Raw genomic sequence first — 258,742 nt, 5'->3', positions numbered from 1 at the left:
TCAGAGGGACCTGTAGGTGGAATGACTGAACATTATTTGCATTGCCAACAGAGGGAGTATTAGATTGACTTAACAATATTCATTGGAACTGGTAAAACATTTGTTTGTCCTTGTACAAATGCAGGAAAAAGTCTTCCTAGCCAAGTGCGTGACACATAGTAAACCAAAGTATTTTCAAATATCTAAGAAAAGACTTGTGAAAGGGGGGATGTTCAAAGGTGTTTTTGATAAAGATAACTTCAGAGGTGGAATTTATTTTTCAAGATAGTACATACTTCCCAAAGATCCTTATAATTCATGATATTATTACACTCTGCATTTGAATGCTTAAAAGAACCCCAGGCTTTTTGTAGTTAAAGCTTTTGTATTTATTTCCTCTTTTTGCTCTAAACTTTACAGGATGACCTGCTCATCTTCCAAGAGGCTGAAAAAACTTCTGCAGCATATACCAGTTCGGTTTATCTGGTTGCATTTGGAAAGTAGTGGTCAAGGTAAACGTTCAGCATATGTGCTAAAATTGAAGGCTTTTGCTTTTTCATCTTTAATAGGAGAAATAGTATTGCTTTCTGTTACAGGAACGGATAACAAATTAATATGTTGCTTCCACCTTCTACATGCTTTACAAAGAAATCTCTGTTGTGAAGAATATAGAGATCTTGCACTTTCTCTGTGCCTTCTCCTCCCCTGGAGTTAAAAGCTAGAAATGATAGTTGACACAAGTCTTTGTGCTGCATCATTCACATGTGGATGATAATGTGATGCAGGGCATGAGGTAATGATTTCAAGCATACACACCTTTTGGGTGTGTTGAGGTGCTCATATTTTAAACATGCAGTTCTCTTTCCACACCTTAGAAGATCTTTTTTTAATAGCTCTTGTGAAATGCTGCCTCTTTAGTAGGACATGCAGCCTCAACTTTACAGGAGTACTTGCATACTTCTACCTTGCTTACAGGTGCTGCAAGATGAAAATCATCTTTATATGCTTAGTACCCTTTAGCGTTCTGTATGTTTATAATAAATTCACAATAAATCACCCTTCCATCTAGTTGATCAGAACAGGTAAGTCTTCAATGTTTGTACAAATTCTCAGACTTACCACTAAAGTAGCTGTTAACTTCATTGCTTCCAAGATTTATACTAAAGGTATTAGGGTAAGAGTAAAGTGAAGTCATTTCTGCAACATGGCTTTTAATGTAGAGGTAAATTCTACTTTAAATATGTTAAATCCTTAATTTTATAAGGCTTTGAATTTTAAATTGTTCAGCATTTTTTGTCACTTTGGCCACTCTTGTATTTGCTGTATGCAAACTACTTGGAGATGCGCATCTTTTTCATTTTTGGAAAATGGTGTCTTCTGGTATCTAAAGCAAATATTACTTGTGGGGACTTCGGGCAGCAGTGGAGCAGAAATGGACTGTGTTTGGGTCCACATTCTATGTCCACTGGAATTTTTGTCCAAAGTGAATAGACTGATGAGTTGTTCAAGTCAGCAAATGTTTTTGTCCTTCACATGTAGTCTGCTACAACTGGAAGCATGCAGCCCATGCTGTCACACTTGCATACATGTTTGAATTAAATTTCCCACCACTGGGATTGTTCCCATTTAACAATCTTGGTTTTTAACATAACGAAAGACTTACTTTTGCAAAAGAAGCACAAAAGCAATATAAAAATAATTCTGAGCACGCAGACAACTCGGTATTTACAAAAGCCTAGGGGGTGGAAGTCAAGTATCATTATATAGCAGCGCTCATTCTTTTCTAATGATATCAATATAATTAATAAATAGGTGGCATGAATGTTTTCCTATATAGTCAAAATCTGTATGACGAGTTGGTTATTGATAGGCAAAAGTAGGCGCTTCGGTAGACTGCTAGCAGGGGACTAAGGAAATGCTGCGTGGGGAGCTGCTTGGAGCTGGTCAATGGAAAGCGTTGAGTTACTGGGCCTTGCCTGGCATTTGGGCTGTCTGGCTGTGGTATTTAGAGGCTATCTCTGAAGGCTATTACCAATTAGAGTATGAACTATTAGACTTAGACCACCTATACCGTATACTGAAAACTCTTCTTCCTTTTTTTTTCTTATTCTATCCATCTTAAACATCTATAGATGTTTAGTTTGAAGTCTAAGGCTGCCAAAATCCAAACCCTTTTTTTTCACTGATGATCTGTATGTTAAAACAAAAAACTTAGCCCCTGCTAGCCTAAAAATTTCTTTACATACCTGGTAAAGCAAAACATAGCTGAGAATAGAGTATTTCCATTTGTTATCCTTTTGCCTTTCAAATTGTAAAGAAAACTTATAAAAGTTCCTGTAATACTACTTTTTTCTTAGAATAAGATTTTTGTGATGTGTATGTTTTGATGTCGGAAAAGCGGACAGCTTATGGCAGGAACTTAAAATTTTTATTTTTAACTTCTAGTAATTGATTTGAAATAAGGGTAATATTTTACAATACAAAATACTTTACATACAAAATACTGGACACTTTGAAGCATCTTTTAAATTGTTCTTTTAAATCTTGTATTTTGAATTGTCCTTTGTATGGAGGTGGCAGTCAGTATGAGAAGACTGAGCAGAACCAATGAGTAAAACTCCTACTGTATGTACCTCTGCTGTAAGACATACAGTTAATTAGGGATGGAGAGTTATCCCTGCTGTTTCTGTCATGGTTAGGAATGAATTAATCTCAATCTCTTAGCTATTTCTCTATACTTCACTTTTCTTATCAAGTGCTATATATTGTTGCTGCACTGAAGATGCTTGTAATTACCGAATTTCTTTAATCTCTCAGGTGTAACTCTTCAAATTGGTTTTGTATATTGAAACTGCAATCAGATCGCACTACAAGGTCTGAGAAAAAGCTGAATAGCGAAGTATTTCTGGTACTTTTAAGTCACATTCCCATGGTGATGGGTGTGGCATAATAACCTAGATTAGAGCTTACTAAAATGAATGAGTAATAAAATTTGTAATGAGGTGGGTATAGTGTGAGCAGGCTTCACTCAGATTTTCCCACAGATTACTGTTGGCATAGTACTTGTGTTTGTTTACAGCATTTGGAACAGCCAAAGTATCGAAAAATGCCTATGCATGTCTAAAAATATCTAATCGGTGCACAATATTCAGGATATCAGTCACGTGACTAGTTGTCTCTTAAAAAGATTTGAATTTCTAACTTATATTTTTATAACCTATTTCACAGTCTAAAATGTCACAAAAAGAGAAATAGCTGAGATTCTAGAAGATATCTGAAAGATGTGTTAGCTGCTAAGAATAATTATTTTTATTGCAAACTCTCTAAGGCAGGATAGCTGGGGAAAAAAAAAAAAAACACGAAACACAACCAACCCGAAGAGGAGGAAAAAGCTTAAATCTAATTAAAGTGTTTCAGTGCATTGGTAGTTGCCATGGAACTCCGTAGTACCTTCATTTTGTAACACAGCTGTATTGCCCATGGTAAGTAAATGCCATTGAAGATTGATGTTGTTCCTAAGAACACGTTGTAGAGTCATACTTATATTTTGGGGAGTGGGAAGAGATGAGTCAGAGGTAGGAATTGGTCCCGATCCTTGGAGAAGCTTACAAACAGGATGGATTTAATAACGTGGTAATTAATGTGTGACAGTTGGACGCTTCTTAAACTTCAGTTAACTACAAGCAACAAAGATTTGACGGAAGATTTTTTTACAATGTATATTTAGCTGTCATCCAATGACTGAATAAAAGTGTATTTGCCTTTTGTTTAGAAGTTGGCACTCTCCATAAGAACAAAAAACTTCTGCTTTGCTTCTCTGTAGGTGAGAATTCAGGTTTTGTTAGTATTTGCATAAGTGATAGAATGATTTGCATAGTCCATCTTTTTTTAATAGACTATGGTTTCTCAGTTATCTGTGAAACAAAACACTCATAATCAAGATGAACTTTAATGTTAAAATAAGTACCCTGTTTAAACAAGCAGGCAGAGAGGATTCTTTAAATACTGTCTGTTTAAATACTGTTCTCCATGTTACCCACGTTGGGTGAACAAATAATGTAAACTTGGATACATGATAATTAAGGCTAAAAGGGCAGTTTTTCATCTAGCATAACCTGTCAGTCAAAGACTGCCAGTTTTAGAGACATACATTTAAAGGCAAAAATAATAAAGAGTAAGCATGAGGCTTCAGGACACTACATCTCTTTAGGATCAGTATAGCTGTAAATAGATGAGCAAAATATACCAGTCAGGTTAAAAGGGGGAGGGGGGAGAATCCTGTTGTGTTTTTGCAAAACCAGAAACAATCACAGAAAATAATAGTACAAGTTTCTGTGCTGGCTTTTTTGAAGCAGCACTTCTGTGATCAAAGAAAAAAAAACAATTAATTGCTTTTCCTGAAGCAGGTGTGACCATTGGTTCTGTACAGGAATTGCCAAATGTATGTATTGAAGAGATCGTTCAGAGGGAAAAAAATCCTATGCTCAAAGTCTTCATACTTGATGGGAAGATTGAATATAAAAATGGATCTCTTAAGTCAGGATATCCTTAAAGCAGTTCTTAAAGAACAACATTTTAGCTATTCAGAAAGCTTCAATAATTTTGGACCCTTCATATATCTGAAAAAGGGCAGAAACAATGTCAACTGGTGTTTGCACACGATCGAAGAGAAAAAATTTAATTCTAAAGAGGGCCTATACTTGTGGCCAGGATGCCAGTAGTTATGTTGGCATCCTGAATTTCCCTGGAGCATCCAGCAATTCCTGTTTACAATTTGTAGAGTTATGAAAATGTCTATATGTTATACGTTGACTGATCTGATTATGCAGTTCAGAAGAGAGAGCCACTAGGACTGGAATAAAAGATATTCTGGCTTTCAATCACATTTAGTCCATTATAGTACTGTGATTTAGAGTACCAGCATCTTTTTTTATAATGATTGCTACAAATTGGATGTGAACATACTAAATGTTACTGTTATCACAGTCTCCATATATCTTCATCTAAGCGTAGACACAGAAGCTAAGTGAAACATTTTTAATTGGGATGAACTTGTTACAGTTAAGTTGCAGTTGCTATAAAGCTACGTTTTCATGTTTTGAAGGTTGATAGTGGTTGAGTGATGGATAACTAACTTGTTTCCTACAAGATTACTTTGATCTTGCAGCTATGATTCTGTTCGCTAGGAAATTACATGAAAAACCAATGGCATGTTCACTATATAGGTAGAAGCTTTTGATCAGCGCGACATCATTCTCAATTCTTGCTTTAGAAAGAAGACATTTCTAGCTTTAGCCTCGCAAGGGAGTAAAGAAAGCTATTTACACATTTGAACTGTATTTCGTCTGTTATTTCACCACGGTCATGTACTGCTTGCACTTTATTACAGGTTCTGCGGCTGCAACTCGTCGTTTCTGTCTTCAAGAGTAAGCTCATTTACAGTTGCTGTGCTCTGTACTAGCTACATCAGTCTCGGATTGCTTTATGAAAACTTTTAATGTGCATTGAATGGCATACACTTGAAATCTGCCTACATGGTAACAAATTAACTGTGAGACAAAAAATCAAATTGATGAAGAAAAATGATGGAAAATTACATACTTTGAGGAAAACGCCTTCTATATTAGCATCAGATCAATACAGAAAGCTCAAATACCAGAAACAAGCATGAAGGTTCACAACTGTAGCTCTCAAGCCAACAGCTATTTTGGGCAAGTGTTCTGTAAAGTTTGTCGGACTCCCTGGTTTTTACCCTAATTGCGATTTTTGTGCTAGGGATTATTTCCATAGCTAGGGGCTGCAGGGTCATTTTTTTGTTTCAAACAATCATTTGCTGGCTCCGCGCTTCTAAATACAACCTCATATTTAAATCCTGAAGTCCTTATTCAGCAAAACTTTTATCAAATTTTGCAGGGAGAAAGAAGGGTGGCTGTACATGGATTCGAGTATCTCTTTCAACATCTATGGCCCTGGTAATGATTCTATTTAACATTTAGGAAGTGAAATTCTAACAAACATTGCTAAATGCTGATGTAGTTGAAACCTATTATTTGGGGGGACTGCGTCACGCCGTTTTGTGCTTTACCATGCTGGATTAATGCCAAAGAACCAAGCCAAAATTAAACACGAATTGCAATCGGTCTCCAGCAATGGAACTGCTTTCTCATCACCCTTTTGTTCGCATGGCATCATGCAGAAACTAAACGATCTATGAGCCTGCGAAGGGAGGTTTGCTTTGTGATGAATTCAGCGGTTGCGGGCCAGCTCTGGCTGGGCTCTGTTGCCTGTTTATAAGAAGTAAAGAAGTGAAGGGGGGAGGTGTTGGAATTCAGCCTTGAAAATGGGTATTAAATCGTTGATACAGCTGTTTGAACTTCAGCGGTGGGATCACGCATCGCGAACACAATGAAAATTAAAATATTCAGTAGTGTAGAGAAAGAATGATTAAATTTCTGGGCAGTGGGACAAAGAGAAGATGGAGAAAAGAAGCAGATAGTAAAGTTATTCACCCGCTAAGAGCTATATGCTTCATACCCACCCTTCCCCTTCCCTCCCCCCTCCCCCCCCCCCCCCAATTCTCGCCCGCTGCCGCAGCGCGTCCCCGGCGGGCTCGGCGCTACCGCTGCGGGGACGGGCACGACCCTCCGCCCCGGGCTAAGTCCGCGCTCCACCGGCTCCCCGCGGGCTACCGGGGACGGGCGGCTCCCCCGGGTGGGGGGGGTGGCGGCTGCTGGCTTGGGAAGGCGGGCTTGCTCCGAGGGTCCCCCCGCCTCAGCCCGGCGGCTGCGGCCACCCCCGGGGCGAACAAAGCAAAAGGGGGAGACAAAGGGAAAATAGGAGGCGAGGAGGGGGCGAAGGGAGAACGCGTCGGAGCGAGGAAGGGGCGCGGAGGGAGGCGCGGTTCCCGCTGCTGCAGTCTCCGCCTCGCGGTGCCGCGGGCCCGGCCGGGCGCAGACGTTGTCCGCCCGCCCCGCCCCCTGCGAGCCGGGGAGGCGCCGCCGCCGCTGCAGAGGAGGAGGAGGAGGAGGAGGCGGCGGTGGCGGCAGCGGTAGGAGCTGCGCCCGGCGCTGGCGGCGGCCGGGGAAGGCGGCGGCGCGGAGCCGAAGGCGGCAGCGGTGAGGCCGCCGCGCGGGGAGGGCGGTGGCGACGACGGCGTCTGAGGGCGGGGGGAGCCGCCGGCCGCCTCCCGCCTTTGGGGCCTCCGCTTCCCGTCCGGGCGCCTGGGCGGGCGCCACGCTGTGCCCGCGCCGCGGCCCGCGCCGGGCTGTGAGGAAACCGGGCGGCCCTGAGGGGACGGGCGGTGAGGAAACCGGGCGGTCGTGAGGGGACGGGGGGCGGCGGCGGCGGCGGACCTGGCGCTGAGGGACCCTCTGTGGTGGCTGAGGAGGGGGGCGATACTGGGCTGGGTGGGGCGAGGCCACCCGTCCCCGTTCCCCCCCCGGGGAGCTGTTACCCTCCGCCACACGTGCCGGCTCGTCCCCGCCGGCCTGCCCGGGCCGCGGTGACAGCAGCCGGTTTGGCTGGTTCCCGAGCCCTGTGCTCGGGCTTGCCGGGCTCATTCCGCTCTTGTATGGCTTCCCTTCCCCTTCTCCCGCCGCTGTGGCCCCGGTTGGACGGAGCCCGGGACCTCCCCGGGGGTCGTCTCCCACCGCGCAGGGCCCTCTTGGGGGTGGTGTGGGGGGGGGAGTTGGTGGGGGTCTTCGTGGTTGGTGAGGAGCAGGCGGGGACAGCAGCCTTGGAAGAAGGTGCAGCGCTGTGCTCAGCGTGGGTGGCCCTGAGTGGGTGATTGGGGGGGGAAGAGGGGGGGAGGGGTCCGGGTACCCCCTGGTAAATGCTGACCTGCACTTCTCAGCATGCCCCCGCCTATATGCTGATATTTTACTGATTAGTGATTTGTCTTATAATTTACCTTGGCTGTTTTGGGGTTGGTTGTTTTTTTTTTTTTTTTTATGTTTTTTTTTCTTATTTTTTTAATGTTTTTTTTTTTTTTTTTTTTTTTCTGGTTTTATGGCTGCTCCCCCTATGCTTGTGTCGTTTTCGGGGCTGGTGATTTGTAGCTGAGCTGCTCTGGTATCGCCCCACGGATGCGGGTGGCTCAGCCGGAGTTTACTGCCAGGTTAACTTAGACCTGTGGGATCCCCAGGCAAAGGCTCTAGGCTGCTCCTGCGTTCCGCTATATCACTACTGCTCCTACCTAAGGCGATTCAGTGCTCTCTGTTCTGTGCCTCAGCTGTCATGGGGCACAAGGTAATTGTGGCTGTTGCTCACATGTTAGCGTGGCTCCTGCTGCATTGCAATCAGGAGTTAGTTTCCCCTTTCATTATGCCATCTCTGTGTATGTGTTTTAAAATGTTAAAAAAAAAAATAAAACCAAAAGTCAACACCACAAAAAAAAAAAATCTATTCCAAACTATAGCACGGGGAAGTAAATTTAGTCTGTGACAGTATGCGTTCATGATTAAAACCATGATTGTGAAATGAAGGCTCTTTCCTCCCCACCCCTTCGCTTACTTACCCAGTGTGCTGCATGGGTAGGGTTTTATGGAAGTTCACAGGTTGCTTTGGGATCTTTGAGCAGAAAGGTTTGAAAGCATGTGATAAACTGTATGTCGGAAGAAAAGAGGTACAAAAGAGGAAATGCCTTTATGCCTGCTGCTTTACGAAGAATTTTATTTAAAGAGCAGAAATACACATATAGTTCTGAAACGAATAATGTCAGAGAGTGATTTTGCTTAAGTGTGTGTCTGTGTGCACCAGCTACAACATGTAACAAGACAGCAAATTAGATACTGTGGAGGAAAAGTAAATAACTCCCCCCTCCTCCAACAGCAATGTATCTTAGTCTGAGGAATGTGTGACTGTTCAGGTACTGACAAAACTTCTTAGTTTACATACTGAATGTAGAATGACTGAAAAATATGCAGGGGATTATTAGTTCTGTATAAAATTGCAAGATTTAAAGGTTTTTTTCCTGTCCATTCCTTATACCTGCTGGAAGATGTTCTGTCTGTGCTGAAGTGCACTAAAGCTGTGTGTGTATTGAAGGGAGAGGGATGTGTTGGCTGAAGTAGAAAAGCTTGGAAATGGCTGTATCTTTAGGGACCAAGAGGGAAATTGTATTTGGAAAAAAAAAAAAGAAGTTTTATATAATTTGTATGGTTTATCTTAAAGAGAAGATCTCGACTTTCTAGTGAGGATCAGAAAAACAGCTGCCTTGTATCCTCCCCACGGAGGTGTACTGTAGGAAGTAAACAACTTTTTTCCTCATGTGATTATACTGTAGGAAGGACCAGTGCTCCTAGATGCTGATTGCTGTGACTTTTTAGAGCTCCTGTAGATTTCCTAGGCTGTATCTGTTTATCGTCTTCTGAATGTGAATATCCAGGACAGCCTTTATTTACTTAGCTTGGGCAGATTGGATAATTCCTTTAGCGTTCCTCCCTTTATCCTTTTAGCCCTGTTAAAGTTTTTCTTGGGAGTGACAGAATATTTCAAAATAGATCTTCCTTCAAAAGAAATGGAGTGATCTGTCTTGGTTTTTCAAAGCTGCTTTTCTTTTTCTCTCTAAAACATTCAGGTCAAATGTTAACTCTGTATGGTGAATGCAAGTTTTCTAATGTTTGAACATGATGACCATGAATGAATGCAGCTCTTGTTTAATCTTTTGGCATTCCTTAGGGACTACTGGCTCTGCTGGCACGTATAAAAAGTAATGCACTGGAATCCTTATTGGACTGGCATGTTTAGAAATGCCTCAGATGGATGGTGTTTTGTTATTTAATGAAAGGCAATTATATACTGCATTAGCTGTAATCTCAGCTGCCCTCAGCTAGATGCCAGTTTCTGCTGGAGCGACCATTCCGTTCTTCCTGACCAGCAGAACTGAAGCCAGCTCTGTCAGCAGCATGGTTCCTGATGATTTCAAACATCTACTAATATGTCTGTGCTTGTCCAGGTATCTGTCCTCTATGCACACTTATTTTTGCAGACTGATGTTGCACCTGCGTGACTTACAGTGGTACAACTGACCCTTAGAAATACCCACAAATCTGGTGTCTAACTCCTGGCCTCCGAAAGGCTGGAAAGGATTTAGAAGATGTATCTAAGAACAGACTGTACAAGTTTCAACCTTAGCACCCGCCTGTTTTCCACCTGGAACATCTCATCAGTTGTTTGTACAAACTCAGACAGAAGACTTTTGGGAGAATAGTTCCATACATTCTTTTAATTTATAAGACATGCCTTCGCTCTACTGTTTCAAGGAGAAACACCATTAAAAGCTGTTCAGTTTTCCTGATTTTTATAATCTTACTGTGTATTTTTTTAGCTTATTTTGAGGGGAAATTGCAAGGCAAAGAGAGAAACTCAGTATTTGATAGAGTTAGCTTATCTGACACTCTTATTCTGCCTCTCTGCTTGGCAGCAGCATCCACTCAATCACAGCAATATTTATCTAAGTTCTGTATTTGTACTTCTACTTCATTATATGCCAGCCATGTAGCAGTCATGGTGCTAATTTAAAAGGCTAAGAACATGGAGAGCTAAAAAGGGATTGCTGACTTGATGTTTTCAAAGAGTGTGAAACAGTAACAGTTTCACCCAAGTCTATCAAAATTAAATTCTTACTCTAAAAAGCAGCATCTTTGTTTCAGCTGCTTCAGTTGTAACAGTATTATGGAGAAGCCCTGCGTCCTTGTCTATATGCATTTGGTTTTGAGACTGACAGGAGATCATATTTTCCTTCTCAAACTTTCATTTAAACTTTAGATCCCAAATAACCTAAACTTGATGCTCTACTATTGCAAAATCATAATCATTATTGTGGACTGAGGTGGTTGAAGTGCACTATCATCATCAGAAGTCAGTGCAGGCAGTCAGATGACTTGCTCTTCTTGCTATCAAAATAGAGGGCTTTGGGGAAAGGCAAGCATTTCCTTGGAAAAATGTAGGAAAAGTAGTAAGTATTAATAGTGGGTTTACCAGAAGAGGTGGCAATTATTTACTTTCATGGGTGAAAACTTTCTCTACTTCTCAATCCTTGACTCATTCTGTAGAGAATGATGTGTGCTTAGGAGTATCATGTGCTTTCTGATCTTTTAATAGACTATAGCAGTGACATTTTTATAATGCGTGTGTACAGTGGCAACTTGAAGTGTTAGAGTTTGCATCATAGTTTCTGTGATTTTTTTTTAAGCTTTTTAACAGTTATCAGCTCTTCCTTATTAATTAAAGATGTGAATATCTTTAAACAGTTGAACAGACTGTGTTAGAAATAGCAACATAGATTGAGAAAAAATTACTCACAAACTGCTAGCCCAAAATAATCTTTTACTGTTACATTCTTCTTCTCTAAATTTTCCTTTGTATTCAGCAGTCTAAGTCTTTGTGTTTCAATGGTATATTTTTTTTACTGAGGATCCCAAAGCATTTAGGAATCTGGATGAGCATAGCGAGCTATAGGATGGTAAGATGAGGTGACTTAAAATGTCCTTGATGCAGAATTAAAATCCAGAATCAGAGCAGAAGCTTTAATGAATTACCCTCCTCAAAGTGTTGCTGTAATATCTGACTGATGGTTTGAGGTCCTAAGCCTCTTACTATCTTTCATCTGAATCATCTTGTTCTTAGTACAGTTTCTTAGTTATAGGCATTTACCCTGCCTTTTCCCTTTCCCAAGCACATGAAGAGAGAATCCCGCTTATCCCGTTTGCAGCGAATATCCTACGCTTTCCAAGATAGAAAAAACAGCCACGTGTCTTATTTGCCAACTTAGCAATGTCACTAAAACCCTCTGATTTTCAGTGGATTTGCATCTCATAATGGTGGCCTTCCTAACTATATTGTATTCAAATTTTGTGTTATCTCCAAACATAGTGATAACCTGCTGCTACCAAGTGTATTGATGGCAATACTTTTTTCCATTGTGCTTGAGAAATTGGTTGGTCTGATACAAAGTCATTGGGAGAAACTGAAGACTATTTGAACACAAGTCTCCCTCCTACTGGTTGGCCTCCTTCTGTGAAACTTGTAAGAATGTAATATTTGTTTTTAGAAATCTCCTGCCTTTTATTTTGTTTAGTTGAAACTACCCAGCAGGTTCAAAATCAAAGGAGAAATACAGATTTGTTTGTAGGTCTGGCTGCCATAAAAGCCCTGATGTTGAAAGATAATCTAGAAGCCCTTGGTCCTGAATGTGCTATGGATCTGTGGACTCTCACAGAAAACAGTTCAAGTCATCTCCATGATAGAGAAATACAGCATCTACTATATATCTCGGTTAAGAAACAAATCTAAAGTTGCTGGTTGAGCTCTAGATTAGCCATGTCCTTAATGAGGAACAGCATTGTGGGGAGTTTGGATCGATTCCCAAACGACAAATTTTGTTCTTTCCCAGTCCCTCTAAGTGTACAAGAAAGTAGGAGTGTCTTCTGAGTTCTTAAGGAAACACAGATTCACTCTTTGAAGTTACAGAAAACCAGTAGCTATTTATGGGGATGTCCTTATACTGTGGTGTGGTGGTTGCCTGATAGTGGGATGAGTGATGACAAGGCATAGTGTTTGCATTACAGTGTTGGGACTGGTTTGAATATCCTCTGGGTGTCTTTGTTTCACTGAACACACTAGTTGCTTCACGCTAAGTAATGTTTATCTAAACAAATGCCCTCTAAAATAGAGTTGAAAGATTTTCCAGGATCTCTGCTAGCGATCGTATAGATATGATTCAGCTTGAGTAATTTGTCAGCTGCTCTTCGTTTCAAATTCTGTTCATCAAATCAATGACACTGTCAAGAGAGCTGTGTCATACCAGTGCGCATACTTCCCAACTTATTACAAGCTTTTGGGTTTGTATTTTTATAATAGCAGAAGTAAACTGTATTTTTGGGATAGAATAAAGACATACTAAAACTTGCATGCAACAGTAATTTCCTGGAGTAATTCTGGCAGTCACTTTGAAGGCACTTCAGAAGAGCAAAAGATTGCTTTCATTCCGTTAATTTCGTAGTTATGCCTAGTTAAAATAATCAGAGATGCACTTCTTCAAGAATCTGTCTCTCATAAAATTCATATTTATGTTAAGAGCATGGTACTTGAAACTTGAGGCTGTGTGGTTCATGTAGGATGACTGTTTGCCTTTGTAAACCTCTCTAGAATTCATATGGGGGTTCTATTGGGTTGGGCTGGAATGAGCTGAAGTAGAAAGTTCTAGGAAGAACAATCCCATACAAGCTAGGGGACATTCTTGCTCATTTTCTTATTAAACTTATTTCCTATATCAGTACCTGCAAACAACAGATCTGAGAGAAAGGTCTGGATTCCTTTTCTTTTTTTTCTTTCCACCTATTCATCTCAGTTTTAAATGCAAAATTTTTTCTACCTTTAAAGGTGAGGTACAAAACACCGGTTTGATAGGCACATAGCAGCCCATATATTTTGATTCTGGCAGTAAGCAGAGCATCTAGTAAGACAAATAAATATGATCTGATGGCACTTAGCATGATAAACATTGAATTAATGATGCATATTATTTTGGTCTCTTTTCTTATGGTAGTGATGTACCTGAAGAATATATTCATATCATCATGTTACTTGATTAATTGACATCAAAAGCCATGGTTTCTGGGAGACAAAATAAAACTGAAGTCGTTTTTAAATGCTCCCTTTCTTCTAATTGCTATGTGTTGAATGAGTAATCAAATGTAGACTCCAAAATGCCAACCCTTATTCTATTGAAATTTTAAATTCTTAATTCTGTTTAGTTTCTGGTTTATATATAAATTCTTTCTTAAACTCTAGTCATTTTGGCTTAAATGATACCTGAAGATCTCTCTGTAATCCCACAGTCTTTAATCGCTGAACAATACGGTTAAATTCTTGAGCAACGTTCATATCATCGATTTGGTTTAACAGTGATTATACAGATGTTGTTACATCAGTACCATAATAATTTGCTGTTTGTGACTTGTTTTGTTATCAAATGCCTACAGTGCTTTCTGGCTGGTTTCAGTCTGAACTTGCTGCTCATTCAGTAAATGCTTTGGAGCTGACAAAACATGCTGAATTTGCACTAAGTCATGAGCATTAGGTTCAGAGAGAGAAGTTCATTTACCATTTCAGTAATTGGCTTCAGTGGCTAAATGCAAAGAGACCTTGCTGTGAATTCACAGCTCCAAAATGGGTGTATTTAAGTAGTAAATGGCTAGGAATCCCAAGTGTGCTGCATCTTTACAGAAGTTCTGAAAAGTTAATCCATGAAGGCTTCCAAATATCTCTTGTAATTGTTACAGACCTGACTTTGAAGCTTAGTGTGAGGTTTACAATGGATATTGTGCACTGTGGAATTATTTAATTGTAAACATAATCCAACGCTTGTAAAACGGTGGTTCAGTCTTTATGGTTGCCCGGTATGAAACAACTCCAGCAGACCCAGGACATGGCAGAGGAGGCACCGTGTTCAAGACGACAGTTGTTCCAGGATGCTGCTCATCTCTCAAGCTCTGGATGTGCTGACATAGTGATTTTCCCCAAACATGAGAAATCTTACTGCATGACTATGTAGTAGTGGAGGGCTATACTTGTGTTCCTCCTTGGAAACAAAAGTGAGATGGTGGCAATAGGAAATGCTCTTTTGGGAGGGGACGTGAGCCTGTCTGCTTTCTGCAGTTTATTCCTCTGCTGTGGCTACCTCATCCAGAATTGTTTCAGTAGGGATCATGGTGGGTATGTCCCATTCCGGTCAGTTTGGGGACCTGCTGTGGATGAATTAATCTCATTCCTATCTGAACCTTCCAGAAGTTGGTCTCTGTGATCTGGCACATTCTTGCAGAGAGAGATACATTCTTAAAGAGGCAGCAAGAAGCAAATAGCAGTATAATGTGAAGGCATTTATTTAGTTCAAAGTCAAAATGTGGTTGTATTTTTAAACTGTGTATGAATTTCAAAGGCCTATAAATTCAACTAAAAGCATTGTTTTAAGCGCTTCTGGAAATATATGTACTCACTTTTTACAGAAATGTGATACCAGCCCAGGAGACTGCAAATACAACTTTTAGAGCTGTAATAAGAATTACATCTGAATCATACCAAAGATGCTTATACGCTTTAACATTTTGAGATTGCAATAATTTGAGGACTTGTAAGCATTTGTAACTGTGAAGGGTCGGAGCTCTTGGAGTAACTCGTGAACCAGAAGAGAAAACTTTGTGGGTTCAAAATTCCAAGTTACTTTCTCTAAACCGTTGCCAGGATATTTGAGGAATAGTAAATGAGCTTTTGAAAGCTTGGCAATAGTGATATGAACATCAAGAGTATGAAACAGATATTTAAGAAATGCTGTTCGGGCTGCAATTTCAAACATGGCACTTCGTGTAGTGGGTTTGTTATTTCTCTTGGGAAAGTGAAGTTACTGTATTGTAGTGGTCTTTGAAAAGTATTTTCCATATAATTTTTCTATAGAAGGGATTTTCTGATGTATTTTGTACATTTTATATTTTCTTCATGGTATGGTTAGAATTTGTTTTCTAGATACCTACTAGTTGACTGCCACAGGGTTTGCATATGATCTTTTGTGGTTACAGATCCCAGGGAGATTTTTAGCAGAGTTATCTATTCTACACAGTCCTTCTAGAATATTTACTCGGTATCTGTTAATGTTTATGTATTTTGCAGAGCACTGGTATGCTTAACAGAATTAACAAGTTGAAGAGGTCTCTTTTTTGAGCTTAGAAATGTCTTGGCATCGAAAGGCATTTTCAAACAGCTTTTAGTCTCTTACTGGTGTTAAATAAATTTAATATTAATCTTTCAAATTTGAAATGTTTTGAAGAGCTCATGCATGACTGATAGCAGATGATCATCAATTAAAATAATGGTTTCACTTTATTATACAAATAAACCACAAGAGTAGTGTGCCAGCCTCAAAGTGTGCTGCACCGAGTTAGACTGCATGTGTCTGCATGCAGAAGACAGAGATTATACAGTCTGTTTTGAGTCAATTCAAACATTATTCTGCTCTATTCTAGAATGTCCTCTTTGTTTCCGTACCAAATGGACAGACAACTTGCTTTTCTCCATGGAAACGCTGCCTCTGTTCCATGGTAGTTGCAAGTAGTGATGTTAACAAACATTTCTTCCTTAAATTGTCAAGTCATTGTTTCAAATGTTTTGTCAGATGAAACGTTTTACTTTTACTTATGACACAACCTGTCCTGAGGAGGGAGAGTGTGGTGATGGCAGCATGCTTGTCCGATGTCAACTAAGCTTAACGAACTACTGGTACTATTATATTATTGCGTGACTGTAGGGTTCTTAAGTGGAGTAAGCTGAGGCTTTAACCTTTTTTCCTGCTTTCATATTTAATTGTTTTTCAGTTGTTTTTGGAGTACTAGTTGTTGAAAATACAGTCTGGAAAGAAACACTGGTGGAGAACTGTTTTCTTTTAATTATAGGAATTCCTTTTTTGACAGTTGGAAAGTATCCTGCTTTTTAAATTCAGGGTTATATGGTTAAATTTTATTTATTTATTTTTCATATCAACTTGCCAACAAAATTCGTATCTACTATCAGATTACTAGGATTTATTTTCTTAAACCAGCGGTTCTCAACTTGTTGCTTACGGATGGCTTTGATCCATACACTACTTCTAGGTCTGTAAAAGATAAATAAGAAGAATAAGGATATTATTAATCAGCTAAAAGGGCCAATGCAAGGATTTGTGTCTGCATTTGAAAATTTGTAGTAGTCAACACACACAAAACTGCAATTCATTCGAGAATGTAATGTGTTTTCATATTGTGTGAAATCATATTTCCCAGTAGTGACACATGTGTAAAACTTGTGTTTAAAATCTCTTTTTTTATACCCAATTATGTTATTGGTAGAATGTGTGGCATTCTGAACACTTCAGTCGTATATATCATCAGATTCTTTCTGTGCATTTCCTGAGGTTGCAGATATGACCTTTTGAAAAACTTACAGTTAATGTTATTGCCTATTGGTTATAAAGATTCTTTTTCAGGAGAGCTGAGGCAGATTCAGGGAAGGAAGAGAACAAATCGAGACGAGTAGCTAGCTGCCCTCTCTTAGGAGAACTAAAATGAGGTAATTGACATCTGGAGCCTGCTAGGAAATGCTGGAGTGCGTAATGCTTCAGATCACCCGATGCAAATTTACGTGCTTTGAGTGTTTTATGAATTCTATTAGGAAATGCTACTATGAAGGTCCTGTCTCTTTCTGAGACCAAAAGTTGCATTTTCACTACTGCAAGAAGGCAGTAATTTACCCAAATGTGTTGCCTATATTTTAGTTATTTGAATTAAGCTACGATTTCAGTAACTCTGAAACCAGGGCACAAGGGATTGTGTTACTTGTGGCCTCGTTGAAGGCCTGTATATTGAGAAAAGCAAATGACACAGCAAATATATAACCCATGACTGTGGAGAGCAAAATTAAAATCTGAATGAGTACCCTGAGCCAAGAAATGCAATATTAGAACATTCTGACTTTCTGTTGAGCAGAGGTTTGTTAAACATCTATTAATAAATAATTATTTGAAACTGGCAGGATGTAATTTTAGGAGGCAATTTCGTGTTTGTTTTCTTTTAATATACCTGTCCTGGCACAATATAGATGGTTACTAACTGGGTGGTGCTGGAATGCTCTTTAGGGGCAAAAAAAAGGTATTATATGGAAAAGAGCAGTGGAATACTGTAGGATAGCTTCTAGCTTCCTGATTTTAGGAGGCAGTCTTTCTAAAGGGGAACTTGCCTTTGGCCCAGATGAGGTTGTTGAATTTCCATAAATTTGGTGTTTGGCACTGACAGAGAAGGCTGACCTTGATACTCCCCGTGTTTCTGTATTTGTACCAAATCCTTCTTTATTATGTACGGTTTTTCCATTCCATGGAATTTGATTGGTTGAGGAAGGTAATGGAGGTGTGCATGGAGATCCTGGCGTTGGAGGGAGCAGGGCCTGCAGCGGGAGGAAGAACAGGTAGGTCGCTTGTGTGTAAGAGAGAAAAGGAAGGCTTTTCAAGTCCATGGCATTTACCAGTGAAGTGCAGTTTTAGAAGAGTTCTAAATCAAAACTTGAAGAAATATGATGCACTCAGATTTAACAGGGAGGGCGGGGGTGGACCCAACAGTGTTCCTGCTGTGTCCAAGGTGACATCTTGGGTGATCCTTTAGTTATGCTTCTGTATAAGTGTATGGCTCTCGGTTCTTTCACAGCTTAGTTGTATTTCATGCCTATCCTTCTGCTTTGATTTTAGAGCACTAACTCTGCTTTCATGTTCATGAACATGAAAGCTCCCACTTAAAAATTAATTGTAAACTGGCATACATCTTGCAAAAACAATGGAGGAATTTTTCTCTTCAGTAGTCATAACTCTGCAGGTGGGGGGGTGACATACTTGTGGCAACGCTGGAGAAAATGTTCAGTGATCTGCACAGTGCTACTTCAGAGTTTTCATGGAGCATAACTTAAATTGTAAACAAAGACCATACAGCCAAGGTGGTAATTAGTGCTTTTTAGAGTGTAACATTTTTGTAAACTTCTTAGAAAATGGCTTGAATTTGGCATGGCCGATCCTGAAATAGCAGAAGAAATATTTCATTTTGTTTATTTAGGTTCACAAAGCAGTGTGCCTGATAGTTTTTTTTTTTTTGTTGTTGTTGTTGGTTTTGTTTTGTTTTGGTTTGTTTTTTTCGTTTCACAGTGAATTGATTTTTAGGAGCGCTGATGTGCTGGCTGTTAGTAATACATGAGGGGTAAAACTTATCCTGGTAGGTAAGACTTGTCTCTTTGGTCTTCCTTCTTGTAGCATGGCAGTCTGTCCTCAGTAGTATTTGGTTTGCCTTTACACATACTGGGTGCCCAGTATGGGCACTGCTAATCCTGGTTTGGGAAGCCTGCAGTCGGGCAGCTTTCTGCCTGTGCACATGTACTGACTGGGGCCAAAATGGGGAGTGAAGGGCAGGACTGGGACCTGCTTTACAGTTCTTGTTTGTCGTGTTCTGAGCAAACAGTTGGGCAAACAGTCTATTGCTACATGTCTGTGTTTCCTTTTCTTTTTTTTTTTTTCCCAGGTGTTTGTTTAGATGCATGCTGGCTTTGTGGTTTTTTTGTTTGTTTGTTTTGTTTTGTTTTTTAAGTGGGCATAGCTGTTCTGTCACTGCTTTTATATATAAAGCTTCACAAATATCCAAACTATGTTCATGCAGAACAGTTTATGCTTTAGAAGCTGGTGGGGAGACCGGTCACCTTACAGTTTGGCTTCAAATTTGCATTATAAAAAAAATATTAGATTTTTCATTATAGATTAAAGAGCCTTTCTAAAGCTTTTGTAATCAGAAGGAAGATGCCTGCTCTGGCAAAACCCTCATGACACAGTTCCTTGAAAAGCTTATAGCTGGCTTCCAAGTCAGAGCAGCGCTCTATCCTAGCAACCTCGGGAAGAGTCCCTCCTCCTCGTCCAGAGGAGCGTAGCGGGGGCACTGTGTTGGGGACTGCGAGCCAGCGTATCTTGTGATCTCAAAGATCGCATACAGCCGAGGTGGATTTTCGCTTTTTGGTTGTCATCATCTAACTCTGTTGATCAATCTTAATTTCTCGGTTCCAGCCTATCTTAAAAGCTTTATTCCTTTTATCGTGAAATTCCTGGTTCTCTTGCTTTCTCTTGTGGTCAGTTCTCTGGTCTCAAGTTGTTTTTGCTGGGATATTGCAACACTCGAAAAATGTGAGTGAAAACAGTAGGGTGTGCAGACTGCTTATATCTATGCGTAATGTTAGTAATGCTGTTAAGGGCTTTGTTTTTCTTTCTTAAAATAGCCTTTTAGTTTAAAGCTCAAGATGAATAAAGCAGCATTCAGTGAAGTGAGATATTTTGATGTTTTAGGTCCAGTCTTTTCATAGGAAATGGCCTTCAAAAGATGAAGGGTTGGAAATGCTATCCTGGGAAATGCTTCTGGTTGTTATTGTAAAGCCTCTTCTATCATGCGTTAATACACAGACTACGTGTATATGTAGAAATTTCTTCTGCAGGAGTTAAAATACTGATTTTTTGTTTCATGTCTAATATTTTTATATACAGGTTTGTTCCAGAGTTGGAAAAAATAGAATAATATATTTTATCCATGTTTGGAAAAAGATAGTTGCTACAGACAAGGAGGATTAACAGTGGTATTGCAAAAAGATGAGTATGTTAAAACCAAGTGGACTTAAGGCTCCTTCCAAGACCCTCAAGCATGGGAGTACCTTGCTGAAAACACCTGCATCTGTTGCAGCTGGTAAGGAATAATTAAATAACTTTTCCCTTATTCATCTTTTAACAAAAAGTACCTTTAAAGCTATGAGTATATGCTATTTTTACTACTTACTCCAAGGTATTTTTGCTTGTATTGCTGATGCAACAAAAATTGTGTGTACTACATGCAAAAAAACCTGAAGTTACTAATTGGATGTGATCAAGCGGTTTTCCTTGGAAAAAACTTGTCATGCTAAAAAAATATTTGGGTAGTTTTTGAGGTAAGACTTGTAATCTTTACAAGATTTTTACCAAAACTTGCATTAAATTAATTCAGTGTCTCTGTCCTTAGATTTTTAATTATGGTATTCCAGAGATTACAGTGTTTTCATAAGTAAGAAAATTTGGGATTGTGCTCTTCCTTTTAGATATCATGCTTTTCCAAATGCTCATTACATCGAAACTAAGTAATGATGCTCTCTGGAATATTAATGTATTTTCTTTCTATCGTGTTTGATTCCAGCTCCGGCGGAAAAAGCCGCTTCCAGTGAAAAGGCCTCAAGCACAACCACTGCAGATGCACCTGAAGAGTTTGTGGATGATTTCAGAGTTGGGGAGCGTGTTTGGGTCAATGGAAATAAACCTGGCTTTATTCAATTCCTTGGTGAAACGCAGTTTGCTCCAGGACAGTGGGCAGGGATTGTTCTAGATGAACCAATTGGTAAGAATGATGGCTCTGTGGCTGGAGTTCGCTATTTCCAGTGTGAACCCTTGAGGGGAATATTTACAAGACCATCAAAACTGACAAGAAAAGTGCTGACAGAAGATGAAGCCAACGGTACACAGACAGCTCATGCTTCTAGAGCTACATCACCAACTTCCACATCAGCTGCTAGTATGGTGTCTTCGTCCGCTGCTGCACTTCCCCCTTCAGGAATTCCACAGAAAACTTCACCACTTGCTGCTAAGGAACATTCAACTCCTCCTCAGATTAGCAATCTTTCAAAAACTGCAAGTGAATCTGTATCAAATCTCTCTGAAGCCGGATCACTAAAGAAAGGAGAAAGGGAGCTCAAAATTGGAGACCGAGTTCTGGTAAGATTCCCCTGCTGCCTCTGTGACTGTTCGTGATTGATTGATAAACTGTAACTTCTCCCGAAATTCAAAACTTTTCTACTGTTTCCTTGGTCAAGATAATGTAAATTTATGCTCTAGCTTTCTTTTCGTCAAATGTCTTCTGAAGACAAGCTCTTTGCATGCAGTTTTGCATACTGCAGGAAGATCTTTGCATTACCAAGATAAAATGGTTAATTTGACAGCTTTTAATCTGTTATGTTTTGCCAGTGTTTAAAAAAGACATTTGGTCTTTTGTAGCGTATCTTTCTATAACTTCAAGAACTACAGTCATGCTAAATAAAGCCCAAGCTTGTGAGATTTCCATGCAGCTCTTTTGCCCTATCCAGGGCCGTGTCTTTAGAACGCTAACAGTTTAATAATTGATTCTTCCCCTGAGTAGTGATAGGCAGCAACAGAAGCGGTCACGTAATGCCACCAATCACCCAGGAATTACGTGTTCTGTTGGTGATGTGCCATGTTACTTGACTGGCCTTCCTAAATTCAGAACCCTAAATGCTTCTGCTGAGTATCATTTCACTCTTTTAAAAGGGAGTTAAGTTTTGTTAGTTTAAATGTGTTTTTTTTTTTTTTTTTTAAATTAGGTTGTATACCTTTTCTATTTGGATCAATGTAATAGAGCATGGGTCATTTTTGATAACTGATTTGACATGCACCTACTAAGAAAAGCGGGAAATTTTGCCTTGAAACAGTAGGCTTTGCTTGAAAAGGCAGTAGAAAGCTGGTGATACGTTGTTTATGTTGTATTCTTTATTTAAAGGCTGTGTATGTAGCCTTCAAATATAACTAGAATGATATTTGTATGTCCGCCAGATCTACGATCCCTGTAACAGAGATCTGATTTTAGGTTTGAATTACTTGCATGTGTCATTAAGATGAAGAATTGTCTTGCTGTTGTTTTGATACGATCTCTTTTTATTTACAATAGAATTTTTTAAAATTTCCATTATATAAAAAACCACGACAGGAACAAATGCTCTGTCATAGAAAGCATTCCTGGGGTTAGCATAAGAATGTTGTGTTGCAAAAACCTCATGGATTTTATTGTTTGTCCTGCACTGCCCCACCAGATAATTATTCTGTAATGAAGGTGGATTGATTATTATTATTATTATTATTATTATTATTTTTCTAAGGAAGAATTTGACTCCTCTTTCTGTTTAAAGAGAGCTTAAAACATAAGGCCAAGTTGAAGAAAGTGCGAGGGAGACTAAGGTGAAGTGAGGGCAGGGTTTGGCTGACAGCTAGTGTTGGGCTGAGATGTGTTTTCTTGGAGTGGCAATGGAAACAAAGATTTGCCGTTTATCCCTAGCTATTTCTGTCAGAGACTAGAGCCCTGTCATCTTCCAGTCAGCGTCGCTTTTTTAACCACTTGTTTGCCTTTTTCTCAACGATCTTTGTGAGGTCTTCTGGGATGTCCTTTTTGGGTGGGAAAATTCTCTGATGCCTATGGAGGCATTGCTCTAATTTTCTGTAGCTTATTAGTGGAAATTACAGAAGAAGGATACCCTAAGTGCCACAGCTTGATAGTAATAAGGTTCCAAATTCTGTTTGTTAAGTAGAACAGGTTAAGCTTAGTATTTCATCCTCCCTACTTCCTCTGTTTGCCTTAAGTCTTCCTGTTGAATCATCAAATTGTAGTTTGAGGTTTTGGGGCAATTCCTAGCACAGCATGTCAGTGATGCATATCTGTAATTTATATGCCAGTATAGGACAGTGTACCCACAGGAATACGAATATTAAAGGGACAGGATTCTTGTCTGCTGTTTTTTAACCCTTTTGGGTGCCATGCTAATTTTTTGTAGTAGATCCCAGATTCTGCTGATGTCATGGCTAATAATAATTCAGATGTAAATATCTGAAATCACCAGGTTAGTGCAAGTAATAGTAAACTTTGCAGAATAATCCATTCACCTGTTAATATTATTTTTTTTTTTCTCTGCCACTGGACTCCTGTCCAGCACTATAGACTGTAGAATTGAGCTATTACTGTGTAATTGCTGGAAACTGTCCTCAGAGCCTACAGTTCGTACCGATTGTTGGGAAAGATCTGCCTGTCATTTACGGTAGCTTGCCTAGCCATTCCGTCTCCATCAAAGGTACAGATGCAACTGGACTGCTCCATGTCATTTGTTTTTTATTTATACTGACAGCAGTAACTTTTCAGTAATATGTTACACAAGAGGATGAGAGGTTTGATGGAATTTAAGTCCCACTTCAGCACAGAATTTCCCCTCTAAGTGACAATGTAGCATCATACGCCTGAGAGATGCTCCAGTCTGACCATACCGTTGCAGAACTTCAGCAACTAAACGCTGCCCTTATTCATCAGTTCTTGCAGTTTGGACTGACTGCTATTGAATGCTTTCTGAAGGCTCTCAGTAGTAGCAATGCTGCGATGATTATGGATATCTGGGGAAAACAACTGCCTAGAACCGCGTCTTGAAAACGGTGAGCCTCCAGCAGTGTGGAATTGCAGTTCAGCAGAACAATGAATTAATGATAGACAAAAGCTCATTTGGGAGTCTTATTAAAATGCTTAACTGGAAAAGTATGTCCTTAAGGGCAAATTCATAGATGGGTAAGACATAGCTCGTCAGCTAAGATTACATTCCAGAATGGACTTCAGATGTGGCTCAACTCTGTTGATCTTGGTGTGTGATCTTAGGGTGTGGAGTGTTAGACTGCAGTATTTCAATCTGTTAAATTTTTCCCTCTGACTTTGATTTTCAAATGTGCTTAAAAGGAATTACCTTGAATTGATCAGTTCAATTTCTTTTTGTTGTTGGCAACTGGCTGTTTTGGGACGATACTGTAAACAAAAAAGGCAAAAATCCTACATCTTTTTTTCTGCCCAATCTGGGTTATCAAGAAACGAGAGGCCATTCTGACAACTGTTTAAATGCCAGAGAAATGCATTTACAAATTCGCATCTCAACTGGGCTTCTTTTTTGCATTACAAATGTAAATTTGACAGAAGTTTGTTGAACCTCAAGTGTTGGGTTCAAAGCATTTCAGGCTTGACAAACTGACATTTCCCAACAGCTAAGCTTTGTTGGAACATTTTTCGGTACCCGCTGAGATGTTAGTACTATTCCTCTACATGAAAAGAAGCTGTAAACTCTTCACAATTTCTTCTGCATTCTGTCACAGCAAACTAGTGCATCAGGTGTTCGTCGCCAGTGGTGTTGGGATGAGGTAGTTTGATTAAAGGCTGATAAAGAAATCTTGAAGAGATGATCAAAGCTGTAGTGTATGGTTTGTATTCTTTCGTGCAGATAGAAAAAATACCTTAAGCTTATTTTCTTATTTGTTTGATCTCTAATTTTTTTCACTGGTCTTTTGTGCACTTAAAGTTTGAATTACCTAATGCTACATGATCCCATGTGTAGAGTCTAACCAAACTTCTACAGGAGAGCTGATGTCTTTAAAAAATACTTGTGAAATAAAGGAAGCTTCCAATGTATGTATCTATTCCTGATTTATTTGGGTATAAAGACAGGTGCCCTGAAGAATCTTTCCTTAATTCAGACAAAATTAGGAAGAATATTGGTTAAATACAAACTAAGGGTTTGGGACGCTCATTCAAATGTTTGTCAGAGAAAAGAAATTCCGCTGCAAAAAGCAAGTGGAGTTGTGAGGTGGTTGATTCTCAAATGCAGGCTTGCTTAGAGTATCTCATGTGAGGTTGTGCTGAACAGTGCAGTAGATGTTCCTTATGAGGAACGACTGAGGGATCTGGGGTTGTTTAGCCTGGAGAAGAGGAGGCTGAGGGGAGACCTTATCACCCTCTACAACTACCTGAAAGGAGGTTTTAGAGAGATGGGAGCTGACCTCTTCTCCCTGGTGACAAGTGATAGGACAAGAGGAAACGGGTTCAAGTTATGTCAGGGCAGGTTTAGATTGGATATTAGGAAGCATTTTTTCACTGAAAGGGTTATTAAACATTGGAATAGGCTGCCCAGAGAGGTGGTGGATTCACCATCCCTGGAGGTGTTTAAGAAAAGGGTAGATGAGGTGCTTAGGGACATGGTTTAGGAGTGGTGGTGTTTTTATCAGGGTAGGTTAACGGTTGGACTTGATGATCTTAAAGGTCCCTTCCAACCTCACTAATTCTATGATTCTATGTGGAAATGAAAAGGGGAAGTTTAGACTGGACACTAGGAAGCGTTTCTTTAACGAGAGGGTGGTCAAACACTGGAACAGGCTTCCCAGAGAGGTGGTCAATGCCCAAAGCCTGTCAGTTATGTGATATGTCAACTTAGTTGTGTTCCTGTGGATGACTGCAGAAAAACACTTGTAGTAGATTTGCTGCAACAGTCGGCTACAACTTTTTCTTCACCCACCCCCCCCCCATTTGAAAAAGACATGTTCCAGGCTGTTAAATCAAGTTGTAAACATCATAAAAATAGCTCATGGTAGACATCAATGTCCATAAGGGAAATAGAATAATCGTGGAGAAATTCACATTGTCCTGTTTTCTTAGAAGTTCTGTTTCTTGAGGTTCTGGAGGAGTCAAAGCAAATCAAATGCAAATCAAACTAAATGATGTGAATACACGAGCTGAAGTATTATACCCCAAAATGGATATTCCAGTGCAAAAGGAGAGTTCCTTTAGATTTCTGTAGTTTATTCCTTCTCAAAGACGATTAGGTTAAAACAGCACACAAGCCCTCTGCTGTCTTGGAAATCTCTGATAAGAAGTCTGTCTCCCTCAAAGCCCGGTATATCTGAGCCACGTTCAGCAAGCATGTACTTAATCGCCTAGTTTACTTGAAGCTGAGCAGTAATTTTCCTTTCACTAACAAGTATTTGGAAATATTTCATGTTAATATGTAGAAATGTTGAAAATATGGGGAGATAAAGTACATATTTAAAAGAATTGTGGTTTCTGATATGTAACTACTTATTCAGCTTTTCATTTGTTGCATTGATGTATAACTTACTGGAAAAAATAATATAGCTAAACCAAAGAAAAAGTTATTAATGCAAAAAGTCATTCAAATCACTCTGTATTAACCATAATTTCCATTCTTAGCATCTGAAGTATGTTTCTGGAATCTGGATGTGATTTAGTTGTTAGAGGGAGAACATTAACTCTGGGCAGCCTGATCTCTTATTTGGGGATTGCTGTAAAGTAGGAAATGTTGATGTGGCAATCTGCGTTTCCTTCATTGCGCTCGTCCAGCCTTTACTGGGTTAACGACAGAGCGCAAGGTCTTTAATGCAATTGTTCTTGACTTGCCTGCTGAAAATTAGGCTAGGGTTTCAGCATTTTGAACTTTGTGAGAATAGGAATTCCTGTGCAAAAAGTGATCCCTTCTTGTGGCAGTGGAAGTGGTGTCGCCATGTACTAAACCAGGTGGGGGAAGAATAACTGAAAACTAATTCAGAAAACAAATTACTTTCAGGCTAAGCCAGTTTCTGTTTCCTGTTTGAGCTGCAGCCAGAGAACCTGTTTGCCCTGGTATTGCAAACACTTATGGTTTCTTAAGAGCTCAATGCAAAGTTGATTTAAAAAACAAACAAACAATCAGAACCCCCTGAACTAACCAACCAAACCACCCCAACTTGTTGAAATAAAAGGGGGGAAGCCTTCTTTGTGTGAGAACTGTCACAACTATCAAAAGTTGAAGCAGCTTTGAGAGCATCTTAAGATTTTTTCTGGAGGGACCAGATGCTATATTTCAAATAAATAAATAAATAAAAATCTTATCAACCTAAGGGGCCTTAGCCTTCTCAAGGGATTAAAGTGCTTTCATTCATTTAACCAGTTACAGCTTCTTCACGGTCTGCCAAATCTGATGCTTCTGGAGCTGAGCTGTAAAGCTGGAACTTGGGCCTCCGTCCATATGTTCACAGAAGGTTACAGCCTAGATTTACAGGCAGATGCTGATGTGGCCTTTTTGCAAAGTTATTCCCTACGCATGAGTAACATCTAATTTCTTCTTATTGTCTGTTTTGCACTGCTCACTGTAAGTTATTTCTTGCTTCGTTGTTTTTTACTAAGTTCTTTAGTGATGTAATAGACAAAGACTGATAGGAGATTATTGTCAGATTTGTTTCCACCCATGTAACCTATCTTCAAGTAAACATGACGTAAATCTGTCAGCTGATTAAATTCCAGGGCTCTTAAAAGCAACAAAGAGGGAAAGAAACTTCACATGTAGAGAGCAGTTTCTCCCTTTAGAAATAATCCTGCATTGACCATGTTGTATTTTTAAGTTTTCCATTCTCTAGTTTCTGTAACATTCTAATGCAATTCTGAGCTTAGTCTATTTAAAAATCTATAATAGTTGCTATTTAACTGTTAGAAAAACACTATTACCAGTTAGAAAATTGTTAGAAAAATAGTATTTAACTGGTAGAAAATTTGTTGGCATTGTTACAGTTAAAGCAATGCAAAAATGTCTTGCTGCAATGCATGTGAGGATAGAAAAGGAAGAAAAATTTGGAAGCTGAGAACATGCGACTGTTGTGTGCTCCACTGGGGCTGTCCTCTCCTGAGCCTCCTTTGGTGTTTTACTGCAAATGTGCCACAGCGTTTAACGCCTCAATCACACTTTTGCTTTATCCCTAAGCTGAGTTGACTGTAAGGTATTTTGACAGCTTTGTCATGTTAAGTCAAGGATGAAAGTAATTCTTATATTTATGTATGTATATTGAGATACAGTATTTTGGATACTATAAAGTAGAATGCAGATGAGTTTGTGAAGTGGCTGCTGCAGCATGAAACATATCTGAGAATATAGCTGAAGGGCAGAGGGTATCCAAAGGCTTTGTCTGTAATTCATTAGCTGGGTGATTTGCTCTGTGCAAACTGCAGCTTTCTTTTAATCTTACTTTTAGGCACTTTTTAGGACATATTGTTACCTATCTGCTCACGGATAAATAAGATGTTAAATTTATCTTATTGCAGCAAGGTGTGAGTTGTGTCTAACTGTGAGTCATTTTGTTTTGGCAATCCTTATTTAACTTAAAATTGCATGTAAGTTACTGGGATATCATGGCAGCAATAGGTGACTTTTCCGCAGGCTCTGTTAATAGTTTTTTTTGTTGGGTTTGTTTTTTGTGTGTGGACTCCCTGTCTCCCTCCCCCTCCCCCTCCCTCTCCCTCTCCCTTCCCAAGGGGAATGATATCCAGGAACATGTTGTTCTTGCTTGTTTCAATACAGGATGGGTGAAAGAACAATTTATTTATTTACTTATTTTAGTCGTTACCTTTGCTTTTTTTTTTTTTTGTGGTGGCAAATTCACATGTGGCTTTCATAGTGTGGAATTGCTGTTAGTTTTTTGTACTGCTTCCTTTGTGACTGAATAAGGTGATTGAATTGAACCTCAATAGCACATCATTTTTAATTATTAAACTGTTTTCTCCTGGAAGTGGAGGGTTGTGTGATAGCACTGTGTGTGAGTGTCTTATTGCACATTAGCTCTTTTGCCCACTTTGGCCTTGCTTTTGAACTTGCTAGTCAACTGCAGTCAAATTGGGTAGAAATACAGAGTTTTCAAAAATAAGTTCTTACGAGTTTCGTGGAAACAGGCAGCCCCATAGAAGGTAGAGAATCTAACCACCAATTTTGGAAAAGCTGCAATTTGCCTTTGCAGATTTTTGCACATCAGAGAATCCACATGATCAAGGTCTTGTCTAAATACTGTTCCCATCAGTAGAAGTAGCTGTAGTCACTCTTGCATTTTTAGATAGCAAAGTCACTCAACCATAGTATCCAATGCCACAGGAAAACTGATGTCATTAATCCTGCTGTTCACAGAACTGCAGGTTTGAAAAATCTGAATTAGGGAGTCCATTTTAAAGTTTAGTAGATACTCTAGCGCTCTTCCAGTCACGCCTTGATCAAGTGTCAGGTGTTATGCAGATATTTCTAAAAGGAAATAGGATAATGTGAAGGTAGACTGTCTAATATCAAGAAAAAAAAGGCAAAAACTGACAGAGGAACCAGATGCTGACAAACGAAAACATGGCAGTTTTGTCAAACGTGTATTACTTCCTTCTTTGAAACTATAGTGGTGTGGTGTGCTGGGATTTTTTTTTTTATTTTGAATACTATCTAACAGTCTAACTTCAAAATTAGCATTAGACTTTATTGATATATTTAAGAACTGGGCAATGGATGGCAAACACCCATCCCGCCCACCCCCCTCTAAAAAAAAGCACCTGTATTGGTAGCACCATTGGACATTGGATACGGTCACTAGTGTGTTTTTTCTTTGAGCTAATCTAGTGCTAATACTATTCAGCGCTTTGATCCATGCTCTGGGAGGAACTGTAAATCATTCCCGATGAAATCTCCAGTCAGAGGGGTAAATAGCAATGTGCATGGAGCAGTCTGGAGGGACTCGTTTCACCTCCAGCAGGCCAAGCTGTTGGTTGCATTTTTGCATTCAACAGCAGAGTTTATAAGCCCAAGAGCGAGAGTGTAGGCTGCGTGACAGCCATGGGCAGCTGTCTGCTGGAGGGACTGGTGACTGATGAAGATCCAGGAGCTAAAGGTGCTGAAGCGGAGTTTGTGGGTTGATGTGGCAGAAGGATCAATGCAAATACATGGCCCTCTGAGCAGTGCTGACCGTGCTTTTTGGTCAGTACTCAAATACTCTATGTAGTTATGTCCTTAGATATTTGAAAAGCCCATTGGAAATGTTGGCGAGAATTCAGAACACAGCTGCAAAATGACTCAAGCGAAAGTATCTTCCAACAAAAGATTTGAAGAACTCAATCTGTTTAATTTACGAAAGGAAAAATTGAGGTGTCTTGCTTAAAACATGTTCCTGCATGGTGAACGCCAGTTGCTGAGGAGCTCTATAATCTTCTAAATAAAAGCATAATGAGAGTCAGTGGCTGGAAGCCACAGTCAAATTTGTTTTATTTCAAATTCAAATATGTTTCTAACAATGGAGTGATTAACTATGAAAATAGACTGTCAGTGGAAGCATGTTTTCTGATGGATATCAGCTCTGATCTAAAAACATCAACACATACAGCTTAGCTCAGTGTAGTTACAGGGTTAATTACAGATGTAATTGGGTGAAATGTAAAGACCTGTTTCAGGAGAGCCAGAGGAGATGATCTGATGGTTCCTTCTGCCCTTGAATGGGTGAAGAAATCAGTTCAATGCAATTACTTTTTCCAGCTGGAAACAGTTCTTCTAAATTTTGAGAAACAAGAGAAAGAAGATTCTGATGAGTAGATCCCAGGTTTGTCAGAGGCAGTGTTTATTTGTCTGGAGGGTTTTTTGCTTTTTGAGGTGTTGCATATTATGGGTGCTGTGGTTTGAATGGTTCTGAAAATGCCCGGTCTGCGTGACAAACACAGAAATATCCAAGTGATGCTTTTCAAGAGTCTACTAAATAAGTGCTCAGGCAGAAGGGGAGACAGAACAATTGTTATTCACCTTTTAACTCTGCTCAGCTGGTCTGAGTAAGTGATACTTTTATACTGACAAAGTTTCAGATAGTGGTTATCCTCTTTTCAAAGAAATCTGTATTTTTCACTGAATACTGTCTAGATAGCAGTCTCGGTTTTTTTAGACCATCTCTTCCCCTTCCCCCCCGTTCCCCCCCCCCCCAGATTACAGTGGTTTATTTGTTTCCTACTTCTACTTATCTTTGGAAATGCAGGTCTACAAAGGTTCTCGCAGTTTGATGTGTTCATCCTGATGTGCTTTAATCAGGAAGTTTTTAACTGCATCAGGTTTACAAATCCATTTTGCTTCTTCACTTTACATTGCAGCAAGTTAATGTAAGCTTAGTTATAATTTGACAAATAGAAATAATTCACTTTTCCCATGTGTTTGACATAACACTAGTGAATTCCAAGTAAATTTCCTCACCTCACAATGACCCGTAGCCTAACCTAGATTCTCTGGTGTATTATTGCTTTGCATTTTACAGCTTGACTATATTGAGTGTGATAACTGACTAAAAAAAGGTCTGGCAGTTCTTTTCTCTGATCTATTATTTAGTGACCTGCCTTAGTGTGAACGAAGGTCATGGAAAACTGTCTTCGTGGTAGTGATGCCCCATTTTTCCATATAACTTTTAGAAACTTTTTAATAAACTTTTTTTCCTGTTTCTTTTAGAAACTGGGCTTTTTTTTTTTTTTTTTTAGTCCTTCATGCACTACTGGGAAATAGATCTGCTGGCAAATGCAGCTATTTTTTTGGTTTTGTTTTGTTGGGTTTTTTAAATTTATTTTTACATTTTCTGCTATAATTATAATAAAAAAAAATTCTGTAATTCTGTACTAAATGCTATTATTCTGTAAGTACAATTCTTTTTTCATATTGGTATATACAGTTTAGTGTAATCGCATCTTAATCTGTTTTTCTTCGTTAGAGCACTTTAAGTCTGTATATGTACAGCAACTTTTATGCATAGAAAAGCCTTTACCATTCTGTGTTGCACAGTAGCGTTTCACATTGTGCTACCAAGGGAATAAGTGATAATTTTCTTAAATGCTTTCAAGGTAGGTGTGTTGTCACGTGCAGAGTACTTAATTGCAGCTGTGGATATTGTTTGAGGTAGATGTCTGTCAATGACTAAGTCCTCAACAGATTCAGGCTTCATAGAGCAATGCTGACCCTGTCTTTAAAGCTGAAGACTTTTGCTTTGAATCGAGCAAAACTGCATATATAGACTTGTCGCCGCCGTGAGCTCTTTACTGCCACAGTGTACTCGGATTCCTACTATTGGTAAGGATACACATTTCAATATTTGCAGAAAGCAGAAATGTAGTAGCCGGTTATTCAAAGAAGCTTGACTAGGTTTGGAGAAAACAAAAATTCCTTGGCGTAATTCCTTGCATCTTGTCACCATGGTACCAGGGTTATTTTAAAACAAGACTAGTCACATTGCTGTTTCTCTTGGGGATCTCATATTGTGCATCCCCATATGTTCGCGGGATATGAATTCCTCCATTTGCTCCCTCCCACCGGGCCTTGGGTTGCAGTCCCATCACATCCACTGTGATCACTATTGCACATCCAATGGGCGCTGGTCGTTGCCAAAGCTCTTCTGCTGGGTCGGATCTCCTGCTTTGTGATTTGGATGCAATTTCTTCACGATAAATGCCATACATATTTTTTTTTACCTAGATGTGGAAAATGAGCCGGGCCAAGGTATGAAACAAAAAGGAATGAATATTCTGCATCCAAGTTTAATGTGTATTATCCTGGAGCCTGGTGTTCCTTACCTAGAGGTTTATTTACAGTTTGAGCTGGAGGGAACAGATTGCAACAGTTTTTCCCATCTCTGGGAGTCTTCGCATCTAGTTACCCTTTTCCACTACAGTGCTTCAGACAGCCTTACCTTGCGTATCTTTTTATGAGAAGGTTTTGTGCTTGTGTTTTGGTAGTTGACTTCTATTAATTAAAAACAAAACAACGCCCCCACCACTCGACAAAACTGCAATAAAATTCCTTGGCCCGGCTGAACAGTTCTGTAAGAGGAGCTGAGGAATCCCTCTGAGCAACACAAACCTGACTGTTGTCTTTGAAGGGACACTCCTTATCTAGGCTATTGTTCTAGCTTTCCTGTCTAATTTCTTTAATGGGTTTTTTACAGCCTCTTTTGATTTAACTCTGTTTATTCAGGCAGACAACAGTACAAAATTGAGTAAGGAAACAGTACATACAGAACTAGCCAGTCTTTTTACCTAAATATGTCTTCAAAATTTATCTTTAAAGAAGGAAAAAAAACCCACACCAAACCCAAGACCCAAACAAACAAAAACCCCCCAAATTTGCTAGAAAAGGAATAAGGAGAAGGACAACCTGGAAGGTGTAGTATGGACTGATAGCCCAGACAAGTGCATGTTTTTCTCTCATGGTGCTCAGTTAATTTTTTTGATGTTTGTACTTACGTTAATGATATTTATCCTCTAGAAAAAGTAGGTTATGTCTGAGGGTGAATAATGTGTCAACTTAAGGGATAGTTCTTCCCAAAAAATACTTTTAACAAGCGTTATATGTTCCCTCTTCGTCACTGTGCCACCGAGGAGATCTGGATTCCATGTGACTGTTTTGGCCCGTTACGATTATTTTTTTCTAAGACGGTACTCATACTTGTTTTTTGAGAGGGGAAGTTTGCCTGTTCTGTGCCAAGAACACCAAATACCAAACGTTCTACTAGTTACTATATTAGGCCGAGTCATGATAACTGTAAACTTTGTGTATTTTTATTCTGTGAAGAAGAATAATTTGATACAGTGCCACTTTAAGCAAGATGCAAAGGTAATTTGGAGATTAAATATTGTTTCAAGATTGGCTTTAATAAGAGAGAAGGGAACTGACACCTTAAATATGGACAAAAGATGTCTATTACCGTTTCTCATCTTGGTAATATCAAAAAAGGCTAATTATTCTTACCTGGTTTTCTGAGGTTTGTGTGGATTAGGGTATTTTTTTTACTTTTTTTCTCCCCAGCTGAAGCCTCGCTTCAGAGCTGTCGGCTCTGGGAAGTTGATGAGCCAGAAGCTGCAGCACAAATGTGTAGGGCAGTTACTGTGCACTGACTTAGTACTTTGTGGACACTTAGTGCTTTCATGCGAGATAATGTCCCCCATTCCCAGATTCCTCACTGTTAACCTCGTGTGTGAACACTTCCCAAATGGATTAATATGAATTATCTGGCGTACTGTGATCACGCACCTTAATTTATGGCACAAGCAGCTTGTTGTTCTTGGGAAGTTGACCCAAGAAATAGAACTAAAATTGTATGAAATCCTAATACACTTTTTAGTATATAAAAAGGAAAATTACAGTCTTTGTGTTAGCAGGTTCCAAGGCTACAAAATATTCATTGTTGTATAACGTGTGCTGGAAAACACAAGGGGGGAAAAAAACCCCCAAGGCCCTCAAAATGTCCACGTTGAATTCAGTGAATCTCTTGAAGAGATTTTCGTTGCCATTTGCTTGTTTTCATAATGCTGGATGCAGGCTGAACAGATTTTCACACAAATAGGGCACAACATATTGTCAATCTGACCTGCAAGAATCCTGCAGCTCTGGCTCGTGGCCCTTCTTGGCAACTGTCAGCCACGCTGAACACCTTTTCCTTCTCCACTTAATTTCCTGGGCATTCTAAAACGCTATGTCTTGCAGGCATCGTAAGTGATTGGAATGGCTGTAAAGATTTAATATTTTAAGTTTGAAAACAACTGATTCCTAATATTCCATTTAGGAGTGTTGCATTGGGTGTTTCTGTTTTGGTTTGGGTTTTTGGTTGTTTGGTTTTTTTTGGTTGGTTGGTTGGCTTTTGTTTTTAAAAAGAAAAACAAGTGAAGAAAAGATCTAGAAAATGATTCCCTCCTCCCTGAGAATTCAAATAGCTGTTTGCATCTACAGTTTTGCAAAGTGTTATGCATTATGCTTTGTATCAGTTGTTTGAAATGCAGGAGGGCTGTGCTGTGTAGTTTATCTGAACTATTCCTCAGAGAAAACATGAAAGGCTTTTTTTCTTTTTTCATTTCGTTTTACTTTTCCTCACAGAGTTAGAATAAGAAATAAACAGTTCTTAGAAATCCTTATTTGCTGATAGAGATTTCTGTGAAACTGTAGTACAAATCTATAGCATTCAGTACACTGACTGTACTGAGTCTTGTTAAATGTATTTTTAACCTTATAGCTGTATGAAGTCATCTAATAGAATTGTGGCCTTCAATCACGGCAAACTTCCTGACTACCAAATTGGATAGAACTAAATCCTAGGGAAGTGATTGGGTTTTTTTCTTATTATTCTGTAAACATTTTGGTTGTGAAGATCTATTCAACATATGAAAACAAACTCATAGGCAAAAGAATGTGCAGCTTGAAATAAGAACCCGTCACATAGTTAATGTGCTTTGTGAACGTGATTATAGTGAAAGCTTTTTACACGCTATTTGGTATTTTAATGTGGAAATGTGTTAAATGCAGTTGTGTGTCTTATTGCTTCAGGTTGGTGGGACAAAAGCTGGAGTTGTGCGTTTCTTGGGAGAAACTGACTTTGCTAAAGGAGAGTGGTGCGGAGTAGAACTGGATGAACCTCTGGGGAAGAATGATGGAGCTGTTGCTGGAACAAGGTTAGTCTATTATCAGATAGCAGCCGCCTTAAAGATTTTGTATCTCTACATTCTATTGGTTTTTTACTATCTTAGACAAAACTTTATGTCAAGGGAGGTAGGTAGGCTGTAAACCTGACTGCCTGCTGATGGAGGTGGGGGATTGTTAGACGCTGATTTGAATTTTATGACACCTACACGTCTCTGAAAGTCTGCATCAACCCCACGTTCATGGGATTAGTTGATCTCTCCTACTCCCATGTGAGTTTTATTCACAGACTGGTAAGGGAAAACACAATTTCCTGGTTTTTGAAAGTCTGTTTGGTTTCTCAGCTTGGAATGAATGCTCAGTTAAGAAAATATCTCTGGGTATCTAATAGCTGAAATTAAGGGAAATCTTCCTGCATCACAGGAAATGAAAGCTACTATACCAATAGTTGCCTCCTTGTAAGAATCGGGAACAGTATAGCTGCTTCCTCCAATAAGTCATACTTAGAAAGCATTAATTCACATCACCATTTCACTTTGTTTCTCATTTGGTATAAGGAACAGTCCTTTAACTCATTAAAAAGAGGTTTTACAAGGATTATGCCACATTCATATAGGTGATCACAATTTCAAGTTTTAAGTTGCTTTTGTTTATGTATAGCCAAAGGTATGTTCTGTATAATCAGATATGCATACAGCTATAGGTAAGTATGCAATAAAATATGAAACTACGTGATTTAATTAAAGTCTGATTTTATTTTTAACTCTGTGCTATCAGATTTGTTGTTGGTAGCTCAGAGGAATGTATCGAAGAGGAAAGCTATGCATGTTAAATTTCGAATGGAATTTTTAGGAAACAGCTCTAGCTCAAGAGTTTACTCTTGAATTTCTGCAGTAGGATATAATCATGCTGTTTCAGCCTCTCAAAGTCCCCTTTCCAAATATAGCATTAAAAAAAATTGCAATCTAATCTATATTAGATTGTCACCAGCTGTTACCTTGGCCTTTATTACTTTTAGACTATTGATTAGAACTGTTTATGAAGCCAGACCGTGTATCTGAAAAGACCAAAGTTATTTTAGTACTCATCTATCTGCTTTGCTTTTTTAAAGGTATTTTCAGTGCCAGCCAAAATACGGTTTATTTGCTCCGGTCCACAAAGTTACGAAGATTGGATTCCCGTCGACCACACCGGCGAAAGCAAAGACAACTGTGCGAAAAGTGGTTGCGACTCCCACGGCCCTGAAACGGAGCCCAAGTGCATCTTCCCTGAGCTCTCTCAGTTCTGTGGCATCTTCCGTAAGCAGCAAGCCAAGCCGTACAGGACTAGTAAGCTTCTTTTTCTATTGCATGCTTTACGTTCCCAAGCAGGAAATCCACGTGGCACTTGCCTGTGGTCTACTGGCATAAATTGAGCATAGAACAGATCTTGGGGAGAGCATAATATACATTGAATTGTGCTCTCTTTTTCATTCAAAGCATGCATGAAGGAAGGAAATCTTAGCTAGCCCTGAAGAGTAGCTGAATATTTGAATACGTAAGCTTACACAGTTAATTCAGGCTAACTGAGTTATTGCAATAAGAAAGGGGCTTGTGATGCCAACAAACTGAAAAGGCACCAATGTTCTCTGACCGGAATCTCCATTTAATTGTTCGTTTTCCTAGCACTACCTCTGTCATATGGGGTTTGTGTTTGAGGACACAGCATATGCTAAAGCTTCCATAGATCAAACTTGTTTTAATAAGCAGGAAGCTTCAAATTGTCTAAAATGTAAAGGGTTTTCTCTTACTTTTAAAGAGATAACTCAGCTGAGAAATACAGAAATAGCAATTATCAAGTCTGTTGACAAGAAGCCTCTTTCTTTTCTTTTAGATTTGGTTTTAATCCTATGAATTCATACAGGCTAATTGTTGCGAAGTACAGTGGCTCAGGTGAATTCTAACACAGTACTAATTCCACCTAATAAACTTACTATGGATTCTTTTAAAGTTACTCTGTTACATAAATGTCCTAATCTTGGGTTGCAGCAGTAAAACAGAAATCTTCTGGGAAAGCTGAATTTTAAAAAGTCTCTCCTTTAAGGCAATTAAAAGCGTAGAAATAATTGGGTTTTTCCACAGTCACCCTAGATTTTTCCTTTTTTTAAACCAAAGTACATAAATACATCTAATTAGAAAGAGATCACTCCCACTGACCTGGAACTGGTTAGCTGGCATACTGTCCCACTGACCAGCAGGTGCAGAACAGGAGAGGTGACTTACTGTACTCCTTCAAAACTGAAGTAGATTACAAGTGAACAGAGGTCAACAGTTGGTCAGGGCAACAGGGTTAATACCTTATCACAGAAAGCATAAGGGATTTTTTATTTGGCGCAGACAGTGGGACTTTATTACTTAATCCATCCTGGAAGTTGCGCTTCTGGCTGCAGAGTGCCCTCTAGTTTGAAACCGGTGCATTAACGTGGTGCTGCCTCAGGTTCAGGGCAGACTTGGTGAGCTGGTGGTGAAGCATCAATATGGACCTCTACTTTTTTTTTTTAATATGCTGTGATGCTCTAAGCAGCAAGAGAGTACAGTTACACATTGTAAATGTCTACGGTATATTTGCTTATTTTGCCTTCTGCCTCTTTTGGGCCATAAAATATAAACCTTCTGTAATCCATTGTTTCTGGAATTACAATTCCAGCTTTCTTCCAACTCTTTTTCTCAGGCAACATGAGCATTTGGTTGCCATCCACGTTACAAGGGCTGTCAAAATAATTCTGACACTTGCTCTTTAAAAGTAAAGCTGCTGAAGAAACAGGATTTCCTGAAGTCGGTTTTGACACAACAGACTTGTTTTCCTCTAGTTTCTAGGAAAATTATAACTTATCTGGAAATTGTGGGACTCCTACATAGTCTTATCAATTTTCCAGGGCTGTTGCTCTTTTCTTCTTCCTGTGTAAGAAAAGCAACTGTCAAAGTAGGTGATCTAACGGTTTAAGAGGGCTGCCTGTTGCAATTTGTATTTATTGCCAAGTCAGAAGGAAGCTGATCTTTCTCTGAAATCTTTTGCATTTCTTTTGGAATCAGGAATTAAGTCATTTGATTCGAAGAGCTAGAGGTGTTAAAAAGCAAGAAACTTTTTTCAAGAAACTGAGAGAGTCTGAAACAAACCTGAGCATCAAAGTGAAAGATGGTTTATTCTATCTGGTACCTTTTGAGTCACTTGATAGAGCATTTGCAATGCATTGTATCACTCAAGGCTGTGAGTAGACAAGTTAGAGAGATTGTGGAGGAATCATGGTAACAGAAGGGGGAGTGTGTTTTTGCGATGACAGGAGGATATGTCCGTGCTATGCTGTCTGTTGGGGACGATGTCCAATGCCAGCATTCCAGGCTGTATATGGCAACTATTCTTCAACATTTTGATCTCCGAAAGGATCGTAGAAGGAACATGCTCCTGTTCTTGGGCAATACTATTAGACAGAGCTAAAGGTTAACATAACAGAAGAGCGAGCCTTTGTTTACCAGCTTTTGTTTTAAGTAAGGCTTTAACTAAGATGTCATTCCCATTTAATACTCAGATTTCTGAGCTGTCAAGCATGAAGTCAGTTTTTATAAGCTGTATCAGATTTTTTTGGTTCAGTTTTTGCTGTTTTCACAACTCTTGTTCCCTTTTACTACATAATTTCAGTTTATTTACTTTCCTTTCTAGTTCAAAAACTCTTGAGGAAGTAGAAGACAGGGCCATGCTGAATTTTCACTGACACTGCTTCCATTCAGTGGCGCAGAGAATCATGTGAGGTCAAGGAAAACCCTAAGGTTTATTTTAGCTATAGTTCTCCAGATTGATTCATTTTTATCTATACTCTTAAATTTAATCTTTCAGATTTTTTTTTCCAGAAGAAATTTAATTCAAAGTGATATAAACATATATATTTTAACCTGTTACCAATTGTTCAAGTCAAAGTAAATGCTTTTGATCCTGTATGTTTTATTCCCATGGCAGAGGTGCAAAATGCTAGCTGGAGTTCCAAAAGCTTTTGGTAGAGCATTTGGAAATGTTATACTTTTGCTGGTGACCCAAGATGATGACTTGGTAACTAGAGGCACAATATTTTTAACTTGTGAAAAGGATGCTTTTTTTTTTTTTTTTTTAATGCAAAAAGGCACTTAGAAACATAATGAGCTGTCCTTTGTGTGAGTCTACTAAGCACACCTTCGACTGAGACCAGCCTTTTGTTTTGACTCAACCCTTCTGTCTCCTCCGCACTACCTGCTGACTGCTACCAAGCAGTCTCACTACACGTGTTCCATTGTTACATTCTAAAAAACAAAGTAATTTAAGTGTAAAAGAAGAGTGTACCTTAGGTTACAGAAAGCATTTGCTTTACTAACCCAATGTTTGCAGAGTCTGGAGATATCCCTGTTTTTCACTTGGTACAGAATGATTTTTAACATATTTACTTTGTGAAGTTGACAGAAACATCCTCCCGGTATGCAAGAAAAATTTCTGGTACCACAGCCCTGCAGGAGGCACTGAAGGAGAAGCAGCAACACATTGAACAGCTCCTGGCAGAAAGGGACCTGGAGAGGGCAGAAGTTGCAAAAGCAACCAGTCACGTAGGAGAAATAGAGCAGGAATTGGCACTTGTTCGCGATGGACATGATCGGGTAAGAGCAGTGTTGCTGTTCTTAATTGTCTTAAAGCCTCTATGTTGACTTAATTTCCAAACTTGTGTTTTCTTATTGAAAAGGTCTAGAAGTAAGACATGGTGTTCTAAACCTAAAGTACTCCATACCTATGAGAACTTCCTTGTGGGAACTCTGGCTTGATGAGATAGCAAATCTATTTCATTTGACTAATTTTGGTTGAACTTCTCTCCACATCTTAATGAGCGATGGTTTTCTCTTATTATATGCTTATTTGTATACGATAACATTGCTGTGCTTTGGCCCATCTCTTTACCAAAGTATGATTACTGAGGTATAGATACACAACTGGGAAAAAATTTTGTTCTTATTCTTCCTGCTAATTAGCATGTACTGGAGATGGAAGCAAAGATGGACCAGCTACGAGCTATGGTGGAGGCTGCTGACAGGGAGAAAGTGGAGCTTCTCAATCAGCTTGAGGAAGAGAAAAGGTAACCAAAACCTGTCTTTATTAGTATAACTGTTAAAAATAAACTATGCATTAAAAGCAACTACTGAGGTGATTTTGAAATATGAAAAAAATTTTGAATAATGCAGATATGGGTAATTATTGTATAAAATCATATTGCAATTTCTTAAAATTGAAACTAAAAAAGAAACTGTCTTAAACTTGGGGAGGGAAAGCCAAAGAATGTGGACTTGTTTAGAAATTGTAACTATTGTTTACAGCTGAATTTCATGCAACTCATTCTTTTTATTGTTGCTTTATCTTATGAAGGCTCTTATTCCTACTCATTTGAAATTAGTGGATCATGCCTGATCTTCTTGAAACTCTCTTCCACTTCAGAATGAAAATTTTGATCATATCATTTCCTGACAGTGCTGGACTAAGAATTTACAGTTTAGTTCTCTTGTGGATAACTTATTACTACTAGTCACGTGCTTCTAGGTAGGGTCTGACTTTTACCGGAAAATTAATTTTAATGCTTTTTCTAATAGCTTGTTGTAACCATTTGAAGAAGGAACTGAGATTACCAAATAATAAAGAGAGGTTAGGAAAGGAAATTCTTGGGACAAAGTTAGGTGAGGAAATAAGCTGATAGATTGGTTTGGTGGGTTTGGAATGCTTTTGAAAAGTGAGAGTCTATTTAGAAACCCATTGTGAGTCTGCCCTGTAGGCTTGTGTGCCCCCATGAAATCAGGCAGATTTCAGCCCCTCTGAAAGGCCTCCCTAAAACTAGAAATCAGAGATGAGAAAATGCAGTGGTAAATCCTGGGCAATTCCTTTATGGTTTTCCTGCTGCCTTTTTATGGTACCTTCTCTAACTGAATTTTCAAAACAAGCAGTAGAGTTAGGTCTGGAATTATTTGTATATTCTCTATGAAATAATGCAGTGGGTTTTAAAATTTAAAAAAAAAAAAGGCAGCTTTGCAGCATCTCCGGCAGCCTGGCTGTGGACCTACTTTTGCTGAATGCCAGGTCAGTGGGGGTCTGTTTTACCGCAATCCTCCATGGCCTTGAGCTCACCTTCAGCGTGTTGCTAGGCAGCGCGGCAGTGCCGCTGTGCGCCTGCTACCCATTCACCGAAGTGACGTCCTACAGCCGGGAAAACATTCCACGGCTTCAGCAGTGCAATATTTCTCCTTCCACCTAACTGCTCTAGGCTTATTTACTTTGAAGGTTCTCTTTAATATGTATTCAAGTCAGTCTCAGCAGTGATTTGAAGTCAAATAATCTTTAATCCTCTGTTTCCCAAAGCACATCGGTGAGACCCACTTCCAGTAATAAGTTCTTATTGTCCTTTTATTTCAGACATCCATCACTTGTAACTCCCTTTGATGCAATGATTTCTACATCTGTCAGCCAAGCTGCAGGCACCAGCGGTGTGTGTAGTTCAAAGGAAAGAAGACATGCTTGTCTCTTCCTTTGCAACATCTTACAGTGTTGAAAGGATCAAGGGGAATAGGAGGAGATGTCAGCCCTTGTTCACTGGGGTATACCAGAGTCAGGGGAGGGAAGAAATAACATTTTACAAATTTAACTTTAAGTCAGATACCGGCTTCTCACCTCTGCCTTCTCATTCTAAGACTCCTGTACAGGCAAGGCAAGGCAATGGAGCTTGCACTCCAATTCTGCATCTTGCGGTTCATCTTGCCAGCTAAAAAACGTTTGTCTATGCTAGAGTTTAGAGTTTTGATGCAAGTTGACCACACGCGCTTCTAGAAGGCCCATGGGTGTCTTGGAGGTGTCTGAACTTCCTGACTGTTGCTCGGGTAAATGGTAGAACATACAGAATGTGAGATCAAACCGTTCATTTAGGTCACCTCTTTTGAGGATGTGCAGAAGGGTGAAAGAATGAGATAACCAATGAGGACTTAAAGGTTTTCTTTTTAACTTGTCAGAAAATGAAACAAAATACTTTCTTTATAGAGCTGCAGGAAGAGCGATGCCTTCCTTTGTCAGTGGTTTTAAAGACAGCGTCTTTCCTTCTCTCTAATGCTTCCTGTGAGAGATTTTGTCTTGTTGTTTCTGGCAGTTTGCTGGGACAATCAGAATGATGTCACTGTAGTTCTGACTTCCACTGAAAAGTGAGCTTAAAAGAATTTTCTTTCAGTTTTATCTGAATTTTAATGAATTGTCCCCACAGGAAAGTTGAAGACCTTCAGTTCCGTGTGGAAGAAGAATCCATTACCAAAGGAGACCTAGAGGTAAAACATCTCCAGCTTTGCAAAAAAGATATATTGCACAGAAATGCCGTCGGTTGAGATTAAGTGTACTGTTCTCTAGAGGAGAAAGGCAGGAATGATTAATAGATGCAATACTGCTCCAAGCATATGCAAAGCACATGAAAGTGACTCCCAGTTCTGCAGTCCTTGAGTAAGCTGACCGTCCTGAAAGAACAGGATTGCACCCTCAATTCAGTTCCACCCTTGAGCAAGGGTCGTACAGTGGAAAGGCTGTAGTTGTTTAGAGTAATTAAATTAATTCATAGAAAACTCTACCTTTTCAAATTTTACATTATTTTGTATTATATCTTAGTAATGTTTCTGAAATTGCTAAAAGTAACACCAACAATAAATAATTTTGTAGGTATGAAATTGCAGGTTAATATTTATGCATTCAAAAGTTAACATTGAAGACTAGTCCTGTTTGTCTCCAATCAATTTTTTGAATAATCCCTGTGTTTTCCTGAGGGAAGATTGATTAACAAAGAATGTTATTGCACACAAAATCTAAACAGCAATTAATGTGTGCAATTTTCATCATTTTACTGTTTGTATAACTATAATGTTGGGCTAAACCAGAGTATCTTATTACACAATCAGTATAGAAAACATTTAATGAAGGATTATTCTCAGATATTTGAATGCTGCTAATTTTTATTCTGAATTTCAAATTAAAAAACCAACATACTGTTTAGTTGTTCTACTCTGTTGAGTAGAACTCTGTTCTACTCTAATCAGAAAAATACTAGAATTTCTTGCACAGCATGACGTACAAACTTAATTAACTTGTGTTCCTGTGAACGATTTCTGATTAAAGTGCTAGCCTTATGGAAATTATTCATTTCATATAACATTTCTTTTATTTTAGTCTTCCATTCATTTTAAGATACTTATCTATACTCCTCATAGAATACTCCTCTTATTGTTTAGTCCATGGAAAGTTTTAATTTTTTATTTTTTTGTTCAATCAGTTGATAGTCGCGGCAAACCATCTTAAAGACTCTGGTTTGTCAAGCTGTGTAACTTCAAGTTTAAACTGAATTCAAGATAATGAAATGTATCCTGTTGTTTGTGTTGGAATGATAGTGCGAAGTCTGCAGGTGAAATATTTTTGTTTGTTTGTTTTTTTAATTTTACTGATAGCGAAAGAGGCAGATTTCGGAAGACCCAGAAAATGTAAGAGGGCACTTAAATGTGCAGAGACATCCCATGTTAACAGATTGTGTGCAGAAAACGCTTATACTTATTCACTAACTGCATAATCTGTTATTGAAACATTGACCCTAGTATTTGTGTGCATGTTGCTTTCAGAGCAATTACAACATTTATCGAAGAATGTGTGTAATGACTAAACGTTGTAATCCCCATTAACTGAAGAGAGGGCAAATGTGTCATTAGAATTCTTTAGGGTCAAAAGCTTTGCAACTAATTGAAGAGTATAGGAGCTCGTAGAAAATTGCTGTCCAGGATCTTGAAATGTCTTTCATTTAAGTGTAGGATTTTAGTTGCTTTCTTCACAAAATCCTGCATGCTTTCCTATGAGCTCCTACTGCTGTTCAATAGATGCAGTATGCAATTAGCAGATAAATTTTTCTGAGGAAAAAAATCGGTATGTTCCCCATCTCCCTGTATTTGTTTCTCTTTTTTTTGGCATGAAATGCTAAAGGGAGAGATTAAAAACATCTGACAAATCAGTGTGCAAAGCTTCTCTTCACATAGCTTCTCTTTGAATTATGTAGGAAAAATATACGTTACCGATAACAGAAATTGCCTTACAAGACATTTAAGCAGCCCTCTTGCCTCCATAGCTCAGAACAGTGGAATTTAAAAGCCCTCTCTTTGATTGGACTCAGGAAAATTTATCCCAGGCTGCCTCCTCTGTTACATCCCCAGCCAAGATAGGAAGTTCTCAAGACTAAAACTGGTTTCCTGCTGTGCATTCTTAGGTGTTCCTTTTGCGAAGCTACTTCAGCGATCTGGGTCTCCTCTATTCTTCCAATCAGGCTCACGGTGTGTTAGAAATAAATCTGCATGTGCCCTTCCTTTCTCTTGTTTTGTGCACTCCTTGTTTAATCCTATCTTTACTCCTGATTTCCCTATTCTAATTTTCCCATTAAAATGGACATCTTCACTCTCTAAAGGAGAGAAGTGGGTGATCACTTAGTTTCTAGGCTAATGCTTCATAATCTCAGTCGTGTTCTGTGATTGTTATCCCAGCACGAAGGGACTGAAGGTCGTCTTGCCCCTATCCTAGAACTGATTATCAGCATTTATGGCTTCAGCACAATTTTACAGTTTGACCTATGGATGGAGAACTTAACAGTAAGGTTTATTTTGAAGTGAAAGAGTAGCTAGAATGCACAAATGCTGAAAATGGCTGATGACTGGTCTCTGAAGTTTGTTTGAGTGGAATTCTTCAAGGTTCAAGGCAGAGTGAGTCTCATCCCATTTCCCTATCACTTAATCTAACTGCGAAGATTTGGAGAAGGTGAAGATGCTTCCTTTGTTTTTGTTTGTTTTTTTTTTTTTTTTTTCTTTTTCTGTTTTTCTCTTCCATCCAAGTTATGGTTTACAGTCAAATGATTTTCTTCCTTTTAATAGTGCTCTGCTCTTCTCAGCCAACTGTGCTCTGGGTTTCCTCAAAAATGACATTTCCCTCTACATGATCAGGAGAGAAATCTGAGTGATTCAGAAGTTTGCAGTGATTTTTTACCGTGGGGAAACTGGGGCCTGTCCCTTGGAAATCAGACTTGTTTAAAGGATAATCCCTCGTTCCCTAAATGGGGGGCAAAAAGTGTCTGGCAAAGATCTCTGGAATTTGGGTTTTTTTTGATCTTTTATTTCATTTTGGTAGGATTTTAATTTATTTCCCTTTGTAATATATGAGATGGGCTTAAAATAAAAAAGAGTAATCAGTGATGGTATAGCCAATCTTTGCAGTAGTAAAGCAATGTCTATGAAATTAATGATCGAAGTGTTTGGGGTTTTATGTAGTGTAGAAAAATCTGAGAGAGCATATTTTCCAAAGTGGTGCAAGAATTCTGCAACTGTCAGGTTTGGGGTTTCTTGTTTTTTAATAGATCCCTTTGGTGAACTGGAGCAAGGAAGGTACGAATATTCAATTTTTAAAAATGGATTATTTTGGACTTAAAATTTTGTTGTGGATCGGAACTAATACTAACCTGTTTCAGAGAGGGGGCTGAATTAGAGCCACTTACCAAATATTGTTAGTTCCCTTAGAATACTTAGTTCCATTTGCAAAGGCTGAGGGAGGCAGAAACAGTAATCCATGTTCTCGTGAGGGCTTTTGTTCCCCCAATATGCACTGAATATCTTCCACTGATAGAGAAACAAATCTGCTGTGGAATCTCAAAAGCGAGACAAATCTAAGAAGCAACTTTTAGTGTTTGTGGATTTTAGTATTTTGGACTTGGTAACTACATAGTAAAACAGCCAACTGTTTTCAGCTGGAAAAATGTTTAAAAAATTAAACCACCAGATGTCTGCATGCTTTGGGGAAAGAAGATAACTTGATGCTGTCAGAAGGAATACTGTGTTCGGAGGAGAACAGGCCTGAAGCAAAACAAGAGGCTCATCCCCATCCCACTTGCTCTGCAGAGGCTACATAAGATCTTTAACTGCTGCGGCTGGTTTGGAAGCAGTACTAATCAGCTTGTCACTCTATAAATAACACAGTTCTGTAGGGATTTTTAAATATCATGTTACAAAGATCAGAGAAGCAGCAGTGTCCTGCCAGCTGTGCGCACGCTGCTGCGCTGTGGCTTTGGCAGCAGCATGGCTTTGGAATTACTCACGTGTCTTCCTGCCTTTTTGGATTCTTTCAATCCGGTGTTCAGTGAGGAGCTGTTCAGGTGGCAGGACTCTCTTCTGTTAACAGTAGTTCATAGGGTTTGGGGGTCATTGTGTTACTTTGTTCTGCAGTAAATTAACTGCAGCAATTAAGCGGTGTGGAGACCTTTCATCAAGACTGGCGGGTGCAACTTCTTCAGTTATTAAGCACATCTTCGACTTCATTCAGTCTTCTTCTGGACATCCACCTTACCCTCAATGCGGGCAAGCCCTGGAAAGCTGCTCTCTTTGGAAAAGACACTGTGAAGCAACAATAGACTTTCATACTCCTTTTAATTTGCATTGTTTACAATTTACATTGTAAATGTAAACTAACAGCGCCCTGTTAAGGTTGACACAATACTTGAATCTCGGCACTTGAAGCACAGCACCTGGTTCTTACCTCTTTATATTTCTTTTTCCTTTATTCTACACACACAGACCCCCTCTCCTTTCCCCACTTCAGAGGTACAGGTCAGATTTGAACTAGTTGCTGGACTTTGCCTGCATCTCTCAAACTTCAGGCTCTCCTGCTGACTTCTGGGAGTATCTGGGTGTCAAGCCAGAATATCCAATATTCTGTATTCTTGCTAAGACTTCTACCTCTTTGTAAGCAAAAAGGCAAGGAGGTACCTGCTCACTTAGTTTCATCTGCTTCCTGCTTCTCTTTAGGAACCTATTAGAATTACAAAGATCTTTCTTTTTTTTTTTCCTTACTTCCACATCTTGTTCAATATATTTAGACTTCAGTAACTATAGAGCAGACTGATTTGCTTTTTTACCTGGTTTTGGAGAATCTTACTTGTTGCTTGCTTCCTTCCTGAAAGAGGAAGAGGGGGGGGAAACTAGGAGGGTTCTGCAGTTATAGACAACCATTCTCTTTCTAATTCTGTTTGAAAAATTCATGCCTTAGTGACAAATGAACCTTAATGTTCCCAGGTCTTGGCCAAAAGGATTTTTATGGCTGAGACTTGAGATACAGCTACTATTAAAAAAAAAAAAAAAAGTTTTGATTTGTCACATGAGCTTCAGTGGTGAATTTTTGTCTCCTGGTTAATCACTAAATCAGTTATAAAATAAGCCCAATACATTAAAGAAAAAAGTTAGTGGGATGACAAGGAAAGGGACTTATCATCCTATTAGAACAGGTATAGATATATATACACATATATTTTTTACATAACTATTCTAATTTGTGCTGAAAACTTCATGTACTGATAAATAACTTCTACTCGGCTGCATGAAACTTTTTGTTCATATTTCTTCGTTTGTGCTTTTTTTTTTTACATTTTTTATTTTTGTTACACATCAGTCCATTTACACTTTTCAGTCCATCTTTCTCATCCATAGCATTTCCCTGTTCATTTTATCCACTGCATCTTCTCTGCTCATCATTGGTAGAAGATTCTGGCAGCACGGCCTGCATGTGGCTCCCTCTTCTTGTGCTGGCATGTGATGGTGGCACCGTTGTGTTCTCTTCCTTTCCCTTTTTACTAACAGACGCAGACCAAACTGGAGCATGCCCGCATTAAGGAGCTTGAACAGAGCCTGCTCTTTGAAAAGACCAAAGCTGACAAACTCCAGAGGGAGTTAGAAGACACTAGGGTAATGGTTTTCACTATTTAAATAACAAGACTGATTTGTGTTGTGGAAGATTTCTGATGACACAGTCTGCTGGATATAACATATGCCGAAACAGATCTTTGCTCTGGCCACGATCAGTACCTGCTATAGCTGGAACACTTTAAAAATTAGCATTAATTTTGAGTTTGTGTTGTGTGTGTGTATGCCTGTATATGTGTACTCATTTCTTCAGAAGGATTCAGGTAAGATGTCTTAAAACTGCAAAATTAACACTTGAGTCCAAGTCAAAAACAGCAAATGGGACTGTGAATTGACATAAAGGAATGCTCAGTGGTTAATTTTAGAAGTAGCAAAGTTCATGAAATGCAAAAAAAAGATTGACTATGCCAGCGCTTTTTACACAAACTTAGTATTCGGGGCTTGGTTTCTGAGGTCTTAAATAGTTGTGGTACTACTTGCTTTGCTAAATCGTGGTTAACAGTGGCTTTTTAGTTCTTTTTTTCCCCACCCATGACATAGTCTTTTCATGGATATCCCAGTAGCATTAGTAATAGTGTTTCCCGTTAAAATATTACTGGACATGCTTTGTCCCAAGTTCAGCAGATGTCAATTCTTAAGGAGAGAGGGAGACATATCTATATTTTCATGCTCACGCATGCAGCTTTTCTTGAAATGGAGGTAGGATGAAAATTGTGAAACCAAGAATGTACTCTATAATAAGTACTTTTAAAGAGCAGTTGCAGGTAAGTAATATCGTTTTCAGGATGTTGGTATAATAAGGAGGTTGAAACACGGCTTCCTAATGAGAACTAATTGTGGTAGCTTTGTATGCTTTTCCATACCACAAGCTGCTTCAGCAGTCAGTGAAAAGCTCAGATAACGTGAGGACACTTTTTCAGAGAGAACAATGAGGTGGATATAGAAGGAGTTTCAAAGGCTTTATAGGCTAAATATGTATTTGTATTTTTCTCTGATAGTCATAGCTGACATGAGATTAATTTGGAAGCAATTATTTCAACAAATAAAGACCTCGGGGTTCTCTGTTTTGTTTTTTTTTTTTTTTCCAGTTGGCTTTAAAATGGTTCTGAGAAACATTTTGTTAAGCATTGATAATATACATAAACGTAGTTTGTAAGTTGTTTAGCAAGATGTTATTTCTAGATAATTTCAGAAAAATGAACTTAACTAAATTCCACCTTTAGAGAGAATACATGTAATGCAAAGATGTGGACATTTTTCCTTTTTTAAAGCAATAACTCTACATAAGTGAAACAACAGTTGGTCTTGTTTCACAGCCTTCTATGTAAAAGCTGCATTTGCTTTTACTTAAGGTTTCTTTAGAATTTCCATAGAAATAGCAAGACAAAGAAACTCACAGGTATTCTAATCCAAAATCCTGGTAAGAATACACTAATTATGTTAGTTTGCAACATTTTCAGTGGTTTCTTTTCAGTGAGGCCTAAGTGTCTTTGTATTAAACTACCTTTTATAATTCTTTCTTCTTTTCTTAAAATGCTGTTAATCATAGGTGGCCACGGTATCAGAAAAATCTCGCATCATGGAACTAGAAAGAGATCTAGCGTTGCGGGTGAAGGAAGTAGCTGAGCTTCGAGGGAGATTAGAGTCTAGTAAACATATTGATGATGTGGACACTTCTCTTTCATTGTTACAAGAAATAAGTTCTTTGCAAGAAAGAATGGCAGCAGTTAGCAAAGAACATCAGAATGAGATGAATTCACTGAAAGAGAAGTTTGGTATTAGTGAAGAAGCGTTGCAGAAAGAGATCAAATCGCTTTCAGCTTCAAATGAGAGAATGGCAAAAGAAAATGAGTCCTTGAAAACTAAGCTTGATCACGCCAACAAGGAGAATTCAGATGTAATCGAGCTGTGGAAATCAAAGCTGGAATCTGCAATTGCCTCCCACCAGCAGGCAATGGAAGAACTGAAAGTTTCTTTCAGCAAAGGTGTAGGGGCTCAGACAGCAGAATTTGCAGAGTTAAAGACTCAGATTGAGAAGATTAAATTAGACTACGAAAATGAAATGTCAAACTTAAAACTGAAGCAGGAAAATGAAAAATCTCATCATTTAAAAGAGATTGAATCACTGAAAGCAAAACTGTTGGCAGTCACAGAGGAGAAAGAGCAACACCTGGAAAGCCTGAAGACCAAACTGGAAAGTGTGGAAGACCAGCACCTAGTAGAAATGGAAGACACTTTAAACAAATTACAGGAAGCTGAAATAAAGGTAAAGGAGCTAGAGGTACTGCAAGCCAAGTACAATGAACAAACCAAAGTTATTGATAGTCTTACACCACAGATCAAAGCTGCTGAAGAAAAGCTTTTGGACCTTGCTGCACTTCAGAAAGCCAATTCTGAAGGTAAATTGGAAATCCAGAAACTTAGCAAGCAGCTTGAGGCAGCTGAGAAACAAATTCAGAATTTAGAGACTGAAAAGGTTGATGGAAATAGCAAGGTTTGTATCAACATCCATCCTTTTATTTTTCCTTTGCTTTTATTTTACATTTGTACTGTTCTAATCTGCTATAGCAAATACATCACAGAATAAACTGGTTTTATTGAATGTATATCTTAGTACCATCTGAGGAGGTTTAGAGAAAGTGTTAACTGGGTCATGTCTCAACAGGTTTCTAGAGCTCGGTCCATACCACTAAGCAAAAGAAAAAAAATTCTTTCTGCAAGCTTCGGCATGCCTCTGCCGAAGGCTTCGTGTTATGCAAAAGTTGGGAGAAGAATCCACACATCTTAAGTTTTTAATCTTTGGTGATAGAGATGTTCAGATAAAGTGACTTGGGGCTCAATGGGGAAATGTCTCCTCTGTACATCCACTGCCTTGCCTCTCATCAAACAAGGTGATGGAAGAAACTATTAAAAACAAAAGAAAGCAATAAAGATCCTGGTGGAACTTTTCTTTAAGACAGGGGTATGCAGTGATGTTGTTAGGTGCTGTTTCATGGCTCTTGTGAAGCACAGACTGTAATGTGATACTTCTTACAACGATTTTTCTTGGGTTTGGATGAAACGTCTCTTTAAAGTCGATAGCGTGGCGTTCAGTACTTCAAAGTTGTCCCACCACTGCAGCTAGGAATAAAAGTACTAAGATACCATTTCATTTTAGGGGTTTCCCCACATCCCCAATATATCCATGACCTGAAAAGCCAGAGGCCTAATTGTGAGAGTGGTGGGAAAGTAACTGGAAATAGCTTTCATAAGCCTTCACAGATGGTGCCAAGATACTAGATTTCTACAGACCTTTGACTCTATTTTTTGAGGTCACACTGGGTTTCTGCACTACCCCTGGGTGTGGTACAGAGCCTTTTGAAAAATTACATCTCCATATGTGTATTGGTCTGAAGAGTCAGTTGAAGCATAAATGCTAAATTGATCAGTTAAAAAAATCAGACAATAACGAACCAAAATGACAGATTCAACTGATGCTGTAACTTTGTTTTGAAATTTTGAATGTACTCAAAAATGTCTGCTATTAAATAATGTTTTCACCATTAGTTCCAAGAGAACTAAATTTTAATGATTTCAAATATATTCCAAGGTGCATTTAGTACTGTGATGTATGTAGTTGTCAGTGCAAATCAGCTTTACTGAGTTAACACCACATTGTTTTTCTTCAGTTGTTTTTTTTTTTCATCTTACAGTGATTTTAATATTAGTTATTTCTTTCAGACTCAACTTTTAATTTTCCTAATTTTTCATTCATGTTTGTAATTTTATTTTACTCCATTTCATCATCTTTGTTAGGCTAGTAATCTGGCCAAAGAACTGCAGGGCAAAGAGCAAAAGCTTCTTGACCTTGAGAAAAACTTGAGTGCAGTAAATCAAGTTAAAGATTCTTTGGAAAAGGAGCTTCAAGTTTTGGTGAGTAATACCCAAAATTTTTGACTTTAATCTTTGGATTTTGGTTTTCACGGTGAGACTGTAACTGAAATCTGTGGATCAGCTCTAAGCAAAGTCTTTCAAAGCTATTTTACTCATGAAAAGAAGGCAAGGGTTCATGACCAGAAGGATCTATCTCAGAATAAAAAGAGCATTTCACCTGAGTTCTGTCTTGGTGTTATGTCTAAATAGAACTCATCTTAAGAACGTAAGATAAAATATTAAACCAAATAAAAAGCAGCATGTAGTTTAAATTTAGACTACTTGTTAGAGGGAACACTTGGCCCTATATTATAACTGTTGTACAAATTAATGCTTGCCATACAAATAGTTTCTGAAGACATTTTTCATCTGATTTCTTATTTTGCAAATTTAATTAAATTTGCAAGTATTCCGTAGTTGAGTTGGATTTTCTTGAGAAACTACACCAGAGTTGGTAACAAAAAGACATGCTTTTAGGTTTTACTGTCTCTGTCATAAAATCTTTCCATGGCCATAGTAGGTATTTGAAGTTGGTGGAAGAGAGTCTTGTTTCTTATCTTCCTCAGTATCCTCCCTTTTCTTCCCAGTAGCATTTCTTCCTGCTGGTAAAGCTGGAAAACACTGGTATGCGATTGATCACATGGTTGCAGGTGTGAACTGCGCAGCCTATGAGCAGCATGGATAGCTGCTTGCATTGAGAGCCAGAAATCCCATCTCCCGCACTGGACTCTGGCTGCAGTTCTGTTGCTGTGCTACCTGATGGAGAAGTTATTTTGAATGATGCTTAGGGACTTGCTTGCAACCAAGGCAAGGGAAAATCTTGCTTTATGTTGCTGAATATATCTATGCTAAACTGTAATTCAAAAACTTCAGATCTTTTTATGATAGGAGTGACAACTGTTCTATTTTGTACTTGAAAAATACCTAATATAAATTCAGTGCTTGAATTCTACTACTATTGCCAAACCTTACCTCAGGCTTTTATCCATTTTTCAGAAAGAAAAGTTTACTAGTGCGGCTGATGAAGCAGAAAACGTTCAACAAACTATGCAAGGTATGTCTACTGCTAAACTAAACAAAGAACTAAAAAGCTGCAGAAAATAAGTGCAAATTAAAGGGTTTTTTTCCATGTGCTTTCAAATTTACATCTGGTAGCACAGCAGTTTTGGCAGCTGTGGAAAGGACAGGATTACTTGCAGCCTGTCATCTTAAAAGCAATATACCTTGCAAGTAGGTGGAATTATCTGCATCTAAGTAGTTACTAACTTTGTTTTCAAAATTTTACTTGCATAGAAACAATAAAAAAACTAAACCAAAAAGAAGAGCAGTTTGCACTCATGTCTTCAGAACTGGAACAGCTGAAGTCTAGTTTGACTGGTAAGGAAGTAATAAAAAGGAATGTTTTGAAAAATGCATCAGCTTTGTGCTTTCGTATGCCTCCTGCTCAGCTCACCACATCGTAGTATGTAGTGCTTTCACAAACGCATATGGCTTCAAAAGAAAGCCGCCTTCTCTTGGCAGAAAATGGCTTTTGTGGCAGTGTGTATAGTGACACAGGAAGGTGACCATGGTGTTAAGGAAATAGTGCCGTAAGGCAGAAGATTTCCTGGTTGAGTGTATTCCAAATCAATAGTTAAATTCTTGCTTGACATTGCAATGAAATCATATTGTGGTAATGGTGAGATAGCAAACAAAGGCTTAGGGACCAGACTGAGCGTTACAAATGTAAGGGACATAGTTCATGGAAGTCTTGTCCCTAAGTAGTGTTTTCTTTTTAAGGACATCAAGAAGACTCTCCATTAGTCTGGTTGTCTGCTTCTTCCTATCTCATAGGAGGGAGCCTTGCTGTATCTTTCTAGTTGTACATCTCAATTTAAAACCAACATAGAAGGAAATTAAGACTCATTATGTACCCTGTAAGCTAGGCTTTCAAGGCATGGTTGGGACTGTAGAAGTCATCCCAAGGGCTGCTCTTGCCCTTGGTGGCAGTGCCTGCCCTGGACTGAGTCATTTTTTCACTGTAGCTTTATGTTGCTTATATTGTTCGTCTTCTCCTGGTGAGTTGTCTCACCTGTAAGATGTGCGTACCCCTCTCTTACTATACTGCTTGATTACCCTCTGATATGGGTAGAACTCATATCAGCTTTTCATGGCCTTAAGTTAAGTGAATCAATTCTGCAAGAAGGATTTCTTGACTAGTTGCTTTTTTACTATTTGTGAAGAATTCTTCACCTTCTGCTACAGTTAACAGTTCAAAAGTCAAACAATCTTATTTTTTTTTTTATTTTAAAGGGGTAATTTGCAAGCTCTGTAGCGTCAATATTTCCCCGCTTATAGTTCTTTACTATCTTCTAGCTATTCTGTGCATACCCTTTCTCTTAAATTTACTGGACTGCTAACCTTTGTCTTGCTCAGTGATGGAGAAGAAATTGAAGGAGCGAGAAGAGAGAGAACAGCAACTGATTGAAGCTAAAGCCAAACTTGAAAATGATATTGCAGAGATCATGAAGTCTTCAGGAGACAGCTCTGCCCAGCTTACGAAAATGAACGATGAGCTCCGGTTAAAAGAAAGGTATTCCATCATTGTCAGAACATTTTCACATTAATTCTTTATTCCTGCACTCCCAGCACTTCTCATTTTATCTTTTTGTAAATATCTGAAGAAGATGCTCCTGAGTGTCACATTGATATGACAAGTGAACTTATTCTATCAAACTAAATTAATCAAAACAGTCTCCTCAGAGTGATTTGAAGAGCATCTAACATTTATAGTTCTAAAATTCTTATGTAACATGCTTCTCATTGCTCAGAGTAAACGACCTTTTTAATAATCTAGACTGTTTTGTGATTGTGGTTCATAATTATTTAATCACCTGATAAGCTTGGTTTATTTGGATATATAAAAGACTTGGGTCGCATTTCTGTCTAACAAGAGAAAATGTGTTTTGTTTCAAGTAAAAATTGTATGTAGAATGGTTGTTCTTTACCTTTACAAAACCCCAGAGGGGGCAAAGTAACTGGCAGCTGTGTCGCTCTGCACACAAGCAAGTGCTCCGTCTCACTTCTGTGTATTTAATTTAGCAGAACATTCTCTATATGTTAAATAATTAAATCTCTTTCTAAATGCTTGGACAGAATGTAGAACTTCAGCATAATTTAGACTTTTTCATCTCAGTGCTTGTCGTGCTGTCAGCAAAAAGTAATGTTCTTTTATTTGGTCTTTCTAGGCAGTTGGAGCAAATACAACTTGAGCTTACAAAAGCAAATGAAAAGGCTGTTCAGCTTCAGAAAAATGTGGAGCAGACAACACAGAAAGCTGAGCAGAGTCAGCAAGAAACTCTCAAGATTCATCAAGCAGAACTGAAAAATATGCAGGATCAACTAACAGACATGGTAAGAAGAACTTTAAAAAGCAGTAGTTAAATATGTGCAGAATATTGTACCACTGCTTCTGTAACTGTGTTCCGATTGTTTTATCTTCTATCAGAAAAAGCAAATTGAGACCAGCCAAAATCAGTATAAGGATCTTCAAGCAAAGCATGAAAAAGAAACTTCTGACATGATCACTAAGCACGATGCAGATATCAAAGGGTTTAAGCAGAACTTGCTGGATGCAGAAGAGGCACTGAAAATTGCACAAAAGAAAAATGATGAGTTAGAAACACAGGCTGAGGAGCTGAAAAAGCAAGCAGAACAGGCCAAAGTACGTATACTCTGTTACTCTGCAAGTAATTTCAAGTTTAAATCTTTCTGTTTCAGTGAGTTGCTGGTTTTTTGCCTGGCTTCACCATTTCAGAGTAATATTGTTGCAGTGTTTCTTTTTTGAACCTTTCCAGGGTAGATTAATATTGGTTAGGGAAGAGAAGCATACAGGACTAACGGGTTGTCTTCTCTAGATTAGACAAGAATCCATGAAATACAGTTCTTTGATGTTAACATTTTATGTTCATAGATATCTGGCTCAGCACAATCAGTTGAAGCCAAATGTTATTCTGTGTTTTAAATGCATGAATTTTAAAATATGTTGTGAACTATTTCATTTAAAAGCGTTATACACCTGAAATTTTGTTCTGTAGAATAACCCAATATTATGTGCAGCTATTTAGTATGTAGCTTGATTTTAGTATTTTTTACTTTTTCTCCTGTTTCTTTGACATTACTGCTTGCTTTCATCCCTTATTAGTTATATGCTGTAATCTTTGTTTTCCGCTTTAGCAAAATATTTAGTGTATAAATTGGCACACAAGTTAACTTTACATACACTGCTGATGTGGTGCTTTGAATTAAATGGGTTATGACAATATGTTTTGAACATAATCATGACGACAATTATCTATAGAAGATGAATTTGAGAACTGGAAGTCAGTATCTAATATAACTCCCTGCATTTTAATTCACTTAGATTCTCATGAAATCATGCTGTGGCTCTACTTCCTGAGTAATTTACATTCAGAAAATTTGTTGAGAATAGTTTTCAAAACAATTTGAATTCTTGCATGGAGGAACCTTCAAACCATGCTTTTTTAAAATTATTATTATTATTTAATTACTGAAAAGTTGTCTTGCAGATGGTGGGTGTTTTGTAATGAAATATCAGGGGTGGCTGTCAACAGTTCAGTTTGCGCAGGGACCGTGTGTCAGTGTATACACTTTTTAAAAACTTAAAATACAGTAGCTCTATTTGCCCTTAAACCACATTTCTCATTTGTCTGCTTCATTTCATTTTTGTTTTCCCTTCTCCCTGACTTTAGTCCTTAAGCTCTGTGTTAGCATCAGCCAGAAAAGAGATTGAACTAATGTCAGACAAGATGAGGGGTTTGATATCAGAAAAAGAGACTTTGGCACAGGAGGGGAATACTTTAAAATTAGAGCGAGGTTCCTTATTATCAAAACTTCTAGAATTGGAATCAAAGATTTCATTAATGCAACAAGACCGAGAAGAACTTTTGATAATAAATGAAGAACTTAATTCAGAAAATAAAAAATTTCTAAAGCAGAAGGAAGAAGCTGAGGCCAAAAGCCAGCAGGAAAGCACAGAAAAGGCAGCTTTAATTTCTGAGAAAAGCAAATTACTCTCTGAAATAGAGGCAGCGCAGGCAAACCTTCTGAAGATAACTCAAGAAAATGATGCTCTCCTGTCTTCAGAGTCAACCTTGCTCCAACAGTTGAAAGAACTTCAGGCCGATAAAGATGCCATGGATGTGGTATGTCAGAAACATACCAAGGAATGGGAAGAACTGGAGAATTACCAGAAGAAACTTTTGGAAGAGAAAGATGCAGTTGTTAAAGACAAAGATGATACTATTCAGAAGCTGGAAAGTTCTTGTGAGGCCCTGGCCAGAGATCACAGAGAGCTACTGCGAGAAGTGTCAGCTCTGACTGCAGAGAGAGATTCAGCCCTAGGTAAACACTTAGATCTTAAAAATACATATACAGCCTTAAAAAAGGAAAGGGACAGTGTATTGGAGACAAGTCAGAGTCTGCAGTCCGAGAAGGAGATGCTCCTTAAAAGCATAGAAGAGCTGCATGTGAGTTTAGACAATACAGTCAGTGAAAACCAAGCATTAAAAGTGAGAACAGAAGAGATGCAAACAGAACTCGAGACTGAACATAAAGAACTTAAAAAAGCGATGAAAGACAATATGGAGTTGAAGGATTCCCTTGCTAATCTCTCTCGTCTTCTTGAGGAAGTTAAAGCCTCAAGAGAGATATCCAATTCTGAATGTATTCAGTTACTTCAAGAGAAAAAGGCTCTTTCTGCATCAGAACAAAGGCTTTTGGCTGAAAGGGAGGAACTTTTAAATGAAAATAAGGCAATTGCTGAAAAGCTTGCTAAAGCCACAGCAGATGCCATACTTGCTGAGAAAGTCTTTACTGAGAAAATAAACGAAATGAACTTAGAAAAGGAATCTGGTTTTCGTAAGTTATTGCAATTTGAAAGGCACAATGAAGCTCTTCTTCAAGAGAAGAATGAATTGGAGAACAAATACTCAGAGCTTCTTGATGAAAACAAGTCTTCTGCAAATGTAATTTCTGATATGAAGAGAGAACATGAGCTGGATGTCTCAGCCAACAGAGCTCTGGCCCAAAAGAATACCATGCTCCAAGATTCCATTGAAGCCCTTCAGGAAGAACTACGTCAGAAGACTCGAGAAAATCAAGAGCTAACAGCCTGTAAATGTGACCTTTCAGATCTTCTAAAAGAGGCCCAGGATGCCAAAAGAACACTAGAAAATGAACTGTCTGCTCTATCGCATGCCCAGCAGGTCCTGTCATCTTCATTGGAGACCTGTTCCTCTGACAGGGAAATGCTGACCAAAGAGAGGGCTGAACTGCAAGATAAATGTCAGAAGTTAAATAGAGAGGTTGCGATTATGAAAGAAAACTTAACCATAGAAAAGGAAGACAGAAAACTGGACAAGGAGTCATTTTTGTTGGAACGTATGGAACTGCAAAGCAACATCAGCTTCTTGGAGAAGGAGATAGAAGAGCTGAGAGAGAAAAATAAAGAATTTCTGACTGAGAAAGAACTTTTAGTTCAGGAGAAAGAAAAATCTCACACTAAACTGGTGGAAATAGTTAAAGAAAAAGAAACCCTCTGTGCAGAGACAGAGCAGCTTGCTTCCAGTATCGAACGACTGAAGAGTGACTTTGCTTCCTTGTCTAAATCAAAAGCAGAGCTCCAGGACTCGCACAGCCGTGTCTCTGAGAGGCTAGATGATCTTCAACGCCGGCATGAGGTGATGGAGAAGGAGAGAATGCAGTTACTTCAGGAAAATGACAGCCTGCTTGCTGAACAGAAGAGCCTGGTCATCATTAAAGAAGAAATACTAAAAGAGAAGGAGAAATTCTCCAAGGATTATTATAAACTGCACGAGGAAGTATCACTTTTGGAACAAACTAATAGTGACCTTTCAGGCAAATTGCTGGTCTCTCAGGGCAAAAATCAGATGCTGCAGGAGGAGATGAACAATCTGGCTTTGAAACTAAAAGAAATTGAGGCTCTCCAGGCCCAAACAGTAGCGCAAAAAACTGAGGTATTGAAACACATAGTTGAACAACCAAGTACGGTTATACTAATACTGAGCACTAACCCAATGGTTTCCTCTCTGCACTTCATTGCACAATCAGCACTTCATCTCAGTACAAACAGGCTGGAATTATGGTCTCTCTCAATATGATACTTTGGGTTTCTTTTCAAGTTGTAACTGTGAGTCTGAAAGACACTTTTAATATTTAGAAATATTTTTTTAAAAATATTAAAGCCTATGTTGTCGCTGAATGTTGCAAGAAAACAATGTAAACTGTGAATAAAAGGAAGTTTTATTTCCTGCATCTGGTAGGAGAAATTGAGCAGCTCCTTCTGTTGAAGTACTCTGCAGCTTAAAAGCTAGAGTAGTAATAGATAAGGTTTTAGATTGGATCTTTGTGCAATTTTATGTTAAATTGCAACAAACAACAAATTTGAATTACTCAAAAAAGTAGAAAATAACGTACTGCTCCTGCAAATGTAATTGGATAAAAAGCAGTGTAAGAGAACCATTTAAATTTACATTATAGGATTTTCAGTCTGTTAAAGACATTGGCAATTCTGGTGTTCTTTTTATTCACAGAAGTATTTGGTATTCACCACCAACAAATTCTGTAAAGTATTTTTAATTTCAGTTTGTGTGGCTTGAAGCCCATAAAATCACTTTGAATACAAATTGGAATCCAAATACCCTATAGGAATGTATTATGCCTACCTAGGTATTTCAATATTCTTGTGAAGTGTTTCCTTTTATGAGGGCATAATGAACAACAATAATGAAATCATGCAATAATTGGCTTTATCTCCTTTGTAATTTTTAATTCTTTTTCAATTTTTAAAAAACTATTTATAATTACCCATTTTCTGAAAATAGAGCCGTCTGTTGGAAGTGAATATCTGTTGAACTACTACTGTCTAAAGTGGTTAGAAGTCTAAGAGCAATCACAGTGGTGGTAATTAGAAATCCAGAATTACAAAAGAAAAAATGGGCTTCCTCAGTGTAACTCAAGCATGGGGTTATGATCTATTTCTGCATGGAATTGAATCTTCTCATGTCCATTTCTTTTTATACTTTATGCAGCTTCAAAGTGCAAATAAATTCCCAGTCGAAGTCCTTATTTAATTGGAAAGCAGCTGGCAAACCATGGAGCTGTGCATAAAGTATTGAGGTTCATTTTTTGCTTTCAGAGGTCCCTTTGGTAATACTTTTTTGGTTCTTTTTTTCCCCACCCCCCTTTATATATAGGCTGCCAAAATGGCAGAAGATGTTTTCCAGACTGTGGAGAAGGTGACCAAAGAGAAGGATGCCATTCACAAAGAAAAGATTGAAACTTTGGCCTCTTTGGAGAACTCTAGACAGACAAACGAGAAGCTACAGAACGAAGTAATCACATTTAAATGCTTTTATATTAAAAGTTTTGTGTAGTTGGTAAGGAACAACTGTTGAATAACACAAAATCAGCGTAGGCAAGAGTGGACTCTGTCATTTTCCCAACACAATACTCAGTCTTGACTGGCTTGTGAAAACTTACTAGACGAGTGCATATTGTTGGCAACTCTAGGTGCTTTATATAGCCGTATGACCTATGTTCTTTTGTTTTTTGTATGTGGTTTCAAATACCATACAGCATATAAGGTCGTGTCCCTTAAATCTTGGTGCAGCAACAAAAGAAATTCTCTTATGTAATAGGAGTTTGGGATGCCACAGCAGCTTTTGCAGATCACAGCATCAAGAGGCATGGGTTTGACTTGAGGCTTAATCAGTCTTGCTTTGGATAAGTTGCTTAGATGAGACCACTCTGTGCTTCGGTTCCCTGGGTGCAAGTATGGGGTGCAACTTCACGCTCCAATGACGTGCTGCAGAGCTCTTAGTAACAGTGCTTCTAACCCACAAATGTTATCGCTCTGTTTCTCACCTCTAACGCACTCCTTGCTCTGTACATCCTCTTTGTGATCTTCACATGTGTAATGTTATCATTTCTTCTTTTTTCCACTTTTCTGTTTATCAGAATTGTGGTCTGACAAGATACAAATTGTACTGAGCGATGCACTATGCAACCACATGAACACAATGGCCCCAAAGAACTTCAGTCAAACATGTACAGCAGTTCCGCTAGGGACCTGGTTTCAGTCTATGTCCTCACACTACTTTGTGATACTCCAGGGTTTGAAGAAGAGAAGAATGTCCTCACTAATTTCTTTCACATTCCTTTGCCCGAGAGTATCTAGTCTAACATTGAACTGGCATCTTTTCTGCAGATCTTGAGCACCTTATGGCTTCTTTTTGACGGCTCTTTCCCTTTGCAGCTCCGGTAATAATAGGTAGTGAACAGCTGGGCTAACCTAAATGCCACAGCTTGTGCTGAAACAGTAATGATTTCCAACAAGATCTGATTGACTCGAGAATTAAATGCGGTGACGTTAATAATGGCAGGGGTTCGCTTTCTGGATTAAAAAAAGTAAAATCCAGAGAGTCCTGTAATGCCATGAGAATGGCTGAAGATTATCTGTTATGTAATATAATGTGTCGCCAAATGCGAACAAATAAGGTTTGCAAGCCTGTGCTGTTTACGTGGTAGATGCAAGCTCAGTCAATAGATACACAACAATTTGTCCCATGCAACAAGATCTCTGAAAGGAATTAATTTCTCATGGTTGCAAGCACAACATTGAGCCTACCGTTTCTCAGAAATTAAGGTATGGTAAAGCAGAACTTTTTATCAGTTATCTTAAAGGAATGGAGATCAAGGGCACAGCTAATTTTAGCAACAAATGTTGATTTTTTTATTTTTTTTTTCTAAAGTGCTTTGAGTTGTATAGCATTTAGAATGGAGATGCTTTGGAGCTTTACCTTTTATATCAGGGTATATACATCAGGTTACTGTAAACTGCTTTTCAATGGATTCTTTGTGCTGCTTGACTTGAAAGCAGAAAGTCTTATAACATTTTCTGTTAGACAAATGCTTCTCAGTACCAACAGATTGAATTAATTTGAGGGCTAAAGATGAAAAAGTGCAACAGCTCAGCTCAGCCCCCCATTTTGCTGAAGATCTTTTCCGAGTGCTACACCTAAGAAGTCTATAGTTTCATTAGTGTAATGAAGGTTTTTTTTTTCGTCTTTAAGTTGGACATGCTTAAACAAAACAACCTGAAAAATGAAGAGGAACTTAATAAATCAAAGGAGCTTCTAAATCTGGAGAACAAGAAAGTGGAAGAACTTAGAAAAGAGTTGTAAGTATTTCAATGTTAAACCTGTTAAATGATTCCTTTGTATTTACATTTACCTTTCATATTTTTGAAAAATTGTCTTTCAGTATGCCTCTGGTATCCTCGCTTATAAAGCAGATATTAGGTCAAAATTAAATATTAGTTTGACATGTATAAAAGGGGAAATCAGAATGTTGCTCCTGAATTGCTGAAGGGTATTGAAGCAAATCCTTCACTGCAAGCATTGTTTGAAATTTGTTTGTTGGAGGAAGTATAGAGTTCTGCCACCTGAGGGCACTAGATTATTTTAAACGCTTTATTATAAAGAAATTCCTGTTTGAATTTAATTACAAGTGCACCTGGACTATTAAGTAGTTCTAAGCATCTTTGTTTATAGAAAATCTGGTTCTGCTTTTATTTTTCATTCATGACTTTATCCAGTTTATTCCTGGTTCCCAACTATGCACTTATTTTCTAACTGGTACAATACAAATGCCATATATAGTATGCAAAACTAGAGTTAATTGCTTGTCATTTAGATTCTTCATTTGAGAAACGACCTTTTATGTACTACAAACTAAGGGTGTGTAACATGGTATACAATCAAATTAACTGCAAAGCATCTGATATAAAGTAATTTGCCCTGTGGAATCTCATTGTGTCAAAGCTCTTGGTGTGCCACCGTGAATAAAAATCCAGCCTCGTTACTGCCACCCTGCAGTAGCTGCATGTCCCCCAAGTTTCAGAGATGTAATGACTTAAATCACAAATCTCTGTTCCCACCTGCACTCCGAAAAGAATTTCTTGACTCATGGGCAGAGCTGGAATCTGGACTGATAGCTAAGAGCCGCTTTGGCTAATTATTATTATTGTTAGTTCCGTAAGTCATCTTGTGACAGTTCTTAACCACTGAGGTGAAGACAGGACACAAAGGAAATCAGCACGCAGAATTAATACTAACTTTCTGTACGACTGACAGATTTTACTGCTTGCTTTTAAAAACCTGCACGCTTGTACAGACAGCAAGCTCTGTTGAGAAAGGCAGGATTTCATTCCATGAGCAATTCCTGCCTGCCTCAGTGCTCATGGGAAATGCCAAAGCAAAAGAATTCTTTCCAGACTAGTTGCTCTAATGCTTGAACAGCAAGGGGCTGGCAGACTCTGGTATCATGGAAAGACAAAATATCTTAGACTGTAATTTATTAAGCAGTATTTATTTATTAAGTTATTTACAGAAGATATTTCCTTGAAAATCTTCAGCGCTGAAAGGTGTTCTCATGATCCTGATCACTCTGTGGGTTTTTTTAATTTTTTTTTCTTAAGGTTAATCTTAGTCATAGACTATTGCTGAACGTGGTCTCTAATCATCAGTTGTATGAGACATTGTGGATGAGTGGAAGCTAGTCTAGTTGTTTTTAATTCATCTTTGTTGTCGTAATTTATTTTGTGTGTTGCCTTGTTTTAATTAGAGTAAGGAATTAGCCTGATAATCGGCATTTCTTGATCAGCAGTAATGTGGGTAGAGAGAACACCTTTGAGAGGTCAGTTGGTGAAGGCAGTGCCCTTGCCTGGCGAAGGACAGTAAAGGGGAAATTCTGCCCACAGGAGCTGTGGCTGTGGGTAAGGATGTACTGCTGCCTCCAGAGCAGCACCTTTTGGAGGCAGGAGGATGTTAGTGGCATTGGTGTCCTTTGTAAAAGAACCTTCCATGTAAATGCAGGATGAAGAGAAGCAGAAATACCGGCTGGATGTTGTGTGTTCAGTTACTACTCCATACTGTCAAGTGCACTTGCAGCTATCAGTTTAAAGTTGCTTGGCACTAAACACAGGGAAGCGTTTCACACAAATTGACCCCAGTATTTTGTGTGCTTTTGTTACAATGCCCTGGATCTACGCTTTAATGCCAAAAGCAAAAAGAGGAGAACTGGTTAGTACTGCAGTTCAGCAAACAATCGTGGTTAAAAATAGGTATGTTCCTGCATCAGCAAGTAGATTCGTACCAAGATAATGGGAATCGATGTTCAGTGATGTGAGCTGGCCTGTTTAACCCAGTCTGGGTAGATTGGATTGGAACTTGGTCAAGGTGAGACCAGATAGAAGAAATGGTTGGAAAATCTTAGTCATATTGCATGCTGAACTCAAAGTAAATCAGCCTTCCTTTTGTTCAAATGCGCCCAATAACAGACCGTAGAGTCCTCGTGTTTTGAAATGCTTAAGTTTCTGACTTAAGGGCTCTTCTCCCTCCCACTGTCATAAAAGTATTTTTAATATTCCAGTCAGGGTTTGACTCTGTATTATTGGCACATAGGAGTACTGAGACTCCTTTTTATGAAAACAGAACACAGTCATAAAAATTACTGTTTAATGAAATGAAGCGTATAGGTTTTTTATGTTTTGAAAGACGTCAAATCTTATAAAACCTTGTGTTAGTCACTTGTGTTCCAGGCAGGCATGCAAAATATTTTTTCAAAAATTCATTTAAAATAAAGTTACTTCAAGGAAACCACACATATTAGTAGCAATGTAGGCTAATGAAACCTCCAAATCCTTTTTTTTCTTCAGCTTTTGTTTTATCTCATTCCCAGTTTTGTATCTGTTAAAATAATGGAACAGGTTAGATACTTTTCTGTTCTGCCTCCTGTGATCTTGCACATTCTTGTATGTTTGGATGTCAGACCTTGTAGGGAGTATTTAAATAAGTGGAACTATAAGCTTTTTTCTTTTATTTTTTTCCCCCTTTTCTTGCTATGCTCACCCCCACCCACCAACCATTTTTTTTTTTTAAACAATTTTTAAACAATTCTCATGTTTTACCTCTGGCTACAAAGTTCATTTCTGAGACAGTCTAGGGTAGAAACCTCGCCAACCTTCTTGTCAAGTCCTACCCTGTATTTCTAAATCCAAGCATTTGCTGACCACTGGAGGCATGCAGAACTAGCAGGCTGAACTTACCTTCCATTTCTTTGAGTATCTGATACATTTAAAGGAAAAGCAGTTTTGTGCTGCCACTGCTTTTGAGGGTTAAGCCTATCCCTGTGCATCTGAGGTATAGATTGTCACCTTTATTATAGATCCCGTTAGACACGTGACCTAGATGTATTTTTCCAAGCTGTGAAGCTGAATCTCTCCCACAGTTTTTTCTTGCCTCTCTCGTTCCTATGGTAACGATGCACTCTCTGTCCTCGCAGCGAAGCGCTGAAGCTGGCAGCAGCTCAGAAGTCCCAGCAGCTCGCGGCTTTGCAAGAGGAGAACGTGAAACTTGCCGAGGAGCTGGGCAGGAGCAGGGACGAAGTCACAAGTCATCAGAAGGTAGAGTGGCTGGAACGTTTCCTGATCTATGGTGAAAGTGCTGTGCGTGCTGTTTCCGCTGATGCCTGGGTGACGTTGCACTGCATGTTTGGGCTTGAAAGATGAGTTGTTCGGAGAATGTTTTAAAATAAATTTGGCAGCCACCTGCACGGGGCGGTTAGAACTGCAGGCTAGCAGCAGGTTACGTAACCCGTAAGGGATACTTAGGAGGCTTGGGAATAAGCATAAATTAAATATGCTTTAGCCAAATGTATTAACAGACACTTGCTATTTCTGTTGGGAGTAATTTTGTTATACAACTACGGAAATCTCCATATACCCAGTACTAAGGAAATCTAGCTATTTAATTCTCTTCCTTATTCCTGCTCTTCCTTCCCACTAAAAAAAAAAAAGTATTTAGGATGTTTTTCAGGATACTATTTGAAACTACTTGGTTCAACTCTGTCTCTAAATAGCGGTATGCACGTGTATGCTTGCTTAAACTTCATGCTGTACGTGTACATTAACTGTGTTGTAGCCAGGTAATGGGTACTGGAAGACTAGAATCGATGTAAGATGTTTTTATGCTGGTAGTTTATAGGAGAAAAAAGACACTTTTAATTTTTTTTAGTTTATTTTAACTATTACATTTCAGTGTGTTGTTGGAATTTTAAAAGTATGGGCTTAGTTACACAGCTTATAACACTGGTACTTGTGAAAAAAATAAATTAAATTTACAGCCATTAATATGGTAGGTTTGTTTCCTGTGGAGCAGTTCTGGTGACAGCCACACCATGAAGGCATCTTTGGAAGATCTAGTACAAAAGCAAAGAACGTAAAAGACATGGGCTTCTATATTGTCTTCCACAGATAGCACTGGTGTAGAAGAGGGATATGGCTGATCCCAGTGACAGTGGAACCCATCTCCTCCATCCTGCAACAAAGGCTAATATTTTTAAAGCCAAGAGGCTGACTTTTCCCCAGGGGTCCTGTTTGGAAATATGGAGGATGGGTGACTACAGATCTGGCCAGTTTCTAAATCCTCTTGTCTGCTGACAGGAGTAATGCACGAGCTGCTTCATCCTAAAGAGCCTTTGGAGATGATTAACAAGAGTCCCAGACGTGTGGGCTCAACCACTGACTCATGCTGCATCTGAGTAGTGGCGTGGTAAGAGAATGCTGTCATCCTAAACAGCCAGTGGGAGCTCTGCTCCCCACTCCCACATGTTTTCTTAAATTATTTCAGAATCTTTGAGGCAACCTGTTATTTTCAGAAAGAGTTGTAACTTGAAAAGGATTCAGCAACATTGGGCAAATCTTTCTGCCTATCGTATGTAGCCAGAGTTGATATACAGAAAGTCCCCAAAGGAAGGGACCCTTCAGCCCACGAGGCATAGGCTGGCAGTGGTCACTGCAATCTCAGTCTGTGGCCTCTGTTCTTTCCATGTGACCTTCTGAAGGAGTCCTGCTGTCTGCATCCTGCTGACTGTGGATCCGTCAGCAGGGATCCTTCTCTCATTGCCAGGATAGAGATCTGAGTCTGTGGAGCGTAGGGATTAATCAGTCATCTTGCAAACTGGAATGTCCTTGGTTCACTCGCACCATGGCCTTTTCTGCCCATGAGTAGATGGCTCCAAGATCAAAGATCTGGAAGATCTGCTAAAGCTTGGAGAAACAGTCTGTTTGCCTTCTTCAGCCATTTGTGTTGCATTATGTCCTCTTCTGCAAGGAAGGTGTAATCCAAATCTTGGAAACGTGGGAAGGCCATCTGTTGCAATTTCTAAACATAGCAGTTGGGCTATGGTGTCTTTAGGTCTTGTGAACTGCACGGCCTCCTAAGAGACTGGAAGAGGCATTTGGTATTTCAGGGAGCTCTCTTGTGGCAAAAGGAACATAGGCAAAATAGTGTCATTTAAAATGCAGGTTTCCTGCCGAGTGTCACATAACTAATGAGTGCAGCTCTTCCCAGTTCAGTATTGTTCAGCTCTCATTGGTGAAACGTGCAGTCCACCTGCCCAGAACTGTCATATTGCCTGGTTGCTCCGAAAAAGCATTCCCTGTCTCATCTGGAGGCTGTAAAGTACTAACCATTCTTTTCGGTCTGATGGAAACCTGCTGTTACCCTGAGGAGCACAACTTTTTTCATGTTCCCTTTAGATTTTACCCAACCTAAACTTATATTCCTCTTGTTCTACTTTTGACTCTGCCGGGTTCTCTTAACAAAATGGCAAGAAAGCCAGCTGGCCTTGAGGATACTCGCACAGACAGCTCTGTCTTGGGCTAGCAGTCTCGGGGATCCCCACCACCGCTTCTACTTGGCTGTCACTCGGGTGAATGTACACTGTGTTTAGGCACCAAGTTGCAGCACACTTTGGGCTTCCTTGGTTCAGGCTGTCTACAGGTAGTGGAAAAAATGTTACTGTGAAGAACTGCTCAATTAGATTTTAGAGAACAAGGGTCTGTGGTGGCAATGAAGAGGTTTAACATACAACAGGATTGTTCATAGAGCTGCATTTTATGCAGTGGATACTGAAAAATTGGACAGTAGGTTGGAATGTGCAGTATGTAGCAGTGCTTCACTCTGAGTTTCTGTGCATGTGCCTATTAAAATGCAGTAAGAAAGGTAGCAAGCATATGTTTTAAGTATTTTGAGCAGTCACTATGGTAACTACATAAATTCTAGCAAGTGTGTTAGTCAATTGGGTTAGTGAATCTGTGGCTGCATGTGACACACTTTGCAAAATTAATGAATACTCTTTCATGAATGATTTATCCTGACATCTAAAGGTTAAAAAGTCTTGTACTAAAGATGCTGAGGGGTGCTTTTCTATATTGATCCATAAATAATTAGCTCTTTGTAATTAGTTAAAGATTCCCAGTCAGATACTGAGCTTGGGGAACTCTTCTGGCTTCAAATTATTTGTTATGGTATTTCGGTAGCCTCAGACTTGCCCAGGCATTTTAACTTCATTGGAAAAAGTGTAGAAACATCTACTAGCTCAGCTGGTCCATCTTGTACTAAAGGTATGCGAGAAGTCTGCCCTGAGGCTAATGAGAGAGTGAGCGGATTGCTGGAGAAATGTTGACGAGAGAAGGGGTGTCCTTTCTCCCCTTCTACCACAAAGCTGCTCAAGGCTTGATCCACGACTCAGTGCAGCTGCAACAGGGGTTTAGAAGATGCACAACTCCCAAACATCTAGTCCTTTACTCTTCTCTCTTTTAAATCCACTTCTGTCTTGGTCTGTACAAAAATCACTCATCTCTCCACAGCCAACCAGGAAACTAAAAGGGAGGAGAGATGTAGGGTTTATGCTCACAATCTTGGAGCATTCCACAAATGTTGAAGGATTTTCTGACTGAAACATTTCTCAAAAATTCCATATTCTTTTTTCCTTCTCTTTTTTTGTCATCAGTCTGTACAGATGTAAGGAGTTCATACAGGCTGTCTCTGTGTAGGAAGCAGACAGAAATTCTCAGAAACGGGGGGTAAACTTTGTGCTGCTGCTGAAATTGCTGGGTTTGACTTGCCTGCAGGAAAAATTTGGCCATACCCCCATAGTACTATGGCTGCTCAGCAGTCGTATAATGGCCACTTTCCTTGAGAGAGACATTTTAATTTGCTTTAAAACTTCCTAATGTATGTCCCTCTACACCCTTCTAGTATCTATTTTTCATATTAATAAAGTTGTCTGATTAAGCTCAAGCAAAAAGATACCAATTAATCTTAAACCTGGAATGCTTAACAGTGCTGCAGTACATGAAAGGAGAAGGTAAGTTGTCAGTAAATATGGAGGAGACAATTTATCTAGATGAGCTGCATTTAACCTAGTCTTGGAGGCTGGCAAACAAGCTTGCTTCTCATTGCAACTTGCTTAATGCTTTCTGTGCCAAACCTGAACGTCTGCGAAGTGCTGAAAGTATTGAGTCGATAAGAGACTATTTGCTGTTGTTCCCGGGGCTCTGAAGTTTCCATTATAAATGTATGTCTTGTTAACCTTGTGGATGAACCCTGAAAACTTGTGAAATCTAAACAGAGATTTTGTTCAAGTCGGTTCTGCAGGGCAGTAATTGCTGACTTTGGCCATTGAGTAAGAGGAAAGGAGAAGATGGTGAAAAATAATTAATTGGCCTGAAAAATACTTATTTTCTTAACCTTATCAGAAGTTCAGTTACCCCAGTGTTTCTGTGGTGGGGCTTTACAGTTTTGTTGTTGTATAAATCATGGTTATTTGTTTTGTTTTTGTTTTGCTTTTCTTAAACCTATGTGTGCTTGTCAGTTTGGACCTCAAAAACCTGTAGCAACAATATTTTCAGTTGAAGGCCTTGGCTCCACCAAGTTACAGGTTCAGGATACGGTAACAAACACCAGACTAACAGCTTTAGGGATCAATAATTTATCTCTAAATAATGGTACCATAACACATACGGATCAGTAGTACAATTATCCAGGTCAGAACAACAGCAAATCCAGTAATTCACCAATACTGGGCTAAACTGAATAGCCAGATGCACCAGGGCTTACGGTTCTCTTTGGTGTGCACGAAGCCTGGAAATATCGTATAAGGCAATACTAGCCTCACACCTCTTGTGTGCACAGGATGTGAAAATACAATATAAAGCAGTAATAGTCCCTCACTAGCTAATATACTAGGTCACTGAACAATTTGTGTCTGTGTGCGTGTGTTGTCCTAGTAGAAAATCAATTACTTTGAGGATTTTTAGGCTCTGTACCCTCTCCCACGTTTGTTTTATGATGATAATGATGGTCTGATATGTTATACTAAGGAAACAATCCTTAGTGTATTAACTGTAGTCTTTTTGTACTTGTGTTTTAGCTGGAAGAGGAGAGATCAGTACTCAATAACCAGTTATTAGAAATGAAAAAGAGGTAAGTTGTTTTTTCTGATGTGTGTTTAACTATACAGTCCTACAGAAAAAAAGTGCTAAGAAAAAGCAGTTCTTTTCTATCATATCGTAGTTAAAAGTCCTGAGGTTGTTACACAGTTTGGCTTACAGATGACATCTTCCCCATATCTTTATGAAAAGTGAGACAGAAATGTAATTGTATTAATATAAGAACATGTTAAGCAGCGGTATTTACCATTTCCTCTTTAGTTATGCACCTCTTGCATTGTAGTAGTTCTCTTCATTTTCAGTAACCAGTTTAGTGTTTGGTTTAAGTCTGCTCTGGAATATCAGATTGTCCATCAGTCTAATAAATATGTGTGCATACAGATCTGACCCATCAAATTCTTAAGGAATAATAGAAAAATACAATGATGCTCTTATACATTAAAAAAAGAAAAAGAAAAAGAAAAAAAAGCAGCAGTTATTCAGCCTTGAATTGATTGTCCTCATAGTTTTGGGATATTGAGTTCACTGTGGCAGTAGTTATTGCAGTTCATTCAGCACTGGTTTTAAATGCCAGGAGACTTGTCCTGGGTGACTGGGGTATCCATTTGTAAACTGTGCTGTTCAATAAATGGTCCCAAGTTACAAAATTGACCGTCTTTCTGCAATATATGAATGTAAAGCTAATTGGCTGAACACCACAATGTCTTTAGGAAAAATGTCTTTTCAAAAGCAGTTATACAAATCCTTAGAAAAAGATGCAGCTCTCCATGACACCGAGTGTGTTCCAGGAAAAACAAACAAACCCCGGTTCAGTTTCCTGAATTTAGAGTGGTCGCAACAAAGAACAGTGAGTGGCACTTTTGTATTCATGCACATCCTTAGCTACGCAGCATTATACACTGATCCCTTTTTTATTCCTTAATATTCTGTTATTTCGGAGGTGGGTCATACTCTGTTATAGCTCGCAATCTTCTAAAGGACAGCAGGCACACAGGGTGTTACACAAGCTAAAGCTTCCTCAGAGAATGTAAGAGTTGGATCAGTTGCTGGACAGAGAGGCAGGTGAAGAGCTGAACCTCCAGCTTTAACCAGCCTTGGGAGCTGCATCACTCAGCCTTTAGCTGCATAGAATAGCGTAAGTGTAAGTTATTTTTGTAAGATGAGGTGAAGAAGATGAGAGAAATCTTTAGCTGGTGCAAAGACCATTTGATACCCACAATAATTAGTATGTCTACACCAACTGAGGATCATCTCCAGCATATCTGATGTGGAGGAAGGGAGGAGAAAGGATGATATTTGTGCTGCTGACAGCTTAGAATGCTGTTTACAGCCTGTTATTTAATGTGTTTTAAAACGTGTTTAAAAGTTACTTGAGGAAAGGAAGGAGGGAGTGGAGACCCAAGATTCATTCAGTACTTTCCAGCAGTTCTATTTCATAGCATACATATTAAAAGAGAAATTCTGTAGTAAGTTATGAAAAGCAAGGTGTATGGCTCTGATTTTCTTTCTCCTGTTTTACTCTGTGTGAGCTGCCTGAAATAACCTAGATATTTATGAAATATTAAAGTGAGTTTTAACATTACTTCACCTTCAGTCGGTTACACTGAGATGCCCAAGTTTGGCTTAATGACATTGCTCAACAGTGTTGAATGAACTCCAATAAAAATGGTAAAACAAGTAGTAGAAACAGTTGACCTCACTGAAGCAGACTGCAGGCCACTAGGGGTTAAAATACATCTGGCATTTTTTTGCAAGAAAAAGGTTAGGCTGAATGAAGAGCTAATTAAATAAAAAAGAGTGTCTCTAAAGTCTCAACTTCCGCTGAAGTTGCTGATGAGTGATGATTTCTTCCTTTTATCTTAAGAATTTGAGATACGGGAAAAAAGACATCTTTTTGTTTCAATTAGGTCAAATTTCTAGCAGTAGTTTTCTCACCTTCCTTCCACCCACAGGAATTCTCTTCCTGTATTTTAGCAACTCCCACTATGAAATAGTCTGGCTAGGGGTGACAGGAATTTGATATTTATGAATCTAAGGGGGTTCTATGTTACTTCAGCTCATTAGGTTCGTTGTGGGTTGCTAACTGTCTTACTGTCTTTGAGCTTGCGCTATTTATCGATACTCATTTCATTCCTCTCTCTTCCCTTTCCTACCCTTGCTTCCTTTGCTATATCTGTGTGTCTTTAATGGTAAGACTCAAGAAAGTCTATCCACGTTACAATAAATAATTTTAATTTTTTTTTTAAGTAAAGTTGTTGTACATATTTTGGCTGCCTTTGTCCCTTGGTGTCTTGCTTTTGTTTTGTAAAATACTCAGCAATATATATATATATTTTAAAAAAAGTCTATATTTTTTACCAAAACAACAAAGCCCCTTGGTGCAAATTTAGTTCTTCCTTACAGCACTTTGCATTTCTACTCCATGTTTCTAACATGTGGTTCTTGTTATCTTGCATTTTTAAAGCTTGCCCAGTAACACTTTAAGGTATTTGCTTCATTCTTAGAATTTCTTATTTTTGTAGTAAGGGAAGAATCTGGGTGATTTTTCTAATGTTAAAGCAAAAGAAAAACCTCTCTCTCCCGTGACTTCCACACACACTTAAAATATAGTTTAACCTCGTCAAGACAGTGAAATTTTTTAAGTTATTTTTATTGTTTTTTATCTGCTGGCAAGCAGATACTTTGGACTTGAATAGGCAGGAAAAAAGTTTGTTCACTGAATCAATTTCTTTTTTTTTTTCCCTGATAAAAGAAATACTTTCCACAGGACTATTCTTGCAAATTATCACTATGTAGTTATTTCACATTCAGCATGTGTTCCTTACGTTTACTATCTCTCATGTGAATCATACTACAAACGATACTGAAGCTGAGAGCATCAGTGGGGTAGACTCTCAGCTGATGCTGGAAGTGAACTGTGATCCACACTTACATATAAGTAAGTAGTGACATGTACCTACCGTATTTGTAAGTTTTCCAGTTTCAAGATTTTAGAGGGCCTCCAGCTGGAGCTGTAAAGCATGGTTCCTGCAGAGACTGCCCTGTAAAAGAAAAAACAATGCTACAGCACAGGGATCTTTTCCCCCCTCTTGTTTTCTCTCCTCTTTTCTTCTCTTGTTTCTCTCCCCTTGTGTAATAGTATTTGAGATTCCTGTATTGAATTTGTAAATATATATTTATATGCTTACAAACTGTTTGCCTCTTTCAACGACCTAAAGGCCTGTGGTGGTTGAAATCAAGCCCAATAAATGGCAAGTTAACCGTATTTGTACAAAAAGCATATGTTTGGTCTTGATCTCCAAGATGAAGATCTGGCCAAAAAGTGGAAACATGGGCTAAATAACAAACTCTTGAGCACGAGATGAGTCACTGGGTTTTCCACCTGCCCTTTGCAGCAGCATATATAGCAAAGGGGAAGCCCAGGTGAAGTCTCAGGTACAAGAGAGCTTGTAAGCAGCAACTTCCAGATGTGCTTTCCCATTTCCCCAGCCTTAAGTAAACGCTGGATTTGCAGCTCAGTGGATTGGAGAGGGCAGCTGTGTTCTGTCAGCAGTGTCCCATGCATTGGTGCCACATTTCTTTCCCACACCACCACCCTGCACTTTTGATCCAATTCAGCAAAGCATTTAAAAAGATGGGTTAGGCTAGAGTGTGTATGTAATCTGGCTGAAAAACACAGAGATTGCTGTCATGCTTTTAGTGCTTTACTGAATCGGTGTTGGTGAGGAGATCTATGACTTGCCATTGCTCTTTTCGGTTTTATTAACAAGAGTATAATTTGTACTTGAAGACAAGATCGTGCAGTCTGCAATTTGTCATGTTTCTGCTTATATTAATTCTCTCATTGTAAAAAGTATACCAAAAGCAAAAATCAACTTTTTGGTTCTTGTTTGGTAGCTGTATCAGCTTTTATAAACCCCAGATTCTCCACTTGCTGCTTCCATTCCTGAGTATAATCTTAACAATGAAAGAATTGTATTAATTGTGCTCTCATTGTTGAGTTTTCTATTTATCTTGAGTCGGTGAGATTTATTGTATTTCACGATCTGGGTATCATGGCTCTCACTAACTGTAGATACTGTGGATATGAAAACTTTTCCATTTGAACTAATAGCTATCCCCTGCGTACTGAGCGTCGTCACGCAAGGACACATTCTGCCCTTGGTCACTTTGAACAGTCCTAAGAGAGTGGAGTGTAGTTACATAAATGAAATCGTTATGTCACTTGGTATCTTTGAAGTATTGGCTACTCTGTGCTTTTTGTGTCGTGGGTATGCATTCAGGTAGCCTAGTTTGTCTTCAGCACTCTTGGCTAGTAAGAAGAGAAGCAGCTCACTGCTGTGGCAGTCAAACTGCGATCATCTAAAACCAAGATGTATGGAATTGCATAGAGAACTGGCTACACCTGCAGAAGCTCGGAGAGTTGACACCTAGTTGCTGGGCACTGCATGGTGCTCTGAAAAACAAGTTTCTCTTCTAGATAAGTAAACATAGACTTCGGGGGTAACAATCTTTTTTAAACAAACAAAAAACTTTCTGCTTGTCAGGAACTTCCGTAGCAATAGTCCTCGTATCAGAGGAGAATTACTCATCTATGTGTATTGTGTGACCTATCAGGAATACCTGTTAGCATCAGTTTGAGGATGTCATAGCTATGATGCCTTAAGACGACTGCCAGGACAGGATTTATAGGCAGAAGTCATACCTCTTATTAGATCACCCGAAAAGGTTGGGAAAACAGGACATGTGTACAGAGAAAGGGGTTGTGCCTGCTCCGGAGGATTTCTTTTTAACCCTTCTTCCATGAAGTAAAACAAATCCCACATGGTTTTGTGCTGAAACAGTATTTTTTTAAAGGCCCAGAAACTCTCAAAGTATGTGTTTCAAGAAATAATGACATCACTGAAATTAGTGAGGACCAGCTGATATTTCCAGCATCATCAATGCTTTGCATGACAACTTGTATAATGAGCTTTGCATGTATGTTTTGTTGCTTGTTAATAATTTTCAAGAAGTAACAAAACTCTGAAGTTAGGTTTTGTGGAACATTGTGCAACGTGTTTGTTTATCCTGTATCTCCCCAGTCTATTGCTTCTTTAAATTCAAATGGCTACGATGATATGCAGATTCTGGCATGTACTACCTAGGTAAACGTTTTGCTTTGTTTCCACAGTTGTAACATCTTAAATGTTTATAGATATATAAAATCTTAGTCAAGTACAGAATTTAAATTTGCTTTTTAAGAACCACTTCTTACAGTAGTCTAATACTTGAAATTATATTAAACTTCTTTAGGCGACTACAATAATCTATTCTTTAGATGATTCCTGGTTTTATTTGGTTTTCTTTTAGAGAATCAACATTAAAAAAAGAAATCGATGAAGAAAGAGCATCTTTACAAAAATCCATCAGTGCTACTAGTGCCTTGATCACACAAAAAGATGAGGAACTGGAAAAACTCAGAAATGAGGTAAATGAAGTACAGTGGGAAGCTTCTTAATTTCAGATTAAGTTATTGCTAGAAGCATATGACTTTGTATGCTGGCTACTGAAGACTTGGCTAATTCTTATTCTTTATTATTTAGCATAGTTAAACCTTAGAATTAAATCTTGAGGTATCTGTGCCTACTTAGGTGACTTCTGGTGTGTATTTAGCCCTTACTAGTAAGGATGTTGCCTTGGTGTTCTGACTTCATTCTGGAAGGTCTAAGCATTCTTAAATAATTCTTACAGATCACGGTGCTCCGTGGAGAAAACGCTTCTGCAAAAACCTTGCAGTCAGTGGTTAAGTCACTGGAGTCTGATAAATTGAAACTTGAGGAAAAGGTGAAGAACTTGGAGCAAAAACTCAAGGAAAACAACGAACAGCCTTTAACTGTAACTGGGTCCTCAGGTAAAAGAGACAGCCTCTTTACTGTCTGTGCCTTCAGCCTTTATTCTTGTAGATTTCTGCAACTGTTAACCAGATAGTTAAAACTCAATACGAGTTGAATGAGGGCATTCCGACCAGCGGCAAAGCGTGGAAGCTACCAGCATTGGCAGTTTACACTGGGGCGGAGAGCAACTTGACTTGAAATTAAACATGTGCATAAGCCATAAAACTTCATCCTGTTTATGGTGTGGCTTCTGTGCAAGAGCCTCTCTTAGATTGGTTTTGTTTTTCCTTGCTGTAGCTGCCAAGTGACGTAACAAGACCACCTACCCGAGCACAGGACTGGGAATTCCATGTTCTGGATGCTCGTGCTTACCTTATTCTGAGCTGCTTAAGCTTCATACCACTATAGTCTCATCACTGCAACAGTGGAGCATTTCCTTGCAGATTTATTAACTTCAGATGTCACCTATACATACATTTTTTGTATTTTAATAAGTGTAATATTGAATATGCTTCTGGAATGCACCAGTCAAAAAATTACACCAAAAAAATTATGCCCTTACTGAAGCTTAGACTGAGTGATGAGAAAGCAGTGAGAATAAGATGTTTTGGAGACTACAGGCTATTACATTATTTCAGTCTCTGTCAAAGCCATTGTATCTTTCATAATTTAGTTTATTGGATACTTATACTTTGTTTGGTTTTGTCTTTTCTTTTTTGTCTTTAAAGGTGACATTGCTGCTAATCTACTTCAAGATGAAATTGCGAAAGAGAAGCAGGTACTTGATCTGAAACATCAGCATGCTAAAACAGCAGTGTGTCTATAAGCAGAGTGAAATATTTTTCTAAAGACAGCTCCTAATCAGATTTTGTACATCAGAATTATAATGGGCAGATTTATCTTGTAACCTTCTGCTTCTGAAGGGAAATACTAATGGCAGGAAATATTAAGAATCAAGTAATGGGTGATACTGGAGAAATAGTTCAGGTTATTGGAACATGAGGAAGCAAGCAGGAAAGCAGGGGTGGCAAGTTTTGATCTGCAGCTTGTTGGTGAGGTCCAGCCCAGCAGAGCACACTCAAACTGCTTATTGGCATTCTTTCCAAAGGTTTCTTGGATGTGAACAAGGAATGTGTGGCCCACCTGAATCTGTGGTACTTGCCACCTTTGAGAAATGGGCTACCTGACCTCACATGCTACATCTAAGCTTCTGCAGTTGGAAATGTTGATCTTTGCTTCTTAACTGCAGAGCTTTACTTGGAGTGAGGGTCGGTGGCAATGGGGCAAGGAATTTGCTCAGTGAGCATGTGCTTGGTAACAGGAAAAATGTGTATCAAAGATTACAATAATCATAATTGAACATGTGAAGCGCTGCTGTGCACCAGGCAGCTGGTGACAACAAATGCCTAGGAAACATGATTAGAATAGATGCACCCTCTGCTCATTATAGAAGTCCTTTTTAGATCTCTAATGTCAGTCATGTTGATTAAAAAATGTCCTTCCTAGTCTGTACAAAGATCAAAAGTCATGCAATTAACACACACTAATCACCAGTCTTTTTCTGGTTTTCTGCCTCCTTGAATTCACCTGCTGATGGCAACCCTTCCTTCCGATCAGCATGAGGTACGTTCCACTTCTTGGCTTCCTTTAATTTATTCGCTATGTTAATTTTCTAAGCACTGCTTGATTACATTCAGCAGTGCTGCTGCAGCGCTGGCCTACTGGTCTCTGGGGCTCAAACTAGCTTTGGGAGATGTCGTATGGGTGTACTGTGCTGTCCCACTGCCCCTCCAGGACAGCTCTGAGAGTACCCCCTAATGCTGCAGGTTCAGAGGAGCAGAGATGCTGTTCTGATCAGAATTGCACAACTGGATTTATGCTCAAAAAGAACTCGCTCTATCGGTGGTGGGTTGAGACCCACTGATGTCTCAGACGTATTGGCTGGGCACAACTGCCCAGCTTCCTGCACAGAAATCACCCTGAGGGTCTCAGAGGTCCCTGGGGAAGTTCCTATCGCTTGTTCTTTCAGCGCCCATGGGTGATCTCTGTAATACAATGATCCAGTGGTAGGAGTTAATGCACGTGTCAGTTTGAGGGTTATTCCTTTGTCGCTCGCTTTCTCTGAGGTGCAGTCCTCAATCTGCTGACTGTCTTTGTTCTTGACTATCATAGATTGACTTCCTGAATTCAGTGATAGTAGATCTGCAAAGAAGAAACGAAGAATTGAACTTGAAAATACAAAGAATGTGTGAAGCAGCCCTCAATGGCAACGAAGAGGAAATAAATAACTATGACAGGTATAAATGCTAAAGGAAAACCTTGGCTTGTGTTTTGGGAACTGTTGGTAGCGGTCAGTTCTGTCAGCTGCACAATGCACCAACCTGATTTCAGCTGTCAGGAAAGACAAACGTAGCTTTCTCTAGAATTTAGGGTGATTGAATCCAGCCTTCTTTTTAAGTCCGTTACTATGGTGTATCTGGCAGTGCAATATGATCCTCTGCTGTTATCAGTCACACACACTGATGTATTGTAATATATTTGTTGTCAGTCTTGCTTGGGTTTGGCCCTTTCCAAATCAAGTAAAAGAGTCTTTGCTCTCAAGAGGCCAGTAGCTGCATTCAGATGGGGAGATCCAGTCCAGAGAAATAGAGCTAAAACCTATTCGATATACTGTGACTTCAGATCTCTTCTATCAAGAGAAAAGAGAAACTGGTTTACATGTGTTTTTTCTAAATAACATCAGCATTTGTGCAAATATTTACACCAACAGAGCGGTCTGTTTAGTAAATATTACAGTATAAGGGATTAGGGGGGTACTGCAAGGTAGTCAAGATGTCAGACAATCTTCAGAAGGGGTTTTGTAATTATTTTTTTTTTGTTGTTGACCACTGTGGTGTTTCCTTAGTCTCAATAATTATAAGACAGCTTATCGGGCAGGGCAGGGCAGCAGGCCTTTCTCCTTTATGAAGGAGAAGTACCCTGCTTGACTTGCACTGGTGCTGATCTTGCAGTGAGGAAGAAAGCTTGTCAAAGAAGAAACCTCGTCTCTTCTGTGATATCTGCGGCTGCTTTGATCTTCATGACACTGAAGACTGTCCGACCCAGGCACAGATGCTAGAGGAGCCGCCCCACTCAGCTTACCATGGCAGCAGGAGAGAGGAACGCCCCTATTGCGATACCTGTGAGATGTTCGGGCACTGGACAGCCGACTGCAATGATGACGAGACCTTCTAATGCAACGCACAGCAGAGAACAGACTGTCTTTCCGCCCTAATCGGACGATTTATGCCACCAGCATTTGTGTGTGCTGAATGTCAGGAAAGGGGACAGTGTTTCTTGAACCCCTCGCTCCCATTCCCCTTGCCCAACCACTCCAGAATCAGTAAATTCATAAATATTTCGATCCTCCACTAATAAATACCCTATCTCCTTTTAATAAACTTAAGTGAAATATAAATAAATGATTTAACAAATGACTTTATGCTATTTCTTCCCAGGTTCTGGGTTTGTCCCCACTCTTAACAAGAAATGCCCCCATGCTGTTGCATCTATTGATGGGAAAACGTGTATAGGAACGAAGCACTATAGTTATATTAAAGCTTATTTAAATACCTTAAAATTATGCTGTTAATTTTCATATTTGCACTAAACCATTTTAAGGCTGAATTTGTACATTTAGACTTTTAAGCTTTTTTTGACACTGGACTGGGTTGAGAAATATTTCATCTTTATTTTCATTTACTCATTTGATTGTGATTTTGCTCAGTGAACGCAAGCCCTGTGTTTGCAGTTTGATGAGGGTGTGAAACATGAAATCATGAAGCAGGTAAGAAACGGAGCTGCTGTGGGGTTTTTTTTAGAAACCTGTATGCTGTGTGCACCTAAAACAGTTGTGGGACATCCCTTTTTTTGCATTCTTTCAGCTTCTATATAGTGTGTGTGTGTATATATGCATATATATATTAAAGTTATATTTTGGAAAAAAAAAAAAAAGTTGTGTTTTCTTTCATATCTTTCCATCCTGTTAGGAATGTAAAGGGCTGTGCGTGAGGACAAACATGCTCTGTGGCTGCAGTGTAAATAAATAGAAAGAAAAACATTAGCAGCATTATGGGTTGTTTTTACTAATGCTTTATGGGAACCCTCCCGCAGCAGGTGCTCAGTAATGGCCAACTAACATTGCTGGTGTCAACAAATGGGTGGAAGATGGGGAATTTGGTGCAAAGAAGAAGGGGTTTGGGTTGGAAGGGACTTTTAAGGGCCATCTAGTCCAACCCAGAGCCTTCTCTTCTCCAGGCTCAACAAGGATGCAGCCCAGGATGTGGTTGGCTTTCTGGGCTATAAGCGCACATTGTCAGCTCATGTCCAGCTTTTCATCCACCAGTACTCCCAGTCTGTGTTGATACTGGGGGTTGCTCTGACCCAGGTGCAGGACCTTGCACTTGGCCGTGTTGAACCTCATGAGGTTCACACAGGCCCACTTCTCAAGTGTGTTGAGATCCTGGATGGCATCCCGTTCCTCAGGTGTGTCAACCGCACCACCCAGGTTGGTGTCATCCGCAAACTTGCTGAGGGTGCACTCAATCCCACTGTCTGTCATTGATGAAGAATAGTACCAGTCCCAGTATGGATCCCTGACGGACACTACTTGTCACCGATCTCCATCTGGACATTGAGCCATTGACCACTACCCTCTAGATGCAACCATCCAACCAATTCCTCATCTACCAAACAGTCTACTCATTAAATCCATATCTCTCCAATTTAGAGAGAAGGATGATTTGAGGGACCATGTTAAAGGCCTTAGAAGTCCAAATAGATAACATTCGTAGCTCTTCCCTTGTCCATTGATGTAGTCACTCCATGATAGAAGGCCACTAGGTTGGTCAGGTAGGACTTGTCCTTGGTGAAGCCACGCTCTTTGTCTCAAATCACCTCCCTGTCCTCCGTGTGCCTTAGCATAGCTTCTAGGAGGATCTGTTCCGTGATCTTCCCAGGCACAGAGGTGAGGCTGACAGGGTGGTAGTTCCCACGGTCTTCCTTTCTAATCCTTTTAAAAATGGATGCAATGTTTCCCTTTTTCTTGTCCCCGGGGACTTCACCTGACTGCCATGACTTTCCAAATATGGAGAGTGGCTTGGCAACTACATCAGCCAATTCCCTCAGGACTCTGGGATGCATCTCGTCAGGTTCCTCAGGTGGTGACGAACCTGATCTTCTCTTACAGTGGGAGAGACTTTGCTCCTTGCGATCCATCCACTTGAGAGGGGTTGCCAGTGAAGACTGAGGCGAAAATGTGGTTGAGTCCCTCAGCCTTCTCCTCGTCCGTTGTTACCGATTTGCCAGTCTCGTTCATCCTGGTGGGGGTGGTTACGCTTTCTCAGACCTTCCATTTCTGGCTGACATACCTGTTCAAGCCCTTCTTGTTACTCTTTGCGCTCCTTGCCCGTCCCTGCACCACCGGCGGTTCGGTGCCGCCGCGGTTGTCCTGGCGCCCGCCAGGGGGCGCTGTGCCGTCGAGCTGCGCGCCGGGCCGCCGCCGCCTCTCGCTGCGTTGGACGTCACACGTCACGTGGCGCGGGGCAGATGATCGCCGGCGTCACGTGAGCGGGGCGGGCGGCGGCGGGAGGGCCATGGCGGCGCACCTGAGCTCGGGGCGCGTCAACCTGACGGCGCTGCGCGAGGCGGGGCGCCGGGAGCTGCGCGAATTCCTCGACAAGTGTGCGGGCTCTAAGGTGAGCGGGGCCGCGGGGAGCCCGACCGACCGACCGACCGACCGACTGACGCCTCTCTCCCTTCCCGCAGGCGATCGTGTGGGACGAGTACCTGACCGGGCCCTTCGGGCTGATCGCGCAGTACTCGCTCCTGAAGGTAAAGGCGGCGGCGGGGCCGGGGGGGTGGCGGTCCCTCGGCTGCCGGGTCTTGTCACCGGTGGTCCCCGCGGTTAGCTAACGCCCTCGCCTCCGCGCAGGAACATGAGGTGGAAAAGATGTTCACGCTCAAGCCGGGGCGCCTGCCGCAGGCGGACGTCAAGAACATCATCTTCTTCGTCAGGCCCAAGCTGGAGCTGATGGACATCATCACAGACAATGTGCTCCGGTACGGCGGGTGTGAGGGGTCGGCTCGTGGCTCTCCTCTTAGGAGGTGGCCGTGGCTGGCGGAGTCTGTTCTGCGAGGGAACAGGTTTGGTCTGAAGCTGCCATGAGATTTGTCACGTCTGGGCTTGAAATGGCAAACTGCGTGCAGCACAGACACTGCGTGGCCACTCCTGGGGCTCAAGTCGGGGTGCGAGGCACCCTAGAAAGGGGGGGGGGTCACTTTGGCTGATGATGCAGAGGGTACATTCTTCATTAAGATAGGCATTCCTTCTAATTAACTGCAATGAGTCATGCTTTGATTGACCCTCCCTGAGAACTGCAGGGAAAGCAAGTCACCTTGCCCTGCTGTGGACACGTGTGGCTGGGTAAAAAACGTTCTGAAATACAAGGCTAGGAATGGAAGTTGGCAACAATAACCAAGTGCAGCGTTCCTATTTCCTTTGAATTCAGTGTCCCCAGCCCACGGTCTGTGCTGGTTACCTGCGCAGCTGAGTTACCGTTTGCTGTGCTCCTGCCTGTGACTCTTCCAGGGAAGACAGAGGCCGCTCTCCCCAGAGGGACTTCCACATCCTCTTCGTGCCGCGCCGCAGCCTGCTCTGCGAGCAGTGGCTGAAGGAGCAGGGCGTGCTGGGGTCCTTCATCCACCGAGAGCAGTACAGTCTGGACTTGATACCCTTTGACGGGGATCTGCTCTCCATGGAGTCTGAGAGCGCATTCAAGGTAAGTGCTCATCTCATCTTTGAGGGAAAATGCTGTGTGTTTTTGTGTTGGCTGTTTGTGTTTGGTGTGGAGGCTCTCAGAGGGTTTGTCAGTGACCAGCACAGCTGGGAAAGGCCTTGCAGAACAAATACGTCTTGATCCTGAGCCTGAACTGCTCTGTGTGCTTTCTGACTAAATGCTGAAGGAACAATCACTACACCAAGCTGCACCCTAGTTCCTCCAGCTTTAACTGCTGGTGTTATTTTCCCAAATTGAGCATTCGTGAGGTGTATGATACTTAGTCGTTACAAAGAGCCAGCACAGTTTGTGTCAATACGCAACCAAAGAGCCGTGTACAATGGTTAACACTGCACACCAAGCTGCACCGAGAATTAACAACTGCCACATACTAGCTGTGTATCCTGTGTTCTCAGGATAGAAAGGATTGGGAGTTTCTTCGGCTATCTCTGCCTTATTAAGCGTAGCCCAGAGGACTTGCCAGGGCCTGCAGCTGCTTGTTGGCAGCTACGCTGCGGTGTTGTGCTCTCAGACTGGCCTGATTTAGAGGGAGAGGCTCTTTGCAGTCGCTTTCTGGCTCTCTTACTCCTCTCCATCAAACTGGGAGTAGCATGTCTGGTTCGGAAATATTACAGTGTCTGGTCTGATCAAATGATTTGATGTATTGACAGCACAGATAAGGTCCGTATTTTCCAACAGCCATAGCTTTTCCCCAGCCTGTGTCTTCTCTGAACTGTTCACGTGGACCATGTTCTGCTGTGGAAGCAGCTGTGTTGGATTGCCACCTTCCATCAGGAATCCTTCTTGTTTAGGAATGTTACCTGGAGAGCGACCAGACAAGTCTGTACCATGCGGCAAAGGGGCTGATGACGCTGCAGGCTCTCTACGGAACCATCCCGCAGATTTTTGGAAAGGGCGAGTGTGCCCGGGTGAGGCAAACATTGCTGCTTAAAAACTGCATCTTGTTCTTCGGAACTGCCTTAAGGAGTGTTTGATTAAATGCAGCTGTGGGTTTTTTGAATTCAGCCACGGACCCTTCTTGTCATATTGGAATTTCGGGATTGTGGCTATCAGGTCTTTGTAATCTCTGGCCAAAAGAACAATCTTTGGTGTTCTAGAAGTCTTTCCTGTCAGGAGGATTTACCTGATTTCAGATGCTTCTTGCTCATAGGTACACTGCTTTTGTGTTTTCAGCAGTTTTTCTTTCTGTGGAGTTTTAACACTTAGCTGTTCTGTTGATATCAGAAGGGCTGAATAAAGCAGGAAATGTGTAACCTACTGCTCATGCCTTAGCTTTTTCATCTCTCCCTATAACTCGCTTACCCTTTTTTCTTCCCTCTGATCAACCTGTGGTTTAATTGGTACCTCTTGTAATGAGGGAACGGCTTGAGACAAACCCAGTGCTTCAGCCTGACACTGTCTTGCTAAGCTGCAGAGGGCAGTAGAGAATTACCCTTTTTTTTTTTTTTTTTGGTCTTGTCCTGCGCCCCATATTTGCACGAGCATGTGCTTGTAGGGCCTAGAAGTCAAATCCATCTGTTGTGGCCTGCACCATAACCATATCAACGTGATTTATTTTCAGCACGTGGCTAATATGATGATCAGGATGAAGCGTGAGTTCCCTGGAAGTCAGAACTCGATATTTCCTGTCTTTGATACCCTCTTGTTGCTGGACCGCAATGTTGATCTGCTAACGCCATTAGCTACGCAGCTGACATACGAAGGGCTGATAGATGAAATCTATGGAATTCAGAACAGTGAGTACTGCCAGGTAAAGGGGAGGTCTCTGGCATGTTGGAGCAGGTTGCAGTGTATCAGGTGGGTTTCTGCTTCGCTAAATGACTGGGATGTGGGAGCAGCTCACCTGAACTTAGTGGGGGGATGGTTCAGTCCTAAGCTAGAGCCCATCAAGATCAGGTCTGGCTCTGTTTTTGCCTAGGAAGGGGAATTGAGTATAGGGCATGGTTACTGAATGGGCATGTTTTGGATGTTGGCTGTGTGCAGCAACACTGACACAGAATACGTAGCATGGGAGGAGAAATGTTAGTATGCCTTCACCCTCCAGCCTGGCTGGCTCACATGCCACGCCAAGGGGATGGGCACAGTTCGTGAAAGGCTGTTCAGAGCGCTCTTCTGCTCTTCAGCAGGTAGTGCGAAAAACTCCAGAGAGGCACTTATGGGTTTTAATCCCTCCTGCTGTACTGAAGACTGTCTGGAAGGCTGCCTCCAAACCTCTTTGGTAGCAGGGTAGCTAGCACTTGGGTTCTGATCATGTATGTGTGTATAGGTCTCTGGGTCCCTGGGTGAGTACAGAGAGACTCTCCTTAATTAACACATATGCACTGAGTTATTTGGGCATTTATATTAGCTCCCAGATCGGGGGACACATTTCTGTAGCCTGCTTATCTGAACTTACGGTGGTGAAGTTCTGGTCCTTATAAGGGTTATTTCTCTGCATTTCATAGCTTATGTGAAACTCCCTCCTGAGAAGTTTGCCCCAAAGAAGCAGGGTGAGGGTGCGAAAGATCTCCCCACAGAACCCAAGAAGCTCCAGCTGAACTCTGCTGAAGAGCTGTATGCTGAAATCCGAGATAAGAACTTCAATGCTGTGGGGTCAGTGCTGAGCAAGAAAGCCAAGATCATCTCAGCAGCCTTTGAGGTGAGGCCTGTACCCGGCCGTGCATCCCTTGGGCATTCTTGTTGTCAGATGAGTCACAGTCAGCATTCAGCATGGCTGTGTCTGGCAGCTCAGGCTGTTGCCATGGAGTAATCCTCCAGCCAGAGAAAAAAAGGTAGTCTTCAGATGCCCCTCCAGTCTGTTCCTCTGCCCTGGGACGAGATCAGCTCCACTTTGACTGTTCTGAGGAGGTGTTGGTCAAATCTCCTCTTAAGAATCCTGTAGTAATGCAGATCCTCCCTTCCCTGTCCCCTTCCCCACACCTCTGTTCTGGGGCTTTTCCTATCCTCACTGTTAAAAGCTTGTCTCAGGCCAGCCTAAAACACATTTCTGCTGTATGAGCCTGTAGTTTCCTTAATAGGATTTGCTTTTGTGAGTCTGCAGAACAGTCAGGTGCTGCTTCCCTCTGCACGAGGCCAAAGGTTCATTCTAGTGTACTATCAATTCTGCTTTGTTGCAGTTGTTACCTGTTAACTGAAAGGTCCTCTTCCCTTTGTATTCACTGAGGATGCACAGAAAAACTTTAAGAAGTAAAACTCCAGAATGTACATTGATAAGAGTATTATGGCAGCATGAAAAACAATAGGAATGTGAAAAAGACAGTTGTCTTACAGGTGGTTTGACCTGTAAATTCATGCTTATGTGACACCTTAGACAAAGCTAGAGAGTGTTTGTGGTTTTGCTTGAAAACATCCTGTTGATGATTCATAAAAAAACTGAGACCCCATATCTCTGCTTTGAGACTTCGTGGTGGTTCTCGACAGAACTCATTGTACTGTTTGATTGTATTTCCTTGGGGGTTTTTTGCCTCTTCATTTTTACCACATTTAAGACAAGGCAGCGGTGCTTTAACTGAAATACCGTGTGCTCAGCCTCATCTCCTAGTAAATGTCTATTATTGCAATATTAGCGCTGAAGGTGCTAAAGATGGATTATTCATACTGGTTGTTAAAAAAAAATCTAAGAAATTGTCAGAGATAATAGGTGATAATGAAACAGCAGCATACTGGCAGCAGAGGGCTTCTTAAATTGCAGGCTTCGTCATTATCACTGTCCTGCCTGCACTTGCCCATTTAAATCCTTCACATATGCGTCAAATTATTATTTTTATTCCAAGTTGCAGCAAGAGGCGAGTAGCCCAAATGAAATACAGACCTCTGGACTGCTCTGAGAGCTGAAATCTGCATTATGCTTCATCAGATCCTTGTTCAAACCTGGGATGTTGTTACAGCCAGGTACAATGAATGGCAGGCTTCTGCTTGTGAGGGGCGCAGACCCTGCCAACCCAGTTCCTCAGCACCTTTCACTACTGTTTTGAGCCTCCGTTTCTGACTGCATTTGCCTCCAGCTCTATGTTTACTGGCAGCTAGCAAAGTAATTAATCTTTGCATGAAAAAAGTAGTTTTGCTGGTAGGGAGACTGAGGACCAGATAGTGATGGCTGAAGTCAGAGAAAGGTGAAGAAAAGTGATTGGCAACGGTGGTATAATGGAAAAAACAGTCTAATGATCCTGTTGTATTATGTCCTGCCTCTTCTAATGATCAAAGTACTATTACAGGTAATGCTGTACTTTAGTATAAGCATTTAAAGTCTTTTGTCCAAACAGTTGCATATCCCTAACAGTATCTGCTGCTGCAGTGAGTACAGTAAAAACTTTGTCATCATAAAATGGTCTGGTTGGTGTTATTAATCTGAACAAGACCTAACCTAAGCAACGGATTTCTTTAGGAAAGACACCACGCGAAAACCGTTGGAGAGATTAAGCAGTTTGTCTCACAGTTGCCACACATGCAGGCAGCAAGAAGTTCTCTAGCAAACCACACCTCCATTGCAGAACTCATCAAAGACATCACGAGTGAGTATTCATCGAATGGTCTGACTAATTTCAATATAGCAAGATGCAAGACAACCTGATGGACATCATTCAGCTTGGCAAAAATTGGCTTTGCTCCATCCAGTGCATCTCTGCTGAAATGTTAAATGTAGAAAATAAGTTGTTAGTTGCTATTGTATTGATTTTCATTCTTTTCCCAAAGCATCTGAAGATTTCTTTGATAATTTAACAGTGGAACAAGAGTTCATGTCTGGAATAGACACAGACAAGGTAAGTAGATAATGACAATTATTGACTTATGTCTTCAAAAATAACCCAATGTATTTCTCTGTTTTTTTTCCATTTGGGTTTTTTGAGAGAGGAAAAATCTGATCTAGATGGTATCTGTCTCCTTCCAGTGGAAAGGTTGCGAGCTCTCATGTGTGTCTTCTTGCGCATTTGCAGTTTTTTTCCCAGTGACGTGCATTGCCGAATATACCTGAAGACGGTGCTGTACTGTGTGCTTTGCCAGGCTGCAGTTACCTATCACTGCCTGTAAAGCAGATGTATACAGCTGGGGAGCTTTGACTTGTATGGGGCACTATGTGCTGTGAGGGATCAGTGAAAGACTGAAGACCGTTAATCAGAATTTTTTCAGTGCATCAGTCTAGCTATTGACAGTGCTAGCTATAGACATTCTTTGGAAAGATCCTAGGTGGCACCAGTGCTGGATCACTGTTTTACAGTTGGCCTTGAGCAGGTCTTCCCAGGTCTTCTAGGCACTTTAATGGGTCCTTAAATAACAGATTATGCTTTTCTGGTTTTTTCTTTTTAATAGGTTAACAATTATATTGAAGACTGCATAGCTCAAAAACATCCATTAATCAAGATCTTACGTCTCGTTTGCTTGCAATCTGTATGCAATAGTGGACTGAAGCAGAAGGTTCTGGACCATTACAAAAGAGAGATTCTTCAGGTTGGGCTGTAACTTTTGGATCAATAAATGTCTGAGAAAATCCACATCAAAGCCTCAGCTCTACAACACTTGCATTCTAGACAGATGCATCTTACACATGGGTAGCATTGATTTCCAGTGTGTACAGACAGAGCACTGAGGCTTCTGTTTGGGCTGATAGCAATGACTCGGGAGGAGCTTAATATGTATTTTACAACATGTAGATACAGAGAGGTTTATAAACATCATTGTACTTTTTACTGTTACGATTTAAACACTCTAAATGGGATACACTTTACATTTTTAGACTAACATCATTGCTTTTTTGTTTGTTTTTTTTTTTAAACACTCTGGTCATGGATTATTGACATGGTATTACAGGTAAATTCTTCATATTGCAGACTTACGGCTATGAACATGTATTGACGTTAAACAACTTAGAAAAGGCTGGACTCCTGAAACCTCAGACAAGTGGTAGGAATAACTACCCAACAATCAGGAAAACCCTGCGCTTATGGATGGATGATGTTAATGAACAGGTAAATAGGCGCCTCAGCCGTGAACAATACATCTAACAATACAAAATTATGTGCAGCAGGAAAACCTTCATCTTTTTTTAAATTTATTTTTTTATTTCTATGGTGCTGTTTTGCAGCACGTAACACTCACCCACTGCACACACTCTGCTCTCTCCTGCAGAACCCCAATGATATCTCCTATGTGTACAGTGGCTATGCTCCATTGAGCGTGCGCCTGGCACAGCTACTGGCTCGGCCAGGGTGGCGGAGCATAGAGGAGGTTTTAAAGATGCTGCCGGGTCCCCATTTTGAGGAGAGGCAGCAGTTACCTACTGGCCTTCAGAAAAAGCGTAAGTTTTGCTTTGTTTTCCCATTATTTAAAGGGGCATGCATCTCAGGCTGGAATGAGACAAACTGAAATCAGGGCTGGCAGAGTCCAGGCATCTATGTTATCTCCCTGTCTCACTGCAGTATTAGATCTACCTAACCCATTTTGGACAGATAGCTTTCTGGCCTCTTCAAAACATCCAGTCACATATTCAGCCTGCTATTAATACACAGCACTGTGTGCACTGAAGATACTAGACCTGTACATTTGTTTAACTTTTCATCAGAGTACTAAAATAAACCCTAACTTTACATTGTGATTTTAGGAAGTAACATTGCTTTACCAAGAAGGTCAGCATCACTCTCCTAGTATTAAGCCTGGGCAGACTTCCTGTAAAGACTTCAGAGCCGGGAGTGTAGTATCTGCCATTTCTGGGCCCCGGACTAGTATTCTGCCCTATAGGTTTCCCCTCTAATTCAGCTGCTATCTTTATTATTTGGGGTTTGACTGACAGTTGATGGATAGGAGACATAAAAATAAAACTAATACAACCTGTACATTTCTCTGAATGCACAGGTCAACATGGTGAGAACCGAGTCACTCTGGTGTTCTTCCTGGGAGGTGTGACATACGCAGAAATTGCTGCACTGAGATTTCTGTCCCAAATGGAAGATGGAGGCACAGAGTACGTCATTGCCACTACAAAACTGATCAATGGAACAAGTTGGATCAAATCCTTGATGGAAAAACTGGAACCTGCCCCCTTCTAGGGTCTGTGACGAGACAGTAAAGGAGAGAGGCCCTTTGTGACACATGCATGTCACCTTCTGGTCTTCTGGCATGACTGCATGAACGTCAGAGAAATGACAGTGAAAGAAGCTCTCCTGAGACCAGCTCATGATGCAGTTACCCACATCCCCCTCTTCACTGGTGTTCCTACTGTTTGTGGAACTTCCTAGTAGACAAGCAGTGCTGAAAGGCATTAACAATGAAATAAACAGTAGGAGAAAGAGAGATCCTGGCTTGTGGTCTGAATTGGCAAATAAGTACTGGGGGAGCAGGGATTTACCCTTTGCTGCTTTATTTTTCTTGCAGTTTAGCTTTAGTGGGAGATGTGATTGCTTCTTTTTACCTTCATAAGGTACTGAGGAGGCAGGATGTTTATGTTCCTGATTTCATACTGCTATTCCCAGTCTGTTTTTCTGTCTCTAATGCTTGATACATTCCATCAGTGCAATGGACCTGTTGCTGTTAGAGATCTGTACTCAGCTGCACCTCTTGCTGTACCCAGGGTTCAGTTTCCTGTTCAGCTTTGTGATGAACGCCAAGAAACTTGTGCCTCCCCAGCTTCAGCACATTCACATCAACAGGCAGCAGCAAGGCCAGGCCACAGTAGCTAAATCTTCTCATGTCATTGGAAGCTGATTGTGCAATGGAAAGACAGCTGCTGTAAAGGGGAAGCAGTAACTTTTTTACTCCATAGGTTTAGAAATCTGATGGCTCGTGGGCATCTAGAGTAACGCACCTGCAGGACCTGCCAAGCCTGCGCTGTACTGCAACAAGCTGTCTGTAGGCCATAGTCAAGTCCATTGTCCTGCATGCTTTGGCCAAGGCACTCATTGGGTTTTCTACAGCAACAGCTCTAAACCCTGAACTATCCACATGCACATCAACAGCACTGACTACAAATACAACGAACTGCTCCCGAATTACAAAGGAAACTATTTAGCCTTTTACTTTAATAGCCCGTGGCTTGTTTGTTTTCCAGAGTCCACTTGACTTGGGAAAGCTAATCCAGAGTAGAAATGACAGGAGCTTATGTTTAAAGACACACAGACACTCTCCAGGTGTTACTCAGGCCAAAAATAGCAATGTCAGTGACACAGTAAACATCATGTTTAAAACAAACACTTTTTTTTTTTTAACCTCCGGTTCACTTTATAAATTGTGGTATTTTCTGCCACAACCTGTTGTAGAGCTTGAAGTTATAAAATGGAAATTTCCATGGTCTTGGTGGCTGGGCCCTTCGTGTTGATGAGCCAGTGTGTGCAAGAGGCAGCTTCTGGCTCCAGAAGACTCAGCCTTGCTAATTGCTAGGGGCTAGGAAAGCCGGGGAGGGGTGAGGGGGTGTTGTTGCTGATGCTGGCAGCAGCTGACCACTGCCAAAGCCTGTGCTGCTGCACCTCGGCCCTTTCCCTGCTCACTGTCACTGTACTCACATGCTTCAACAGCAACCACTGGGGACTCTCATGGTATTAAAGAGTGAAATGCAAAAACAACTAAAAAAAAATATCTCACCCTGCACCTTAAATCACTCTCTTAGGAAACATTCTGTTCTTAGGTATCCTGCATAATGCATATGTCCCCCAAAACCTTTAATTTTTCCAACTGTTACAGTTATGACTGGGTTTCAGTCTGTTTTGTTTTCTAAGACGGAGTTCTGCCACATCAGCCCCTTCACAGCGCCCCTGTCTGTTTAGCTCCAGTTGGCTTATGAGAATAAAATAAAAATGTATTTGATTTTTTTTTTTTTAAGTGTCACTCTGTGTCTGGAATATCAAAAAAATAAATAAAACAAAACCCTGCATTGCGGTAGCTGTATCCTCCCCCCTTTCCCCCCTCCCCACCCCAGGAAAACTGAATTACTTAAGTTGAAACTGTTTTTCTAACATCTAACTGTTTTTTCTTTAAGCTTCTGCACTAATTACATTCTGTTCTGCCACTTAAAATACTGCATCAGAAATAGTTATGGGATTTCTTGACATCTAAAGAAAAATACATTTTTAAAGAAAAATACATTTTTAATCATTTCAGAGTTTTTACTTCAAGTGGGTAGGCAACTTGCAGCCTAGTCTTAAAAAAAAGAGAACATGCTGCAACTTTCACGATGCAAGGAACAAATGTGGATTGCTTTGCATTATTTCCCCAGTTCCACTGTAAAGTAGGTAATTCCACGGTATTTAAAAAGAAAATTGAAATACCTTTGGATCAAGAATTAGATGTTTCAGTGCAGGGAAAACAAGAAACAATGTGATTCAGTGCAAGCCTTACACAGTGTCCTTGGCTTGGCCTTGAGGGTCTTTGTACTATCACAATTTCCAGATTTTAATTTTTTTTTTTAATCTTAAAAATTGAACTAATAGCAAGGAAATGAGTAGCACTGATCAGGTTAGTTTGTGAACTAAGGTCATGACAGGTAAAAGCTGAGCCACAAGTGAATAAAGGAAACCACGCATAGCGCCACTCAAACAGCTTGCTTACCCTTGGACCAGGGTAACCACTTGGACCAGCAAATGTGTTTGTTAGTAACATTAGAGTGAAAACATTTCGAAAATAGTTTATGCTGGACTGTTGTTAAATTCTAATTTAGCAACAACACATATTTTTTTGCAGACTGTAGCCTGCACCACCACTAAGCAAGAGCCATGTGGACACTCAAACTAGACAAAGTCTTCTCCTGGAACTATTCGACAAAAACAACAACAACAACAACAAGCCATCTTGACGTTGATCTATTCTCTAGAGGAGCAATTACTACTTAACAGGCTTCCTGAGCAGCTTGATTATGTTCTGCTTCTGTCTAAGGCCTTGCTGACCATGCGGGTAATAATTTGATAACAAGAGAGCCTAATTAAATTAAGGGGCCATTTTCTACATCATAATATCTTTGTAGGTAAGAGATTTGATTTGCAGTACATACTCTTCCTTCTCTCTGTTGTCTGCATTTGTCTGGTTTACCAGCAAAAAAAAAAAAAACAAAAAAAAAACATTTCCCAACCTCCACCCCAAAAGACTTTCACTTTTCATATAACAGTATCCGAAAGCAGTTTTGCTAAAAATAAACACATAGCTTACCTTCCTCCTCTCCCCACCCCCTTGCTGCAAAGAAGTTACAGCTCTTGCTCTCTAAAAGGTAGGGATGACTTCTTGGGTGTGCAAGGATGAAGCTAGGGCAGTGGACTAGCGACAGTGCAGTGATTAGGCTGTCTTCACCACTCACTCTCTTCTGATAAAAGAGCCCAACTCAGTCTGCCCAGTTCCATCCTGTAATGTGCTGCTCATCTGGGACGATCCCCAGCTGTATGTGAGCATCCTCCCCAAGTCGCCCACAGAAGCACAGGGATCTCAGAGAACAGAGCAAAAGGCACAACAGCCTTCCAGATAACTGCAGAACAAAAAGTGTAAGATGACACAACACTGTCAGAAGGAAAACCCCCACATTTAAACAAATGCAGGGTTTGACCTGGTAAGACTAAGCCATGGCGATTAAACTCACAAAATACTGTTGACAAAAGCACTCAGGGGAAGGGGAGCTATTTGGCATGCTCTGTACTGCCGTGCTGCACAGAGCGCAAAGGCGCTATGTCATATAATAATTGGTCCTGACCACACCTAGTGCATTAGTCCTCGTGTGGGCTACAAACACAACCTCATTACTCCTGGCTCCCAGATGAGCAGATCAGAAGGGGATCAAACTACAGCACAAACCGTTTAGAAGCCAGAAACTGAAGGGACAGTTGCAGAACAAAACTAGTGAAAGAAATAGGAACTTTACGAAGTAGAGACCATCATCTGCCTGGGTAAGTAGTGTATTTCTTTATCAACATCTTTTTAGAGAATCAGAAATCATGTAAAGCTTATAGATAGAAAACTTCAATGCTTTGAACAACCGGGAAACCATGGCTGGTTTTAAAATGCAATAGCTCCTATAATGTATATGTTTGCCTAAGCTTAGAGTGAAATGACTGAACTCTTTAATAAGACCCAAAAGTGAACTCTTTATCACAAGAGCTCTTTAAAAAATATTCTAAGTGGTAGGATGGGAATTCATTTTACTTTGGCAGGTTTTAGACTCTTTAGAAGAGAAGTAATCCTTTTAAGTTAGCTTTATCTTAAGTCTGGTTTTAAATTCCTTTTATGTGGTTGATGAAGAGTGTGGATATTTTTAACAGGCACAGTTATGATCAAAATTTAAAAGAACATATAAATTGGAAAGACAGTAGAATTTTTTAGATAGGTCTTCACAGTCTGAGGAGGCAACAATTTTTGTGAAAGAGTTCGGATTTTATATTAAACTAACAAATAAGCAATCACTTCTAAAGTGATGTGTAAGCACGACTTTAAAACACAGCCAGAAGATGAATTCTAAAGCATCTTACTTATCCCATGTCTCCCATTTAAAGGTTATTTTTAACATGAGATATAAATATTTGCCTGTGGAAACTTATATTTAAGCCCCAGTTTTCATCATTCTTAAACAAAAGGCTCAGTTTGTGCCAGTATCTCCATTAGATGCAATTATATCATTAAATATTAATGGTGGCTTGCTTGGAGGAATTGACCACTTTGATCGGAACACACGGTTGGTAATGCACCATCAGCGACCGCTCTGAACGTGAAGCTTCCTAGATGCACAGCCACTGACACAGAGATACCAGAAGCCAGCTGGACTCTGTAAGGGTCACTAGCCTTTACCGACACAGCAGTGTCCACTGCCTGTCTGTCTGTATTTTAATTTGCTTAGTTACCAGTCCCGATTTGGAGACTTTGGTCAGATCCTGCTCTTTTTCAACACTACGCAGCTCAGCGACCCTGTACAGGACTCTGAACAAACACACACAAGTCCAACCTGACGCTAATGACTTTCTTAGATGGCCCGGTCCCTCCTGAACACAGACATTTCTCCCCACAGCAGAGCCACCCCGTCGGCTCTGCGCCCTCCTTCATCGGAAAGACTCATCCTATCCCTTTGCTTACAGACCGGAGAGGAGCAGGGCAGCAGCCGGCCCCAGAAACCCTACCTGCCGCAGTGCCAGGGCAAACCATGCCGGACTCCTTCGCCATCCATTTCCTCAAAGTACTGAAGGAGCTGCTGGCCTTTGTGCTGTTCAGTTACACCGTGCTGGTTGGGGCGCTGCTGCTCGCCGGCTGGACAACATACTTCTTGGTGCTTAAATGAGAGATCCTCTTCTGCTCCGGCAGCCTCAGGCCGGCCAGAGGCACCGGGTTCCTCCGGGCTGTGCGTCTGCTTGATACACGGGATGGTAGTCCCTTCCTCCTGTAAGCATTTGGTTTCGTTACTGCCTAATCACAATCTTATTTTCTTATGTAAAAAGAATAAAGATTAAAAAAAAAAAAAGAATTATCTACATGCATGCACTTTACTGATCTTTGTGGCTCTTGCAGGTTCTTTGAGTCTCCTAGACTTTTGCTCCCCATTCTCTGAAATATTTAAAAGCCTCCCGGTAGTTTTCTCCTGAGATTCCCACCCTGCCTCGATCACACGGCAGTCTGCCGTGCACAGTGGAGGGACGGGAGGGATGCAGCACAATTCAAACATGATCAACACCTCAAATAAACAAGTCCTGCCTTGTCTAACTGTGCCTCATTAAGGGTGTGAGGGCAGAGATAGAGAAATTAAACTTGTAATTTATGGGTTTTTTTTTAGAAGCCCTGGGAAAAGACATTTCAAATCAGCACAAGGCCTCCCTCTTCCTACAGTTTTATGAGACACACTTCATGGGGTGGGGGCACCCACACATTATTAGAGGCCTAATATTTGGCGCGCTCCAGTGTGCAATGCTTTTCAACAAATGCTTGAAACATGGGAGTTAACTGAAAGATGCATCTGCGATACAGCACTGCCTTACTAAAACTAAGCTGTGCTGAGTAAACTGAGTCTCACAGAGAATAAATAGGAATTTCTGGTATATACGGAGAGAATAGATTTAATTGATCAAGGCCCTTCATGTGGAACCATATAGGAAACCTTTGCTAGAGAAGCTGGGGATTATCAGTAGTGTGGCACTAGCCAAAAGCAAAGCAGCATCAGAGATCCTTGAAAGACAAAGTAAACCTAAGCACAGGGTGTGGGGGAAGAGAGCAGAACCTGTGGCAGTGAATCAGTGTGACCTCAGCCAACACTTCTGCTGGTGGCCGGGCACACAGCTGAGGGCTGTTCTCTGCAGAGCCCGGCTGGCCTGTCAGGTGTCTTGAAGCAGGATAACACAGGAACGGGCCAAGCGCGGCCTGAGCTGAGCACTTCTCATGCCATATCTGCTTCAAAGCCCAGTGATGGCGTGACCACAGACCAGCGCCATTACCTGGAGGGCCGAACTGCCGCCGGGGCCGCCCGGGACGGCGGGAGGGGCTCACCCCGCAGGCGGAGGGGACACCGGCCCGCCCGCCTCAGGCTGCCGCCCGCCTCAGGCTGCCGCCCGCCTCAGGCTGCCGCCCGCCTCAGGCTGCCGCCCGCCTCAGGCTGCCGCCCGCCTCAGGCTGCCGCCCGCCTCAGGCTGCCGCCCGCCTCAGGCTGCCGCCCGCCTCAGGCTGCCGCCCGCCTCAGGCTGCCGCCCGCCTCAGGCTGCCGCCCTCAACCAACGGCCACGCGCGCGCCCCACCGCCCACCCCACACGTGCCCGCCCTCTGCGCATGCGCCACGCCGGGAAACCAGCCCCGCCCGTTCCACCACCCCGCCCACCGGACGCGCTGACGTCACGTCCGGCACACTGGCCACTCCCAAGATGGCTGCGGGCAGTCGGTGGCTCCGGGGCTGCTGCTTCCTCCTCAGGTACTGCGGCGGGGCGGGGACTCAGGAGCGTTTCAGTGAAGCCCAGGCGGCGGTTTGCCGGGCTGAAGTCAGCCCCCCGGCGGGGTTGCCCGCCACTAGCTACCGTGCCCGCTTCGTTTGCCCGGTATCATCGCGCCCGCTGCGGCTGGAGCGGCGGCCTGTGCCGCAGAAATGGCCATAACGCACCTCATCTGTCTGCAGCGGCCACAGCACAGCTGCAGTAGCACAAAGCAGTAGGAGCTGTGGTACCCATACAGGGCTAGCTACTGGTGGGCTGTAGGGTAAGACTACACAGCATAAAAGAAGGACAACTGACCAGTTATTTTCAGAAAATTGCTGTACAACAAAAAAAATTCTCATGACTGAGTGCTTCTGGTTTTCTGCTGGAGTATTTGAGTGACAGGGCCTGACCCCAGGGACACTTACACAACATTGGATGTAACTAAAACTGACTGCCGGCGGCCCTAAATGTCACTGAATTGCAGCAAACTATTACCTGTCATACTGCTCACCTGCATGTACCATATATCACGTTTAAGCATGCTTTTTAATTTGTTTTCCAATATTATTGAATATTAGCAGTGTGTTGGTACCAGATAAGATATGTTTCCTCTCCCAAAGGATTAATAACACACTAGTTACTGTGCGTGTCTTCTTGCACTTATAATTAAGTAATGTAACACAGTTTAAAACAAACTTATTCACTATTACACAGCTGCCTTACAGAAGCGTGGTAGAGACTAGGTCACTAGAACAGCTTCTAGGTGTTCTTTTCCTTTTTGATACCTATTTCCCACCACACAGAGGTTATTCCTTCCGCTTAACTTGTTTCTTGTATTTCCAGACAAAGCTTCCCTGTTCTGGCCAACGTTAGGAGGCGCTGCCTCTCAGGCGTGAACGGACGATGGCACCAAATGGGCGTGGGGCTGGGAGTGGCCTTGTGTGCAATCCCAGTCGTGGAGGTAACGTATCTGGAGTGAGGTACATACAGCACCTGCTCGTTAGAAACAGTTGAATATTCAAAAACACTTGCTTAGCATATTACAAACTAGGACACCCTCAGAATTGTAGTCCCTCTTGGGGATCACAGGTGTTTAAGTCGTGTAGTTGTTAAGGAAGAGAAATGAGAAAGACTATGTCTACCTTCAGTAACAACTTGCAAAAGTTACCTTGTTTTACAGTGGCAAAACGGGAGTGAGAATTAGGCTGTCCAACCTTGTAACCAACAGTGCTTTTCCTGACCCCTATTTGTTACTAATAACATCCATAGGAAAGTCAGTGTAAAGGTCATGCAAATGTCTTGTCTTTCAGAAACAGAACTCGGTTTCTCTCAGTAATGATGCCTTGATTAAAAGAGCAGTTTCCTTGGTAACAGACAGTACTTCTACACTCCTCTCTCAAACAACATATGCATTGATTGAAGCTTTGACAGAGTATACAAAGGTAAGATGAGGGATTACACACTTTGCTAGCAAGACAATACTGGAAATATTAAACTATTTGGGACTAACTACACCTGTTAAACCATACTTAAAATGGACTTTGTCTTTTTATGTATTTTAATAAAAGAGGTGTGGGGGTTTGAAGATGTCAGGTCCCTAGATAACAGTGGGGTTGGGCTCACTGTTCTACTACATCAAATACAGAAGTTATTTTTTGCTTTGTTAGACTGTTGCTTTGAGCTTGAACTTAAGCCGAAATGACCCATGTCTCGGAACTGGGGTTAAAGAAACTCGTAACAGTTATTGGATACCTGTGTACTGAGGAAGTAGGATACGCTACCCTGTATTCTGAGGTATTTTATTTACCTTCTGTGTCCATTTCTAAGGCCATGAACTTGAGTTTCATCAGAAGAATGGAGTGAGCCATATTTAAGTCTGAAACAACAAGATACAGCTTTAATTTTATAAGTGCCAATTTGAGTGAAGTATTTGCATTCTGGTTTACTTCCTTTTTAGTACAGCAAGTATATAAAGAGATGCTGTCCACAGCACTACGGCAAGCAGGCAGCAAATGCTGTCAGTGCCTCCAAAATTACAGTGAAGTTAAGAACAAAGCACCTTTGGAACCATTCAGCAGTTTTGCTAATTAACACCAGTTAACACTGAGACAACATCAGAGATGTACAGATTGTCATGCAATTGTGTGAAATTATTTCTTTGCAGGCAGTTTATACGCTGGTGTCTCTCTACAAGCAATACGCAAATCTTCTTGGGAAAATGAATTCAGAAGAGGTGGATGCAGTCTGGCAGGTGGTTATAGGAGCCAGAGTTGATGTAAGCAATCTGCCTCTTAAAACTCTGCTCAGAAAGTTCTCATCTCGCTTGGTCACCTTTTCACAAAAGCAGTTTGGAAGAGCATTCAGTACCGTTACATCTAGTTAAGTAATACTTTGTTTTACTCCTAGATGACAACAAAACAGCAGGAATACCTAAGGCTGGAATCCAGCTGGATGACAGCATTACGTCTTTCAGAGATGGCAGCAGAAGCTGCGTATCAATCAGGTAAGCACAAGCAGAAATACTGAGAATTTCTTTCCCCTAGCATTTAGGCAGTATTTATTGAATGAGAATGGAGTTGAGACAGACACAGAATATATGTTCCGTTAACATACCAGTTTACAACTAGTGCCTGGCTTTTAGAGATGCTGGGAACTTAAACTCTGTTATTGGCTACAGGTCTAGTAGAAGTGTTCTGAGAACTAGACCTGGAAGCTTCACATACAGTTTAGATCAAGACCAACCATGCCAAAAAAATGTTTGAGGGAAGTGTTTAGTCATTTTTGAATGCTGTGTTCATAGAATCATGGAATCGTTTAGGTTGGAAAAGACCTTTAAGATCGTCAAGTCCAACCATTAACCTAGCACTGCCAAGTCCACCACTAAACCATGTCCCTCAGCGCCACGTCTACACATCTTTTAAATAACCTCCCGGGATAGTGACTCCACTGCTTTCCTGGGCAGTCTGTTCCAGTGCTTGATAACCCTTTTGATGAAGAATTTTTTCCTACTATCCATCCTAAACCTCCCCTGGCACAGCTTGAGGCCGTTTCCTCTTGTCCTATTGCCTGTTACTTGGGAGAAGAGACCAACACCCATCTTGCTATAACCTCCGGTTCTGGGAGCCGCAGAAATAAGGCTACCTAGGGAGTCCAGCGGGTCTTTCTAGCTGGATTCACTTTTATTAGGGTGAGAATATTTACCTTTCACTCAGGAAATATCTTAATTTTGGTCTTTTCTCCCTTTATACACACTTCCACAAAAAGCGTAGAGACTTGATAGCTCTGAGATTGAGTTATGGGCTGACTGATGGTAAACTGGCAAAGTTATTGGAGTAGAGAAGGGGAGGAAAGCGATTAACATACAGGGACACACCCTAACTCTGTAAGTGCCTGAAAAAGACACAGTCTGTAGGACCACAGGAGGAGAAGGGATTCCGAGCTCAGCAGTGCCACAGACATTCCCGCTGCTGGGAGGTGCCAGGACAGGACAAGGACTGAAGGTTCCTAGCACACGATGACTGGGCTAGGCTTAGTTCTCAAACCCACTAGCACAAGCTGATCACTCTGATCACACGCTGGCTGTAACCCACTTGGGTGGGAAGAATTCAAGGGGGGGAAAAAAAAATATCTCAAAGTAGGCACGTTGTTGTTTAAGGTAAATGAACAGTAAATGCATTTAGCGTTAATATAGCTCAAGAGCCATCAAAACACTTAGCAAAGCAGATGATAATTATAGACGGTTGCTTCCTTAACTGAATGTTTGCCGAGTGCTCCTCTAACCCAATGTATTTAAATGATTACTTTTCAGGTGCAGACCAAGCCTCTGTGACAGCCCGCAGCCACATTCAGCTCGTGAAATCACAGGTGCAAGAAGTACGACAGCTGTCCCAGAAGGCAGAGACCAAGTTAGCCGAAACTCAAACAGAAGAGCTCATAAAAGCTCAAGGAGAGGAATCTTCATTGCCACAGGGTATTTTAGGAAGTACAGAGGCGGGTGAGGACCCTTACCTTCGGGAGGACTGAAAAGAACTTGAGCGTCACTGTAGAATTTGTGAGAGTGAATTGCAAATTGAAGGGTCCCAAACTATTAAGTGTGGGATAGTGGTAAACTGCTGAAATAAGCCTATGATTCCATTTTTTCCCCCAGACAGGATTGCTTTACAAATCAAGTCAGTTCCAGGTATCTGAAAGGCCTTGATCTTGTTTGTAAGTTACCATGTTTGTAATACTTATGGATTCAATTATTTAAATGTTTAACTATGCAAATGTGAAAATTGCTATCAAGGATAGCTTGTTGTTAATTGTCTCTCTGCTGGGAGGGTCCTACCGCTTGTTTGATATCTTTGTGAGAGCTCTCTTAACTTAGAGGCTAACTAGGTATCAGCCAAAGAAGTGTATTTAAAAGTCATTATTTTTAACCTGTGAAGTAAATGATGTCTGTTAGGAGATACCTTTATTAAACTGTGCAAAAGCCTCTCATTGCAACTGTGCCCATTTGGATAAGAGATTAAACACTGTTTTCTGTTTGAACTTTAAATTTTGTAACAGAGCTGAGTCTGACAGCTGCATCAAATTACACTTAATTGCAATCAGGGGAAACATTGCCTATAGAGCTGAAAACTTTCTGTGGAGTTACCCAGGCTTTTAGAGAAGTTTTGCAGTTCAGTACAGCAACCTCTTTCACCCATGAGTCACCCACCGCTTGTAACACATCTGCCTTCCCCAGGAAGCAAAAGGAGATTTGATTTTCAAGATACTGTGGTTATAAACAAAGTTTTTGTGGCAACTCCTGCGTACTTCTTTACAAAACAGTAAGCAAAAGCAAGTTTTACATATTTGAATGCTTTCTAGCACAACTTTCAGGAAAATAATCTCTCTTTTTTGCAAGCTTGATGTTTCACTGCAGGCTTCAAAACCACAGGTGTCTTTCACTGTGTTCCTTTTCTAACGACAGCTTAATGTGAAATTTGCAATATTAACTGTGTAGACAATCTAAACTTGAGATTGCTTTGTGGAATAGCATCCACTAGAACTCTGTCACTGCTGATTTGAGCCAGTTAATCCCCATCCATCAGGTCTTGTAAGAAAACGCACATTAGTCATAGGTTTTTCACCACAATTTAGCATCTGATGCACTACATCTGTGTCGAGGTTGCTGGTACTAAATTTGAGTTGGGCTTGAGGAGGAATTTTTCCAGCTGTAGCACAAGCCTTTCTACCTGCATTTCATTTCGCTTGCCTTTTGAACAAATGCAATCTCATCTGCACAGCACTGTACATTTATAGATTAAATAGTAAAGGAATTTACACACCATCTTTCCTTGCTCCTGCTCCTCACTGGGTGCTGCTGTATCCCAAGGGAGTCCGGAATTCAAGCTCACAGGAAGATGCCAGTGTCTGCTGTGCCAGTAGTCAGGAGGTCCCAAACACAGCTTTGGGCTGGAGCATTGGGAAAAAAAACACTATCACAAGAGGATTATTTGCAGCAGTGGCACAACCACACCCTCAAGAGCCAAATGCAACTTCAGGTCGGGCTCTAACCACAACTGCTCGGATTCATTACATGCTGCAGTGTCCTGGTTTGAGATAGAACACAACCAATTTTCTTTTCAGTAATTTTACTTTTCATTTAAATCTCTTCTAAGTAACGGCACTCTCTGAAGTTAACAGCTTATTTTTCAGACAGTGTCTGCTTCTAGCAGATAACTTCTGATGTTTATATTCCACATCGGGCACCAAAGGGAACATCTGTCTTTTGTTTAGTGGCCAGCCCAGCCTAAACCACGACGACGTGCAGTTTAAGAACATCTGCCAAGCCACTGACCCAAATGTACATACAGGTTGCGCTCCTTACAGGATGCCACAAAAACGCAGATGCTTGCATGACAAAGATGTGGCGCAAGACAGATGAACGCTGCTACAGGAGTCTGCAAAGCAGCACATTCTTCCCCCTTCAGAGCCTGCTCCCAGCCCCCTCCTTGCCCCGCACCTCTCGTTTCACTGCACACCCTGCTATTCCCAAGACACGGCTGTACCCACACACATCCAACCTTCAGACGTGACAGCAACCAACTAGTCAGTTCAGTCAAGTCACAATGGGAGCGGGGAACATGAGTGGCTCTTTATCGCCTCCAAAATGGGGTGGAAAAAGTCCCACACCTTTCTTAGGAAGTGAGAGTTGTCTATCGGGGGGTTAGCCCATATGCCTAAGCCCACAACAGACATGACATCACGCTCTACATGATGTTACTGAGTTTGCATTTGGAATCATCTAGCGGATCAGAAAAATGCTGCCACAGCAGTTCACAGGGTACCATGGTACCCGCTGTGTCCAGCCTCCTCTCTGGAACAAGCAGCAGTGCCCAGAAACTAGGTTTTGCTGCCGATACTCAGCCTTGTTTACAAAGCCAACATAACTGCAACTACATGTAGACAATTTCTCAGGTACAGCTAATTAATCCCTGTTAGGGCCACAGTGAGAAGACAGTAGCAGCTTGTACAAGTCCACGCTGAGGATGGATACACACACGCAGGGAAGAGCATTTTTTTCAGACAAGCACTGGCATCTGGCACAGAAACAGCTTGCATGAGAGTGGCAACACCTGCCGTTAAGAGCCTGGCTCACGCCGTAAGGCTAAGCTAGAACTATACCTGGTGCTTTAGAAAGCCCACAGGCAGCAAGGGACATGATCAAACAAGGACCAGCAGCACTGCCAGGAGTCCCACATCCCGAAGTCGTCCAGGACCACACCACCACACTGGAAGGCAGGGCAGCCAGCCTGCCCTGAGAGCTCGTCACACCTCTGGTCTCAGGACGCCCTCCGTCTCTCTGCCCACGGAGGTCAAGCAAGGACCTCCTGGAAGCCCATCCCAGGCACCTTTGAAAGCTCCAGCTCACATCTGGTGGGTGGTGAACGCTGGGCAGCTGGCACCGGAGACAGCAATGACAACAGCACAACACAAATTGCTCCGATTTGTGTAATCACACACTTCCTCTCTACCCTCTACCTCCTTCTGAAGCTTCCAGGCTGCTTCCTGCTCACATGTGGCACAGCAGCTTCTGATCTAGCAGCAAGGCACCCTGAAGCTGATAAGCTTCGTCAAAGTATCACCAAATCTTAGTTTCATATTTGATCTTTCCTCAAATTAGCGACTCCAGCACGTTGATAATCACTTCGGTATGAATTCATCTTGTCCGGACAGGGACAAAGGCAGCTGCTCACAGCAAAGGAAGTGGCAAGTTTCCATTTCCACAAAACCTTATCCTCTTTAAGAGCAGTGACTCCTTAATGCAAATACCCAGCACCAGATCTTAGCCTTCTCTGGCTTTTAGTTCTCTTAGCTTTCAGGACACCCAAGAATACTCCTGTGAAAACACTTTTCAAAACTGTATTTTATTTATACCCAACATTACAACAACAACAAAACCCAAACACCTCCCACACAACATGAAAAGCTACAGCCACGATAACTACCACTGTGATTATTTAAGACATATTGCTCCTCTCAAACCCAATCAGAAAGTGTTTGTGCAAAAGCTGCCAGTGCAAGTAAACCTGTAATAAACTTCTGTAAAATCCAAAGGCCTTGAGTCAGAGCCCAGTCCCTTGGATCATCCTGCTGTGTTAACGCAATACATTTCTGAGGCTTTTTTTTTTTTTTTTTGTCCCCACTCCACTCCACTCCCTTCCTCCTGCTGTCCGGTAGGACTTGTGGGATTGCTGGCCAGGGACAGTGGAGTTGCACTGCAGTGGACCCAGCAGCACACACCCTTTCAAGTAATTTCACGTGCTCTGGCACTCATTAGTCATCATCGGCTTTCCTACATGAGACTGAATTTGGCCAGCGGTCAGACACCAGCCTTGGTGTTGTAGAGCCTCCATAGCAGGTGGCACCTCACTCACGTCCCTGTGGCAGTTGTGACTTCCTCTGGTTCTGGTCTGGCTGGGAGGAACCAAGCCCGGTCCCCTGTGCCAGGTCTCACTGAGCTACTGGCCCCATCCCCACCCTGTGACAATTCAACTCCTTCAGGAACCCACCGACAGAAAAAGACTTACTGCAAAACAGACCCCTACGGTTCAAGTACAGTCTGTTAGTAGAGAACACATTTCTACCACAACCTGATTTTTAGTTTAAATGCCCTGTATTTGTCACCAGTCACAATCCCGCTGTGCTTATCAGTAGCTTCTTTTCCAACCCCTTCTGTAGTTGTGCGTTACTGACACTGCACACCTAATGCTGTCATCCTTTACCAGTGTCCACATGATCCACATCTCGGTTGGGTTTAGTTTGTGCACAATCATCAGCTCTTTGTACAAGCACGGATCAAAAGGATTGAAAGGTCTCTGGATCCCAAAAGTCTTAAAGCCAGGGTGATTCTTTGGGGTCACTGCCATCTTTGCCAGACACATTCCCACAAAGACATCATCTATTGGGAAGAGCTCCATGTCCTCTGCGGTGCTCTGGAGGCGGCGCACTGTCACTCTAGACATCACATAGCCCCCTCCACCCGCGTAGAGAGGATAAAAAGAGGCTCTGTACATGGACTCTGGAATAAAGTATTTGACCTTGGTGTTCCTGATGGGCCGGGCGTTGGCAATCACATCCCCAACAAAGAGATCCTGTTCAGGGTCCAGTTCTTGGAGGAACTCAACAATGTTGTAAGTGTTGACAAAGACATCATCATCACCCTTCAGCACAAACCTGGCATGCAGGCAGTCCTCCATGAACCAGCGGAGGAAATGCAGCTCCTTGAGGGTCAAGTTGAAGAAGTTGTCAACAAAATCCCACTGCAAGATGTCATCAAACTCCTGGCTCTCATAAGCCAGCAGCTGGTGCAGGGGCTGTACCTGGATTTTGGCCTCTGAGCGTCCTAGAAGGAATATCAGTCTGATGCGCTTGCCACCAATGGAGACCTCCTTCCCCCATGTGTTCCTGATTGCCACTCGTCGGTCTATGTTTATCGGGGAAGACTTGATCGCCAGCAAGAGGAACGTCTCTTTGTTACACCTGGAAGGCTTCAGCAGGACTGAGAAGTTCCGGCAGTGCTTGTATGTTAAGAAGATGCGATGAAGCTCTGGGAGGTTGAGAGAAGAATTGGCAAGGGTCAAGTTTGGCAAACACTTACTGGGTTCAGCATTATCCATAACCAGAGACTTCAGTTCCTGATTTGCTACATTCACTTTCTGCTCCGCTGACGATGCTGCCAACTTTGCCTCTTTCTTCATGTAAAATACCCACGCCAGCAGCGTGATCGAAAAGGCGTAAAGCGCGAGATTTTTAATCCTGGGATACATGGCAACCTCCGGCGCAGAACCCAGGCCCTGTGCGGTCAGAGGAAGACGAGCCGTTTATGAACGAGACCTGCAGACTTATACTTTCCACTTGCGCTCGCAGCACTCCCACGCCCACAGTCGCGCAGGGACGCTCCGAGCCCCCCACCAGCCCGGGCAGCCGCCGGGACGGCTCTCCGCCTTTCCTCTCGCCGTTGTTTCTCGGCTCCCACCGAGACCGAGTGCTGCCGGCGAGGACGGGAGCGCTGTGCCGGGCGCGGCGGCCGCTCGCCCCCGGGAGGGCTCGGGGACACGCACCGCCCGCGGCCCGGGGAGAGCCCGCCCGGCCCGGCGCTCCACGGTGCCCCCCCATCCCCGGTAAGCCCGGGGTGAACCCCCCGCCCCGGTCTGCAGCGGAGCCGCCGCCGCCGCCGCCGCTTAGACTTACCGGGAGCCGCTCCGCGCCGCGCCGCCGCCACGCACCGCCCGAGGAGGACGGGCCGGCCCCGCCCCGCCCCGCCCCGCCCCTTCTGGCCCCGCCCCGCCCCGCCCGGACCCACCGCGGGCGGAGGTGGGGGCGGGCACCAGGCAGCGCACCCCGCACACCCCACCCCGCAGGTTGCACAGCCCACCCCGCACATGGCACACCCGACCCTGCACATCGCACACCCCATACCGCACATCACACACCCCACCCCGCAATGTTGCGCACCCCACAGCCCACCCCGCACATTGCACACCCGACCCTGCACATCGCACACCCCACCCCGCACATTGCACACCCGACCCCTGCACGCTGCAGCTCCTGCTGAAGCTCTGCAGCAGCCCCGGGCAATCACAAGCCCCGTGGCAACTCCCAGCCCCGGCGATTCAGCTGAACCGGGATCAACCAAGCGTCCCCACGTTTTTTATTTCCCACTCACTCTTTTGCTATAGACGTGTTACTGAGTCTTCCCCACCGCTGTGGCCACGCTCTCCTGGCTCTGGGTACCGGCTGCTGAGGGCCACCGAAGCAGCTGCATCTGGAATTGAACTGTCAGCGGCACCGGCTGGAGCTCTCGACCCTCCTCCAGTTCAGCAGAGTCTTTGTTTTTCCTTTTTCCTGTGGTAAGAAGTAAATCTGTCACTGTCTTGATGGAGTAAATCACCCTAAAAGCAGTGGTGTGCAGGGGGGGAATGCCCAATGCGTTAGCACTGACTTCCAGGCCTTGAGGGAAAATCTATTTGAATACAACTTTGGGTAAGAAGCCCGAAAAGCACCTTTAAGCAGGCAATCGACCTGGGTGCAATTTTGTTTTTTTGTTGTTAAATTCTCCTATAATTCCTAGGACAGAAGAAAGATGCAGAAATAAATCGGTTCAAGGATCCTGGAAAATCAAGCGTGGGGTAAAATGAGACCTACGTGAGACTACTTCCGAAGACATCCTTCAATGTCTGGGCAAATTGTTTGCTCGAGACAAAGCTTGCTGCCTTTCCCCTTTGAGCCGTCTGGAAGGGATCCCAATTCCTCTGAGAGGACTTATTATTTGTGTGCATTTGCCGACTGAGGGATGCAAATCAGCCTCAGCTCCCGGCTGTGAGAGTGCCGGTCCCTACGCAGCCTCGCTGGACGCACGGCTGCAGCGGAGCGAGGGCTGGGAGCCGTCCCACATGCCTCCGAGCATGGCCACTGTCGGACCTCTAAGGCAGTTCACGGTACCCAGGTGATGAGCAAGTGCCAAACGACCACGGTGCGATTTGGTGACTCATGGAGCTGCCAGGGCTTGCAGACACTGGCGCTCGAGCAGCCCACCTGCCCCCCACCCCAGCCGTGTCTGCCGCAATCGGGGTGTGCTTGTGAGTCATGGGACACTGCTGGCACTGGGTGCAGCAAGCTGTGGGGGTGGCTGATTTTTAGGCGCTATCTTTTTGCAATGCGCACTCGGTGGCCTTGCCGTGCGCCGGCCAGCCTCCACAGGCATAAGGGGACACCGAATGAAGCACGTGTCTAATGACTGGGTTTCCTGCACCAGCAGCGGCTTTCTGTGCACTCAACACCATCTCCGGCCGCAGAACCCCCTGCAGAAAGGGTTCATTCTCGCTCGAGCTGGCGGGAAGACCTCTCGCATGCACACTGACCACAGGCACCGGGGGGGAAAGGAAGTAAAAAATACCACTGCTAAACTTCAGCTGTTTGACAGCGGCTCCCTGCTTCACCAACAGTCTGAGCATATGTTGCAAACACACATCTTCTTGCGGGGAACAATAATTCAAGGGTTTTTTTTTTTTCTTCTCTTCAGGTAGCTGGGAAGGCCATCGGGCTTCATCAAGCGCAGACGCAGCCTAGGACTGCAGAGCTCTCAGATCCTCCCCAAAGACGGGGACCTCGCCATGGGTGACAGGGCACAGAAAAGCACACCAGAGCTCCTGGGGAAGGGGATTAATTGCTCTCTTAAATTAGCAACTAAATCTGATGCCAGAGTGGGGACACAAGGCTCCTTTGGAGCTCCTTTGGAGGCCTGGCCCGCTCTGTGCTCTCCTCGGCCCATGAGCAGTTTTTCGGCATCTGCCTGCTACCCCTTCCCTCCCCCACTTCCTCCTGCTCTTGCGTTACCCCTCCGATGTGCTGGCACTGCTATTTTTGTAGTCAAAACAAGATTGCTGGAAAAATAACCTGCAAGAGGCAGGGTGCGGTTTGTCCACAGCGGTTTAAGCCCCGCTGCTGGCTGAGCAGACTGGGAGCTCCACACTGGGGAGGCAGGGGACACCCATCAGGGGTCGGGGTGGTCTCCTCATGGGTGACAGCAGACCGGGGTCTGCTCCCGGTCTCACCATGGGCTGGCTGGGGCGCCTGGGGTTCTCTGTGCGTCTCATCTCTAAAGCAGAAAGAACAACAATCCCTTCTGCGAAGTGCTTTGAGATGTGAGTTGGAAATGGATGAGGACCTTATTATGCATCCCAGACAGCCCTCCCCCCAGCTGCCCGCGCCGGCCCATGCCATCGGCCGCATTTGGCAGCCGACACAGCGGGCAGCACATCTCTCACCCAAAAATCTGCTTTGCCCTTCTCCCCTGGCATGCAGAGCTGGGAGGTGTGTGTGTCGCTCCCCGGACAGCCGGTGGCCCACCCTCGGCGCTTGTTCAGACACCGATTCAACAAGGTGTCCGGGCGTGTGTCTTACCCTCCATCCCCCGCAGTCAATGGATGCATTCACAGCTCAGGATGTGAGTAAGCGCCCTGCTCGCAGCGCTGGTGGGGACCTGCGGCTGCCTCCCGGGCCTGGCACCGCTGCTGTTTGCTCTCGCACACGCCACCCTCTGCCCAGCCAGCTCCAGTCTCCCTCACCTTTTGCAGACGCCGTGGTTTTCTGGCTGGCCTGACTTTCTCTCTCTGCTTTTGGTTTTTTGCTCTTGTCTTTGCTTTTTGTCCTGTCCTGCGGAGAGAGGCGTTTCCATAGTTAGGCTGTGTTGAAATTCACTGCCTGCATTCAGTCCTGGGACAGCCATCGCCATCTGGGTTCTGTCACCAGGATTTAAAGGGCAAAGGAAAGGGGCGAGGAGAAACAGGAGCACTGTGGTGGGGCTGCTTGGAGAAGAGAATCCAGGAAATAGAAAGCGTCAGTACAGCCAGTGCGTGTTGCCATGCCGAGAGAGAGTGCGCATCAGAGGAAGCACGAGTGGTTGCTTTCATATTCTCAAATGGAAAAATAAACTCATCTATTTTCCTAGGCCCGTTAAAAGTAGCAGTACTTATTGCTAATATCAACATTAAATAACGATACCAGCAGTGATGGATGGTGCTTAGGCAGGATTATTTCAGCCCCATTTTACGGAGAGGAGAACTGAGGGATGGATGGGAGGGATGCCTGGACCAGCTGCAGGGCAGGACGTGCTGAACCCCAACCTGAACCCCTACCCGGCCCCGGCAGCCCTCCCTCACCGCCCTGCCCTGGGACACACTCCTTACCTTCTCCTCCAGACTTGGTGGCTGCAGTGGCTGCTCAGTGATCGAGATCCCAAAGTCACATACAGTTGCTACCAGGTCCTCGGTGGCCAGCAGGGACTCCAGGGTGACTCTCCCGGTGCCCAGGATCCTCCGAATGGGAGGGTCACTGCGGAGTTCACATGGCTTCTGCTCCTTCTTCTTCTTTTTCTGCTTGTCCCTGGGCACAGGAACCTGCAAGGCACCAGGATGGGGACAAGCCTCAGCAGAGGGCTGGGGTCCCTTTATCAGACAGCAAGCAAAGCCAACCCAGCCCCTTGCCCACCACTGCATCCTGACCGAGATGTGTGTAAAACTGCTGCCGTCTTCCCACAGCAAGGGGGGACTACCATGAGAGGTCTAGGCTAGAGGGGAGATTCTCTGACACACCAAACTGGCACAGGAGAAGGGCCCTCATTCCCCCATCATTATTTTTGCAACTCAGATATTATTTGGACATTGTTCTCTCCCAGCACTCTACCTTGGCACCGTCCTTCTGCAGCGCCTGTCCTTCCTTCCCCTTCATGACTGCATTTTCTTCTGGATCAGCATTGACAGGCCATGAGAGCACCTGCATGGAGACAGAAGCTGGTCCTGCAGGGGCTGGGACACCCAAGGACCCAGGCCCGGGGTCACCACCATCCCGAGCTGACTCCCAGAGGGAACACAATACCACCGCTGGGCCTCCCAGCAGCTCCTTCCCCTTTCATCCGGCTCTGCCACACACTCACCTTCTCCTCCATGACCGAGACAATCGTTCCAGCCGCCAGGTAGGATTTCAGCCCAACTAAGTCCTTGGCAGTGTGCTCCTTCCTGTAGCTGCAGTCGATGGTGTCTGCCCAGGGTTTTCCAGGGGTGACAAACACCTTTGCTGTGCAGGGACACAAAAAAGCTCTGAGGAAAGACCTCTCCTTCCCAAGGACAGGAAGGGCCCCTGGCATCGACCGGCGTCAATTCATTTGTAATTCCTCATTACCAGAGTGGGTCTTGGGCTCCTCCATGGCTGCAGGCTCCTGCTGGCCCTTTGTTTCTCCTGTGTCCTGAGCAGAGCTGTCCACATCAAGGGTGGCCACTGTGGGACTCTCATGGATTTTTGTTACCTGGAAGAGAGAGGGATCTCTTGGCAGGGTATGTCTGGTTGTAGCTGCAGGACCATGGGGCAGAGCTGCCTCCAAAATCCCATTCCCCAGACCACCCTTGTCGTTGAAAGAAGGGGCACCAGTGCCAGGGAAGGGGTCTGCCGCAGGAGGAGGGCTGTAAATGCACATCCACGTGCAGAGCAGCGCTGGGGTCCCCGAGAGGGATGGGGAAACATGGGCAGCAGGGACTTGTCCTGCCAGGTGTGGCCACATGTGAATTCTGTCCCTACAGAAGGTCCATTCTGCTCACACCAGGTCCATTACAAACAGTCTCACTCTGCAGCCTGGAGGAGAAGCCCCCCCTGCTGTGACCTGCCACTGCCTGTTGCTTTCAGGAGCTCAGTCAAGCACAAACCTCAGTGCGGCTACCATCCTCAATCTCCTCGCCCTCCGCAAACTCGTACATCACACAGTAGCTGTAGGTGATCACCGGAGCCTCGGAGCCAACCTCCAGCTGCTGACGAGGGCCGGGATCAGGGACTCCCTTGATTTCCCCAATGCTCACGACCACTCGTGCTTCGCTCCTGATCAGCTCTAAAAGAAAGACCATCTCGCTATGAAGATGCAGCGTGCTGCTTCCAGAGCGAGGAAGGCACAGAGCCTCCAGGACGCCGTGTCCCACCACCTCACATCCCTCCCTGCCACCCTGTGCTAACGCTGTGACAAGTCACTGCCACATGGGGTCGCTCCAAAGCCACGCAAACATCTGGCTTGGTTGCTTCGTCTCCCTGGTTAACATTTTAGACTCCAAAGAGCACATCCAGCGCACAAAGTCATTGAGTAGGGGTCATCAAGAGGGGCTTCCCACCCTCGGCTGCCCCAGGGCCCTGCCCTTGTCCCATTCGGGACGTGCCACACTGCAGAGGTGGCACCGCTTTGTGCTGGCAGTGCAGCATGTAAGCATCTTCCCCAGTGGAGAAGTTCCTTTTCCAGCAGCTTGAGGGAAATGCATTGCCTGAAACTAGATGGTGCCTAGAAAGCAAAGATGAGGGCAGACCATGACAGCGGGGCAGTGCTAGGATTAGGTTGTTCCTGCAACCTTTGGACCTCATTAAAGCTAAAATTGCCTCGACTGTAATTACTCTGCTGCGGGGTCATCTGCCTGTCACCCCACTTGTACTGGAGGGGTAAAAAGGCACAGAGAAAGATCTCTGAGGAAAGGCAAGAAGGAAGTCAATACTGGATCCAGAGTTTTCCCTGAGGGCTTCTAGCTCAACCAAGATGAAACCACCTCCTGAATCACCGGGTCAGCACAGACAGGTTCAAAGGCAAAGGCTCACCTGGCTGCCTTGCCAAACCGTGGAACTGGTGCCTCTCGTCAGGGCCTATGTGGATGTCATCAAGGATGGAGAGCTTGGGCAGGCTGTCCACAAGGAAGCCTCTGTAAGCGGGAATGAGAGCCAGTGGGTTCCCTTGGAGCACAAGGACGCGGAGCTTCTGCAGACTGGACAGTTGGTAGACCAGCCCCAGCAGATCCATGAAGTTGTTAAAGCTCAGGTCAAGGGAGATGAGATTTGGCCTAAGGAGAGAACCCAGAGAAGAAGGTTAGGCAAACAGCATCCATCTGAGGATAGAGAGCTACTGCCCTGGGTCAAAAAAAGAAGCAAAAATTATGTTTCTCCAGCACAAACTGGGTCAAACTGGGGAATCCAATGGTACAATCTCAAGAGGGCAACTCCAACTTCCTGGCCCATATGGTCCATTGCCAGTCTGCCCCACAACTCAAAACCATGTTCCTTTAGCATCCATTAACCGTCCCACTGCATCACCAAATGATGCAGCCTAAGCTTTAGATCCTTCCTGGGGTAGACTTCCAGCAGGAGCTTTGGGAAGGGCATGGAAAAGGGCAGCTGCCCAGGGACATGGGAACTGTAGTGAGCAGGGTGTGAAGGCAGCTCCCCGGGTGATCTCCCCATTCCACATCCTGGCCACAGACCAAGACACCCTCTAGGCACGAGACAGAAGACAGCGAACAGAGACAGAGCACTCTGCATGGGCTTTGGACACAGAGCAAAGAAACAAATTTGCTGAAGGGCTGTAATTTCTTAACATGGGCCACCTTGATGGCTTGAGGTCATCTGTTCACAGCTGCCCACCTCCCTTTTAAGGAGCCCACGTTCAGCCTGTGGCGTTACCAGAAGTCTGCGGTGAGGTACTTGTCCTGTGAAGGGCTGCACAGCCTGTTGTATCCCAGTCCCAAGTGCTGCAGCTCCGGAGGAGGCTGAGCACACAGGTCCTGCAGATCAGCCACGGCATTGCAGCAGAGCTCCAAGACCTGCCAGGGACAGAGGGAACAACAAACACCCTTTGCAATGAGCTGTTCCTGGCACTCCCTCGAGCTGCTTGGCTTGCATTGCGTTCCCAGGTGGGACCTCCTTCCCCATCCTGCTGTCACAAGGCATTGCTCACTCACCTTCAGTGTCCGGGGCAGGTTGGCTGAGGTTATCCAGCTGATCTGGTTGGCACTGAGAATGAGCTCCTCCAGCTGATGGAACTGCAACAGACCATTGTCGACCTCCTCTACCTGCAAAGAGTTGGGTTTGGTCAATGCATCCCTGAGCCACCTCATGGCCAAGGTGATATGGACATGTAGTATTGATCCATGTGACATATATGTAACAGGGATTAGTGCAACATGATTGAGGGCAGGGGGAGAGTAGCTCTACCCCAGCTGCAATAGTGGCATCTGGGAAGACCCTTGGATGGGGAAGGTGTCATTTTCCCAGGATGTTTCCCTCCCAACAGGGACACAGGCTTTCCTGGCCTGGACATGTGTAGCTTTACGGACACCAGCAGCTGCACTTACCCCCTTGCCAACGATTCGCAGGGACCTGAGGATCTGGAAGACGTTGGAACCGCGGACGAGCTTGGGCGCCAGCACGGCCATCTCCCGCAGGTGTTGATCCTGGGGGCTGCAGTCTGGTGGCAGCGCCCAGGGGCTGCGCCGGTCGCGCAGCAGCTCCATCAGCACCTCGGGGCTCTCCTCGCCCAGCAGCATGGCCGTGTCTGTCCCCAGCCTCGACCGGCCTCCGCGGGAGCTCGTGTGTGCATCAAAGCGGGACTTGTTCTGCAGAAAGGGAGAGGGGAGAGGCAGTGACAGCCCTGCAGACCACAGACCGCCCCCCACGTCCCGCGGCTGTGCCCCCCTGGCTCCCTACCCAGCTGCCAAGGCCGCAGGGGAAGTCCTGCAGACTCAGGTGCCGCAGGTGTTCCCAAAAAGCAGCTGAGACGCTGCAGCGGCCGGGTGCTGCCATCCAGCCCCAGCCCAGCAGGGAATTCCCTGTCTTGTCGGCACGCGTCCCCGTCGCTAGGAGATGGCAGGGACGCGGATGCCCTGGGGACCGGGGACCAAGCTCTGAAGCCAGGCGAACGAGCGTGGGAAGGCACCAAGCTCCCCAGGCTGGGAATAAATCCCTGGTTTTCTGGATCTCCCCCTGGTTCTGGGGGCTGCTCCCCACCAGGGAAAGAGTGGGCGGCTTCATGCAGCATTTGCAGGGTGTGGCGTCAGCCCTGTCCCCTGGCCAAGGACCTGTGACATGGCATTTGCCATTTCACTTATCTACATCCTGAGTGTCACTCGGGTTTCGGGGAGGAAGCAGTCAGGTTCTCAGCTGAAAAAGCGCCGCTGTTCACTCGCATGGAGGGTGCTGCTGCCACAGCAGCGTAAGGCCATCGGAAAACAAAGTTCACAGCTAAAAATACCGGCTCCTACACTTGGAAAAAGTAGATGAGACCCAGGAACAAAAGCCACAGCTCTGTCTCAGCTCAGATTTAGGTCTCTGCACTCTGAGGTTTATTTACTTTTTTCAGCGATAGGTGTTGAGGCGATGGCTACAAATTCCATTTCAGGGAGCCTACAGAGCAGTCTGTGTCAGCAGAACTTCACCAAACGGATTGCAGATGCTCTGCGGCATCTGGTGGTTACGTGGTGGAAAGCTGAACTTCCACTCAGGTTGGGTTTTACAGGACGGATGCAGATCTGCCCCCTTAACAGCTCAGCAGCTTCTCACAGCTGTGTACAGATAGGAAAGGATGTGCAGAGTGTGAACACGCCGAGAGACAGCGGCATGCCATGGAGTGGAATAACCAGGCAAACTGCTATCCTCAGCTCAGTAGAAAATGAAGTCAAATCTTCCAAAAATCTTTGAAAAAGCATTACCAGCGGTTGAATTGTGTTTTGTGGAAAAGCCAAGCTGTAAGAATGCTGCTTCTCTTGTTTGTAGTTACAAATAACTGGGCCCCATCACCATCGGTGCGGCACGTCGGTTCCCGGCTCTTGGAGGAAGACCAGCTGCGATTCCTTCTCTGCCCTCCCCAGCTGTACCCGTTTGGGGCAGCTGGAAGGGGACTGGCAGTGCCTGATGACCAATGGTCTCTGGCGCGTGCAAGCTCACACACCTTCCACACATCTTGCAATGTGCACTAACCAGCTGCACCTCTCTGCTTTTTTGCTGCTTCCAAACAAGCAACCAAGATCACCCTTCTACCTGAAAGGAGCCACCTGTACCCATCATTGTCTTTGTGGGGATGTTCCTAAAGAACATCTCTCTCTCTCTCTCTCTCCCCCCCCATTTTACCCCCAAATAATAATAAAAACCTCAAATGAAAAAAAAAAATCTGCCAGAACTGTCCTTTTCCGGTTCTTCTCCAGCACTCTGCTGTACCATTTGCTGCCTCTCACCGTAGGCCATGATAACTCGTTCTCTTTCTTTGCATTATTTAGCACCTGGGAACATGGGTGGTGCAAGAAGAAATGGATCCCTGTGGGATGGCGGCATCCCTCTGCTTGGCTGGCTGGGGCTCCCTCACAGCACGGTGGCAGAACCATGGTCAGCTTGTGATCTCCATTATTGTGGCTTCAAGCAAACAAGAGAGGCCTGAAGTTACAGGCTGGTGGGACCCGAGCGCAACATGGTACAGGGGAAATGTCTGTTCCCATTTCAAGCCCTGGGAATCAGCTCAGCCCGGAGAACAGTCCTTGTACCAGTCCCAGGCCCTTCAGAGGAGTTCATGTCCACACCAAGCTTTTTATTTTCAGAGACAGATTATTTCACGTGGAAAACAGAACTGATTATTTTGACAAGCAGCTGTTGTTCCTTGAAAGTTTTCTGGTGACTTGACACACATTCACCTTTGGATCTATGACCACCTGTCAGGCATATCTTTTATCACAGCCGTGGGAAGCACAAGTCCACATATGTCACTTTGCGTTTTCACAAAGGTGTGTTCACAGGGGTTTCCTCTGCCCTCCTTTCTGTTCTAAACTATCAGTAGTTCTGCAGATCCTCTTCTGATCACAGCCTCACGCTTGTAAACCCTAGGAACAATTTTTCTCTGTTTTGGTCCGCATGAGAGTGTTCCACATTTAGTTACTGGAAACAGAAAATAGCCTCAGGGCAGTTAGAGGGAAGGGTGACAGAGGTGGAGAGGTGGAATCCCGAACATCCTCTGCTGAGTTACTGAGGGGGTCACACCCTGGGGACAGGGTCTGACAGACATCCAGAAGAAGGATACATACGTTGACCTGGAGGCCTGCCCTGCCTTGCACAAAAGTCCCTCATGGCTTTTTCACTCCCCGCGTTAGCCCACTCTCACATTGACCTTGCAGGAGAAGGTTGCTGGCCTTGGCCACCAATGATGCTCTTGCATGCTTCAATCATGTTTTAAAATGAAATACCAGAGCTTATGTTCTAAATCCTACATTTTGGAGAGCCCAAGGATTTAGATGGGATGGCTAAGCCAAGCATCCTGAAGTCCCAGTCAAATAGGTGATACGGGACACCATCTGTGTCAGTCTGAAACTGCGTCTAGATCAAAATCGGTGAAGACGCATTTGAACCAACTTTTGATGTAATCTTTCAAAAAAGAAAAAACCCCAAACTATCACCCGCAAAAAAACCCAAACCATGGAGAAGCCACTGACGCAAAACTCCACGGTACTTAAATGCAGCTTGGCTGTCCACATCTACAGCACTCCAGGCAACAAGCAGCTTCAACACCAACATCCAGATCACTTTCCGCCAAGTCAGCTGCTCTCCAAGCCGCCATGAAACGCCAAGCAGGTGGGTGCGACTTAACCTCGCTACGCGTTGTAAGGTTGCATTGGTTGATGTTCATCGCTAGCTCAGCCACTTAACGGCTATACGCTTTAGAAATTTAGCACGCTGCACAAAACCAGGAAGTTTTGCAAAAATGATGTAGAGGCTTGAGACTAATCGTTGTCTTCTTATTCTTTTTTTTTTATTCCCCCCCTCTTCATTTGAACGCAGAGATCAACAGGTTTGCAATCTTCCTCTTCTGTTCACTGGTTCCTTTGGGCTCTGTGGCACCAACGGCTACCTCAGAAGAAAGCAAAAATACTACAGGACAGAGGCAGAAGCATTTTACTATGGGAATAAAGCCCTTAGCATCAGTGATAGAAAAACAAGCAACTACCTTGTTTAAAACCTATGTAAGTGTACTATTTTGCATTTGCTCTGTCCGTGTCTGTGGAGAAATCTCTTGAATTATTATAAAACACTGGAAAGATTATCAGAAGAGAAATATTTCAGTTAGAACCTAAAATAGTCTCTGCTCTGTATTCCATACAAGAAGGAAAGCATTTACGTTGCATTATTTTAGGGCAGAGTTGGAGTAATGTCTAGGACAGCTGGGGAAAGCTTTGGGCAACCTCGCCTCAGCTAGCTGCTAGTTATGATCTTCCAGACCAAATGCATTGTTCCTTCTCGGTCTCCTGAGCCACGCTAGGCTTGAAGCAGGCATCTTTTTGAATGAAACTAGTCAGATCACTGGAAACACGGAGAGAATTGCCTTGATTTTCGGTCTGATCCTAGTACTAGAGCAATCAGGAGCACTTCTGCCGAAAATCCTGCTCAGTCCATCCTTTCCGTGGACATAGTAAAATGTGCACTGAACCCAAGGGTCAATGCTTCAGACAGATTTCAATTTCTGGGAACACATTCCCAAGAGCACATTGATAAAAATCAATGTAAACATTTCCCCTGAATTCATTCCTGAAATCAAAACCATCTCTGCTGAAGCAGATGAAAACATGCTCAGGTGAAAGCAAATCTCTTGCATGAGCAAATTTTGCCCATATGGAAAAGGAAAAAAAAAAAAAAAGAGCTTTAGAAAAGCTGAAAACAAAGCCAAGCAGACTTTTAAGATAGAAAGTACTGCATAATCATAGCCACAGATAGTGTGCAATACCTACACTCAACAAAAGGCACGTAGGTGTTAATACAGCTACTGAATAATAACAAAAAAACCCCAAGCATACACAAATTGAAAGACAGATGTGTATGCGCCTAGACATTCAAACAGGAAAGATGTAAACCAAAAGATTAATAATTTCTCTCTCCTCTTCCTCCCCTACAGAACGTATGTAGCTCTGTAACGCCCAAAACTGTGAGCTGGCTAACTGCTGACCCCCAAGCCAAAGACATGGTGAGGAAGATCCCTGAATGCCCAGCTTTTGATGCAGATTGCTGTGTTTTCCACATTTTTTACAACATTTTACGAAACCTGAGAAGCGATATAGAATTGATCTGCGGTAAGAATTTAACTCGCTTCGTCGATGCAAATATCAATCAGCTAAATGTGACACTGAGTGAACGAGCTGCGCTTTATACCTGCAAGAACAAGGGTCTTCTGCAGATGGATCATAGTCAGGTCCAGAGGATGAAAACGGCAGAGAAAAAGATGTATATCTGGTGGGTTTTACAGAAATATGAACAATTTATGCAAAATACAACAAAAATGTACTCTTCAGCAGAAATATAACATGCCAGGATGAAAAAATAACTTTAAGATAGTAGAGACTTGGCTAAATGTGACCCATCAGTAGTTATGTGATCAGTGTGATGCCAGGAACAACATTGATAATGTACTTGCTATTATACGTATTATAACTATATAATCTAGTCTAATTTAATATTTAAAGGATGAATGTCTTAAGTTATTGATCATATTTATCATAAAGCTATTTATAGTGTTTTATTTGCAACAGCATGCAAAAAGGATGGACCGATGTGACTCAGGATGATTTAACTAACCAATCATGATATAAATAAGGAAATGGGAAAGCATGATTTCAGTAATTTTAATGTTATTTATATTTTTATCTTGCAATTCTTTTTTCAAAACAAAAGTTGTCAGTAGGCTGATTTTCTAATTCTTTGCTAGTGAATTCTATTTATGAATTTATGTAATACTTCTATTTTTATAAATTTATTTAAGCAATTATATAGTCTATATATATTTATTCAGATTTAAAACTTTTATATTTTAATACTGAAAGGGATGAATGATATATTTGCTACTTAGTAGGTGAATGGTTTTACTCATTTTCCGTCATATTTGGATAAAACATGGAATTTAATTAAAATGAGATTAAATAAAACTAATATTGCTGGATTCTTTATTTACTACGTAATTCTTTTTTACAATATTTTTGCACTGAAAACATAGCGTTTTATTAAACAGCAAATTAACTAGTTGTCTCTGGTCCTTATGTTAAAGATATTAGAAACTTCACATTTCCTCCTTTCCCATCCATTGTTATTCATAGACAGGAAGTGGTTCTGTTTCTTAAGATCCCAACTGGTTTCTTGTTTGGATCCGGTGGTGGATAAATTGTTTTCTAATCAGTCCCCACTTCTGAAAGCTGATTATTACGGCTTCTGCATCACAGCTCCAGAATCTGGTTTGGGTTTACAAATTCTCATGGTTCACGGCCAGTACCAGCTCTGCTGGAAACATGCTGGATCAGCTCAGACACAACCACCACACCGAAACATGACTGAGACAATTATTGCTCCTGGAGCTGGTAACAAAGCAAAGATATTCAGATGGTCTAAGAGCAATAGGACTAGTCATGTACTTGTTTTTCCTTTATTTCGCATCAACTCTTGATTATCCCAAATGATGGAAAGGTTAATAATAATAACAATAAAAAATATTTTAGTCTAAGTTTCCTTACAAAGTGCAAGCCAGTCTAAGCATTAGAATCGGTTCCAAAGTTAACTTTATCTATTAAAAAAATCAGTTTTTTAAAAAATAACATTATTTATCTATACGAAAATATAATTTGACTGGAAATGCCCACTTAAAACGCAAGTAAAGGATTGCTCCTCTTTCTGCTGCCATCCCTTACGTTCACCGATGGTGGCCCATACCAGCACACAGCCCTGTGCAAGGTTGACTTTGCTCAAGAGTACTCACGTTTGTGCTCTGAAGGTCCAGGGAACTGCAGCTGGGTTGAGCCCCCTACATCCCAGTGGCACCAGTGCTCTTTCTCTGCGAGGCTGTGAAAAGCCCAAGAGGAGCTGGAGCGAGGGATTGTGGTATCAGTTCAACTCCTCCAACCTCCTTCCAAGTCATCGCAATGCAAATGCATCAGTGCCCAACTCACCCTTCTAATGCGGTGGTACTTCAAGATGGTGCCGTTAGTGCTGATGCAGCTGTAGCTCTTCGTCCTCCTGTTGCTGGAGAACTGGCCCTGTTCTGCCCAGACCTCTCCGGGAAGAGCAGTTTCTTGACCTCAACTGAGTCACTGCCCAATCCCAAAAACCACCAGCCTTGGGGGAGGCGTCCTAGGAAAGTATTCTAGTTTCCCAAGAGGAACAGAGGGACCAAGCTCCTTGCTGGAGCCAGGGGAAGAATTCTTCCCAAATGGAACCAATTTCAGTCACCACCATGGAGATGTCACAAAGTGGTGACAGGCAGAAGGATGTGGACGGATCTGAGACCGTTACCCTGGTTTCTGATGTTAACACAAGCAGCACAGCTGTCTCTTCATTACAGCCACACTGGCACACTTTGAATTTAAGGAGTGTTTTAATAAACCACCTCTCTGACCTGAGGGAGGTTTGTGCAAGCATGGTGAGTCCAAAGCTCATGATGTCTTCTGCCTCAGAAAGGCACCTGCCAGTCCTGGATGTCTCAGTGTTAACCCCCACGAGAAGCAGGGAAACACTGGTGGCCGGGGCACTCTCTCAAATTGCTCTGCTTAGTTCCAGGTCTACCAATTTTTCCAGGGTCCAAAATAGGCAATTCCAACCTCATATCCTTAATTTTTAATAGAGAAAGAAGAATAAATGGGAAAGGATCACTGACTGGGGATGTGCCCAAGGCAAAAGCAACATCTGCTGACCTTCTCAGGTAGGGTCAGCAAACCACTACAAGCAGGAAGACATTTACATCCTGAGGGCTTAGACATCACCATTTCCAATAGTCGACACAAACCACTTAAACCTTGCTAAACCAGCAGATTACACAGGGCCACTCCCTGTGGTTTCTTCTCTCTTTGCACATCTTTCATATAGCTATTTACATATTCAGAAGGTGAAAGAAAAGTGTTTTCCTTGGAAAGGGAAACAGATTTCCTCAGAAGCTCAAACAAGATGTTAAAGTGAGTCAGACAGTCTGTCCCAATTCACGTCATGGGAAGTGCAACCTGAAAAAGAAACGAGTCGTTCTTCCCCACGGGGGCACGGAATTGTACTGCCAGCCCTGCAGACGCAGCTCACCTCAAGAGTCTGAGCTCACCCACGCGGGAGGCACGCTCGAAGTAGGGAGACACAAGCTTATGCAAAACTGTGGCAAGCCGCTGTCCTCCTCACATGTGCTTGAAAGAGAACGGTGCTTTGCTCACAAGCGTTTGGGATGCAGCAAGGCAGATAGGCTGGCTGATACCAGCACATCAAACTTTAAAAGGCTCAGGTGAGGAAGTGATGACCAGCACCTGAGGAGTCAGAACGAGAGCGTAAGTGCATGCCTAGGTAAGCGACCGCAGCTAGTCTGATGCACAAAGTGACACAACTGTATCACTAAAGGACTTCTGTATATGCTCATTTCTGTAAGGTGATACAGCAAACAGCCACTGATGTTGTCAGATAGAGTTTATTTAGGTTCTGCAGGCAGCCTACGGATGCGTGGCTGCTCCGGTACTGTCCCTTTGTCTGTCCTGGTACAGCTGGCTCCCTGCCAGCCTTGGACAGATGTAGCGGCTTCTTCTTTGAAACGCTCTTCCAGAGATTCTCAAAAGTTGACTTGAGCATTCACAGAAAGGCTCAGAAAAGTCTCTCCCAAGAGAAGGCGGCTGCCAGCCCCAGACAGAACAGCATGAGAACATCTGCTGATCTGTAGCTTCCCTGGTGCAGGATCGTCAGGGCTCAGATAAATCCTCCTCAGCCCCGGAGGGCTGGAAGTTGGGGGGATACACCTGCACCACACAGTGCATCTCTGCTGTGAGATAATGAGCTGGTCATCAGTAAAGCTTTTTTGACAAGCAGTTCCCCATTTATCCTGATTGAAAATGAAGCTGTTGGCTTTCAAGGCCTATGAGGAATTCACAGTTCAGATGGAGGAGTCACCGATGGGCTTTGTAAGAAGTGTCAAAAGGGCAGGCAGCAGCAGGACTTCGGGATGTGATCAGTCTCACCTTTTGTGGGTTTGTTTCCATTTTGTGATGGAATGGCATTGGGGTTTGTGATATACACACCTTGTTCCGAGATAGGAACATGTTAAACATCTCTCTGGATGACAACAGGGACTCTTCTGTGTTTGCACACAGGGAACTTCCCCGACACCCAACTACTCATTGTCTGCCCACCCCTGGTGATGAGCGTGCTCAGAAGAAAGTCCTCAAGGATGAGAATAGGCATAGAAGAGCTTCTGATGGTAAATACAGATTAAAAAAAAAGTAAAAAAAAAAAAATCTAGCTAAATCTAAAAATTTCCATTCTTTTACATATAACAGGGTGATCAGGCCCAGTCAGCATGGGTTTGTGAAAGGCAGGTCATGCCTGTCAAACCTGATCTCCTTCTATGACAAGGTGACCCACTTAGTGGACGAGGGAAAAGCTGTGGATGTTATCTACCTGGATTTTTGCAAGGCTTTTGACACTGTTTCCCATAGCATTCTCCTGTAGAAACTGGCTGCTCATGGCCTGGACAGGTGTACTCTTCGCTGGGTAAAAAACTGGCTGGATGGCCGTACCCAGAGAGTGGTGGTAAATGGAGTTAAATCCAGTTGGTGTCCAGTCACAAGTGGTGTCCCCCAGGGATCGGTGCTGGGGCCCGTTCTCTTTAATATCTTTATCAATGATCTGGATGAGGGGATCGAATGCACCCTCAGTAAGTTTGCAGACAACACTAAACTGGGGGGGCGTGTTGATCTGCTTGAGGGTAGATTGGCTCTGCAGAAGGATCTGGACAGGCTGGACAGATGGGCTGAGGCCAATGGTATGAGGTTCAACAAGGCCAAGTGTCAGGTCCTGCACTTGGGTCACAACAACCCCATGCAGCGCTACAGACTGGGGGCGGAGTGGCTCAAAAGCTGCCTGGCAGAAAAGGACCTGGGGGTGTTGGTGGACAGCCGGCTGAGTATGAGCCAGCAGTGTGCCCAGGCAGCCAAGAAGGCCAACACCATCCTGGCCTGCATCAGGAATAGCGTGGTGAGCCGGACTAGGGAAGTAATCATCCCCCTGTACTCGGCACTGGTGAGGCCTCACCTCGAGTACTGTGTTCAGTTTTGGGCCCCTCACTACAAGAAGGACATTGAGGTGTTGGAGCGTGTCCAGAGAAGGGCTACAAAGCTGGTGAAGTGTCTGGAGGACACACCTTATGAGGAACGACTGAGGGATCTGGGGTTGTTTAGCCTGGAGAAGAGGAGGCTGAGGGGAGACCTTATCACCCTCTACAACTACCTGAAAGGAGGTTTTAGAGAGATGGGAGCTGACCTCTTCTCCCTGGTGACAAGTGATAGGACAAGAGGAAACGGGTTCAAGTTATGTCAGGGCAGGTTTAGATTGGATATTAGGAAGCATTTTTTCACTGAAAGGGTTATTAAACATTGGAATAGGCTGCCCAGAGAGGTGGTGGATTCACCATCCCTGGAGGTGTTTAAGAAAAGGGTAGATGAGGTGCTTAGGGACATGGTTTAGAAGTGGTGGTGTTTTTATCAGGGTAGGTTAACGGTTGGACTTGATGATCTTAAAGGTCCCTTCCAACCTGACTAATTCTATGATTCTATGATTCTACAAAAGAAGCCCTGAGCTGTTTCCCCACTGAAGTGCCAATTCCCTTACAGCAGTGATTTCATTCGGCATAATTTCCATAGAGCAAATGTAGGTCCACTTTTGGCACTGTTCAAGGATTAGCAGAATCAGCCACAAAAATAAGCCATTTCAGTAGCTGTCTTTTGGCATATCAGCTACAGTCATACCAGCCTCAGCAAAGTCACCACAAAATCAGTAGTAAAGAAACAGTGGTCTCCAGCCACAGCTTCCTCCCAAGAAGTTTGATAGCATCATGACAGTAACACTGGCATTTCTATGCTTTGTCAAGAGTCAAGGGAGGCTGAAGTGTTGGTTTATTGCTGTTTAAACAGCACTTTTCCTCCCAGAAAGGTTTGATAGCATCATTTCTGTAACACTGACACTTATACCCTTGGTCAAGAGTGAAGTTGGGATGCAGCATTGGTTTATCGCTGTTTAAATAGAATCACTACATTCTACCAAAATGCTTTATGTGAGATTAAGATAGAGAGATTAAAAAAATTGAATGCAAACCAAGTAATAAAACTGCTGTACCTTCTCCTGGAACCACAGGCCTGACTCATCAAAAGTTCTTATAAGCTGCATTAACTCAAAGCCACCAATCACAAGGATGAGATTAACCAGCATGAACTCTTGCACAATGAATTTAAAATAAAATCCCCCTTTTCACTCATCTATTACCTTTCACTTCAACTAGAGTCTCAGTCACCCAACGCTGCTTCCACTAGGCAAGAAAATCCAATATACCAATGAGGCGACTGACAACTGAAGCACATACAGCTGAAGTGTCCTACCGGGGAAAAAACAAAAACCAGTCATTAAAGGCAAAGATGAAATACTATTTTTTTATTTTTTAAATGGACTTAAGCAGCTCAGTGCCAAACACTGACATCAATTCCACAGGAATACCGTGTTATCCAATCTCAGTGCTGCTCTGTGGGGTCCACTGTCCAAGCAGTATGTCAGCCAAGTGCCCCAAACCCAAGCCTGCAAGAAAGTGAGACCATCAAAGCTCAAGACATTGGTGCAGCCCCTACAGGCTTAAGAGTTTTACCTTTCTTGGAGAAATACCGGGACTACATTTGAATTACTAGCCTGTTAGAAGTAGGTACAAAACTAAATAGATGTTTGTCTGCTTAGTTTTGTCGAAAGAGCTCGCTCTCGCTGTTATGCTTAATATAACTAACAACAATAAGGGTCTTACCACTTTAGGAACACATCACAATGTCAGTATGTTTGGAAAATTATGTTATGCAAAATGTGAAAGAGCAGGCTCACTAGTTACTTAGGGTGAAGAAACATGTACACTCTGCAGACGCCTGGACTTGTGGAGATGGTACTTCGGCCCACCTGTTCATTCCCAGTCTCTACCCTGCTTCAGTGAAGGGAAGCAGAGTTGACTACAGAGGGTAATTTTAAATTTTTGCTAACCTGGCTAACACTTACTCTGGTGAGACAGGAAAAACCCAGCACAAAGCAAATACAGCCTGGTGGCCAATGCATGAGAAAAGGAAATCACTTGCTGGCTCCACGTAAGCCCATCAGAGCGAGTTGATTCTTCCAGTCAAGAAGGGCCCAAGGGGCACCAAGTTTCTTAAAAGGAGTCCAAGCTTCAGAAGCTCAACAGAGGATATAAGCCTTGCAATGGAAAAGCCAAACACACCGGTTCCAAAGGGGTAACTCCAGCATTGCTAATAGGGAAGTGAGCCCTTGTCACCTTACAGAGTTGCAAAAAGGATGGTGGGTGCTGGTCCTGCTCCAGGAACAATTCCACTTACCATTTCCCCACATCCAGTTAGAAAATAAAGGTGCTACAAGCAGTTTCTTCCAAAAAATAACCTTTATTGTTTTGGTTGTAAATATAAAAAATGCATTGCACAATTTAACAGACCTACTGAAAAGTGCTACATATCAACAGCACAACAGAAGTTGTGTCATGCAACAGAACAGGAAACCTAGGCAAAGCAAGAGCACAACCTGAAGTCCTCACACCTCCAAGCTTTTTTTTTTTTTGCCTTTTTTTTTTTTTAAACAAGAATGAACTCCATTCACTTTGAACACATTTAAATACAAGGTTAGAAGAAGAACAAGAGCAATTTATTCATTGTATTGTTAATTAAAAGGCTTGCTCCTAACATTGATATCTTTTGATTCAAAACCTTATTCATGTTGGAAAAGTTCATATATAAAAGCAGTTCAGACAATGGCTAGAAAGTCATTCTATTATATATCTAGTATGTATTTCTTTGTAATTGAATCAAGTTTTACAGATCAATCTACAATTCGGTACTACCACTTCTGCTCTAACACAGTAAATGAGCATGAAATCCAACCAAGAATGAAACAAAGGGAAGTCTGATGCCTTAACTGATGTTGTGGGAACAATATTGGGACCCTACAAACACCAAAACAAACGATCTCCTCCAAAACTCAAGTGTACAAATTGAGGCCGTGTAACAGGAAAACTCCTGTTGTCTCGCCTAATCAGAAAACCTCCTAAAAGTCATCAACAGTTATCCATAGACCTCCAAGTCCGATAAGGCTGAATCCCTAGAGCGCCTGAACCAGGTGTAATCAGCCTTTTGATTGCGGGTGTTTTTCCATGCAATAAAGGTGGAAAGGAACCAAGAAAGAAAGAAAGAAAGAAAGGAAAAAAGAAAGAAAGAAAGAAAGAGGTCAAAATAGTTAACAACTCATTCTATTTTCAGCAGTATCTTCTAGTTGGCAACATCAAAGCAAGAATTATTCCCTCCAGAAACAAAGAAAGTTAAATAGCTTTCAAATAATCTGTACTACAAGAGCATTATCTTACTGAATGTTTCTGCAGAGAGCTTCACTCTCCTGCTCCCAAACCGCTCTTCAGGAGCTTTGGGTTTTAAAAGCAAACAAACAAGATTTACCTGCCCCTCTCACAGCTACCACACATGCATACACACACACTCTCAAGGGAATGTAAAATACTCCTGAAGATACAAAGTAAAGGGACGTTATTTTCCAATGTAATTTGACAGCCTTTTGTCTTTTCAAGCCATTCCATATTAAGAGATTTAAGCATCTGCATATTTACTGGGTTTCTGTCAAGCTTCTGCTATGACAGCATATACGTGTGTGCGTATGTGCCTGCGTACATGGGAGGGGAGGACGGTGAAGTCAGCAGGAAAGATGCAATATTTTCCATACATACACACAATTTTTCACAACCTCAGTTTCAAAGGGACACAGTAATGCCACGCAGATAAAATCCTCTTAAAACCCAGGGAAGCCCCCATTTGTCAATTCACTGAATTTTCCACATAGCACTGTATTAGGAGGAAGAATGTGTGACTTAAGATAAATCAAACGCATACAGGACACCAAGATCTAAGGCACAGATGGAAACATTCTAGTAAGTCTCCCTTGAAGAAAAGCTTCCCAAGGGATCTAGAAAAGCATGGAAGAATATGCCAGTCGAGTCAAACCGTATTAATTAAGAATCCTTTGGTTTTGTGCAGAGATCAGACTGTCAAGATGAACCATACACTTGTCTCTGTTCCTACTACTCATTAATTCCTTCAATTCTAGTTTGCTTCCGGACTTTCACCACTTATTCCTCCTGGTAACAGGGAGCATCATATAAGCCAAATAACTACATCAGATAATGCACAAGTTCTCCAGAACTTGTGTTTGGCGTGAGGGCCATCTACAATAATACTCATTAATAGGATTCAAGGTCAGAAGGAGCCACTAGATAATCTCAGTTTGACTTTGTGCATACCACAGGCCATAAATATTTGATCTAGTCACTCCCTTATTGAATGAAACGTGTTGGATTTGACTGAATATGACTTGTATTCAATTATGTGGGGATTCTTTAGAAGTTTAGCACCAATTCACTGAAGACAGACGTGCATCATCTGTAATACTGCGTAGAGTATAGGCACCATGTGTTTTGCTTGCTTAAGTATACTTTGGTGACACGAGGAGATTAGACCACTTAAAATAGGGGAGAAAGTGTTACCAAACTTTTTTTTTTTTAAAGAAATATAGTGTTTATAGACTCCTCAATGGGTAAGACGGACTAAGGAGTTAAAATATAAACCAAAGTGGAAAACTATACAGGAATTAATACATATGTGGTCAATCTCTTTTCATACTGATCCTCAGTACTTCCACTGTGCAGATGTGAGACGCAATACAGCTCTTTCCTCCTGTGTTTCAAATGAAGTGAAATCACACCCCTCACAATGTTGACTAATAAAAGAATTCTTATTTGCAATAACACGGTGACAAAACCACACTGAATCACTGCTTCAAAGAGCAGCCACATCATTTCTGGTAATTGCACTACGTGGAAAGTATCTTTTCACTTTTGCATCCCTCCCTCCTACATTCTTGCCTAAGTAAGCAATCTTTGATTTAATTTTTTCTCTCTTTACTATGTTAAGATTTGCAGTCTCTTAATAGTGCCATCAGCTTGTTTCTTCACTGCAAGTTATTAAAATAAGCACTTCCCCTCCAATCGTAATCAGCTCACGGTGCAACGAACATGATGTTTTTTCCATCCACATCCAGATAAAAACTGCTAATGGAAAAAAATTTTAGCAGTTCAGTCACACTAGCCCTTTCTATTCCTTTAAGGTCCCTTTCTGCTTCCAATCCATTCAGTGAGATGTGAGATGTTGGGATTTAAGCTTAGAAGTCATCAGACTTCCCCGGGCTTTGAAGTGTGCTTGCAGTGCACTTTGCTTGTTGAGACAAAACTCTAATGTCATTGATACTAGCAATGGTAAAAATGAAGCACAATCACTGCCCAACAAGCAGGAGACCACACTGCAGGGGAGGCATTACAGAATCTGTTCATCTGAAAAGTACAGCAAAAACACAAGTGGGTGTGTTCTTAGATAATGTGCCTACTTATTTCTTTCTAGAAAACCGGATACGTGTTTTTAACATGCAAATATGCATGTAGATATCTATGCATCTCAATGAGATAGACCAGTAAAGAAAACTTAAGGGACGCTCCCCTGCTAATCACAGTGTTAAATGACTTTACTGGAATTGAATTCACAATCAATGATAAAAATGGGAGGATTTAAAGCACTGATTTAAAAAAGGATTTACATTTACTCAACACTTTTTAATCCAGATGCATCCTAAAGAATATTGCTTAATTGATTACAACATTATGTATGAAAGACCTAGATACGGTCTCCCCCAGAAAATCTACTATTTAATGACTATGACAACCTTTATACACTATTTCAACAAACCATTGCTTAGCTGAGGCCTGGATTTTTGTTGATTCTGTCACAGGAACACAGGTTTTCACATGTGCCACAAACTTCAAATGGTATGTCAGATATACTTGAAAGAAAGTAAAATAAAATGAGGATCTCCTTGCTTAGAGGATCTCAGAGCTTCTCAGCATTTGTCTGCACAGCTGCAGAAAGGCATTTTGGTATTTAGATCATGCCATTTTGTCTTCCCCTTTGGCTCCTTTCCCCACCAGCAGTCCTCTTCAGCCCCCAATTCCTCCACTCACAGTACCTCTGCTCGGGGAGAGGGCCCTGGGGTTAACCTTTCACACTTTCTTCTTGCTACATCCTGCTCACACGTAGGCAAACTCTGCAATGAAAGCCATTGGCTGCAAAATCTCCGGAAAAAGAAGAAAGAAAAAAAAATATTCCCCATGCTTAGTCCTACTGCCCAGGCCTATCGTTTCTTTTTAAACTTTGGCCCACCAAGTAGAGAAGATGATTGGGAACACTGAGAAAAACAACATCCCCCGAAGGAGAACCTACTGACCCCATTTCAGCACGGGCAATGCCCAAATGTTTTAGCTGCTCATTTTAGCACTGTGACAGCCTGCTAATCACCTCCAGGCAGCCTGCTTTTGAAACGGGAAGAAAACTACTCAGAGGAGGTACAAGGGAAACATCACCCACAGTTTGCATAGCTCTTAAGAATCAGAATCAAGTAATGAGTGGAATTACAAGGGTCACAGGATCATTCCTGACCACGAACAATCAGCTGGAATGAATATCCCAGCGCTGTCTCAGGAGGGACAGACTATCACTGCTGTAACAAGACTAAGTTTATCTGCAGCAGAGCACAGCACTTGCCGAGACTCACAGAAAAATGTTATGCAGTATTTTGAGTTTTAAACATATTTTTATATGTTTTATAATTCATGTTGAACATAACCTTCCCATACAGAACAAATTTAGCTAAGTCCTTCAGGTTTTTCAGATAGAAGGCAAAGAGAACAAGTAAAAAAGATGAAGCAGCAAAGAACTGACTACAAGTCCATGTGGTTTGATATAGTTTCCAAGATAACAAAAAAGCCAATTTCTTAATGTTACAAACTCAATTCTTCTCTCTGAAGTGCTACTACATGTATCTATGGATGTGATTTATATGCGCACATTTTATGAGGAAGGCAGCTGAACTCTGCAGAGTGCAAGAAAACAGTTCATAGATTAAACAGGTTTGAAATTCATGTATCTATCCAAATTGCAAGATCTATGCAATCTAAAACTGCTTTCTTGCACTTACTGCGCAGCCTGCTACTCACTTGCAATGACTATATCAGGAAAGATAATAAAAATCAGCTACTTTATTTGATAGAAAATAAAGCATGTCTTGAAACTGATCATATGCAATGATATACTCATTAAAATAAAAACACAAAAAAAACAGCCTGAGATTTTAATTCTAGTATTTTTGCCACAAGTTGCCATATTGACGGATTTTTTTCTTCTCCTTTGGTTTTTAATATGATCCTGTTTAACAATTTTCACTATTCAAGTAAAAGAAATGGAACTGAATATCAGAAAACAAAATAAAAAGCACATTTTGTTTCATGAAATCAAAAGTATATTTCCCCTTTAAGAGAACATTCCTTGGTGTACAAGATCTACACTTCAGAGAACTTAGTACTTGAAGGTGTTTCATAGAAATATGTTTGTTGCATATAGATGCATGCTGCATTGGTGGAGATATATTGCTGCCTGCAGGACTCAAACCTGCTAAATTTACCTGAGCTTGGTGTTTTCTCACTTAATGGAGTACAGCACAGCACTGAAGAGGAATCAAAACATTATGACAACGTTGCATCATACTTCCACATATTCTGAAGGCAGTGCCAGATGCCCTGAACAACGTCTCGGGTGATGGAGAGAATTCTTTCTAAAGTGCACCAACTAAAAGGAGATTTGCCAGGCGGCTGGACTGGCAGGTTCTCCACCCTTTGTATAAGCAACTCATTGTCTTTGGTTATTAGGTTTCGCCAGCTGTTTTGTTCATCTTGTTAACTGCCTCAGCAGCTTGCTCTGGCAGGCACGATGGATCTGACAGAACGGAGGTGGTTGTACTTAGATGCCGGAGGGTGTTCAGCACCACTATAAAAAAAAAAAAAAAAAAAAAAAATCAGAAAAGTATCAAGAAGAGCCATTAGTTTGACTGCAAACAGATCCACACAGGTTGGATGTGTGACAGAATTATGGAAATATTTCTGCAAAACATGCACACCTCCACACACAGCAACAGCAATTAACAGAGATGTGCAAGAATTCTGCCCAGAGAGCAAGGAATGGAGATCTAGGGCTTTTTAAAAAACCCCACCTATTTCTTCTACAAAAGACTACCACTTGGCAATTATAACTGTAAATGTAAATACTTGCTGAATTGTAAGGGGGAAAGGATCAAGCAATCATGGCCAAACAGAAGGTCATTCTAAAGCCAAATACAAATCTTAGAAGTCTTCCTTCATAATGAGATAAATCACACTGTCAAACTTACGCCAACTAGAGTGCAGTGTTAGAAATTTAAATGCAGCCTAAGACTGTTTAAATTCTGCTATCTATATTCAGCAATCTGGTTTTTGCTTCTGTTCAGTGTTAAGCGTGCAACCCAGTGTCTTCACAGTCAAAAGAGGTTCTTATTTTTCCACCCAGATAATAAAAAGGAAGTCATATTCAGCATCACGTGCTTTCTTTGTCATCCTCTGACTTTCAAGAAATGGTATTAGAGAGGGTGTCACTTCCTATGATCAGGAATAACTGCTGGATAGAACTTCACTTACTTGGCCTCAGAACAGGAAGAGAACAGTGCTGATCCAACCAGGCCATTGCAGTTTGATTGAGATCCTTAAAGCTTGCTGTGGAAACCATCCCGTTGAAGGACTCAAACAATGGCTTAATAATAATGCTGAACTGCAAATCATCAAATGTTAAGGGAGACAATAAAGGAGGAGGTCAAAACATTCTATGAGAAAGGTTACTACAGCCGAGTCTGCAGAGAAAACAATGGACTTCAACTACTAGAGGGATTGCAACATTTCAATAAATATGTTTTTAAATGTGCAACACTAAGACAAAGGAAAAAAATTGAATCTCAGTTCCTAGTGATACTTATTATTTTTTCCAAAATTCCTGTACAACTCACCTGATCTCCCACAAACCAACTGCACGCTGTGGCACTTTTGCAAGCGCATGAGTATCTGAAACTTCTACATACATGTAATCCGTTCAATTTCTTCATTGCCACCTTTTTCACATAACAACAATGCTTCTATAGCAAAATGATATGGAGGCTTTAGTGTAACCCCACCACTTACCATAGCACACCACCGATGCATCCAGGGTGGGGTACCTGGGTGAGTCTTGCCTGGCCATAGTGAGTCCAGCACAGGCCAACAGTGTGGAATTCAGCCAATTTCTCAGGCAGATTTTTCTGCAAACACTCAAGTTTTCTGTTACTGCAGCTAAACAAAGACCTCAAAGTACATAAGCATATTCTCAGAAATGATCAACGGGGTGGCAAGGATTCCCACACCCAGGACCAGACTTGCTGATCTGCATCTATGTGGACCAGAACAGCAGCAAGCCGAGGACTGTCAAGCTTTCCTTTTGGCTATCTATCATCACAGCTTGGAAGGACGGGCCTGGAGTTGACAATAACCTTCACGGCAGAAAAGGAGCAGACAGAATTCTTAGTCTGTAGTGTATTAAAATGCACAGAGCACCACCACAAGCCTCAGTTGGTCCCAGCTTCCAGGCTTTCAGACGAGCTTTCCTGGAATGGGCACCATATTTGAACTTGAAACAGCTTGTTGTAACATTGCCATGATAATTCACCAAGTAGATTCCAGCTTACAGGTACATTTATTTCAGAAGCTGGTTGGATGATAAAACATCTGAAGGCTCAAAATCTGTGGTTTTACCACATTACTCCAGATGGGATTTTCTGAGTACAGCAGCAGTATGTGAGAATGTGGCCCAAACCAATCTCAGCATTGTCACGCCCCCCCCATCTTTCTCACTGTGGCTGACAATAACGATAGGTCTAACAACTGCCTGGAATACTTGAGGGAATTTGCATGCCCTTACAGACTTTTACAGAGTGCCTGGAAGAATGAGGGTATTATTGTATAGATATTCTAATATTCAAGAGTATTCTATTCTTGGGTTATCTCTAGTAGCCCAAGACCAGATTACTCATTTCCCTCCTATATGCAACAGAAACGGGTATTTTCATATGTGTAATGAAACTGCCCTTCTATCTCTTACAGTCATTCCATAAGGGGAGCATCTGTCGGTCCCGTCTGGGGTCCCTCAGGTCCCCAGTAGTGGATTGGGCCTAAACCATGACAGAGATTTATTATTATTATTATTACCACCACCACTCACCCCTTGACCTTGTCAGCTTTTACTGCAAGAGATTCTGAAATAGGTCAGCACGTGTTAAGGACTCAATCCAGCTGTTAGAACAACTGCTCCGTCACAGGTACATCCTGATTTGTAAAAGGAATTTTGTGAACATTCCTTTGCCTATCTATCTTGTCTTTCACCAACTACAAAAGCCTTTGTCTTTCCCCAAATACTACAAAACCCAGCTACCCAAAATTGCACCTTCATCTTTGATAACCTCTGCCACTTTCTAGAAGCAGCTCACTTCCAAATTCTGGAGCTACTTAGCATCTTGGAGCAGCATGAAATAAACACACTATCAAACCAGAAAACGTAGGGGCGACTGTCTTTAAATAAACATTTTTGTTGTTATATTAAAGACCTCTATTTTCACAATTCACTTGAAGTTGTTCCAGAGTTTGGAAGTAGAAGTTTGCTGTAGAACTCAGAGGTTCCACATATGCACCAGCTCTAAGTTATCAGACACTGCATGAGATCTTGCTAAGAATTGTTACCTAAAAGGATGCTAAAAGGAAGAGTGTTTTTAGGGCCAACATAAATCAGAAAACACCAAAGAAAGCATTTTCACATATCAAAGTATTAAAAATTCTGTACTTCATGCAGGCACAAGCATGCACATATATACTCATATTATCCAGGTAGGTAGAGGGAACTAACCAGCACAAAACACAGAAAATATAAAGTGCAAATAAATAGCTATATGAACATATGAAGTTTAATGGTAAAACGGAAGGTTAACACTACTGCTCATTGCTAATTACTAATATCCCTGAACTGACTCAAGCTAATAATGTTTGATCCAAACTAGTTAAGTCTATACAGCACAGCACAAATGCAGCAAACTCAGTTTAATTCCATTTGTGCCTTTTTAACTCCTGTATTATCATGTGCTTACAAGCACAGCTGCTAGCATTGGAGAAGCAAAGAGAAACTAAGTTGATTGACTGTTGTAAAAGACAAACTGAAAACTAAAAAAATATGAAAAAATAAAAAAAAGGAAAGAAAAGAGAAACGTGCAAGTTTTTAAACTGCCATTGCAACAGCTTCAGTAATTGTAATAATGTTTTTTTCTCCCGAAATCTTTGTGATTCTCTGTTCAGTTTTCCAAAAGACTAGAAGAGCTACAGCTTCAGAAGCAGTCCATTAAAAATTTCTTGCAGTATAATAACGCACCAAGAAAACCTTGTCTTTGTATTGCATTTTACTTTCAAGTTACCTCCCATATTTTAAGGTGAACAAGTTTGCCTCATGACAGCCTATAAGGCAAGCATTCATATCCACATACAGGTGTGAATGAAAACTGAGGACATATGTTATTTAAATAACTTGGCTTAAAGTCACAGCATCAGAATCCAGAGTGCTTGGCTCTAGTTATATTAGTACCAAACCCCAAGTTCAGCGGGTTAATATAAAAAGGATACAATCCAAAACTTCCAGTTTTGCAGGGTCCTGCTTCTCACATACTCATCAAACATGCTGCTCATGTGGTCAAATCTTTGCCGTGTTACGGGAGCCCCGGTAGCAGGGAGCTGCTGCTGACAAGAACTGAAAAGATGTTCTGAGGTCAGAAACCCCACCAGGAAGGGCACGCTTCTCTTACACACTTTTCTCTTGCTGTAATTTAGTCTGGATCCCCAGTATCCCTGACCAAGGTGGCTTCCCATTGCGTGACATCCCCCCTCCCCCCAAAATGTAATTGTTATAGCCAGGAATACATACTGTTTTCCCATCAGTTTTGTCTATATTCACACAGCAAAGCAATTTCTCAAGCTCCTACACACTTTTTATTACAACATAACTGAAAGCAAAGTATAACATAGAACAAAGTAGTTTTTGACATCCAACTAGGAAAAAGCACATTAGGAGTCAAGGAAAAGTTTACAGTTACTCCTGAGCAACGTTACAGAAGAAAATGTTACCGAGATTCTTAAGAAACAATCAATTTAAAATAAAACCAAACAGATGTCACCATACTTTTAAAGAAAAAGAAAAAGATTTTGACTTGCTGATAAGTCTAACAAAATGCCTAAGCCTAATACTTCTCTAGATGGAAGAAAAACCACTGGGGTTCTCCACATGCTTTGCCATAGCACATAACTATCGTAAACCCAGAGGAAACTGAGGCACCAGGAAGGTGAAGTGATTTCTCAGTTATGTTCAGCCAGTGGCAAGGTCCTCGACTCCAGTGCTGTGTCTTATGTACTCAACCATGTTTTCCTATAAAAATTGACTGCATTTGGAAAGAAAACTGCAGCAAAGCCATCATGAAGAGTAAGAGCATTTCATTACCCAGTGAGCATAGCTTTAAAAAGAACGTCGTCACTGGTGGCTTCTCAGAATTATTCTAACTGACCTGATGCATCTGATGCTGCCACTGTTGCGGACTCATGCTCAGAGCTTGCTGAAAATCCACACGGTTTGCTACCAACGCTCATGCCAAAGCAATTCTGCTTTTTGTTTGGAAGTTGGTAGCAACTCTACTTCTGTTCAATACCCATCTGTTGTTTGGCGTGACATGAGGCAAACATCCCCTGTTGTTAGCCAAAGCAACATTCAAGTTGCTCTGCTTCATTACAGAAATTTCCCCAAATCTCACATGATGGCAGCGTTTAGCTCCTCGATTTCTTCCCGAAGGCGCCTGGTTTCCTCTTGCATCTGCGTTCTTTCCTGCTGTAGTTTAGCGATATATTCTACTGTTTTCTGGAGCGTGATTGCATGGCTGATCTAGACCAAACACAAACATAGAGCTCACTTTCTGGAACAAAGCTAGACAGATGAAGAGTTTGCCCCTAACCTGCTCTAACATCCAGAAAAGCACTTCAGCACCTTTTCTTAGGTTTCCTTCACTGTGTACACATAAGCACATGTGAAACACTGAAGAGAATACTAAACTCTTCATTTCTGACTCCTGTTTGCACACTTGGACAGAGAAATGTGGTTGCAGTGGCTGTTTTCTTCCACAAAGTACATTTTTGCTACTTTGTTGAAAGAAGTATTTTAATAATTTAAAACGTTTTATTTCATTACCTATCCTCTTAAAAATATTTAAAAATCTTACTTAAGCACTGATGCTACATCTGCTGATAGATTTACAGTGCTGTTAGAAGCACTGTTTGAAGTTGACAATATACATTATTTGGTTTGGGAAACGTGAAGTTTTTAAACAGAGGTAACACAGTCTAGCGATAACCAAAGAAGACAGAAACAATGTCACAGATCTTTTAAAAAATACTCTTCAGTTTTGAGAAATGAAATAAAAATCTGTACTTGAGGAATAAAATAATCAGACATTTTACTAAAGCTGAGTTTTCAAACCTGATTACCTTTCAAATAGGCTATTCAAATCAGAAAGTGAAATTCCGATAACTTACGGCCTATATGTATAAAACTATAAAAATTATGTAAACAAATCAATATGCTGCACAATAAGCTTTCATATTTTCCATGTTTCAAAAGGTATTTAAAAGACAGTTAGAATTTTGTTGTGCAGACAAGCCTGTGTTTCAATTATTTTGTTTTCAATTTAATGAACTACATTAACTAGTATAGCCAGAATGTGTTCTTAATTTGGACAAAGCCACTCGGCAATGAGAAGTCAGTTGGGAATTTTTTTCTCTGTAAACCTATGCACAAAAGACAGGTGACAGGAAAAAAAAGCCCTGAGAATGTTTGCAGGGCTGTAGGCAAGGGCCAAATTCTAAAAGGCAGCTGGGTGATACTCAGGATAAAGAGTCCTAGAGGGATTTTCAAAGTCGTCGGAACTGGTCAGGCTCCTGACTCCTCCTGGGAAGTAAGGATTTCATTGGCGCAGGAAGTTTCAGAAATTTCACTGTATTTTTTTTGTTCTTCCTTTGGCTCACTGACATGTTTCAACAGTATTTGAGGCACACAAGGTTGCTCTGCCATGCTCTCGGCTCACCAAATGCAGCACAGCTGTGGTCAGCATGGCACGAAGCCTAAGCCAACAAGCTGTGCTCATAGGTGGGTATATTAGCTTAGGCCAAATGTCAAGGTATATTAAGCCAGGCCCAGCATCACACCAACAGTATTTATCTGGCTTCTGGCTGGCTCATGGTTCAAGCAGAATAAGCTTACAATGCTGGCTGGACCATAGCTTTTTCAAGTCCAGCTATGGGGACGAGAACCCAGCAAGAATGGACTTTAAAAGCCAGTATGTCAGAAGAAAGGTGACACAGCAGTAAATGCAAAGTCATCTTATGTTGCAAACATGACAAAAATCATCTTCATTTCTGGGATCCCTAGAGCAAGGATTGCAAAGATCACTTTCTTCTTTCCCTGTTGGCTTTAAAGCTGCAGCATCTCATCAGACAAAACTGATGCAGCTTCAAACGTTGAACAAGAAGAACTATGTCTAAGATGAAGTGCTTCCACACACTCTTTTGACTATAAGATATGGATTTATCACCCTTCCCTTTCCAAGTTCCTCAGTTCAAGTATTTTCACTGACTGACTGGCATTCGCAGTCAACACTCAAGAGATTAAATTTATTAACAAGTCTTTTTAGAATGGTTCTTTCTTATATCCCATATTAAACTATTAGCATTGCCAAGTTACTTACCGACTTGGAGTTGGCTGAAACCAAGTTGATCAGAGTACTGAAACCAATCTTGATATTAAACTTGCGTTTTTGTTCTGAAATATGCTTCATTCTTCGATTCTGCATAAATAAAATCAGCTCAGACTATGCAGTTCTCCTTTACTGTTCTACTGCTACGACTAGTTCAGCTCTTCAAATTCACAGTGTAATTATTGTTGAATTATGGCATTCATAGTTTTCCCAGTCAAAGCCATATGACTATAAATTTTCAAACAATGATTTGTTATTAAAAAGAAGTGTCCAGTGTATTAAATTCAATTCCAAAAGTTGTAGGTTTTCTTGCTAAAGTAAAAATTCCTGTTTAAAACTGTTACACAACTTCTGAATTTCTGAAGCTAAATTCCAATTTTTGAGGCATGTAATTAGTTAGGACCTTGTTGAAGCCTTTAATTTAAAACATTCCATATCATTTAAAGCTTTCGACACGGTTTCCCACAGCATTCTCCTGGAGAAACTGGCTGCTCATGGCTTGGATGGGTGTACTCTTCACTGGGTAAAAAAACTGGCTGGATGGCCATGCCCAGAGAGTGGTGGTGAATGGAGCTAAATCCAGTTGGCGGCTGGTCACAAGTGGTGTTCCCCAGGGCTCAGTACTGGGGCCAGTTCTCTTTAATGTCTTTACCAATGACCTGGATGAGGGGATCAAGTGCACCCTCAATAACTCTGCAGACGACACTAAGTTAGGTGGGAGTGTTGACCTGCTTGAGGGTAGGACAGCTCTACAGAGAGATCTGGACAGGCTGGATTGATGGGCTGAGGCCAATGGTATGAAGTTCAACAAGGCCAAGTGCCAGCTTCTGCACTTGGGTCACACCAACCCCATGCAGTGCTAACGGCTTGGGGAGGAACGGCTGGTAGGCTGCCCAGCAGAAAAGGACCTGGGGGTGTTAGTCAACAGCCAGCTGAATATGAGTCAGCAGTGTACCCAGGTGGCCAAGAAGACCAATGGCATCCTGGCCTGTATCAGGAATAGCGTGGTGAGCAGGAGTAGGGCAGTGATCATCACCCTGTACTCGGCACTGGGGAGGCTCCACCTCGAGTACTGTGTTCAGTTTTGGGCCCGTCACGACAAGAAAGACATTGAGGTGGTGGGGTGTGTCCAGAGAAGGGCAACGAAGCTGGTGCAGGGTCTGGAGCACAAGTCTCATGAGGAGCGGCTGAGGGAACAGTTGTTGTTCAGCCTGGAGAAAAGAAGGCTGAGGGGAGACCTTATCGCTCTCTATAGCTCCCTGAAAGGAGGGTGTAGCAAGGGGGGGCGGGTAGACCTCTTCTCGCTAGTAACAAGCAATAGGACAAGAAAAAATGGCCTCAAGTTACACTGGGGAGGTTTAGTATGGATATTAGGAAAAAGTTCTTCACAGAAAGGGTTGCTAAGGCTGCCCAGGGAAGGGCTGGAGTCGCCATCCCTGGAGATATTTAAAAGACAGGTAGACATGGTGCTGAGGTACACGGTTTAGTGATGGTTTTGGCAGTGCTAGGTTGATGGTTGGACTCAATGATATTCAAGGTCCCTTCCAACCTAGACAATTCTATGAGTCTATGAATTCCTAATACATACATAATGTCTTTTAAGACTGCTCCTCCATCTAGTGGCCACTTTCCCACCGTCGGCCAGTCCTAATAATTTGCTCCTTTTGTTAACGTGCTCTCTAGCAGCAAGAAAAGGCTGCAACTACTGATCGTGAGCATTTATGCCAAACAGAACTGTGAACTCTTACAAGTAACTTGCAGCACATTCAGGAAGCGGTAGTTCTGATTCTCCTCTGCAACAGAGCTAGAACTGAGCGCAATTCAAGGCTGCAAGTGTTTAAACCTACCTTTCTGCCCTGGGAGTAACCAAGCTGACATGAACTTGTGGGATATACAAAGACAGAGAAGCCAAAAAGAGGCTGGCACTTGCAAAATGGTTAAGTTAAACTCTCTTTTCACAACAGAATGACTTGAGAAGGTTAGAGTTGATTTTCCTGCATTGGCTATTTTTTGTGGAGAAGCTTCTCATACCATCACAGAAAGTGTTCTGACAAGGTCAGGTTGTGTATGAGGTACAGCCAGCTTTCAGATGCTATTTCTAGACCGCCGAGTTCTTACCCCAATAATTCTCAAAGTGTTTTACAGCTGTAACTTGTAGAGCCTGTGGAGCTGCTTCTCTGGGGAGCAGCATAGCATCACTGGAGATACGTAAGTAACTCAGCAGATCAAGAACTCCCCCTCCGGCGATGGCCAGAGCCCTGCAGACCTGAAGATCCCCAACAGAACAATGGCAAAAAGCCATGGTTTAGAAAACTAAGCCTGAAACCTTTGACCAAGTAAACTGAGACCTGTCATAACACTCCTGTGAGCCACAGCAGGAAGTGATGTCATGACCTTAAGGACCTACAGAGGTACAGTTAAGCCTGTAGTAGTTACAAAGGTGAAGAAAAGCATTGCAAAGGAAAGGATACACACCTTAAATGCAGCCATAGTAGGGTCAGTGGCCGGTTTTCCTGAGCAGCTGTTCTGGGGAGACCGTGGACTGGGGCTCTGCTCAGAGGTGCAGGGGGAAGCTTGGCTTGAATTCTGACAGTCTCGGCCTCCATAAAGGAAGAAAGACAAGTCACATTAACAAACAACTTTCTGTAGCAAATGTAACTGCTGAGAAGTTTCTATGCAAAATTGAACTGAAGTGCAGTCAGCAACCAAATTACACTCATTGATGCAGCAACCACATGCTAGAAGATGTCAAGATTACTGGGAAAGCTTAGTATTTCATGGCACAAGGCTAATACATCCCGAATAGTGATACGTAATACTCCTTTCACACACACACACATTTCAGCAAAGGCATGTTGAATGCATAGGCTGCAATTCCATCGTCCTCCTAGACTCCCCCATTTGAGGCTCTAGTGGCCTGGGGCGTGACAGTAACACTTACAAGCCATTTACCAGCAAAACCAGCATATGTCTCTCAAACCAGCCCAGATATCGCTCTATCAACACACATGCAAAAGGAGTCTTTGCACTTACCTACTGTTAACAAGGATTATGTCTGAGATCCTCCAATCAAAATTATAGTTATAATACTGAACAACAAACCTATTCAGCAGTTTTTACACAGATGCCTTTAAAACAGGTTTAATTTCTTGGCGACTATGACAGTACATCCCTTTAGAAAGGAACCACTTACACAAAATCACAGTTTGTGGGAATGCTGCACAGTAGTTTAAGACAAAAATTGCAAACAATGGGATGCAACTGAAGCTGCAGGGTAGAAGGGCCTAAAAAGCTTTTCCTTCAAAAATTCTCCAGGGATCCTTAAGGCCCATTTACACCCTGCCTAACCAATGGAAACACACTTACACACGTAGGGGAGAGAATGCTTACAGCTTTCTAACTTACTAGGTGTAGGTGAGGGAACTTGTGAACTGCTACAGTGGGAAGGGGTTTGCTCTCCTTTCACCAACACATTCTGGACTACACTAGGAGAGAAGAGGTGTGAGACTGTGGACTGGGTTTGTTGACTACTTGGTGCTCGCTGTGCTGGACCAACCAGAATGTTACTACGGAACTCCGTCACCCCGGGAGCCTGGGAACAGCATAGAAATAGCACAGAGAAACACAGAGAGAAATAAAAAGAGAGCAGGAAGGGGGGAATAGGGGTAGAGGGAGAGAGGGATGAGAGAAAGGAGAAAGGGGGGGAGAGAGAGAGAAATTTGTTACCTTGCCTTTCACTAAAAGTAGCAAATTAATACATGATTAACAATCTGATGACATGAAACAAGGGCTAATACATAAGGAATTGGCAGGCACTGAAGTCAGACTTCTGGCAGGAGACCAGTATCCTTTCATAACTTACAGCAGTATTAAATACATCAACAGCATAATATACTAAAATCTATTTCCATCTTCCTGCATACAACATATTGAGAAACCCACTCATATACTCAAGGCGTGCTTTCCCATATGTAAATGGAAAGGTGAGCATCCTGGGTTCCTTCTAGCTTCTGTACAATTAAGAAAAAGCACAAACCATCCCCATTCATAGTACTGTATATACATGCCCCTCTGTAATCTTACTGTTGTGTGAGACAGAGTCTGTGAAGACTAGATAGTGCTTCCAGGCCCATGAAGTAGCTAATTAAAATAAGCAAACATCATGCTGAATGTATAAATGCACATGCTGGGTAACAGGCGAGATTTAGCAGACTAGTTACCCTCCTGAGCACATTACGGCTCTAACTACTTGCAAGTAACAGGCCTAGAGAACAAATATATATATATTTTTCTTCTCCTTACTCTGACAATTCCAGCTGGTGCAATTGCAACATTAGACTGAGACGTGGCTGGCGTCAAAATCCCCTCTCTTTTTAAAGGTGCTGGAGTTACAATCACAGCTCTGGACTGTTCCTGAAAGGCAGCTGAAGAACACAATTAAGTTAGAATAGTTAATGAAACAACAAAAAAAAAAAAGCTGGAGATTATTTTGTATGAAATAACTTTTCATTGAACAGGGGAATGGATTAACGGGCACCTATTTGGTACTATTTCATTGTAATACAAAGTGCCACCAGTTTTCTGATAATCTCAATCCCATGTGTCCAGTACAAAGGACTAACACACCAGTTATTTCTGAGGTTTCTGGCATCACTGTTAGGCAGTGGTTCAAAGTGAATTTACAGGGGTACTTCGTAACTCAGGGAGGTGTAAAGTGTCTTCATTCTATCAGAGCTGGGTTTGACAGAAGGAGGATCATCTTCACCTCTCCTCTCACATCCATACTTCTTGGATCTCAGGCTTGCTCTGCTGGCCCAGAAAGAGTCAATGACAGAAATCAGCTAAAGGATGTATATTCAATACTTCGTGCATCCTTGCACATATATTAAATTCTCTTCCTCGCCACTTCGCTCTACAAGCTCCTTTCACTATCTGGTTTTACAGCTAGTTTACATGATACACAAGCACAAGACAACCAAATGTGATTGGGAACCAGCACCAAAATTCCAGAAAATAGGTTAAAGACCCAGGAGTTCTGCAGTGTTAGACAGCTAGAGATAATTGCGAATAGCAGCAATTGTCTCCACAGAGAAAGTTACAAAAAATTCTCAAAAAAAGTCTGTACAGGAGGCTTGCTCCCATGACAGGAATCAGGATCCTTGCTCTGAAGTGTTTTTCACCACTAGAATATTTGTGTCTAACATAAATCTGCTAAGGGCTCAATTTAACCAATGCTGATGTACATTTATTGACATTGCATTGATGCTGACATTGTTGTTGCCCAGACTTTAGAGAGAATATGACTAATCATCTTATATTGTTACTAAGGGAAGAATCATTCAGAGACACAGCTGTTGTGTGCTTTTTGAGAAAACTAAACCAAACTTACTCAGTTTCATTCTAGCCTGTATTGGCTTCAGCTCTCGTTAATAAAGTCATGACGTGAAAAGTGTCACAAAAGCTCATGCAACCTACCCCTCTGCAGTTTAGCATCAGGATATTGAAGGACACACACAGCAGAACAAGGAGACAGTGCAGGATATCTAACATCCTCTCTCCTACAATGTCATCTGTGACCAACAACTGTGGTTTTTATCAACTAAAGCTTCTATATAGCCTTTATTAGAAAGGCCTGTGGATTGCCCAGACCTTGTGTCAGCCCCTGCATGGCTATATCTGGCAGAGAGCACTGTCACTCTGATATAGGGAGTTCATTCTTTGAGCATTCCCACATATAAAGCTGGAATCACAATCCTTCCACTGTTCAATAACTTTCAGCGGGGCTTATGACACCTCTATTGAGCTAAAGAGACTATTCTTACCAGTGCATTAATGCTGCTGCACAAACTTGGTATTTCTGGCTTCCACATTTGGGTAATTGTAACAATCAGCACAGATTTAGATGCCCCTTCACATTTTTCATGATTCTATCCTACACATACATCTTTTGCAGACTTTCCTCTCAAAAATCAGAACATTTATCGTGAAGTGGTGATAGCAGAGTTCTTTCCTATGTGAAGTCTTGCACCTGATGAGAAAGTCTGCAAAGATTTTCAAGTCCTTATATCACAGAGCAGTAAATGTTATACATCCCTTTCTAACACAGGTTATAATGCCATTTGCTTTATAGTCATGAGATGATTTGTTTGTCCTGAACACAAATGACAGGCATAAATGCCCCAGTTACAAGTAATGATGTTTATTCTATTGCCAAAAATAAAGCTCCAGTCTTTACATAAAATATTGGATTTCACCTCCGAGCCTGGTGTCCCAGTAGTTTAAGAGCACTGTGATCCCTGAACACATACCACTACCAAGAATGAAAAACAGCAGCAACTTTAAATCTAGATGAGAAACAAAGCCATTTGTTGTGATGGTCTAGAAGTAACTGATGAAGCACTGGGAAAGTGATATATGGGGTGAGTATCAACCCAGGAAGCACTAAGCAAGCTAGGAGTAAAGGCTTTCTGAAAATGAGAGTTGCCTACAACACTTTATTGGATGAGAAATGCATGTCTTGACGGCTGAAGGTACATGGACTCTTGCTTAAAAACATACCATAGACAGAAACACTGCCATTAACACCCTACTGCTATTAATCATGAACCAACTTGTTCCCAGTGACGTCCTAGAATTAGATCCTTGGGTCTGTTCTACTCCTGAACAGATGGTTAGGTTTTTTTTGGTGGGTAACCACAATGCCAGGTCCTGACAGATACACCTACTCCGTAGTAAAGCCCATTTAACAATACTCCTCCAGGCAGGGTTTTTCTTGGATTATTGTTGCACATTTCAGGTGGCTGAAGTCACTTGGCCCCCAGCCAGCACAAGTCTAAAAACAGCGTGCAATAATCCCAAGAAAAACTGTACTGCCTGTCCTGCTCTAGCCCTGAGCTTCCCCACAAGAACCACCACAAGCAAATCTCTCCGCTCACGCTTGCTATTCTTAGCCAACAGCTCCATATCACACCCAACAGGGAGGTCCCAGTGTTATCAGTTAGGCACTCATACTCTGAGCTGAAAACCACATGCTCCTGACAGCATCTCAAGAGTCTGTAGATTGCTTGAGACAAAGATCTCCAGCTCCCCCTGCCTGTTCATAGTCCTTCCACACTGGAAGGACTGATTCTCATCACTGTGGTCCTGCTAGTAAGCACTGATGGTGGATGAGAGGCACACTCCCATCTGGACCAACGCTGTGGTCCACTTCAACAGCTGCTCCCTTGCTAACACACTGTACTCTGTCTCAACAAGTTTCAAGCACGAAAGATGAACATCAGAATACATCCAAAGTATTACCAAAGGATGTACACCAGTACCCTGGTATTACAGAGTGTGATGATGCACAGGCAGGCATAGTGACTTGTCCTGGGTAACCAGATGAGTCAATGACAGGGACAAATCTGCCATTCTCCATCCCACACAATCTCCCTACCATATCCTATTCTACTGTGGCTGAACACTCTGAGGGGCAGAGCGAATCAGAACAGCACTAAACATCACAAACAAGGTTTCTATGGGGCAGGATCACAGATCTCTAGTCATTCCATGTGCTGGTGCATCTATTCAGCCCAGCACAAATTTTACAAGGAGCTACCCCTTTTCACAGGTCAGCTTTTCACACTCACAACCAAACTACTTGCAGTCCTCACAGCAGTCCAGAACACCCCATTGAACAGCGTAGCCACACACCAGCTGGTTCAGGGGTTCCTTGGACACCCTCAGGAAGCTATATTTTCACTCATTATCTAAACCAAGAAAAGCAAGAAGGGGTGTCCCTCCTGCTAGTCCCACTGAGAAAAAACAAAACAAAACATCACTGCATCAGCGCTTCTCACCTGGGGTGATGAAGGCAATCTTTAACAATAAGGACACTGAATCAGGCTTCGGAGCAGGCACTATTTTTTGTGACTGTTTGGGCCTTGTCCCAGCACTGGCCAGAGGAACAGCTTTGGGGAGTGCAAATGTCAGCTGGGACTGCAGCTGGGGCCAGGGTTGCCCCTGCAGGACAGTAGTCTGGAAAGCCAGGTTACAAGGCACTCCTGCACCTGGCTGCTGCGTTGCTAGGACAAGGTTCTGGCTCTGGCTGAAGGTGGTGGCAGGGGCATTGTGGGTCAACGTAGCAGAAGCTGTGTGGGTGATAACTGTAGACTCACAGAGGCCAAACTTCTGGGTTTCTGGTGCAGCAAACGAAGCTGGTGGAGAGCTTAAGCTAGAATTCAGAGGCGCTGCAGGCAACGGGGACTGGTGCTGTTGTGTCGCAGGTTGAAGCAGTGGCAAGGGTGTCTGAAACACTGGCATAAAAGTTTGTGGCCCGCTGAGAGACGAGTCGGGAGTGAAGTCCGCTGGCTGGATGAAAGATCCCCCGCTTCTAATGCTGGAACACTGGTCAGTGCCAACATCAGGAATGACAGGAGCAGGTACTGAGGAAGCAATCAGTCCATCACTGATGTTCCCTGCTGGAAGTGTGTTGGGCAATGAACCCGACGGCAGGACAGGAGACTGACAGAAAAGAAAAATATTACAGATTCAAACATGACCTCTGAAACTCTTGTCTGAACGCCTTCTGAGAAGGACATGGCTCATGTGTGAGAGTCTTCTCAGCACATGTGTGTCTGAAATGAGGCTGTTCTAAACACTGAGAACCTCTCTTACCTGGGAAGAATGACTGCTGCTCTCTGTTGTAGCTGAGCTGACAGCAGACACAGAAGGGAAATAATTACTGGAACGACTGGGAGTGAATAAATCTGAAATATGAAAAGTCACCTATTAATTTTCTACTTTTCATACTGAAGGTACATCATTGCTAGATACTAAAATTCACAGGAATGTCAATACTATTTAGCAAATAATGAAACCATGAGATTTTTGCTTTATACAACTGCTGCTGACTGAGCAATGAATTGTTGTCTTCCAGAGGAACTGATCTCTTCAGGGCAGACTCCTTCAACTTTCATGCAAGCTGAGGACAATACAAAAATCAGTGCGCTGTTTAAGGTTCACCTACATGCAGATAGCCAAGAGCTGATTCTTGATGCAGCCCCACAAAATTCAGTTATCTGATGCAGACTGCATGCAGGCCCAGCAAACAGATGTGACTTTTGACTTCCACGAAGATCCATAGCCACCAAAGTTGTCAGTAGTAGTTTAATGTCATACGTAATTCTTGAGAGTATCAGAAAATGTTCCAAAGCAAAGTGTTAAATCACTTCATCACTAAGAAGTGCTAAATGGGAAAACCTTAGTGATTCTGTGAGTTCTCCTGTCCACATCTGATGTTTTATCTTTACTTACTCAATGACTTAAGGCCTAAATGCTATTCTTTTGAAAGGCAAATTCTGTTGAACTAGGTTCGAACCTAAAGTGACTCTCAAACCCAGGTAAGTAAAAGGCTGGGGTCACAGTATCAAGGGAGTCTACCCACATATGCATCTGCTTGAAATAATGAACAAGGAAAATATATATGAAGTGTTCTTCACTTTCTCTAAAATCTCCTGCCTACTAAAGAGAGTAGATATCTGCAACGTTTAATATTCTGTTAAAAAACAGTTCATAAATCACTACAATTTTAAAGAACTTAATCAACTACATATAGGATTCTTACCCTGAAAAGGCTCAAAAGTATCCATAAAATCAAAATTTGGCTGGAGAGGAATAAGCCCTGGTTGAATCATGTCAGCATTTCCTAAGTGTGCTGCAAAATTCAGGAGACACATTAGATTAGCTTCACATCACTCATACAGCAACAGCAGTAGGAACATAGCATTTGGCTAGAACACCAACACACACTCCACAGCCAGGCTTGGCCAGGATGTTTACAGAAAAACTGCTGCTGAAATGAACTAAGCATCTGCTTTTCTTCACAACTACAGCACAGTTCTGAAATTAAAACCATTGGGGAATGAAACTTCCAACTTGTAAAATAGAAGAGGTGAAACCTGAAGGCTCTAACTAACAACTGGGGATTGCCAAGCTTGGATATCTCCTGCTCCCAAATCTCCTGTACGATACATAAACTTGCTGGGAAGCAAAACATGAACCACTTCAGCTCACAGCACAGTATTTAAAAAAAAAAAAAACAACCCACATCATCCATTTCATTTTGCCTCAAGTATGCTTCATGTAAAACACAGTTGCTCTGGAGTTTCTCAGACAGCTTAGACATCCATGCAGCAAGGATGATGGATAGTGAACATCACATCTGCTGTCCCATTAGACAGTCAGAGCCTTCATTTAGAGAGCATTCGACAGAACTGCATAGTTCTTGGCATTGTTTTTACAGGAGATGTGACCTGCACTTGCTCTAAGGGACAAGAAAATTACATAGGCACTCCCTTAAAAATACACACACGCATATATGCTTTGAGATAATAACAATGCCTTCACCGCTGATAAAGGTAAATACTGCTTTTTACAGATTTATTCAGAGCAACATTAGACAATGCTAGAAGCAGCACATAAGAAGCTAAGACAGAAATTAAACTTGGATTAGTAACTGGGATTCCATAACTTAAAGCATAAGACAGCTATATTCTCTGACCTACTTTCATCTGTATCAGCAAAGTAAGATAAATTTCTTAGGCAAGACTAGAAGAGCAGCAAAACAACAAACCAGACTTCTCCTAGAGGTTCCCACCACAACATAGCTAACAGCAAACAAATACCTATATCCCTGGAGTTTGGCCAGGAAACGAGCTGATGCGAAGACAGTGTGGAGAACAGCGTGTCAGTGAACTCTGACATAAGCATATCTGCATCCAAGAGGCTGCCTTCCTCCATAGGGACAGGTGTTTCTCTGCCATACCTTCTTTTTTGCCAGAGAACCACATCATCATCCTGCCAAAAGAAAGGAAGAAAAGTCAGGCTACCTAGACAACACTAAAGCAGTCAGGTGCAGAAACATAAAAACAGTCTTCATTTTTCACATTTTTAGAGAAAGAAACTCTTATTCAGGAGCCATTCAAACGGACTGAAACAAATCAGTGGTACTTCTGATACAACAAGAACTTCAGGTCACTGATTTGAACAACAGAAATCTTCAGCAGAATACCGCAATACTCTGGGAAAGGTTTCTGCCCAGAAAACCCACGTTGACTATAAGAACATAAGACAAAATAACCAAACTAACACTTTCTAGTTTCATGGATTATACATATGTTTTTGCAGCTTAACTATCCCTTGGTTTGAATAAAGATTTAAAAATAACATGCACAGCAAAAACTCAAACAACTCCTATCTTGAAGTGTATCTGAATCTCTGAAATGTAGTGTAATTCTAATCTGACTTTGCACAAGGTATGTTGATATTCTTGTGGGCACTTTTAGCCCATGAAAAATACAACATAATGTGACTTGGCTTACCCACCCTTCACTACAGGCTGAGCTAAATTGCATTGCCTTGCATTTGCTGCAGACTAAAAGCACACTCAGTCAGGTTCTTGGGGCTGAGCCAACATGCAGCTGCAACTACAACAACATGCCATGATGGTGCATTGGAGCTCACAGCCAAAAGAGCTAAGTTTTGTGAAATTGGAACAGATACAGATTTATGCTTAGCTCCAAAAAGAAAAAAAAAAAAAATCAGAACAGTGCTTCTGATCATCAGTTTATACGCCCAAAGTAGGTTTGATGGCTTTAGGGGGCATACTAAATACTGATAACACTGTTCCCTTAAACATTTTGGCTTTTTTAGGATCCCAGCACACTATTTGCCCATGTTGTGGGCAGCACAAAGATCTGCAACATGTAGCGCACACATCTTCACAGATCCAGTTACACAAGCAAGGTGGTAGTGCCAGGAAGGACTCAGTAACAAGATGAAACAATGTGCCAGCCCTCAAAGAGATTGATATTTCTGGGCACCCAATACTAATTTTCATTTCTCCTGTCACAGCACTTTACATTCAACCTCTCCTCCATCCAGTTTAAGCTACAAGTCTTACATTGCCCTCTAAGGTGAAGAAACATTAAGGTGTCTAACCTTAATTAAAGCTTAAGCAAGATGCTTGTCTTTAGATTTTAATTAACACAAGCTACTGCACATTACCGCTTTTAAATGCTGCCACATATCAGCAGTATTACCTACCCTGACCAAACTTGAAAGATCTTCATCTTTATGTTTCTGTAACTGCAAAAGGAGAACAAAACAGATGTTAAAGTCAGAATGGGTCCTGTATATGCCAGAAGACCTGATTTTGCAAACTTTTCAGACCCAATCATGCACAATGAGTCCCTGCACAATAATTTTTAGTTAAGTGGGACTAATCAGGTAAGTATGCCTGTACCAGCTTAACATCTGTTTTAAGTATTCTTGCATGCTAGCAAGTGACATCAAAACTCAAAAAGCAACAACCTATTGATCAAGTTCAAGTAAGCTACTTTCACTGTATAAACCAACAGACCCTTTTCTTGAAGTATGTTCTCCACTTGTGGTATTCCCTGATGACTATTTCAATTCTTCGTTTCCAGTATTTCCCTTCTGTTGCAATGGCCTGAAAACACAAACACATACCATGAATTACACGGAATCACATAATGACTGACTGTTCCAATACATTTCCAAGCAAATATTCAGGCAGAAAAAATGCAAAAGAAAGCACGTTAATTCTGTTTGAGTTCATGTATCAGCAGCCCACACTGTCCCAGAGTTCAGCTATTACAGAGCAAATCTGACACTACTAACTTCATCTTTCCCACAATAAACAAACAAGATATGATGTCCGACTGCACTGTCAGCACCTCCCACATCAGCACAACCACCACCAAAAGTTAAGATATGGCAAAAAACCCACCAATTTTAAAATTAATTTACTAAAATATAATGCATAAAGCATATCATACCCTGTTCTGCAGAAAACAAGCAAAGACAATTTCACAAGGTTACATGAACACGCACACACATACACAACAGCTGTTAAGAATGACACAAAGCAATAGAAACCTGACGTCCAGTTCAGGGAGAAGCATGACCTTACAGGCCACATACTACATAGCTACAAAAAGATCAGAACAATGTGGGTCTTCAATGTATCACAGGCAGCAGTGTATAAGTTGGGGACAGCAGACTAACGAGAGCCTTAACGCAACTTTCCTGTGTTCGAGGGTCATCTTTCAACACAAACATCAACACTGTTCTTTGAAAAAACCTGAGACAGTTCTAAACTCATCTGGAACTCCTTTGAGTTTATAAATTATTCTAGGGCCTCACTGGTTTTCTGCAAGGAGCCAGAGGGCAGATATCAGTTTCCATCTATGTTTACAAGAGCATAAAAGTTAACATAGGCAAACTCATATTCGATCTTTTTGTGAAGTTACCTTGACAGAGAAAAAGAAATTGCTTGTTGTCTTGAAACCACACCTCATCAGTTAAATAAAATACAGAAAACTCTCACAGAGTCATTTAGATTCAATCCTGAAAACAGTCGTCACTCTGATTTCCCACTGGCTTCAGCAATCTTCAGCCAGAAGAGAGCAGTGGCTGTCAAAATCTTAACTTCTATGACTTATGTTTCACTAAACCAGAACACAGACGTAAGTTACATAGATAGTAAATGTCCTTCTGGTTGCACATTGATAATCTCAATGTGATAAACTTAAAAAATGGGTTTGGTCTGCTTTATATTTATAGTTCCTTCTACATAAAGACAACAGAGCAAAGAATTGTTATGCTGCTCTCATATCTAGTGGACTAGAAAATCTTGTTATAAACCCTAGAGCTCATTAGTCTGTTCCCCAGGTTTTACATACCTCTGGCCGACGATGTTCATCGACATCAACAGAGCCATCCAGTGGAGTCACAAAGTGGCACACTGGATTCTTGCGCTTTTCCAGGTCTGAAACAAGAATGAAAATGTGACTGCTCAGCATGTGCAGGCTCTGCAGAGCTCTGTCACTTCAATGGCAAGATGTGAAAAAAAAAATCTAGCCAGGGTTTCTTCCAGGTAACCAAGAAGAAATGGGGAGATCTGAAGCTGCGCTTGGACCCCTCAGTACAGCCTCTGTGTGGACTGAAAACACTGATCCAATGGCACTGCCATGACAGCCTCCCACATCTGGGCCTTCAGCAGATTTTTGAGCTTTTCATTAGACAGAATTTCAGTTCTCTTGCTTCTTACATATGTGTCTCTCAGAAAGTATTTTATAGCAAGTAACACAATCAAGCGTGATACTTACACTGCATATACCATGCCCTCCAGATGGCGTTATTGAGACGGATTTTATCTCTCCACTGAAGTTTTAAGCCTTTAAAATTTTTCCATTTTGGTGAAACCAGCTTTCCACTGAAACACAACAGACAAAAAAATCATTCTGATTTCAGTTCTTCTCTTCCCACTCTTTTCAAGACAGAGCATCACCCTAAAACTGCCAAACTGTCAACAGAAAAAAAAAGTATAACAAGGCACACTTGGCCAGTGACAACTTTTGTCATATGCTGTCCATGGCTTCCTATTCTATGTGCCAGACACGAGTCTAGTTTTCAAGACTCCTTCTTGTTCTCATCTGCCTTCTAACAACAGTCACAACTGGTCTCACAAGTATCTCCCGCAGGTCTGAAACTCATTTCACCCACACTTTTCTCCTTGCCAGCATCCCACATGCTCAAATGCCAGCCTATGAGCTTACATCAACTGAGAGCAAAATTGCTCAAAATTAAGTCCAAAACCTGTCCTAGAGGTTTTTGCACGTTTGGCCACTTATAGTTTGGGCTTGGAATTTGCTCCTCAGCCGAAGTCAACACAAGTTCATTTCTACAGTTCCATTCTATTTTCCAGGCTGGTAACACTGGAAAGGAAAAACAAAATGCCAGTTCTGGCCCAAGAAAAAACATCATCCACCAATTCTACAATGCTGTTAAACACAGCTGGGCACACCGGGTCACCAACAGATTAGAAACACTAACTTTTCCAAGGAAAGGGAAGACTGGAAAGAGAAATAGCTTATGTATGAACAATCTCTGGGAGGTGAGAGGGAGAGAGAAGGAAAAAGGAAGAAGCAATAGGGACTCCAGTAAACACTGTATAAATGCAAACTACCCAGCCCTTAAAACACACCTTTATGAATCATTACTCCATACTACTGGCAGAGAAGAGGAAGTAGGAAATATTCATCATATAGTAAATTTCAAGCCACAAATTAAAGTACAGGTATTGTGCCTATCCCAGATTCTCCCTCTCATTTTTTGTAGTTTTAGCCATACATCTTCCTAGTTTATGTCTCCTTATGCTGTTTGTGCATCCTTGCTACAACAGAAGAGGACCAGCAATACAAACCACAATCAATATGACAACACGTGCAAAGGCAACAGGTTCATCTTGAAACATTATGAGCATCAGGTCAAGAGGTTAAGGTGTTCTGTAGTGAAGAATACACAAATGAGTGACAGGAGCAACCTCACCTCCAAACACTTTGCCCTCTCAGGAAAGATCACCAAGGACCTGGTCAATCAGGAGTGACTCCTACTGTGAATTGCAGCAGCACTGGAGAGATGTACCAGAATCAGCCTGCATATCTGCTACCACACATGCAGTTCAAATAAACTTAAAGAGCTGAATTAATCTTCCTTTAAAGTCCCCGACTTACACTTAAGCTCTAAAATCACTGTCAGAATACGAAACGCCCTGCAGAAGTGCCAGGCACTTCCCTTGGCTTGCCCAAGGCCATGCAGAGGCACGCCTGAAGCTGGAGAACTGCTGATTCCCAGTTTCCTACTTGGGTCTGGGAAACCTCCTGATAGCAGCTCTTTTTAAAGAAAACTCATAATAAAACTTGAAATACTATAAACAAGCCAAAAGTCCTCACAGCTTACACAAAAGAAGCCAGAATGTCAGAGCTACCAATAGTAGGCTATTAAACCACCACTTTCTTCAAGTATCTGGATCATCCTTTCTTTTCTCCCTTGCTAGTACCACAACTGCTGTCACCACTCAGGTATTCCCACAACCGTGACAGTGAAAGACAAGCAAATGCTAGACCTCAGTCAAGTGACAGGTAAAGAAAAGACAGCTCTGCTCTTTCAATTTTACTACTACGTATAGTGCCAGTTGTAAGTAATTGGTTAAATCACCATCAGGTGAGCTGTTGCCTGATAGTAAAAAGATTATTTTTTTTTTTTTGCTCCTCGCCCTCTTTAAAAATAAATTGCTCTGCTTTTGTACGTACAGGGAAGCGGGTGTAGAGACCAGATATCAACTGCACTGAAAGGACAATTCACAGCAGCAAGAGAGCAGATAGAACTCACAAGCTCGTCACCTACGTTCACCATGGTCTGTGCCCAGCTGCCCCTGCAGGGTGTCTGTACACTGAGCCCTCTCGGCTCTGCTGTAAGGCTCTGCTGCAGCCTTTGGGCCTCTGGTGTTTAAGAAGAAATAAAATACAAACAAAATTTAGTACATAAAATAGAATGTTGGCTCCCTCTAAGAGAAGTAGACTTGCTGGAGCAAGCAACTTCACTGACTGGAAGTAATAGTAAACTATGTAAACTATTAGCAAGAAATAGGAAAAACAGTTAACAACGTACTTGTGCTATCCTCTGTAGCTGGGATCTAAGACACTCAGTACAGCCACACTTTGCATGTTCACTGCGGTCTAGGAAAGCCCTTCTGGATTTTATTTATTTATTTTTGCTAGAGCACACATATGCCACTCTTTGAAACACATCTCTCAAAACCTCACTTCTAATTTTCAAGACTCTCACTTTACTGAAAAATCTCCACATTAAGTATTTTATCTCACTGTTATGCAGCTGCTGTGGGTCAGGGCAGACTGTGGATCTCCATCTGTTTAATATTTTCCCCATCTCTGCAAACTCTCTCATCACCTTCAGTGTTCACTGCACAGCCAGCTCTGCCTCAAAATCATTGCACACCTTGTCTTATCATACCATCCAAACCCAGTTTAAAGCACATCTTTTTCCATTTCTCACGTGTATATTAACAGTTTGGAGACAGGAGATTAACATGCTGATGCATCATCAACACTGACAAAAATGCCCACATGCTTCTGACTAAAAAAATCTGTCAACTTAATGTTCATCTCTTCATAGCTCTGTGTGACTGGACAGTTTGCCAAAGCAACAAAACCCTAATAATCTTCACTCAGAATAACAAGAACAAATGCTTTTCTACAAAAAAAAAAACCTAAAAAGAACTGTAATTAATTCTTGTACACTCCTGGCATCCTCAAAGAGCCAATTAAAACTGGAATTAAAACACAAGTAGTTTGAAACATTTTCTATTACATTCTTACAAAATGCTAAACAAAAGTAGTGCATCAAAAGAAGGAAGTGATTAAGAACCTATTCTTAAAATAATTATTATTTTTAGTTCCCATGGGAGCAAAGCACAAGTCCAGCTTGAGGTCATAAGTGAAACGACTTTAGCCTCAGTAGAGAGGAATCAGCATGAAGCTGACAACAATATTTAGACACTATTCCAAATTCCAAAGTCAATGGAAAGTCAATTACTTTGAACAACACTGTGACTGAGAGCAGCTGCCTAACTGAAATCCATCTTCAGATTTAAACACTGCAAAAGAACAACAACAACAACAAAAAAACCCCAAACAAATGGAGAGACACACTGGCTGCTGCTCCTGCCAGCTCTCTGTCTCCTAAGACGACGACAACTCCTACAAGAAATGCAGAGCAACTTGCTGACCAGCTAGACGATCGATCTCAATGTACCTGCGAGTGTAAAACGTCAGTGCACACATGGTCCTTGCTCTTTCTACGGCTGCTGCAACTCTGCAGGAGTGCTGGTTCCAAAGCAGGCTGGAGGAGAGCATCCCAAGGGAGACTTGGACCAAATACTCCATGGTACAAGCCAGGACAGCTGCATCCACACCAGCCAGTGGCATGACCTAGAGGATGTTGGTGCTGCACAGACAGTGCCCAAGGAAAGGAGCGCAGAGGGAACTAGGTTCTCGGTTGCATTCTGCAGGGGCCACTGCGGCCAGAAGCACAGCCTCTGCTACCCAGGATGTGCCGGCTCACATAAGCAATGCTGGAGGAATATGTGACTTTTGTATCTTCATCACTATCAAACACAGATCAAATCAAAGTGGCTGAAAACCATCTGGTGCATAATGTGCAATACATTCCAGCAGCTCAGTTCAATCTCCCATGTAGAAATCTCCGCCTCCTGAGACCAAATGTCCTCAAGTGATTTGATCACAACAAAACAACTAAAAAAGCTTCAGCTGAACAGCCAACAGAGCTGGAATTCCCCTTGGACACAGGGGCGCCGACGTGCTTTGGAGGAGCCGCAGTGTTTTCAGAAGAGAAGCTGCAGACAATTGAGGCTGCCACTTCCATATGCTGCAGCTTTCACCTAGAGTCCTGGATAGCGCACTTCAGGCACACACACAGGCAAACTACCTACGGAGGGTTCTTCCATTCTCATCTCCATAGATTTTTTTTTTCTTTTTAAGGACTGTATGCTAAAGGATTCCCTTCCACTGGTGATTAGCAATGAAGAGCATTTTAAGTGCCGGGCTAAGAAATATTATCTAGACAAGCAGTTAATGAATTATCTTACAGGATATTTTAGTGATGCTTTTGACCCAGTAGGGACAAGGCAAACGTGAGACCTTCTTCCTTAGCAGGTACAGGGCACGCAAGATGCCATTCCCAGCTGGTAGGATGACTTCGAATTTAAACCAGTAGCTCTATAACACTGAAAAACCATTCAATCAATAAACTCGATGGAAAAACTCCTCCCGACATCAGTAGAAGCACGATCAAGCTCTGATATAAGATGACTCACAACAGAAGAATCCCCTGTTCTCCTCCCTTAAATTAGAGGATTTTAAGATGGACTTCGGTCAGCATAAAACCACGTGACACAACCACCCTCTGAATTTGGACAGAAATGGACATTTATTTGTGTGCAAACCCAGAAGCAGTTTGGGGACTTTTTCATTACTAACTAGCATTAAGAAACACTGGCATGTCAAGAAAAACTGATTTCTACAAAGAGCACTGAAGGGGTCGAGAAGGATAGTTTTAAATATTAAGATAAATTCTGCCTGAAACAAGATAATCTCCGAAGGCTGACGTGGTCAGCTTACACAATCTCCATTTAATAGGTGGTTTGAATATACGTTGATTAAATGTAAACTATATAGTATAGTATGGTAGAACTTACATTTTTTATACAGCTCAAATGCTTTATTAAGCTGTTTCTGAGTCAACTTGCAGTTCCCCTTTTTTTATCTACCTCAGAAATGGTCAAAACAGTACTACAGCATTATGTTTCATATCTTTTTCTAATAGAAGACAATAGGGAAGACTTTGCTTTAAATACCAGACTGAAAAATCCCCTTCCCCCATTCAGAAAAAAAATTTAAGTTCATTCTCCACTCCATGACATGTAAATGCTGCTGAGCAAGGAGTTTCAGCTGGCAAGCTATCTTGCGATTGCAGTGAACTAAATGCTGCACAAAATAAGAGGTCTTTAAAATACCCTGTGAGTGAAGAAATGCATGATCTCGTTTAAAAATAAGGAAATTGTGAGACTGTATTATATGCCCAGAGCTACGAAGTATGTGAGTGACAGCATTAGAAGTGGGACACAGATTTTATTTTTTTCTTGACATACCACCATACTCCTCATGTAGAACCCCCATTTCCACCCTCTCATCTTTCACTTGTTTTGATATGCAGAGACAAGGAAAATCTCTGGCTCGAGTTGGCTCTCTAGCTCAGGAGAAGTTATTTTTTGCTTTTGCACTCAGATAGCACCTGGCCTAGATCTATCGTACATGGAATTTAAACATAAACCTCTGAGCGCCATGGCTCAGATTCCATAGGCCTGACCCTGCTACCCAAATATATATTCTCAGCAAACACAGCAAAGATACCTTGAAAAGCAGCTCCTGCAGACGTGTAGGAATCACTTCTCATACAGATCATAGGGGTCTTGTGTACTATAGTTGTAAGCAACTTCTTTTGTTTTCAAATCTGAATTTGGTAAATTCAGTTTACAGGAACAAGCTACAGAAACGTATTGCATTTTCCTGTTTAGTTAACAGATTCCCACTGCCCTTGTGCTAAAAGACCTCTTTTTTTGCCTTGTTAACTCCTGCCTCAAAATCCACTTCCTCTGTGCCTTTTTTCCACCCGATTCCTTCCTGTACATGATCATGCAATTTTCTGAGGTAGACTAAGATTTTACCGTTTATTGCAGGTGATGGTAATGAGGCTCTTAATTTAAGGAATAGAAAAACAAAACCTGATTTGATATTACAGTATCTAAATTAGCTTTTTCAGCAACACAGAAAAGGAATTTTTTGGCTTCTCCCCAGCATTTTTTTTTGAAGGTGGGGTTTTAGTTTGTTTTTTAATCTCCAATCTCTTTTGTTGGGGAGTTGGGCCTGTCATTTTAGCTCTCCAAGAGCCAAAACTAACAGTATTTCCCCAAACAAAAGTTCATTCAGAGAATCAGATTATATGCATTGTGTGCTGGAGCAAAGAGGCAGGCAAGTGAAACAAAAACATTTCTACACTGAGTGAACGTGCGTAGGACTTGCAAGGAGGCCATGCTTTAGCATCTCACTGTTCGTACCTACAAAGTTAATCCCAGCTGCAGCCCTAGGATACTAATCCCAGACAGAGCTCATTTTAAAAGCACGCATTAGGGCAGCTCATTTTCTTGGTTACCGAGTTCATCCTCCTTACCTGAAATCCTCCCACAGAAGCGGACTCCAGGTTTGCGGAAGGATGTTATATTGCCCACACTCCACAAACGATAGTAGGGAGCTTTGTGCTGAAGTTATATCAAACATTTTAAAACAACCAAACCTTCCCCACTGTTTGATTCATCTCCTTTTAAAAATAATACTTCAATCTTGAAGACAGAGATACCAGAGCAGTCGAACTTTTTTCCTCTATCATGAGCATTACGTATTAAGAAGCATTAAAAAAAAAAAAAAACCACACAACAAAAATCAAAGTTATCTACTGGCAAACTGGAATTGCAACACCTGCCAAGGAACATGTTATCTAGACTGATTTCACCCAGGCAGACTGAGGTATGCACCACTTGAAAAGAAACAGGAAAGTAAAAGATCTGTCATACACCAGAAGCAAACATTACTGCTCCAACGAATGCACTATAAACCTTCAGTTATTTATTTTACAAATTTGAAGATTATTATAAGCAAAGTTTAGATGTTTAACTTAATTTGCGTAAATGAAGGTTCGCAGGGTCTGGGCTCTTGCTCTGATAAAGACCGTGTCTATGCTGACGACTCATGAACGGACCCAGTAAGTGCTGCGGGATGCTGAGCGCTACCCTGCAAGAGTCTGGCTTACACCTGCAGACCTGCGCTTTGGCAAGGCAAGAGCTGAAAAAAAAAAAATCACATTTTGAGAGTATTATCGCATCTACACTGACAGCTTTTTATACCACCATTACGTCAATCAAGGAAAGGAGTTTCATGTTGTAGTTTTTGCCAAACATAATATGGCCAAGAGCTGCTACATGAAGAGGAAAGCTTGCAGACAGCCAGCAACGACCACTGGAGAAATGCTTTCAACAGAAGCAGGTTTCATGCAAGTTACGAAAGTGTGAAAAGAATACTGAAACTGCACAGGGCGAAGGGGAACATGAAGAGCAGTACAAACATCAAGGAGACTTGGAGGCTTTAGCGTCCTTCAGCCAGTATCTATTTAAAGACTCAGAATATTTAGACAGTTTCTCATTTCCAGTGAGAAATCAAAGGATGTTTCTAAAAGTGTTCCTGTTTTTCCGACATTTGTCCAACATTGACTCACTTTACTACAGAGCTGAAACAGCAAGAAAGCAGAAAAAGCTTCCTAAGTAGCGTCAATAATATTTCACGCAAAAGGCTGAGAAACGGGCCTCACCATCACCATCTATCACTGCTAACTCTTCAGCAAAACCTCTTCTTCATCCCTGCTGTACTGAAGTGTGCCCATCTACAAAAGTCATGTACTTTATAATTTGGTAAACATTAAAACTTTATGAAATATCACATACTTCAACTGTCAAAAAAAAAAGACCTTCCTCAAAGAACTACCAGATACCATCATGAAAAAAGACACGGACATACAAAACTTACACAATGTTTTGAGATCCAGGGTCAAAGGCAAGTACCGCTGCTTCCATTTGCCCAAATCTGAAATGCCAAGATGGAGAGCAGCCGCCCATGGCCACGAAGTGTGTCAGTGGCAAAATGAGGACAGAATGCCAGTGATCAATCATATCCCAGCCACACACCCCATACTAGAAATACTATTAATAAAATTAAGTTTTAGCAAGGATTAGATCTACATATGTCATTTTATACATTCCCCAGCATGAGAGAATAATTTATGAAATACTTTAATATGCTCAGTATGAAAATGGTATAAAGGTAACACTGTACCAATTAAGCTGACCTGCACCTGCATTATCATTTTATTTGGCACTGCTTTTTCTCAGCTTGTGTTCGGTCAACGGAAAAGAAGAAAGAAGTCTTACTTATTCTCCCACTTGCCTAGAGAATTCAAGACAACATAGAATCCATTTTTATCTCTGTGGCAAAAGTTTACAAATAAAATACTCCTATTTTCTAAACTCTTTCTGGGGTCTTCTAAGAACACATGTTGGTCAGATATCAGTGTGGGTAAAAACACCACATCTGCTCCTTTAGAAGAAAGTGTCATTGTAAACATCATCTTCAGTTAAAAATCTTGTAATTAAGAGAGTTACAAAACTTTTGCAGTAATACAGGCTTATTATTTAAAAAATAAACTGCACAGGAAAATGTTCTGATTTTTGGTGAAATAAACACTGCAACCCAAAGTTTCTACTCTGGTACAAAACATTAAGAGACACAATCTGTCACTTTATTACTGGCAGATGTAGACCTGGAGAGCATACAAAATGAAGATTATCACAATTTCTAAGTATTCAGTTTAAAAAAAGTTCCTTTGAGGTAAGAACCAGTGGTTCAAGTGTGAACTTGAACCCACACTGTATAGAGTTAACACATACTGTATACAGGGGAGTTCAAGTATCAATTGGAACTGACTGCTGATGCATGTTTAATATTATCATTTAATCCTACATAAAAGGAAAATTATGGTAGCATACACAAAAGGCAGGAAGCATCTGAATTTATGTGTACGTATCTTTGCACATTTCTTATGATGAAAAGCTTTCATTATAGGATCACAAGTAATCTGTCCACATCCTGAGCCTCTGTGTACAGAATAGATGGTAAGCAGCACATCCTGGATATGTAGCACTTTCATTGGTGGCCTCTCATGCTGTTTGCTTTTAGTGCTTATGTCCTGATTTACAGATTATTACTTAGGATTAACGAAGTCCTCGCAAGCTTTTCTACAGTGCTTTCACCCTCATTTCACAGGTGGGAAACTAAGGCATAGACTTATTAACATTTCATGATCCACTTCTGATCTGGCCAACGTGAGATGACATGCCTGCATCTGCTTGCATAACTGCATCCAGCTCCCCTTCCTGATCTCTCACCATGCCAGATGGACCTCCAGTTGACACTCTCACCACCTCTACAGTCACTGCTTCAACTAGCTATGTCCAGATTTTTAGAAAACTATAATCTCACCACATTTAAAAACAGTTTTGCAGGACCAAGCACTCTACTTGAACACGGGCCACCTCCTCACCAAATGTCAACACCCTGCTCCAACTCTTAGGGTAATATAAACTTTGAAAAATGATTGGAACGTCTTTGTCCATCCGCCCCCCTCCTTTTATTTTTTTTTTTTAATATGGGCAATACATTTTGTTTCAGCTTTATTAGTGGAACAGACTGAACCACTTTGAACAGCTATTTCTCCAAAAACCATAGGTTCAGACATGGGAAAGTTCAGATCAAATGGTTAACCAGAAGTACAGTTACACGTTAGGGATTAACAGGCAACTTTAAGAACAGGAGCTGCTACCAGTGTTGGCTACAGTAATTGCTGGGTAAGAGGGTGGGAAATCAATTATTTTTAATGTTTTCCGCAGTGTAGCATTATGCCTCATGTGTTACAAGGGTGAATCCTTTAAAAAAAACGATCATGTTGCCTCTGTATTTAAAGTACCAAGCATGAAACCCACTCACAGAATGCCAGACAGCTGTTTTCCGCCTGCAAGTTGCAAGGCATATATTGAAGTTGATCTACCAGAGATGTAAAACTTCAAATCCAACTCCCTCTCCAAATCCTTCCCCTTCTCTCTGGTGCTAGGTTTGCAAGGTTCATGTACCTCAGTCAGTGTTGTGCCCTGGGCCAGAATAACCAGAAAATTAATATCCAGCATCATTCACAATGTTGTCAAAACTATTTTTAACACAACCAGCTTGAGTACTTTCATTTAGGGAACTCATGCTCTATTCTTTGCCGAAAGGAGCAGAAGAGAAACATCAGCTTTAATGTACCTTGCGACTTTGTAATACGCAATGGTGCACCACTAGCTAACGCTGCGATCAGCAGCAGTGAGCGCTGTGAGATTTACCAGATTTTCTTTGCTGCATCATCTTTACCAACAGATTTCTTTCCAGCTCCGTCCCCGCTGCATGCTTTTCCTTTTAGGAAACAGCCACCGCACTCAATGCGCCCCTTCTACTCTCCATCACCTCCTTCTCTTCATCTCACCTGCCTGCTGCTCAAACAAGGTTTAGAAGATTTTGGCGAGGCAAAGGAAACGTTAGATATCTAACAGTAGAGCAGGTGGCGTAACAAGGATGTCACGATCAGTTCTACTGTGATCTTTTACAAAATCTCTGCTAGAAGATAGAGGAACTTTCCTAGTGCTATCAGCTGTTATGATGATGATCAACACATCGTATTGACAAACACATCAACAAAGTAATTCATATAAGATCAATACATTTGGTTTTCCTCGAAGTGTTTCTTGTGCATGGTGAAAAGTAAGAAGTGTCATTTTTAGAGCAGCTTCAATATAAAGGGAAGTGATCCTACTCACTTGTTTCACAGTCTTTTGAAATTTTCCACTTCCCAAAACCTGACTTCTGATGCTGCTCTTTTGCTCAAACTTCTCAGAATCAGGATATTCATTACAAGAGCTGTTTTCCAAGACAGATGATCAGGAACTGATACAGTTGTCCAGTGCACCTTCCTTCTCATATAAAAGGATGCCTGTCTGCAAGGACCCTCTCATACAGAGCCATGAACACATCAGGATCCTTCTGGATGTTAAGGCCGTAGCCTACATTAATAAACTGATCAAGATGTGATGATCTGGGACCTTGTTTTAAGCACCTAAATTATGGTCCAAAGACTTTTCACACACAGAGCTTCTGAAAAACCCAAACAAACCGTATCAGCGTGGCAGATCAGCACAGCTCTCTGAGCAGCACACATACCGACAGGAACCCAGAGCTGTTTACCATGCTCAACAGAGCAACCTGAAACCAGCACTTCTGCCACAGAGGATAGTGTAACATTCTCTGCACAACATTACAAACCTATAAATATACTGCAAGACTTCAGGGATCTTATTCTGAAAGCGACTTAAGTGTTTTAAAAAGAAGAGACACTCCCCCACCTCCCCCCTTGTGAAACAAAGCTTTCATCCCAGCTGTCTGCGACCAACTCCCTGCAGCATGAAAACCACCAGACTTATGACCAAATTCAGTTATTAAAGACTCGAGACTGCAACAGCACATACAGTTTATTCGAAGTTTACATAAAAGCTGAACCAGAAACTACACAAAAACCAGAATTACACTAAAGGCACCGTTGTGTTGCTACTAAGGCTACTGAAAGATCAAAAAAAAAAAATCCCATAGAAAGATAATGTAGGGAGAAAAACCCTTCCAGAGTTAACATAAACCAGACCGGAATGAGGACAAAAAATTAGTTTAAAATAAAATAAAATAAAAGCACATCTAAAAGGCCATGCACATCTCACAGGAAAAGTCTCCACTTAGAGCTTTGTTGGATCTAAGTGCAAAAAAATGCTTTGAGAACGTCTTCACCAAAACCAGCCCTTCAATTAGAGGTGAACATCACATCCACCTATGAAGCAGCAGTTCCTCCTGCCTCTGCCACAGGAGCAGCCACCTCTCAAAGCACGGCAGTGAAACTCCCTGGGGTTCACCAGCCAAAGACCACAGCCTCCTAGGAAGGTTGAACATTCAGAGAACGAGTGGTGGAAAACAGACCTTCGCCTCTGGGTCACCAGCTCACACAGGAGCTGTGGAAACTTGTCTGCAGCATCGCAGGAAAGGCCGTGCAAATGACCCTTCATTAATTAACTGGGACATGGTGGGGAGCATACTAATGCTTGTGACATACAATCCTCATCACGCTTTTCTCAGATGGCTCTGGTTGCCCATCTAGGATTGGACAGGCCAAGGGAGATGCCTGGTTCCCACACACAGAAGGAGAGAAGATCAGCCCTGTTCTTAGGAAAGTGGCTCCAGTCATGCTGAAGAGTAAAGTTTGTTACTTTTTAATGATGGTCGTTGCACTCAGCACAGGGCATTGATGAATACTTCACTGCAGTTAACTTTATAAAGCAATATTTAGTCTCACTGTGATGAGTGTCAGAGAAAGACCTGGGGTTTATTGCAATATAACCTTATTAAATCATTCCTTTGCTCACAGTAACCACCATGCTCAAATATCTACCAGCAAAACAGTTCAGAAATTCTCACGCCATTCACCCATGCACTTGTTAAGTCACAGTTGGACTGACCTACCCCCTTTTCTTACCTACAACACATTTTCAAATGGACCGAGATGGTTTATGTCCCCAAGTAAGAGGTGACTTCCCAAGTAAAACAAATTACAATATCAGCACTTTCCTGAATCTTACGACAAACAAAACAAACAAACCCTATCACTAAATGACCCTCACACAAGTCTCTTCTTTAAGCCATGTTTTTTCCATGTTCCAAAATCAAAATAAACCAGCATCAACCTTCACTTTGTAGTGTCCTTTAGAATGCTCAAATGAAAGGTAAATAACATTTCTCACACATTTATTGCTACAGAGAGAAGCAATGTCTCTAAACTTCCTCGGATCTGCCTCACCGTTACAAAAAGCCTGCTATATCCACACAGCCTATAATCACCACATGCGGAGGTCAGACCCCAAGCCTACTAATGTGCTAATAAAAACTGCTAATAAAAATTCTAGGCTCCTTAAGCTCCACTAAGATTTTTACTGGAGATGCGAGTGTTCTACTCGTATGACTGGATACTGAAAACAGATGGGATGCGTGCTGGCTCCTAAACAACTGCCGTCACAGACCAAAACTTTATTAGAAACAGTAATGAATTGGCTTTTATGGCATATTTCTGTGCATCAGCTTACAGAGTCTGTAAGTTGAGCTGTGCTCTTCAATAACATTTGCTAATTTGGTAACGTAAATGAGCGAAATCTAATCACACGGTTCCTATGAAGGGTTAACTATTTCACACAGCAAGAGAGACAGACAGGAACGTAGGAATGTCTCTTGTTCCCATGCAGTTTGATTGCAGATTACCCCTCAGCCATAGGAGGAATGACTCAGATCAGAGTGTCATTCAAGTCACAAACATATTGGCTCTCTGCTTTCACAATACAGTGGAATGTCCAGTACCTCCAGGCGGCCAGTTAGGGAAGGCAGCAGCACAGAACTAAGTTGGTCTCACAGAAAGCAGCCACGCAGCAACACAAACTGAGCTTATCTGCAGCTTCCAGAGACCAAATGCAGCTGACATATACACTGTCTCCTGTGCTGCCCTGAAGAAAACATGTTTCTGTACCAAGCAAAAGCTATAAAACAAGAGCACTCCAAAGCTGTAATTTTTATATGGCAAAACACAAATCTCTTATTCAGAAGAAAAAAGGTTAACAAACAGTGAAAGTGCTGCCTGGAATTTTTTCACAGCTGATACTAAAACACTGTCTGGCTTGCTCTGGTACTTGGCACCAAAACTCGCCTGCTTTAGCAAGAGCTGTAAGAATACCCATACAGGTTGGGCCAAAGGTCCAGCTTTCCCAATACTCCATCTCCAGCAGTGGACAGAAGCCAGTGCTTGGGGAAGAGTGAGAACAGGACAAGCATGTTTGCATGACACTGACACTCCCTCTCCCTCCAGCCCCCAACAGCCCCTCTCAACTGTAAAGCAAAATGATATCAAGTATTATATTAACTTCCTAAAAGTGAATTGGAACTACATTGTTTCTCCTTTTGCCAAATTTATAGATACTTACTTTCCACCCCCCCTCCCCATACCTGAGCAAGTTGAATATGTGTTTTGATTTGGCAGGTCTCTGCTTAGAAAAGGGAGGGATAATGACATTTTTAATAGCGAACAGCCACTATGACGACTACTGACATGACTCAGATGCCCCAGCTTTTGGATAGATTGCTTCAGGCTCTCAGCTATTTTGCAATCTCTGCTTTCTATTTTCAACAGGTTTTAGGTGTTAAACATAGTCACTGATCACCTGAAATAAGCGCACCTTCCTCCTTGAGGTTATTTGTATCTTTGATCAAGTCAGTTCTCCCATCCTAACACTATGTTCATTTGAAATAAGCTGACAATATATAAAGAACTTCTCTGGCTCTTTAGCAGATCTAAGTATTTCACAACCATATCCAAATCCTTTGACATAATCTTTCCTTTCTGAAAGTTCCATATCCTCAAACCTAGAAAAGTAATTTTTGTGTGTGTTCCCACGTCACTAACCTGTTCCCCACACTACAACCCCTCCTCTCAATTTTCCTTCTCAAAAGCTATGTTGTAAAGAGCAAAAGCAAGTAGATCATTCCCTTTCACTGCTTCATGCTTTCCCACATCTGGCATGCTACCACCGTATTTTCTACTCAGGTTCTCTCAACCTCCATCCTGTCAGGGACAGATGTTTACCAAGCAAACAGAAAGCTGGACTAAGCTGAAGTATCTGTGCAGATACTAATATGCAGGAGTTTGAATGTATACAGGGAAACATTTATACCTTCTCTGGACACTGTGTTGAATGAGCTAAGATGAGAAGCATGGTATGTAACATCCAGACCTTTACATGCTGCTAACAGACAAGCAAATTTCAGAGCCCATTCCTGAATCCACAACGCAGCTTAGCAGAACCAGGACTTCGTTGTGCTGCCTCTCATTCAAATACAGTGAGTTCTCCTGATGCAGGCACTTGCCACTGTGAATACTATTAGCAGAGCTTGACTTGCCACAGATAAGCTTACTCACACTGCTACAACTTCTATACAAACATTCAGAAACTCACCTGAATAAGCAGAGACCAACCATCCTACAAAATAACAAATTATATTATTCTTTGCTCTGGAAAACATGGCAGCAGATAATATCCACTGACGGGCAGATCAGGAATGCTACAAGATCTTCCACTGTCCTCTTCTGTTTGGCACTTCTTCTCTAACAGCTGCAAGGCTCACAGCCCAGGTATTTCTTTTTTTTTTTAATTTTCCTTTTTACATGCATGCCTTTCCTTTTTTACCTTGTTGATCACTTCTGTCTCTGACACACTGCAAAGTAATAGTTTCCAATAACTAACACAGGCTACATCAAGTGTCATAACACAGCATCAAAAGCAAAAGTCTGCATAATAAGAAGATAAAGAGCAGTCATGGACTTCAAAGAAGAATCACAAAGAACTGAGAAGTTCTTCCACGATTCATGCTCCATTTGGTCCCCGTCCCTTTGGGAATGGTGACAATAGAGAAGACAAACAGCAAATAAATTTAACAGCAGCCTAAAATCTGGATGCAAGATGCAGCAAGAATTTAGCAGAACAGCCTGTGAGGGCTCACATGCACATTCACATGAACGCATGCTTGCTAGACAGTAACTAAATGCAGCGGGCCTCAGTTATTTTTGAGTCTGTTGTGAAACCCCAATGTCACTTCATTCCAGCTGCTCCAAAGACACACCAGCACCATCACACAGGCCTGGGCTCTGTATCACCAGTCCTGGTTTGATGTTCTGAGTCTAACCCCTGCCCTGCATTAGAATTTTGCTGGGTAAGAATTCAGGCAAGGCAACAAAAGTCTCTGTCAGAGACGGGGCAATGCGGGCAAGAAGAGTGTTTTGGACAACGAACTCAAGTGGGCTGGGAAAGTGGTTTGGCTGTTGGATAGAGAAGTCACTGAATTTGCTGCAGCCTGGCTGGAGGTCTCATAGCTGTGCTGGCCAAGGTCGCTTCAGCTGACGTGTCCTTGAACTGCTGCAGGCAGAGCACCCGTTACTATGGGACCTTGAGGGAAGGGAGAGTAAACAAAGTGGCAGAGGCTAAGGGAGGCCAGGATTTCGAGTAAACATCGCCTGCTAGAGTTCTGAAAACAATGAACTTGACAGATTCCAGCAGCAAAAGCGTCCTTGGTGCCTCTGTAGTGTTTGCTTGGATCTTGTTACGCAGACATATCACTTAAAAAAAAACCTTCTGCCGATATAGGAGGACTAACAGGCTCACTGTTGGACGGATCAGGGAAAAGAAAAGGCCTCGTCCTGTTTATGTATGCTTCTGAGGATCTGTTCAAAGCAGTAGTACAAGACACAACACAAACTCTTCAGGACAGAACAGCCTTGTATGCCTCTTGCAGCCAGCCTGGCAGGGGACAGTCCCAGGACCAAGCTCCTGTATTTACCACAACTATTCTAATGGCAGCTGCTCTCTCACTTCCAAAATTAATAAGGGCAATCCTCTTTCTCAAGAAGGGTGAACCTATTACACAAGAGCAAGGCCATTTGGATCTTCTTACACCCTCAGTTACCCTTAAGGCTCAACTCTTCAATTATTGTTTTTATTCACAAGCCAATCCTAGTACTAGTAAACCCCACTGAACAACAGCAAAGACAAGACCACCCTTTAATTTCCCAACTGAGATGTAAGAAACCTTTTCATGCTCGTGCAGAAACAAAGCTGTAGTAAGCATCAGATCCCTGTACTTGTATAAGGACAATTCTTTAAGGACTAGAGCTGGTAGCTCTCTCAAGCTTTCCTCGTCTGCTCCTTCAGCTGAACACAGCCTTGGCTCCTTACTTCTGCTCTGAACTGCCCCCCCCAACATTCTGTCCTTTGTTTCCCAAATTGCTGAGAGAATGCATAGGGAAATATTGTTAATCTGCAACTAAAGAGAAGCACAAACATGTACTCTACCCATAAAGATATCCCCTGCTTGCTCTGGTGTGGTAAAAATGAACAATAAAGATACCTCTGGAAATCCAGAAATATCCCACAAGACATTCCCACATATAAAAAATTCAGGTAAGAAAAGGCATTGAATATAGTACAAAGGACTGCATCCACTGCTTCCTTGCACTACACCATCAGCTGAAGTAGAAGTAGAGAGATGAGAAAGCCTCTAACCGTGCATTACAGATGTAGATAATGCTGTGCTGTGAACACAAACCCAAAGGTCAAAAAGCTAACAAGTCATTAAAATTTAACAAGTCATTAAAATATTTCTGCGCTTTTCAGGAAAAAAAAACAACATTCAATTCATTAAGTAGCATGCTTAGCTACTTAAACAATGAAACCTTTTCCTAGCATCATGCTCTGTCATAAAACGTATCATGTCAAAAGGGTTATCTGTAGGCCAGCAGTGGTCTGGCCTAAACACACTTACATATCACTAATTAAAGAAAATCAGATTCTTTCACTAATACCCTGCTGTATGATAATCCACATGGTAGCCTGCAGGCCTTTCCCATCTGGCTTCTCACCTTTTGTTTTACAGTCTCTCAGGAGACAAAGCAGCTCTGAGAGCCACTTAACACCCTGGGCTTTGTACCTCTAATGTACCTTCCGAGTGGCCACAGTCTGGATAACTGACCAAGGGAAGGAATCATTTCACTGTGCCTTGGGCCTAGATGGCTGCCTATGATCCTCTCTGATCCCATTTTCTATTAGCCATCTGATGGCACTGCTAGACAGTCCAACTTTAAAAATACAAAGGTAACTGTTGCTGAGCTTGCTCTTAAGTAGCACCCAGAGTTTGAATACCTTAAGGCATGAATTGAAATCTACTTAATAGGGAAGGAATAGCGATTACTCTGCAGCAAACCATTCACACCGCAGCAGAATGGCCAAGGAGTCATTCAGACTCTCCTTTAACACCCCCTCCTCAGAGGCATTAAGCCTGTAAGAGACGTATAAGAGATCATGACACATATGAGAACGACAGTAAGATAAACGCTATCCCTACAGGAGTTTGTGTAGACAAACATCTGCTCAATCCAACACTACATTTAACACAGGGAGACAGAGTCCAGTGACTGCAGCACATTGAGCCAAGGAAGGAAAGCAGTCAAGGAGCCCTCGTCATTCGTGCTCGCGGAGTAAAAACAGCTCCCTAATAGGCAGGGTCCTTCAGCTAACTGAAGCGGCACATTCGTTCACCTTCTAAACAAATCTCTCTTGCAGAAAGGGGCCATGCCTACATGGCAATCAGGTGTTTGGCAGCTCAGGGAAGCTGATGCCACTTAAGACTTCCAAGCCCAACAAAACAACTCTACACAGATGAAAAATCCAAATTCCTCTATGAAAAACACAGCTCACGTTGTTCTAAAAGCAGGAGGGTTTTCTAGATTCTCCAGAAGGCCAACATCAGCAATGGACTCGAGAATCCAGAGCTGATGCTCCAGATATTCAAGCTTCCCTGGCGACTGCGAAGCACAGCCCTTTCATGAGGAGGGCGATGATGCTTCTCAGAACCACAACTGCCAGTCACAGCAGGGAGCAGGTACTTTTCACAGGCAGTTCAGTGAGTGCCAAAGGCAGTCAGCAGAACACTGCCTTCCAGCATTATGATTACTGTTAAAACACCAGTCCGGTTTTATTACCCTGTAATTTTCATCTGTAGGGTTCCTCATCAGCTACAACGGCCAGGGCCAGTAGCTTTTCTAACAGTCAATAAGCTGCAAATCTTCCTTCCTCTTCACCTCCTAAATCTTTCTTCCATTTGCCTCCTTTCCTTTACTATTTACGTTTGTAGCCGAAGCGTCATCTTTGATACGGCTTCATCTTAAGACTCCTATGTTCGCTCACTTCTAAACTTCATGCCTTTGTTTCCCTCTTTCCAAAAGCCCAGTACACTCATGTGGGTCTCTGAAGTGCTGAGACTGTTTTGGTCATTTTTAGAAGGGGAGAAAGGGAGGAAAAAGCAGTTAACTGATTTATCTAAGATCAACAAGCCAAGAAACTAAGGGCTAGCAAAAAGCTTTGTGCTTGTGTCACAAAGTAAATAAGCTGTGGCAAACGCACACTAGAACATTTCCGACGGCTATTACTGCTTTACTTACAAAGAGATGTCTACATTAATTATATTATGAATGGCACCAAGAGGGCATGTTTTACGTTCAAAACAAACAATCAAAAATGACCTTCCAACTCCCATTTGAGTAAACAAACAAAAAATTGTTTTGAAAAGACCATGTTTAGAATTTCTGGTTTAGTACTATAACTGTTAGAAGCGATTGCTGGAAAACCTAGCTTTTCCTAACTCCATTTTTCAAGCCTTCCTGCTTCAGAAACTGTGACAATAGCATAACTCTAGCTCACACTAAAAACAATCAGATTCAGGTTTTTCCATCACTGTCTGAAACACAAAGAACCAACTCTATTTTCTTTGGAGGCAACTGAAACAAGTACTTTTCCTAATCATCTTCATAATTGTTTTATAGACATGTTAAAGGTTTCCTTCCCAGAGTGAAAGGAAAATTGTATGAAAGCTGTAAAATATTTCAATAGCCATCAAAGAGTTTAGAAAGTTTGTCTTTTTCCTCAGAAGTAGCTTAGAAGTTTTGTCTTTAAAGTGACTGCTTGTGCCAGTGACGTTAAAATATCAAAGGACAGATGAGGAAAGCTGTAAATGCAACTAATTTCTGCATACAAAGGAAAGGAAGTAGCAAGCATATAGCCTGAAGTCTGTTAATTAAAAATTAAATACCAGATTAAACCCAAACTGGTCCAAGTTTCTAAACTGATAAGGTTTTTCGTTGTTGTTGTTTTGCTTTAAAAAGACAAACCTTTCTCCATAACAGCAAAAGGAAACAAGGCAGCATTGGAAGAGCCAAACCAGGAACCTCAGCTCTCCTGCCCCCATTTTACTGCATGATCATCCATGACTTCCACATCTGGGTCCATCTAGCTCATTCCCTCCCTTTATCAGACACACCCTCATGAAATGGTTCCTATCTAACGCTCCCATCACAGATCAAAGCACAGGGAAGAAATGCTGGACTTTTCTAACTCCAGCCACACCTTCAATCACCTACCATCACTTTCCATATCATCTTCCCTTTTGTACCTATTGCTCCCGCCCTGAACAGCGCTACACCAGCATCCTCATTCCTCCCCAGCTCATCATTATCCATTCACCTCCGTCCTTTTTATCAGATCTCCTCTCTGTATAACTCCAATTTCTTTTCCTCTCCACAATGTCCCTGTCATCCTCAGAGACCGCCCTTTCCTCACTGCCATTCCGTCCAGCTCTGTTGCTGAACATTTCCTCACTCACACTGTTCAGCCAGTTTGTAACCCAGGCTCAAACCCACCCAGACAGCCGAAAGGTTTGACTTGAACTTTACAATATCTTTTTTCTTTTTTTCCCTTCCTATTTCTATCTCTGTGACCTCCTTTATCAACACCATCCACCCCACCATGTGGCTTTATCTTGGCCCTTCTAATTAATTCAACACATTCCTCACACATTCCTCAAAGATCTCCTTAATTTTACTTCAAATCTCATTGAGCTTCTCACCTTCTCACCCCCTGCCCTCTCAACTCTTCCCTCTTTGCAACACATCTCCGAGTACTGTTATTATGGGAAAAATCCCACTCATGCATAACAACTTCGAGAGTTCACTCTCTACTTCAAGCTTTTCGATTTCTGTGCAAATTTAAAACGCCTGTCCGACATCTCAGAAATGCCCAGCCATCACCTCAATATGGCTGCAAACTCCCTTGATTCCTCCCCACCACTTTCCAGCTTGCTGCACCACTAGACACCCCCTTTGTTTGATTAAAACTAATCATAGCTTAAGGACACAAAGACAGGTAAGCAGCTGCTCAAGTGACTGTATATCAACTCTGCCTTCCAAGAGTGGAATTTTTTTTCCCCTCACATGGGAGAGAAACAAAGAAGTATGATTCAGTGACCTACTAAAGGAGCATGTGGGAAAACATGAGTAAAGCTAAGACCTGAACTTCAAGTTTCTTGGCTTTAATTCCTCTTGCCACTCAGCAGAAATAAATTAAAACAGGTAAGGGGGAGAGAACTGGAAAACAATGTGTTGATTTCTGTTGCCATCAAACTCTACTTCATTCAAAGCACATCATAACCACGCAACACAATCTCCACTAAAAGTAATTCCAAATCTCACAGTTCATCCAAGGTTTTTTTACAGACCACACAAAAGTTATTGAGAACTGGCAATCTGAGGACAAACTAGTTCCCTTTTCCCTACTTCAGCAACCCATCAAAAATATGATTATGAAATCCATGTTATATTTAAGCCAAAAAATAACATGTTTACTGTGTGAAAACACAAGACAGAGAACTACAACAAAACATGTATATTAAATGGTAAATCAAAAGACAATATCGACGATGTGTTTTCTTATGAAAAATGTGACCACTGTGCACCACACCTCTGTAGTAACACCCTACGCAACCAAGTCCACAGAAACCACGAAAAGCTTGTGACCTGCAGAGCCACCAATATAGCAAGGAGCAAAACAAACAAACAAAATGTCTACCAGATTTGTCTTTTCTTCCTATAAGTCATGTGTAGCCCCGAAGACACCAAAACCTTAATTTCAACCAAGGCCTTTTTACACTACCACTATTAAACGTTTACTTTGGCAAGAGAAATGCATCTTTGAAATGAGAACAGCTCAGCAATCTATCTGCAAACTTTTCTGAGGTTCAAGGTTGTCAAGGTGGAATTTAAAAGTACGTCTTACATAGAGCTTAAAAGCTTGCGACTATATCAAGCATTTGACATAAGCAAGGTAAGAGGCTCAGTAACAACGTCCCGATTTACATTTCACTCAGCACACAGCATCCTTGCTTTGAAATGTCCCTTAACCATGAGTGCTTACAACACAGCAACTTGGTGGATTCACCATCCCTGGAGGTGTTTAAGAAAAGGGTAGATGAGGTGCTTAGGGACATGGTTTAGAAGTGGTGGTGTTTTTATCAGGGTAGGTTAATGGTTGGACTTGATGATCTTAAAGGTCCCTTCCAACCTCACTAATTCTATGATTCTATGAACTCTGCTCAAGTTAGGCTCAATTCATAGGATGAATATAGGTGTTATTATCAGAGTACTTTCTACCAGCAGCATATAAAATACGTACCTAAATTCTGGAAATTTTTCATGTCAAACCTGCTGTCACCATTGCTAAGAACTTCCCAAAACACACGCTGCATTAACAAAGAATGTGTGGCAAAGGTGCTTTGGAAACAAGCTGATCCCTAATGTCAGTCCACTGATGAAGGGAATATTTTTGGCTTACATCTACATGAAGTGAAGGGGTCATATTGCTAAAGAGGAGAGACGAGATCTAGAAATGACCTGGCAAGCTTTTCAAAAGATAGCCTTCGGCACAGTCCCCAGACCCCACTCCCCTGTTCCGTGCAACTTTAACAAGCAGGATCCAGAAGGGTTTAGACAAGTATCTGATGCCCCTGTTAACACTCTTACCTAAAGTACAACACCTGGCGTGTTCCTTAAGCTCTTATTAGAAGGTGAGAGAACTCTGAGGCTACTTAATAACAAGTGAGCCCACAAAGTCATCTTCACTTACCCTATCACATCCTACCGCTAAGTAAGATGGACACCAACTGACATATAATACGTAACAGAAGTTTAAAAAGAACACCACCCACATTGAATGTGACTAGTATCTTTAATAATTTCTAAAATAAAGCTTGTGCTTTCTCTGCGTGATGTACATGACCACACACAACTGACTAGCCCATTCTCTCAACTGCCAAGATCTCCTCCCCAGCACTGCAAGAACCTCCACAAAAAAATGAATGACGTACGTGGTCCCAGAGCTTCATCAACCTCTTCTTTCCTTAAGGGCCATGGGTAAGACACACTGGGTGAGTACTAACTGAAGCCTGCACTGTCACTTATCTATTTTACACCTAGAGAAAATAACTAGAGAATTGACTTACATCTACTTTTTCCAGCAGTAATGCACTGTATTTCCTGCTCCCAGCCATGATTACATTAGTTGTTGCAGCACGATTTACCTCTCTGCCACCTCAGCATCAAAACCCTAGAGATAAACTAGTACAATGCCACCGATTCCTACTGCACATTTTTCAGAGCTCCACATGCAGAGTTCAGAATATGCAGATCTGTATTTCCAAGCACATATTTCAGGTTTTGGGCCTTAAACCATCTGTCATTGTTCCCAAAGCAGAGCTTTCCACAGGGAAGTCCAACGACCCCATATTCCAGCCTGTTAGGGCACTAAATGGTTTACAATGCCTTTTCATAAAGCATAATTTTCACTTCACATAAGTCTTCAGCCTGCATTCTACAAGGAGCTGAACATTATACTTCCAATGAAGGCCAGAGCTCTCCAAAATGAAGAGAAAAAATTCTTCTGTCCCAATCTCAGAAAAAAACTTCACAATATGCTGTGGTCAGAACATTTCAGAATACAGTTCAGTTTTGGCTAGTTACTTTTGGGTAATGTAATTACTTGGGCAATTGTAACGTTATTACAGGGCTTTACTAAATTAAATATCAAGATTACGTATCATTTGACTTAATTCTGCTTAATAACCACTGTAGGCCATATAATCATTAGCATAGTTCCTCATCGGAATGAACAGTGTCAAAGATAATTTTCATTTCAGAAAGCGCATTTTTTAAAAATCATTTTGCCTTTAAAGTGTCCTGCCTGCCATAGGTCAGTTATAGCTACCTAGACACACCAGGCTCTGCAAGGTCACGTTGTGTTAAAGGGCTGAGATGAAGGGGCTAAAAAGAGGAAAACCAGGGTTTCTTTTGCCTTCGTCAGCGTGGCATAGTTCCCACAATCAATCTCACGAGAGAAAAAAGGGTGACATTTAGATAACGTACAGCCCTTGTGATACCTGTTGTAAACCGTAGTGTTTATAAGTAACTTATTCACTTAGAAGATTGTTTTAACCTCCTAACTGTACAAGGGAGTATGCTATGGTCACATTTTCCCCTGTGAAATGGCTCACCTGAAATGAGGATTTCCAACCTGCACAACTGGATACGTGACCGAAACAGCTCTGATGAAAATTAAAATCAGGTTAGCTTGTACTGCTTAAAGGCATGAGGGAATCCCTTCCTTCATGTTCAGAAAGAGCTTTTTTACCATAAAAAGTTTGACAGTGAACAGCAAATCCATATTAAAAGAATTATTTTTTTTTTATGGTACAATTAAAAGAGCCCAGGCTACACTGTGCATCCCAACATGAATGTGATTCAGCATAAATTTGGTCACTTTCAAACATAAACCACCCCAGGTAATGACCTAGAAAAACTTTGCTTTCTACCTCCTTGGTAAAGCTAATGGATACCACACAAATTATTGCTTCTTTTTAAAACTTTAAACACTGAAATACTAGCAATGGGTGTCAAGTGTAAATAAATATTACACACAGAGCTCTGTTACAGCAACTTCCTTGTTTTTGTATTTAACATAGCTGCATTGCCCCAGCTCTAGAAGCATGATGAGTTAGCTCATGACCCTCGTTGCTGGTTCTGCAACAGCCACAGAGCAAAAACCACACTTCTTCACCTTTTTGTTTTACAGTTTTTGGTGTTGGTTTCCACACCTCCCAGTTCTTTTCTAGAGCAAATTTCTATCCAGCAAAGGCCGTGCAAAAAATGTAAACACAGAATCTGTGTGTTTTGTCAGCGCTAGATCAGATAGACAACAACGGGAAAGATGCAGCTGAGGCAACAGAGGCAAGTTAGAGTTTCTAAAATTATTTTAATCCTTTTTAGACCCAAGTTTACAAGGGGTTTATTAGGCAGATTTTAAAAAGTTATCACAAAGCCATCAAGCAAGCAGGCTGAATCTGGGCAGGATGTTTCATGTTCATGGATGATCTGGGCAGGATGTTTCACTAAGCAAACCTTAAGGTATCCAACAAGTATTAAGAATATGCTTTTCCCTGGAAACCTCTAAGAAGATGCCTCATACTACCACCAACAAGCAGGATAAAATTATTTCTGCTAAACTAGATTTGGTGCTCAATTTATGCATCTACATCAGAGTTCAGTATTGTCAAATTAGTATCACAGAATTATTCCTTTGCATTAGATGTGAACCTCAGTTTCAAAATCCCAATGATACACTGGTGGAAGCACAACATAAAACAAAGCTGATAAAGGCTGATGAGAAGATACATGAGAAGTCTAGTTCTGTCCCTCATCATACTTGTAATTCCTTTACAGGTTCCTCTCAGCTTGTACAATAAAGGCAGGCTGCTTAATTTTTATTTAAGTTTTACATTTGTAAATGCAAAGAGTTTATGTCCATTGTTGCACGTACCTATCTAAGATTCACTCTCTCACCGGTAACTAGTTACTTGCTTGGTAAAAATTACCAAAATGAGAAGATTACTTACATTACACTTTCTCACTAACCATACAGAACAGATAGTTCTATTGTTTCCTCTTCATTGAGCAATGGTTAGAGGAATTTGGGGTTGGTAAAGTTAGTTTTCTCTCACAAGCTAATATGGTTCCTATAAATGAAAATAAATATTTCCGTTGATATGCTCAGAGGCATTTTTTCCATCATTCCTTTTAATCAACTTCCAAAACATGCTCAACAGAGAACATCAAATTGGATCCAATTTCTGCTATATCACACGGAACAAAAGACTCAAGCAGGCATACATCTTTTCAAAACACTTCTATTCCATAGCTCTGCCTCCATTTTGGATGACAGACAAAGGGAGTAAATGTGAATATAATGCCTTATTAAATAGATGAAAAGCAAAACCGAAGCCTGAGCAAAAGGTGCAGATAAACCCAGGAAGTGCTACTACCAGCCGCAACCACCGGAACAAAGGAAACAATGACAGATCCCGCTTTCTTGAATTTGTTATAAAAATAAAATTTGGAGGAGCGGTGGGCGGAAAAAAGAAGAGTTGGCCGGTTTTCATGCAGACTGGGGCACAAACATTCACTCTGGCCTTCAGGGATTTCTCCAGATGCTCTTCAGCACTAGATGTTTCCATAACTTCGAGCCCGACCGTGAGATGCTCAGCGTTTCCCAGTGCCACGAAGAGTCCGCAGCGGCAGCGCGCGCGCTCCCACGCCGGGGGCGAGGTCGGGGTCCCCACTTGGCCTCTCCGGTTCCCCCCAAACCTCCCTCCCTCCTCTCCTCCCAACCCCACTGAAAAGGCGATGGCAACCTCTTCCTCCCTCGCCCAAAACCATCCACCGCGAGGTCTCTCAGGCCTAGGGAAAGTGCCCGCAAGGATCCTAAAGTTCACTAAAAACAAAAGCGACACGAACACCCACGCGTGAGGCGGGGGGGGAGGGGGAATACCGCCGCCGAAAGGCGACGCTCGGCTGCCCCCGCGCCCCCGGGGGTGCCCCGGCCGATCGCCTCAGGCCTCCCCCCCCCTCCGCCCCTCACCACGCCCTCGGGTCCCCGGCCCGGTCCCCCCGACTCCCGCCCCGCCGACGCCCAACCGGGGCTTTCCCCGCGGCCATGACTCACTGCGGGCGCCCGTTCGGCCCCTCCGCGCCCTCCCCGGCCCCCCGAGCCGCCTTGCCCCGCGCCCCCGGCCCCAAGGGCGGCGACCGGTACCTGTAGGCCAGGGACATGCACTCGAAGAGCTTCGTGAGGGAGGCGTCTATACTGAGGCGGCCGCCGGCGCTGCCGCCGCCGCGGGCCGCCCCGAACTGGTAGGTCTGGCAGGTCTGCTCGTTGACCGTGTCGAAGTCGTAGCCCTTCTTGGGCGGGTGCTCGCTGTGCGGCGACGAGACCATGAAGTGGCCCGAGTGGATGATCTGGGGGCCCGGGGGCTGCCCCCGCCGCGGCCCGCACCGCCGCCCCCCCCCCGGCGAGGTGCCTCCGTCGTCCGTGTCCGACGAGTCCTCGTCAGGCTCCGTGCGGGGGGACAACGGCCCCGCCGCTCCGAGGAGCCGCGCCGGCCGCATGAACACGTCGGCAGCCATGGCCCCGCTGCCGCCAGCCGCCGGCCGAGCCCGCCGCCCGCTCTACGCCGCCAACGCCCCGCTCCGCCCCGGGCCGGCCCCCGCCGCGCCGCGCCGCCCCGCTTAAAGGAGCCGGAGCGGCCCCGCCGCCGCCCTTCTCCGCTCCCGCCTCCCCCAGCGGCAGCAGGCCCGGGCCGCCGGCCCCTGGCCGCCCCGCCGGCCCCTTTCCCTCAGCGAAGGGCCCAGCCCGCCATTGCCACCCTCGAGGCCGCTTCGGCGGCAGCGTCACCTCAGGGAGGGCCCCCCCCCAGGCTGCCATCACCCACCCCGGAAGGCCACTGGAAAACAGCCGGGTGGCCGCCTTCCCTCACCCCACTACCCTTTAGTTACAAGAGGAGAGCTCCTTCAGAGGGAAAGGGCAGGGCTATCCCACCCCCTTCCCACAGCCCCAGAACCAGAGGGTTCTTGGCCATAGGTGAGGCCCACCATGTTTTACCCTTCCCCTCACACCACTGCCCAACACAAAAAGGCCCCACAGGGCGGCTGGCCCAGCTTACGTCTCCACCAGCCTCACCAAGAAAGGGGAAGGCATCACTGCCACAAGGCCCCAGTGTCGCGCTACTGCTGTCCTGTCCCCACTGCCCCACAGACTGTCCTCACTCCTCCCGGGGGCTGCTGGTTTAAACAATCCAGTGTGGTGCTTCCATCCAGCAGGACAATGCCAAGGGGCTTAACCCCCCCTCCCTCCAAAGCTTAGGAGACTCACGAACGTGAGAAGATGCAGGGGACAGCACCAAACTGGCTGAAACTGTTCACAAGACAGTAATTGTGCTAGAAATATTTCATGGATTTAAACTACCTTTAATACAGTAAATTGCTTATTATTTTCCAGAAGCAATCTGCAAGAAGCCAGGGCAGCTACCAAAGTAGCTGGAGACCTGCAGCAGACAGGCTGCAAACACGGCTGGAGGGACCAGCCTGCAATCGCAGAGAAAAGCTCAGGACACGGAGCTTCTGCTGTCAGCCTGGTGGCTCACACCAACCCACGTACCTGCGCAGTGGCGTGCATAAAGTAAGCACAGTTGTTCCAGGCAAAGTAAAGATCAGATTTGGTTCTTTTCAAAAGCATAAAGATCCTGTAGGTCAGGATGAAAGCACAGCAATAGGGCCAGTGGCTGTATTGGTCTGGGGAGAGAACAGCAGCTTACAGCACAAAACCCCATATACATACATATGTACGTACAAAGTAAAGAGAAAAGATCTCTAGCTTGCCCTGTAGAGCAAACCTCCATCATCAAGACAGCAATTGTATTCCAGGTCACACGCTCCAAAGCGTTTATACTAAATTGTTTATGTTGTCCCAGTTCTAGGGCCTTGTTCTTAAAAGAAAAAAACAGGCTTTTCTACATAGTCATCCTCAGGAGGGAAAAAAAAAAAAACAACAAACAAACCACATTAAATTGCCACATGCTACTTTTTCTGCTTTGCAAAACCAGAAATAAGATCAAGGGAAACTCAAGGGATAAGACAGCAACTCTTGGGCACAGAAGGCAGAGGCATTCCTGCAGTATCGCAATTATGCCCTTGCAGTGATCTAATATTCTCCATTAGAGAGCATGAAATCAAGATGGATCACTGTGTTTAGGGGAGGAGTGGTAGGTCAAATGCTTCCCCAGACATGAAAGGAGCAGTAAGGCATGGTCACATCATGTGAGGGCTCTGCTAGAAATCTTTAACAATCAAGACTAACATTCAGCTCTTAGTCAGCTTCACATATGACTGAAATTCTTAAGGCCACAACCATTCAAAGCTGGTTATTGCTACCTTACATTAACGTTGGTTTTAAAAAAAGAAAGAAGAAAAAAGCATTGGTTTCAGCAAGGCATTCTGATTGGGAGTACTTTAAGTACAAAATATGAAAACATTTTAAAACAACATTCTCAGTTTTACAGTATCTGTTTTAAGTCTTACATGTAGCTTGTCAAGAACTAAACCTGTACTAAAAAGAAGAAAATCATAAACACACATCATTAACAGCATTCTATACAGCAATTCCATGGCAACAGCCTATACATTTACCTCACAAAATTATAAACAAGCTACTCTTGCTTCTTCCTGTATGAAAAGAAGGATAATTGGTTAAAATATAGTCGCGAGGTAGCAATGCAGTTTTCTAAGAAGAGTTAGCAGTACACCAAACCATCATTTAAAATAGGGGTAGGAGTCAAGCTATGACCAACATTTGGTCCAGTTCAGGTTTTTCTCCTCTTGTCACCCTCAGAGCAAACACCGCAGATGCCAGATGCATCCCTTAAAATAAACCCAGTTATTTTGCAGACACACCTCTTGGTCTGCCTTTTTAAGATCAGCATTTAGGTCATCAGCAACAGGTCAAGAGTCCCAGCTATCCTCTCCTCCTCCACAGTAAGGAATTCCAGGAGGTGCAGGGAAACACTAAGAGGCCACAGCAGCATCTTTTGAGTATGCTTTTTCTTACTGTTTCTTTTTAGCAATCTGCAGTGGGAGGTGAAACTTAGGCCACCATCTTCTGATGATGTTCCTTGAAGAGCGCAGGCTTTTAGCCCAAGAGGACAAAGCCATTTACCGACTTAGAATGCAACTGTAATACACACTGAGCAGAAAGACAGTCAAGCTGTTTAAGAACATACCCACAGTGTACTCCACACCACTTAGTGGTAAGAGATTATCCTCCTAAATCTACAGACAGGAAGATAAGCATTCCCATTTTGATGAGGCACAAGAGCTCAAGGAATCTTACTCACAGCCTGACTGTGGGGCCGATTGCAGGTGCTGGGAGTCCAGCCATCCCGTTACCACTCCGCTGGCTCCTCTGCCCATCCTGCTCCCAGGCAAACCACAGGGCCAGCCTCCAGCTCCGTACCCTGCTGCTAAGCTGGGCTGCCGCTCACTCCTTCGCTCGTTACTGGCACAAGCCTTACCTGTTCAGAGACCTTTACTTCTGGGACTCGTCTTGAATTACATCCTCATTCCTGCATATTCTTTTCTCTCTCTCCAGTTCCACCCTATATATAATTCCCTTATACAAGTCTGCTGATTTAATTCACTAATCCAGAGAACAGAAAAAACACTGACTAAAATGGGTAGTTTTCTTCCCAGGTTAGCGAACTTAAGTTATTGATGAGAGGATGCTACGAGCACCTCAGTAAATGCAAGGGAGACAACAAAACCAAGCTGGGAGCAGACAAGCTGGCTGTGGCTGGCTCTTCTGGTAGCGGTGAGCCAGCAGCCCATTTCAGCAGTCTCTGAAACTGCAGGCTACTTTGGGACAGAGCACACAGAACACTAAAAATAAACTGGACACTTTATATCCATCTTGAATGTAAAGAATCTTTCCAAAACTCTTAAGGAGTTTTACCCTTGCTAGCATTGGACTCCGGCATGTTTCCACACCAAAGCATGTTTCCACACCATGGCCTCCTCCCTCCAATTTAAGTTACCACAACACATCAACCAAGTACCAAGCCGACGGTAAGTACCTTAGATTACCAAGTTATTCTGCAGGTTGCTGTAATTACATCAGCCATATCTATTTGTTTGTTGTTGTTACAACAACAAAACAAACTGTCCCCACCCCGCTCAGTGTCCTGCTACAATACCAAGACACCTTTGGTCCACTTAAAGGTGAATCAGTTTACACGTTACTAAATGAGACAACACCATAGAATGCACATTTAAAAATACCACTTATAAAAACAGAAATTTATTGTAAATTTAAAAGAAAATACTGAGATTAAGTTTCTTGATAAAAATTATTCACACAGCATTCATGTTGTGATTTTTTATTTTATTTTTGAAATGAAACCATTGTACATTGTACAAACCATAACTACCGATGGAATAAATAAGTGAAAAATTATACTGCTGTACAACACACACACACAAATCATAAGATGGAAAACGATTAAGTATTGAAGAAAACAAAATTCTTTACACCTTCTAACAGGCCCTTAGATATAAAGAACATTCCAAAACATGACAATGTTTATGTATGAAGATAGCCACCCAAACCCATATTTTATACTGCCTTGTTGATTATTTTTTTTTGTTGTTTTGTAAGTGCCAGCACTTTTTGGAATGTTTAACAACTACTTTCCCAAGCATAAAAATTCCAAGGAATAGTTCTGCTATAAAATGTTTGGCTGAGTAAATCGCTTATTCGGAAGGCCTTCCCACATGTTCCACAAACTCAGCTAATTTACTTGCTTCTAGTTTCTTTTTTTTCTTTTTTTTTTCCTTTTTTTTTTTTTGTATTTATTTGTAACTGAAGCCCCAACATTCAGCATTGTAGCAAGGAAGCACTTCTTGATATTTGCACTATTTCTAAAACATTAGCTGTATGAGAACTTTCAGTCATCTCGAAGAAAATTACATCTCTCCTTCTGCTCCACGTCTCAATGCTTTCAATAAACCCTTTTACAGTGAGTTCATAAAACAAGTTTCTGGTAAAGATAGGTCCAAGCCAAAAAAAGATGGATTTAGATCTGGTTTCAAACCTCAATTCGATGATCTGGTTTGGTCCCATCTGTACTTTCTGGCATTAAAATGTGTTTAATCACATCCGTTGGCCCATAAATGTTATCAGGCACTTCAAAAAAAGACTAATAACAGTCTTATACACTATTTTGGATTTCTTCATACCCGATAATGTCAAAGTCTCTTCTGTAGAGACTGACAATAACAGGTTTAAGCAACCCAAATCTATCTGCTTGTTCAGTTGTCTGTTGTCACTAGAATCTCTGGTTAAAAAAGAAAAAAGTTCAGAATGTATTCTGTCTAAGCTGTAAATAAAGCATTACTGTTTTAGAAATAAAGCCTCTACGAACATGGTTATGACGCCTTGTCTCGTAAGCCACAGAACAATGAACAGTTCTGAGCAGAAGCCACAGGAGAGAAAAGGAAGTTTATAATTAAACCTGTTGATGTCAATGCCAATAAATGCTTCTATCTAATGAAAAATTTGAGGTATTTTTAGTGCTATTTATATATTTTATTTCTTCCTAAAGTACAGGAATTAGTTTCTAAATGAAAAGTCTATTTACTCCCTTGGAAATGTCTACAAAATTAAAATTAAAAACTTGCTGCGATGCACCTGAAGATAGGGATTAGTAAACATGACTACTTGTCAAAGGTGGCATCAGATTTGTCTTGTTTTAGCATTAAAAACAACAAAAAGTTAGTAAATCAAAAATATTTTTAAGTTTGAATCTTTCTAAATTTGCCCATTTAATATATCAATAGAACTTCTCACAAAATATCACTTAAATCTGAATGTAATATACATACAAATCAATCATTATTGACCAGTTATCCACATTTGAGGCATACACACAATTCAAGAGAGAATTCTACTGTTTCATTGCATATATTGTGCAAATACAGTTTTTGGCTCCTCATTTCCTTATTTTCAGAATGTTAATGGACTTCATGATCAGACCAGAAATCCCAAAAACTTACTAGGGAGCACACTGTTTTCATGAATGATTTGCAATCAAATTTTATTCTGATAAAATTCAAAAAGTTTTATTTCAACATAAAAGAAAAGTTCCAAAAGTGAGTGTCATACGTTGTTTGGAGTTCAATCCTACAAACATCTTATGGAAGGTCAGTATTGGCTCCCCACTCCTCCCTCCCTCTACCTCCCCCCAACCCTTTCCCCATTGTTTTTCATAATAAAGTGGTAATTGCAAACGCAATGCAGTAGTCTAAGTGCAAGCCATTTTCACTATTGGAGAATTCAGAAATAAATAAGCTTAATGAAGAGCTAATTATGAAAATGTATCAACTGGAAGCAATTTTTTTTTTCATTTAAAAAAGTATTTACAGTTCTTAGCTTACAAACTATATGCAACCATTTTCATAGCAGTGAGATCATATTTTAAATTACAAGTTCCATCTCCCACGCAAAGTGAAGAAAGACTAAGGGCCCGATCCAGCAATACGTACATACATATGTACACGCACGCGTGTGTGTACTGAAGTGAGAAATCAGCAGTTCCCACCGACACCAGGTATGTATAACTGGGAGCTCCCCCTGGAAGTACAAAGCCCACTCTAAGATCAGGCCCTTGTGACCTGATGCAGATGGTTCTGTACTTCTACATGCCACGAATTTGAAGGGAGCTGCACATACTTTAGTGCCTTTCGATTGAGTTCAGCGTAAGAACACTTCAACATAACTGGAAAAGAAGGAACATTTCTAACAATGATGTAGGGACTATGGAAACAACAAGGCTTATTTATAAGACCTGCTGAAAGGAAAAAAGAAATCCCAAATACAGTATTAACCTGGAACATAGAAGTAAACATCTTATAAAGAAACAGTACAATTAAATCCAGTTCAGTGAAAACATGATATCAAAAAAGACCAATTGAAAATAAATTCACTGTGCATCAATCCCTTTGATCCTATTTATGTACATAGTGGAACTTTTCAGTAAAGCGAGTTGTACCCAGTACAGAGATCTGGACCTAATACGTAAGTATTTTAACTGCTGTGTTATAGTATATATTCAGATCTGGACTATAAATGGTAAACAGATCATGTTAACTTCTGATGAAGTTAAGTATTTAGAAGACCAAATTTACAGTTGCGAATGCCATGCATTCAATAAAAGATCTCCACTATAGCTGCTAAAATAAAATATCAAGCTCCTTTTTCTCCTTGGACTCCAAGAGTGAAAATGGCTTCCTGATCTGTATTTGTTAAAAATTTAAGCACCAGGGATTTAAAAATTAAAAACAGAACAAAAACCCCAAACAAAAAAGGAAAAAAAGAAAAAGAAAAAGCCTTACTACATGGCATTATACAAACATAGGCCACTTTGCAAAGGAGACAGTTGCAAAACAACTTTTAAAAGTTAGCACTGTTTTCAGAACACAAGGCACAAAACAAAAGCAGACATCACGCCAGAACAATGAACTTCACATGAAAGCTAATACCTGACCTGTACCATCCTTAAATATCTTACAATGTTAAATAGAGAAATGAAAAAAAAAAATACAGCAGCAACATAATTGTAATTTTGACTTTAGAAACAGTGCGTAGACCCCTCCTGAGTTGTTTACTCCAACCATTTCAGAGACAGTAACTTAAAAGTTCTCAATGTTTGTTTCACAGGAAAAAGTTTTCAGTGTCTGAGAAGTTAAACCTTTGTTAGGCTTTCTTGGATTTTTGCTTGGTAACTTGAAAAGTTAGGAGTTCTGTCCTCATCCAAGAGAAGATGCTTAAGTAAGGTTGTTCTATAATTAAGCCCACTGATGTACCTTACATAAAAACTGACCAGAAAAATCTATAGTCTAAATCTCTTCAACATTTTGTTGGGAAGCCTCTACTTTCATCTTTTTAGAAGGTGGCACTCCTTCAGAGTCCTTAATCAGGGGAGAAAAAGAAAAACAACCATGTTACCATTGCACTGAATTTCAAGCGCCATAAACATCAAACAAAAAGCATGAACAAATTCCCTGGTGTGTCATTCGTAAAATACAAAGCATCCCTGGATACAAGAATGACGTAACCAAGTGTCTTTGCTTCCTGAAATCACTCCTCTACTCACATCTTACCTCAACATCTTTACACTTCTTGTCATCTACTGACAAAGGACAAAATTCTAGTTCCGGGCTAGAAACCACAGTGACTATTCCAGGCGACAGCCTTGATGCACGGTTACACCCGGACTTCCCTCAGTCCCACACTTGAGCACAACCCACGCCCAGTGCACACGCGTTTTCTCCTGCTGTCGCCAAAGCAATCTCTACAGGACAGAACACGCAAGGTTTGGAAAGCACAAAGTGTGCACGGAAACAAACCAACCACCCACAAGGAAAACCAGTGGACGAGTGCTCTGCCTGAGGATCTCGGCGTGAGGGGGACAACTACAAGGACAATTTCTTCCTCCCACCCACCCAGAATTTTTCAGGATACCGGTGAGTAAACAATCAAACACCTCATCCACTGAATCGAAAATTACCTTTCCTAACTGCTATATGTATTTACTTTTATAGAAGGCATTTTATTTCTGAATGGTCCTCAAAGGGGCCTGTCTAGTAGGTTAGATCCAAGCAATTTATTAACATGAAATTTTAATATTGTCTTACAAAACTTACACAGACTGGTTTAGGAAACGGAAAAGTAAGTCAGACCAATCTAGTCTTACTGTTCAAATTATGTGAAATGCAAGAAGCCAATCAAATTCACCACAAAACCAGGTACACGTACATTTAACATTCTACAGGCTGCTTTACTGTCATCACCTTTGGAAATGAGTCTAAATACAAAACTGGCCTCCTTACATTTGCTTTTTGGTAAAAATACTCTTTTCCAAATTCCAAGTAATTAGCCTTTTGCGTTTAAAGTTACCTGAGAGTTTTTAGATGCCTCTGTAATTATATCATTTTCTCCAGAGGACTGAATTTCTGCTTTCTCTGAACTATTCATCGAATTTTCCATTGAAGACTGTGAATTCTGTTCATCGGAGGTATCTGAAATGTCAAGAAATAATTTTAAACAAACAAATGAAAGCATTCAGCAGGAGCTTTTAGGACGTCTCCTCATTAGCAACATCCCATAAATAAACATAAATTTCACCCACGTGTAACCATTAATGATAACACACATAACTGTATGAATATAATGAATTAAGCTCAAACTCCAGGACCACAACCACCAGCTGCTGCCAGAAGACCCGCACCTTCACGCTGCCAGCAGTGTACAACTGCCGGACTCAGTCCCTAGAGGGAGCTCAGCTCCCGCACACCCTCGAACAGAACTATGCCAATGGCATTAGCAAACAAGTTTCAACACAAACTTTGCAAAGGGGCTGTTCGCAAAGGAAACTTCCTTCAAACCAGAAGTAAAAGGCAGCTACAACACGTGCTGAACTGTGATAACTAATGGATCTAAAAGCGTGTAGCTAAGGAGAGAGAATAAAGTTATCTGAATCAAAATCCAGCCATATGTTTAAAATCCACTTTTTTGCTTGATACTACTTTTAAGATAAAATTTAGAATTTCTTAACCATTAAGGCTGTAGAATTTTTCATTCTGGTGCGTACTTATGGAGAAGTCTTCCAGCTTCTTATAGCTCTTACCTGCTTCCAATTTTCATGTTTTGGGGTGGTTTGGTTTTGTTGTGGAGTTTTGTGGGTTTGGGTTGTTTGTTTGGTTTTTTTGTTTGTTTGTTTGGTTTGTGGTTTTTTTTCCCCCCAATAAAACCCTTCTCTCTCTCTCAAAGCAAGACTTACAGAGGACTCAGGGTTTAAGCACCCATTCACTTGAAGAGAGGACTGGGGCACTTAAAATGTCTTTACAGGTTAAAGATTCCCTCAAGTTTAACACAGTATGTCTAGAAGCAGAGACTCAGCAACAAAAAGAATAAACCACCCAAAACCAAATCCCTTTGTTTGTAAAAGGTCAGTTATATTTATTTCAGTATCCACATCAAGAACAGTGTAAGGACTGGAACACATTCTTTCCTTCACCTCATTTAAAAATCCTTTTTGACTTGAATGAATTCTCAGAAGTATGCGTGGCGCCAAGTTTTATAAAATGGATCTCTCCACTGGTCCCTGACCCAAGAAGCATATATATACACATTTATTCTAGATGAAGAGAAACACAAGATCAAATAATTTTTTTGACAACTGTGGTTAACGAAGATGACATAACCAGCGAATAATGGATATTTTTGTGGTGTACTCTACAAAAAGCATCACAAGCATTTCTGAAAGTTTCTCTGACTGAATTCAAGCTAAAGTGATGCCTATGGTGAGCAGTCTCAAAGATCATATTCAGCAAACCCGGAAAGAATCATCTTCCTTTCCGTGTCTCACCAGAAAAGCATGTTCATACTGATAAAGAAACATGTCCCAAGGGTCAGAAGGAATTTCAATTTCTGCTGTGTATGTTCTCAGCACATATCGCAACTTGAGCTAAGGAGCGCTCTGTGATGTGCCCATCTCCCCATGACAAAAACACACCTAGAGCAACTTCCACAATAGACAGCTCGTAGCTGCTGTGTTCTCTTCCAGCTGCTGCTGACAGCTACCAGTCACTCCACACCTGCAGTTACTTGTTTGCACAGCAAAATGTTTTGAATGCACCTTTTTTTTTTTTTTTTTTTTTTTTTTTTTTTAAAAAAAAAGAAGTCCACATTAGGCATTCCCGACCACCCAAACTGTCCCTTAGCTTTAGGGAACTTCCCTGATTTCAGTGTAGTAACATGAGATAGATATTCAACTGGATACGTTAATGACCTTGTACAATGTTACAATTCCAGCGGTTTGACCAATCATAACACTTCGGTAGATAAATAATTATTTAATAAGTTTTTAAACACTGCATATAACCGACAGAAAAAAATACACATTAATAATGGGTATTTTTTGCCATTACTTCTCATTTTCATTTTACAGTAACTGGTTCTGGAACTAATCCAGAGAACTTGGTATGATTTTCCCAGAACCTAAATTTAGTCAGGGGAGCATGTATGCTATGTAACAACTTCACACAAGCCGGTTCAGACAATATTAGACCTAGGAGTAAATCCTTACTGTTTACCGTGACCAAATATGCTAGTTGAGATTTTTCTTTGAAGGATATGGCGTTATGATTTATTTCAATTTGGTGATGATTTAGTTGTCAAATTTGAACCCCATTTAGCAACGACAACATTTAACATACTTAACTATTCTGGTATTACCAAGATAAAAGCTCTAAATTTAAATGGGTTAGTGGATCTACTGAGCTAAGAACTAAATCAGGAGGGCACAATTTAATCGCTTTGCTATGGGAAGAATTCTGCACCCAAATCATTAGAATAGTGTTAAGGACGTCTTTTATCTGTTATAATAGGATGAAGAAAGTTATCTTTGCAAGAATATAAATACAGAGCACGTTTCAATTACCCCAAATACCATTTAAAGAGTGAGGATCAGAACAATCTCTTAACCCACATGTATTTTTAATCTGTGCACAACTGCAGTACAATACTGTAACACTTTTAGAAAATTAGGGACAGAATTCAGAGCTAGCTTTTGAATAAATAACTAGCAGGGGTAAGAAAAAAAGAGAGCTTACATTACAGTTTACACAATTAAAGAAATAATTTCGAGGTATCTCACCTCTATTTTACTTTTACACTAGATAATGAACATTCACAGATCTACAGAGTAATACTTTCCAGGATTTGTATGATTACATAGTAGCAGCCATTTTAAAGATTACTTTAAATTATTTCTTTTTTCAAGACTGAGACGACGACAACAGTAAGAGAAGTATTTTGTTTGTTTCCTCTCTGAAAAGACCCTGAATGTCAATCTAACCTTTCCAGCTGTATGAAGGATCACTGTTAGGCCAGAGAGATTATGGCCCATTTTCACACAAGTGCTGAGAATTCAGAAACCATTTCTTTCAGATTGTTATTATTCAGTTCTTAAAATGGATAAGCAAACAAATGGCAGACTAAAGGATAACATTTTTTGTTTGGCTTTGAAGATGGTCTTTTCAGCTTACCTTCTGAACCAGGCTGCTCCTTTGCTTCTGTCTGAGTTTCGTCAGATTTTACTTCAGTGCCGTCTGGTTGTGTTGCCAAGTTCTGTTCTGGTGCTGGACTTGAATTACTACTGTTTTCTTGTTTTATTGGAGAAGCATCAGCTATCGAACTCTGGTTGCTATTGTCATCTGTTAACAAAAGAGTTAAAAATCAAGAAAATCTAATCTGACAAGATAAACCCCACACCTTAATTCTTCCATATTTTTCCTCTATTATTCCCTGATAACACAGGGATCAAGTCCAAGCATTTAAACTAACACGATGTTTAACTTTTTTCCACACCACCACGATTTTTGCCCTTGCAGCCTATGCTGTAATACAGGAGTTTTCTAGCAGTTACTAAAAATCAGAAAACTTAAAAAAAGGTGCCCTAACTAATACTATACAATAAAACCAAGAGCGTTTTACTCAGATCTCTTCCAAAAGAACCCAGAATTTTTTAATAGGAGTAACCCAGATCAACTGAAGCGACAGTCTCATTTTGTAGTTCATATAACACTGGGCTAATTAAGTGTTCATGCTGCAGATTTACAAATACCCATCACTACAATGTTCAGATGAGCAGACAGTTTTTGAAGTGTGTCCCGAAGGTCAAAAAAAAAAAAAAAATCCCCCAAAAACCCAGCAAAACCCCATCAGGGTACAACGAATCATCCAGTCCCAATATCAATAGTTTCTAAGTGGTAATTGTCCAGAATATTCTCTAGCCTGGGATCACAGTAACTTTCTGTAGCACAGATCGTGTCTCTGTAGTTAACAGGAAATATTGTGCCTGTACCCTCTTCCTGTGAAAACCAATGACAGTGGTTTAAGTATCTCAGCTAATACTTTATGAATAGCAGTGGGGTGCAACTTCCTGTAATCTTTAAGCCAGTCTAACAACCATGGGTAACCAAGAGGGAAGCTCCTGCTCCCTAAAGAAAACTAACCCAGCAAAACATTTGTTAAACTGCTAGCATGCAAGTCAATCTACCTCCCTCTGCAGCTGTACAATCATTACATCCAGAGGACTTCAGAAACACATAGCTGGTGATAGGACCATCTCTTTTCAGAGCAGCTTCAGATCAGATTAAGTTTATCATGAAATTGTACAGTATGTCTTAAAACCACAAGTGATATATGATAAAAAAAAACAAGTAGTATATTCACTTCATGGATCGGAGAAACAAGATTTGAAGAAAATTAAATGATCTGACCACGGCAAAAGCCAAGAAGTTTGAAACAGATGAAAAATTAATCCAGATCTGTGAAAATCCTGCTCAGTCCTTACATTGCAAGACCATACTTGCTGCAAACACTGCAAAAACCAACCAGGAGGCAATACAAATGCAAATAAAACTGAAATGAAAAATTTACAACCCACTAAAAAGTGATCTCCTCTTATCTGCTCAAATAGCGCTGCATTCTCAGACGTAATTTTTATCCAAATACCTAGAAAGTACAAAATTGACACAGAGCTGAGCTGTTCAAGCTCCTCTGTAATAAACACCAGGTTAACACTCAACAGTTCACACTTTAAAAAAAATTAAAATTAAAAAAAATTGACCTAATAATGCCTGACTGGCAAGCAAAAAAATGTAACCAGTTATTTCATCAGGCTGAAGCAGAAGGAAGACACCACAGAACCAGAGCTCACTTTCTTGACTCTTGCAGCATTCTTTTGACCTGAATGACCTACAGAGTTAGAAAGTACCTGCACAAAATCTGCACAAATTATAGCAGGTGCCACTGAGGCTTTGGGGGTCTTTCAGTTCTTCAAGTAGCAAACTCAACAAAATTACTACTTCACCTGAGTATAGTATTTGAATGGTAGATTTCTATTTTTATTTTCATATTTAGCTCCACTAACACTTTTTTCCCCACACAGAGCCCAAATAAAAATGGTATTTAAACAACCATTAGTACATATACAGAAGAGAAGTCCAAGGTACCAAATGAGTATCTGATGCTGTTTTCACTGACTCAATCACGCTGTCCATACATCTGAGCGACAGAGAATTTGACACTGTTAGCTTGTACTTTCACAGCAGTGTAATAGGGTAATTGGGGCTGACCTTCTCCCACTCACCGTGCATGTCCATCATCCCTGGAGAGGAGCTGTTCTCTGGAGTAGTCACTTCAGAGCCACATTTTTCATCTTTGCCTTTTTTCTTATTCTTATTTTTCTGAAAAACAAAAGGCACCACAAACAAATGAGACTATCACCATGAAGAGAAATCCATGTTGCAACGTAAAACCCTTCCCACTCGTTACTTCAGTAAGCATCTCTCTTAATCTCAAGTGAGAAATAAAGCCAATGTAATAATAACTGACATTATTAATAATGCATTAGTCCCAGTAACTGCAGGGCTGTTTTTCTATTTGTATTCTCCATGACACAAAACACTAGGATATACAGGTTTTTACCCAGAATTTCTAGTACCGGTTAGCACTTAAAAACTGAGTCGGAGAACTTAGGAGGTGCTGGCTGCTAACTCTGTACTCAGTCCAAAGAGCTACAAAAGCAAGGTCAAAAGAATCTCTGCTACACCAGGGAAAGGGAAGAACATTGCTGATCAGAGGCAGGGCTAAGATTCATGAAACTACCCTATTTCTCAGCTTGTAACTCCGCTCACTGCAGGGTTTATGCACATCAACACGCCGCTACAAAACTCAATACATTCTCCCTTTCACATCAGAAAGCTTGTAGAATACACGTAGACAATAGGCATGCATGCACAACAGGAATGATAACAAATCTAGAATTTTAACACTAAAGAGACAGCTGTTTACCTCTTTCTCAATGACCAACACTGCAGAGACCTCCTCCTTCTCTACAACTAATGCTGTTTCTTCATTAAAACTAAAAGATGGATTAAGAAAAATCAGATTGGCCTAAAACAAAGAGCATAAGCAAGACAGTCCTACATGAACAATAGGTCACAACATGCTCATGACCGAACAACAGTATGGACTGCAAGCATTAAAACAAAGGAAGAGTAGCATCTGTCACGTGGAAAATCTGAGTCTGCTAAAGGATGCAGCATTTTCAATTAAGAGGTGACGTAATCAGTCTCATAGGAGAAAGAGCCAGCTGCACTGCTTTTGGAGGATCCTGCGTGCCCGCTGAGAAGACAATTAAAAGCCTGACTCTAGGAAGAACACTCGGCAACCCATCCATTCAGATAAGACAATGTCCTCCAATGAGGGAATTAAACCACAATCAAATATTGTCTAAGACTGCAGAAGAAATTCAACAAGTGGTATCTGGCAAGACTTTTCCCTCTATTTTAAACAGATTATTAGGCTTATTTTTAAATTGTATTTTTACTTCAGAAAAGCCAGATTTTATTCCCTAATATGTGAAACAGAGGTGAAAGCACATGGACTTCTTTATCTTTGCAAAATGAAAGTTCAGAGTGGACATAATCTCTCTCAGGTTTGGGTTTGTTTGGTTTTTTTTAAAGGTAAAAAGGATACTTTTCCCACAAGAGAAATATTGAAAAATGACTGCAAGCAATTTAAGCTGCAAAGTTATATTTTTAAAAGGTTTAACCATCAAAGTGGTGAGGTTCTCCAACCGCCTTCCAAAACTAGTAGGAGGAAAGAGCCTAGCTAATTCTAGTTCAAAGAAATGTCAAAGGGTCTTAGGAACAACATGTGAGGAGGGGAAGTAATCTAATCTGTGTTCTCTAAAATCAAAGACAACTTCCATTTGAAACATGAAGCAGTAAAAAAGATCCCATTGTCTCAGTCTAGTAAAAAGCAAGTATACTGTCTGCTCCTTCAAAGGTGGATGAAATTAGATATAAAAGGATGTCCACAACAAAATTAAATAGCCAAGATGACCCCTACCTGATATTTATTTTTAAAATATATGCACTTGTTTTAATTGTGAGAACTTCCAAAGCAAAAAGACAGAAACCTTAAGACATCAAGCCTGCAACAAGTGCAGCTGCACAACGGCCTCTACTTGTAATGAACAGAACGTGACTGTAGGACACTAAGGTAACTGGTCTTCAACAAGTGTCCCAATTTCAGCAAATCTGGAGCTTAAATCTAAAGATGACAGCTCAAAGAATAAAATTAAACTCTGCACATAGAGACCGTTATACAAAGCCATTCTTCTTAACAGAGAATCTGACTTCAGGTACAGTCACCTTGAAAATTCATCCAGAAACTCCCTAGAAATTCTGTTCAAAGTTCCATGGTACCCATCTTGCAGGCATACCTTAACTGTGGGAAAACAAATTTCAGAAGCAGCAAGCCTAAATATCCTAAATCTCTCTCTCTCTCTCACACACAGATAGCACAGCTTTTTCCCCCTAGTATTACAAATAATAAAACCAAGACCAAACATTTGACAACTAGAAAGAATGAACAAGTTTCTGTAAAGAACCCAGGAAAGGTTTCCCAATTCACAAGGGGTTACTTCAGAGATGCTGCTCAAGCACTGGAAGAACACAAGAGGCTTACCACAAGTCTGACAGTCATGGAAATCTGTGGTACAACCAAAAGTACAGAAATAAAGAAACTGTTAAAATAACACCAATCAAAAATAGGTCTTGAGTTTGGACTTTGAATAAGACAAGACCATGACATTGTCTTGTCTAAAAAACCATCATTTTACACATTTATTAACATAGTAGTTTTCTTCCACATAGGTCTTAACTCATATTTCAAATAAAGTAAAAGCACATGACAGCCCAAGGAAGGAATACCAAACTCAGGATACACATTCTATTGTATCGTTAATTTACTGTGGCACCATGTTCTAGTTTTCTCTCTATAACAATATTTCACATTATAAAGTGAGAGCAATTTTCATTTTGAAAAACTATTTTTAAGCCCTATCAACTTCGATTTTTACACCACATAATTGTATCATGGCACATGAACAGTGCACACTAAGAACATAAACATGATTCATACACAAAACATTTACCAAGAGAAAACCCACATTACAATAGAAGCACGTCTGCTGCAGTGCTTGGGCTGGACATCTTAATACAAGTGATCTCCGTTCCACAGGATTTTCCTACCCTTATTTCAGTGTTTTGCACCTATTTTGAGCAAAACAGCAGAGATGCACAGATAGAATACATTCTCCACACAGTTCCAAACCAGCTACTTTCCTTTAAAGCATCAGGCAGAAAGAGGGAAAAAGTAATGGATGTCTTAGGTTTCCCTCCCCACCTCCCGATCACTATGTTAGAAAAAGGTTTCAAAAATCAGTTTCAAGCCAACTGTTTAACAGTTATCTGAGAATCCACCCAAGTCGACTCTGGAAAGACTGCCACCCACTGAACCACCAACATCACCTTCTGAAGAGATCAGCATCTCCCTAGAGCTCTTCCAGTCAAATGGTTGCAAGACTCACATCAGTCTTGGCTTAAAGGCTCAAAGAATCGTGAGCATATTTCTTTCAGCTTTCCCTGAACATGATGTTTCCTTGAACATCTTGAAAAAAGCAAGACATCTGCAGGATACTTACATCATCGACTTTAGGCTCTGTTACTGGTACCCATTTGTAAATCCTTAGGGATGTGTCGCCAACTGTCACCCACTTCTTCTCCCTATAAAATTACAATGCAGGAGAAGTTAAAGTTAAACTTCAGATTCAAAAGAAAGCCATCTACTATTGTAAGTTGTCAAGGATTTAAATAGGCTATTAAGTAGGATGATCTCTATTACATCGTCTTTAGTACTGCATTGTGCAAATTGTTCTTTGCATTTCACAAACTTGTTAGAGCACTGCTAACCTCCAGATTTCTCAGGGCTGTTACTTGACTAGGTGAGTAACTGCAGTAGCAGTAATAAGATCTGGATTAAAGATACAGTTAAGAATAGCTATTGAAAATGCAGATATAATGCCTACAATTTTCACTTAAGTTTCTAGAGAGCAGAAGAGGTTTCAGACAGACCAGCACGTTTTGGTTGTCATGAAGCTGTTTAATGGTATTACAAATCTAAATGTATTTTGACCATCTGAGGTTGATTTCTGGGTAGAAATTTGCTGCTAGCAATTTAACGTTCACTCAACACTCCTGTCAGACAGCTCTGAAATTCCAGCCTTGGAACCAACAGCCTTATTGGTAGCAATATGTGCCGTGATGCAGAATTCAGACTCTGGAGAGCCCAGCTCTCTTGGAAAGGAAAGGCTGAGCCTACCAGAGAGGGGAAAAGCATGACCTACGGCAGTCTGCACAGACCCCTGCCAGCCAGCCATGAAGTCGTGACATTGACAAACTGTGAAGGAAATCTGGCTGGAGGGCATCACTACATTAGGGGGTCACGCAGTCACAGAGTGCAGAGATGGAAAGGATGCTGAACACTTAGTTAAGGGATGAATTCCTTAAGCTCTTTATATCAGAATATTAAAAGAAGGTCCACAATGCCAGAGAAATTTCATCGCATTTCTGTGATCATTTTTCAGGTCACAGATTACCACTGCTGGTTCCTGGGTTTGTAATATAGCTGCTCTGCAAATGGATCGATTAAAAGTTAACAACAAAGACCAATTCCATTAAATATTCAGGAACATCTGAAATTAATTTGGCATGAGATCTCAAGCATCTTTCTTTTTTTGAAAGCACTTCGAAATAATAGATTTGGGATCCAGTTAAATTAAAAAAAAAAAAAAAAAAAATGTTCTTTGCAGGATGGGAGAAGCTGGATGTGACTCCAAATATATATATATATATGTATGTGATAGCTCCATTTTTAGAAAGGGCTTCCAGAATCAAAAGCAGCCACATTGTACAAGTGCCATAAACATCCTCCTGACTATTTGTTTTAGCTACTAAAGCCAATCTTATTTTTTTCTCTTTAGAGGAGATACTTTCCTGTTTAAAAAAAAAAAAAAAGCTATATATGGCAATTTGATAAGTTTTGGATCTGTCCACAAGGATATTTTAATTAAAAAGTACAAAACAAATTCATCTTGTTCCCACTACTTTTCCTGGAGCACAGTTTTTCCTCAGTGTGTTTATATACATCCATTTGGATATGCTAGATGGCTAAAGTATGTCAAACCCCAATTTTACTCTCATTTGGAGCTCTACTGCTAGATGTGATAAAAATGACAGTGGAGATGAGGGCATGTCAATAATGAGAGCATACGCAATTGTGAAGAGATGATCATGATATATATAAATATTTTAAGGATACAAGACAAACTAAACTTATTTCTACTTAGGAAAACCTTTGAAATTATGGAAATAAAACCAGCTCAGGTTTTGTTTTAGGTGTGGGGAGAGGTGAATAAATGCTTTTTAAAAAAAAATCAAGATTTTAGTCTTTTCCTACAGCAAAATATTACTTAGAGATGCTGCACTGGAAAACCAAAAGTTCAAGATACCTGTTAGCATCTCAAAGCAGCCTCACACAGCATCTTCACTGGACAGACTGTAGAACACAGGAGGAAACCTATATTAGTAACTTTTTCCTTCTAGTATTAAAGTTAGCCCTGACATTTGAATTCTTTTGAGCTTCTTAAGTACCACACTAAGTTCTGATAACCCTCAACTACAGGGATTTTTTTACTGAATTCAATACATAGTAATTCAGACAACAATGGGAATAAGGATATTTTGTGATGGAAGTACACCAACATCCCAGTCCTGCATACACTTATGGCTAAAAAGAAAACCCAACATCACACTGCTATTATTCAAATATTTTACATGTGTAAGCATTCACAATATTGAAGGTTTAAGACCATAAAAGTATTAATAAGAAAAAAGAAGATAACCTCCCCTAAAACTTCACAAAATCATTGGCAGCACAAACACAAATTTGTTAACAAAGAAACATAATGACTTTCAGACATTTAAGATCAACAGGGTAAAATAGGATTGAAGACGCTTATTGCAAATAAAGCTTTGAATATTATCTGTAATATTTACTGCCTTTCCATTTTAAACCAAAACCCAAACCAAACAAACAAGAAAATCCCCAAACCCCCAAAACCACCTCTACTCTGAACACTCACTTTTTTTTTGTGCAAAGACACCATCCCAACCCGTTGACCGGGGACTTTCCTTTTCATTTAGTTAGAACTGACAATTTACTGATGAGGCCCATAACAGTAACTTTGCTAAATGCTGCACAAAGTATTCTGGTGGACCAAATGCCGAAGTAGGAACGAGGAATTAATAAACTCTTGTGCCTATTCTGTTGTGAAACCTGAAGTAGTTTCTCCATGTTTTCCTGCCTGTAAAATGGATCTGCTGTTGAACCCACTCATCCCAAGACCCTGACCACAATTCCACCCCTGTAACTCTACTCCACCTTTGTTAAGCGATCACTGGGCAATATTTTTTATTGCCCAGTCCCCTGTTGTACTATATAGGTTGATCTCTATATTGACTGGTGGATTGGAAAAGGTGGTTGATGGAACACCATCAACCTGAGAGCTAATCCGGCTAAAAATGTGGCAATGTGGCAATTACTAACTTTACTTGCCCATGTCTAGCTGACAAACTCCATAGTTTTACAAAACAACCCCCATTTTTTCTGGTCTCAAACCTCTCCTGCTCCTCCATGAATGACTCAGGAGTAACAACACTGGAAAATGGCAAAACTTAAAATACACACAAGAATATTTTTTTCTTTTAATCTTCCACACTGAAAAATATCTTAAATATTTTAGTTACAGTAAGTTCAGAAACTAATCAATGCAACAGAAAAAAAACCCTTACATTTGTCTGAAATTGCGTTAAAGCATTTTTAAATTCTGAACTGCATCGGCACAGCATTTAAAGGACGGCCAAGGATACGAAGGGTAAGCATGAGTATCGACACTTCTTTAGTGCTTATGCCTGAGGCATACTAATATCCTAGAACTTACCCAATTACACACTCAATTCCCCATTCTAAATAGCCCAAGACTCTTAAATATATTTATATTTTGTCTAGTAACACTAAAGCTCCAAAGATGAATATCAAATTCCATGTATAAAAGTAATATACCGGTGAGCAAATGCAACAGTGTATATTACACTTATATGTAAAGTGTCAAGGCATCTTCTGCAGCAGCAATGAGTGCTAGAAACATTTGATGGCACAGAAACAGAAAGCCTTTACTGCCAATATTTTACCATTCAAGAAAGGCTTTCACACTTGTTTGGCTTTTTACTGTGACTATCATTTATCATAGTGATCTGTATTTACACAAGGATTTGCTCCCACATACCCCATCTTCTGTTGATGATCACGAAGTGACGTCATAATGCTGAGTTTATCACATCACACTCACTTGCATTGCAACAGAGTTTGGTGAAAATCACAGAATTATGACCTCCCTGTGGGATCAAGCAAAGGAGAAAGGGGAATGGGAAAGAAAATGCCATTATTATACACAAAAAGTGTAAGATGCTGTAAGATGCACAAAAAAAAGATCTTTCTTTGAAACATAGGCTTGCTTTCCACAGCACGCCTATTGCTATGTAGATGTTTATATAGTGACTCAGGTGAAGTAGCCCCAAATACACATGGTGTTTCTTGACCACACTGCAAATACAACAAAATACCATGTAGCGTGAATGGACAAAGACTAATGGTTAAGGACACCTTCTCTCCGAGTTTATCTAAATACGGTGCATTATGAGAGTCCCCCCTTTTACCTTACACAGGCGAGCACATTTTTAAGCAAGTTCTGCTATGTTCCACATTGCAACAAGCACCTTTTCTTACAGTAAAGGGAAACATGGTTTATGCATGACAAAACTCTGCCTCTTACACCCAACTTCCACTGAAGTCAGAGAGCATATCCTGGCTCAAAAAGAAACAATCACAAGCTAGAAAAAACGTATCGTAATTCAAGCATGACAACAGCGTGTTTGGGCCACTACAGTACTTCAGAACAGTTCCTGCACATACACCGGGTATGTTTTTACTTCAACTGCCACTACTTGAACTACAATCTTAGCAGGAAACCAAACACAGCCAATGTAGCCAGACTAAACTAGGGTGGCAATCCAGTAGTAGCAGTCTTTTTCCAAAGGCATCATGCTAACAAGTTCTATGTCATAACTACTTTTCAGAGTAAAAGCCTATTTTAAGAAGGAAGCCTGAGCAGCAAAACCTGCAGAAGCTCAATCTCAGAGCATTACATACCACACAAAAATATTTTAGCAAGTCTTGGATGGAGACAGAAAAGCTACAGCAGCATTGTCAAGAAATTCTCCTCCAACCTAACCAATGGGACCGGGTAACACTGCCCATGGTGACTTTGCTCCTCAACTTCTACACAACATGCTTTGTTTTAAGCTACATCCCAAGTGGTGTCTAGCTCTACAGCCAATTCCCTGCCATAACAAATACTTAGCACTTGCTGTAAGTACTTCCATCAGCTGTTCAGATTCATCTCTTCTTTACCTCTATCGCTATACCTAGATTAGGGCTTTGATGAGTCAAAAAAAAAAAGGTCAAAGGACTTCTGCAAACATACTGCAATTCAAAGACAAGGCAACACAATGAGATTTCCTCATTCCTGGTGCATTTTCTAAATCAGGGTACCTATCCCCCATCAGCCACACCATACTTCCATCCTTAAGTGCTTGCACAGTTGTCCAAAAGCTCAGCAGTGCTACATGCTCATGCAAATTATTTCACTGCCTCCCAAGACATCCTACCACTTATGCTTGCCTCCTGCCCATTACTTGTCTTTTAATAAATGTCTGCATTTTCTTTCATTTAGTAAATCAGACTTTTATAAAACAAGAGTGTTTCCAGTATTTTTCTAATGCTGATTGAGGGCACAAGAGTTTTTGCCTCTCTCTTGTTGAGGACCCATTTAGAATCTACACATACCCATCAATCTTTAAAGACAAAACCCAATCCGGTACCTTTAACAATTCATTGAGATAAATTTATCTCAGAGGATTTGTTAAAATAGACTGGAAGAAAAATTATACGTACTGTTAAAAAAAGTGGAACTACCCTCTTAGCCGTAGAAATGTAACATTTCTGACACACAAACACAACACAACCATGTATTCTGTAAGACACATGCTACATGTTTTCTAACATAGATGCTCATTCACAAGAGTTGTTTAAACAAAGGAGATACGGTTACATTAATCACAAGATAAAACTGTAACAACTTCACTGTTTACTACTACGTTCCAGTAATAACACAAGTGCTAGGCGGTTCACAAACACACATGAAGATAGGGTACCTGCATCAAAGGGCTCACTGTCTAAGAACACTAATTTTATAAGGAACAAAGTCTGCACTGATGGAAACTGCTTTCCAATAGGCACGTTCATAGACGTGGCAGTACAGGCATTTGGCAATACCGCACAGTAAGGCTGCTGCACACCTTCAGCGATCAATAAAGCTTTGGGCAGCACACACCGGAGCCACTGTCCGCTCGGAAGAGTTTACAGCTCGGTCTGCCCCTCTACCCATCCTCAGCACACAGCACTCCGAGCACACAAGTCTCAGAAAACTCTCTTCTATGAACTGTTGGATGCAAGGTATTTTAATCTTCAGTGGCTGCATTTCCACGGAGGAGCTGTGGATGGCAACAAATTGCTCCTATTATGCAAATAAAACTGCACACTTGGAAATTGCCTATGTGGCTCTTCTGAAGATGCAGGAATTGCTAGTGTGTAAAGTTCAATTTAACAAGCCAAGTCTTCTCAAAACATTTAAACCACAAGACCGAGAATCTCTCTTGCTAACTTCTCGCTGTACTTGACTGCAGGTAGCGGGGAATCGTGAGATTCACCTTCAAATTACGATTCCTTTAAAAATAAGAAAAATGGTTTATGCAAATACCTGTGAGATGCATGCACAAAAAGCCATACGAATACTCCTATCAATAACCAAAAGAAACATTGCATGATCCTGTACAGCAACCCTTTAAAGCACATCGTTTCTCATGAGGGTTAAAACGTACAAAATCTATTTATACCGTAAGATTTCTGTTTTATAGAGGAAGCCATAGCAACTAACATGATGGCAGAGAGCCCTCGCCGAGGGAAAAAAAAAAAAAAAATTGGACATTTTGCTGAATGGCCAAGCTTCTGCCTCTACTCCTCTCTGAAATCCACAAACTAGGATTCAAAGGAAGTACGCTGCGCTCATGAATGAAAGACCTACAGACAAAACAGTCCTACACATCCAACAACACTCCTGTTTGAACAAAAGTCCTGTCACATTGCTATACATTGTTCTGACCCTTCAAAGCTAGCCCACCAGTCAGCAAACAGCACTTAAAAACACCACCCGAGTCGAAGAGAGTTCCTGAAACCAACTGAACTGCGGTGCTCGGGCTGCTCCAGCTCCCTACACAATGGCTGGATTCTTTGAAATCCCCATCTCGTGCCCTGCGTTATTGGACACACGTCCCGATTCTTTGTCCGGCTCAAGCCAACGGGCCCATTCATCTGCTCAAGGCCATTTAAATGCAACAATCCACCCAAATAACGACCACGTTTAATTCTATATTTTGTTTTTCTTTTAATGAAAGCGAAGCGTTAGCTGTAGCTTGCAATAAAAGTAGCTCCTTATTTTACCAGGTTCAAACAAGCTGAGTTATGCAGATTAATACTAAACCAAGGGATTTCCCAGTGTATTTCAAATGTTTAAATAAAGTATTTTCAGATACATGCACAAAGACTACGGAACAGTCAACTTGCTGGAAGAAAGAGATTCCCTCTCGAGTCACACTGGCACTGCTCTTTATCCCATCCGAAAACCCTGTACCAACTGTGGAGAACATTGCAGTCACTGTTCTCCTGTATTGTTTAAACACCTCATGTTGTTATTTCTAACAAAAGCAGAAAGCGGGGGAAAAAAAAAAAAAAAAGACAAAAGCGGGAAAATGTCAAAACACGTTTAAGGCCTAACAAAAGGGAATTATTTTACTAGGGGTACAACCTTTAATTATATAATTTAAAACAAATTCCAGCGGCAATTAGGCGCTCTCTCCTGCTCCGCTCGGGATTTACAACCGCCGGAGCCTCTGTGGGAGACGATCCCGCTTACGCGCAAACCTCGGGAACTTGAAAGGTAAAATAAATTAATAATAAAAAAAAAAACTCTTGGGCTCTTTGCAGGGGTATTTTTAATGCTTTCAAAAATAATAATTACAGAATAAAAATACTTTTTTTGAGCTCTAGCTCCACACAGACCCGGCGGCGGGGCCCCCCCCGGGCCCGCTCCTCGGGGCCCTTTGTAGGGGAGGGCGGCGGGAGGAGCCGGGCCCGACCCACCGCCCGCCCGGCCCGGCCCGGCCCGGCCCGGGATCCGCGGCGCGGCCGTCCGGGGTCGGCGGGGAGCGGCGGGGGTCGGCGGGGAGGGGGGCTCGGCCGCACAATGGAGCCGCCTCTCGCCCTCACACGCCGCCGCCGCCTTCATGTGACTCGCAGGAGCGAAATGGCTTCTGGGTGCCGCCGGCTCCCCGCCCCCCCGCGGCCGCCCGGCGGGCTCCGGCCCCGTGAGGGGACACCGCGGGGGGCGGGAAGGGGGTGGGGGGCGGTGGAGGGCGAGGAGGAGCGGGCGCGGGGTCCCGGCGCGGCGCGGCCCGCTCACCATTTGCGCACTTTCTCGATGGCCGCCATCACCCGTTTGATATCATCCTTCGCCCGGCTCCGGGTCTCGGCCCGCACCGACCGGCCCGACATGTTGCTGAGGGGACGGCGGCGGCCTCAGCGGGGATACGCGACGCTCGGCGCTGACTCGCGGCGTCCGTCCGTCCGGCTGTCCGTCCGCCCGCACAATGCTCCCTTCGCTCGGCGCGGCGCGGCGCGGCTGTGCTCGGCGCGGCTCGGCTCCGCCCGCCCGCCGGGGCCCGCGCACTGCGCACGCGCCCCGCGCCGCCGCCGCCAGCCCGCCCGCCCGCGTGCGCGCGCGCGCGCGCGCGGGGCGGAGGGAGGGGCAAGCGCGCGGGGCGGGCGCCGTGAGGGGACGGCGGGCGCCGTGAGGGGACGGCGGGCGCCGTGAGGGGACGGCGGGCGCCGTGAGGGGACGGCGGGCGCCGTGAGGGGACGGCGGGCGCCGTGAGGGGACGGCGGGCGCCGTGAGGGGACGGCGTTCCTTCTTTCCCCTGGCAGTTCCAGGGCTGTGCGAGCCCGCGGGCGCGGAGAGCGGCTCCGCCGGTGAGAAGGGGTCCGAGCCGCCGGCCCTGGGCTGGGTGCAGGGATGGCGGAGCAGGGCCCCGCTGCCGGGCAGGCGGCTCACGAGTGACAAACCCCGTCCAGCCCTTGTGCAAGTAGCCGTGACAGTATTGCAGACCTCGAGTGCGGGGATTGGCAATGCTTCCTGTTAAGTAAAACATCTGCCTTGTTAAACAGAATGCTTAATAAATCCGTAATATGCAGATACATTTTTTTTCCAGCCGTTGTAAGGTTTCTCAGCTGCCTAAAATCCAGTAATTTCCATGGAATTGGGGTGTTTTTCAGTAGTGGAGGATCCACTCCAACACAGATTCATGGAAGTACATGAAAGTATCAGTAAATGGGCAGAGAGTTACAGACAAAGTGATGCTCTGCAGAAGATGTCCCGTGTCATATACCTGGTGTACTCTGCCCACGGTGCTGCTGGACTTCGTTAACTAGTGCACACCTTGCTGTTTGTACTAATTGTACCATCACAGATACTTTCAGAGACCTAACAGCGGGTCTCTGTTTAAAAAACAGTGCCACTGAGAGGAACACTTCTTAAGGGCCTACATTATTATTCAAATTGATGCTGAGGATGATGTAAAGAAGGAAGCGTGTTCAACAGCACTTCACTGATCTTTCTACAGCAACTTATATCAGCCTCATTATGCTGTTTATACAAACACAGTAAGATGCCGTCCCATTGGTATTACACTACTAATTGGAACTACTACTTTCAGACAGAAAAAGTAAGTTTTGAAGGCCAAAATGGAAACCTAGCTTTAATGTATAACACAGCATTCATTTCTTTACTGAAGTCCATTGGATTTATAATTACAAATCCATTCTAACCTATCCAAGCGTTTTGTACACTACATTTATCAGTGTATTTAATCGATACAATACTTTCACATTACTCTTTTGCTGTCAGGTTTCACAAATAAAAACTGTCTTAACGTAATGAAAATAGACTGCATCTGGCAAAAACCCATTGGAAATGAGTTCTAAGAAGGTTCCAGCCAAGGATGGAGTGGCCAATTCAAGAAGACAGCATGGCAACTACTACTTCACACTCTTTACAGCCATCCCAGTGTTTCCCTATGTAGGTTTGATCCCAGAGGTTTGTGGCGTGTGCTAAACTGGGGGCTTATGTCATAATTTGATTAATATGAAACTGTGATCTTTACTTTTTAATAAACACAAAATACAAGTTTTGAAGGTAGTTGAGGACAGGAGACTGGAAAGTAGGAACAAGTGGAAAACTTTGTGGCAGTTATGCTTCTGTGTCTTCGTAGAGCAAAGATTCATCTCTTTTTTCTGTTCTTTTTTTCTGGTTCAGCAATAGGTAAGCCAAGAATATCAGCAGTGAATATCTCTGCTGTGATTTCTGCTGGAATTTCTTCTTCGGTCAAAGCTGCTGCACCTGGAGAGCAGTAACAACACAAAACACACAATAGCAATGTAAAAATAGCTTTCCAGATTAGTAAAACTTATAAGCAGCAGAAAGTGGATGGAATGCTTTTAAAGATGTACGAAGTAATCATGAAAAAATATTGGTTTACTGGCTTAATACTATATGCGTTCGTGTCAGAGATCGAATCCGTCGAACCTGTGAGGCTGCGAGCCTCACCTTGCAGTAGGTCCCTGCCTCAGAAGAGTCAAGGGGCCAAATGCAACTTTTATACACTGGCCATTTGATGTGATTTTAGTATCCCAAGGAATCCAGGGATTTCAAAGTTGCTTTACGGTGCTAGGCAGTTCCCTTTAGGGGCTGCACCTTCACTGCGTGAGTCCATTGCCAACAGCCCTAACCAGATGCTGTTCTGGACTGGTGTGGACCGGGATGTGAATCGCACAAAAACGCAGCACTTCCCAACAGTTCCAGTTACAATGGGCAATGCTACTTGGCTGAAATCAATGTGTAATTTGCTGTTCTAAACTGGTGTGGACTGGGACATAAATTGTAGACAAATGAGGCAGTTATCAACAGCTCCCTTACAATGGGCATTGCCGCCTGGATGAAATCAACACTGTAATTTGCATATTGTAGGATTCCTTTTTGCCTGTGGACTTTGGCATGTAAACCTTCCACTGTGTGTTTCTAATTTCAGTTCCAAGCCAGCAGATGAACAGCAATGTAATCTTGTCAGGTCTCAGTTATATTTCATCGACTGTTTATTTTCAGATACACCCATGCAATTGCTGCATGGATGAAGGACAATCTATAGCTCTCTGACTATTTTTGCAATCCCATCTGAGCGTTTTTGACAGCTCTTGGCCTAACAGGGTGATTGGCTTCTAATTTAAATTATTCTATTTGGGAACTGAAGCGATCCTGCTTCTGTGCTGTGTGGAATGCTTATCCTGTACCTGAGGGATCGTAGTTGTCCAGTTCAGATCCTCCTTCCCTAGGACGTTTGCCCATCAGGGTGGCCAGACACCACGCCAGCTCGTCCTCTGTCATATGCTCTCCTGTACACAGCAAAGCAAAACCAGACTCTTGGGTTACGTAGTCGTTAGCACAAAAACTAGAAGACAACTCAAACAAGAGTGGTGTACAACAAAACAGGACAGTTTGAACAAGGATTTGACTTCTCCGAGGCAGATAAACATCTCCAATCAAAACGTGTGATCCCAACACAGGAAAATGTTCCTAAGGCAAATTGTTCTTGCATACTGCATTTTGGGCAAAAATATTTATCGAAGGGAGAACTCATGCAGACAACTCTTTAGGCTACATTACACTTGCAGGGGCTTGAGCTTCTATTCCCTCTGAAGAATTCCTTGCACAGGACAGACCACAGTCCCTGTCACCTCGTGTCCATGACTGTAGCCATTTCCACACAGAGGAGGAAGAGGAAGGTGCAAGAAAGTCTTGATTTGGTATCCTGGAATAACCTGGACATGGCACTTGTCCCCAGTTAGTGGTTGGCTCATGCCCTGAAGCATAATGTCATAGATCTGTTATGAAACTGTTCTATCTAATGTATCTATTTATCATCATATAAATAACTAACCTTTCTCACACTGGTCGAATCCTTGGTTTCCAAGGATCCTTGTGGCAAGGAGTTTTACCAGGTGACATACTGAGTAAAACAGTATTTCCCTTTACCTGTTTTAATGCTTAGCTGCACTTTTACAACAGGAGCAAGACAACAGAAGTTCGGTTTTTACCTCTCTATGGTATTGGCGATAAGCACATTTATACACATCTTTACAATGTTCTCCCTGCTTCCGCTAACTAAACCGTCCCGCCTTTTCAGTCTTTCATACATAGATTCAGTCCAAGACTGACCAATTTCATCCCTCCTTTCTTGTCCCCCTCTTTTTCAGTTTTATACTACCTTTCTCGAGACTGTGTGACTGGAAGAGAGAACAATGATTCAGATAAAGGTGTACTGGAAGAAGGATAATTTGCCAAGATCCATACCCCTCATCATTTGACAGACAAGATACCTCAGGCCAGCAGAGATTTCCAGAGCAGTAAAAGAGGTGCGGCTGAGACAATAGATGTGATTATTCAATCTAAAATTTTAAGACAGGTGGCTCCACATGCCTGCCCTGGTTACTGAGCTATAGTTCCAGATTAATTTTTTGCTGCAGTGAATACATGCTGAAATTGGAGGCAGAACCAGGAAGCATAAAACTAATATTAGAAGAGAAATAACTCACCTCTGCACTGAAGCAGCAACAGTAAGTCTCCTCTGTCAATAACTTTGTCTCCGTTCTCATTATCATAACCAAGAACCTGAAACGCTCGTTGTATTTTTTTCATTGACAAGCCAAAGGCAGGTCGATGATTTACATAAAGTTTGACAAAATCCCCTAAATTGATTTTTGTCACTTGTTCTCCAGTATCCACATACTTGCTGAATTTTACTTCGTTTATCATTTCTTCAATCTAAAAGATCAAGGCAAGACAGATTGTTACACATTTTCTTTTTGAAGAGCGTCAGACCAGTTTCCGATCTCTTGAATGCCAATGTACCGTAGACATGCACGTACTGGTACCACAGATGTCACAATCGTATCCCAGTAATGAGCTAGGGCTCAGCAGCTGAGGATGAACATGGCTAACTGTTACGCACTTCTTGTTGTGATGATATTAGGCAAAGATGGGGGTAGCAGATATGTAGTCACTTGGGGTTTCCTCTGTTTGCTTGTGTGACAGGCACTCAGCAGCTGTTACCAGTACCTTTGCTGCAGCTGTGTCACCACCTCTGGGGACAGTGGGCAGGCAAACCACAAAACAGTAAATATACCACCCTGCTGCAAAAGTACATGCATGAAAGTCCCAACATAACCAGGCTGCGCACAGTACGTACACACCCGGGCAGGCATCAGCAGTCTCTCCCCGCTGATGCGCGTCTGGTGCAGTTCTGCCACTGCACAAGCCAAATCTGAAATTTGCTTGGAGGGGCTGACATCCTGCACAGCTGGACCGCTCTTCTCTTGGGCAAACAGGCAAGCACTGGCCATGCTGGATACTAGTGGTTTTCCTAAAGTCTGGTGCTGTGAGTCAGCCCCGTTGGCAGCTGTGCAGATGTGTGTCCGAAAGGCAGGATCTGCTCCATGCCTTCATTGTACTCGTGCTCCCAGAAGCAGCCCCCTTGCAGATACACAGGCAGCAGAGAAATGCCGGGAGAATTGCCCGTGCCAACACGTACCAAGCATGCTGCTCCTCGGGAAGGGAAGCTGATGCAAGGTCTCCCTGGGGAGGACTTTGCATTCAGCCTTGGGCCTTTGTCCTTGTGTCACAAGTTTTTCCACTGAATGAAGCCCGGGGAAGAGGGAAATCTCAGCCTTATATTTTTCCTGTAGCGAATGTCACACCAGGCAAGAAGCCATTTTCACTCAGTTCTAGCTGATCTGGGATTAGGTTTTATATCGGCCCCACTGAGCTACAAAAGAAAAACACCAATTCCCAAAAGCTTTGCTAGGCAGCCCAAGCTGCCTTTTCTCCCTCCTGCTTTTCCTTTATTAAAACACTCTAGAGAGAGATGAACTTTCTCTCTGGATTTTAATACTGTCCTGCCCACTTCGAGAAGCAGATTGTAGGTTGCCTGGTTTCACACCAGCTTAGCACCTCTCTTTCCATGCCTGAAATGCTGCTTTTCATTTTGATTTGGGGCAGGGGAGGGTTAACAGTTATTCTTCCAGAGACATTTCCCAGGGGAATTATGTTCTCTCTGTCCCCAAGAGGTGAAAATGTAATGAGCCAAGGAAAAGATCTAACAAAGTACGAGGGGATAACATCACAGCTTGACACAAGGGCAAAGCAGTCCTGGCTTAGACGAACATTTGCTGGTTATGGGGGCTCCAAAGCAAGTCTGTTAGGTGGTGGCTGTGGCAAAGGTCCTGCCTCCCATCTGCTGACTCTCCTGGCAGAGAGTGTGCCCGGGCAGATGGGGTGGCACTGACTCACAGCACTGTCTCAACAGCCAGCAGGGTTCCTGTGCAATCACAGAGACAAACGCAGCCTCCCCCGCAGAAAGATGAAGGGAGCGCACAGCAATGTACCGCTTCCCTTGGGAGAACCCCTCCTGCGTTGACAGGCTGTAGCTAGTGCAAAGGGGTCGTTATTTAAATTTCCTTGCATCGGACTCAGTAATTATTTTTTTTGTATGCGCTTTAATTACCCTTTTGCCAGGTTACAACATTACAAATGAGGTTTGTATACAATACAAACTGCCTTGTAGAAACAGCCGCAAAAGGGGAAGAAGCAGCAACTTATTAAATCAGTTGTCTTTTGTCTGATGTAAAATTTGAAGCTAAAAAGCTCTTGAGAAATGTTTGATAGGAAGTTCTGCTGCTGCAACCTGAAAGGCAAGCTCAGAGAGAGCTTCTGCAGAGTTTATCAGTTATGAAAGAGCTTTAAGTTCTGTGTGAATAAAAGCTCCTGTCTCCATCTAAAATCGCTCTTTCATCAGTCCCAGGCAGAACAAGAAAAAGAGACTCTGTCAATGTCCAAATGAGTGGTTGCATGGAGCTGGACATTCCCACCCATGCTGGTAACACATATAGGATGCTCTGGTTGAGTCTTCATCCGACCTGGAGGGACTCAGCCCATGGCCCCCCGCAACCACATGCTGCATGTAAAGCAGCTTAGCCACTAGTAGAAGTCCCAGAGAGACCAAAACGCAACACTGCCTGCATACGAGGTACTTTAACCCATGGACTTCAGAAAGTTGGAGGCTGCTGCCCTTGGGAGCCGAAGGAAGACTTATTTCTTAACTTTCTCAGTTCACCTTCTGAAGAAACCCATCTCTGCAGTGGTGGCAGAGCACTCAACCTCCAGAAGATCCTGAGGTCATCTTTTGTTGAACACTCCTGAACTGTCAGGCTCCAGGTTTGCTTAGCCTGCGCCTGCAGTTGCCCAGCTCTCTAGTGAGGAATCATTACCTTTTGAGGAATTTGTTGCCAGATTCTGACCACTACTGTATTGATGCAGACCAGGTTAAATACATTGAAAGCCAGCAAATACACCCTGGAGCCATACAGCATGACAATGGTCAGAATCTGGCCCTCAAGGCACTTGGTAAATGCAATCAATCTTGCTCTTTTTTCTTTTAATAACAACAATAAAAACAACCGACCGACCTTTTCCTCTGATGGATAAAATCCCATTGCCCTCATTACAGAAGGAATTTCCTCCAAGGGAATATGCGTTGACACCTGTCTGGGCTCCAGCGTTTCGATACCATGGCTGCGCAGCTGTGCATAGTAAAAATAGTCTTCCAGTTCCTGCAACGGATTCAAACAAGATACTGTGAAGTTCAGTTACCAACAGGCGCAGAAGATAAGGCTTCTTTTAAGATTTACTAACAGGCATATCAATGAGATTGCTGCTAAAGGCGAGCTGGACAAAAAATAAAGAAATGTCAGGCCTGTATAAATTAATCTTAAATTCTAACCAGATGTTGCCAGACGGCATTCATGGTAAGCATAATTACCCTGAAGAATTCGCCTTCTCTGCCGCCATCCAGTAGGTTGTAGAATGGCATCAAGTCCTCCCCACCCAGGGAAGCAGCAGCATCCAAGGCACTGGCAGAAGCAGAGAAAAGAAGGCATAGGAAGGGTTCATGTGAGGAGAAATTTCACGTTTCCCTTTCTAGTCATTGTTCACAGACACTTTCAATAAATAAATAAAATCCCTGGGCCTCAGAATCCAGGGAAGAAAATCATTGCCTTGAACCGTGTACTATTTTATCATCAGCCTGTACTTCTGCAGCATATTTCATACCCAGGTTTTACATACAATAGCACAGTGTGGGAATTAATTATTACTGAATGGTCCTCTTGTTTAGTGGAATGAGCGCAGGGCTGGGAGCCAGGAGCTTTTCCATGGACTTGAGCTTGGTGTCTGGCATTTAGCTTTTCTGCTTCCTTATAGAGACATTGAGGGAGATGAATTAGCTAGATCAGCATTTTGAACATGCAGAGAGGGCTGGGGCTTGGTGTTTGCAATAAACCACACAAACCTAAGCTCCCTGTTCCTTGATCTAACACATTCTTCCCCAATAACTCAGTGCAATCCATTACGCTACTTCCTCTGCTGTAGTGGGTGACTGTGTCACAGGTGCAGTCTACATTAAACTGAAAGCATCTGAGTGCCACCTCTTTGTTTCAATTTCATAGGCAGTTGGAGCCAAAAGAATCCGTTCGGCTTGTGCAGATGAAAAAGGAAACCAATCCTGGTAGCACAATCACAGCATAGCGTTGCCACAAAATACCCCACGCCCAGCAGCAAGGCTGCAGCTTTCCCGCACACCTCTGTAGTGCTGCTTCCACAGGGGTTTTTTGCAAGCTTCATGCTTTTTTCATAATTAAGTTATTTGGGTATTAAACACAGTGGAGATGCACAAGATGCCAGAAGCAGCAATAAAATGATAATTAGCTCATCAAGAGCTTCGCTCTGAAAACAAATTACATAGAAATTCAATGTTGCCTGGACCTTGGCCAACCATTATAAAGAAGGATCATTTATATTCTATTGCCTTCCTTAAAATGTCGCTTATTCTGACCCCCGACTGCTTAAGCCACACAAAGTGGAAAAGAAAATAAATAAGCCCATTGCTTTCCCATCCAGGTTTTCTTTGTTCTGGCACATGAAGGTGAGCTGGCTCAGCACCCCTTGGGCTTTCCTCCGAGCAAGCAGTACCTACAAGAAAAGTTTTACGCAGGACCAGCGCGTGTATTAACCAAGAAGCATTTGTCCTAGGCAGGTGAGGGACAGCAGTGTTTCACAGCACTCCGAAAGGCAAAAGTGGGAGCAAGGGCTAAAAGGCATCTCCCGTCGGGTTAATTTGCCAGAAACCAGGAGATGTGCTCTGTGCTATTAGGCTGACATGCAGGATAAAAAAAAAAAAAAAAACAGTCACAAACTGACAGAGACCATGCCATGCTATCTATCTTTTCTAGCTCTGACACGGGGGAAGGTCCTTTTCCAGTCCTCAAAGTGTAAAGGCAAAGTTGCTCCGTCCTGGTCTGGCAGTTTTCAGCTCATTCACAGCTGCCTGCTCCTTTCTGATGTATGTGGGTATCTACCAGGCATCTGCAGCCACACTCATGAGAGGAGAGCCCTCTGCCCTGCTCACGCACTGCCACGAGCAGCTTTGGTTCTTGACATACAAAGAAACCAAAATATATATCCTGCCTTTGCCCCGTTACCCGCCTGACGCATGGGAACACGCGTCTGGCATCGCTGCTCAAGGGAGCTGGCAGAGGGAAATTGCACACTCGCAGAGAAAGGCGGCAGAAAGCTGGCAGGGTTTATCGCTGATGCTCTGGGCCAGAGCCTGGAAATCCTCGTTTGCACAAACAGCCTTCATTCCTCCAGCCACCCCATTTACTGCAGTCCATTTACTCATGTAAGCAAAGCTTTATAGGATTAAGGTGGCTTGTCCTAAATCCAGTCTTCAAATGCAGGGGGGATTTCCTAGCAAATGCTGGCCTATCCCATTTGGAGAGCAGACACTTCTGTAGCAGCCGCTGCCCTGTATGCTTCTCCTGCAGCCAGCGCTGCTCCTCTGATCCCCTGCCTAACCCCGCCAATCCCCCATCACGCTGGCCAGGCCCTCACAAGGACCAGAAAATCCTCTGCTCATCTTCTCACCAATTCGGGTACCATTTCCCAGACCGGAGTATTTTATAGCCGCTGTGTTCACAACCTGCGAGGTCGGCTGGTTTAACCCTTCCTATTGACTATGTGGCTACATCACATAGAGGGAAGCAAAGTCCCCCTCCAAAAGCGTGTCCCTCCTGTTTCAGCTGCCACCCCACATAGCAGGGGGCTGACAGGTCATTGCAATCTAGGCTGACCCCACTGCCATGCCACCATCCCCAGCGTGTCACATGCCCACCGTGCTGAGCTGTCTGGAGGTGCTGAGCTAGGGCTTTTGTGGAGCCTGTGTGAGTGCAGGGCGTGAGGCTCCACAATTAATAAACCCAATTACAGGCCAGGTGTCCAGGAAGTGGCAGCCCCCAGGGTTGAGCGGAGATGCTGCCAGCCTCGACTCATGCTCCTCTCAGCGAGTGGTGGGTCTCCTGCTTGCACGAGTGCTGGGACCTATCCTTTACCCCACGAACCCCCTCACCAGATGCAGTTTGTTGGCCTGGTCACTGGAACAGTGTTGTGGAAGGACAACGAAGCTACAGGGCTTTGTCACTGGCCCTAAAAGGACATATGCTCAAGAGAGCCCTGCGAAGAAACGCTCCCCATGCAGGACACTGCTGTGTTGCCCCATCGGTGCAGCACCGTCCCATAAACTGGGATAAGTGCAGAAATAGCTGTGCCACCTGGCTTTAGCTCCTCTGGACACAAACACAGACCTTTTAGGACAAAAACCCCATTCTCAGTGTAAATGCTGGAGAACATTCACTTCAGCTGTGTTGGCCAAGCAGCTGTGGAAAGCCGTAACAAGACTCCTTTCTCCTTCCTGGGATACTCACTTTAGGTTGACCTCCCATTTCATAACAGTGCAGTCCTTCCCCCCTGCTGTAAAGATGTAGTGTCCATCGTAGGAGCTAGCAAGGTCAGAGACACCATCCGGGTGGCAAATGAAAGCTGAAGACTTGTGGGGGTTGCCATCGACAGGCAAAATCTGCAAGCCCACCTGTAAGGAAAGAGGGAGCCTGGGAGAGCTGAGGGTCCCACGGGAGGGCTGCACCCCGGGGCAGCGCTGCATCCTCCTCCCAGGAGCTCGCTCAGCTCTCAGGCAGGACCAGTCTACCCATGGTTTTGTCTGCAGTGAAATTCCCCCAGGGACCACCACCTCTACAGGTGGGAGGTCTTGTACAGGTGGGGCAGATGGGGCTCCATACCTTGTCCTTTGTAATGTACGCCAGATAGCATTTCTGGGGGTCCGTAGTGTTTCTTGTTGGGAGGATTTGTATCTTCTCCAACGGGGAGCCATAGGTTGGTCCCAAAAGGGTCTTTCTAAAGGCAAACAACATTTTCATCCATTCCAGGCCTTACAAAACATTTTCCCTCTCTGAACGACTCTGTACACAAGGATGGGTAGATATGGGGGAGGTGTGGTGGATGCAAAGGCTTTGTGGTGCTGACTGAGAGGACAGGATAGGACAGGATCCCTGGCTAGAAGGGACCACACTGGGGCTAAGAGAGGGATTTAGTTCTCAGGGATCATTCAGGCCTTGTACTTTGCTTGTGTGGGCTCCTGTCTCTTTATCTGATGTCCAGCTGGTGTGTCTCAAGTCCAGCATGCTGGGCAGACCAAGACCAACCTGCAGCCACAACCTTACTAGGTGACACACTAGTGAACAGGAGAGTGGACACAAGGATGGAGCAACCTGGGGGTCCTAAAGTCATCCCAAGAGCTGCATCACGGATGGGCAAACACACGCTCATGGGTGAGAGAAGGGCAGGCATTAGACAAAGGAGAACACAGAGTCAGGATGGGGCTCTAGGCAGAGGTGGACATGAATCTCTCCTCTACCTGCACATTTTGGTCGTCGTGTTGTAGAGCTTCATTTTGTAGCAGTTGTTGGCAGTGAGGATAAAGGACTCAGTGCTGAGCTGTGGGTACCAGGCCAAGCACAGGGGCACAGCAATCTGCTCTACCCGGTCCCTGTGCAAGACCACCAAGTGGTCCTTTCTGCTGCTGTTCAGGTCATATTCAACCTGAAGGGAAGACAAGGAAACACAGTAACTCTCCCATTGTTTGCCAGCACCCTGAACCTTGCAGATTAACTGGATCTAGCATCTCTTGCCGCAGCCGGGGCGAGCAGCCCACAGTAGCAGGGTGTCAGCCCTGATCCCTGCACAGATCTGCCCTGAGATCAGACTGAGAAACAACCCCCTGCGACGGAGCTGGTGGGGAGAGGTTTAGGAGCTGCAGAACCAAAGACTGAGTCTCCCTCGATGCCTTTGTCCAGCCTCCCACTTTAACCACAAAGCCCCACTGCCCTTTAGACTTTCACATCGACCTACCAGCTGCCGGTCCTCCCCAAGGCTCAGGAGCCTGGGCTCGTTGCTGTCTAACTGGACCCCAAAGAGGATGCTCCGGATGGGTTTGTAGTGGGAGTGCAGCCCTGCTAGGTGTTCCCAGCATCCGCTCCCTTTTTTCAGGACTCTCTTGTAAACAGTCACTGAGTATTTCTCATCCTGGAACGACAGTGCAAAGGTCAGCAAACCACGATCCCCGCGCACATCCCCTGGCTGGCAACAGGCAGCTTTGCGTGTCCCCTCCGGGCTTAGCTCAGTCCTTTTGGTTTTGTGAGTCCCACCAGGAGGGTTGGAGTCACAGGCAGGATAAAACACCGGGTCAGACAGGTTTGGGCAGCTGCTCCCAAGGGCAGCACTGCAACAGTCCTCAGCCTGGCTGGAGCATCCTCGCTGGCTGGAGGACATACCCTGCTGTGCTCTCACAACAGAGGGGCTGTAAATCGAGTTCAGTGACTCCCCAGAAATCACAAGGAAGATGCTTCCCACTGCTGTGCTCTGGCATCCGTGCATGAAGGGGGAATCCTTTTCTTTGTACAGATCATCCATCACCAGTTGCTACAACCTCTGTGCCAAACTGCTTCAACAGTGCCTCAACACTTCTGCACCAAGATGTGGGACCAAGGGAGCAACCCTCCTTGTGCTGCACCAGCCAGGAGGAAATCCCTGCTCCAGCCCTCTCTACAGATGGATGCAGAGCTTAAGGCTTGTCACTAAAGTTAGTGATGGGACGCTGCCAGCAGCGGGTCTGTGGAGCGGCTGTGCCTGGTGACGTTTTTACAGAGTGACTCTTCAAGCCAGGAAAAGCATTTCAGAGTCATGAAGTCCCAGGGGAGGGACAGCCCTCCGCACTGCCTGCTCTGCCATACCTCGCAGGATGGCCGGCAATCCCCAGTCCCACCGAAAGCTGTGCCACGAACTGCGCACGTAAATCACCGAGAGGAAAAAACAAGCTTACAGCAGTTGCAAGGTACTCCGAATCATGAGAGAAGCTAATATGAGTTACGGGACCGTGTGAGAACCTGAACTCTTTGCAGCTGGACTGAAGGGAAATGGCATCGAGGATGTAAACGCTTCCATCAGTAAAACCAGCAGCCAGGAAATAAGCTGAAAAGCATGCCAGAAAACTCGTGACACAATCGCTCCTCCCGGGAAGCCCAGTGCTTGCCACATGGGGAGGTCAGGAGGCCAGGATACCTTTAGGATCGTAGGACAAGCATTGGATGCCGGCCCCAGTGAATATCCTGCTAACGAGGTACTTGGTTTGCTGGTAGTCCCACACCTTCAGCAGTCCACAGTGACTCCCCACAGCAACGAGCGCCCGCCGGGGGTGACAGGCAATGGCATTCACAGCTTGCTTTGCCTCTTCCATGACTTTTTCAAAGTTTGTCCTGTCTGTTGCAACACGAAGCACAGTTGCATCCGAGGTTGAAAGGATAAAGTTCCTGTTTAGTGTGAGAGAAACAGAATTTGATGAATCAGACTAGCTGGCTCACATCCCTCCAAGCTGTATTACACATCAGTCTCTTTTTGGCAACTTAGTCGGACAATCACTTATATTTTGCGATATACAATACGCAGACATTTCTTGACCTGGAAGGCAGGTGGTACTTTGTATTCATGACCTGGTAAATCTCCGCGGGAAGACACTGGAGCCAGTTCCATTTTCTACTTGGGTAGGCAAGCCAGAAGATGAATGACATCTGTGTAGCTTTTGCCATTTGCAAGTCACTGGTGTGTGAGACGGACAAATGAGCAATTGAAGATACTCTGAATAGACTTCTCATATGTCTCCATGCCACCAGTGTCAGTGGCTCCATGTTGACCACGCTGCCACGGACAAGGTCAGAGGACAGTTTCCGTCCCACACCACAGACAGAGCGGCTGCCTGTCTGTTCGCTCAGCCGCGCTGACCGTAACGCAGCGAAGAGGATCCCGCTGCATAATTGGTGATGTCTGAATAATACTGCACGTTACAGAACAAATATGTGTAGTCATCAGTCCGCCTGAAGTCTGGAAGTCTGGGCCCAATGCAAGGGTCAAGAGAGGACCACACAGAGGTCTAGGAGCTGCACAGACAGACGTGCGTGGCTGCATCACGTGGGCAGCACAAGTAGGGAAACGGCAGCCATCGGGTTATGCACATCTGGCCCGGGCCCTGAAGGATGCTGCACCTCTCACGTGCTTTAGCTGGGCTCTTCGCGATCCCACCAGCCTGGTGGGACGAGCAGGCTCGAGGCTTCCTCTTTGGTTTTGTGCCGTTTGTGCTGCCCAGAGCAGCTGCAAGCGACGGGAGCTGCAGCAGCAGCACAGGAAGAGGAATGAGACAACAGAGATGGACAGGGAAAACCAAACCATTCCCCAGGGCGCTGCTCCAGGCTGGAGAGGAATCTGTCCCACATGGCTCTTTGGAAAACATGTGCGCCTAAGGACAGACGTTGCCAGGAGACCCTTAACAGGAGTGACAGACATATGGTTTGTAGGCTGGATGGAGCCACAGAGCAGCTTCATCTGGTCTGCAGACTCCTATAAACGCTCAGGCACAGCTACGTCACACAGAGGGGCAGAGAGTGGCTGTGGTCAGGCTGGGGCTGTCCCATCCTCCTGAGTCAATGTGGCACAACCCAGCACTGGTGCTATCGCCGCTGGGGCAGTCTCTGCACCGCCACTGACCCGATTAGCTTGCCCAGCCATGATAAAATCTAACTGGAAATAGGCATCCACGGGAGGGGTTTAAGGGGGGGGATTAAGGGGCCCAGCAGGAGCTGGAGGCTCGGCATTAGCACCGCCTGGTGTGCCGGGTACGTGACAGAGGAGCTGTGTGCTCCAGGACCAGCTGATCATCTCCGTGCCTGCGTTAACGCTTCTCTCGCCTGCGCAAAGGCATCACATCAAGTTCCAAATTTAGGATGTGTGGGAGCCCACCTGGGTTTTGGCAGAGAGGGGCTGCCCAGGAGACACCCACCTGCTTGTCTCTGGTGGGCAGGTGGGACAAATACCCAAAATGAAAGTCTGCGGAGAAGGAGAATAAAGGGGCACGTTCCCTGCCTGTCCTTCCCAGAAGCCTAGGTACAGGGTTGAAACCTGCTCCAGCCGAAGCAGAAGCCCATGGGGCAGCTTTGGGCTGACCATCTCCCCAGCTTTCAGGATGCAGGGCAAATGCAGAAGACCTGGGTTTGCAAAGGGGCATTCACCTGGCAACGAAGGGCTGGCTGCTGGCGGTGCAGGAGGTGGAGCAGGCTGGGGAGGCACCAGGAGGATCAGGAGGAGTTTTGCAGAAGGAGATGGACCGAATGGGACCCACTTTGCTGTGGCTGTAGCAGGCGAGGAGCTGCAGTTGTCCATCGTAGAATTTAACCTGACCTTTTACATCACCTGTTACGATGCAACTGCAAGGAAGGGAAAGCTTTTAATGAACACACTGACTGAGAACTCCCAAATATTTCTTGGATAGCATCCTTGGGCAGAAGCAAATCTCTTCCCCTTTTCCCTGCACAAGTGCATGAGAAAAGCACCCTACGGATGTGCAGAGGGAAAGCCCAGGGCTGTGCAGAAGACACCAGGCTCTGCTGCAACCCTGGTGTCCCCTGCATTGTCCCCAAGGACGTCAAGGCGTTTGGTGGCTGTCTGCTCCCTCTGCCGGTAAAGGCCAGGAGCCTGAGCAAGACTCATCCACGATTCTCCATGACCATGGCCAAACCTGTGTCTGAGCTACCTCAGCAGAGCTGGAATCGCACTGCCAGAAGTTTTCAACCTTTTTTTTTTTTCTCTTCCCCAGCCAAATCCATTGCTGAAAAAAAGCTGGAGCAATGTCTCATAAATCAGCAGCACTTTCCTGCATGAATTTGCCTGGTCCTTGCATGCTGCCAAGTGACTTAAGACTGCAACACTTGGCCGTAGTTCATCAACACTAGCTTTGTGGCTGAAATGTCTAAGGACTGCAGCTACAACTACTGAAAACTGCCATCCTGTTACCTCTCAAACACCACGAGCACAGTAAGGCTCTCCTTCTGCATAGGCACAAGTTTGGCAGCCTTCATGCTGTGCGGCTTGACCTGCGGTTCCTTGGAGGGGATGTGGGGACTGACCGTGTCCCACACCACCAGCTTCCCAGCTGAGGTGCCCGTCAGAGCTTGCGAGTTGTTAAAATGAAAAACCGACTGGCTGAAGTGTCCCACCACACTGTTGAAGGTCTGCGAAGAGAACAGCGAGGCCGTGCGTTCATCCTGGGTGCTGGCTCATCCCTCCTCAAGCAGAGATGTTCCTGCTTGGTCATTCCACGTAACATTCCCTCCATGTCTCGTGGCAGGACCATCACAGGCAAGAGCCCCAGGAGAAGGTGCAGTGGGGCATCTCTGGGAGAGAGACCCCCTCCTGACCTCAGCTCTTGTCCCCTCAGGAGCCTAAGGGGGACAGGATGGGGACATGGCCACTGTTTTTGCTTAAGGAGATGGGAAGGGACAGTGCTGCTGCCAGGAAGAAAGCCAAGAGGGTGACATGCTGTGGTCCCCCCCGTACTCACCTGGCCGCTCAGGAGCGGTGCACCATACTGCAAACCGGCATCACCCTGGGGAAAGTGGAGAAAACGTCCAGGACAAACATTTTGTAACTGTGCTCTGCAGTGCCACCATGTCCCTTCCTCATTGTCGTGGCACTGCCCCCACGCTGTGGTGACCAAAGCAGGGCTCCTGGGGCAAAAAGGCTCCAAGAACTTCCAGAGAACACAAAACACCCTCCCTCCACCCGCTCCCCTCCCAAAAGCTGCTGACCGGCATGCTGTTTCGTGAGTTTGCAGGTCCCCGCGCCGCCTCCCGACCCTCTGGGAGTGTGTCTGGCACCAGAAATACAACTTCCCATGTCCCTACTTACCCACAGGTAAAATATCACCTGGGTTTTGCTGTTGCTGACAAACTCATAGGGGTTTTGAGGGTTAAAAATTACATAATCCTGAAATTAAAAGGTGAGAAGAGCATAAACACCAAGCTGAGCAATGCTTTCTGCTTATTCTTTCATGCAAAACACCTGCTTTTATCCAAAACCCACTTCACCACCTGCACTGAACTGAAAACAGAGGCCAAATTCCCTGTGAAACCCCAGAGCTGTGCTCTCTCCATTGTGAGCGGGGACAAGCTGGCAGGGCTGTGGGCTTTTCCTGCCATGAGCCCTGGCCGGTGCCAGGGCCACGGTGGAGGACATCCCACCAGGGTCCCTTCCATGGCCCGTGGCTATCGGGCAGCAGAGGAGCAGTGCTAATGACACCAAGATGCTCTGCAGGGACAGGGTGTGATCCTGCCTCCCATCTTCAACCAGCATCCACCAGCAGCCCTGTACTGGATGGGGGCTGGGGGGTGCAGGAGGGAGCCGGTGAGGACAGGGCTGCCCAGTCCAGCCCAGTCACACTCCTCTGCACCACTCGTCCGTGGTCACTCACCTGGTAGCCAAACTCAGGCCTCAGCTCTGTGCTGCACACGGGTTTCTCTGTGGGTGAAGTCCACTTCCAAACACAAACTCTCTGTCAGAGAAGGGAAAACCAAGGGACTTTCTGGGCTTTCTGGGAGCTTAGGGGAGCAAGATTAACCCTATTCCCTCCAGCTGCGGGGGGGGGGGGGGGGGGGGGGAGGGGAGGGATAAAGGACTGGAGCAGGATAAACCCAGCACATAGCCTGGCAGCAGAGAGCTTAATTTTAGGAAAAAAATGCTAGAAACTACTTCAATGAAAGCTCATTGGAGTCAGGAGCTTTTGTGCCAATTTAAGATCTGTTTTCTCAACTCCACAGCATTCACTTTAATGAAATCCAGGTCTGTCTTCCAATGGCTCAGCAAAACCAAACCACCACTCTGCAAACCTGCCCCACCTCTCTTCTGCTCTTCCCATCTGAATTCTCCCCCTTCCCCTTCCCTGCACAAGGAAAAAATTCCAGGGATCTATCCTGTGAGGCGACAAAAGAAGAGATATTTTCTTTACCTGTACTGTACCAGCACTAATTGTTGCCAAATACTTCACATCCTGGGAAACAGCAATAGCACTGACCCCATCCACTGGATGGCTACCGAAGATGGTGCGCACTGGTATCCTACGGAACAAAGTCCTCGTGGGTGCTCACGGCAGCACAAGGGGTTCGTGGCAATTGCTTAGCAAAATCTGTGACACAGTCCATCCAGGTCTGCGTGGCAGGGATGGAGTCTGCAAACATCGGCGCTGTCGCAGGAGCAACCAGCACCATAGCTGATGTTCAGCGTCCTCTCCATCCCTTCCTCCCAAGTAAATGGCTCTGGGAACTTGCCAGTAGTCTTTTAAGAAAATACTACAGCTTGGAGACATGGTGTACTTAGTCTGGAGGAGCTCGCACCCCATCTCAGTCTTCCTTGGGTGGGGGTGATACAAGGACAATGAAGCCCTCAGTTTGGTTTTGGCTCCTTTGCTGCTTTACCCCATCCCCAAGTTTCTCCCATTTCACTCTCTGCTGAGGCTGGAGTCAGTCCTAAGTGATTTATGGGACATAAGAGGTTTCCAACAAGGAGGTTGCTGGGAGCTTACCCAGAGAAGGAGTCCCACACGATGATCAGAGCATCTGGCCCTTGGTCGGCAGTTGCAACCCAGCGCCTGTCTTCACTCACACACAGACAAGAAATGACATTTGTGTGGCCCTGGGGAAAGAGAAGCAGCAAAGTGCCTCGGAGGCTCCAGACCTGGTGGCTGTAGAAAGCATTCATCAAACTGCTTTGCTCGTGAGCAACCCTTGTCTTCCCTCCCAAGCATCCTCCACTCTCATCCTTCCAGCCCAACTTTTGCATCCCATTTTTCACAGACTCTTCTGAGCCTGTCACCCTGTCCCTGTGCCCTGCTCTGGCTGTGGCTCCCCAAGCTGAGGACCGGCAGAGAGGCCATGACCCACGTGCTGCTCACCATCACCACTGCGATCCGACACAAAGCGCCTTCCACCAACATGTGTTGGGAATGACAACAGGCATGTGAGCAAAATGATGCACTCCTTTGTATGGGCTGCTCCTCGATTCAGTTATAGGTGACCCTTAAGCACCCTCATATCACAAATATATGGAACACCCACATGGTGTAGCTGCTCAGCAGCTGTGGCAAAGACCGCAGACCGCTCCAGCTGTGAGCACCAGGAAAAAAAGATGGAGGGAGAGAGTTTGGGAGAAGGAGGAGGGAGATAGATGCACGGGCTGTATGCCAGACCTGCAGGTGGTACTGCCTGTTCCCCAGGACATCGTAGATGACCACCGTGTGGGAGGCGACGTACAGGAGCACCCTGTCCTCCCCGTCCATCAGGCTGTGCACGGCGAGGCTGCTGTTGTAGCCCAACATCCAGGACAGGCTCTGCAGGGAAGAGAAAGCTCCTGGCTCATACCAGCCAGGACAAAAAAGCCACAAAAGGTCTCGGGGGTGATGGAAGAGAGCTGGGCAGGAGTGCCAGGTGCTGTGCATACCAACATGGTGGCACTGTGCCCATTGGTACTCACGAGGGGGTGAAGTCTGGTCTGCTTGTCCTCCTGGAAGAGCATCCCCGGTGTGGCCGCCCACACCAAGCTGGCAGAGCCATCGTGCCGGTCATACTCCCTGCTCCTCTGCTGTGTTTCCTGCTCCTCACGGCCTGAGCAAGGGTTGGAAATGCCCCTCTTGGGCTCAGGCAGTGCTGGGGGCGGTCCAGGGGGTCCGGCACCCTCCAGGCATGATGTCCCAGCAGTGTCTTCCCCTAGGGCAGTCCTTGAGGCGGCTGTGTCCTGCCTTCCCGCCCAGGTGCGTGGGATCCCCATCCCTGAAGGAGACCACAGGGCACCCAACGGTGCATCTGCTCCAGCATCCTCCAGTGCGCCTTCCTTCTCCTTGGCAGCAGCAAGGTGATGCTTGGAAAGGGAGAGAGGTCTTGGTGGATGCTGGCTCCTGGGCTGGTCCAGCTGGGGGCTGCCCTGCAGCTGGTGGGAACAGACCCCGGCACATCTCAGATCCAATCTACAACACTCTCAGGGCAGGCCCCAATATCAGGATATTCCTTTGCTCCAAACTGCCTATGGATTTGTACCAGGGAAAAAATACCACAGGAAGTTTCCCACCAGTCACTGCTTCTCTTTCTACACACCTCATCTTGTTCTCTTTGCACCTCCACAGCGTCCCATGTCTCACACCAGAACCTCTTCCAGGCAGCCCCTATCACCTGGACTAAGATGCCCAAGTTTCTCCTCCAGAACTAACCTGTAGGTCCTTTGAAGGCAAAAAATCTGGCCTTTTTGCTGTCCATCCCTCAACTATCCCCCCTGCAACGGTTGACTGCTGCAATGGGGCACACAGTCACGAGTTGGAGAGGGGCTGATAGCAAATTGAGTTAAAAACAGGGGAATCGGGTTCTAGAACTGGGGCTGAGATGGCTGCAAAGGACCCTCCAGCAATCCCAGCTCTGCTGCCAGCGTCTCCCACCATGCTGCCCAGCAAGCATATGGGAAGAGAAGGTAAAAAGGAATCCCACCACCACCTTCCTTGGCCCCTCATCAGGCTGTTAATAAATGTATTAAATAGCCCTGGGGTGTCAGAGCTTGCGGCAGCCCCTGGACAGGCTTTCCCCCATCTAGGCACGGGCCACCTAATCTTGTTCTTGGGATCCACATCAGCTTCTGCCTCTCCTCACAGGGTTACTTGATTTTCTGTAGCAATCTCTCACGCAAGGTATAAACCACATATGGGCACTGTTTTTGTTTCCAAGGGAGGCAAGATAACATTTCTCTTAGTGCAAGGACGGGGATGGGTTCCCTTCTGCTCATGTAACCCTCAGGCAGCTCAAGTGCTCAGCGAATATTGAGGACTGGACTGAGACTACGCAGAGACGCTGCATCTGCTGAGCCCCACTGGCGGGATCCCCACTCTGCCTCCCCGGGGACATCTCGTGAGAAATCATGTCTGGGACACACCAACCCCTGGTCCTGGAGCCGAGGGCTCTGCTTCCATCAGGACCTGCTCACGGACCCCGTGCTGGGCAGGGCTTGTGGTGGTGCTGTCCTCACCTGCTTAGGCCGCACGGCCATCTCCTGAGCTGTCTGTCCGTCCTGGCACGTCTCCATGGCCTCGCTGCTTACTCCTGTTCTTCCCCCAGTTGGGTCCTCTGGTATGACTTCACTTCACCCATCCGTCCTCACCTTAACCCTCCTTCCAGGGAGCTGGGGCACAGAGATGCTCTGAAACGCTCCCCCTTCCCCCCGGGGTTTGGCTGCACAGTGACCTGGAATTTGGCACAGCAGGAGGAAAGGGTACATATGAAACTGGGAAACAGGTCCCAGAGCTCCTTTTCAGCTCCAGTAACCCTCCTGCCGAGCACAAGTAAGCCCAGCGCAGCCCCCGTTAGCGCCAGCTGAGATCAGGCTCCCTCCCCGCCTGCCTGCACACCACGCCGGGCACGGACATTTGCCCTCAGATGGGGGGGGTTGTCACCATCCCCATAAATGGCAGCAGGGCGGCAGCGGGTTCATCTCTGACTCCACAGGTCTGGGCTTGAGCCAACACCGAAACCTCGTGCACAGAAAGCTTTCCCGGGAGTGGGAAGGGGGAAACCCTCCCCCTGGCCCTGGCAGGACCCCCACGGGTCTCACTGGGGTCACCGCAGACCTGTTCCCAAGCCCCCTCCAGGCCTCAGTGCCTCCCCAACTGTCCCCCCCATCCTCCCGCTGCCCTAAGGGACCCCCCTGGGGACCTCACCGCTCACCGTCACACCGGTCCCCGCTTCTGTTTGCATCTGACTGCCGTTCCCAGGCAACGGCTGCGCCAACAGCCGCACCAACAGCCGCCACCAGCGACAGCCTGGAAAGTGCCGGGGGACAGAGAGGGGCCATACGGGGAGAGAAGGGGGGACCCTCCTCATCCCCACTGGCTGCCACAGAGAGGCAGCACTGTCCCCCTGCCCAAAGCAGGAACCTGGTGGCGGGGGGGGGGGGGCCTTCAGCCCTTTGCCCTGCCCAAGCCGAAATCCCGCTCGTGGCTGTGGCAAAGCCCCCTCACCATGGCCAGACACCTTTGGGACCAAACCCTCGCCCTGACCAGGGGATGGGATGAGGGGTCTTTACCCGATGTAGACAGCTTCTGCTCCTCTGGCACCCCTGAGCAGGACAGGCAGAGTCAAAGTGAGAGCAGTCAGCCTCCAGCCACCACCAGGTCCCCCCGCTGCCCCCAGCTCTCCGCCAGGACGGCACTTGCACAAGGCACCCTATTCCCAGGGATCACTCCAAGCTATCGCCTTCACCACCACAGATAAACAGCTCTAAGCACTCCCAACTGTTGACTTCAGCCTTGTCGTTAAGCTCAAATAATAATTTATAAATCTAATTTGTTTTTCCTTCTGCCCAGCAAGAGCCTCGTACCCTGCCGGGAGACAAAAGGAGTTTTGTTATCGGCTCAAATTATCTCCTCGACCTGAAGAGGCTCCTGCTCCTCAAACCACTCTCAACTCCTCCTCTGCGGCACAACCCACTGCTTCGATTTGGGGGAGTTTTACAGCTTCAGGAGCAGAGATTTGGTCCTTTAGCCCCATCTCTGCTAGGCGCGAGAAGGCAGCCTTGTTCAGTGTGGCGGCACTCACACATCAAGCTTGTTCAGACACGGTGCTTTTCTTCCCAGGCAGTATCACCCGGGCTGCGTTCCCTCATCATACAGGGTACAGGGAGTCATCTCTGCCCTCCAGCATGAAAATCCTGTTTATTCTGACTGAGAGCAGCTCCTCTTCTTCCTAGGGTAGAAGTTTGAGTGCCGTCTAAGGGCGAAGCTCAAGACATACCTGCCCACAGCAGGTTTTGCAACATAATCTGCGTTTATTACACTCGTCGGGATCGTTCGACCCGTTCTAGTCAGGACACAGAACCGGAGGGGCTGGAGGTGCAGTGGTTCAGACACAGGATTAGGGGACACGCTTCTACAAAAGCCTCGCCGAGCTGAAAGCCCTCCGAAGCATGCAGCACCCTCCACGGTGGAAGGGAAATGAGCTCCCCGAGAGCAGGAATTAACTCGGCTGGCGCGGCTGGACTGACCCCCTAACCTCATTTCGAGAGCAGTACAGAAAGCTGAGATTTTCTAGACCATTTCATCCCAGGAGGCACAAACGCGAAGGCCTGGAAGGACGCGTCCCATGAGCTTTTCTTCTCCTGGACTGGTACCCAGACCCAGATTCATCTGCAGCTTGGGTAAAAGCCTGCCACAGCTGGGACAGCCGGACGCATTTCCCCAGTACACACGGCCGAGGCCAGCCCTGCGGCAGCCTGACGTGTCAGCTGCCCAGTGATACCCAATTTATCCGCACACTTACACTTCCATTCCATTTCACAGGGACAGAAGGTAGGGGCAGCTTGGGGACAGTCGCATATTTAGAAACTGCAGCAGCGCCTACAAATATGAAAAACCCTTTTGCAAAAATCAATGCTCCCAAACCCGATAGAACATGCGTTTAAGAGTTCTTGTTTTAGGCAACTCTTTTGGCACTGTGGTCCCATGCAGAGACTCAGCCCTCCTACAGAACCACCCCCGGGGGGTATTTACCTTGTAACCACAGACAGGGACATCACACTGCTTCCCAATGGGATTTCACAGTGGATTTAGGAGATGCAGTGCCCTTTGTGGCTCATAGCGCCTGGTGAAGGTCAGCAGCACAGGCTTAGCCTCAGAACCGCTCTGGTACATGTGCCACAGAGCGCCCCAAAACACCTCCCATTCTGTTATCCTTCAAGAAAGGAGGCCATGGAGGAAAACTGCACCATCTTTCCACCCTTTGAAAATTACTTGAAAGAACAAAACGCGAATACCTGATACAGCCCAGGGTGAGACTGCGTTTGATGGAGATTATCTAGGTACAGTAAGGAACGCTGCCATGGGCTGCGACAGTGTCACCTCCTCTGCAGCTCAGTGAAGCCTGCGGGAATCACCACACCAGGAGCTTTGCTTCGACGCTTTACCATTTCAGTGAGAATCTGCTCCATTGGACCGTACGCCAAAACACAAACACTTGAAATATCAACAGGGTAAACACACTCAATTTAACACCGAGCCCTGGCTAAGTCATTTAAAAGACTTTTTCAGTCTACTTCAGGTCTGGTTCATAACTATTATAATAAAATTGCTCATTATGTGCGATGTGTTCCTTATGCCACAACTGCTGGCGGAGCACTAACGACAGACTCACACCTCACCGGGGCTTCAGCTCTGGAAGGTGAAGGGGTCATGATTCTGTGTCTGTGCAGATCTGCATTTAACCCACCCAACTTGCCCCACAATTATTGTCCGGAATAATAACTTTACAACAACAGAGAGAGGCGTTACTCAGTTTTATTGTTTCAGAAGAGCGTTTTGAAGTTCAACTGGAAACAAACTTACAATAAACCGCTCATCCCAGAAATCCCCTCGAAGAGTTTTTATACCCCAAAACATTACCGCAAATAAACAAAACCAAAACAAAATAAAAAAAAGTCAAGTTAGGAGTACTTTTATCATGACCATACAAAATACTGCAAGTAAAGCAAAGTAGAATTATAACCCCTATTCCTTATCTCATTAACTTAAAATAATTAAGTGTTCCAAAAATTCTTTCATCAATGTTAAGTGACTTCAAAAGTTGTGGCAACACAGGAAAGATAAAGTATCAAACTTGCATATTTCTTGACTGTGATCTACTATTATAGATACCAAAAAGTGCTGCAGACTTTTTAGCATATATGACAAGATGTTTAGTGAGGAATTTTAGGGGAAGAGAAAAAAAAAAAAAAAAAAAAAAAAAAGGACTGCTCTGTTATCACCAAATAAGAGCATTTAGTGCTCTTTAGTCTGTATCAAATGAAGTTGGGTCTCTCTATAGCCTCATCCCAAACTGACACGAGGTGCAAGAGATGAGAAGCCACATCTTGCAACTCTGCAACCTACTCCTGACGAACCAGCGCAATTCTGAACTGCAGTCAGACCTTACTCTATCAGAACCTCTGCAGACTCCGGGAGCCTGACACGCAGAGGTCACAGCCTCCGAAACATTTGTTTCAGCAAGAACGTGAAAGGAAGTTTTCAAATCAGATCAGAGTCCAGAAAGCAGGCACAAACTTCAGCTTTATTGTTTTCCAAGCAATGGTCATCTTTGCAAGGGAATGATATTGCAGCTGAAAAAGAGGAGGAAACATTAAGGTCTCAGTTCTCAAACAAGCACAGAAGATCTGACATGGCACGAATCGGGCCCACCACAACCCTCCTCCATTGGTTTCCTCTAGCAGACAAACTAGGCACCGAGATCTTCCTCCCTGTCCTCGTGTTTGACCCACCTCACCGCCCCACACCACTATGCAAAACTGTCCGCCTCCAGCTCTCAGCTGGTGTCCCCCAGTGAAGTGCACCAGAATGGGCAGCCACACACACTGAGCGCGAAGCACAGAGCCGGCGCCGCTGCAGGAAACTTGCCCTGAGCTGGGCAAAACTCTCATCTGCTCCGGTAAGCAAAACAGCAGCCTACCCCAGGAGGCCCTTCCCGGCCCAGCGCTTTGGAGTCAGCCCCACGTGCACTTTTTTGCCACTGCGGATCACAGTCACACTCAGGGGTCTCTGAAAGGGAGGAAAAATGAGGAAAAAAGAGATGGCAACTTCCTTCCACCACCAAGTTAACCCTATTCTTCATTCTTTTGCTGAAACACCAGAAGAACATTTGGCCCAGGGAAGCTCTTCTTCAGCAGCTCCCATTCCCACCCCTGTGGCTAGATCTGAAAGGAGGGAGCGTTTGGTGTGGAGACATCTCCAGATCTCTCAGTTCCACTATAAAGCACTTGATGTGCTGCGGCAGCTGCTTTGCCCTGTCCACGAGGGTGGCACAGCAACGCAGCCTGTGGCTGCAGGGGAGGACAGACAACACCATGCTCACAACAAAGAGCGTGCACCTCTTCGCCTTCTTCTATCCAGCAGGAATTAGCTCTGTGCTGTGAGGGAACAGGCCTACAACAGCACAGGCTGAATCTGACACTGTCTCTGACAGGGAAATGAAGATCCCAGAGATCTAAGTGCCAGAGAAAAAGCTGCGGCTGACACAGACAGGAAAGAGAATAGAGGCACAGCAGAAATGAGCTCACCCCTTCGCTGTGCTGCACCACTGTGGCGATGTTCTGCAGGTTCTGGAAGTTGTTTACGTTGACAGAACCAAACTCCACAATCTCATCATCGACCTGAAGTCCCTGGACAGAGGCAGAAGAGAGATGAGCACCTGCCTTCTCCAAAGACAGGTAATATCACAGGAGCACGAGCCTTCACACAGGCAGCTGAACTACTTTACACCCTCTCCATGTCCTTAGAAAGGAGTACTTATTCCGCTGTCCCACTTCATGGGAAGAGAAATACTGAAGCTAAAACGACCAGCGAGGCCTTGCAGGAGCTGTGAGGTGCAATGACACAGCTGAGAAGAGAGTACTCATCTCATTCCTGGACAGTTACTAGTCTAGTCACAGGACATCCCACTGTGACAAAAAACAAACAAACGAACAAAAAAAAAAAAACACCAAAAAAAGGAGGGGAACCCTAATCAAACCCCCAGGTTATGTCCCACTTATTAACGACAGACAGAGAAAGCCATCTGCTATGTTTTCCCTCTGGGTTCAGAAGAAGCCTTCCCCATGGGCTGTCAGACCCCACCAACTTACCGAGACACTTGCAGGAGATCCTGGAGTCACCGCGTTCACTTTGGCAAAAGCCTGTGGCAGGTTCTGGCTCTGGCTCATTGCCTCGGCCAACGCCTCCGCCTCATCCTTGGCATGCTTCTCCTTCTCCCGGGCATGTAGCTGGTGAAGAGCTTCCTCCACCTGCTTCATCAGGGCCTTGTGATCATTCTGCAAACCTGTGGGTGACACCATTAGCACAGAGGGAGCAGCAGCGAGTTCCATCTAGGGGTTCTTTCGCAGCACGCGCCCTCCTCTGCAACCGTGCAGAAAATGGTATTCCGGGTGTCTCGGATCTCAGCGGTGGCTGGAAAGAACCTCTGCTGGTGCATCTGCATCTGTTGGGTGCCAGCGCCAGCCCTGCTCACCCAGCCCGGCAGATGCTTATCAGTAGGAGTCAGACACGGAGAAAAACCACCCTACAAATTTCAGTAAACATGCAAGGAAGCAGAGCCTGGAGGCCCACGATCACCTAGAAATCATTGAGTCTTTTCTCCATCGAGTCACGTACGTAGAGCAAAAGCCATCCCCAAAGACAGAGCACAGGCTAAGCCTGGGAAGACATAAATGCCAAGCTCTCTCTTACCCTAAGTTTATTCTACAAACACCGTAAAAACGCTTCGCTGCATTTCACGAATCCCAAACGGCTCCACGGCTGAAGCAGAATCTCAGTGCTGCTGCGACAACGTGCGGACAAAAGCGTTTTACTGAGTAGCCCCCACCGGCTCCGAGCACGGAGCCAGATCACTGAGAAACAAACTCAGAGCATCCCTGGTTTGGGGTTTTTGTTGGTTTGGGGTTTTTTTTGAAGAACTGCAACGCACAGGCAGAACGATACGGTGCTTGAGGCACTTAAATGTCCCTGCTGATAACGGCGCAACCCTTTATCCCAGCAGCAGCCCGTCCGCCCCCCGCAGCACCAGGTTTCGCTGGTTCGTTCCCGCTGAAGGGGCCGCTCCGCGTCCGCGTCCGCCCCCCCGGGCCGGGCCGGGCCCCCCCCGCCCCGCCGGGCCCCACTTACAGATGATGTTGTGTCGGGCGGTGCGCACTTGGTAGAGGTCGATGTCGTCGCGGGGAAAGCCCTCCGCGTCCACCAGCGGCTCGTTCATCCCGACGCCCTTTTGCTGTGAGGGAAGAGGCGGCCGTGAGGATCGGATCGGATCGGATCGGATCGGATCGGATCGGATCGGATCGGATCGGATCGGATCGGATCGGCCCGGCCGCCGCCGCCCCCCCCCCCCACCCGCCGCGCCGCACTGACTCCCTCCAGCAGCTCGTAGCAGGCCTTGATCTGCGCCTCCACCTCGTCCTTCCTCTTCACCAGCTGCTGCACGTCGCTGACGGTGACCGGGCGGCTCCCGCCGGGCTGCGCCATGACCGCCACCAGCCCCACCGCCGCGCCGTCACCGGCGCCGTGCGCAGACAAAAGGCGTCACGGGCGCGCGGGGGGAGGGCGTGGCCGGCAGAGGCAGCACCGCCCACGATGGGCGGGGTTAGCGAGGCGTGGGCGGGGTCTGGGGCGGGGGCGGGGCCAGCCGGGACAGTGCCGCCGTGGGGTGGCAGAGCGGTGGCGGTGACGTGGGGTTACACAGGTGTGATGGTGGCACCGCGGTGGCAGTGGCAAGGGGTGGCACAGCTGTGGCAGGGACACGTGGTGGCACGGCAGTGTCACTGCCGTAGGGTTATACACCCACGATGATGGGGTGACCCCGTCCCTGCTGCTGGCCCCTCTCCGACTGGTGCCCCAGCACACTCGCATGGTCAGCGCATGGCGGCACAGGGCTGTCCCCCCCGGGGCATGTGGCAGCAGGGGACACAGCCCCCCCACCAGGTGACACCCAGCCAAGCCCCCCCCGTGCTCGTCCTCCCCGGCCTCGCCAGCAGCTCCAGCTCACCACCGCTCCCGGGCCACGGGGGGTGTGGGGTGATGTTTCCCCCGGCAGAGCTGCCTCCTGCCCCTCCTCGCACTGCTCCCACACCTTGTGGCCCCCTGCAGCGCTGCGCTCACCAGGGACAAAGGTGGCACCGTGTGGCCCCAGGCCTGGACACCGTATGCACGACCGCACCCTGCACATGGCAAAATGTCCCAGCTCGACGCGTGCTGGGAAGGGTGATGGGCACAGGAGGGGACACGTCCCCGTGAAGAGGTGAACGTCCCCGGGGACAGGCAGGCGGGCTGGGGGAGGATGCGCTCCGCGGTTGCATCACCCCACTGCAGCCCCAGGGAGGTTTCGCTGGGGGTTTGCAGGCTCCTGCACTGCAGAGCCGTGCACGCTTGCACACTCGCCACGTTTAGCTCTGCTGTGCTGTGGGCAGGAACGCAAATGACCCCATGGCACATCCCCGGCAAAGCCACCCGTGGGAAGCTGCCAGCACCCCGTAACACACTGGGGTGCCTGTTACGGTTTGAAGAACCCACAACAATTTATTGTCGTTCACTCGAGAAGGGGAATTGGGAAAAAACAAGGAGACCCAAGGGTTGAAATATAAACAGATTTAATAGAATAAGATTAGATAATTAACATTAATAGCACTAAAGAACCAATATTGAGCCCAATACCAATACAGAATATGCAAAGATAGTCAGCCAATTCTATCCGTAGGAAGCTGTGCACTCCTAGCAGTGGACATTAAATGTGGGGCACTGCGAGCGCTGCGGCTTTGGGAGGAAGGGAAGGGCTCAGGGGTCCGGTACTGGGGCAAGGAGTTCTCAGGATGGCAGCCATCAAGGGAGAGACAGAACTTTGCAGCAAACTTTCTAATTTATATTGAATGTGACGTTCATGGTGTGAAACAACCCTGTTGACCAGCTTGGGTCAAGTGCTCAGGTCTCGCTCCTCCTCGTCCCCACACCCGGCGAGCTTGAAAACACTGAGACCTTGAAACCCACACACCATAGCTGACTATGAAGTAAATATTTTCACCAATTCAGACACTAGAATCTTCTAAAAATGCAGTTTTCCCAGGCATTAGAAGAGAAATTAGTCCTGTGTTGCTCAAACCAGGACGGTGCCGCTGCCTGTTCACCCGTCCCTTGGTGTTCAACCAGTCCCGCAGCTGAAGTTGCAGCTCAACCCTTCCATAAACCACCCCACGTTCGGCTTCCTGCGCAAACCTGAACGTGGGGCTGAGCCCTCTGTCCCGGGACGGGCAGTTCCCAGCCCAAACCACGCACAGCTCCAGGCCGCAAACGCTTCAGGTTGGGGGTGGGAGAAGGTGGGGCCGAGGAGGAGCTTCCCCCATCCCACCACTATATTAAATGCCCTTGTGGACTTGCGCTCTCTTTGCCGCTGTCACATCGCCAGGTCACAAAAATGGTGAGGGTCAGGGACGGGAATTAATTTAAAGGGCCAGGGCTCGACAGCGTGGGACGTCGTGGGAGCTTTACTGGGTTTAATCTCGGCTTGAATTTGGACTTTTTAGTGGCTGTGCTGGAAGTCGTGTAGAAGAGCTCCTCCTCATACACCGACCTTTGGATTTGAGCTCTCTGGGAGCTGAGGTACCTTCCTGAACTGCTAACACCTCTCTTTTCTGATTCTCTCTTTCAGACGTCTTACACAGACAAGGGAGAAAAGGTAAGAGCCCTTTCGTGTCCACGGTTCTGCCCCGGTGTCTGGTGTGAAACATCGGCCGTGTTAATGCAAATAATATTTGTTCCTTTCTCCTTGATTACCTGGTAAAATCAGAAGTAAAACTGCTCTCCAGGTGGGCCACACAGGAGGTGGTTTCTCATTGCAAATAACATTAATAATGGAAATCTTTTCGTTTCCTTTTTCTTTGTGGTTTGGGAGGAGAGTGACAAATGGGAGACGATGGGTATTTCCCGGCCAACCCCGATGCCTAAGCAGATTCCTTATTTGTTGCAACATTTATTTCCACATGCTGCAGCTATTTGCCACCTTTTTCCCCTATAAAGTGCTTTCCAAGCCACTGGTGCACATCGCGGCCGGGTGCCCGATGCCGTGGGTTGGATGGCGGTGGGGAACAGAGCAAAGGGAGATTTGTCCCAGCACTGGTAGTTGCGTAAGAGCGTTTCAGGGGAGAATTAATCTTTAACGCAGCAAGGTTCGCGGGTGGGCAGCCCGCTGGGGGGACCGCTCACAGGGAGCAGCGGGGGCAGCGGGACTGACCCAGCCCCAGGCGAGCGGGGGCTTGGCATCCTCCACCCCGCAGAGCAGGACCCTGCGGGACCTGACTGTAAAGCGCTTTGGGAAATCACTGTTTTGGGGCAGCAGCCGGGGTTTCACCCAGTTAATTCAGACATGTTTGCAGGAGACACACTTGCAGGGTTGCAGCTGCCGCTGCAGAGACGAGCAATGCCGCGGGAAAGGCTGTGGCAGTGGCTCTCAGCTCTGTTTTCCCCCTTCCCTTTAGCCCCAGCGAGGCCGCTTCATCCATTTCCACTCCATCACCTTCTGGGTCGGCAATGCCAAGCAGGTGAGAGGCCACGGCCGGCTGGGAACACGTAACGGTGGGCGCATGTAACGGTGGGCGCAGGTAATGGTGAGCACATGTAATAGTGGGCGCCCCCCGTCCCGGGACAGGGCGGCCGCTCTGGTTATTGGCTGCCGCAGGGGCGGTTCGTCCCGGCAGCCCACCAGGTTGGGGCCGCGTCGGCGTCCCAAAGCCCCGTCCCTGGCTCAGCGCCTGTCCCCACCAGCAGAGCCCCGGCCAACGGCCTTGGGGGGCTTGCGCAAGGCGAGGGGCGGTTGCCCGGGGGTGTGCGCGGGGAGGGGGCCCGGGAAATGCCAACCGGCATGCCTGGCAGTGCTCCAGCCGTGGTCACCAGCCTGCAGCGAGAAGGCGGCGTGGTGGCTGCTCTTCGCTGTTCGCTGCTAAAAGGCTGATGGCGATTCAAATATCCCTCTGCTTCAAACCTGAGCTGCTTTTCCCACGGCCTCGCAGAGGAACAGGAGACAGGCAGAAACGTTTCCCCCTCGGCTGCGGCTCCCCGCCTGCTGCCCGGCCATGCACCAGCCCTGCGCCCGCTGCGCCCTGCCTGACCCCGGCCAGCGGTGGGCACAGGAGGGCTCTGGAGGTTTGGGGTTTTTCCCCCAACGTGGGCCCTTTCTCACCTCTGCTTGTTCCTCCCGGGCCGTTCGTGGGAAGGAGGAAAGCTCAGCTGCTCCCTGCGCACACACACACACGCACACGTGCGACTTGCACGCATCGCGGCGACCGTTTCCCACGGGCTCTTGGCGCTGCCCCAGATGGGGGGATCCCCATGGGAACCGGGGGCCGCCGGCACCGCGGCTTCACCCGGAGCGGCTCTTGCCTGTCCACAGGCTGCATCCTACTACTGCAACAAGCTGGGGTTCGAGGAGCTGGCGTACCGGGGGCTGGAGACCGGCAGCAGGGAGGTGGTCTCACACGCCATCAAGCAGGACAAGGTAAGGGCGCTGATGCACCTTGCAGAGATGCCACTGACGGGGCAGAGGTTGGGGGGAGACAAAACCTGTTTGCAGCATTAAGCCCTGTGCCTGCGGTGCATCTGCCCCAGGATGGGGCTGCAGCCGCATCTCCATCCCTCACCTGTCCTCCTCTTCCTCACCAGATCGTGTTTGTGCTCTCGTCCGCTCTCAACCCGGGGAATGAGGGTAGGTATCGCGGGGATGGGGAACACAGCGGGAAATGGCCATGGCAGAGCAAAGCACCTCTGCTCATGCCCATGGCTGCTCTTGCTCTGGGCAGAGATGGGGGAGCACCTGGTGAAGCATGGTGATGGGGTGAAGGACATCGCCTTCGAAGTGGAGGACTGCGACTTCATCGTGCAGGTAGGCAGCCCCTCTGCTCCCTCCTGCACGGCACCCCGAAACAGTGAGGGGAGGCGGGGAAGGGCCCGGGGATGTTTTCCTCCAGCCCGGGGGAGCTGTGGCAGGAGGGGGTCTCTCTCCTTCTGCCTAGAAAGCCAAGGAGCGCGGAGCCGTGGTGGTGAAGGAGCCCTGGGTGGAGGAGGACAAGTTCGGGAAGGTGAAGTTCGCGGTGATCCAGACGGTGAGCAGCAGAGCAGCTGCGGAGGTTGAGCCCCTGCGCTGGAGCAGGGTCTGCAGGAGCAGGCTGGACCCCGGAGGTCCCCAATAAACCAGGGCCACCATGCAACCACTTTCCCCCTTCTTGTAGTATGGTGACACCACCCACACCTTGATAGAAAAGCTCAACTACAAGGGCCTCTTCCTACCTGGGTACCATCCGCCCCTCTTCAAGGACCCCCTGCTGCCGAAGCTGTGAGTACTTCCCAGAAGGTCCTGCCCTGCTCTTTGCCACCATGTGTCGGTGGGATGTCCCAGCAAGGAGCCAGACAGGTCCCCACCACCTCACCCTGGAGCCCCTGTGCCATGAGGTGCCCCTGAGCCTGGCTGAGAGCCGCTCCTGGCTTTTCCCCACAGACCGAGCGGCAAGCTCAACTTTGTTGACCATGTTGTGGGGAACCAGCCCGACCTCCAGATGGTCCCCGTGGCGGACTGGTAAGAGTGGGGAGGGCTGGCAGGAAGTGGGATGGAGCAGCAGCACCGCCCTGCTGGTCTCATCCCCTTCGACATCGTCAGCTGAGGCTAATTAAGCCAGAGCAGAGGTTCATTAATGCGGGGATGGAGTGAGGGACTTGAATGTGCCCATTGTGGCCTGGGCAGGTACCAGAAGAACCTGCTCTTCCACCGCTTCTGGTCAGTGGACGACAAGCAGCTGCATACCGAGTTCAGCGCCCTGCGCTCCATCGTGGTCACCAACTATGAAGAGACCATCAAGATGCCCATCAACGAGCCAGCGCTTGGCAAGAAGAAATCCCAGATTCAGGTGCATGGACGCCGGTGGTTGATCCATAAGGCTGCCACCGCCTTGAGTGGGGCTTTGGTGAAGGAAAAGGGACCAAGGGGTCAGTGCTGCGGAGCCGGCACAGACACGCTGTGCTAAGGTGGCTGCTGGAAAGCAGCCCTGGCTCTGCTCAGGTCTGCCGAGGGCTGTGAAACCCTGGAGAGCTGCCGGGACAGAGCTGGTTTACTCCTGATTTCACCAAAACAGTCTTTTTTTTCATTTTGTGGTTCCTCAGCCAATGGTGGCTTTAATGTTTTTAAGCCCAAGTCCAGCCTTTTGCATGCTGTAGCTGCACTGTCACTAATGCTGTGACATTTTTTTCCCTGTAGGAATATATCGACTACTATGGAGGGGCCGGAGTCCAGCACATCGCGTTGAACACCTCTGACATCATCTCGGCAGTGAGTGCAGCCCCAGGCAGCTCCCTGCCCCAGCCTGTCCTGCCCCGGACCCGCTCCGCTGGGGCACGGTCCTTTTTACAGGGCAGCGGTGGACTATGACCCTTGTTGGGGTACGAGGACACGGGCAGGCTGAGCGGGCTTTGTGCCATGGTTGTCTTACAACCAGCATTAACTGCCCCCTGTACCAGTGTGCTGCTGGAAAGGGACCTGCCTGCCCCTGCGAGCTGCTGGGAGATGCCCGTCCCTCCAGCTTAATGCAATTGGGGTCTGCAGGGACCTTGATGGCACGTGCTGTCCTTGGGGGGTGGCCAGTGGGGAGCTCGAGCAGCCCAGGCTGCGGGGCTGAGCCACCACAGCACATCACCCACCTTCGCCTGGGGCAGATGCTGGTCTGGATTGAGCCCAGCTGCTGTCAAGCACTTGGTTTTGGACTCCTCTCCAGACCAAAGGGCCTCCAGAGTTATCGGGAGGTCAGGGTGGGATGAAGCATCCTTGCATGGTGGCCAACTCTCTGCATTGCCTGGAGTTCCTGGTGCCCAAAGCAAGAGGGTGGGACAGGTCCCCATGCATGAGGTTGCCCAATGTCATTGGAAAGTATCACCCTGCCTCCCGACACTGTCCGCCCCGGGCCATCCTCTTGGCACAAACCGCTCCACAAACAAGCCCCGGGCCCGACCCACGCTGGGGTCTCCCCTGCCTTGCAGATCACCAACCTGAAGCAGAGGGGCGTGCAGTTCATGGACGTGCCGTCCAGCTACTACCAGATGCTGCGTGAGAGGCTGAAAACTGCCAAAATCAAAGTGAAGGAGAACATCGACAAGCTGGCGGTGAGTCAGACCGGCCTGGGGGGAGGAAAGGTTTGCCCAAGGCCGGACCGGCTCTCCAAAGCGCAGGGATGAGGGTGATGCAGAGGTGATCGCTCCTCGGGGGTTTTCGAGCTGTCACCCTGTTTCGTTTCTCCAGGAACTGAAAATCCTGGTGGATTTTGATGAGAAAGGCTACTTGCTCCAGATCTTCACCAAACCAGTTCAAGACAGACCCACGGTCTTTCTGGAGGTCATCCAGCGGCATAACCACCAGGTTGGTTTGAGGATTTCATGATGATCTTGGCTTCGAGACCTGGCGAAGCTGATGAGCTGACGAACCCGCTGCCCATCTCTGCGGGCTGTAACGTTGTCATCTCCGCAGGGCTTCGGCGCAGGGAACTTCAAGTCTCTGTTTGAAGCAATAGAAATGGATCAAGATGCAAGAGGAAACCTGACCGTCCTGGAGCCCAACGGGGAGACCAAGCGCATCTAGAGGATGGCAGAAAATGCCACCCTCGCCCCTAACGAGCTGATTCACAAACGAACCGGGAAACAGCCGATGTTTGGTAAATAGCCCAGACCTAAGTGTCATAAACCCAGGGAAGCCACTGCCAAGGTGGAGATGTAGAAGGACTCAACACCCATCCTAACCCAGCCCCGGCGCTGCCCTCCGGTGACTTCTTGGGAGAGGGAGCGTGGGAAACAGCAAACACACTCTTAAAAAGCAGTTTAATCTGATTCAAACCACTGAATTCTTAACAAAGAGCAGATTTAAGGCATGTGCCGAAGACACGCAGCTACAGAGGAAGACAGAAGAAACAACTGGCAGTGCTTAAATTTAGCCGATCCAAAGTTTTCCGTTAATTTTAGCTATGCGGGAAGCTGGGAGAGGAAAGCACGGAGGCGTTTGCCTCTCTGTGCGTCTCATTTTGTGAGATTTGATTTTAATTGCTTTTAGACTCAATCTTGAATTTGAATTTGCTGAGATTAAACACATGGGTTTAGGGTAGCTACGACATTCTGGAATGAGGCTTAATCGAATTTACTTATTTCAGCCTTCCCAAGGCAACGCAGTCTCGCTCTAATACCTGTAAATTCCTGAATTAATGAAGGGTTGGGGTTTCTCCCATGTTTCAAGAAGCAATTGCTGGCAGTGGCAGTGATCCCTTGGCTCAGATCCCGGCTGCATGTGCAAAGTCCCCTCTGGGCATCGCTCTGGTGTTGTCACTGTCCTTTGCAAGGGGACTTTCCCCACTGACACAATAAAACCCTTTTCTGCCACAGCTTGCGTGCCTGGTAAGTCAACGTGTCGGGTCTGGAGCCCCTCTGCCCTACGTTTGCTGCAGCTCCCCGAGTCCACAGACCTCAGCACGTGGCTTCTGAAGAACATCTCAGGGTCTCCAGTGCCCACAGGTCTCCCCGCAGCCCTGCAAAGCCCCAGTGCACCCACCACTGCTCCCCAAGTTTCCCACCGTTGAAGCTGCTCAAACCCTGGGCAGCCAAAGCCCCTGCCAAGCCCTCGGCTCTGGACAGGGCTCCTCGGACATGAGTCCTTCCACCAGCCCAAGCCCCTGCCCCATCCCACTACCCGCCAGGCTGAGCCCTGCTGCCTTCTGCCCCATGAGGTTTATCTGCCCTGCATCCCCATCCCTTCAGCTACAGAAGCCGAAAACTGAGCTGGGAAGTCACCCACGGCCCAGGCTCTCTCCTGTCTTTTCCATTTCCTCCTCCATCAGCCACTCCATTCCTCTCCGCTCCGGGTATCTCTTCTAATAAAGCTCAGAGAAGCCACTTTGACCACCACCACATCCACAGCAGCCCCCGGCGAGGGAGGGTGGGGGGCACATGGCCGGCTCCAGGCTGTGCTTTCCTCAGCGGCTCCCCCCTCCTGCAAACCACAGGTAACAGAATCCATTTCGGATTTGAATAAACCGATTTAAAAGAAAACAACCAAAGGGCCTCTTGCCCCAACAGCCTTGCAGCATCACCCAAACCAGCAACACTAACACCTCGCTTCGTAGGTTAAGGGCTTTCACCTCCTTTAAAGTTAAAAAATAAAAGATGTGAACTTGGAAAAATCCAGGGCAGAGGCTGCAGGAGCAGGGGATCCCCTCGCCCGCCCGGGCAGCACCTCCGAGGGTGGATGGGTTAGGGACACCCGGCAGCGGGGCCAGCGCCTGGCCGTGCTTCGGCTCATACGGGCTGTAAAGATTTTTTTAATACTAAGAACAGTTTTTTTAAGTTTATAAACTTAAATCACTCACATATTTCTTTCACGCCACTCATTTCCTGCTCACCAGAATTAATATTTTCAGTAAACTTTGCTGAAAATCAGTTCTTTGGACTGCTCTTTTTCTGGATCTGGCTCCTTGAGCTATCACAGTTCCCAGCACAGGTCTGAGAGCAAAAAGCTGTCCTGGCTATACATTAAGCACAACATAATTTTTCTGTAAGAAAAGTCAGTATATTTATGGTTTGCTTTATAAAAGTTACTATAATACAATGGTACATAGTATTCAATTCACAAAAATATGAACAAATATATACAGCATGACACATCCACAACAAAAACACTTTCTTCAAAACAAGATACATACTGGTGACAGATTCTATATGCACAAAACATCCCTAAATTTATAAATTTGCTTAACGAAAGAAAAAGCAGAAATCCTAAATCTTCAAAGCAGAGTTGTTTTTTTTAAGGAACTTAAAAAAAATATGTTTTGTTTTTTTTTTTTTTCATTTATTGCAAACCATTTTACCTGCCTCCTTTTAAAGGAGGCCCTTTATTTTCACACTGTGAATTAAAACAACCTGTTTATAGAACCAGAAAACTGCAAGGATTGGGAGCCGGGTGTTCTTCCATTTTGCTTTTAAAACTGCCCATTTGTTTTAGAGTGTCCGTTACGATGTGTTTCTTTTCACTTGGACAAATACTACAGTGGCAATTAAGGAGGAAACTCATAAAAACAAAACAAATATTAAATTGAAAAAATCCAGTTGCAAACTCGCTTAAATACATTTTAGGTTGTCTATTAGACTGTACACATTTCCTCGCTCGAAATAAATAGATTTTGCACATTAGGTTTCAGACTGGGGGGGGGGGGGGGGGGGGGAAGAAGAAGCCTTGACTTGGCAAATTTTTGTCTTCAGTTTCTTAATGCTTCTAATTCCATCTATTTATTTGACAAAAAAACATATTTATACAGAATTTACATTATACAAAGCTTGACACAAGCTGTAAATGCCACCAGCTCCTTTGCTATACTTAGTCCTTCTTCCTCCCCGTCTCCTCAACATGATTTAGAGCTGGAATATGTTTAAAAAGAACTCCAAATTACAATAGTCACTTTTAATAAATTATTTACATGCTCTTGAAGTACAAAGAAATCAGCAAAAAATTTCAACATGTTTCTACAAGAAACAGTGTTTGAAGAGAAGATTCTTGAGTTGGCCTATGTACAGAAGATGCATTTTTTTATATACTTCAAAATCCTTTTTTCCTTAATTTTTTATTTTATACAGAAATGCACTGAAATGATCCCTGAAAAAGGTCACAAAAACCGGAACTGAAACTACTGTATACTTTGTTGGAGTTTAAAAATGTTTTGTTTTTTGTTTTGTTTTTTTTTTCTTGTAGAAATAAGCTGCTCTATACAATATAAATATCTGAAGATGACCCCTTCCCCTCCCAGACCCCCCATAGTCACAGACCACTTATTGGGACCAAACTGGAATCGCAAACTGGGCTGTGACCCGAGTGGATAAATGAAGGTGCTGGGCAGCGGCAGGCGGGATTTGCAAGCGCAGAGTGCGCTTCCTAGAAACACCAACTGCGGAGGCGTCTGCACCCTGAACTCAGCTTCACGCCGGGAAACTAAAGGTTTTGACTTATATTTCCAAAACTTTTGCACTACTCTCTTGGGTCATTTCACCTAGTGAGATAACGATTCTGCAGGGAGCGTAGCCAATGTCTCTCTCTTTTTTGTCTCAGGATTCAATTTAAGTGAAAATAAACTGGGGACAGGCTTTTCAGCAAACGGAACAACTTCAGTAAATCTCTCTGTCGAGCAGCACGCAGCGGTGAGGTTTCCTTTTAGTCCTTGCCACTACTTCCATGGGGTGCCGGGGCGCCTGTGCTGACCATAGGACTCGAACGCCGGGCCCGATGCAGGCTGGCGCACACCTTCTGCCTTTCTCCTCGTCTCGTCCCTTTCCAAGTACAAGCCAAGGTACCCAGGAGGGATTCGAAAGGCATCTCCGCGGGGCTGCCTTCTGAAACCACCCCTGTGGCTGCAGGGCTCCCCTGCCCCGATCGGACCCCGCCGGCTTGCAGGGACAGGGCAGCCACAGGCAACTGCGGCAGCTCATGGAAATCACTAAACCGGACTTATAATCCTCACCATAAAATGCCCTGTTTTGGGGCACAGGGCAGCTCTGCAGTCTGAGACACAAGCTGGACAGGTAGGACCCTGCAAGCCAAGATTTATGGAGAAGAGAAGAGAAGCCTCAGGTTTGGCTTTGAGACCAGACTAACATGTTTTTTTCTGAAGTGCTGGAGGTCCAACAGCTCTGTTTCCTTCTGGGGGGCTACTGGGAGCTCAGCTCTTCCAAAAACTCACATTCCTTGCCTGGGATTCTAAAAAGGGATGGGTTACAGGCAGTTTCAGAAGTACCCAAGGGATTTAGGCGCTCACGGTCTTTGGCACCCAAATCCCTTCGGTGTTCCTGAAAACACAGTTAAAGAACCCAACCTGTAGGTCTTGTTTCAGAAGACCACAACCTGCTTCCCCGCCTCTTCTCAACAAAGATTAAGGCAAACTGCAGGGGCTAATCCTGTCCAGAGCACACAGATACGCTGGGAAATACAAAACTGTCAGCAGGTACTTAGGGGCTGGGACATTTGGGGAGTCTTCACCCCCACAAATCCACCGTTAATGCACTGGTTTGATGGACCAGAGAGGAAGAATGCCAAGGACATCGGCAGAACTGCCGCACGCAGGGGCTTCAATTCTGAGACACAGGAAACTTCTGTGCATTTCCAAAGCTTTGAAAGTAAAAGGCCAAGCTGTAGAGATGCCAATTGGAGCGTCAACACAACAAGATGAACCTTATTTTTTTTTAAAAAAAAGAAAAATAAATTGAGCAGCTGGTTTAACTCCCAAATGCTCCTGCCATCGCTGCAGTTACAACCAACGTTCAATGACAGAAACTAGTTGTGCTTCTCATAATTTTAGGTTCTGGGTCACCGTTACCCAATTGCTGGAGAGATTTATAAAGAGGGGACGGGGGGAAACAACGAAACAAAACCGAAATAAGAACAGATGAGACTATGGACTGTCCAATCTCAGCGACAATTTCCTCGCCCTCAGACAGAAATACAGGCGGTAATAAGGCAGCTCGTAGCACTCTGTGTGTTCCCGTTCTTTCAGGCCTTTTGTCTGAAGAAGAAATTCAAACGCAGAGGTCTAACCTACACTACAAGCTCCACGCCACAGCGCGGGCCTGGCAATTCCACGTAACAGCTGAAAAAACTTCCAGGAAACTCTTTTGCAAGGTTGTAACCTCTGATCGTGGAGCTGTGGTCACATAGCAATTATCGCTGATTTTAAAAGGCTACAAGAATACAGCTGTGCAATTTGTTCCGTGGGGAGAAGATGTTTGGTTATCCAGATAATCTTCCCATTTCATAATGACATTGCAACTTCCCCTTACAAGCCAATTAAAAAGGTTTTAGTACAACTAATCTCTACTTTTAAAGCGGGAGAAATACAATGCAAGTTGAAAAACTGATCCTGTCTATACCTGAATGGTCGTGGAACATTTCCAGATCACATCCAAAGAAGTATTTCTTTGGTGTTTTGCCCCATTTTTAAATGGAACCTCTCGAAGAACTGCAACCTTCACCTCAGCACATCTACAAGGACAAAATACATCGAAAAATCATTTCAAAATAAGCCTTTGAAATCTAAAGAAGTATTAATTTTCATGCTGTAGATGGGGGAGGACAGGATGGCTCCCGCAGCCTGCTCTCAGGGACACTTTTACCATGTTCTTACTGGAGGGATGGGACCATCCCAGGGCACGTTACTGAGTAACAGAGGGAGGAGAGTGGCACGGCACAGCTCGCTCCTATCACAGGAGGCATCTCCCACATTCAAGGACAGAGCAAATGCTCCACGTAAAGTTCTGGAAGGGCAGGGAAATGCAGACAAAAATGAGAAAAATTAGTACAAGACACACTTCCCATCTACAGGAAGAAAATCCTGCCATAAACGTGGGCCGTAGTGTATGCTTACAAGGAGGGTAAGATTTCTACAGCATAAACGCCGGCTGAATTGTCCGCTTAATTTCAGCCTCAGCCTTTATTGCCTGCAAGACAAACCGATCTTCAGGAAATGGGCATCCCCAAAGGCCACGCGCCGTGCCACGATGCTACAGCTACACAACTGACGCGACTTCTTGCTAGTGATTGCGGTATCCAAACATTTTTCATGTACGGGTGCAGAGGTTTTGATCCCCCAACATACCAGCATGGCATGTGAAAATTAGAGACGAGCCCAAGGCGCTAAGTTGAGGTCTGCGGCTGACCTGACTCTTCCCCGGGGTGTCCGGCTTAGGGGACTTGTTTAGGCTCATCCCTAACGAAAAGGCAGGACAGTTCACCTATAGTCTCGTTGCGGACGCATCTCCATACACACACGCACACAAGCACACGCACACACCCATTCACACACCCTCAAGCCTCTGGCTTGCTCTGTAACATCAACCTTACATTTATTTACAGCTTACTCCGAGAAATCTGTGCAATTTCAGCCAATCAAGCTCCCAACAAACCCTATATGGCATTTTCAGTCTCTGCTTCACATTTAAACGTTGAATGTCTTTTTCAACCAACAAAACTGATGAGAAAAAGGTAGCAGCATTTATGAAAAGATGAAGGTTTATAACAATTAAAAAAAAAAGGTACCATTATCCCATTATGGAGCATTAATGTAGGGACTGAACAGAGAAGCTAGTGTTTGGATAGACCATGCCACAAAATGGTAGTCACCTTTTTGTGTGCGTGTTGGATCTGAAAAGGAAAGAGCACCTGAAACATGAACAGTCCTTGTAAGCATGTGCGCTTTTTGCTTTCATTCGTGATCCTGGCAGAAGTGCGAAACTTGCTTGGTTTTTTCTTCTCTTTTTTTCCTCTTTTTTTTTTTTTAATTTTTTTCCTTTTTAAATTTTTTTCTTCCTTTTTTCTTTTTTTTTTTTTTCCTCTTTTTTGGCAAAGTGCAACCACACCTGGTTACCACAGTTTTGACATGGCCGAAGGTGCAAGTGTGACGAGAAACCTCGAGTTCAGTTCAGGGTTCCCCTGCAGTTCTCAGAGCCACATAGACATGGGATTTTTACATCCTCAATTGGAAACTTGTAGTCATAGGTAATTTCCTCATTCACATTGATGTGCTGTTTGGAGTAGATGACGATCTTCTTTTGAGACTCCACCGTGATCACTTTAGCATAACAATTTGGCTGCAAGGGTGACAGAACAAGTAATGATTTAGGCTCCCGATGGCCATGGCTTCCCAGCCTCCACATAATTATTCCAAGCTAAAATAGAGCAGGGCAGTCCTTTCCCTCGACAGCCTCAACCACCCTTCCGGAGCCTGGACCCAGGGAAAGCGCGATGCTAAAAAACAGAGCAGCCCTCCTTCTGCTCCTCCAAAATATCCACATTCTGGTCATTTGTGGTGCAAAAGAGCCCGGATAACTCTCCACCAAGTTTGTCACAGGCTAAAAGCAGCTCAACTAATGCTTAATAATTTGCTCAGGCAGCCAAGTCTTTGAGCGTAGACTGCAGCACAGAGCAGAGGGGAAAGCAGCTTCTCCACCTCCTGGGGCAGAGAATAGTTTTCCCATACGGACACTAAAAGGAGACTGTTCCCACGGAGTCAATACTACAATGTTGCTATTTAGCAACAACGCTAAAATTCGGTTTGTTTTAAGGAAGTATTTGTTAGATACATTTGAACAGTGTCCGTCAGGGTCCCCCAACAGCCTCAGGAGGATTCTGAGTACACTCTGTCTCACTGTGCGTTTCATTTCTCAGGTCCCTCAAATCTCTTTACGCTAGTTTAGAATCTGCCTTGATCTGCTGCAGCTCATTAACATTTAATCATAACCCTGTGACCCCCTGCTACTTCTGAACATGGCCCCAATCAAAGTTAGCAAGGACTCAATGGGTTTATCAGCCTGTCAGAGTACAATTATATGCAAAAAACATGATACTTACATTGCAGCTGTGATTAATAAACCTGGCGAAGTTTCCGCATTTCGTGGCATCGATGATGGTGTCGTGATCGACTCTGAACATGTAACTGCTTCCGATGCCTTCATCCTCGTATCGCTTTTCACGCATGTCAGCAATGACCTACGGAAAACCCCATGTGTAGTGTCAGGTCATGCCACAGCAGTGATCTGTGAGCAGAGACCTACACAACACTCACCTGAGCTGCGCTCGTGCCACTCAACAGACATATGATCCCAAACACCCCAAGAGAACACAGACCCAAATGAAAACACAGAAGGTCAGGATGGGCTTCTTGCGAGCTTATGTCCTAAGGATTTGAGTGTTTAGTTTCTATGGGGTGTTGAAAATCCCACCCTGGTACCTCCAAACCATATGCCCACCTCTGCATAGCTCACACAGCTAACGCCTCACAGCAGGGACCACAACCCCAGCGATCGGGCTCGAGCACTCCTTTCAGGGTTGGATGTTGCGCAGATTTCACCCACAGTCCAGCTTACCTGCCTGATGTTCTGACCCACGTATTCAATCACCATCTCATCAGCTGCAATGGGCTCCATAGCAAAAAGGCCCCAGTCATGAATGTGGCTCTTGCAGAATTTTAGTTTTTTCTTCCGGAACTGCATGAAGAAAACACCCCAAAACCCCAACCCTGAATTAGCCACAGCACAGAAAGGGAAAGGCCACCCCTGGGTCCAACATCTGCAGTACCCTCCAAGCCACAAGCGGTGCTGGGGCACTTCAACCCAATGTAGTTTCCTTCTGTCTTGCGGTGACAGAAAGGCAGGACAGAGGTCATGGGAGGTCTCACAGAGTTGCAGTACTTCGGTTTTTACCGCTGACCACACACTGGAGTGAACAGACCCTTTGAGGCCATTGGTTTCTGTTCTGTATAACCCTGATGGTTCCGAACAGGGCTCAAGCACAGTGATCATCATACACTTATCTGGAGCCATTTATCATCCAGCTCGTGTCGCTGCTTCTCACGAGTGAGCATATTGGACTAAGCGTCACATTTTCCTTGTGACTGCTCTGTTCCTATTTCTTTAGGTAAATTATTTGTATCAGACATTGTATTAAGTTGTACTGTTGTTTCAAGTTGCATTACATGGAAGTACAGGAGAGCCGGGTACCATTCGATCCTCTGGCACACACAGAGGTGCCCAGTGCTGAGATGGCCATCACCAAGGTGAGACCAAACTGGCAGGAGGTCTCCTGCCCTGGCCTCAGCCAGCTCCCAGCCAACCCCTGCACAAAGCAGCAATCCACAGGGTGACCTACCTTGAGTTGGTTGAATTTAAGCAGGTCACTGTCACAGCTACCAGTGAAGGAGGAGAGGAGCCTGCGTTGCTCTGACCGCCTCTCGGAGCCAGCCCGGGTGGAAGCATGAGGTTGGGCAGGGATGCTCATACCCTGAGAGGACAAATGGGCGATCAAAGCTGACTCAACGGACCCAACACCCTGGAGCCTCCCTGGGAGCAATCCCTTATGCTACAACACATCACTGCAGAACTTGGGGCCTCCTAAAACATCCCACATCAAACACTAACGCCTCCCTGGCAGCTCCCGGACAACTAAACACAGGCGTAGCAACAGCCTCACCTCCCTCCTTGCCAAAAGGCAGGAAGCAGCCACTGTGCGTGACACCGTATAAAACCAAATCCCATTCGCACCCCGACAGTCAGCGGAGGACACGTCCTCACCTGCGTGTCAGCTGGAGGCTCCTCCGCAAAAGCTCGGCTATTATTGAGGTATTTAAGTTTGTCCTTCTTATCAATTTTGTAATAGCCTTCACTTCGCGCACAGCCCGTCACGTGCTCCCGCATCCCATCATCCCGCTTCTTTTTCTTGGGGGTAGAAAAGCTAGTAGGTGGAAAGAAGTTAAGGAGAAACACAGCCACGGGCAGATTTTAGACAAAACTCGTGACAGTTACATGGAGCTAACACCAGGAGCCTGGAAAATTTTGAAGGTTTGGGGGGGGTTTGCAAAAAGTAGCAATATTATTGAAAAATAAAAAAAACATCACCGAAGCCCACGTGCCTACAGGAAAACCAAGCACAGTCTTTCCTTCTTACCCGCATGCTTTGGGAAACTAAAGTAAAGAGATAATGAAAATGTAAACATAAAAAGGTTAAGCTGTCAAGAGAAACCTGTTTGAGAAAGGATTTCCCCACAGCACCCACTACACACACAGACAGCAGCTGCCCAACCATCTGGACGTACCATTTTCTCTGTTTTGAGTGACACGCTTTTGTTCTACCTCTAGAAACTCCCTGCAGCCACCCCGAGCTCTGAAGACACCGCACTGATCTCACAGCAGCAATCACCCCCACCAACTAGGGCTAGAAGCAGCACAGATGGGCAAGAGTTTCTCCTCAGCTCAAAGGGCTTGGAGAGAGACGCCGTTCTCACCAGCCTCAGTAAATCAGCTCCTGATGGGAAGGGGTAAGACCCTGTGCAGATGTTTCAAACCCCACTATCCCGATCAGTCAAGAAAACCTGCAGCTGGCCTGGCAAGGACTCACCGCACTGACAGGCAGAAGGCACCTTCAGGTCTTTGGCTTCTGGAAGGACAGTGGAGCTTTACTACTGGCAGCTCACCCCAAAAACACAGCCATGAAGCCTACGACGATTGAGATCTACCCAAAAATGCTCCCTGTGAGTCATAATATATCCTTAACACCAGAAAATTGAAGCAGAGGGACCATAAAAAGCAAGAAGTGATGGCCTTGAAATCAGAGTGCTGAGGCGTGAGCTTGCTCCAAAGCAGGTGAACCCTGCAGGTGCCTTCACACCTATCATGCAGTGTGGCACGGGATGAACCGGCAACTGGCTGCAGATGATTTTTAAATGGTTTTAAAAGCGACTGTAAATCTGCTGTTACAATAATCCTTATCAACAGGGAAACAGATTTCAAATATTTCCACTACGTAAGTTGCCAAACGCAAACAGATTTAAACGCCTGGTCGCAGGCACGCCCTACCCTCAGCCGCCCCCTTCTGCCCTTCGCTGCCTGGTGGTCCCCCACCCCCGGAGGGACAACTACTCCTACCCTGAAACTGGTTTGGCTTTGGGACTGTTTTCCCGAACGGGGCAGGTGCAGACTGAGAACTACCGGGGATGATGCATTTCATCACCCTTTTTGAAATTTTTCTTTAAACAATTAAATAAATCTACTTCAAGAATACTGCACTGGTGTGAAAAGGCAGAAAATTATCAAGTTAATCTTACGCGTTTCCCTTTGAGATGCAGAGAAAGAAAGGATTAAAACGCACAGCTCAGCACTGACCTCCACTTGCTTTTTGTAAGTATCATATCACTGACTATTTTAAGTGGTTTGGGCTTTTTTGCTTTTGTGTCTTGCAGGGACAAAGGGATGAGATATTTTAACTCCACGCAATCTCTAGCAACATATAAATCTGTACATCCTTCCTAAAAACGTTATTAGAGAGTTCTTAGGTTATGAGCACAGCCTTTTAGGCTCTGCTCTGGAGATCACTCCTGATGGCTGTACACATGTAGAGTGTCCTTCTGAGACAGCGTGTGTGTCCCAAAAATACTCCCGAAGATTCAAAGCTACAGCCTATGCTGCCGATTACCAGATTTATTAGTATTTCAAACTCAAAGCAAGTCAAAGCTGCTAGCACCACTAACTCATCCTTTTGGGCACAGATGGTGAGATTATTTTTACAGCAAGTTTTAGCCCCAAATTAAAGCTCTGTACGTGCGGACTAGAAATTCCACAGGCAAGCTGAAAAAAAAAAACGACTGGTTTAAATGCAGACAGAAGCTTCTCAAACTAGCAAGGAAATGTCCCCAGAAGAGGTGCATACAGATTTTCCCTGCACTCTTAGATTGAAAATGCAGCAAGAACAGCCACTTCTGCAGTATTTTTATATTGCAGCTTCAGGGAATAAAACGGTCTAAAATTCCCTGCTGATATAAGCAATTGCTATTCTAGTAAGCAAATGCTTCTTCCACCAACAAACTCAGTCTTCTGCATTGTAAGTCCGACACAATGACCATCAAGTGCATCGTACATGTGTTGTGTAACACAGAGCACCAGTGAGAAAGGATATAAGGATGGAATACCCACAGGGTGTCATTGAGCCAGTCCATACCATTGTCCTGCTGTAACAAGCGGTCATATGTGATACACATGAATTTGATATCTTCCTCATCTATGCCTCCATTCCAAATATCATACAAAATGGTCATCTCCTCAAATTCGGAGCGTGGCCTGAACTGAGGCCGGGGTGGGGAATACTCAGGAGAAGGAATCACTGGGAGGTCCTCAGGTGTCTTCTTCTGCCTTCGCCACTGTCTTTTAGGTTTTGCGTGAGCTTCTTCTTCCTTGAAGTCTTCATTCCACTGGTTCTCCAGTTCCTTAAATGGCAGTTTCTCGGCAACCGTCTCAGCTGCCATTTTCTCGTGGAAACCGTCATTCCTGAAGTCCAGGGTGACAGCTTCAGGGTCTTTCAGTCCATAGAAAGCATCAGGATGTCCACTCAACAGCTCTTTGCCCACAGCGCTTTCCACCAAGGCCACTGGCACAGGAGGAGGTTCTATGGTTTTGCCCGAGTAGACATCCAACGAGAGGACAGAAGGCGGTGACCGTTTTGGTCGACCTGGCCTCCTTTTGGGAAGGACAGAAGGTGGTGGGGGAGGAGGAAGAATAGAAGCACCAGTGGGTACTTCTGGTGAGAGCAAAACAGATTTTACTTCTGCCTTGCATTCCTCAACGGGCATTCTTCCATCTCCATGCATGCATGGCAGGGCTGCTACAGGTATTGGCTCATCAGGTGGCAAACCCATGTCCGTGTGGAAATCTGCTTGTGGGGGGCTGGCAAAGGGGATAGGGGAAGGAACACTGTTCATGCTGATCGTAAGGGAAGCACCAAGAGGCTCTTTAAAGGGTTTCTCATCTAGCTCATCCTCTGACTGTTTCTTGCCAGACAGAAGGCAAGGAATGGTAGCACCAGCCTCTGGGAAAGTAGGCGTGAAATTGAAATCTCTCCCAGGAGTCCGAGGAATGCCACTGTTAATGCCAGGAGATTGGGATGGGTAGGAAAAGGGGCTCCCTGGGACTTGAGGGGAACTGAGGGTCAAGCTGCTTCCCGTAAGGGGAGCATCGCTTCCTGGCGTGGCTGGAACAGTGTCCGTGCTCTGTGACTTCACGAGGGGGTGTGAAGACTTGGCCAAAATGTCCCGCCCAGGAGTCCTAGGAATCTCCTCTTCCACGGACGTTTTGGTCACCATTAATTGTTCAGGGAACTTTTCTGGAGGGACTAAAGATTCTTCTTTACCGGGAATCGATGGTAAGGGAAGCATGGAGGATGGCACCTTGTGGGCTGGAAGCAAAAGAGTATCAGTGTCTGAATGGATCATCACCTCCCGTCCGGGCGTGCGAGGCAGCCGGTCATCTTCCTCCGCTGCAGAGGGCAGTTTTGTTTTAACCCGAGCTTCTAAGCTGCTGTCGTCAGACTTGCTAAAGAAGCTGCTTTTATTGGGCAGAGGTTCCCCGAAGACTCCCACCGGAGTCGAGACACAGAGCGCCGCCTCCTCATCTTGAGATTCAGGTTTTGGACCTTCCTGTACCTCTGGCTCCAGCATGGCAGCGGGTTCGGACTCTTCCTCTGAGAAGGGGAAAAGAGAGAAGAATCAGGAGCTTTGTTTCCACTTGGTTACTCGCCACTTGCCAGTAAAGACATGTTTAAGATGCCGCAATTACAGAACAGCTCAATTCTACTGGGAGGCCTTAAAAACTCCAATGCTTTACATTTTGGAGGCACAGAGTGTAGAGTAATTAGACGCTACCACAGACATCCCTAATGGACCATTAAAAAAAAATGCACTATTAATTTGAGAATTAGCTACGACGCAGGCCAGAACGAAGGTCTTCTGTTTTCAAAACCCCTGACCACCTTTTGTAGGGACAAAAGAAGAATTAGCGCATTGTGGGGCGATGACTTTGGAGGAGAGCTGTCAGAGCCCTAAGCTATCAATTTTTCTAATGTGGGAAGGTAAATTAATTGCAAGGCCAAGAAGCACCCTCAGCTCTCCAAGGAGGGAGCAGCAAAGGGAGGAGCATAACACTCTTGAACAACACATGAAGGAGACGGGAAGCCCTTGTAGTGGAAGAGGAGACACTCAGATGGTATCAATGAGGCAATTTATATGCTTCTCTCTCCGCAGCAGGCTCATTTGTCTGGAGTTTATTTACCCCCTTAGGGCCAGGGCCAAAAGGAATCAACGGTGAATTTGGTTAGGCAGCTCAAAATAACATTTTCAAGTGGGAGAGCAAAAGGAAGTGAAAATGCCTGGAGAGTTGGACGGGAAGCGTTCCCCATTTGTGCTGAACGAACACCAGAGAGTTGCTGGAGAAGGGCCCAATCCCTGTAACTCCTGTAGGACCGGGCTGGGCTGCACAAGAAGGCTGCACCTTCCACATGTCAAGGTGCCCAAAGGCAGGTCTCCCCAAATTTATGTCCTTCCTGCACAATGACCTGTTCTAGAAAGGATCTGTGCAAAACAGGTTCTTCTTTGCCTTACCCCGTTTAACACTTTGCCTCTTTATGGCTTTCAGATTTGATGGCAGACAAGGAGCGACAGACTGTGCAGGGACTTGATTTCCAGCTCTCCAAGTCCTCAGACATCAGTCCTGCCCAAGATTCACACTGTAGGCCACACTAGATGCGCTCTCTCTGTTGGCACCAGTTTTTAACGTTTTAATTCCCCCCCTAGCTACAGAATTTGTCAAGATTTACGCATCTCTCTCCTATTCTAGTAAAAGGTTTCTAATTTCCTTGTGTTTGTCATGGTTTAACCCCAGCCAGCAATCAGGACCACGCAGCCACTTGCTCACTTCCCCTCACTGCCCAGAAGAGTAGGGAGAAGAGGGAGAAAAGGGAGAAAAGGAGGGGAAAGGAAAAAAAAATGTTGACATAACGACAGTTCAATAGAAGAATGGAAAAGGAAAATAACAACAACAACAATAATAATGGTAAAAGTATACACAAAATAAAGTGATACAACCCAAGTCTCTGAGCCCTGACTAACCCCCACTTATATACAGAGCATAATGTCTACGGTATGGAATAATGTCTATGGTACGGAATGATGTCTATGGTATGGAATATTCTGTTGGCCAGCTTGTCCTGTCTATGCTCCTTTCAGCTTCTATAAGGACCTGAAAAAAGTCCTTGACTAATATAAACATCACCTGGCAATAACTAAAACAATATGCATTATCAACATTCCTTTCATACCAAATCTGAAACATGGCAGTCACTAGAAAGAAAATCAACTCTATCCCAGCTGAAACCAGGACAGGGTTAAATACAACTCTGTGTTGAGTGAAGACAATTTCCTTCTTCCAGAAAACCAGAGAGCATCACTCATTTAAAAGGAATAAGTAAAAACCCCACACAAATAATAATATTACGAACCAGATATGATTCTGAGACTCCACTCACCTGACCCATATAGCTTCCCAGTCACATACTGCTTTGGTATTAAAACCAAAAAGAGCCAGTAGTGACTCACTAAGCACAGATTCCCGTTCTGTTTTAGCAGCCATGGCTTTTCCGTCTTGAGCTTCAGCCACCACACCATCCAATCAGTCACCCTTGGACGATGACAACTGTTCAGTTCCTGTAGGACACTAACTAAACTGGCCCAGGATAAGATTCTGGATACAATAACCACAGTATTTTTAGTAGCAGATGGCTTGTGCAGACCTCCTTACTAGAAAGGAAAGTTTAGCACAGACCTCTTTCCCTGTACAGATAACTCCTAGCCAAGACTGCAGGAAGAAAGTGAACAAGGGAAATACACAACTGTACGTATTGGATGTGGTGAGAATACTGTACTTGGAAATGTGGTAAAAAATGCCAAACCATATGGAAGGGCATACCTGGCCTACAGATGGGAGACAGCGCAAGTTTTGTCTCCTGGTCTCTTTCCATAACCAAGTGTTTCAGTGTTTCAGCAGCAATAGATGCCTCTGGGACTTCACCTTCCCCTGCCTTGATTTCTTCCATGCCTTCATCTTTCACTGCCAAAGCTGGCTCTGCGAGTCCCAAGCCTGTTGTATCCATGTAGTCATCCACAGGATATAGCTCCAAAATAGTCTCCCTCTCATCATCAGGAAGCTCATGACCAGCAGGTTCATGCTCTGTCTCAGCAACCATGGGTTCTCTGTCTTGATCTTCAGCCACCTCTTCCTCCTCTTCTTCCTCCTCCTCCTCCTCCTCATCTTCATCCTCATCTTCATCATCCGAGTCTGAACTTGTCTCGAATTCAGAGGAGTCCTCACTTTCATCGGATGATTCAACTTCAGCCTTGGAAGATGAGGGACTTGCTACATCTACAAGAAGAACAAATTACCATTAGTTCTGCTTTCTGACTTCATTAAACAATCAGCTGCTATTACAGGAGCAAATATCACTTCCACTCTGTAACAGCATGAAAACATCAGCAGCAGCAGTCTGTGGGTTCAAAGGAGTCACCTCCCAACTTACTTATTTTTGCAGAGACTTACAAACCACGTATTTGGATGCTTACAATCATCACCATACAATCGGCAGTTCCACAAGCAGCAGAGCTAACAATGCCTGGCACCTTGTCCACATGGGTCTTTTGGTGGATTGCATCTTTACTGGGGTTGTACTAAGATTTTCTGCTGCCTTCACACAGCTTTAAAATGTGGCAACTACCCTTCCAGAGCAGGAACTGATTGACAGGACAGCAAGTAATTAGTGGTTAAATTACCCCGTTTGAAATCTGGTCCCTTCTCCTCCCAGCCACACACGTTTCATAAAACAAGCACAAACTTAGTTGCCTTTAAGACCTCTGCCCCTCTGTCAACCTGGGCTGAGATCACTCAGGGGCTGGAGAGCTATTGCAAAGGGACCCACAGGGTGAGGGATCATGGAAGCCTCGCAGGTAACAATTAAAAATACCTGTATGCGTTATCTTGTATAAAACCGCCCTTCAGTGAAAGAAAGTGCACAAATAAAAAAAAAAAAAAAAAAAGAGCTCACAAGTGCAAAAGGGAGACCACACCTGACCTGAAGGCTATGCTTGCTGCTTCTGCTGGAACAGCTTACCCTCCTCGGAGTCCTGCTCCTCCTCTTTGTCACTCGTGTCTATGCCTGTCTCCTCTTCATCATCATCTTCATCCTCATCATCCTCTTCATCATCATCTTCATCCTCATCATCATCTTCATCCTCATCATCCTCCTCCTCTTCCTCCTTTGCAAGAAAGCATTGCCGAAAATGAACAGTGTCTGACTCTGAGACCTGGCTGTCACTGTAGCAGCTACCAGCGACTCTCAAGGATGCTGATGAGAGAACCTGAAGAGGGAATGACCTTACAGAGGTTCTTTTAGGACAGACCCTAATAGGAGCGCTCACCTTCTAGGGAAGGTAACTTTGTCATCTGGAATTACGAGTCAACCTTTTAATCAGACAGCATTCAAAACTGCAATGACAAACCAACACACCTTGCCAGGTGCTGCTTTCACCAAGCCACCCTCTTCTTCCTGCTCCTCTTCCTTCTCTGAGGAGGACTCTTCCTCCTTCCCTGACGTTTCATCTCCCTCTTCGCCCTCACTGTCGAGCTCCAGCGGCCTCGCTGGTCGCCGCCTCAGCCCCACTGCTTCTGCATCCTTCTTTGACAGGTCAGATGTTGTATCAGAAGCATCCCTGTCCCTCTCCGACTCTGGTGACCAAACACAAGAAGGAAATTGCCATCAAGTACCTTGCAACAGAGGGAAAGAGTTGACTATATAATGGAAACCTTTTCTTTGGGAAGATCAAAGTTAGGAGCAATGTGTCCATGTGGTGTCTGAGTCCCCAGGCTCACAGGGGCTTACTAATTTCACAGTGCAAGTGAGGGCGAGACTGGGTGCAGGGTGTTGAAATGCTGAGGATGGCAAAACACGGTGGCCAAAGCTGACAAGCTATAGGCAGCGCAGCTAGCAGACAGGGCGCTACTGAGGTCAGAACAGGTAAGCCCAATTTAATGCCTTTTTGGTTTACTTATGTGCTTTACAAAACCCTGTTTCTGTACTTTGGCTTCAAAACTGAACCAACTTTATGGCACAACTAACTTGAACCCACTTTTTTATGCAAAACAAAGGGTATTCAAAGCTTTGCCTTATCTCTACTCTTCCCTGCTTCCAGGAAAAAACGTTGAGATATTTTCAAATAGATTTTTCTGGCAAATAACTTTGGTTTGGTTTTAAAATCAAATGCAAGGCTAACTGACTCTTACATGCTTTCTTCCGCAACGTACCCAGTGAGCTGCAAGCACGCCCCTGGAGCAGTCCATGAACTCATCTGAGCTCCCTCTACTGGGTGACCAGCTTCTGCATCAGCAGAACTAAAATAAGTTATGAGTTATTCATAAAATGTGGGTCTCAAAATTCCCGCCAGTGAATTTAAGACAACTGAGTCCACAAGAGACATCTCCCAGCTGATCAGAGCTTTGTGAGAAGTAGGGTTTTGGCTCAGATCCTTGACTCTGTGTCTAGCTGTAAGTGAGCACACTGCTGTGAAGTTTAAAAGAAGGCAGCTTGCATGTGGTTTGCATCTGCTCTTGTGTTTCAAACAAATGTGCTTTGCAAACCTTCATCCTCATCATCGACAGAAGTGGAAGGCCGGATTCTCTTCTGATCTCCCGCTGAGGCAGCTTCAGGTGGCTCCTTTCTTTTCACCTGAACAAAAGACACAATTAGCATTTCTAA

General features: G+C 43.6%; 13 protein-coding genes and 1 long non-coding RNA gene across 16 annotated transcripts in view; 5 read left to right on the top strand and 9 right to left on the bottom strand.

Moving 5' to 3' along the window:
- The first annotated feature begins 408 nt into the window (after positions 1-408).
- LOC309678561 lies at positions 409-5,747 on the top strand. The gene is made up of 3 exons (XR_014269760.1): positions 409-491; positions 3,308-3,461; positions 5,369-5,747. It is a non-coding gene; the product is annotated as an uncharacterized lncRNA (long non-coding RNA).
- Positions 5,748-18,672: 12,925 nt separating this feature from the next.
- CLIP1 (CAP-Gly domain containing linker protein 1) lies at positions 18,673-80,330 on the top strand. Its single transcript, XM_082491518.1, has 27 exons — positions 18,673-18,758; positions 20,066-20,261; positions 20,742-21,313; positions 35,305-35,429; positions 36,509-36,725; positions 39,855-40,052; positions 40,419-40,522; positions 42,680-42,740; positions 43,902-43,934; positions 48,108-48,212; positions 49,720-50,664; positions 51,966-52,082; positions 53,079-53,136; positions 53,376-53,459; positions 54,498-54,654; positions 55,310-55,475; positions 55,570-55,785; positions 56,834-59,119; positions 60,359-60,496; positions 62,237-62,343; positions 65,508-65,628; positions 70,443-70,495; positions 75,814-75,931; positions 76,195-76,354; positions 77,066-77,115; positions 78,510-78,634; positions 79,349-80,330. Exons 2-27 carry the CDS (start codon positions 20,168-20,170, stop codon positions 79,569-79,571), a joined length of 6,633 nt encoding a protein of 2,210 aa, XP_082347644.1. The 5' UTR covers positions 18,673-18,758; positions 20,066-20,167; the 3' UTR covers positions 79,572-80,330.
- Positions 80,331-81,970: 1,640 nt separating this feature from the next.
- On the top strand, positions 81,971-90,452 carry VPS33A (VPS33A core subunit of CORVET and HOPS complexes; the record flags this gene model as incomplete). The annotated part of the gene is made up of 13 exons (XM_082491759.1): positions 81,971-82,072; positions 82,143-82,208; positions 82,309-82,436; positions 82,966-83,155; positions 83,965-84,081; positions 84,735-84,909; positions 85,618-85,811; positions 87,558-87,684; positions 87,866-87,933; positions 88,481-88,618; positions 88,999-89,136; positions 89,297-89,465; positions 90,020-90,452. The coding sequence occupies 13 exons, from the start codon at positions 81,971-81,973 to the stop codon at positions 90,211-90,213; spliced, it is 1,806 nt and encodes a 601-aa protein (XP_082347885.1). The 3' UTR covers positions 90,214-90,452.
- A 6,514-nt stretch (positions 90,453-96,966) lies between these two features.
- Positions 96,967-101,794, top strand: DIABLO (diablo IAP-binding mitochondrial protein; the record flags this gene model as incomplete). The annotated part of the gene is made up of 6 exons (XM_082491482.1): positions 96,967-97,013; positions 97,858-97,975; positions 98,325-98,456; positions 99,179-99,289; positions 99,421-99,517; positions 100,823-101,794. 6 exons carry the CDS (start codon positions 96,967-96,969, stop codon positions 101,035-101,037), a joined length of 720 nt encoding a protein of 239 aa, XP_082347608.1. The 3' UTR covers positions 101,038-101,794.
- Positions 101,795-104,921: 3,127 nt separating this feature from the next.
- Positions 104,922-106,310, bottom strand: B3GNT4 (UDP-GlcNAc:betaGal beta-1,3-N-acetylglucosaminyltransferase 4; the record flags this gene model as incomplete). Its single annotated transcript, XM_082491488.1, has 1 exon — positions 104,922-106,310. One exon carries the CDS (start codon positions 106,308-106,310, stop codon positions 105,192-105,194), a length of 1,119 nt encoding a protein of 372 aa, XP_082347614.1. The 3' UTR covers positions 104,922-105,191.
- A 917-nt stretch (positions 106,311-107,227) lies between these two features.
- LRRC43 (leucine rich repeat containing 43) lies at positions 107,228-114,639 on the bottom strand (the record flags this gene model as incomplete). Its single annotated transcript, XM_082491883.1, has 12 exons — positions 107,228-107,388; positions 109,611-109,698; positions 110,232-110,441; positions 110,728-110,817; positions 110,978-111,117; positions 111,223-111,346; positions 111,741-111,919; positions 112,666-112,904; positions 113,521-113,660; positions 113,799-113,909; positions 114,192-114,452; positions 114,544-114,639. The coding sequence occupies 12 exons, from the start codon at positions 114,637-114,639 to the stop codon at positions 107,228-107,230; spliced, it is 1,839 nt and encodes a 612-aa protein (XP_082348009.1).
- Positions 114,640-126,273: 11,634 nt separating this feature from the next.
- On the bottom strand, positions 126,274-152,936 carry LOC309678473 (MLX-interacting protein-like). Of its 3 annotated transcripts, none has more exons than XM_082491514.1 (16): positions 152,895-152,936; positions 152,469-152,554; positions 151,124-151,213; positions 150,808-150,849; positions 149,388-149,559; positions 148,328-148,417; positions 147,379-147,470; positions 146,562-147,225; positions 143,026-143,147; positions 142,129-142,315; positions 141,199-141,323; positions 138,715-138,813; positions 136,732-136,859; positions 135,557-135,680; positions 132,509-132,638; positions 126,274-131,825 (listed from the first exon to the last, which is right to left on the bottom strand). In XM_082491514.1, exons 1-16 carry the CDS (start codon positions 152,899-152,901, stop codon positions 131,704-131,706), a joined length of 2,280 nt encoding a protein of 759 aa, XP_082347640.1. In that variant the 5' UTR covers positions 152,902-152,936; the 3' UTR covers positions 126,274-131,703. The 3 variants fall into 3 exon arrangements, with proteins under 3 accessions (XP_082347640.1, XP_082347642.1, XP_082347641.1); XM_082491516.1 differs by having other exon boundaries at positions 146,880-147,225; XM_082491515.1 differs by lacking the exons at positions 126,274-131,825; positions 132,509-132,638 and adding an exon at positions 135,323-135,435.
- A 26,176-nt stretch (positions 152,937-179,112) lies between these two features.
- LOC309678474 (MLX-interacting protein-like) lies at positions 179,113-179,897 on the bottom strand. The gene is made up of 2 exons (XM_082491517.1): positions 179,513-179,897; positions 179,113-179,191 (listed from the first exon to the last, which is right to left on the bottom strand). Exons 1-2 carry the CDS (start codon positions 179,881-179,883, stop codon positions 179,182-179,184), a joined length of 381 nt encoding a protein of 126 aa, XP_082347643.1. The 5' UTR covers positions 179,884-179,897; the 3' UTR covers positions 179,113-179,181.
- A 7,303-nt stretch (positions 179,898-187,200) lies between these two features.
- On the bottom strand, positions 187,201-205,167 carry BCL7A (BAF chromatin remodeling complex subunit BCL7A; the record flags this gene model as incomplete). The annotated part of the gene is made up of 6 exons (XM_082491871.1): positions 204,978-205,167; positions 196,926-197,007; positions 193,521-193,617; positions 191,413-191,580; positions 188,261-188,382; positions 187,201-187,272 (listed from the first exon to the last, which is right to left on the bottom strand). The coding sequence occupies exons 1-6, from the start codon at positions 205,067-205,069 to the stop codon at positions 187,201-187,203; spliced, it is 633 nt and encodes a 210-aa protein (XP_082347997.1). The 5' UTR covers positions 205,070-205,167.
- Positions 205,168-206,807: 1,640 nt separating this feature from the next.
- Positions 206,808-226,085, bottom strand: CFAP251 (cilia and flagella associated protein 251; the record flags this gene model as incomplete). Its single annotated transcript, XM_082491928.1, has 21 exons — positions 206,808-206,969; positions 207,917-208,018; positions 209,219-209,447; positions 212,147-212,290; positions 212,500-212,590; positions 215,498-215,661; positions 215,870-215,984; positions 216,505-216,689; positions 216,999-217,172; positions 217,969-218,117; positions 218,208-218,455; positions 220,205-220,399; positions 220,986-221,203; positions 221,533-221,577; positions 221,880-221,957; positions 222,442-222,522; positions 222,976-223,084; positions 223,549-223,658; positions 224,212-224,352; positions 224,496-224,948; positions 226,029-226,085. The coding sequence occupies 21 exons, from the start codon at positions 226,083-226,085 to the stop codon at positions 206,851-206,853; spliced, it is 3,207 nt and encodes a 1,068-aa protein (XP_082348054.1). The 3' UTR covers positions 206,808-206,850.
- A 3,989-nt stretch (positions 226,086-230,074) lies between these two features.
- Positions 230,075-233,088, bottom strand: PSMD9 (proteasome 26S subunit, non-ATPase 9). Its single transcript, XM_082491676.1, has 6 exons — positions 232,939-233,088; positions 232,699-232,801; positions 231,663-231,856; positions 231,099-231,200; positions 230,492-230,580; positions 230,075-230,144 (listed from the first exon to the last, which is right to left on the bottom strand). The coding sequence occupies exons 1-6, from the start codon at positions 233,050-233,052 to the stop codon at positions 230,117-230,119; spliced, it is 630 nt and encodes a 209-aa protein (XP_082347802.1). The 5' UTR covers positions 233,053-233,088; the 3' UTR covers positions 230,075-230,116.
- A 72-nt stretch (positions 233,089-233,160) lies between these two features.
- HPD (4-hydroxyphenylpyruvate dioxygenase) lies at positions 233,161-240,891 on the top strand (the record flags this gene model as incomplete). Its single annotated transcript, XM_082491927.1, has 14 exons — positions 233,161-233,169; positions 235,226-235,252; positions 236,052-236,114; positions 236,963-237,067; positions 237,232-237,274; positions 237,369-237,451; positions 237,582-237,671; positions 237,798-237,901; positions 238,064-238,141; positions 238,307-238,469; positions 238,817-238,888; positions 239,593-239,715; positions 239,852-239,968; positions 240,077-240,891. 14 exons carry the CDS (start codon positions 233,161-233,163, stop codon positions 240,185-240,187), a joined length of 1,188 nt encoding a protein of 395 aa, XP_082348053.1. The 3' UTR covers positions 240,188-240,891.
- A 4,700-nt stretch (positions 240,892-245,591) lies between these two features.
- Positions 245,592-256,183, bottom strand: LOC309678776 (histone-lysine N-methyltransferase SETD1B; the record flags this gene model as incomplete). Its single annotated transcript, XM_082491926.1, has 7 exons — positions 245,592-247,215; positions 247,976-248,113; positions 248,491-248,610; positions 249,272-249,403; positions 249,694-249,860; positions 252,071-253,627; positions 255,907-256,183. 7 exons carry the CDS (start codon positions 256,181-256,183, stop codon positions 247,042-247,044), a joined length of 2,565 nt encoding a protein of 854 aa, XP_082348052.1. The 3' UTR covers positions 245,592-247,041.
- An 886-nt stretch (positions 256,184-257,069) lies between these two features.
- LOC309678775 (histone-lysine N-methyltransferase SETD1B-like) overlaps positions 257,070-258,742 on the bottom strand; it is a gene marked incomplete at its 3' end in the record, with an annotated part of 23,397 nt that continues 21,724 nt past the window's right edge. Inside the window, exons 4-6 of the mRNA XM_082491925.1 lie at positions 258,625-258,712; positions 257,498-257,715; positions 257,070-257,246 (exon numbers count right to left, since the gene is read on the bottom strand). Coding sequence (XP_082348051.1) covers positions 257,070-257,246; positions 257,498-257,715; positions 258,625-258,712 — 483 coding nt within the window. The remainder of the gene's footprint in view (positions 257,247-257,497; positions 257,716-258,624; positions 258,713-258,742) is intronic.

Source organism: Vanellus vanellus (assembly GCF_965231255.1).
Source record: "Vanellus vanellus genome assembly, chromosome: 16".
NCBI classification, from domain to species: domain Eukaryota; kingdom Metazoa; phylum Chordata; class Aves; order Charadriiformes; family Charadriidae; genus Vanellus; species Vanellus vanellus.
This window is presented reverse-complemented; position numbering and strand designations above follow the sequence as displayed.

Excerpts from the sequence above, each read along its gene's own strand:
- CLIP1 (XM_082491518.1), top strand. The coding sequence starts at position 20,168 with ATGAGTATGTTAAAACCAAGTGGACTTAAGGCTCCTTCCAAGACCCTC. Across the intron at positions 42,741-43,901 it reads TTACCAAAGGAGACCTAGAG|CGAAAGAGGCAGATTTCGGA; the intron begins GTAAAACATCTC and ends TTTTACTGATAG. Across the intron at positions 76,355-77,065 it reads AACTGTAACTGGGTCCTCAG|GTGACATTGCTGCTAATCTA; the intron begins GTAAAAGAGACA and ends TTGTCTTTAAAG.
- LOC309678473 (XM_082491514.1), bottom strand. Across the intron at positions 148,418-149,387 it reads GCCAAACTCCAGGGATATAG|CACACTTAGGAAATGCTGAC; the intron begins GTATTTGTTTGC and ends TGAATTTTGCAG. Across the intron at positions 142,316-143,025 it reads CACCAGCTGGAATTGTCAGA|GCTCCCGGGGTGACGGAGTT; the intron begins GTAAGGAGAAGA and ends TGCTGTTCCCAG.
- LOC309678474 (XM_082491517.1), bottom strand. The coding sequence starts at position 179,883 with ATGGCTGCCGACGTGTTCATGCGGCCGGCGCGGCTCCTCGGAGCGGCG.
- PSMD9 (XM_082491676.1), bottom strand. The coding sequence starts at position 233,052 with ATGGCGCAGCCCGGCGGGAGCCGCCCGGTCACCGTCAGCGACGTGCAG. Across the intron at positions 232,802-232,938 it reads GCTACGAGCTGCTGGAGGGA|CAAAAGGGCGTCGGGATGAA; the intron begins GTCAGTGCGGCG and ends CTTCCCTCACAG. Across the intron at positions 230,145-230,491 it reads GCCGGGAAGGGCCTCCTGGG|CTGCAATATCATTCCCTTGC; the intron begins GTAGGCTGCTGT and ends CCTCTTTTTCAG.